The sequence below is a fragment of the Pelophylax lessonae genome (genome assembly GCF_965119305.1).
Source record: "Pelophylax lessonae genome assembly, chromosome: 3".
In the NCBI taxonomy this organism is placed as follows: Eukaryota; Metazoa; Chordata; class Amphibia; order Anura; family Ranidae; genus Pelophylax; species Pelophylax lessonae.
Genome location: NC_138770.1, coordinates 567,497,507 through 567,785,864, shown reverse-complemented (window position 1 = coordinate 567,785,864; position 288,358 = coordinate 567,497,507). Strand labels below are relative to the sequence as shown.

The window sequence follows — 288,358 nt, the reverse complement described above, 5'->3', positions numbered from 1 at the left end:
GTCTGCCTTCATTTTGTTAAGCACTGCGCAAACTGTTGGTGCTATATAAATTCTGAATAATAATAATGATAATAATAATAATAATGCCTTCCCCTAGTAAAAGCACCTCCCACACTGTTAGCAAACACTGGCTAGGCACACAGTTAACCCTTTGATAACTCCTGATGTTTAACCCCTTCCCAGTCAGTGTCATTAGTACAGCACAGTGTATATTACACTGTATTAGTGTCACCGGTCCCCAAAAAGTGTCAAAAGTGTCAGTTAGTGTCCTGACTGTCCACCGCAATATTGCAGTCTGGCTATAAGTCGCTGATCACCGCCATTACTAGTTAAAAAATATAAAAAATAAATAAATAAATAAAAATATCCTATAGTTTCCTATAAATAAATAAAAATATCCTTTATAGTTTTTAGACGCTATAACGTTTGCGCAAACCAATCAATCTAGATTTATTGGGATCTTTTTTTTACTAAAAATATGTAGCCGAATATATTTTTGCCTAAACTGATAAATAAATGTAACTTTTTTTTTTTTTTATTAGATATGTTTTATAGCAGAATGTAAAAAATAATGTTTGTTTGTTTTTTTAAATTATTGGTCTCTTTTTGTTTATAGCGCAAAAAAATAAAAAACTGCAGTGGTGGTCAAATACCACCAAAAGAAAGCTCTGTTTGTGGGAAAAAAGGACATCAATTTTGTTTGTATACAGCGCCGCACGACCGCGCAATTGTCAGGTAAAGTAAAACAGGCAGCAGTCTATTCAGACCATTTCACCCAATTCTCTTTTTTTAGACTCCAAAGGGGGACTTTAGAATATTAGTTAATAGTTATCTAAAATCCTTTAAAGTAGATCAAAAGTCAAGTTGAATGATTTTTTAAATTTGCTAAAGCCTTGTGCATCACAGACATTTGACATTGCTTTTTAAATATGGTTTCAGTCTTCTTCTTTTTTTTCACCTTAGTGGTATTGATCTCCTCCAGCCTTGTTCTTTTTACATGCATTCGATATGTTGCTATGTACCAACTTCCTGATTGCTGTAGTCTCAACCAGGGGTGCATTTGATAGGGTGGCAATGAAGAACCACAACTGGGAGACCGTTGTCAAGCTATAACAGGAAGTTAATGAATAAGAACCTTCGTGTCAGGATCACCAGGTATTCTTTTATCACAACCTTCAGATTTTAAAAGATTAAACGCAACCCGTGGATTTATTCTAAAAAAGTAAAGTTTATATGAGATTTTTAGTGATTGGCTTTATGTTTACTTTAATTGACTTCCCTTCCCTTTGTGGTCGTAATGTCTTATACAAATGGACAATATGATTGGATGTCAAAAAAACTTTGATGAAACCTATGTTCTGCACACCCCTCTGATTAAAATGTTTTTTTAAAAGTTTTTTTAAGTGAAATGGGCCAAGAAATAACATTTCTGAAAAGACGACACTATTGGGAAGTAAAGAGTTTGATAATTAAAGAGTAATACTTTAAGACAGGCATGTCACTGCCATATGCGATACGCAGGGGGTGTCAATTAAATGTTAAAGACACCCCCAGTTTGATCGCAAATCGCAGTGCGATCTGACAGTTCGCACAGAATCGGATCGCACAAGTGTGAACCACTGTGCGATCCGATCCTGATGCAGCTGAAAAAATGCCTCATGTGCGTGTTTGGTGCGGATACAGTGCGAATTCAGCCATACAAAGTGCACTACAAACCGCACTAGTGTGAACCAGCACTTAAACTGTGGGATTATTAGAGGGATGTTTGTGTTGTAAAAATTTTGCAGATATGACTCTTACCAGTCAAGATTATGTTAGGCACATGGCTGAGCACTTTTTGTTTTATTGGAAAATAACAGAAACTGGGAGACAGGAAATCACATAGTAACTATGCAGGTATACTAGGAAGAAGATTACATTATACAAAAACACTACCAGGTAGTGGCCGAAATGGTAACCACCATATAAATGTATGAAAATAGGTGTTGGACCCATGTCAGTATAAATAGCATGCTAGTAGATTGTCAGTTTGCATATCACCACTTTCTTACAAAACACTAAATATAAACAGGTTGGCTTATGTAAACGATCCACAGAACTAATTAGAGCTTAACCACTTCTGGGCCGGAAGATTTTCCCCCTTAATGACCAGGCCATTTTTTGCGAGTCGGCACTACGTTACTTTAAGTGACAATTGCGCAGTCGTTTGACCCTGTACCCAAATAGAATTGATGTCCTTTTTTTCCCATAAATAGAGATTTCTTTTGGGGGTATTTGATCACCTGTGCGATTTTTATTTTTTGCGCTATAAACAAAAAAAGTGCAACAATTCTGAAAAAAACAATATTTCTCACTTTCTGCTATATAACATTCCCAATAACAAAAATGTAAAAATCACGATTTTTCATCATTTTAGGCCAAAATAGTTATTCTGATACATATTTTTGATAAAAAAATATGCGTATTTTGATTGGTTTGCGCAAAAGTTATCACGCCTACAAACTAGGGGAAAGATTTGTGTAATTTTTATTATTATTTTTTTTACTAGTAATGGCAGCGAACAGCAATTTTTAGTGGGACATTGAGGCGGACAGATCGGACCCCTAACTGACATTTTTGACACTTTTGGGGGGTCCAGTAATCAGTGGTAAAATAAAGCACTGTTACTGTAATCATGACACTGGCAGGGAAGAGGTTAGCCTAGAAGCGATCAAAGTTTTAAATGTGAGCCTGCGGGTGTTTTCTAACTGTGAGGGGGATGGGCTTGTGGAATCAATATAGAGATCTGTGGTTCTAAATAGAAGGAACACAGGAGCTCTGTATTGATTCCTGAGAGAGCAACGGTCTGCTGTGTTTACAACAGCATAGCGATCGCGGGTGCCCAGCGGCAACTGCGGCCACTTCTCCGCTGGCCCCAGGAGCGCTCAGACGAACCGCCGTACAGGTACGGCGATTCGCAGGAACCTGCCGATCTGCCGCCGTATATCGACGGCAGCTTGTAGGCAAGTGGTTAAATTGTACAAATGAAAGTGGTTTTGTGTTGCTAATAAGATATAGACACATTTTTGTCCAGTAATCCCAATGAAGAAATCTGGCAACTGTCAATGTGCCTCTTTTAGATTTATTTACTTTCATTATTTAGCTGAATTTTTTTTTTGCATACATACTTTTTTGGCCAGGCATCTGCCGTTGGGGTGTCCTTATTCCTGTACAGAAGTGCGCTCATTGAAGCTGTAAGCCCAGGTCAGTGCGGTGTTGCACCCCCAAGTGAATCCATGATGGCCTGAACTCACAAGTGGGTTGTATTTCAATAAACGTCATTTAGCGTAAAAGAGCAGTTGCGACAGTAAGTGGGAGTAGAACCTCTGTATTAAACATTTCTGGAGAGGAAGCAGGTTTTGCAGCAAAAATACTAAACAATTTATTTATTTATTTATTTTAACTGGAATTTGACCCTAAGAGCCGGTTCACACTGAGGCGACACGACTCCTTACTACTTCGGGGGCGACTTGTGCAGTCCCATGCACCACCACTTCAGAGCGACTTGCAGGGACTTCACATAATTGAAGTCTATGCAAGTCGCTCCGAGGTCGCCCCAAAGTAGTACAGGACCCTTTTTCTAAGTCGGAGCGACTTGTGTCGCTCCTATTAGAACGGTTCCTGTAGCGGTCAATGGACAAGTCGCGCTAGTGTGAACCGACTCTAAAATGTCAGCTAACCTAGACCAATTAGCTACACAGCATTGCAGGGTGACAACACAGTAACATTGTTAGCAGACCGGGACAGAGTGTTGTCTCCCTTATAACTGGAACTACCTGAAGAAGAACCTTCATAGCAGGATCACCAGGTACTATTTAAATGACAGCATCAAGTTTAAAATACTAAAGATTGCAGTTAAATAATTTTTATATGAAGTAATAATCGTTGCACATCTTTGAAAGATGAAAGTTTTGATAGGGAGATTATCATTAGATTAAACGCTGAGCACCACTCAGTGAATTGACCCGAATGTGAAATTTCAGTGGCTAAGTCTTCTTGTAGCACATTTCTTCTGAAACCATTAAGATTGTGTGTTTATTTCTGGCTCAAAAGCAAAACTGTTCAAATCTGCAGTATATCTTAAATATTTTTACTTCAAACGGCAAATTTTTTTCTTATCTCTGTATCTCCTCCCAAGCACGATTAAACATGGAATGTGATGGGAACATTTGAAGAAGGCTAAATGGGCAGTTTAGGGCATGGATGTGAATATCTTTATACAATTTATTCAATCTGAAAAATGAAAATGTATAGCATATACAGAAATGTGTATTTTGCTAATGATATCCAACAACTGCTAAAATGCCAGATGTGGCATTTATATTAATCTGGCATGTACATATCTGCTTGTAAGGAATTATGCCAAAAATGTGGTATCTCCCTACATTCCTAGGATTTAATATGTTTTCTGAGCCAAGGAATCATCAAGCCTATTACATGGTGTTCATTTAAACCTGGATTATAGTTATAGCTGAGTGATAGTGAAATGTTTACCTGTAAAAACGCACAGTTGTTTGCTCTCTTTGTGTTTTAGGTTTCACAGTTTTGACTATTATTTCTATCATTCTAAAGTGATATTCTATTGTAATGTAGCCTGTAATACTTCACATTTGGAGATCTAGCACAATCACCAATTGACTCTTCACAGGTAGGGATCATTGAAACTGAACCTGTTCATCTCTCATAAATTTCAGAGAAAATCTGGGGTTTATGTATTATTTCACCATTTTGGGGAAAGTCATTTGAGTGATAATTCTGTCTTTACATGGAGAGAATGCATCCTCTCTATTGTCAGCAAGACAAAAAGTAATTGGAAAGTTTTTGCAATCCTAATATTTTAATGTCTTCACTAGAATGTGAGTTAAGGGGAACTCTTGTTTTCCATACACCTGTTCAGGTGGCAACTGTCTAAGTCATAGACCCCCCCCCCCCCACTTTAAAGAGATTTTATATAATCGTATGTTGCGTTTCTGGACAGGAAGTAAAGGGAGTTCTTCATCAGGACACAGAAAGCAAAAAATAAAACCACTCTTTCTTTATTAAAAAGTAGAAAAAAAATGTTTTGGCTATACATACGCCTTAAAGTAGTTTTTGGTGGTTTTTAATGTTGCTTTCAATAACTCTACATAGTTACATACATAGTTACATAGTAGGTGAGGTTGAATAAAGACAATAGTCCATCCAGTTCAACCTGTGTAGGTGTGTGTGGCTGTAATCATCTCACATTCCCCTGAATGTTCTGATCCTTGAGATGTACGTCTAATAGTCTTTTGAAAGCCACCATACTACCCGCAGAAACCACCTCTTGTGGTAGAGAATTCCACAATCTTGTAGCCCTAACAGTAAAGAACCCCCCACGTTGCCTGAGGTTAAAACGCTTCTCCTCTAATCGCATTGTATGCCCCTGAGTCCTCATGCAATCCCTTCTACTGAACAGCTTTTTTTCTAAGCTGAGATCCCCATTGAGATATTTAAAAATTGCTATCATGTCCCTCCTCAGGCGTCTCTTCTCCAGGGAGAATAAATCAAGCGATTGCAGACGCTCTTCATAATTAAGGTCCTCCAATCCCCTAATTAGTTTAGTTGCCCTTCTCTGGACTCTCTCCAGCTCCAACACATCCCTCCTGAGGACTGGCGACCAGAACTGGACAGAATACTCCAGATGCTGTCGGACCAGAGTTTTATAAAGTGGAAGGATTATAGCCTTATCTCTGGAATACATCCCTTTCTTTACGCATGCTAATATTCTGCTAGCCTTGGCAGCTGCCGCTTGACATTGCATGCTGTTGCCTAGTCTATCATCAACCAAGACTCCCAGATCTTTCTCCATTTTTGATTCCCCCAAGGGTTCCCCTCCTAATGTGTATTGTGCTTTTATGTTTCTAGTCCCCAAGTGCAAAACCTTACACTTATCCACGTTAAACCTCATTTGCCAAGTCATTGCCCACTCCGTTATTTTGTCCAGGTCATCCTGTAGGATATCTGCTTCATGCTGTGCAGTTATTGCCCTGCCCAATTTTGTGTCATCTGCAAAAACTGATATCGAACTACTGATCCCGCCCTCAATGCTGTTTATGAATAAATTGAACAAGGTTGGTCCTAGGACTGAGCCTTGGGGGACCCCGCTTACTACCTCAGACCAGTCTGAGTATGCGCTGTTTATTACCACCCTTTGGACACGCCCTTTTAGCCAGTTCCGTATCCAAGAGCAAACCCTGCTGTCAATACCTGCAGACCTTATTTTATAAATTAAGCGCTTATGGGGAACTGTATCAAACGCCTTAGCAAAATCTAAGTACACCACATCCACTGGTCTGCCCCTATCTAGCTCACAGCTCACCTCCACGTAGAATGTTAAGAGATTGGTTTGACAAGAACGCCCATTTGTAAACATGTGCTGGTTACTGCTGATGATGCTGTTGTCTTTAGCAAACTCTACAATATAGTCCTCTTGGTGATTAGAAAAGCCTTTTTGACTATCTTGGACCTATTCTTATACGAAAAATCCCTCATAACACTTGGTATTTAAACATTTTTCACAGAAAGAAAAAAGCCAACAGAGAAAGAAATTTAACTGTAAAATGGTATTTATCGCTAATTTTCCATTCCTGGCGATAAAGCATTGTAGCATACACATGGGTATGACTGTCCCTATCGAACCTGATATAGATTAAATAAAACCCTTCAACAGAGTTAGTATTCTCATAACTATACTCATTGCAAAATCCCTGGGAGAAAATGCATGCTTCCATGTTTTAGAATCAGGAAAAGAACATTACTGACAGGTAATTATACACATTGGACACAACATGCCTACAAGCTTGAGTAATGCTTAAATATTTACTACATTGTTAAAATCATTCAGTTAAAAAAAAAGTACTAACTCCACAGTGGTCAGTGATGTTGGTTCAACTTTATAATGGTTTAGAAATGTGCCATATGTAGATCAGGTTGCCACCCTGCAGATCAATTCAGGAAGCAGGAAGCATTCCTCTGAATTCTGGTCAAAAGGAGGAGATCCCTCTAGTTAAGAACCATTTTTGGATCCATCTTTTTCATCATATAGGTTATTCAAATTGTTTTGACCAGCCATCTTACAATCATCCTTGTGGACACAGAAAGCCACTTTCTGATACAACCAGGAACAATTATCTGTCTTCCTGACTGAAGTAGTCACCTCAGTTGTTTTGCATTCAATGGCCTGTGTCTGTGTGAATCAGCAGAATAAGGAAAAACAGAACATCTGTGTATCACCTTTAACGGTGAAAACAGAAATGATGTCAGTAGCGCAGGGATGGGGTTCCGCTCCTTTCACACCTATATGTGTGTATGTGTATATATATATATATATATATATATATATATATATATATATATATATATATATATATATATGTGTGTGTGTGTGCATATATACACCTATACAGAAGTTCAGATGTCATGCCTGCCTCCAAAGATGTCCACAAAAAAGCCCAATAAACGCTTGCAACAAAAACGCCCAGGTGTGAAAGGAGCGGAGCGCCATCCCTGCGCTACTCCAATTCTATGACAAATGATCTTTTTTTTTCTGGTGGTCACCCTGACATGGAAGAGTTCGGTTACCCTAGCATAGCAGTCAGAGTCAGTTCACCCTAAACCACACTACCATCACGCTGACACTTAACACTTTCCCTACAGAAACTAGATTATTGAATCTAACTATAGTGGTATATAGTACCCTAACTACACTGCATATCCCTTTCCTCACACTAATAATTGCTAAATGACACTGGAACAACAGAAATGCTTCCACTCTCTTCCACAGCCTCTCTATTACAGTGCTAGAGATTTGGCGGGGCTATGTTATATACTGGGGGGTGTATTCACTACTGATTGGCCTCTGGACCCCCTAGTCACTCCAATCACATTCCTAGCAGACTCCTGCCCCCTCAATTGGTTTTTACTGACATTTCTGGTTCAATCACGGCTTTTAAAGCCCAGTTCCTGTCCCATTGCATTTTGGGCGGTTCTGGTTGCCGAATTCCAAACTTTTACCTCAAAAAGTTCGGAATTCGTGCCGAATTTCGAACAGCCAATGTTTGGGTCGAACCGATGGTCGACCCGAATCGTTCGATCATCCCTAGTAGTTGCCCCCTGGTCCAGTCCTTTATGGTCTGCATGATAAGCTCTAATACTTTAGATTTGTCCTTGGCTGCCTATGATAGGCACATTTGCATACTAGTTTACCAGGTAACGCTGGCTGACCAAACACCTAGAACTGTTAAAGGTTGGGAGATCCTTCTGACATAAAAGCTCTTCTTCTAGACCAGCTCTGGTAAAATGCCTTGCAAGTTCTTTAGGACTTGGTGTGGCAGTGAGAGTGAGCAATTTATCTGCCTCTTGAAGAGCAATATTATCAATGGAGGCTTGGAAGATATTACATTAGGCCCATGCATGTGCACTTTTTAGTCTGCCTGATGACCCCTTTTCATTTCCAAAAAAAACATGCACTAGCAGCACCACAGGGTGGCAAATGATTATGAAACTAACTGACAGTCACCTGCGAACATCTGGGAGGGGGCAATGGCACAATACGCTGGCTGTGGGACACCTTTTAAATGGCCGTTGGAGGCAGAGCAGGGTGTTGCCAGGCAAAACTACATCACTGCATGATCGTATACATTTTCCATCCTCACCTATCATCAGGGCACTACATGCATACCCCCCATAACACAGGCAAAGCACATGACCATGCTTACAAACTGGAAGCAGTTTTGGCATCCTAAACAAGATGCCTTTATAGAAGAGGCAGTTCGAGTGAGGTCCTTATGAGACCAATGCATCAGGCTGGAAGATAGACGAGATGAGAATGAAAAGAAAACTCCTTTAGCAACAGTAAGGACAAAAGGAGAATATTAGATTTGTTAAATGGGGTATAATTTATAGTACTTCAAGTCCAATGGGGAGAGTAGGGGACAGAACCTTACTCATATGTATGCTGCAAGGGTCCTGTCAAGAAAAAAATATAAAGCACCAGTACATGAAATTAGGAGGCTCTGCTTCTGTGTAATTTTACCAACTACAAAATTGTCAGTTTCCTCTTACAGGGAATCTGTATATGAACCCCACTTTTCCATACAAGTCTATATGAATACAAAAACAACTCAGATCAGCTATATGATAAATGCAAATATAATGTGATCAGTTTGTTGAAATTAAGGATCTGGCGCCAGAGTCTCTTTAACCACTTCTGGACCGGAAGGATTTACCCCCTTATTGACCAGGCCATTTTTTGCGATATGGCACTGCATTACTTTAACTGACAATTGCAACGCTGTACCCAAATAAAATTGATGTCCTTTTTTTCCCAAAAATAGAGCTTTCTTTTGATGGTATTTGATCAACTCTGCGATTTTATATTTCTTTGTGCTATAAACAAAAGAAGAGCGACAACTCTGAAAAAATATATATAATATTTTATTTTACTTTCTGCTATATAACATTCCCCAAAAAAAATGTTTACTTCAAATTTTTTCATAATTTTAAGCCAATTTGTATTCTGACACATATTTTTGGTAAAAAGAAAAATCCCAAGTATATTGCATATATTAATTGCTTTGTTCAAAAGTTATCGTGTCTACAAACTAAGGAAAAGATTGATTTAATTTTTATTTATTTATTTTCTAACTAGTAATGGCAGCGATCGGCGATTTTTAATGGGACTGCAACATTGCGGCAAACAGGTCGGACCCCTAACTGACATTTTTTACACTTTTGGGGGGACCAGTGACATTACTACAGTAATGCTAAAAATATGGAATATTACTGTACCAATGACACTGGCAGGGAAGAGGTTAACACCAGGGGCAATCAAAAGGTTAAATGTGTCCCTAGGGGGTGCTTTCCAAATGTGGGGGGTGGGCTTTCTTCATGAACACAGAGACCTGTGTTCCTAAATAAGAGGAATAAGCCCTGTGCCCTGTGTTCATAACTGACAGAACAGCAGTCTGCCGTGTTTACGCTGTTCTGTCTCCACGAGGAGCGATCGCGGGTGCCCGGTGGCAATCTCTGCCGCCGGACCTGCTGATCAGCTTCCTCTGTGGCAAATAGGTGCGCGTGCGCCCCCGCTAGCGGTCCCGCAAAGTGAGGTACAGATACGTCGTTTTGCGGGACAGAGCCGACCTGCCGCAGTATAACTGCGGCAGGCAGTCGTTAAGTGGTATATTTAAAATATATTTAAATAAATATTAGTTTAAATAAATATTTGTTTACATAAATATTTAAATATTATAATAATATTATTATTATTATAATATAATAACAAATATTTGTTTAATAAATATTTGTTTAAAATATTTTAAACAAATATATATTTGTTTAATAAATATTTGTTTAAAATATTTTAAACAAATTGTTTCTTATAGATTCAGCTTAAATCACATGATTTCCTCACATGACTAAATGTGACAGAAAATATCAACCACTCCATACAAAAAGTAAGATCAATTATCGCAGCATAAATTGCAAAGCCTGCTTTATAACCATTACTGATAAATTTTAATTTTTTTGTTAAACTTGGTAATAAAAAAAAAAAAAATTATTTGGGGTGCCATTCACAAAGAATGCCACTGCAACATACTGTACATAGAGCAGGTGCATTGCCATGCAATGTAATGTGTGTCAATATGCGCATTTCAGTAAACCTTGCAACAGCATATAAATGTGAATAGGCTCGTATAGCATGTCTGTGTATGATTTTTCCATCTGTTTATCAGGTTTGTTAATCTGCTATGTACCATATATTTTTTTATTTAATTCTACAGTTAATGTATTCATATATTTTATATTCATTTATTATAAAATCCGAAGGCTTTACATTTTGAGTTTTGGAATTTAATACATGCTCGGTTCATAAACCGTTTATCTTAAACATGTTATGGCAAGCATTTATACATTCATCACAGATTTGTAAAGAATTTAAACTATGACCTTTAACAATTGTATGCTTAAAACAAGATCCAAAATATAATGCACAAAAAAAAAATGATTTGGCTATTTAACAAACAATTTGAATAAATCATTGGCTTTTATTGCACCCCATCATCTCAAACACATGATGATAAAATATGCACGTTTACTTCAAACTTTCCTCTTACAAAAAGAAGTTAATGAAAGGATGAAATATTGTGTTAAGGTTGTGGAGCTTTCTTTAAAAAAAAAAAAAGAAGGCATGTTAAAATGAATGGCTTTGGACTTTTAAGTTACTGTAAGTTATTCTGCTTTTCATGTACAAACTAAGGCTACAAAATTACATTATTCTATAAAATATTTTTCATAAAAAGTTGAAATTCTTTTTATGGAAGTGACTTGTGTCTTTGGAGGAAATACATTTTCATTAAGTGTTGTCTTCTTTTGGAATACATACATGTATTTACAGTACATATAATTATTTAATTAGCAAACGCTCTTCATATACACAGCTCAAAAAAATGAAAGGGAAACTTTTATAGTAAAGCATCAAGTCAATTAAGCTCCTGGGATATTGATCTGGTCAGTTAAGTAACAGAGGGGTTTGTTAATCATTTTCAGCTGCTTTGGTGTTAATGAAATTAACAATAAGTGCACTAGATGGGCAGCAATGAGACAAGCTCCAAAACAGGAATGGTTTTACAGGTAGAGGCCACAGACATTTTTTTCCCCACTCATCTTTTCTGACTGTTTTTACTAGTTCTGCATTTGGCTAGGGTCAGTGTCACTACTGGTAGCATGAGGAGATATCTGGACCCTATAGAGGTTGCACAGGCAGTCCAACTCCTCCAGGATGGCACATCAATATGTGCGATTGCTAGAAGGTTTGCTATGTCTCAGAGCCCAGTTTCAAGAGCATGGAGGAGATTCCAGGAGACAGACAGTTACTTCAAGAGAGCTGGACAGGGTCGTAGAAGGTAGAAGGACTGGTATCTGTTCCTTTGTGCAAGAAGGAACAGGATGAGTACTGCCAGAGCCCTACCAAATGACCTCCAGCAGGCCACTGGTGTGAATGTCTCTGACCAAACAATCAGAAACAGACTTCATGAGGGTGGCCTGAGGGCCTGACATCCTCTAGTGGGCCCTGTGCTCACTGCCCGCCACCGTGGAGCTTGATTGGCATTTGCCATTAAACACCACAAATTGCAGGTCCACCACCCTGAGCACAAGTGACAGACGTAAAAGGGTCTGGAGAAGCAATGGAGAACATTATGCTGCCTGTAACATCGTTCAGCCTGACCAGTTTGGTGGTGGGTGAGTGATGGTCTGGGGATCCATATCCATGTTTTGATGTATCTTATGCAGCTTAAAAATATGAGTTTGTATGTGTGTATCTGAAAGATTTAGCAGGATCTACGGAAATGTTCTTATACACAAATGGTATCAAACTGGTCTGCAGATGGAATATTTGAAGACTGTAATACATTAGGCTAAATCCCCTAGCAGAAATGATCATTGTTTGCTATAATGATAGTTATTTCGACAATAAGAAGAAGATAGCAATCACATGGATAAAAACAATGATTATTTTAGCAAACCTAGTAAATTGAGCAAAGTGTCAATAAACTGTTGTTTCCCACTAGCTATTATTCTAAATTTTGATCTTTAGTATTGCTAAAATAACACTAGCTTTTTTTCTCCATCCTATTAAAGTATTTATATCATTAACCACTTGCCTACTCTGCATTTTACCCCCTTCCTTCCCAGGACAATTTTCAGCTTTCAGTGCTGTCACACTTTGAATGACAATTGCGCAGTTATGCAACATTTTACCCAAACAAAATTGTAATCATTTTTTTTACACAAATATAGCTTTCTTTTGGTGATATTTAATCACCACTGGGTTTTCTATTTTTTCTAAAATAAACAAAAAAAGACCAAACATTTTCAGAGAGAAAAAAACCTTTTCATAGTTTGTTATAAAATTTTGCGAACAGGTAATTTTTCTCTTCACTGATGTGCGCCGATGAGGCTGCACTGATGAGCTCTGATAGGTTGCACTGATGGGCGCTGATAAGGCAGCACTGATGGGCATTGATGGGCACTGATAGGCTGCGCTGATGGGCACTGATGAGGAGGCACTGATGAGGCTGCACTGATAGGCAGCACAAATGAGTGGCACTGATGGGCACTGATTTTTTAATCCAGTCGGACCAGATTGATTGGGAGTTAATGGGCACTGACTGGCATCACTGATGGGCACTGATTGCCAGTACTGGTGTGCACTGATTGGTACTAATTGACAGCACTGGTGGGCACTGATTGCAAGCACTGGTGGGCACTGTTGGGACTGTATTGATAATCAGGACAGTGATAATCAGTACCCTGATTATCAGTGTACATGTCCCTTTTACAGAAGATGGTTATCAGCTCTCTTCTCCTCTCCTCATGCTGTCAGCCTGAGCAAAGAAGTTCCGATAACTAACTTTTGTTTACATCGTGATCAGCTGTTATTGGACACAGCTGATCATGTGATAAAGAACCGCTGATTGGCTCTTTACCTCAATCTGTGATCAGCAGTGTCTGGGAGGATGTCATATGATAGCCTCCCAGAACTGGTCAGCCGCGCTGTAGCCGCCATTCGGCTATGGCACGGTCGGTAAGTGGTTAGGTAAAAAATGTCACAGTAGTTTTACTGCACCCCCACCTTCCTATATACTTACCTGAGTCCTATCTCAGTTCAGCGCTGTGCCCATCTGCAGCTGAGCTAGTCTCTATTCCTCTCCTCACAGGACACAAAGGCAGCAGCAGGAGCCATTGGTTTCTGCTCTTGTCAATCAAATCCTGTGAGGTAGGAGCAGGGGGTGGGCCATGCTATGCCATGTTTATTATGTTAACAAAAAATGACACCTTTACAACCACTTTAAAATATGTCAATCCCCTGTTAAGTGCAGTATTGGTTAAATTTCATTCAATACCTTTTTTTATGTTTAGATTTTAGAATTTCTTTTTTCAAAAAAAGTCTATCCAATATTTCAAACATTTAAACATGGCAGGGCTAAAATAAGCGTTCTTCATTTTCTTTTTAATTTGCGGAATAATGAGGAGGTGGGTTTCCATTGCAGTGGTTGCCAGATCATGAGTTAATAGGTGTGAGAATATTTATATTAAAGAGCCAAAAAGTAATCAGGGCCTGAGGCTTTACAATTTTTAAAGCATTTTATTTGGAGCTGAATTTCCTCAGTTAGGGTAGCTGCAACTGACAGTGGAGACTAGGTATGCAGAACCTCCAAAAGTTGACCGTACTCTTTTAATTAACAGGAGTTTTTAGCTTTACAAAGTAACTGGTAAAGGGTGTATTATATTTTCTTTTTGTTCATTTTGGGTCCTAATTCTGTAAATATTATTAACTCTTTTGCACATTCTTAATTTAGTAGCTATCCATTGTTGGGTGGATAAGGGACTACATACAAGACTTTAGTAATGAAAACGGTATCCATTGTTGGGTGGATAAGGGACTACATACAAGACTTTAGTAATGAAAACGGTATTATAAGTAGTAATCAGCATGGATTAATGAAAAATTGTTCTTGCCAAACCAATCTATTAACCTTCGACAATGAAGTGAGCTGCCACCTAGATAAGGGAAAGCCTGTGGATGTGGTGTATCTGGACTTTGCAAAGGCCTTTGACACCGTTCCCCACAAACGCTTACTGTACAAACTAAGGAAGGTAGGTATGGACCATAAGGTGAGTACCTGGATAGAGAACTGGCTCCAGGGGAGAGTCCAGAGGGTGGTGATTAATGGGGAGTACTCGGATTGGGTGGGTGTGGAAAGTAGGGTCCCCCAGGGTTCTGTCCTGGGACCAATCCTGTTTAATTTATTCATAAATGATCTAGAGGAGGGGATATCTAGTACAATCTCAGTATTTGCAGATGATACTAAACTAGGCTTGCCAATATCTTCTATGCAGGATGTGGAAACCTTACAAGCGGACCTGAACAAAATAACAGGGTGGGCAACTACATGGCAGATGAGGTTTAATGTTGAAAAATGTAAAGTAATGCACCTGGGGGCCAGAAACCAGAAAGCAAACTACTCACTAGGGGGGGAACCTCTGGGTGAGTCTAGGATGGAAAAGGACTTGGGGGTACTGGTAGACAACAGGCTTGGCAGTGGCATGCAATGCCAAGCCGCCGCAAGCAAAGCCAACAGAATACTGGGATGTATAAAAAAGGAGATTCACTCCAGAAATAGAGAGATTATTCTCCCACTCTACAAGACTCTGGTCCGGCCACATCTGGAGTATGCTGTCCAGTTCTGGGCACCGGTCCTCAGGAAGGATGTGCTGGAACTGGAGAAAGTCCAGAGAAGGGCAACAAAAATGATTAGGGGAATGGAGGACATCAGCTATGAGGAAAGGCTACAAGCACTGAACCTATTCTCTCTGGAGAAGAGACGATTGAGGGGGGATATGATATCAATGTACAAATACTGTACTGGTGACCCTAGCATAAGGAACAAACTATTCAGAGAAAGGAGATACAATAAGACACGTGGCCACTCACTAAAACTAGAGGAAAGGCGGTTTAACCTTAAAGTGCGTAAGGGGTTCTTCACTGTAAGAGCGGTAAGGATGTGGAATTCTCTTCCACAAGCAGTCGTATCAGCAGGGAGCATTGATAGTTTCAAAAAACTATTAGATGAGCACCTTAGAGACCACAACATACAGGGGTATACGATGTACGGTTAAAAGCAAACACACACACACATCATAGGTTGAACTGAATGGACTGATGTCTTTTTTCAACCTCACTATGTAACTATGCTATATTAAATATAGTAGTTTGCTCCATTTAGTCAATTGAAAGGCTTTTTCTGTTCCGTCAGACAACAGGATGTTAAGCGGGAACCTAGTGTATTTTTTTGGCACTGCAGGAGATTGTTGGTTACCCAGCATACAGTAAAGATTTGGGAGTTTATCAGATATGTAATGCAGGAGGAGTTAGTATGGATGACATCAATCCTTGAATAAATTCCGTGGCATGGTGAAAAAGATATGAAAGGTTTCTTATAGTCATTCATATTCCCCTATGTATCTGTAAGGTTAAGTTATAGAGGGAGAAGTAAATGTAAATTGGCACCTTGGGCTGGGTAAACGCATTTGTCCCCTAGTTTTAGCATGCCATTTATTTTATTGTAGAATTCAAAGGTAATCTGCACCGTGCTGTCTGCTGCCTTCAGCAACAAAGGATAAGTGTTCTTAGATTTCATAATGGAACAAGATAACCTGCAGCAGCTTCGGGCGCTATCTAAGGTAAGTACAGTGCTATGGGAGTTCATTCAATGTTTGACACTATGTTATTCTTAGGTCAGGAGTTAGGATGAGCATACGTTATAGGGTCAAGCTGAATGTTAATCATCTTTAGATTTACCAAAATCTGTTCAATATGTGTATAAACCTATTCAATCTATTCATTTTCTAGCCAATCAGGTAGGGTGCGATGCTACATAGTTGTTGTTAGATCTGAAGGCTTAGATTGCATAATGTAGTCTCACCATTGTTAAATTAGGAGTTAAAGATGAAGACCAGGAATGATCTTTTATTGCTTGCTCACATTGGTCCAGATTGGCACAATCTAAGTATGCATATCTCACAATTTCTCTAGTAATTGGAGCCACTACAGTGATAGCAGCGATCTCCTGGGTCCTGTGTGAGCAGCTTCCCCTCTGCACTTTGCCCATAGAGGGTCACTTATTCGGCACTGCCACCATTCATAGAATGCCTTGTATTTTTTCAGTGCATACAATGTGTTCTGATTGGATGAGGTGGAAAGAAGGAGCAGTGGTATCAAGATCTCAACCTCATGGGAGTATTTCTTGTATTTACTGAAAAAAAAAATCAAGGGGTTATAAAAAGGACGCAGTGCTTTTTTTGTTGGGCAATAGATTGGAAGTTGGTGGCAATTGGGCGGCATGAAGTAGTTAGCACTTCAGCCTGGCAGCACTAGTGCCATCAGTTAAAATCCCAACCATGGCTCTAACTGCCTGGAGTTTGCATGTTCTCCCTGTGTCTGCATGGGTTTCCTCCCATACCCAAAATGCATGCTAGTAAGTTAATTGGCTCCTGTCAAAATGGGCCCCAGTATGTGAGTTAGGGACCTTAGATTGTAAGGGCTGGAACTGATGTGAATGTACAAAGTATATAATGTATAACAATATATATAAAGCACTGGATAAATTGTTGGTGGTATATAGCACATGTAATAAAGAAATTAGGGGACATTTTGTATTTTTACTTTATTTTATTGCCTAAAGCTCTGTGAGGAGATCTGCTCTAAGCTGGACACTAAAAAGAACCATACAAGGTCCCTTTTACATGGCATATAGAAAGTGCAAATACATTTTAATATTGCAATGCCACAGAGCTCCACATATTGATTAACTGTTGTTGAAAAGTTTCTGTAGCATTTCATTTGACAGATATCAATGTCACAAAAAAGTATAAAAAAAATGTATATCCTTCAAAATCTTTCCAATGACAATAGCTTGGGGTTTTAAAATATCTGTGGGTCATTTCTGCTTTCTCTAAGTGCATTATAGTCAAAAATGTTCACCTTAGCCATCTGTTTACACATCCATAATGCAATAATAGATAGGTTCTGCTTCTGCATTTTTTGCAGATCATTCTCTTCTCATTTTACTATGCTTGAATAAATATTTCATATGATTGTGTTTTCATAAATTAAACTCATAAATACTAAGACCTTACAGTCACCAGGTGTTTTTCATGTGTGGAATGGAGCCATCCGCAGTTAAAGAGGAATTTAGAAGAGGAACGCATCTGACAAGATCTCACTTGCAGGGATAACCTCAGTGGCTGTGAATTGGCTTAATCTCAGCTGGCAACTGTGAGCAGTTAATAAATTATCTCACAGTGGTCTCTGGGATTATGTTAAACACTGCAATTCCATCACTTTATGGATCAATAGGTCTGCATAAACATCTCAATCAAAATTTTATGGAGCTGTAAAAGGCTAAACAAGATGGAAATGAACAGCCTCTAATAGCTGGTCAAGCTTATTTATTTACAAGAGTAATGGAATGTCCGCAACCTTTCAGCTGTTGAGGAACTACAAACAGTATATGGCACAAGACTACAAGATGTATGCAGACTGTCAAGACTAAGCAAGTGGACACAATGGTGCAGAGATCACGTTAAGAACTATCAACCTTTACCTTTGCTTAAAGGGGCACTTTTACCTGCCCAGGGTATATAGCGCCTGTGCATTTGCAAAGGTGATCCCTTGGCTCACCAATATACACCTTGCCAGTGCTCTCCTTCTACTGTTGCAGCTAGCAAAAATACCCACTGCCACTCGGTAGAAGGTAAAATATGACCTCCTCCAGTTGCTATGTCTGAGAACTCTAAAATGACAGAGGGATTGATGTCACAGTTACCCTTAATGTCCGGCACCAGCTGACATTGGAGGTTATAGTGTCATGTGTAAGGGAGGAAGAAACTAGAGGTTGAGCACTGGTAAGATGAGTAACATTGGGACACGGAATCCCTTTACAAAGATACTGACATTTATCCTGGAATGGGCAATGTTATAGTGTTCCTTTAAAACAGTTGAAGTTAACCTTGATGTTGACTGTAGGCTGGTCTGTATATACCATAATGGCACTCAGGGGCCAATGAAGGTGGACAATCCAAGCCTCACAATTTACATATTCGAATATCATGTCTAGTGTTCGACTGATATCGTTTTTTTATTGCCAATACTGATATTTTGGTCATCGCATATTGGTATCGGCCGATATTGGCCGATATTTTCATACATTACAAATTTTTTTTTTTTTTTGACAGGTACTCTTGTGGAGGGATCTGGGGGTCTAAAAGACCCCAAACCCCTCCTCTGCACTTAAAAGGATTCAAAATGCCAAGTTTGGCTGTTTTGAATGCTGTCATTTTTTTGAATTTGGCGCCGTGTAACTGGAAGTGATGTCATGACATCACTTCCGGATTTTTACATGGAGACCTGATCAGAGCCGAATGCGGCTTTGATCGGGTCCTCTCTTCGGCGGTCGTGCAGGCTGGTTGTCCGAGTCTCCCGGTGGGACGGGAGACCCAGGTGAGCCACGGAAGGTGGCGGGAGGGGGGGGAACGTCCCCTCCCTCTCCTTGTAATGACAGCCAAGTGGCTTCTCAGCTGCATCGGTTGTCATTACAAGACAGCCGACCATCAGCTATGGACGCCGGTACCAGGGTGGTGCCTCTAGCTACAGGCATTACTCCGATACAAGCACTTTCCCGAAATATCGGCAATATTGGTAACCTCAGGGGCCGATTCCGATATATCGGGGAAATTGCAGATCGGCCCTCGATACATCGGTTTTGCCGATAATCGGTCGATCCCTAATCTTGTCCTTATGTTGAGTCTTTTGTCCACCTCTAGAGATCTGTGGCTAAATGTAATAGGAAAATCAGTTAGAAGGTTCTTTGTATCATGAGAACATAAAAACATCTTACCTTTTTCTCATTCGGTACTCTGTTCAGCAGAAAAGTATTTTGCTAATATTTATTGCAGTAATTGTTTTTTTTTTTAATCATCACATGACGTGGGGGGAGGGGCTTGTGTAAAAGGGTATCATCAGTCAGACGTGCCAAGGATAACATTATGTCTAAAAAGGTTTAGTTGTGTTGATTCTGTAGGTACTCTATTAGAATCAGTTTAGGCAAAAGTAAACCCTCCTATCCTTTACAGCAGGGGTCTTCAAACTATGGCTCTCCAGTTGTTCAGGAACTATAATTCCCATCTTGCTTAGTCATGTCTGTTAATGTCAAAGTTTTACAATGCCTCATGGGAAGTGTAGTTCCATACAGCTGGAGGGCCGTAGTTTGAGGATCCCTGGAAGCTGCCATCTTAGCCTGTGATGGATCTACAGTTGCCATGGTGCTGCGCATGTGATCAGCTTTGGCAACAAACCATGTGATGGCTTGGCAGTTGAGTTGAAAGCTAACATAATCAAAACAGCAACTGTAACATTTAGGGGTTGATTTACTAAAGGCAAATAGACGATTCACTTTGCAAAGTTCAGTTGCTCCAGAGCTTAGTAAATGAGGTAAAGCTTCAGTTTGCAAATAATACCCAATCACGCGCAAGGAAAATAATAATAAAACAGAATTTTTGCTTGCCCATGATTGGATGAAGGTCAGTCAGCAGAGCTTCCCCTTCTTTACTAACTCTGCAGCAACTTCTCTTTCGAAGTGCACAGTCCATTTACCTTTAGTAAATCAACCCATTAGCATTTAAAGCACACCTTAAATGCATCTGTTTTGAGAAATTACGCATTACGCCCAAAAGAAAATGTATTATATTTATTTAAGCTTACCATTTCTTAGATGCGATGGCTGAATTTATTTTCTTTTTAGGCTTTCTTCCATTTTCACCTGGTGATCCAGCCAGTGAATCTGTTGTTTTTCAAAAGAAAAAGCTCTCCAGCGGAATGTATCACTTACAGAAATGAAACAAACCATTTAACACTGGCAAGAGTGCTTACAATGATCAGCTTTTATTTATTTATGTCAAATCTTTATACCAAAAGGAAAAAAAAACTGCTAGGTGTAACTGCTTATAAAGTATTAGCTGGAGTTCATCTTCAATCTGTTAGTGTATTTAAATCTGCTGGTACGTCTAACATTGCCCCCCCCCCCCCAGACTAATAATGCAGCTGTGAAAAGGTGCCCCCTGTGCTACTTCATCCAGAGTAGGGCCACTCTAATACAGGTGGAGTGTTACTAGCCAGATCAGCAGGTGGGAACAGAGGGAAAAAGCCTAAGAAAAAACAGATGCAGCCAGCACATCTAATATTTGGTGAGCTGCAATATATCACATTTTTGGTTTTGGGTTTAATTCTGTGTTAAATTGGTGGGTTAAGTTTTGCTTTTATAAGTGTATTCATTGGGTGTGTTCTACCTCCCCTCTATTGTAGAGCTGCAGCCTGTGTAACCTTTTTGGCGTTTGACATTAATAGAAATATCTGAAGCATGTGTCCCTGTCTGCCTGCTGTGGGTCCTTCCTCCAACCTCTTTATCACTACAGGACACAGCAGTGACAAAGGAGGCGATGGATGGAGCAAGCAGCAGGGAACACAGGCATCAGACATTCCCATAGGTGTTGAATGCAGTAGAGCAGTTGTTCCCAACCTCAGTCCTCAAGAACCCTCAGCAGGTCGTGTTTTCAGGATTTTCTTCACTTTTCAGAGGTGATTTATATCAATATCAATAGCTTAGTATTTAGGATAGCTATTTTAACTAAGGAAATTCCCAAAATATGACCTGCTGGGGGTACTTTAGGACTGAGGTTGGGAGCTACAGCCATAAAAGCTTACAGAGGCTCTTCTATTACAAAGATGTCTTTTTCTGGATTGTTTTTTATCCTTTCAAGGTCGGTTTAAAGATTCTCAGAGGTACTTATGAGGGGTTAAATGCAGAAGGCCCATCGGCTACTATGAAATTTTAGTGTAATGTGGAACTCCTTTAATCACACATCACCAGTCATTCATTAAGAATTGGGGGTTAATATATAATTGTGTGCTTGCACAGTTAGTTGATAGTAACTCCAGTCAAGCCACTGCCACACAGAATGTTTCTCAAAGACTAAGGCCCCTTTCACACTATCCGTCCGTCGGACGGAGTCCGTTTTTCTCAGTGGGGGAGATCGATCCGCCGATCCCCCGCTGAGCAGGAGGATGACAGCTGTGTCTCCGTGCTGTGTGTGGAGACACAGCTGTCAGTTCCCCATACATCTCTATCGGGGAAATCGGATGGGAACGGACCGTCGGTCTGTTCTCTTTCGATCCCATCGATCCGATCCGCTGGACGGATGGAAAATAAGATTTGACGGATCGGATTGGATTTCAGCGGACATGTCTCCGCTGACATCCGATGCCCCATAGGGATGCATGGGGAGACCGTTCAGATCTGTCAAAAAAACGGGCAGGTGGACCTGAACGGTCTGCCTGTGTGAAAGAGCCCTAAGTCTTTATTATTTTGGCAGTATTTTACACCTGCAAAGGAATTAGAGTAGATCTCACACATAATCCATTGGATACAAAAATAAATATATCACATAGGATTAAAAGAATAATGCTCACTTTATAGCACAACCCCCCCCCCCTACAATCCCACTTGGACCCATAAATTGTAGACGGGGCAGTTTATGGTTCTTTTAATGCTGGACTAGCACAGGCTTCTTTGTCTCTGGGGCATTCAAAATATGTGATGAGGCTTCCCCATCTTTACCACAGCCCATGTGCCCGAAGAAGGCCATTTTCCTGAAAGGATAATGCCCATTTGAAAGCACATGAGGAGTTCTGGAAGGATATGCACTGACCTTTGGCAGTTAGGGCAGTGCAAACTGAACTTTCCACATATTTCTGAATGAAATTAAAGCAGTATTAAACTCAAAGGCAAACATTTATTATATCGTAGTCTACCAATTCTTATTTATTCATACAAAACCTTTATTCCAAAAGGAAAATTATGTTTGCCCTAACTTATTAAAAAAGTGTATGCTGGGGTTTGGCTTCATTTTGTTAGTGGTTCCAATTCTGCTAATACATTTAACTCTACCCCTCCCACTCCACAGTGAAAATGCAGCTCTCTGTTGTGCCTCCCGTGCTCATTCCTATAGAGTTGTGTCTCACTAATATAGAAGGTGTGTTACTCTCTGTTGTGCCTCCTGTCCTCATTCTTCCAGAGTTGTGTCTCACTAATATAGGAGATGTGTTACTGACCAGATCACTAGGTCAAAAGGTGAAAACAGATGTGAAAAGGACAAGGAAAAGAAAAATAATGGAGCTACTATAGCTAATGTTTGGTAAACTGCAATATAATACATTTGGGGTTTTGGGTTTATTACCGCTTCAATACACTTGAAATGTCTAAGGTGGCATGGTCCCCTATTTCACCCTGGCATTTATTTTCTGCTCTTGATTGCCCATATTAGTATCCTTATCTTTGAACAGCCCTGAATGTGAGCCAGTGAAACTGCCTTTCTGTATGTTCACTGGAGTTAGTTCTGGCCTCCCTCTAAGGCCCCTTTCACATGTGTGGACTCTGTTTGGATCAGCACGGAATCTGTCCACTGATCCCCTGCTGATCAAAGCAGAGTGGGCAGGTAACAGGTCTGTGTCCGCTCAATTTATGCAGAGCAGACATGGACAGAGCCTGCTATGCTCTATGGGAAGCCGGAGGTAAATAGACTCCACCGTCCTTGTATACCCATCTAGTTGGAGGAGGACGGATCCTCTTCCATTTGTTTTGAGCAGCCCAGATTAGAGGTAGGCGGATGTAAACAGACACAAGTCGGTTTACACCTGCCAGTCCATAGGAATGAATAGACTGAAAAACTGACAGGTGGGCCAGATGGGAACGGTCGTGTGAAAGGGGCCTTTGCCCACTAGCAATGCAACTTAAATGGCTAATTTATACATAATTTGGGTTATAGTTAAAATGGTATTAAACCCAAAACAAAAATTTAACATATTGCAGCTTACCAATTCTTAGATGTAATAAGCGCATTGGTTTTCTTTTTTTTAAACTCTTTTCCTTTATTTTCACCTACTGATCTGGCACTTAAAGCATGGAGACAAATCATTACACACTGACAAGGGTGCTTACATTGCTCAGCTAATATTATTGTGAATCCTGTATCCCAAAAAGAAGAAAAAACTGTTGCTGTAACTGCCTAATAAATGTTAGCTGGAGTTCGGCTTTAGTTTGTTAGTCAAGTCCATCTAAATCTGCTAGTCCATCTAACTCTACAGTCTCTCCAGACTGGCAATGCTGCTGTCCAAATTGCTACTCCACCCTAAGACAGATAAATGCACATATTCTCCAGTACTCTAAGAATACTCAAATATCATCCAAAGGCTTTTTTGCATAAAGATCACATCACAAGAACAACGTTCCACGTAGGAGCCCTTTGTCAGGACGTGTATTACACAGTGGATCACCAGGTAAAAATAAAGGGAGAAAAGCCTAAAAAAAGCAAAGTAATTAACTTGTGAGGATAGAGATATAGGATCTACCTTTGTTGACTTGCCTTTAAATGATGCATACATACTGTAGGGCTATCGTTCTGACCGTACTGACCCTGGCTTTGCTAACTGGTGATCCATTGACCTACAACAAGCAGACAAGACCAGAATTTCCTACATCAGGGACTGCCTACGCAGTAAAGCAAGGATAAATTTGTGAAATTCACAGATTTAATTTGCACAATCAAAAACTGATCATTTAGCTAATGTTAACAATTAAGGCAGCAAGTGAATGCAGGTCTTGAATCATTTCCTATACAGTCACAAATTTCGATTTTGATGTCGCAGATACTGCATCAGGAACTGATTGGATGATTAATAATTACCATCAGTTCCTAATGCATTGCCTCCAGCATCTAATCAAGCAACATGCCATTTGGTGAACAAACTGCTTTCATTGTGCTTTGGACAATGGTTTAAAAGTAAAAGCTTATTTTCTCTAAGGTAATAAATATCAAGTAAAAATAAAAGTATGATTGTGTCATTTTGCCCATTCAGCAAAAAAAAGGAAAAGAAGAAAGCTTAAGATATGCAATTGATAAATGTGATGAAATATACATATTTCGGTTTATATATACAGTAGCATGCATTCATTATACTGATTTTCTGAATATTCTAACTTGACTTCTCTTTCTTGTTAATTGTGAAAATTCTAGTAAACATTAATGAACTAGAAGGAGCACTGAGCTTGAGTGGTTTGAAGATGTAATCTTTAAAAAAAAAAAAAAAAACACTTTTCTCCTAAAGCTGGCTGTATATATTTGAAAAGAGTCCACAATGCAGGCGTGTGGTAGCTGCCTTACAATTTCCAATACAGATTTTCATAATGGAAATTATTATGACTTTGAAGTGAGGTTGGGAAGCACAGCCTGAAAATTCCAACTTGAGCTTATCTAGAGAACTGACTAGTATTCACCAAAGAAAGATTCAGAACTGCTTTTTCCTACCATATCAGTCAGCTAATGGTATCTTGTGCTAGTTTATAGACATCTTATGGTTATAAAATAGCAGCTTACATTTTTCTTATTATTAAATGTATTACATACACTCCTCACTTAACAACCTGCCTGTAATGACCTTTCAGACTTTTGACCAGCTCTCCGACCAGTCAGTATTGCATGCTGTATGAGAACCTTGGTTGTAGAAACAGCAGTACACTACTGTATGAACCTTCATAAATATACAAAAAATGGTTATAAATGGTGCAAAGGAGACATTAAAATAATATCTAAAGATTGTTGAAAGAAACCCTCTACCAGTCCAGTATGCTTGAAATGTTGGTAAGGGACTGCTCCTCACTTAGTGTCCAATTCACTGAATGACCTGATCATAGGAACAGAACTTGGTCAATGAGTGAGGAGTGCCTATAGTTCATTGATTGACATCAATCAACATGTTTGCAGTGAAGTGCCTTTCATTACATATTACATATAAGGGTTGATTTACTAAAACTGGAGAGTGCACAATCGAATGCAGCTTTGCATAGTAGCCAATCATCTTCTAATAAATTATATATTAATATATAATAGCCGTGCTCTCCAATAAATAAATTGTCATAATTAAATCAATAAACCCTAAATCTTATTAAACCTATGACAGTGAAGTGGATTTGGTGAATAATTAAATTCCCAGTGCATAAATATTCACTTATCTCTAAGTATCACCTTAAATTGTGTGCAAAATAAATTATCGATATTGGGCCTCAATCAATGGCTTCTAACAAATCAATTGAATAAATCATATAAATGATACATAAATAATTAAATAAATTATGCAATGATACACCAATAGTATATATATAGTGCAAATAGCAAACAAATGTGCAAATTGATTGTGCAGAAAAGTCCCAACAGCAATGTTGAATGGGCCAAACCAGTCCAATAAACACCATCCAAAGAATGGAATATCAGAGGGATCTTGATTTGTTGCGATAAAAACACCTCCACCATACACACAGACCACCGGGTGAGTCAAACCTCTTACCAGAGATGGTAGACCCTCAAGTTATAGGGGGTCAGGGAGAGCCTTTTTGAGACAGGCTATGGATGGAAAACCACTGAATTCCTCCAACCAGTGATGAACCGTCCTCCTCTAATGCTTTAAATCAGGATGCTGGACTCAGATGCATCAACAAACAAAAAGGACTCCATGGTGAAGTACATCAAATAAAAGCGGTTTATTTAAAAGAGTAACACTTACAGTGTAGATGAATCTAATAGACGATAGTGACAATCAACCGTGGTCTCGGGGAACGCCGCTTCCACGTTCCAGCACTTGCCTTCCACCTGGAACCCAGAAATGATGTAATCCGTAGCGTAATGTGATCAGACGTCCCTTGGTCAATAAGTGAGGAGTGTCTGTAGTTCATTAATTGACATCAATCAACATGTTTGCAGTGAAGTGCCTTTCATTACATATAAGGGTTGATTTACTAAAACTGGAGAGTGCAAAATCGAAATGCAGCTTTGCATAGTAGCCAATCATCTTCTAACTACAGCTCATTCAGTTAAGCTTTGACAAAAATACTGGAAGCTGATTGGTTTTTATGCAGAGCTGCACCAGATTCTACACTCTCCAGTTATGGCAAACCAACCCCATTGTCTGTAAATTGGGGTTGTATACAATATAAATGCAGAAAAGGCTTTGTTCACTGATCTAAACTTATTGAAATGTATTTTTAATCTATGGAATAACCAAATATACCTGAATTGTTCTACAGGAAAAAGTAAAATTCTTTCCACAGAGAGAGGCAATTATTTATAACATATCCTTCAGTTCAGTACCTTTAACAGAAGAGCTGAAAGTCTCTGCCCTTACCTGAGATCAGCTTTGGTGACATACGCTGATTATTTGGACAGGATCTGCTGTAGATGTTCTTAGAGCTGAAAAGGTTTCTATCTCTGCACTTTCCTTGACAACTAGTATGTCTCATCTAGCATTGTGGATAATGGAGACTGCAAATAAACATTCACCTCTCCCATGGAAGGATGCCAAAACACCAAACAATTTCCCTCAGTGATTAAGTGGAAATAGTAAAATTCTTTCCTGGATAAACTCTAAGGGTCATCCCAAGGCAAGATAATTTGCAGTGAAAGAAAAGTGTTTCATATGTTTTATATGCAGGGCTTTTTTTCAGCGGTAACGCAGGGGAACGCAGTTCCGGCACCTCCAGCACTGAATGTATGCCATGGCAAGGGGTGCTGGAGGGTCTACTGATGCAGGCTGCTGGGGGATCTATTGCTGCTGGAGGTGATCTATTTTTGCATTGCAATCTAATGTAGCTGGTGGAGGATCTTTTGATACTGGGGGTTAATTGTTGCTGGAAGGAATCTACTGTTTAGGGAGGGGTTTACAGTTGCTGGCTGCTAGAGAGTCTACTGATGCTGGCTACTGGGAGATCTTTTGCTGCTGCTGCTGGAGGTCTATTACTGCTGGGGGGATCTATTGCTGCTGGCTGTGGGGGTTCTATTTTATTGCTTTTTGTATTATCATAACCAAATTCCATACATTCCACTACATATAATTATACTTGGCTCTATATTTTCTAAAAGGGGCTGTACTGGAAGCTGGGTAGGGGGGTGGAAACAAGGTCGGTGCTCGGAGGTGGGTAGGGGTGGAACCAAGGGTTAGTGCTCGGAGGTGGGTAGGGGGCGGAGACACTAAGTAACTTAGAAGGGGGAGTTCCTGCACCTATTCTCTGAGAAAAAAAGCCCTGTTTATATGTCATTACAGGGTAACATGGGAAGATATATTTGCATACTGTCTTTTGTAAAAAAAAAGGCCAGAAGTGCATATATAGGCAAACCTGTACTTTGCACCCTGTAGGCAATGTACCGGGTTTGCTGGACAGCAGACACCCCCTAGTGCTTGTTATACTTACCTTGCATGTTAGTACTTACATCTTCTTTGACTTGATCCCTCAAAAAATGTTGCGTAAATTCTGGATTTGCTCAGGGTCAAATCAGTGTTAATGACTCTCCCTACAGCCATATAACAGAGCTCCAGCCTGGTGATAGGCTACTAAAAAAAAAAGCAGTGTTAAATTGTCAGAGGCAGGGGAGAGTTCTACATGGTCTTCCATATCTGGAGTTATTTTCAGGGTATGGTTGAGATTCAGACAATTTAGGGGCATGTGAAATATAAGTTACAATAGCTTACAAAGCCATCCACAACTTTGCTCCCAGCTACATCACTAACCTTGTCTCAAAATACCAATCAAATTGTTCTCTTTATTCCTCCCAAGACCTCCTGCTCTCTAGTTTCATTTTCACCTCCTCCCATGCTCGCCTCCAGGGCTTCTCCCGAGCCTCTCCTATCCTTTGGAATTCCCTACCACAATCTGATCAACTATTTCCTACTCTATCTTCATATCCCTGAAAACTTTTCTCATCAGAAAAGTCTATCCTGCCTCCATCTAATAACTCATCCCCCACAGTTATTTCCTTTTGTATCACTTGACCCTCCCTTATAGATTGTGAGCTTTAACAAGCAGGGCCCTCTGATTCCTCCTGTATTGAGTTGTATTGTAATTGTACTGTCTGCCCTCATGTTGAAAAAGGGCTGCGCAAACTGTTGGCACTATATAGATCCTGTATAATAATAATAAGTGCAAGCTCTGGAGGATTTCTGCTATGGAGCCAACCTCAGTGGAAAAAGTACTGTACAGTTTACTTTAAACTCACATTCAGTGGTATTCAGTTGATACATTTCTATCTATAACAGAAGACAAAGTTAATAAAAAGTTTCCATTTCGCATGTATTATGCATTCTGTGCATTCTCTGGAGGGAAGAATCCTGAGGTTTGCATCAGCAATAGATATCCCCATTTACTATTTATTGTTTTAGGTACAAAATTGCAAGGCTTGCTTGTTATGTAGTTATGTTCGGTGTTTTTTAAAGCATATTGGTATATGACTCAGCTAGTTGCCTCAGGGATTTAGAGAAACAAGAAAATGGACTACCCTTTCCTTCAATTTTAATAAAATTTAACAAACTCGTGCAAAAACGTGTACTTCTAGATTTTGTCCCGTTCAGACCTGTGGTGGCATATCATATGCCAACAGAGCTTAACCTCACTAAATGTCTACTTGACTTGAGGTAAATAAGCCTTTGCTAGCACACATTTTGCACACAATGATGGCTTCTTGAAATGTGGGGAAAAAAAAAATCTTTACGCTGGAAAATCCCGAACTGCTAGAACTTCTAAGGCCGCAGCTTATTTGAAGACCAGCTTCAAAATGAGAATAAACAGCATCATAACCTGTATTTATTATGGTAGCTCATCTTCAACATTAACTTCCTCCCCTGATGTCTCCTTCTCTACCCTGAAATGGCTAGCCCTATTCCCCTCAACAACATCGTAACCATTATAAATTTGAGTCTTTTTGGACAGTTTATTTTCCCTTACTTTAGGTTTCAAAGGTTCATGAATATCCTCGCAGAGCAAATTGGAGAGATCTAAATTTTATACTATTCTGCCCATCTGAGTTTGTTGTACTTGAGTGAAGTAGTATCGACCGATTATCGACAAGGCCAATATTGACTTTTGCCAATATATCTGTATCGACCCTGGAACTGGCCAAAATTGCCGATATTACAAATATTGTTCATGTAAGGGTAAAATGATGTCACATAGCATAATTCCGTTTACAAATGTTATTGAATATGCCACTCACATATGTACAAATTAAAGATATAAGCAATTCCACATTAGCAGATCTTCTGGCAGATCGGTATCTCTCACCCACTTGCCGTAAGTGATATCCGGGTGATACTGCTCCATTCCGCATCCACTCAATACTGCTCTGTCTCTCACCCGCGCTCCATCTCATTCTCCCACCCGATACTGATCCGTCTCTCACCCATTTGCCGTAAGTGACACCCGGGTGATACCGCTCTGGCCGGCATACGATCTCAGAGGTCACGTGCGTGGTCACGCCTGGCGTGACCTCCGAGATCGTCATCGTATTCTGGACAAAGCGTTATCACCCGAGTGTCACTTACGGCAAGTGGGTGAGAAACGGATTGGTATCGGGTGGGTGGGAGATGGAGAGGGTGAGAGACAGAGCAGTATTGAGTGGATGACGAACGGAGCAGTATCATCCGGTATCACTTACGGCAAGTGGGTGAGAAATACCGATCTGCCAGCAGATCTGCTAATGTGGAATTGCTTATATCTTGAATTTGTATATATGTGAGTGGCATATTCAATAACATTTGTAAATGGAATTATGCTATGTGACATCATTTTACCCTTACATGAGCATCACCACCTAATGGTTGGAGGAGGAGAATACTAGTCTCGGACCCTGACATAGGATGTACAAAATATCGGCCCATATCGGCCGATAGCGATATGCGATGGCCAAAATATAGGTATTGGTATCGGCAATGAAAAAACGATATTGGTCGATCACTAGAGTGAAGATTTGCTAAGTTATAGGGAACATCCAGAAATGGTAAATATGACCAAGCAGTGCCCTAAAAAAAATGTACCTTCTGTCTTAAATTTCCTCCTGAAACATAGTGGGGAACTGCCTGTGTCTTGAGCTTTATTGCTAGAGCACTGCTGTCAATACCTGCTAGCCTCACAAGTCTTGGAATTAGATTAGGGGATGTCACTTCTGTGCTGCTCAGTGTTCTACATGTTGTGTCTGGAGAATTACAGTACAAGGAACTCCCTGTTTCTGCTTCATTTATTCTGTAGATTTGTGATTTCTGCAACTCTCCTGTTGCTTCTTTTATTACTCCCCCACCAGTCATCCAGTCAGCAGGGGTGCAGCTTTGGCATGAGGAAGTAAAGCCCTGCCTCCCCCAGGATGGCCACCTCTGCATAGAGACACTAGGCAGATCAGTTGCATGGAGCTTTCCTGCAATATTAGTGACTAGTCCTATGCCCACTGTTTCCTTTTTTGGGGCACAGCTCTTAAACTATCTAACTTTTACTAAGTTAGAATGATAATACTGCCACCTATAGGGTGGCATGATAATAGTAAAAATGGTTAGGCATCTGCATCTAATCCAGGCTCATGCCAATCATGAGCACTTGATACCTTTGCTTTAGGGTCCTTTCACACGGGCGGTCCGTATGTCCGTTTTTCATCCCATCCATTTGCGGATGAAAAACTGACATAATGCATGTCAAAGGGATTGCGGATGACCATCCGCTGACATCCGATGTGCGTCCTTTCCGTTCAGTTCAGTTTTTTGAGACAGAAGATAACCCTATTTTTCTTCCGTTTAAAAAAACGGAACGCACGCAAAAACGGATGTCAGCAGTGTCACCCGCTGACATCCGCAATCCCATAGACATACATTATGTCCATTTATCATCCGCAAACGGATGGGATGATAAACGGACATATGGAACGGACACTCCATAGTTTCATCAGTGTCCGTTTAAAAAAAGAAAAGTGCCTGAGCGGATGAAAGAAAGGACCGTGCCGTGTGAAAGGACCCTTACTCTTTTTTATTTAAAGTCAAGCTCCAGACAGAAATAAAATTATTGCAGTACAATAAAGTATGTGAATAATACATACTTTATTGTACTCAGTGCAAGTACTTGAATCTGACTTGATATCAGCCTGTTACAGTCTCTGTGCAGTAGAATATAGAAAGGAAGGTGCAGCACAAAGAACTAGTCAGGTGTGTTGTAGTGCAAAGAACAATGTTGATAGGAGAAGAAGGCCACATAGGTGAGCTCATCAGTCTGATGCTTAAAAAAACTGTAAGTGAAAGTGAAACTGCAGAAGAGAATGTTTAGATCCCCTTCCAGGCAGAACTGTTCTGTGTGTCAGTTCTATGCAAATTTCAGAACTAGATCGACAAAAGTGCAAATCTTTTTGGCAGGTAAAACAGTTCTTATATACTGTATGTATGGTATCTGTGTATTCAGCTGAAGTTCCCCTTTTGAATGCTCCTGCAATGAAATATGTAACCAACCTAATACCAAAAAATCTAAATTTACATTGGTCAGGAAGTTATCATAACTTGTGTTACAAGACCAATACCCTTTGCTTGGGGGCATACTGAGCCTCTACCAGGCTGACTTGACCAGGCTTAGCAACTGGATTTGTCACACCTTTTTTATTAAAAGTTGCAAAATTAGTAGTAGAAGTGGTAGTAGTAGTAGTGCCCCCAAATATGCTCCCAAAACACTTTAACTTAATTTCAAACTCAGCTTAAATATATTACCCTTAAAAAAAAAAAAAAAAAAAAAGAATGTAAAGGTAAACCCATTTACTGTACAGTACTGTAATGCTATGTCTCCCACAGTGCCAGAATGTAAAATACAAATGTTACCCCTACAGTTGTGCTCATAAGTTTACATACCCTGGCAGAATTTATGATTTCTTGGCCATTTTTTAGAGAATATGAATGATAACACAAAAACTTTTCTTTCACTCATGGTTAGTGTTTGGCTGAAGCCATTTGTTATCAATCAACTGTGTTTACTCTTTTTAAATCATAATGACAACAGAAACTACCCAAATGGCCCTGATCAAAAGTTTACATACCCTGGTGATTTTGGCCTGATAACATGTATACAAGTTGACACAAAGGGGTTTGAATGGCTATTAACCGCCTTAGCGGTAAACCCGAGCGTGACTCGGGGTAGGAATTTTCTGGTATTAGCGGTATCCCCGAGTCACGCTCGGGGTGAATGGGCAGAGCGTGCAGACAGCGCAGCGGAGCTTCTCTTACCTTATCCTGGCGATCCAGCGATGAGCTCTCATTGCTGTGACCGCCAGCGAGATCTCCGCCGCTCGTCTGTCGGTAGGAGGACTTCCTAGTTCCGTTCCCTGCAGCAGCAATGCTGCATGGGAGCGGAACTAGGGAGGGAAATTCAAAAAAAAAAAAAAAAAAAAAAAAAACGTTGCACAAAACACATAACACATTTTATATTATATATATGCATATATATATATATGCATATATATATGCATATATATATATATATATATATATATATATATATATATATATATATATATATATATATATATGCAAATATATATATGCAAATATATATATATATATATATATATATATATATATATATATATATATACCTATATACACACACACACATATGCAAATATATATATGCAAATATATATATATATATATATATATATATATATATATATATATAAAATTATATTATTGATTCGATTATAATTCATGCGTTATATATATATATATATATATATATATATATATATATATATATATATCTATATACACACATATATATATAATATATAGCGCATGAATTATAATCTAATCAATAATATAATTTTATTATATATATTATATATTAAATAATAAAATAATATTATTGATTCGATTATAATTCATGCGTTTGTGTTTCAAATTTATCACATCTGGGATGTCTACTAGAGACTTGTTTTGGTCAGGCTTAAGTCAGTAATTACTAAGAATTGTAGGCCTATAATACATAACGCCAAATTTCCATGAAAAGAATTGTACCGCTTTTGGAACAGAATTCCTGACAGAATCATACCGCCAGGGAGGTTAAAGGTACCCATCCTCACCAGTGATCAGTTTGCTTGTAATGCGTGCTCCTTCATCAGGCTCCGAATGCGCGCTTCTCCTGCTTTCTCAGCTGTCAGATGTGACGTCACCCACGCCTCTGCACAGACCTGGGCGTCGTGAAAACATCAACGCTGACCAAAAGACGCTGTCAGCCATCAGCAAATTTGTAACAGCAGCATCCATCCGCATCCATCCGTCACCAGAGACTTTGCAGATGATCTACTCTCATAGGCGTGCGCACAGGGTGTGCCGGGTGTGCCTGGGCACACCCTAATCACCTAGGGCTCATTAGCATTATCGCTCTGTTTGCCAGTGAGGAGATGGGAAAGATCTCCCTCGGACCTGCTCTGCCATAAGAGAAGTGCCACACACTTCTATTTCACTTTGCCAGCAGGGAGAGTAATGTACCGGGGCCATATACATGTAGGCAAACACATGCATGTGTATTTAAACTTTGGGGTGCACACCCTAATGCAATAGGCTGTGCACACCTATGTCTACTCTACTCACCATGCTGGCATATCGTTCAATTTTGTGAGTGCATTTTTTCTTTTTACCCCTATTAAACTTTGTACACTACACTCAGTAGGCGCTGCTTTCCGGATATAAAAAGGAATTGAGAATTCCAATCAGCAGTGTTCAAACTCTAATCAACAAGTGGAAAATGAGGGGTTCTGTTGAAACCAAACCACAGTCAGGTAGACCAACTAAAATTTCAGCCACAACTGCCAGGAAAATTGTTTGAGATGCAAAGAAAACCCCACAAATAACTTCAGGTGAAATACAGGACTCTCTGAAAACACGAGGTGGGGCTGTTTTAAGATGCACAATAAGGAGGCACTTGAAGAAAGATGGGCTGCATGGTAGAGTTGCCAGAAGAAAGCCATTACTACACAAATGCCACAAAGTATCCCGCTTACAATACACCAAACAGCACAGAAACAAGCCTCAAACCTTCTGGCACAAAGTCATTTGGAGTGATGAGACCAAAATTGAGCTTTTTGGCCACAACCATAAATGCTACATTTGTTGAGGAGTCAACAAGGCCTATGATGAAAGGTATACCGTTCCTACTGTGAAACACGGAGGTGGATCGCTGATGTTTTGGGGATGTGTGAGCTACAAAGGCACAGGAAATTTTGTCAGAATTTATGGCAAGATGAATGCAGTATGTTATCAAAAAATACTGGAGGAAAATTTACATTCATCAGCCCGGAAGCTGCGCATGGGTAGTACTTGGACATTCCAACATGACAATGATCCTAAACACAAGGACAAGTCGACCTGTCATTAGCTACAGCAGAATAAAGTGAAGGTTCTGGAGTGGCCATCTCAGTCTTGTGACCTCAATATCATTGAGCCACTCTGGGGAGATCTCAAACGTGCAGTTCATGCAACACAGTCCAAGAATTTACAGGAACTGGAGGCTTTTTGCCAGGAAGAATGGGCAGCTTTACCATCTGAGAAGATAAAGAGCCTCATCCACAAATACCACAAAAGACTTCAAGCTGTCATTGATGTTAAAGGGGACAATACACGGTATTAAGAACTGGGGTACGTAAACTTTTGACCAGGGTCATTTGGGTAGTTTCTGTTGTCATTAGGATTTAAAAAGAGTAAACACAGTTGATTGATAATAAATGGCTTCAGCCAAACACTAACCATGAGTGAAAGAAAAGTTTTTGTGTTATCATTCATATTCTCTGAAAAATGGCCAAGAAATCAAAAATTCTGCCAAGGTATGTAAACTTAAGAGCACAACTGTATATGTACTATTATTCATGCAAGCGCATTTTCTTTGGTATGTGCTGTCATTTTCTTTGGAATAAGTAGGGTAAAAAAAATCCGCAAATGACTGAGGCCACGAACTTTGAACAGTGACTTTGCGTCGGTCGACTGTACTTTCATGTACGTGAAATAAGTTTGTGGACCACAGTATTATACTACAGTTTGTACATATGCACAAAGGTTACTAATTCTCTTAAACTAATTGGCCACTGCAGATTTTTACCATCACTGGGTACCCTTAAATCAATGTAATAATTACTGCAGCTACTGAACAAAACAGCCATTGACATTTTTTTTTTCTTTTTTTAATTCAAGTTACATATGATAAAACTTATGTAAACCTAAAGCTACAAATCTCAAACACATGTCAAATTGTTTAAATGACCTAAAGCATAATATTACTTAATTCACGTTGCTTACTTACTCATGCTGATGTGCATCCAAAAAAACTAATCATTTTGTTTTCAGAGAATTATTTGAGCATAATGCACTTGGTCTCCATGGGACAAACGTGAATCATTACTTGCTATGTGGGGAATTACCACACTGCCGCATATTCTTGTTTGTTAAGATTTCAGGCTTGATAAAATCTCAGCAGCCTTTTTTAACACAAACAGCTAAATGGCAAAAAAAATGAATCAAAATCTGTGTTTGACTGGAAGATAGAGATAGCATATATATTTATATTTATACTTATATTTTTATCATGTGCGTGCTTTGGTCAGCTTATGAATGAAATGGGAGTGAATAGTACATGCCAGTTAGTGAAATAGTACAAGTATGAATTAATATAGCACCACCAACACACATGGGTACTTCTGAAAATATTTCCCATCGGTTCCTGTTGCAGAGGAAGACTGCTGAAATGTTCTATGAGATTGTTAGAGATCAATACCTTGCTGCAAAGGTTTTCAAGAGGTCACCAATATGGTTTAAGAAAGAAGACCACTCATAAGCTTCAAGAGATTACTGAAGACCACCTATATGCCACAAGAGACTGCTGGCAGCCACAGACACGATGCAAGAAACTAATAGAAGCCACCAGCATACTGCAAGAGACATTTAGTGGCCTCTTACAAGAGCTGTATATGCAAGTGAAAATGTAGAAATGCAAAAATAAATACATACATAAATAAATACATTGACAGTGCAATAAAAAGTGTCAAAACACCCCTTAAAATAAATATGAATAAAAATAATTTAACTAAATCTAATAAATATAAAATTTGCATGACCATCAATGATGAAAACAATAGTCCGAAAGTTAATAAAGCAGTGCCACATCCCTTAAGTATAATAACAAGAAATGTAATATTGGTTGGGATTTTGTAGGTACTTTTCAGAACATAAGATGACGATTGTTAAAAATTACAACATTTATTTGCTATATTTAAAAACTTAGGAAATATAGATGCAAAAAAACCCACTGATAAACCATTGATACAATATACATAAAGTGCAACCACCATGTTCAACATTCAGTAGGCGAGTGTATCTGCCTCTAATAAAGAAAATAAGCCCACACCAACCTATAGGTCATATATATTGCATAGGTCAGTGGGGACTTAATTTCTACTATACAGACAAATACCCTTGCCTACTGACTGTTGAGCATGGTGGTTGTGTTTTATGTATATTGTATCAATTAGTAGATTTTTTTGCAACATTTCTTATTAATTTTTTAATTATGATAAATACATTTCTTTATTTTTTTAACAGTTGTCTATAAATGGTATAAAAAGTGCTTAAAAATCCCAATCAATATTAGATTTGGTGTACCATCAATGATGATTATAACTGGATATAACTGAAGAAGACCTAACCCCATTTATTAAAGCCTCATAACAGCTTTAGCATGTTAATGAAAATCCAAAAGATGTTTTTAATTATCATAAATGTTTGGCTTTTAATAAAATAATACCTGGCAATCCTGCAACCTCCTGTAATTGGGTGACAACTGTCTCCAAATTGTGCACTATAGTTGTTACCCTGTTATATACACCCATCATAATTACCACATGCTAAAACACATTGCACAGGTATGGTCAAATGTTGTCACAATCAAGAAGCTGGGCAACAGCAATGATGTTAAGCCCATGCTGGAACAAGTATATGTACTGTGACCTGCGGTAGCTCAGGAATGATGGCCAGATGCTTTGGTAAAAGCAAAAAGTTCATTTTTTTTTGCGAAACAGATAAACAAAAAACAGCTTTCTTCAGCCAAAACAAGTTAATAGTCCAAAGTCCTGGTTCAACAACCTCTACAGCAGGCTCACCGCCAATCTGTTGGTCCCACGCTGAGGTCAGGGATTCTCCATGGCAGGGGTGTCAGACAGGCCACAAGGAGATCAGCAACCAGCGCCCCAGCCTGTTTAGAGCTCACGCTTACTCACACCTTGTGAGTCTATCTCGACACTCTTGTTCCTTGATGCAGGTGCTGGACCCTTCCCACTGCCCTTCAAGAATTCCCAAGTTGAGGTTTAACCCCTTCGGGACCAGCTATATCACCAAAATTGCCCCCCTTATAGGGACCACAATTCTAATATTGATGGGATGTATCTGGCATGTAGGACACATTCTTGGTCTCCTGTACAGTAGGCAGACAGTGGCTGATAAAGGGTGGAGAATTTCAGAAGTAGTAAGATGTAAAAATAGATGAAAAAAGGTTAAAACTGATACACAGTACTTTAGCAAACTAATGGTTATCTACTGTAGTTTGGGTTTAGATATACTTTAATTCAAGCACGTTAATATTATAATTACAGTACAATTCTCCAGCCACCACTGTAAATCTAATAACAATAAGTTATTATATACCTTAACCAGCAATATTTTATGCTCTATGATCAGCAGTTAATTATTATACTGTCTCAGAAATAAATGACACCTCTGGCTGGCAATATATTATTACTCAGAAGCAATGAATTATACCCCCAAGCCAACAATAAATACAAGTAAATGACTATACTACTATTCCCACCAAGAAATTATGATAACCACCGGCCAACAATAAATTTCTATGCCTCCAGCAATAATAAATTGTTATGCAGTCAGCCAGCATCACACCTTCTAAGCCAAAAATAAATGATGATGTCCCCTCAGCCAACATTTCATTATAAATACTTTTCCACAGACATAGAATAAGCAGCATCTATATGTCTGTTAATTACTGTCATAATCATGTGGACTACAATTGGTGTGAGTTCTATTCTTGTTTCTTTTGTTTTAAATGAAGTGGCATAAGCAGAGCATGTTGAGGGGTGCTTCTCTCAGTGGAGTCCACCTGGCTGCACTACACATGACACATTCAGAAGGCCTAAATGTGCCTTGAAAATTTCAGCACTTGATCAACTTGGCCAGATGACTAAGAATAGATGGATGTGGTGACAAGCACTGGCAAAGAAGCCTACCACAATTTATTATACCCCCCCCCCCCCATTCTGCAAGGGACAAACAAGTCTCAGTAATTGATGCACTTTCTAGGTGATTTCATGATCAGAAAAACTGAGATTTCCACTACTTGTGATGAGCAGGTGTCAATAATACATCTCCAAGTAACTGTAGTTAGATTTATAATCTGGGCTGCAATATGGGACCTACTTAAAGCCCCGCTCTGGGGGAAGGGAAAAATGCTTCTTTGCAATAGGGCTGACCCCACACACTGCAAGAGTAAATGCTCTTTTAGGTCTAGGGGACTGAGAACAACAGTTTAATTTACGAAATCCTCTGCTCCCTGGAAGGTGGTGCTTTCTTCTACTTCCATTTGGTTCAGAAGTGGAATGTCCCTCAGCGCCCTCAAGTTCAATGTAAGGCTAAGGTCTCTGCATCTGGCGTGATGATATTAGAGGACCTGCAACCGCTAGAGCATAGGAAAGAGGATTAGTTAAGTAAAGGATTAGTAAAGGATTAGTTACCGGTAAGTAAAACTGTAAAACTTTTTTGCAGCCCCCTAGACTTAACACATTTAGCCCTTTTTGGGGGGAGCGTGTACTTGGTTTTGACAGGTACTTGTTCCCACTTCTGGTTAAGATCGTCGATTGGTGAAATACGAAATTTACGGCCTCTTATCCTTCCCCCCCCCCCCCCGCTGCTGTCTGACGACGGGACTATTCAGAAAGTGCAGCAGTAAAGTGCCGGTTTGCCTTACTTACAATGCCGGCACCTGCACCTGAAGCCAGTTGATGAATCGGCTCGGTGGGGCCGATATCGCGGGACCCCTGGACAGTTAAGTGTCCTTATATTAAAAATCAGCAGCTACAGTATTTGTAGATGCTGACTTAAATTTTTTTTTTCAGACTGGAGCTCCTCTTTAAGCAGCAAGACTAAGGAGACCACATATATATATACAAATGAAAGGAAAATACAATCTAATTTGTTAGGGTACATGATCAAAAAGCATTCTTTACCCTACTTACCCTAATTACTGTAGTCCCTGGTGATGTACATTGGCTCTCCAAAAATCTAGCTATCAATGAAACCTGTTTAAAACTTTGGAGAATTGTAGTAGATGTTATTAAGAGAAATGGTACTAGATGATTGAGATGTGAAATACTATTGCTCTTGAGGCATTACTGGTTTGATAAAAGTAATGCTCAAAAATGCTGGTTCTTCTAGTTTGTTCGGACACAGGAAAATTAAAAATTTTTGGAAGAAACGACTACAGGAAGTCGTAATTGTAAAAATTGCTCTGTGTAGTTTCTAGCACACTGGACTCCATTCAAAATGTTCATTTTTTGTTGAAGTGTTCCTGTAAGATTCAGCTATGGACATTCTGAATATCTTTAAGCCATTTAGCTTGTAATGTGTTTTTTCATTCAATATGTCCATCCTTTTTATTTAGCAGTAGAGGAGGGGAGGGCCAGTGGTTTGTCTTTCAAATTAATGGCACAGCCACAGAAAGGGCACTATGTGCAGTTGCAACTAAACACAGGGCTGGACTGGGTATGAAAACCAGCCCTGGAAAAAATTACATACCAGCCCCATAGCATTGCATCGTCATACCAGCACAACATTGATTTCTTGTTCATAAAAGGTAAAATCATGCAGTGTGTGCCCCCTGTCAATGCAGACTGACCACAGCGTGCCCCCTTTCAATGCAGACTGACCACAGCGTGCCCCCTTTCAATGCAGACTGACCACAGCGTGACCCCTTTCAATGCAGAGAGACCACAGCGTGCCCCCTTTCAATGCAGACTGACCACAGCGTGCCCCCTTTCAACGCAGACTGACCACAGCGTGCCCCCTTTCAATGCAGACTGACCACAGCGTGCCCCCTTTCAATGCAGACTGACCACAGCGTGCCCCCTTTCAATTCAGAGAGACCACAGCGTGCCCCCTTTCAATGCAGACTGACCACAGCATGCCCTCTTTCAATGCAGACTGACCACAGCGTGCCCCCTTTCAATGCAGACTGACCACAGCGTGCCCCCTTTCAATGCAGACTGACCACAACGTGCCCCCTTACAATGCAGACTGACTACAGCGTGCCCCCTTTCAATGCAGACTGACCACAGCGTGCCCCCTTTCAATGCAGACTGACCACAGCGTGCCCCCTTTCAATGCAGACTGACCACAGCATGCCCCCTTTCAATGCAGACTGACCACAGCGTGCCCCATTTCAATGCAGAGTGACCACAGCGTGCCCCCTTTCAATGCAGAGAGACCACAGCGTGCCCCCTTTTAATGCAGAGAAACCACAGCGTGCCCCCTTTTAATGCAGAAAGCCAGTGCACTTATCTGCAGCGGTTCTCCTCGAGTCCTCCCGCCTCTTCCTCGACCAATGGCATGAGTTCGCCTTTCGGCCAATCAGGGAGCGGGTCTCGGACCCGCTTCCTGATTGGCCAGGAGGAGGATACGTGTGATTGTCACACAAATGGGTGGTCCACCCTTTTCTGAAGCTTTTCTGTGGCCACACTGTCAGGACGGAGCCATCGGCTCCTGACAGCTACACAGGCTCAGCGGCACAGGGGGGGGGGAACACAACGATTGTGTGGGCCACATGCGGCCCGTGGGCCGCAGGTTCCCCACCCCTGTATTAGGGGGAGAGTGCCGGGGGGGGCACAGGTTCCCCACCCCTGTATTAGGGGGAGAGCGCCGGGAACTGCATTGTATTAGGGGGAGGGGATCAGCATTGTATTAGGGGCCCTAATACAATGCTGATCCCCCCTCCCCCTAATACAATGCAGTCCCCCCCCCGGCCCTCTCCCCCTAATACAATGCTGACCCCCCCCCCCGGCACTCTCCCCCTAATACAATGCTGTTCTCCCCGGCCCCTTCCCCCTAATGCACTTCTGATCCCCCTCCCACCCCCTAATATACCTGACCCCCCCTAATACAATGCCGATCCCCCCCTCCCCACTGTCCCTTATACAATGCTGACTCCCCCCTCCTCCTAACACACTGCTGACCCCCCCTGGCCCCCTCCCCCTAATACAATGCTGATCCCCCCCAGCCCCCTTCTCCTAATACAATGCTAACCCCCCTCCCCCTAATACAATGCTTTTTCCCCCCTCCCCCCCCCTAAATTTAGGGGTTGGGGTCAGCATTGTATTAGGTGGAGGGGGCCCCAGGGGGGGGTGGCAGATAAGCATTGTATGAGGGGGCAGGTTAGCATTGTAGTAGGGGCCCTAATATGCTGCTTCTACCCCCCAAATGCAAGAGGACGAGGTCCCCCCCAGCCCATTTACTCTTGCCTTGCCTGGCTCACTTCTCAGCCTCTGCTCCGCTCCTTCAGTCTCAGCCTCAGTGACCTGCGATTATGCATGCTGCTGCTGGCGTGGCATCTGTGTGGGACGGTCAGTCTTGCAGTCAGATGATCCACCGCCGCGCAGCCGCTCCCGCCGTATGTGACGTCATGCCGCTCATAGCGGCTGACGTAGGAGAATGTATCCGGGACCGTCACTGGAGCGCAGCGGGGGCCGGGGCTGCAGCGGCCGCCGGCCATCACAGCGACTCGCAAACGGTCCCAATGTTTAAATCGGCCGCATCTTAAAGCTGCTCCATCTGAAAGCGGCCCCAGGGCCGGCGGCCCTCCGGGAAATTTCCCAGTATCCCGGTTGGCCAGTCCGGCCCTGACTAAACACCAAGGTTTTTTTTTTTTCACAACCAATCTGAAGTTAAATTCTAATCAGGTTCTTTGATATCTATTTGCTAAACAGAAATCCTATCACTTCCAGGTCCATATCACTGATCTCTCTGCTTACCATCTGCACAGGTTGTATGCAGTGGTTACTTGGTTGACACTTTGAAAACTGTTTCCCCTTAAAATTGCTTCCAAGAATGGGAAAAATGTCATATCCTTCCTGGTAAGATCTAATATTAGCTTGGGGTGGAGCTTATCTAGAGAGAGTTTGGCCTGGCTAATTGGAAGAACAGAGTCAAAAGAGATAGTTGGACTAAGAAAGTAAATTCTTCCTTTGCTACACCTGGGAAGGGATTCCCTTCTACCGGGCACCGGAGTTATACTTCCACCGAAAGATAAACTGTTTACTGCTAAAGGAAGAGAAATAATTTATTTGGACTGTATTGAGAACCAACACAATAAAAATGAGTTGAACCACTCTTGTGGCTGCTTCAAGTGTGTGGAGTAGTTCCTGGATACCTGTGATGCTGTTATGTGGGATAGCAGCCCATTAAGCAAAGCTAGACTGTGCATCTCATGAAGAACAAACTTTGGGAGATGGGATGCTGGTGAACGAACCCCATGTCTCAGACACATAATGAGCGCATGTGTAAAGAAGAGGAAACATTTTACAAGGGCTGTGGTCTGTAAGTATTGATGATCAATAGGCCTGAACAAGCCCAGTTCTAAGCAGTCCCTAGTGGAAAGCATGTGGGTAATTTAGTCATGTTTGGGACCTGCCCACAGGGCACTCCCATGACTGCCAATAGATTAAGGCCACAAAGAGAGATACTGCTCTAAACTGGATTTAATTTTATCTTCTTATGATGCATAAGATACTCAGCCAACATCAGTTTCTATCATCCTCTGTGCAACAAAGGGAGCATTTCCTTCCACTTCTCCAAAGGTCACTCAATCAGCTACTTCATTGGGATAAAGGTACATGATGTGTAATTTCTGAGGCAACTAAATTCCATGGTGAAGGTATTTTAGAGGGAGCCCACCATTACTACTACTACTAGACCAATATGCACCCCTACCACTTGTCTTCTCTGGAAAAAATTAGACCACACATGATTAAAGTTAAATGACCATAGCATCCCTTTATTATAATTTTTCAATATTACAAAAATAACAATAATTAACAATAAATAATAAATAAGATGGGTTAATGGTGTTTCAAGGCACCAGAAAGAAATATCCAATCAAAGCATTGTGTCTGTGGCACAAAATATGTTACTTGCTAGGCCTTCAGCCACACTACATTACCTTGACGATGATAACAGAAACCTCCTGCAAAAAATACCCATCCATACACCGTTTCTGGTTCACAACAACTGGATCACACTAAAGTGAGTAACAACTTCCAAGGCTCTCAAAACTGCAACCAACTGCCACAACAGTTAAAAAAATATTGTAAATATTATTAACAACAGTGCAGGGTGCTAAACAACCTTAGAATGCTCTTACTCAGCTCCTCCCCACAGATCGATTCCTCCTCCCTGAGACTTCATTCACCAATCAGGTAGGACAACTTTTCCTTCTTTCTATTCTCTGAACCCTCTAGTTGCCTGGCACGTCCTCATCCCTGTCATGTGACCCCTATACCCTTGTCCTTTGTCTTTTTGTTCTAGGCCCTTCTGGAAAGTAATGCCAATTAACTGTTTCCCAAGCAGGTACAAGTACAAGTGTTATTCAACTCACTTTATGGTCCTCAACCCAGCTACCTGACTCTGCTTGGCTGATAGAAAGCTGCTGCATAGATAATGCTTCTCACATTTTTTTAACTATTAAGAGGTATAGCCAGAAATGTTCCGGAGAATCTCTATATTATCCCTTATATTCCTTTTTGCTTTATTTCCGTATATCCGTATTATTTCTGTATATATTTCCCTCCCCCTCTGGGTTCTGCTACTCAGTATATAATTAGTCCTTTTGAAATCCCCCTAGAGTACACAACCTGGCATCGCTAGATATATTCTCTACTCCTTACTAAAGTGGACTCCATATGTGAGTTGGATAAGTATGTTCCTAGGAGAGCTAAAATTCTAACACATGAGGTGGGTAAAAAAAAGCTTTTTGGATATATAAAATAAAATAAGAAACACTCTCCGTCCCATCAACATGTAATTGATAAATATACTAATGTCTTACAGCCTGGTTATTTTGTCTCTCCTGGCTATACAAACCAGAAAGAGGAAATAAATCTTTGATTATATAAAAAGAAAGACAAGATGGAATGAGTGTCACCAAGATATTGGGGTTCTACATTATCCTTTTAAGAGAACCACATAAATAAATTGGACACCACTAATTATACAACCTGTAGAGATTGTGACTCTCCTCACCTATCATCTAATTGCCAATTTCAGCAAGGTCAGTAATCTGGGAACATCCACAGGGGCTCTTTTTACAATATGTACTCCACAGTATATAAATAACAATGATAATACTAATATACTGCAATGATGTATTACTAATGTCTCTTTTCTCTTGTAAAATTGTACACTGCAGAAATATCGGTATTGCTCGGTCTCTTTGGCCCTGACAAAGCCTGATGCGAAACTCGTTGGCTCATTGGGGCCCACAAACCGTATACCATCAAAGACTTCTTGTACCAACATCAGCTTGAAGCATGTATTGCTCCCATAATAGGGAGATATTTCTGTGCTGTGGTTTTTAATTGAATATATGTCTTACATATGAGGGATGTGTTATATGTGTCATTATACATCCCCATGTATGGTATAAATATTTTTAATACATTTAATAAATGATTTAATTTTAATGTATTGAGTTTTCTGGTCTTCCTTCTTCCAAATCAGCCTGAAACCCCTACTTTATCTTTAACATTTGTGGTCAGAATCACAAAACAGTATTTCTATTGTACAGAGATAAACAAAACTATTTAAGGTACATACATAAATGCATGATGCTAAGTGTTTTCCATGGACTATTCAGTCCTGTAGAAAAACATGACATGTTTCCTACAGTTTTTCCAAAGGAAAGAATAGTCCATGTATAAAGCATCATCCACACACTGTAATTTCACACCTTTAGCTCTACAGCTTATGCAGAAAGCAAAAGAAACTACTAGCTGGTTAGCGGCCATATCAAACTTCTGCCTCCTGTCTACGTTAGTTTCTCCTCTCTTATCACACGCTACAAATATTTTGCTTGTCCTTTGCAACTGACTATTCAGATTTTCCACACCCCATTACTTTCCCATCTTTCTTGATGTTCATTAGCCTCCCTGGTATGCCATGACCTTATTACATCATCTCTTCGGTGTCATTTACAGGCTGTTGGTGATTCATTGCCATTCAGTGAGCGATAGTTAGGATTGGTTTGCATACTCTCATACCTTCATAAAATTTTCCATTTTCTGTTTATCAACACTGGGGTTCACAATGAAGAATCTGTCAGTGAAACAGGAATAACTCAGTTACTACTAAATAGGAGACACATATGCAAAACGTAATATTCATCTGGTTATGCCTATGATGCGATTCACACTTTTGCATTTTTGGTGCGGTTAAAGTATGTAAATAAAAAAGCAAACATTTAATTGCGGGTTACCCATCCTTAAATGAGGTGGCTGCATTTGTTTTCATTTTCTGGCTTATTTCCTTTATTTCCACCTAGTCAATGACACATTTGTTTCTAGATTTGTTACACTCACCATTAGACTATATCTATGGAGGTAGTCATGGTTGTCCCCAGACTGAACTTCAAACATGTCTTCCTCTTCTTATTCCTTATGCATGTGGGGTGGGGAAATGAATGGTTGACAGATGAAAGATGACATTGTTTCTGTTTTCCCGTCAACTCATAAGGGCACTGCATTTCTCGCAAGATCAGCGGTTATTTTCTATACTTACTGAAAATGTTCTCAGTCTGAACAATTTAAACGAATGCAGCTGTAGGGTATTGCACTGAAGTAGCCCACTAGATCCCCCTGTATCTTGAGAGTGAGAGTCTGCTTAGGAGCCTCCTTGGGGAAGAAGCTCAAAGCAGTGAAAGGACTACCTACATCCCCCTTTAATTGGTTACTAGACTCTGGGCTAACCCTCCTGTGAGTAGCAGACCTCTCATCTCTTCTTTCATGCCATTTCTCTCTGAAATTTGCTGGACTGTTTGTAACTTAAGCTGGTGGGAATGGCTGAAGTTTGTAAATTCCCCTGTATCCTTTGATTCAGTAAACTGTTAAAAGACATTCTTTATATGCTCATGCTACACTGTTGAGGCAAGGTCACTACCCTTGTGTCTGAGCAGTAAAAGGTTAAAAAGTAGCCATGCTCCCCCCACTACACAACACAGCCACTGCATTTAAACCCAGGTAAGCTTCACCATATAAAAAATGTGTTCTTGGGTTTAGATATATTTTAAATGCACATACAACGCATGAAGAGATCTGTGCAATTATAGTCAAGGGTGAGGCTCACATCTCAGCACTGACCTCCAGTGTGGGTTTAAAAGTCTCGTGAGCAGCATTTTTTGCTGTATTTCGAAAATGTGCTCCTTTGAACAAAACTTTAATAAAACACATACCTGTGTAAAATGTTTTACGCATGTGAATATAGATACTATTTGCACTCACCTTGGAAAATATATAATAAAACATGTCTGACGATTTTTCAGCCTAAAGCAACATCTAATGGAAATCCTCTGTCCATGTATCAGACATATGATTTAGACTGATACTACAGGAATCTCAGTGCCATCCAGCAGGTGAGCACCAGGTTGCAAGGGAAGGTGGCCTCCAAAGTTCACACATTGCTGTTCCTGCTGTGTTTTTGAAAGCCTCCAGTGTGTGAGTAAAATAAGCAATGGTTCCTGATGCATATACACTATATTGTCAAAAGTATTGGAACACCTGCCTTTACGCGCACTTGAAATTTATTGGCACCCCAGTCTTATCCTGTAGGGTTCAAATTGAGTTGGCCCACCGTTTGCAGCTATAACAGCTTCAAATCTTCTGGGAAGGTTCTCCACAAGATTTAGGAGTGTTACTATGGGAATGTTTAACCATTCTTCCAGAAGTGCATTTGTGGGGTCAGGCACTGATGTTGGATGACATCGCAGTCTTCGCTCTAATTCATCCCTAAGGTGTTCTATAGGGTTGAGATCAGGACTCTGTGCAGGCCAGTCAAGTTCCTTCACCCAAACTTGCTCATCAATGTCTTTATGGACGTTAGTGGAGGGGGGATTATGGTGTGGGATTGTTTTTCAGGGGTTGGGCTTGGCTCCCTAGTTCCAGTGAAGAGAACTCTTAAGGCGTCAGCATACCAAAACATTTTGTTTATGGCCCCTTCCTGTTCCAACATGATTGCGCCCCAGTGCACAAAGCAAGGTCCATAAAGACATGGATGAGGAGGTTTGGGGTGGAGGAAATTGACTGGCCTGCATAGAGTCCTGACCTTAACCCGATAGAACACCTTTGGGATGAATAAGAGCAGAGACTGCATGCCAGGCCTTCTTGCCCAACATCAGTGCCTTCCCTCACAAATGTGCTTCTGGAAGAATGGTCTAACATTCCCATAGACACACTCCTAAACCTTGTGGACAGCCTTCCCCGAAGAGTTGAAGCTGTTATAGCTGTAAAGGGTGGGCCAACTTAATATTGATCACTAAGACTGGGATGCCATTAAAGTTTGTGTGCTTGTAAAGGCAGGTGTCCCCATACTTTTGAAAATATAGTGTTTGCATGACTGCTTAGTTGATTTAAGATGAACTTAGCCTTTACGGTTTTAACTCAATGAACTCTTGGGTATTATTGAGTAACTCAACACTCACAGTTAATGTGAAACCAGTGCTGATGGAGAAGGGCAGGGGAGGTGCAGGTGCCCAACGTCCTCCTTATCAACCAATGACTTTATTGGTTGCTGGAGGCCAGAAGCTAGAAGGTTGTAATAGTGCACAATGAAAACTTTGTGGCTTTGTGTAACTAAAAGGCAGGCTTGTTCCACCCATTGCCTTGCATACAATTTTTGGGCAACTTTTAGGCATTTTGCCAAGGCACTCCTGAAGAAACCTGAAGGCACCATGGTTGAAAAAATCTGCTCTAAACAGCAATGATTTTTCAATGCATAGGCAAAAAAAGCTTTCCAAACAAATAGGCAACCATATGCAGTACACAGGCAACATACCGACAACTGTTTCAATATGCAGTCATTAGAATACACAATCAGATCTAACAATATGTGGGTAACAAATGCACAAACCTAACAAAACACAGACAACAAATGGCAACTGTTACTATAAGTTGACAACAAACACGCAATTGTGACTATATGCAGACAACCAGCCAGCAATTGTAAGTGAAGCATAAACAATTGTGACAATGTGCAGAAGAAAATAGGTATTCATAACAATATATGGGCGACAAGAAAGGGCAACTGTGACCCCCACCACCATCACCATCTACCAGTAGAAATTCCCAAACCACCAAAAGAAAATCCCTCTTACAGCAACAAGGGAAGTCCCCTCAGCAATTTCCTGTGGCACATGAAAGCCAAGGAAGAGGTTAGGAGAGCTTTCCTTGGCTTTGTCCACTTGTATCTGAGGTTTGACAGGCTGCCAGGGCTGTAGAGCCATGAGCAATGTAAAAATATAAGTATGGTTGAAATGTGGCCCCAATATGGCTGTACCCAGGGTTGATCACACTCCTTAGCTATGCAATTGTCTGTGAATAAAGTGAAGTTGTGTTTCCTACAAACATGAAAATAAAAAAAAAAAAAAAAAGCAAAAATCCTTAATTTATCTTGCACAGGACCGGTTATTCTTTACAAAGTATATTTTCACCAGGTTTCACCTCTTTCATTAATATGAGCAAAAATTTACTTTGAAAGTAAAAATTCAGTAATTATTTAGATAATTAGGGTCAACATTTACATTTATCCTTTAGTCACCAAGTGTTAGGCAGGTCTATACATTTGATGTGGATGGGGGAATCACTCCTGCTGAGTTATTTTATTCTGGCAGCGAGGAGATTTCCCAGTCGTTAGCCGGCGGCACTGATTGTTCTGGGAAAAACCCAACAGGCTGGTGGTAAAGTAATCGATCGGTAGACCAGCCTGCCCATTCATGGATCACGATTTACGCTTTTTATGCCTGCTAACACAAAAGTTGAAGCTGTATCTCACAATCCCTAGTATCAAAGATGTTTCTTTACTAACATTTTTGGAGAAAAATTGGTACATTTGTTGGATTTTGGTGCAAACTGATAATTTTCTTGGTTCAAATTGTAATTATTCGAAATGGCAAATATTATAAAACATAAGCTGAGATGAGTTATACTGTATATAATATTAAGGTGTGAAATATCCAAAATGTTGTCAATTTATAATGGCATATTATAAATTTAATTTTTAATAGCCATGTTTTTAAGGCAACCTGTAGTTCAGTTAACATTTAGAGAATGCTTGATACTCTGATAGAACAAACTATGTAGAATAGTGCATGGGGTAATCATTTTTTCAAGTTTTAAAACTGTTTTCATTAACACCATGCTAAAAAAGATTAGGTTAACATAACCTAGTTGGAAGCAACAAACAAAACTATATATGGAGATATTGCTGTATCAAAAGCCTTCAAAAACACTGTCATACCCCCTAAAGGTAAGAGTCACATCTGAATAATAATAACTATTACACAAAATGGACATATAGTTATAGTCCAATAATGAAATGAATGACAAATCTGCACTAAATCCAATCTCCAATGCAAGCCAAAAATAACTATTTTTTGGGATATGAAAAATATGCTGCTGAAAGATCTGAAGTTTATGTTAAGCTTTGTAATGCCAACAAAACAACATTCCTCCTTATGGAGAAGTGTGTAGGTGGGATAAAACATGTCACTGTTTCCTGTGCAATAAATCGGCAGGAAGAGTACAGCAGTGAATTATTGCTGTTGCCTGCAGTTGTCACTGAAAGGTTTGCATGCAAGTTTACAGTTACATCAATATTACAAGAACTGAAAAACAGATTTCAAAATGGAAATGAATGCAACATTCTGCATGCATGGACTGGGGGCTTGTGTTCTTATAAAGGACATGCCCAGTGGTTCAGGGGTTTTAGATTAAAAAATAAAATTTTACATACTATGAGGGTTTTTATTTCCTATAGATCCAACACTTTGCCTTCTACAACCCCCTATAGATCTGTCTAAATGTGTTAATGCACTGTACAATGAAATAGGAATGGAGAGTAGCAGCTCCGTTCCTTTTCTCAAACTCTAGAAAACATGATATTACACTAGCCCTAAAGACAAATTGCAAAGGCATTGACTTTTACATTAACTTTAACATATGGATATACTGGCAAAAGCCTACAACTTATTTCATGTTTTGGCTGGAATATTTATTCAAGTATCCAGAACATCTCATTGCTGTCAGCTTCCTGGGTGTTGTGGTGGAGGTTGATCGCTAAGCTCAAATAAATTGTTGGGTGCCATATTATGAAAGTAAGGCTAAGGCATCTCCAATTTTCCTTGCTTTCTCCTGGATGGAGCAGAAAGTTGAACCTCTCCTGTGTTCTTTCTCATTGAATAATGTCTTCTTCTTCTTGATAATCTAACATACACTATATTGTCAAAAGTATTGGGACTCCTGCCTTTACACGCACATGAACTTTGGGCATTCCAGTCTCAGTCTCTAGGGTTAAATATTGAGTTTGCTCACCCTTTGCAGCTATAATAGCTTCAACTCTTTTAGGAAGCCTGTCCACAAGGTTTAGGAGTGTGTCTATTTAAATGTTTGACCATTCTTCCAGAAGTATATTTGTGAGGTCAGGCACTGATGTTAGACGACATTGCAGTCTCTGCTCTAATTAATCCCAAAAGTGTTCTATCGGGTTGAGGTCAGAACTCTGTGCAGGCAAGTCAAGTTCCTCCACACCAAACTCAGTCATCTATGTGTTTATAGACCTTGCTTTGTGCACTGGTCCACTGGGTGGGGGGGGGGGGATTATGGTGTGTGGTTGTTTTTCAGGGGTTGGGTTTGGCCCCTTAATTCCAGTGAAGGGAGCATACAAGACATTTTGTTCAATTAAATGCTCCCAACTTTGTGGGAACTTGACTGGGGATGGCCCCTTCCTGTTCCAACATGACAGTACAGAAAAAAAGGTCCATAAAGACAAGGATGAGTGAGTATGGGGTGGAAGAACTTGACTGGTTGACCTCAACCCAATAGAACACCTCTGGGATGAATTGGAGCAGAGACTGTGAGCCAGGCCTTCTTGTCTAACATCAGTGCCCGAATAGTCAAACATTCTCATAGGCTCACTCCTAATCCTTGTGGACAGCCTTCCCAGAAGAGTTGAACCTGTTATAGCTGCAAAGGGTGGGCCGACTCAATATTGAACCCTACGGACTAAGACTGGGATGGCATTAAAGTTCATGTGCATGTAAAGGCAGGCCTCCCAACACTTTTGACAATATAGTGTACATGGAAAATATTTAAGAAGGCATGAGAAAAAGATTACGTTTCCCACAAGATGACCTAGGCGATCAATCAACTTGGTACATTCAGCCTGCCCATACACAGTTTGAATCTCTTCCGGTTCCTGCTGAACCTGCCGAGATTCAAACCATCTATGACTGGCTTTAAACAACAATCTACATTAGAACTACTTTGACAATCAGATAAATGTTCAAATAAGTGTAAAAGGAACATCTAATTATTTATTCAGTGATTTATAGGTATAATCATGCATGTAGGATTTAAATGCTTATATCCCAAGATGCCAACAAAAGTGCTAAAAAAACGCACACACAAGAAACATACAGGGCACTACATGGAGGACTACAGCAGACTGCAATCCCATCATGACTTATAGTATATTCTAAATGGGATTTGCAGCAAATTTGTGTACATGGTTTTAATTAAAACAATTAAATAAAAAATTAAAAAACAAGATTATTATTATTGTATGTAATTCTAAAAACACAGATTTCATTAAAACTGTTAAACGTTTTCACAATAATGAATATTTCCAGGAACAAAGAGATTCTGAGAACACATTTCCCAAACTTGGAACAGTTCCTAGAAACAAGGGACTTTTGGCAAATATGTAAGGTACCCACTGTAGGTTGATTGTTGGCCAATCAAAGCAAAATGTTGTATCAGGGAATGATCAAGTGTCTAGAGGTCCACAAGCATACACCCTGTGGTCCACTGACCTAAGGAGAATAATCAAAAATTTGTGATGGATTTTCCCTGGCTGAACGTGTTTGTTTACCTGATGTTTTTTTTTTTTTTTTCACAGCAAAAATATGCAGTTTGAGCCACAGTGAGACTTTTGACTGCCCGCTACAACCTTTATATCCTCCATGCTGATCAGTTTAAATGTTAATGATAGCACAAAAAACAAAGGGAAATCTTCCATACTATTTAAATGTTATCATAATAACAGGACCTCTTTGACAACCCTGATGAGCATTCTTTATAAGTTAAATAACCTCTGTCATTGCCATGATTGTGTTTGGTGGGGTCCCATAGCAAAACCATTAAAAGACCCCTGTCTTTTAATTCTTTGACTCAAAGGCAATGTACAGTGCTTTACTTTTTCCACATTTTAATTTGCTACAGCCTTATTCCAAAATGAATTAAATTCATTATTTTCCTCAAAATTCTACAAATAATACCCCATAATGACAACGTGAAAGAAGTTTGTTTGAAATCTTTGCAACTTGATTTAAAATAAAAAACAAAAAAAATCACATGTGCATGAGTATTCACATCCTTTGCAATGACACTCCATAATTGAGCTCAGGTGCATTCTGTTTCCACTGATCATCCTTGAGATGTTTCTACAATTTGATTGGAGTCCACCTGTGGTAAATTCAGTTGATTAGACATGAATTGGAAAGGCACAAACCTGTCTATGTAAGGTCCCACAGGTAACAGTGCTTGTCAGAGCACAAACCAAGCCATGAAGTCCAAGGATTTGTCTGTAGACCTCTGAGACAGGATTGTCCTGAGGGAGAGATCTGGGGAAGGGTACAGAAAAATGTCTACAGCATTGAAAGTCCCAATGAGTACAGTAGCGTCTGTCATCCATAAATGAAAGAAGTTTGGAACCACTAGGGCTTTTTCTAGAGCAGGCCGCCCGGCCAAACTGAGCAGTCGGGGGAGAAGGGCCTTAGTTAGGGAGTTAACTTAGAACCCAATGGTCACTTTGACAGAGCTCCAGTGTTTCTCTGTGGGGAGAGGAGAACCTTCCAGAAAACAACCTTCTCTGCAGCACTCCACCAATTAGGCCTGTATGGTACAGTGGCCAGAATGAAGCCACTCCTCAGTATAAGGCACATTACAGCCAGCCTGGAATTCGCCAAAAGGCACCTAAAGGACTCTCAGACCATGAGGAACAAAATTCTCTAGTCTGATGAAACAATGATTGTACTGTTTGGCCTGAATAGCAAGTCCCATGTCTGGAAGAAACCAGGCATCGCACCACCTGGCCAATACCATCTCTACAGTGAAGCATGGTGGTGGCAGCACCATGTTGCGGGGATGTTTTTCAGCAGAAGGAACTTGGAGACTAGTCAGGATCGAGGGAAAGATGAATGCAGCAATGTACAGAGACATCCTTGATGAAAACCGGCTCCAGAGCTCTCTGGACCTCAGACTGGGGCGAAGGTTCATCTTCGAACAGGACAACGGCCCTGTAACAAAGGAGTGGCTAAAGGACACATCTGTGAATGTCCTTGAGTGGCCCAGCCAGAGCCCAGATTTGAACCTGATTGAACATCTCTGGAGAGGTCTGAAAATGGCTGTGCATCGAGGCTCCCTATCCAACCTGATGGAGCTTGAGAGGTCCTGCAAAGAACAATGGGAGAAACTGCCCAAAAATAGGTGTGCCAAGCTTGTAGCATCACACTAAAAAAGACTTGAAGCTGTAATTGGTGCCAAAGGTGCTTCAACAAAGTATTGAGCAAAGTCTGTGAATACTTGTGTAAAGTGATTTTTTTCCTTTTTTATTTTTAATACATTTGCAAAGATTTCAAACAAACTTTCACATTATCATTATGGGGTATTGTTTGTAGAATTTTGAGTAAAATATTGAATTTAATTAATTTTGGAATATGACTGTAACATAACAATATGTGGAAAAAGTGAAGCGCTGTGAATGCTTTCCGGATGCACTGTATTTAGTGAAAAAAATACTAACTTTTTCCAAAACAACCACAAAAAGGGTTCTCAAACTTCATATACATTCATTTTAGCCAAATTTGTTTGTCAATTGCTATTGCTACCTGCACATATCACTTTATATTCAGACAGCTCTAAGACCCCCCCCCCCCTACTTTTGGGCCTCATAACAGTTGCATGGATATAAAGGTAGATACTGACTTCCAATGGTGATGTTCCCCTAACCCACTTTTTGCCAGTCTCCCCTGATGTCTTCTCATACATTGCAAGATCAGCATGTCATCAAGACATGGATCACAGAACCACCTGCCCACATTCTAAAGCTTAAGAGAAGAGGACCAGACCGCTGGCTGTCGAGGGACATGGTTTAAAGTGTCATTAAACCCACATCATTAAAACTCATCCCCACTGCCATTGGAGATTCAGCAGAGCAGTGTTGGCAGCTCTGCACATGCTCAGTTTTTAGTGAGTTTCTATGCTGAGCATTTCCTCCCTTTTACATTTAAGCAGCCCATGTGACAATAGTCACACATGTGGGAGAATACATAGTGTTAAATGACATGACCACTAAACAGCTTAACACAAAGGGAGTGGGATATTACATCTTGATTGATGGAGGCTTCACCTCCCTTTTATTCTAAGATACAGGCTGAAGGGGTGTAACACAGCCTGTGACTGGCAGAAATTCGCCTACACCATGTTATTTCCAAAATATATAAATAAACAAATAAAGATTTGAGTTCAAATATATGTTTGTATGACACTTTAAAACCATTTAGTGATATGAATTATTTCTTTTTACTCTGTATTCCAAATAATGTTTATTTGAACATGTGACCAGCAGAATAGAAGCTCCTCCTGCCACTGTTTCCCTGCAGATAAGCTGGGAAAGAGTTAAGTCATGGGACAGCTGTATATTGATTAGATACTTAGAAGTTTTTTTTTTCATTAACCTCTTGCCCAGTTGGCACTTCCTAACCAGACCAATTTTCAGCTTTTAGTGCTCTCACATTTCGAATGACAATTACTCAGTCATGCCACACTGTGCCCACATTAAATTGTTGTCCTTTTTTTCACACAAGTAGAGCTTTCTTTTGGTGGAATTTAATCATCACTTGGTTTTTTAATTTTTGCACTATAAATGAAAAAAATGAACATTTTGTAAAAAATGCTTTTTTCTTTGTTTCGGGTTAAAAAATTTAGCAAATTTTGTAATTTTTTTTCATAAATTTTGGCCAAAAGTTATATTGCTACATATCTTGTAGCAAAAATAATCCAAATAAGTATATATTATTTGGTCTTTGTGAAGGTTATAGAGTCTACACGCTTTAGTGCCAATCATTGAAAATTGATCAGACCTGATGTACTGACGGCCTATCTCACTTCTTGAGACCCTAACAAGCCAGAAAAGTACAAATTACCCCCAAATTACCCCTTTTTGGAAAGCAGACTTTCCGAGGTATTTAGTAAGAGGCATGGTGAGTTTTTTTGAAGTTGTAATTTTTTCCCACAATTATTTGCAAATGAAGATTTTTTATTTATTTTTTATTTTTTTCACAAAATTGTCATATTACCAAGTTATTTCTCACACATTGTATAGGCATATTTGCAACTACACCCCAAAATACATTCTGCTATTCCTCCTGAATATGGCGATACCACATATGTGAGACTTTTACACAGCCTAGCCACATACAGAGGCCCGACATGCAGGGAGCACCATCAGGTGCTCTAGGGACATAAAATTACTAATCTAATTTCCTGACAACCGTTATACTTTTGTAAGGCACTGTAGGGCACTGATAAGCATTGTAGTGGCACTGATTTGCCACAGATGAGCACTGACGTGGCATGGATGTGGCATGGATGTGGCATGGATGAGCACTGATGTGGCATGGATGTGGCACAGATGAGCACTGATGTGGCATGGATGTGGCACAGATGAGCACTGATGTGGCAGTGATGTGGCACAGATGAGCACTGACGTTGCATGGATGTGGCACAGATGAGCACTGATTTGGCACGGATGTGGCATGGGTGTGGCACAGATGAGCACTGATGTGGTATTGATGAGCACGGATGAGCACTAATGTGGCATGGATGAGGCATGGATGAGCACTGATGCGGCATAGATGAGCACGTATGTGGCAGCGATGAGCACGTATGTGGCATGGATGAGGCACAGATGAGTACTGATGTGGCATGGCTGTGGCATGGATGAGTCCAGATGAGCACTGAAGAGGCACAGATGAGCACTGATATGGCGGGGATGTGGCACGGATGAGCACAGATGTGGCATGGATGTGGCACGGATGAGCAAAGATGTGGCGGGGATGTGGTGGGGATGTGGCACGGATGAGCACTGATGTGGCATGGAGGAGGCACAGATGAGCACTGATGTGGCATGGATGAGACACAGATGAGCACTGATGTGGCATGGATGAGGCACGGATGAGCATCGATGTTGCATGGATGTGGCACGGATGAGCACTGATGTGGCATGGGTGGGCACAGATGAGGCATGGATTGGCATGACTGGTTTAGGCATGAATGAGGCGTATATGGGCATGATTGAGGCACAGATGGGCATGATTGAGGCACTAATGAGGCACATATGGGCATTAATGAGGTATGATTGAGGCACGATTGAGGCACGGCTGAGGCACCATTGAGGCATGGCTGAGGCACGACTGAGGCATGGATGGGCATGATTGAGGCATGATTGAGGCATGGATCAGGCAAGGGCGAGCGGTGCTGCAGTCTCTCTCCTCTCCTCACACACTGTATCGATCGCTGTGTACAGTGTACAAGAGGAGGAGAGAACTGAACCGGACATGCGCCGGTTTGTTGACAACTGAACGCTCTGTTATTGGACTGAGCAATCACGTGGTAAAGGACCGCTGTCTTTTACCACAATCCGGGATGTGCCCCAGGGGAAGCACGATCTTGGGAGGACATCTCTGTACGCCCTCCCAGAACTAGCCAACCGTGCTGTAGCCATCACTCGGCCATGGCCATGGCCCATGTCGGCAAGTGGTTAAAATAGTTACAGTGCCATCATCCACATACAGAAAGAGAAGGGATAATGTAAATTCAACTGGTTGTAAACCTCAGCCATGAACATTGAACTAAGCCCATACACCAATCAGCCATAACAATATGACCACCCCCCTAATACTGAATATTGCCCCCTTCTACTAAAACGGCCCTGACCCATTGAGGCATGGACACCAAAGTAACATCCACATGAATGGCAGGACCCAAGGATTCCAAGCAGAACATTGCCCAAAGGATCACACTGCCTCTGCCGACTTGCTTTCTTATACCGCATCCTGGTTCTATCTTTTCCCCAGGTAAGTGACGCATGAGAAACCTTCCATCCACATGACATAAAAGAAAACCTGATTCATCAGACCAGGCCACCTTCTTCCATTGCTTCGTAGTCCAGCTTTGATGTTCATGTGACCATTGTAGAAGCTTTTGGCTGCGGGCACGGGTCACCATGGGCTTCACAGCCCCATACACAACAAACTGCAATGCTCATTTTGTGATGTCCGCTGATATCCTCCTCCCCAGAGGTTAATGAGTGGCCAAATTGGGTCCGCCTGAAAAATGGACAGGTGGACCTGAGCGGTCTGATCTTGTGAAAGGGGCCTAGGGCAAGTTATCTCATTCCCTTGAAAAAAAATGAACAATAGATCCTTTATCGGTTAGAAGCAACTCTAATGTATTTATTACTTACGTGACAGCCGTGCAACTAGTCGGCAAGGTCAGCAAGGATAGCACATCCTCTCCAGTGCAAGTTTTCTAGTATATTTAGAAGTCTGGCAATAGTAGCCTCCATACTCCTCTCAGCACACGTTTCTCTAACACTGCTTGTTAATCCCAATACACCCTATACCACAAACAGTATGATCTGCCATGTGTACATAACCTCACAGTTCAGAAAACTTATTAGTCATAATCACAACTAACAGAGCCTAACTTCTGTATGTTTGGCAGCCAAATTCGAGCAAACAGCTTTGGAAATAAAGGCCAATAAAACGCTCGATATGTGGCTTATGACTAAGGGCAATAAAAAAGGGGGCTACATTCTGCGGCACATTTAACGCCAAATAATAAAAATATACACATTTTCACATAAACGTGGGTCATACTGTTTTCATTGGAAGATGTGGTTCGCATGTGAGCTGGCAAGGTCAGTTAACACATCACATATGCTTCAATAATGGGAGGATATGTATGAGAGAGAGAGAGAGAGAGAGAGAGAGAGAGAGAGAGAAAGAGGAGTGTCCCAGCAGTGCAGCTGAAATGAATACCTCCTTTCAACACAGTATCCACATGCCTGAAGCAGCCGAGCGTTGATCTGCTCCCTCAGCTCCCACATTGCCTCAGTCTTTGCTCCTAGTCCCTGAGCACTGCATGTCTTGATTGTACGCCTGCCTGCATTGTCTCACCTGCACCGGAAGCCCCATTTATGATTTCCAACTGGAACGTTAGCTGACCTGTTTGAAAGTAAGAGAATGAGCCGTTTATTATTGTTCTCCGCCAGCTTCATTTTTTACAATATGACAATTTGTGACTTTGGGAACTGACGCAGTTGGCCAAATGAGCAAAGTTACCTTTTATTGTTTGTTAGTTGTGTAATATAGTTTGAAGTTTTTTTTTTTTTTTTACTGTACGGTGCAAGCTCAGCTGTTCGCTATTGCATTGCATGTTGTCTATGTTTTTTATTCATGCTGTCAGAATGCAACTGTAGCCATCGAAATGTTATAAAACAGCATACAGGGATTCTTCATTTTTGTGCCAGGACAGAAAAACCTGAGCATCTCCAGGTTGTGTTACTGACTCACGAAGGTCATGAAGGGGTGAGCCAAGAAGCTGACAATCTAATATGTGAAACTGATTTGATGTATCGGGTATATTCTGAATTAGATGTTCATTATGTTTAAATCTTCTGAATTAGATGTTCATTATGTTTAAATCTTATATGCATATGAATTGGCATACTAGGGACGATACATATAGGTACTTAATAAGATTGCCTGTTGCATATTAATATAGAATTTGAATGAGAATGAATGAATATCGTATTAATGTAGTGAAGTATAATAAAAGCTGTAAAAAAATGATAACCACTTTTAAAATTTTAAATACTAGGCAGCAGAGGTTGCTATCATTCTGGTCATACATATGACATTTTTTTAACCACGTTTTATAGCAATATCTAACCCAGCCTTTCTCAACCTTTCCAACACTGAGGAACCCTTAATAAATAACTTTCAGGTTTCAGGGAACCCCTAATAAAAAATCACTATACAGTAAACCCCCCTCCATTGCGGGGGTTACGTTCTGGACCCAGCCGCGAAAAGTGAAAATCCGCGAAATAGAAAAACCCTATTAAAATGCATTGTAGGCATGTTTTTTTTTACTGTCACTGTACGTGTAAAAGCATTTTAAGGTCTTTAGACACACTTTTAAAACAATAGAAACTCATTTAAACACATAAAAGATACTGAGAGACATAGCAAGAGCTATGGAAAACACAAAAATATTTCATTTTTAATGATTTATATAGTAAAATAACATTACAAAAAAAAACGCAATATACCGGGACCGCAAAAACTGAACCGCGATGGAGCGGGGGTTTATTGTATCTATAACTCATGATACATTAGTGATGGTCAGTGGGAAGAATGCTACTTACACTGGTGGTCATTGTGAAGAAGTATCTTCTTCCAGATAGCTTAAAAGGTCAATGGTGTCAGTGGGAACTTATCCGAGGGGCAGAAATTACTCATTGCCCAAGGAACCCCTCACAACCTTTGGAGGAACCCTAGGGTTCCCTGGTTGAGAAACCTTGATCTAACCTATAAAAATTGATTAATTGTGTAGGTTGCTTTTGTTCCCTCTTTTTTTTTTTCACGTTTTCATTGAAAGTGCTTAACAATTGCCTTGTGTATGGGCATAAAGGCTCATTTCAATAGTGTGATATTTTGTTTTGTGAAGCAGGACGACTGCATGATTGTCTGAGATGACTGTAAATATGTCCATTTTTGATCACCTTTTTTAAAGTACATCAGTCAAAAGTCAGGTTTGTAGTTAGTTAGTTAATTTTTGTTATATTTTTCCCGATTTGGGAAATTTTCCATCAGGTCCTGTTCTAAAGACACAACAGAAAAGAAAAATCTCTCCAATGTGACAAAAAAATAATCTCCTAAATTGCTTTTGCTGGAACAGGTGTCTTCACTGAGATATTTTACTTCTATTATTGTTCTGGGGATGGCTGTAAAATTTTGGATTTCACAATACTTTCTGTCCAGGGACATTGATCGCCAAGACATCTAGAGAATTGTCACTTTAAATCTTACCCAAACAGCTGATCTAGCAGAAGCACATGATTATGTAGAGTACTGCAGAACTAACCAATCAGATTCAATGTTTTTTTTTTCCTGCATTTATCTATAGTACACTGGCAATGGGTGGTATGGGTTACTGCACTTTACAAGTTCTACACCGTGCCCCATTTTAAATCTTGTGATCTCATATCTTGTAATATAATATTTTCCTACAGAAAAATGTGAATGATCAAAGGAATACAAATGATGACAATTTACTAGAGGAAGTGTTTGGTTAAACAAGTATATACAGGAGCCTAAAGCTGGATACACACGATACAATTTTCTTTAGACTTTTTCCTTTAGATTTACCAAAATCATATAATATGAGGTCAAACCTAAACACTTTCAATTTGTTTGCAATCAGGCAGGCCCTTAGAGCCCATTCAGACTAGCGCGACTTGTCAGCCTGACAAGTCGCGGTCGGTCGCGGTCCATTGAGTAGTACAGGACCCGTCCTAATAGGAGCGACACAAGTCGTTCCGATTTAGAAAAAGGGTCCTGTACTACTTTGGGGCGACCTGGGAGCGACTTGCATAGACTTCCATTATGTGAAGTCCCTGCAAGTCGCACCGAAGTCGCAGTGCACAGCGGTGCACGCAACTTCACAGGTCGCCCCCCGAAGTCGGATCGCCTCAGTATGAACCGGCTCATACACTACATAGTTGAAGGTAAATCTAAAGGAAATCTAACAACAAAAGTTTGATAGTGTGTATCCAGCTTTAGAACTGGTACAAGGTTAAAAGGACTCCCAACATACATAATAATGCAGCATAGAGCAAGAATATCATAACAAATGAAGCACAATATAGTAATATAGTATGTAAGGTGGAAAGAAAAGTCGATTTTGCTCATTTTTCATTAATTATACCCACAGAGAATGAACTTTGACAGTGATCTTCACCTGTACTGATTGCTCCAAACTGATGAAAATCCTTTTGGTTGTAATAAAATATTTCACATCATTGCACTTTGTATTTCACTAATAAATGGGTCTGTTTGCTAGGTTGTAACTGCACAAGGTGCAACTGCAATAGGACCCATTAGCCCCCGTTCACACTAAGGCGACCTGTGAGGCGACCTGGTCGCCTCACAGGTCGCCTCCCATAGGGAAGCTGTGGACCCGTTCTAATAGGAGCGACACAAGTCGCTCCGACTTAGAAAAAGGGTCCGGAGCTTCTTTGGGGCGACCAGGAGGCGACCGCCATAGACTTCAATGTTATGAAGTCCGTGGCGGCCGCTCCGAGGTCGCGGCGCGCTGCTCGCACCGCGACCTCGGAGGTCGCGGTGCGAAGTAGCGTCGCCCCTATGTGAACGGGGGCTTAAGGTCAGGGGGTCCCACCATGATTTTTCCTTTATTTATATGTTACATTTTATACATAATAAATATTTTAAATAATATACACATATAGATGTACTGAATGTATACACTAAATACAGTACATAAAAATCTATTTCCTTCAGATTTCTTGTTTTGGTATAACATGTGAAAAAAATTAGATCTAAAGCTGAATTTTAATATATTGCCTAATATTGGCAAGGATTATAAATCCACTCTTGTGCACATAGCCTGTGCATATAGAAGACCTATGGGAGGGGCCTAGAAACCTTCACCCACTACAGGCTGTCTACAAAAAAAAAATGACAGCAGGGGGCGTTGACAAGACCAGTCACTCTGCACATGCAGAGAAAGCAGCAGTGACTAGTCTTGTTTACATAAATCTTCTGAAAAATGTTTTTGCTCGATTACTACACAGGTCTGTAAGAAATGCACAAAGCTCATTCAAGAGATACCACCATGCCTGCTTAGATATTTGCTTATTCTGGGATTCAATTTTAATAACATGTAAGGGTTAAAGGCATCTTTCAAATTTGTGTCTTTTTCCTACACCTCCAGAAGAGGTAGCTTATGTGTTTTGAAATATATTATAGAAGAAACCGAAATAGAGAAAAAATAACAGTATTTTTAACCCCTGCTCACCCATCCACTGAGACCCTTTAAGTGCGTATTTATGCCCAGGGGGTGGGATGGACTTCCTGACCATGTGATCACTGTGATTGGCTGTCACAATGGTGAGGATCATGATCGGAAGCCTTGACTGTCCATGGGAGCATACATTCCGTGTGTAGACATAAACACTCACCCTCTTTGCCACCACACATATACAGTATGCGTATGTATGTGAGTATGTGAGCAGCAACAGATTTAGGTTCACTTTAAAAATGAAAATCCTAAGATGTGCACGGGGGGACACAGCCTACTTGCTCTGTACTTTCATCCAGGTATTGCTTTACCTCACCAGTTCAGCAAAACCCCTTTTTTGGTAATCTGAATATCCTGGATCTCGCCTGCTTGTGATGCTGGAACAGACTCCTTGTTACCTTTCACAAAGAGAGTGTTTGGTATAAAAATGGACCACCTCCAAAGCCACCAATCAAATTTAAATCTGCAAAGTTAGGCACATAGCACAGGCTCCAGGATGTACACTCTCACTGTCCCTTAATGTAGCACCATGAGGGCTACATGAGCAATTACTTGCAGCCTTCTAATCTCTAATGTATACACAGAACATGAGCTCCCGGAATGGGAAGCAGGGAGAGTGGATCTTTAGGTAGAATGATTTGAATGACTTTAGTGCTTCTGTTGTGAAATTTTAATGATGAATTGTTCCACGGTGCTTGCAGCCACAGATGTCAGTGAGGACTTGTTTTGGAGCTTATTTATTACCTGTTCAGAATATGTACTGAAAATACATGAATGCCCAAAGCCCAGCCAGGTTTACTTTTAAGGGGATGTAAACCCTCACATATACCCAGTGAAGTAAAAAGCATCAGATGATACACAGAGATGAAAAAAAAATCTCCCTACATAAGTTTTATATTTATATCTGCTGTCTTCAGCTTTCTACAGTGTTTAGAAAGCGAACCTCGTGTTAGAATTTTTTTATTCCTGTTCCAGCACTGGGTGTGGAGTCTTGGCACTGTGTGACAGCTGATTGAAGGAAAGGCACACCCCCCCCCCCTCCACATAGGCAGAGCTGTGCTGGGAATAGACCAGCTATCTGCTAATCTATCTCCATGCACCCACCCCGATACAAATTTCCAGCTGCTTTTATATCCTGTGTCAGAGAACTTGTCAAAGGTTTTCAGGCTGATAACAAAGGAATGGAGCAGCAGAAAGACACGGGACTTATGGTTTTGGAAAGAGATGAGTAAACACTACAGATATATGTGCCCAGGTCAAATTTCATGAATGGGATTTACATCCACTTTAAATAATGCCCCTACCCTTTGGGCTTTTAAAAGTTACTTTACTTCTTGGTAAAAAGGTGTAAATATCTGATTGTCCATGGCGGGGCCATATTTTCACATTAAAGGTCTGCCATGAAAATTTGGTTATTACCCAAATATTTTTCTCTTTATAGAGAGCTTTAATTGTTTCCTATGGAACATTGCCCGTCATTTTCATTCTTGAATTTAATGCCCAAATTAATGCTTTGTGTATGTTTAGTAACTATGACTCTATCTGTGTGCTAGTGTGTGTGTTATTTTGCACTGAATTATGTTTAGAATGGGAATCACTGCAATATACACCTTGCAATACAGCCCTCTCATATCAGGAATACTAACCATGTGGCTTTGATTACAAGTCTCTCCTGCATTCTTTTTTTGTAACAGACTCCTGAGCTATGCAATTGATATTGCCAACAAACCGAAACATCACATAGCAGGGGAAATTAAATCAACCTGCTGTCAGGATGACCGATCTTTGATGTTTAAATGTCAAAAATATGATTATCACTTGGGACTCCTCTTTCTTCGATTTACTGACAGATTTTACACCTTGACAACACTATATCAGTGGAAATATGTATTCTAAATATTATAGGAGATTTTTTTTGTTATAAAATAGTTGTAACATGAATCTCATGGCCTGAGCAAGGTGACTTAGATCATCGTCAGCAGGCAAACAATTATAATTTCTCAGCTAAAAGGTTTTTTTATGCCTTAAGGTAAAGAAAACTTCTGTGTGCACCAGCCCCCCATGCCCCCCTAATACTAATCTGAGCCTTATCTCGATCCATTGATCTGCAGGATAGCTTTGGCTCTCTGCGGACTCTCCCTTCTCATTGGCTGAGACAGCAGTGGACACAAGTGGAGACAAGCTGCTTGCTCTGGGGGCCTTCAGCAGAAGGGAGGGGCCAGGAGCACCGGCAGGGGACCAGGGAAGAGGAGGATTGGGGCTGCTCTGTGCAAAACCACTGCACAGAGTGGGCAAGTATAACACGTTTGTTTAAAAAAAAAAAAACATTGCCTTTAATATCACTTTAAAGAAGTAAGATGTAACCCATTTTATGCTTGGGAAGTAAAGAGTGTTTGATCTTCGTAGAAGAAATATAGTGTCCAGGTCTGCCAATATTTCTCCTCCAGTTCTTTCATTGCCATAGTGAGATTTTCAATTTGCTTAATCTCTTCAATTCTGGTATGCCTGTGCGATTTGATAATTTGGTAATTTTTATATTTTTTTGGTAGATAAGGGGGTAGCATGCAATAAATAAGCCAAAAGATTTTATTCAAGAGACACACCTGACAGAGTTTTCATAGTTTAACCATGTACCAGAAGTTCGTAAATTTTGGGCAATCCTATAAAATCTGCAACAAACTGCCCCCCTGACTCCAAGCAATGCCAGCTTTTATTAAAAGTCTGTGAGTACATGAGATAGAGGGTCACTGGGATTCTATACTCCCTAATTAGGAGCTTATAGCCTCCTAAAGATTTAATGCTATGGAAGCTTTATTGATTGAAATTTGTAATTCTGTGCTATGGATCTTATCAATGTATGGCTGCTGCCCCCACTAGAACTAACCACCTGGGTGGCGTCTAAAATAGGTAAATGCAAAAAGAAAGTGGGTGTTGGCGCTGCTCTGTGTTACCTCCAGATGTTAACTTCTATATCAAGTCTGCTTAGATGTTTCATACGGTAATAGGAAATTAATACCAATCTGACTGCCAACTAAGTAATGCAAATTACCAGAAATAGATGGATATACTCTATAAATAAATATATATACATATACAGTATCTCACAAAAGTGAGTACACCCCTCACATTTTTGTAAATATTTTATTATACCTTTCCATGTGACAACACTGAAGAAATTACACTTAGCTACAATGTAAAGTAGTGAGCGTACAGCTTGTATAACAGTGTAAATTTGCTGCCCCCTCAAAATAACTCAACACACAGCCATTAATGTCTAAACCTCTGACAACATAAGTGAGAACACCCCTAAATCAGAATGTCCAAATTGGGCCCAATTAGCCACCCCCCCCCCCCCGGTGTCATGTGACTCCTTAGTGTTACAAGGTCTCAGGTGTGAATGGGGAGCAGGTGTGTTCAATTTGGTGTTATCGCTCTCACTATCTCATACTGGTCACTGGAAGTTCAACATGGCACCTCATGGCAAAGAACTCTCTGAGGATCTGAAAAAATGAATTGTTGCTCTACATAAAGATGGCCTAGGCTATAAAAAGATTGCCAAGACCCTGAAACTGAGCTGTAGCACGGTGGCCAAGACCATACAGCGGTTTAACAGGACAAGTTCCACTCAGAACAGGCCTCACCATGGTTGACCAAAGAAGTTTAGTGCATGTGCTCAGCGTCATATACAGAGGTTGTCTTTGGGAAATAGACATATGAGTGCTGCCAGCATTGCTGCAGAGGTTGAAGGCTCGGGGGGGTCAGCCTGTCAGTGCTCAGACCATACGCCACACACTGCATCATATTGGTCTGCATGGCTGTCGTTCCAGAAGGAAGCCTCTTCTAAAGATGATGCACAAGTAAGCCAGCAAACAGTTTCTAGACATGGATTACTGAAACCAAGTGTGTCTTGCCTACAGTCAAGCATGATGGTGGGAGTGACATGGTCTGGGGCTGCATGCGTGCTCCTGGCACTGGGGAGCTACAGTTTATCGAGGGAACCATGAATGCCAACATGTACTGTGACATACTGAAGCAGAGCTTGATCCCCTCCCTTTAGAGACTGCGCCACAGGGCAGTATTCCAAAATAATAACGACCCCAAACACACCTTCAAGACGACCACTGCCTTTCTAAAGAAGCTGAGCGTAAAGGTGATGGACTGGCCAAGCATGTATCCAGACCTAAACCCTATTGAGCATCTGTGGGGCATCCTCAAAACGGAAGGTGGAGGAGCGAAAGGTCTCTACCATCCATCAGCTCCGTGATGTCATCATGGAGGAGTGGAAGAGGACTCCAGTGGCAACCTGTGAACTCTATGCCCAATAGGGTTAAGGCAGTGCTGGAAAATAATGATGGCCACACAAAATATTGACACTTTGGGCCCAATTAGGACATTTTGACTTAGGGGTGTACTCACTTTTGTTGCCAGCGGTTTAGACCTTAATGGCTGTGTGTTGAGTTATTTTGAGGAGACAGCAAATTTACGCTGTTATACAAGCTGTACACTCACTACTTTACATTGCAGCAAGTGTTCATGTTGTCACATGAAAAGATATAATAAAATATTTACAAAAATGTGAGGGGTGTACTCACTTTTGTGAGATACTGTATATTGCCACATTCTATGTATAAAATAAATATATATAGTACAATTTCTAGATCCAAAAATGTGCAAAAACTGCTCCTATTGTGCAAAAAGCATGTTAAACAATAATTTGCAAGTTCTAACAATTCAATTATCATATAAGTACACAATCTGTGCAAAACATTATTGGTGTAAATCTGCCAAAATCTACAAGTGCTAAATTGCATGTATATAAAATTCAGCATCCAGTGATAGATAAAAGTGAAATCTTATAAGTTCAGAAAAAGGTGTGTAGTGTCCTTTGATTTCACTCTACCCATGGTCTTGCTGCTAGTTGTAGTGCCACCAGTGAAATGACAAATAACGGTGCTGTTACACTCAGAACAAAAAACACGGCTTGCATTTAACCTCAGTGTCTTCACTCGTGTCCCCCACCTGGTATCACATTCACCAGATATCTTTCCCCTTTCAAAAGGGGTATCCCACTTTGTGCATATGTCTGGTTTGTATATCCCCTTGACGATCTCCTTATGTTCCCCACATTTTCAAAGATATATTGGTATGCTCCCGCATGTGGTCAATGGAACATAAAAGAGACAGCTCCCATAGTGTAAAATCGTAATGTGCAAGTTTCATTAAAAATTAGTAGTGCACTTACATTTAAAACGTTCAATCACTTGCATGTAATGCAATCCGGGAAGTCCAGGACGCCATGTGCTCCACGGACACAAACCGAAAGTAGTAAAATGATGCTTAGCACCGCCCTCTGTGTTTCGTGTTTGATGTCACCGGGAGTGGTGCCATATTGCTGCTCCCTCCGACTCATATTGTGTGCGGTATCCTGGCAATCTGGTGCACGTGACCCGCAGCCATGTTGGATGTATCAGTGGTAATCTAGGTGTACTCTATGTGGTTCTCCAAGCTTATTAATAAAAATTTTGAAACTGGACCACTTTTTGGAAATTTCAAGGGGACAGTGCCCAGGTTGTCACACTACCTCAGCTCTATTTATTTCCAGACCGGAAAAGCAAAACAGTAATGCATGAGTTACCAAGTATACCATGATTAATAATTGTTCACAATCATATATTCCAAAAGCAGGGCATATGCCGATCGTATATACCATCAACACAAACTGGCTACTAGAAGTACTAATGTTAGCACAAGGATCATGTGCCCAAATGTAGGTGTAGTTGTAAACGAATAAACAATTAAACAATTAATATAATTTATAAAATTAAAATTAAATAAACATAAAATAGCAGGATTTTAGAAAAGGAGGAAGAAAATGAAAAATGAAAATAATTAGTAGGACCCCAATACACCTAGAACCCCTAGAGCACAGGGAAGACTCCCTTCTAACTATACCAGACCTGGTCCAGAACCTGTTATTACTTCCAATAGGTTCTCACCATTGAGATATGCAGAACAATATGATGAAACTATCTATAGGGAACCCCATTATAGGAGGGATTTTACCCATGGGATACAGAGGGAGACTGCCAAGGAACAAGGGGGAGTTATGGACCAGCCAGACCCTATCAAGGATGGGCCTCCCCCCCCCCCCCCCAGAAAACCAAGGATGGCAAAACACACGAAAAAATCCATGGCAACCCCAGAGAACACAGGACACCTATCACAGGGAAGTAACCTGGGAACAACAGAGGGATGGATGAAGGAATGCACAAGGGTAATCTTGAAGACAACAGGAAAGGAACACAGAAAACAGACTAGGGGTAAAGGAGGAGGGATCAAGAAAAAGAAGAAGGGAATATTAGGAGCTGACATTTTCAACCTCAGCAATGTGATCTTTAGCCAAGATGAGCTTGAGATCTTAGAGTTAGACCTCAAATATGCCCCAGACAGAGATCTAGACAAGTTTTTTTAGACCTCCAACAGTTTATTAGGAACTGAAACAGGCAATTAGGTAATCGAAACCCAAATTGATTTCTTGGACTCCAGCTCTATAGGAAACAAGCTTTTATTCATTCGCTAGCGAAAGTTGGCTTAGCCCGGCTAATGCCTGCTTGCTAAGTTCCCAAAATAGGAGTGTACATTACTTATATATGCACAGTTACGTCACAAGTGCATATACAAAAGATTAAAACATTAAACAAAAAAACATACAAAAAGACATACTTCTCTTTCTGCATCTCTTTTCCTGTAAATTGCTATATCAGACCTGCGGTTTTGTCTCACATGTCTGTATTCATTACTAAAAGAGGAAGTTTGAGGGGAGGAGAGTGAGGGGGCCAAAAGTGCACAGCACCACTGACTGGCTGGCTTCTGTAGTTCTCCAAAGGATGTCAGAACAACCATCCGCCATGTTAGAAGGCTTTTCAACTTATGCCACATTCCCCCCTCTGATACTGTCGCAGCGAAAGTTTAAGCGGAGACTAAGTATCACATAGCCTCATTGCGAAGCACTAAATTCAGAGGGTAAAACCCTGGGGTGCGGGAAGGAGTTATGGTAGTTCTAGTTCATCCCGGGGAGCTAATGGTTGATACTTCCACATGGCCATTACATGGGTCGCTGTCTTCTTCTCTACAGTGGCCTCAATGAAACTTAAGATTGCCCTGGTCACAAGGGAAATTAGACAAGGAAGGAATATGTAAATGGCCGCTTTTGCCATTGCTAGTCCCAAGATGGCTTTTAGCCCACTTGCATCTGGGAGCCAATCCCCAAAACAACCACCAGCATTACACCCATCCCAGGTCTGTAAGGTTACATGAGCTAGCCTCCTCATTCTATCAGTAATCTCCTCAATCCCCTTTCCCTAATCATCGATTCTTAGACAGCAATTACTCAGGTTAAATTTTCCACACACCCCTCCCTCTGCAGCTAGCAAATAGTCTAAGGCAAGCCTATTCTGGTAAATACCGGTACGCAATTCAGTTCATTGTTTAGCTAGTAAGTTAAAAGCATTTGCAGACTCATTAGTAATGATCTCTAATACAGCTTGCAGTCTAATAATTCGGTTAAGCATATAGATAGGGGTACGGTAACCATAGGATCCATCCTCCGCCCAGGTGGCAGGGCCATAATACTGGACAATACGTTCAGGGGGCCATTCATTGTCTTTCCAACTCCCTATCTGGAGGCCAGGTGCCCTCTTTTTCCTATTTAGCTTCTCATATACAGGGATTCCCAGTTGTTCCCTGCTCCTAATAGGAAGAAGGAAGAATGAGAGTTTCAAGGTACCCAAGACACATGCTCCTGACCAGTCTTTGGGGAGCTCTGAATAAGCTTTGTTCCCACAAATCCAATACAGCATCTCTGGGGAATTCCAGTCTGACTCTTTTGTGAGATCTCCCCACACCCCCTTTAAATTGGTGAAATGTACATAGTTGCAACTCCCTACTGAACAGGAGACCAGGCAGGGACTGCAAGATAGTGTCCAGGGTCTTCTTTCCCTATGTTCCCCAACCAACACTTGCTCCCAACCGCCCTGAAGAGATGTATCTGTTGTTTGCCAGGTACAACTTTATGGTGAGATTCATCCTTTCCACTTTTCCTGAGGTCTATATGCGGTGTGCAGTTTCCAAGAGATCTTGAGTACTGTTACTAATTCCTGGAGGCACTTGTGAACAAAGGCTGGGCCGTTGTCTGAACCTATGGATGAGGGGATTCCATATCTGGGAATTATTTAATGGAGCAGGCATTTGACTACTTCTTTTGTAGTCTCAGTTCGTGTGGGCCAGGCCTCTACCCAGCCAGAATAGGCATCACAGTGAAGTCAACTAGCAATTCTTCCAACGGTGGGGCTCCTACAGCTTGTCTGGGGTTGTTTCGGGCACATTCTATGCATCTGCTGGCTGCTGTCTGGGTCAGTGTAGATAGCCGGGGAATATAAAAATGTCTTTCTAGGGCCATTTCCATGGCGGTCCTTCCTATGTGTGTTCCCCTGCTGGACAAGCATTGACTATCTGGACCTACAAATTTATAAAGAAGATGGTAAATTAGGAACAGGAACTTTCTTTAAGCAGACAGACAGAAATGGGTATATACCAACAAAAAGTTGCCACCACCCAAAATGGACGGGGAATATGTCTAAGGGACAATTAATGAGAATTCGAAGAAACTGTAGTAATGAAAAGGACTATGAGAAACAAACGGAAATCCTGATACTTAGATTTGTAGAAAAACAATATAAAAAGAAGGAACCCGAGACCCTGAAAAGTTAAAAATATGGACAGAATAACACTTTTGAAGGGTAGAGAGAAGAAAAACACAAATAAATTGGAATGGGTTTTCCTCAGGGGTTTTAATAGACAGTACAAACTGGTGGAAAATATATTGAAAAGATATTGGTCCATCTTAAAATCAGATAAATTTTAAAAAAGGCAATTCCACAAAACCCACAATTTATCTACAAGAACCCCCCCCCCCCTCAGAAACAGATTGGTGCATAATGTACTGCCCCTCCCCAAGATCTGTCAATATGTTTCCCGAATCCCCAATCTAAAAGGCTTCTTCAGATGTCAAAATTTTTTTATTTTGTAGGGTAAGCTGAAAACAAGCAAGGAAAAAAGAGTTATTTACAGCCACAGTTACTGGCAAACACTACAGGATCAATGAGATGGTAACCTGTACAAGCACACATCACGTATATAATTGAATGCCAATGCCAATTACAATACATAGGTCATACCACTAGACCCAGTGGTGTATTTAGGTTTTGTGCTGCCCTAGGCCTGACTAAACTTGGGCACCCCCTAATTTAAATATGACCCACGCCTTCCTGTAAAGGCCACACCCCTTTCTGTTTATGACCCGCCCTCTCATCTGTAAACCACAGACCACAACACAGTCTATCAGTGCCCATAAGTTCAGCCTCATCAGCGCCCATCAGTGCAGCCTCATTACTGCCCATCAGTGCAGCCTCATTACTGCCCATCATTGCAGCTTTATCAGTGCAGCCTCATCATAGTCAATCAGTACAGTCCCATCAGTGGACACCAGTGCATCCTATCAGTGCCCATCAGTGCTGCCTTATCAGTGCAGCTTATCAGTGCCATCTCATCAGATGCCATCAGCACACCCTCATCAGTGGCCATCAGTGTACCCATCAGTGAAACATATAAGTGCCAATCAGGGCAGCATATCAGTAAAGCCCCATCAGTGAAACTTATCAGTGCCACCCCGTGCCCATCAGTGCAGCCTCATCAGTGCCCATCAGTGCAGTTTATCAGTACACACCACTGCTGCCTCATCAGTGGCCATCAGAGCAGCATATTAGTGTCCATCAGTGCAGCCTAGTAGCGCACATCTGTGCAGCATATCAGTGCTGCCTTATCAGTGCAGCCCTATCAGTGCAGCTTATTAGTGCCACCTTATCAGTGGCCATCAGTGCACTCTTATCAGTGCCCATTAGTACAGCTTCATGTCACGGGATTAGTAAGATTACTCCTTTCTTTTAAGAAATTTGGATTTGTGTTTGCTGCCACTGATTGTAATCATAGGATTATTTCACTTATTTGTATAATGAATAGGAAGTCCATAGCCATTATATAAATAAGTGAAATAATCAGTGGCAGCAAACACAAGTCCAAATATCCTAAAAGAGAGTAATCTTACTAACCCAGTGACATATTGCGATAGATAGCACATATGAGGTGAGCAGGTCCAAAATATTATTGCCATCATATAAAATTAAAAGTCTTAATTGTATATGATGCAGTTCAATATGCTCGCTCAAGGACAAGGATGTTTAAAGAAATTAAATTATATTATTGACATGATGCCTGCCATACCTGGGGGCGGAGGAGGGTAGGTGGAGCATTAGGCTGCAGTGCCACACTTATTAGCATTGGCGGCCGTCGGGCCAGTTGTATTAAGTGTGGTCGGTGGCCTGTGGTCTGTCTGAATGTCCTCACCGACCGGTATAATCATACCAGCAGGTAGCAGTCTGACAGCTTTATGGGGTGCCAGTCTGACTTTCCTCTTGGACCCTGCCCTCCGGCCCAATTCACCCCATAAGCACTATACTAAAAGTGTAGCACAAGCCAGCGGGGACCCTTTTTATGCGGGAGCCGGGTGAAGGCTGTTTTTTTTTTCGTGCGGGTTGCAGCTTTTTTTGCTGCCCCCTACAAAGTGCCATCCTAGGCCTGGGCCTTGTCGGCCTAGGCCAAGATACAGCACTGACTAGACCCCTCCATGTGAGAATTAGGGAGCACATTAACAATATATAAAAGGGATTCATGAAACATAGCCTATCAAGGCATTTTAGGGAGGTACACAGAAAAGACCCATCTGTCATGACTTTTTATGGTATTGATTTAATCAAAGGACACTGGAGGGAGATAGTAAAAGAATTAAGATATCGCAGAATGAAACAAAATGGATCTTCTTGCTTAATTCCCTCCAACCTGAAGGCCCTTATATTGACATAGATCTCAACTGCTTTATTTCTAATGATTAGTTTGGGGTACATGTCACAAAGACGTCCTTTAGAAAGGTTTATAATATTTTTTGGGTCTGAGGGTCCCCACTTTAGGCCTAAAATATGTTGGGCACTACTAGTTCTTTTCATTTTTCATTTTCTTCCTTCTTTTCTAACATCCTGCTATTTTATGTTTATTTAATTTTAATTTTATAAAATTATTTTAATTGTTTAATTGTTTATTCGTTTACAATTACCCTCACATTTGGGCACATGATCGGCATATGCCCTGCTTTTGGGATATATGATTGTGAACAATTATTATTCATGGTATACTTGGTAACTCATGCATTACTGTTTTGCTGTTCCGGTCTGGAAATAAATAGAGCTGAGGTAGTGTGACAACCTGGGCACTGTCCCCTCAAAACAACTTTTCCAAAAAGTGGTCCAGTTTCAAAATTTTTATTAATAAGCTGGGAGAACCACATAGAGTACACATAGATTACCACAGATACATCCAACATGGCTGCGGGTCACGTGCACCAGATTGCCAGGATACCACACACAATATAAATTGGAGGGAGCAGCAATATGGCGCCACTCCCGATGACATCAAAGTGACGAAACACGTAGGGTGGAGCTAAGCATCATTGCGCAACTTCCGGTTTGTGTCCGTGGAGCACATAGCGTCCCGACTTCATGGTTTGCATTACATGCGAGAGATTTAACGTTTTAAATGTAAGTACACTACTAATTTTTAATAAAACTTGCACATTACGATTTTACACTATGGGAGCTGTCTTTTTAATGTTCCATTGACCACATGCGGGAGCATACCAATATACCTTTAAAAACGTGGGGGAACATAAGGAGATCATGAAGATGATAAACAAGCCAGACATATGCACAAAGTGGGATACCCCTGTTGAAAGGGTAAAGATATCTGGTGAATGTGATACCAGGTGGGAGAAACGAGTGAAGACACTGGGGTTTACTGCATGCCGTGGTATTAATCTGAGTTTGTCATTTTACTGCACCGTTGTTTGTCATTTTACTGATGGCACTACAAGGAGCATCAAGACCACGGGTAGAGTGAAATTAAAGGACACTACACACCTTTTTTTGAATTTATAAGTTTTCACTTTTATCTATCACTGGATGCTGAATTTTATATACATGCAATTTATCACTTGCACTTTTTGGCAGATTTACACCATTAATGTTTTGCACAGATTGTGTACTTATATGTTAATTGAACCATTAGAATTTGCACATTAATGTTTAACATGCGTTTTGCACAATAGGAACAATGTTTGCACATAGATTTTTTGCACATATAACACATGTCCCATTTTTGGATATAGACATTGGACTATATATATTAATTATTTTATATAGAATGTGGCGATATATATATTTATTTATAGAGAATATTCATATATTTCTAGTAACTGGCATTACTTAGGTGGCAGTCAGATTGGTATTAATTTCCTATTACTGTATGAAACATCTAAGCAGACTGCATATAGAAGTTAACATCTGGAGGTAACACAGAGCAGCGCCAACACCCACTTTCTTTATGTGCAAAAATAATTATTTTCTCTTTTTGAGGTTGCAAGAAGGTAGTTTTCAAGTCTGCCCCCAGCTCTGTATCAAAGGGAGTTCCTGCACAAGCCCCATCTCTATCAACGAGGCATATAGAAATGATACAGTATGCCTTACTGGTGTTTTACTTTTTAAACTCCAACTCCAGACAAAACATACAACACTTAGGCTAAGAAAATAACCTCTGCCACATCCTTACTGCTGTGGGTCCCCACTGTGGGGGTGACTTTTCCCTTACTTTCTGTCCCTGTGACAAGGGATGGACATCAGATGTAGAGATATGCAGTACTGAGAAATCTCTCCAGTAGGGATCAGACAAAGACAGTAACATAAACTCCTTTTTAGTACTGTGGGGAAAGGGTTAGAATGTCTGCTAAGCTTAGTTTGTGGGAAAAAAAGGCTTATATATTTCTAAGTCTTTCAAACGTTTTTCCAAAAAGGAAGGAAACATTCACTTATGTAAAGCTAACAAACTCTAAATCATTTTTCAAGGTACTGAAGCATTCAGTGACCAACAGAGGAAACTATTTTTGTGTCACAATTTATCTACTAGAACAATAAATATTATTCACAGTACAAATAATTTTCACAGTGAAATATTAGAAAGATAGATAGATAGATAGATAGATAGATAGATAGATAGATAGATAGATAGATAGATAGATAGATAGATAGATAGATAGATAGATAGATAGATAGATAGATAGATAGATAGATAGATAGATAGATAGATAGATAGATAGATAGATAGATAGATAGATAGATAGATAGATAGATAAATAGATAGATAGAACCAACCCTGGAGCTTTACTCAGAACTCATTCAGGCACCCTCTACCTTCTTAATGTGCTCTTCCCCCTCTTCTTCTTCAGTGGTGGATGGACCATGAATGCTATAGAGAGTGGCACCACATAATGACATGATGCCACTCTCTACAGTATTCTCCTGTGGGTGTACAGTGGGGGAAGGGTCTGAGACCATAATATGAAGCCATTTGTGACCACCCTAAAGTGGGGTACACACTAGTAGAAAATCTGCTGAAAATTGCCGTCCGAGGTAAAATCGTACGATTTTCGGCTAGTGTGTACACAACTTTCAGCAGCCGATGCCGATATTTTCAACAAAAAAAAAACAGAGGGACAAACACCAACATTTTTATCGTCTGTCCCCAGACGACCAATTTTCATTTAATGTGTATGCAGTACGTCCTTGAAAAATCAGATACAAAAGATTGCGCATGATCTGAAGTTGCTGACAACCCGAAAGTCTAGGAACAAATGTCCCAAAAAAAAAAAAAATCGGACGAGAAATTTCTTGAACATTTATGCTCTGTCAACTAAAAACGGTTATGAACGCTGAGCAAGAGAGAGAAAAATCGGAGGATATTTCGCCCAATTTCCGTCAAGTGTGTACGGGCCTTAAGGCCCATTGTAACACTTGTGATCCTTCAACTGGAGAAAAATCACATACAAAGGAAATGCTAATCTTTTCTTCTCCAATGGCACTACTACCTCAGTTCTAAATAAAAATTGCCAGAGAAAGAATTGCCAGTGTGATATCTGCTCACAACACAATTCCAAATATTGCCTAGCTCCATTAAAGCTATTGGGCAAAAAAAAAAGCCGATGCAGTCTATGCCATACAGTTTTTATTTTAATACATATTCCAAATTACCTGAAAATGAGCACATCAGAAAACTAGCGAAGAATGGTAGAGCTGGAGCTATTTAGATGGAATCCATAAAAATCTTTCCAAAGTTTTCCTGCTATTCTTACATTAATAAAGAGTGAGAGTCACCTGTCTTTAATTTTTCTAGATTTAGGTAATGTTTATCTTTTAAGCAAGCAGTTTATATAAAAAGGCACAGTATCAGGCTTTAAAATGTGTTATATGACAATGGTATTTCTTAACTTTCAAAATCATTCAAATAGCACCTTACACTGCATGGTTTCTTCTTGAGGACATTTTAAAATGTATAGTTACCATATGATTATATAAGTGCTTTTCACGGGATCTAAGCAGTGGCACAGAGCTGGCTTGTATCATTCAAAACATTTTCAGTATATACAATAAATTATCTTATGTTTGGTTTACTATTTGAACTTCGCTCCATGGTACACTGGCTCAATAAAGCAAACTCTTGGGCCTTACTAATTTAATCACTGAAGGAAATCTGTAATGAAAAACACACAAATGGAGATTAATGCCCCGTACAGACGTGCAGATTATCTGAAGACTTTTGTCTTCAGATTTACCTTTTCTATGTAGTGCAAGGGCCTGCCGGATTGCATACAAATTGAAAGTGTTTAGGTTTGACCTCATATTATATGGTTTTGGTAAGTCTGCAGACAAAAGTCTTCAGATAATCTGCACGTGTGTACGGGGCATTACTAAAACTGGACTTTGAAAAAACTGGTGCAGCTGTGCATAGAAACCAATCCGTTTCCAGGTTTTATTGTCAAATCTTAATTGAACAAGCTGAAGTTAGAAGCTGATTGGCTACCATGCATGGCTGCACTAGATTCTGAGTGCTCCAGTTTTAGTAAATCTCCACCACAGAGCTGTTATTGCTGACCTCATTTAAAAAATGCTTAAACTGAGCAACATTTGGGAGATTTTGGCAAAATTTCACCAATTTGGTGACATGTACAGTAAAACCTTGGTTTAAGAGTAACTTGGTTTGAGAGCGCTTTGCAAGACAAGCAAATTTTTTTAAAAAATTTTGACTTGATATACAAGCGATGTCTTGATATACAAGTAGCGTCATGTCACAACTGGATATGAAAGAGAAGAGAGGCGCCTCTAAGTGTAGCAATATTGTTACATTCAATGAAGGTTCAATATTTAGCAGCTCACATGGTTGATGATTAAAACAGGCACATCTAAGTTTGCAGGCATCCGGGGTAAAGCTTTCCACATAGACCATCCTCCGCACTGTAATCTTCATCACACCCTTCCACGCTGCACTCCAAAGTCTCGCTTTCAGATCACTCTACTGCAGGGTAGTCTTCCCAATCACAATTGCAGACTGATATCGGTGAGAGCCAGTGTTTCAGAAGATGGTCTATGTGGACAGCTTTATCCCGGATGCCTGCATACTTAGATGTGCCTCTTTAATCATCAACCATGTGATTTGCTAAATGTTGTACCTTCATTAAATGTTCCCATACTGCTACACTTCGAGGCACCACTCTTCTCTTTTATACTCTGTAGCTCCTGCTGGATTTTGCTTCTAATCCCCCTGTGGAGGCTGCCATTTGTGAATGGACATTTTATGATGACACAACCTATCACAATGCTATAATCTTTGTATATAGACTATAAACTGAAAGACTTATGAATAAATAGTTGTGGAATGGATCATCTGAGTTTCCATTATTTCTTATGGGAAAATTCGCTTTGATATAAGAGTGCTTTGGATTACAAGCATGTTTCCGGAACGAATTATGCTCGCAATCCAAGGTTTTACTGTATTGGGATCAATTGGAAAGAAGGGGGTTTTAAGAGGTGATTCATGCTTAAATAATTTCCTAACTGGTTATAAAAGCTCTTTCAGCTATCCCAATATTACCCAATATTTTGCCAAAAATCAGCCTCTTATCAGCCTCATTATTTTAGGGGTTTTTTTACTACAGGAAAAAAAAAGGTAAAAATAAAAATTTTAAGTGATAAACACAAAAAGAAAAACAAATGCAAAGAACGCTAAGACTCGGTTCACACTAGCGCGACTTGTCAGGCGACTTGGTCGCCTGACAAGTCGCGGTGGGTCGCCTGCCATAGATTAGCACAGGACCCGTTCTAATAGGAGCGACACAAGTCGCTCCGACTTAGAAAAAGGGTCCTGTACTACTTTGGGGTGACCTGGAGGCGACCTGCATTGACTTCAATGATATGAAGTCCGGGTATGTCGCGCCGAGGTCACGGTGCACAGTGTGCACCGCGACTTCACAGGTCGCCCCAGCAAGTAGCGTCGCCCCTATGTGAACGGGGTCTTAATCAAATGATCTAAACTACCCTCAAAATAAATAAAAATATGAGGAGATTTTCTTTTCAAGAAAAATGTAGTCAGTCGTCAAAATGTCTCACCCAATCATCTCAATCTCAGAGTTTCTGCTTCGGTGTTAAATCATTTTACTCTGGTCATCCATAATCGGAATACTTGTTTTAGAACAGTGACTCAAAGTGTTGAGGATCCAAAGCATTGTATTAACATAATCTCAAATCCATTGATCGACTTGGCTTACAACCGGCATGCCCAGATTTTTAAATGCGATTATTGCCAGGGGCTATAGCCGCTAGCAATAATCACTGTGCACGGGTCCCCATGCCCCCCTTCCCCCTCTGCCAGGAGAACACAATAGCTACACAGGAGGGATTCCCCCCGACAACACTCACTGTGTTGATGGGAGAATTAAACAATTCCCTTACCTGCAGTCTGTGGTTGTCGGAAAGAAAATCGCTCCATCTATGGCCTGGCTAAGTAACTAGCAACTTCAAATGGAGAGCTTAGCAATGGTCCTCTACATCTTTCTCCAGTACAAGTTTCTTATCATTTTTTGATTCATTATTTAAAAATATTTAATACTGTATGTTAACTTTATAGAAGACGTCAGTAGAGCAATGTGAGGCAAGAGACATGTTCAGCTCTTCATTATACCAGTTATACTGATTACCAAAGTAATTATACCCATCTATGGATCTCACACAGTATATGAAATTCTAAGTAATGAGAGCTGTCATTGCTTTCCCACAGCCATTATAAATATGCAACCTTTCTGGAAATTGACATAACTACTTTATCAGTTCTAGCAGTGCCCAAAATATTTTAGTAAATTGTTCAAAAATCCTATTGTTTTCATGTATAAATTGGATCTAATATAACTAAAGTGAGAGTGGTCATTTTCATCTTTATTTATATCTCTTTATTTTATTATGCAGAATTTAAATAAATGAGATAAGAAAAGCTGGAAAACTGACAGACCTTTTGAAAGGGGCTGGTAGCATGTGTGTAAGCATAAGGGTTTTTTTTCCCAGTTTCAATCCTTAACCACTTCAGCTCCGGAAGGTTTTACCCCCTTAATGCCCAGGCCGTTTTTTGCGATTCGGCACTGCGTTACTTTAACAAAAAATTGTGATGCTTTATGCAAACACAATTGATATCCTTTTTTTCCCCACAAATAGAGCTTTCTTTTGGTGGTATTTGATCCCCTGTGCAGTTTTTAGATTTTGCACTATAAATAAAAAAAAAAGCGACAATTATGAAAAAAACGCCATATTTTTTACTTTCTGCTATAAAATATTCCTAATAAAAAAATTTAAAAAATCAAATTTTTTGATCAGTTTAGGCCAATTTGTATTCTGCTACATATTTTTGGTAAAAAAAATCCACCTATATATTGAAATGGAAATAAGATCACCCTCTTTTTATCTCTGATAACTATTCCAAATTCATGTTAATTAATGGCTTTCCCATGGTGTAGTTGATCGCCTCTTCTCCTATTGATATTTATCTGCACAAATATACATACACCGTACAATGTGATTGAACTGATCTAGATTAAATTTAATGATTTTTTATATATATTAAGAATATTTTGAAACAACTGGAGCCTGAGGAAGCACTCATAGTGAAACGCGTAGTTCCAGCAATTATTTGCACTTTCATACAGTCCCATTGTGGGATTGTCAAAGTCTAAGTATTCTATTGTCTGCACAATGCATGTATATAAAATTGTAATAAATATGTATGTTCATCTGTTTTTAATACATATGAAATAAAAACCTTTTTATATTTTTAAATATGGACTGAATCTAAAAAAAGTTATTGTATTAGTGGCACATTTAAATCCCCTCTGGTTCCATGTCTGTTCATATGTGACAGATCTGGAAACCCCCTCTCCTTTTCTATACAAATACTGAAACCAATAGTCCATAGGTCCAATAGGAATTTGAATAAGTAAATAATGACGTGACTATAGTGCCAATAATGTGAAAGGTGATTGAGTGACACAAATAAATTATTAAGAAACAAGTGAAATGCTAAATAATCATATGCAGGGGGCAATCAACAAGTCCATAATTAGTACATAAATAATACTAGATGAATCACACTATAAAAGTTTATAAAAGGTGGGTGAATGGGAAATCTTGTAAGTGGCGATCCCACTGGGGGTACAGATGGGCTTATCCAGGGGGTGGCTTTAACTCCAGTGGTGATTAGTGATAAAAAAAGATGCAATTCCTCCGGGTGTACTACACCCTTACCTTACTGCTGTAAGGTTACAGCATGAATGGGGGGAGGTCTCCTGACACTCCAATGGTCATCCAACGGGGGTATTGGGGTACTGTAGGATACCGCCTGTATCATGGATTCCTGGCGATCCTATGGCCTTCCAGGGGGGTAGGGGCCGTCATAACATCCTATGAGCACTCCGAATGGGATACAGGGCAGAAAAGAGAGGCTCTTCTTGGGCAGTATTTCAATGTATTTTATTTAAAATAAATAGTAATGTACATTTAAGTAGACTTAGATCGGTATAAGGAGTATAGTGAAAACCGAGGCTCTGGAACAGAGCCACCTGTGATGCCACACTTCCGGGGTTGCCTACGTAGGTCCATTTGAAACCCCTTTCAAAATATTTTTTTTTGCATACCACTGGGGAAATTTCCTTTCACGTATTAAGATACAACATAAAAGTTAGAAGTGAGGGAAATTCTCTCCTTGAAATAGGTGCCCCCATCAAAAGATTTCCCCCCACCTTTTGTTCTGGGCAACTCTAAAATGTAGGATTTAATCTTATTTTGTTTCCAGGAGCCAATAGTCATCAGTACAACTAGAGGCATGAATCTCCTCAATGGTGCCACAGAGAGAATCAAACACTTTGTAGAGGGTCTAAAGCTATACCAACTCTTTCCAAAACTTAAAAGAAAAGTTTTGCCTAGTTTCCCACTTTGGTAGGTCTTGTTTCTGCATTTATCAAAAGTCTTAAGATTATTTGCTCCTAATTATCAATTGCCATCTAATTATCAATTGCCATTTAAAGGTTTGTCCATCTATAGATTTATTCTCCCACCCAAACCCACCTATAAGAAGGTGGGCTTTCTCATTATTTTTCCTTAGTTAAGGCCTCAAAATTTTGGTTGAGTTTCTTCTGCCAGCAATATATGAAGGATTTTGGTAATTCAGAGACTTGGCTTCTCCTCTAGAGGGCTTTTAAAGCAGCATGTATAATATCCCTCCTCACAACAGCACATACATTTCCTTCAATTCCCCACCTCTCCATTTAGCCAAAGAGAGGAAAGAAAGAAAGTCCTGTTGAGCTTAATATTGTTCTAGTATTAGCTATCACAGGGCTAATTACACTTGTCCTATCCTTCTGCTTCTATTTGACCATGCGGCCAATCACCAGCATGATAGGAAGGGGAGTGAGTCACATGCCCTTCCATAACCATTTTTTTAATTTCATTTGAACAGAGTGATTGAGGAGTGAAGAAAAGGTGAGTATTGCATTTTGCTGGTAAGGAAAGCATGAAAGCTAACTTGTTTCTTTTCCCTACATGGACATATTACATGCCTACTTTAAGTTGGTCTCATACACTGGAGAGCAGACAGACCTATAGCTGCTTTGGGCATCTATGCTGGCCAGTGCTTCTCTAACTATAGACAGTCGCATTGGATAAACATTCATGTTTATGCTTATGAAGCAGGGTAGGAGAGGTCTTCTGCAGACACCTTTTGGCTTTTCAATGGAAAATGAATAGCACTCAGATGAGGTTATCTATCATGTCTAATTGCTGTTCCCTAGTATAGCCTCAGCAGATGGTATCTGCAGATGCACCGTACAATCAAGCCAATGTCTATGGGATTTACAGTATTGATTAGCTGGTCTGTGAAACTCTTACATATTAGTAATTTATCAATTGTAGCAGGACATTTCATGATGCAAGACAGGAGACATGGGGTATATTGTTACTGTGCAGCAGGGGATAGACCTTAGGAAGGAAGTAACAAATACAAATTAGGCTTTGGTTGTTTTTTTTATTTCTAATTTATTTATAACCTATCTTAGGTATTACGTATTACGGTTTGTGTTGTTTGAAAACAACATGGCATAAGCCCAATTCACCTTTACTGTAATTGCTATTTGTCATGACATTTCATACACAGGCAACATTCTGTTATTTAGTTGTATCATGAAAGGTAGTGTGACACAACCTAAATATTCCAATTCATTTCATCACTTAAGCTTTGATGATTCTGTTTTTTTTTTTTTTTTCAAAGCTGAACTCCAGACATAGGGATGCATATATGGGACCTGTTTTACCTGCCACAGAGATTAGTATTTTTTTCCATCTAGCCTTGAGATTTATCCAGCCCTGCCAGACAGCACAGTTGGCCTGGTGACCCAACTTCTTTTTTTTGCTGCAGTTAAGCAATACTGGTAGGTCAACTCTATTCCAACAACTTCTTATTAGCTATTCAAGGAGCACAGGACAGTGATGGGTCATTCCTCTGCATTCTCCTCCTACCAGCATGCTTATAACGATAATGTCTCCCAGGGAATTACATGCAAATTCAGTTACTTACACTAATTATATTTACAAATTAAAAAATGTTTTTTGCTTGCATGCATTCTTGTACAGTTTTCCCCTTCAGGCTTCCCCTAATACTTATCTGAGCCCAATCTCGATCCAGTGATGTACGCGAGAGCAACAGCTCTATCCCTCCTCTTTCCTCTTTGGCTCCCGGAGGGGGTGGGCTGAGCCACGTTCTTTGTGTCTTATGAACACACACAGCTGGGTTTGGGAAGGAGCACGCAAAAGTGTCCCTATAGCAGGTGAAAGGAGACAGGAGCTCCAGCAGGGGGACCCAAGAAGAGGATGCTCTGTGTAAAACCATTGCACAGAGCAGGTAAGTATGACATACTTTACCTTTAGCATCACTTTAATTTATCATTTTTAACGTAATACATAACTGCATTAACTAGAATTTTTTTATCTACCTGGGGTTCATCTTTAAAATGTATTGACATTTCTTACTTGAATTATGAAAGTGATGTAAGGTAGAGATGAACACATTTAGTAGCTGTTTATAGATGCGTTTAGCTGAAATTTGCTGCCTAACCCTGAGATGTAATTATTTGTAAAGAGAAAAAAATAATGTGTTCCTCTTTTAATTTCAGCATGCTGGGCATTCTGTTTTTTGCTACCTTGATCCAATCAATATCAACACAGGACACAGATGAGACTATCACCTATACGGTGAGAAATTGATTGAATTTACTGATGTGTTGTTTTTTTTAACCTGTCTTGATCTAAACTAAGCTGACCTGTAAATTTTAATGTTTGAAAAATAAATTATGGTCTGGAATTAAGATAGATATTTTGGAGCAACAAGAAATTTTGTGTATCAAAACTCTTGTACATCAGAATATTTTGTTCATTAGAACTTTACTAAATTGTATGCAGACCTTTGTAATGCAGTTCTGTGGAGTAAGAATGGAACGATTATAAGTGTCCTACTGATGATCTTAAGGCCAAGTAAAGAAAATGACTGTAAAAGGCAATCAATGTACTAATTTGGGTTGACTCTCACGTCTATGTCATAAATAATTATTATGACAAGGTAAAGGTATGACAAGGTAAAGAGACAGGGCTTACCGGATAGGGCACTGGCCAGCGGTTTTCTGGCCCCAAATACAAACCCTTTTATTCTCAACCCATCAAACTAGCTGTATAATGTGCAGGCAGCTGAATAGACTACAACTCCCAAGGGGAATGCCCAAGGACCAAGAGAGTAATTCTGTCATTTAGACACCACCTATAAAATAGAGTATTACTTTTGCAAGATCCTACCCCATTTATGTAAGGCATTATTAATATTTATTACAGGTAATTATATAGCACTCACATATAAGCATACACATACTAGAGGAAATTTAGACAGGAGCCAGTTAACCTACTAGCATGTCTTTTGGAGTGTGGCAGGAAACAGGAGTACCTGGAGGAAACCCACACAGGCACAGGGAGAACATGCAAACTTCAGGCAAGTAGTGACATGGTTAGGATTCAAACCAATGACCATAGTGGTGCTAGGCATAAGTGCTAAGCACTTAGCCACTGTGCTGCACTTATCAGTTATACTTATGAAGTTTAAATTGTTATTTAGCCTACAGTTTATCATTGCCTACATCTATTTGCTTGCCACTTATCATCCATGCATTATTCATGCACTGTCTCTCATCTATCATCTTGGAAAATCGCCCCTCAAAGTTTGTTACTTCTCCTGTTCATTGTCTTGTACAGTATTCATCCTTTGTCAGTTATCACTTATTGCTTCAACTTATTCATCAATTTTCACTCTCTTTACTCTGATGAATAATGATTTTTTAGGATGATAGGTTCCCGAAATTGAAATTGCACATGACATTATCATAGTTATAAGGCTTAGATGTATTGTGACACATAATGAGAAAGTATTATCCATTACTTAGTGACCAACAGACTGTAGGTGATTGAAGACCTCCAGGAAAAAAAGACATTGTGTCATTAAGGTTGACATTCACCATATTCACCAGTCAATGCATCTCTCACTGAAATCATTAGTGACTAGTACAGATAATACTTTGATATATAATATACATGAAAGATTTACAGGAGAGCTATTAAAAGAGTTATTCAATAATTTTAACAGCAGGAAAATGAAAATATCTTTTTATCTAACAGTGCCATTATATAGCAATATATGGTATATTATAAAGGGGCATCAATTTATTAAAAAGCTATTAGATGAATGGAAAGAATTTTAAAATAAAACATTTTTACCATTATGCTTTAACATCTACAGAGGATAGTTAGCAGCCTTAAATGCAAGGAAAGAAGTGGCATACAGTATATTTAGGCTTCACATATGTAGATACTATATGTGCCATTTATTATTTCTCCACCTCCATAAAAAAAAGGCTAGTTAAACCTGTTAGTTTAGCGGTTTCAATTTTTTTAAATTGGTTCAAGGTACTTATGAATATATGAATATGAATAACGACTGTCTTGTGTGCTGTTGGCTGCTATATTCCTTAAAATCTTCATTCCGCTGAGTACCCCCCCCCCCCCAAGATACCCCAACAGCAGTTATCTAGTTATCTTCCAGTGCCAGTGCTGTGATGGTTAATACAAGTGGCTCCTGTCATAGACACAAGACAATGTGCAGACTATGCTTACACTTCTGATCCATTCATAGAAGCCAAACTATCAGTTTCCACAAATAAAAAGTGCTCTGTGAGTGAAGAAGTTAGACCTTTCATTCATCCACCAATCCTCCATTCATAGAGCGCTTTTCATTGCAGCAACTGAGAATGGAGCAGAAGGGCATAAAGGGTGGGCAAAGTTGGTACTTTTGTTGTATGTCTATGACAGGCGGAGCTGTTTATGTTAACCCCCACAGAACTGAAGGATCACAACTGCAGGGATATCGGGATGGGGGGAAGAAGAAGGAAGATTTTAAGGAACAGCAACCATCAGCATACACTCTTGTCGTTCATGTATGTACTGTTCCTAGTGCTGATTTTTAAAAAAAGTTAAATCACTAAACTTCAGTTTTAAATCCCAAAAAACAAAAAAAGAAATCCACACAAGGAGAGTACTTACTGGAGACCATGCTGCCTAAGCTCTTGCCTAGGCAAAGGCAACATCACTCACCACAGGCTCATTGGAATACAAAGTATTTCAAATCTTGCCAGGGGAAACCCTGCACAGTATTTACCATGATCGCATGAAAAAAAACCTTGCCTACGTAAAGTGGTGTAAGTATCTCTTGTTTTTTCTGCCAATTGTTTTTATTTTTAGGATTTAGTTTTAGATGAATAATGAGGGAGGATTTAGGGCCAATAGATAGGATTCTGGTCATATTGTAAGTTGATTATGTTATATTTAAAGTCTATTTCAATACGTTTTATTGAGTGTTTTTGACAAAAAAGGATACAAACACCAAAATGGGTATATAATAATTTATAAAGGGAAAAAGTGAAAGTCCACAATGCAGGCAGAGTATGTTGCCAACAAATAGGTAGATGCAGAAATAGTAATACGTAATTGCAAGTTTACATGTGTCAGAACATAGTGAAAGAATATCAACAGAAATGCATATAGGAGAGGGAACTGGTAAATAAATCGTGGGTTCTCCAACAATTGGGGATGAATCCCAAACATAAGGTACCAATTACCTTCTAAGGCACAAAGAGCATAACCAACAAAAAAGAAAAAACTCCTGTATAGTGAATAATTGGCATCAAAATAAAAGTATATGGAGATATCAACAGGAAGAAGGAGAAATGCATGAGAAAGGAAAGAATGAAAAGAAAAAAGTAGGGAGAAAAAAGAGGTGGGGAGAAAAAGCCATGACCCATCCAGCCACCACCTTCCAGTCAACACCACAGGAGCCATCACTAAGGAGACTGAAGATATCGTATTCAAGAATTCCAGGCTCTCTTGAACCTTGGAGAGGTATCTTTGAGTATGCTGACCAGCTTTTCATATGTTGTAATCCAAGTGAGTTTGCGCTTCATCATCGCCAGATCAACCAGTGGCTTTTTCAAAGTGGTCAAAATGGCTATTTTGCACGCTTGGAACGTAAAGTAAGTTAGACTCTGGTTGTGTTTATGCACCACCTAAACAGGTTAATTGAGTAAAGTTATTCTAGGGTTCTTCTTAATAATATTTACAATGGTTATGGTGTATATCAGGGCATAAACTAGTATCCAGAAACGCTTGACTTTACAACAAGGCCACCATGTATGGAACATCAAACCCGCTTGTTCGCAGCCCTGAAAACAGAGGGCTGAGGAATGCAGATACATTCTTAAAAGGCATTCGGGCACAAGTACCAGTGGGATACAACTTTAAAACTCACCTCTACCAGTGGATATTTAAAGTCTATTCAATATCTTATACTAGTGGGTTCACTCAAATGCTTCTTTTATCTCCAGGCAACTATGGTGACAGAACTTTGTCCTCCTGTTGTATATCTGGCTAGCATAAATGATAGTGATTGGAAAAGAAGAAATAAAACTCCATGGTAGAGCCATGAATTCTGGCAAGGAAACCATGGCAATAAAATTCAATGAACCTTAACCCATACTTAAAAATATATTTATATGAATGACCTTTCAATATGTTTTACTGGGAAATCTGTGCAATAATATAGAATACATTTGATATTTAAATATGCATTGACAAAAAGTTTTTGGAAATGGGGTGGGGTGGAATTTTGTCATTAAGTTATTCATTTTTCTGTTGCATATTGTAGTGTGCATCTTATAAATCTTTGTTAAATTGGTCTCTCATCAGACCTCACCCTTGTATCCCTAAAGAGAGATGAGTAATGAAAAGCAGGAAGAACTCTCGAGTAATGACAAACAGGCTGACTCAGCTAGTTTACAGAGTTGTCAACATTCCATGAAATTATAACAGGAAAATTAGTTAGACTTAAACATTCATTATGTATGGTAAAGGATGTTACTTAATTCATTCCCTGAAAGCTAATGCTCAATAAATTAAACATTTAGATTTTCTCAATTATGGTGTGCTGGCCACATGCATTCCATGATTGCTAAAAGATTGTACCATCTGTCCAATTACAATGACCCCATAAAATCTCTAAAATCAGTTATCATAGGTAGTGCAAATAGGACAGATGATTTCAGATTATTAGAGATACATATTACTTTTATCAAAGTTATTCATCAAAAGTAGCAAATACAAATTAATAATATTATTATTATTATGATGATGATAAAATATCATCATTAGGTTGATCCAGGTATTTACAATACTTTGTGTGCTCTTTATTCAACCCTATAGGAATTTATATGCTGTTAGAGCACGGAGTAACTCTCCATAGCAGAAAAAGCTTACATAATGCACATGTGTCCCATATACAGAAGTTTGGGTTTTTTAACAAACTTGTAAAAGAGGATCAGTGTAATGAAAAGCAGTATTCTGATTTGTGTGATGTCACAGTGGGTTTACCAAAGTTAACTGAAAAAGAGGAGAATAGATACATGCACAAATAAATTATAAATGTATTGAGGAGGACTTCAGTGTATAAATAATGGTTAGAGAACTTACATCATATATCTCTAATCTTCATTCTGAGTACACGCAGGTTAATAGCAGTTCTTACTGCATATTGGTTACTATATGTATTGTGCACTTTATTAGTCCTCCTTTTAATTTAACAATCTGCATTGAAAGAACTCTACCCAGCACTGATTCTTAGACTTCAGGTATTAGGGGAAACTGCATGTGGATCATGGTAAAGAAAAATAAAACCGAATGTAGAGCAATAAAACTGCTGATCTAGTGAACTTTATTTTACTCCCTTAAGTGCAATGAACCTTAAAACGGAGTGGTGAGGAACATCTGTGTGTCAGATACCTCGGATAATATTTTACAAGAAACAACACAAATTTGCAATGGATTCCAAGAGGGTGTATTATGACTTTAAGTTGGAAGCTAAGAAAATAATCCAAAACTTTAAAGAGTAAAGAGTACAAGAGAGAATTGTTGACACTGCACCTGGATAGTGCTCCATAATAAATGATTAATTTCATTCACAAGGCTTATATCTTAAGATATTGCTTTGACAGTTACATTTTTTTAGATCCAGGTGAACAGCTAAATGCACACTTAAAATTTATGTAAATTATTTATTAAAGGAAAAATAATTTGTCATTCTGTTCAGCTACTCTTGTACACATATGTCATATCCAGGCAGGTGATGATTATTTTTCTTCTTTGTCTCCAACATGCACTGTGGCCAATGAATTAGCAATATTTAGCTGATGACCAATTGCTTTTTGAGCAGAGGGATGACATAGGAAGCTGTTAAGCTAAACAAAGAAAGAGAAGAGTCGACTTCCTTGCTATGAAGTGTAGCCCAGCCCAGCTCTGTGAATCCAAAAACCAGATAAACAAAACTAAAATTAATTTGGGAGGTGCTTTAGTTCATATATTTTAGCTACTGTAGGCAATCAGCTATTTACCTGGAACTCTACACCAACTGATTTGTCAGAAATTGAAATCCATAAAAAAGGCAATAAATATATCAATTATGTTTCCTTCTAGCAATGCACCGATGGGTATGAGTGGGACCCGCTACGACAGCAATGTAAAGGTAAATTTTTTTCTGCTACAGTATGAGTTTGTGATATTTCCCAGTAGATTATTGTTTTAAAAAGCGTGTTTGATATGTACCATTGGGGGTACAGGTCCATTTTCTTCATGATACATGGCCAACATTTTCTGCATGGCACATCTGATAGGAGGAATAAATATAGTTCATAGAAAGGGAAACATCTGGTCTACACTCCTAAATCCCTGTTGTATCTCATAACACTTTCCAATATTTCAAATTAATTTCCATGAAGATGAATACTAAGCTGGTAAATCTCACCAACTCCTGCCTACTGCATTGCTAAATATATTACACGGGTTGAACTGTTCTTATAATACATTTTCTTCTTCTATAAATATTAACATCAAAATTACAAAATTAAATTAATAGGTAAAAAAATAAGCATTTAATTGGGCAAATTTTAAAACTTGACATTTCTACCAACAAAACATCAGAGTTTTAAAACCAGGAACTGTGCCTAAAAATCCAAACCTCATGGACCTCAATGAGTGGTATATAGATAGAATATGGTTCTTTAAACTCTGGACTGGAAGTGCTCAATACTGTACTGTAGTTTCTGGTTGGCTTGAGTAGTGTGTTTATTACAGATTGGACTCTTTGGAGGGAGGGGGAAAAAGAAATGAGATTCTACACAAGAACCCATTTTTTTAATACATGTAATTAACTACATAGCTGCCACAGTTTAAGTAAATGTGGTACAAATATCCTGCAAAAGAGCAGCATCAATTTTGAACCAGAGGTTTAAACTGTCAGTTGCACATTCCATAATTCATAACTGTAGTATACCAAATTTGAGAAAACCTCCACCAAAGGATTTGATCACTCAGGTTGACCTTCCTTCTTTGGATATTCAAAAATTTGGCCATATAGAGAGATGAAACTTCTGCCTACATTTACCTAAAGCAAAGGTTGTGATTGGGTCTTCCCTAGTATCCCCTGCCTCTTTCATGTATTGTCCAGTATTGGTTGCTAGCCCCAGGTACCTGTTCAGCTTTGAGGAATATTTTTCTCTATAGCAGTAAACAACAAACTATTAAACTGATTTAGCATAATTTATTTAGGGTAATGCTTTATGGTAAAGACTGCATGGAAAAAGTAATTATAGGTTATTATAGGGGTGGCAAGACAATGTAATAGAGCAGCATGAAATGCCAGCAGAATGCTTGGATGTATAGGGAGAGGTATAAGCAGTAGAAAGAGAAAAGTGCTTATGCCGCTGTACAGAACACTGGTGAGACCTCACTTGGAGTATTGTGCGCAGTACTGGAGGCCATATCTCCAGAAGGATATAGATACTCTAGAGAGAGTTCAGAGAAAAGCTACTAAACTAGTACATGGATTGCAGGAAAAAACTTACCAGGAAAGGTTAAAGGACCTTAACATGTATAGCTTGGAAGAAAGAAGAGACAGAGGGGATATGATAGAAACTTTTAAATACATAAAGGGAATCAACTCGGAGAGCATATTTAAAAGAAGAAAAACTACCACAAGAGGACACAGTTTTAAATTTGAGGGGCAAAGGTTTAAAAGTAATATGAGGAAGTATTACTTTACTGAGAGAGTAGTGGATGCATGGAATAACCTTCCTGCAGAAGTGGTAGCTGCAAATACAGTGAAGGAGTTTAAGCATGCATGGGATAGGCATAAGGCTATCCTTCATATAAGATAGGGCCAGGGACTATTCATAGGATTCAGATATATTGGGCAGACTAGATGGGCCAAATGGTTCTTATCTGCCGACACATTCTATGTTTCTATGTTTCTATGTTTCTATGTTTCTATGGCTGCAGCACAAGTCTTGCAATAATATAGAAACAGTGGCATCCAGGTTGCTAATGTAACTTTGCAACGGCTGTTCTTACATTACTGACCATACATACTAAGACTAAAACCTTGACATCAGGAGTCAAAAAAAGTTAAAAGTTGTATAATAAGAATATACTGCGAATAAGGTATATTATTGGCAGGGGAAAATCTTCCTTTAGGGCAAACCGTTTTACACTAAGTACGAATCAGCTGTCACATTCATATTAAACGTTATTACAGAAAGCTAGCAGAGTGAATGTGATTCCTTTCTACGAACAATATCAGTATTATACATACATGTTGTCTTTTATAAATTAGTCCATATTTCATCTTTGTTTTACTGCTCATATTTTACTAATTTCTAGTAGAATTTATGATGCTAAGCTATTATAAAACTAAGTCTAAAGCTATACCCCGCCTTTCTATTTAATGTTGAATAGAGCAGGAAAGAGTACAAATCTCAGATTTTTATTGCCTTTTTATTGACGTCCAGACATAATGTGATAGAAAATCTCTCCTTGGCATCACAGGCAATGTTTTTTTTTTTTTTTGCCTGCCTGTGCAAGCTACACCTGCACAACCAACTTTTTTGTATGGGGGTTGACATGGACAAGAAGTGAGGGAAAATCTCCCCATTGAGATCTTTCCCATATAAAAACAACCCGCCAGAGATTTTAAATCTTTTCACTCTGTTCCAAACAAAAAAAAAGTTTTTTTGGCCAAGGTTAGGCTTTAACTAATGCATTACAAGATCTACTATGACACTTACCATATTTTCCGGCATATAAGACAAATTTTTAACCTCAAACCAATCCCCCAAAAATGGGGGGGTCGTCTTATATGCGGAGTATAAAAATCTCCAAGGTAAGTAAGTAGGTGTAATCTCTCAAAGCACTGTCTGGATGTGCCCTATTAATCTCCAAGGTACCGTAAGTACCATAAATGTAATCTCTTATATATCTCCAAGGTACTGTAAGTAAGTATTAGATGTAATCAATAATAGAATACATCGCTCACCGTGATTGGCTCAACACGGTATACTGTATGTATGAAGCTACAGTATACCGGTACAGGATTCCCGCACAGACAGCCAGCATCTTGAGAGATTACATCTACCTGTAATACTTACTTACGGTACCTTGGAGATATATGAGAGATTACATTTACGGTAATTATGGTACCCTGGGGATTAATAGGGCACAGACATCCAGCGCTTTGAGAGATTACATCTAATACTTACTTACAGTACCTTGAAGATATATGAGAGATTACATTAACGGTACTTACGGTACCTTGGAGAGTAATAGGGTGTTCAATGGTGTTGCCTTGCCTCAGAAGGGGGGTAGTCTAATACGGTGAGTGTAGCCCAAAACCTATGTTTTAACTTGAAAATTAGGGGGGTCATCTTATACGCCCAGTTGTCTCATACGCCAGGAAAATACGGTACTTTTTATTGAATATGCAGTAGCTTGTTCTTATATGAATATGATTAATTCCTCCAAGAATAACAGGAGGTAAATGACCATTACGTTTATATAATGTTAGGATTGCTTTTTTCTTTTGCTTATTGAAGATAACTGTAAAAGTACCACATTGATAGCTATTATATACTGTATAAAATAAACTCTTTGCAGCGGATGGAATGTTTCTAATTGTTGATTGGTGATGGCTTACTATAAGATTATATTGTCTGTACTAAATATTTTGTTTTCTGAAACCACAGAGGCAAGAAGCAGCCCAAGGCAAGCCTATTTTCCTGCCACCAGTCCATACATTATAGGATATTATTTTTTTTCTTCTGAACTGTACATCTATAAAAAAAAAAAAAAATTCAGATTCAGTGATAAAGATTTTAACTTTCCTAATAAACAATTGATTTTCTTGCCCAAACTTAAAAGAAAGGGTACCTCTAGTTCCCCAAAACCCAGACACTCTGTTATCTGCTACATCTTTCATGTGACCTGGAACCTTGTCTTCCTATTGGACACTAAGCCACCCAATGAATTGTTTGGGAGCAGAGGAGTGTCTGGATTTTGAGCATCTCTGAATGCTCTGAAGAAGAATTAAGCATATAGAGATGCCTGCCCTTTTGACATTGGGATGTAAAAGCTAAGGCTTAGCTGTACAGGCTAAGGTGAGCCTACAATTTAAAGCTAACTTTAATAGCATTATGCCTTCCAGAATGTGATCTTGTTGTCCCCCATTTCCACTGAATTGCAGATATTGATGAATGTGGAATAATGCAAGAACCTTGTAAGGGAGGAATGAAATGTGTCAACCATTATGGAGGATACCTTTGTCTACCAAGAACAGCCCAAATATTGGTAAATAATGGTCAAGAAGATTCTGGATCCTCCCAGCCATCAGGACCACAGCAAAGTGGCAGTCAGAACACATATGTGGAAAGACCCAATAGTCCTCCAGAAGTAGCACGGCCAGTGCCCAACACACCCCAGATGATGCAATGTCCCTCTGGCTATGAGCCAAATGCGCAAAATTTGTGCCAAGGTAAGAGAAATGATTTCAGTTTATAAGAATTAGGTATTTACAAGAATGGACCTTGAACACACAGAAACCTGTAGAATAATTATAGCAGTGAGGGAGTAAATAGAGTATAACACTTTGGATGTGCAGCTGGGGAAGTCATTGAATTCGTTGGTAAACCTCTGAACACATGGACAATCCATGGAGGCGACTCAGTAGGTGTCATGGCTTCTTCCCTTGCAGATGGCATCTCCTGTTGTTTTAGTATTCTAAATTTTGATATATATTAGATACTTCAATTTAGTTCTAGAATTTGAAACATTTTTTGTGTAATAGCCTGTGGTTTTCCCTGCAGTTTTGTGTATATCTTAAATTGTTTCATTTTTTGTGCAACATCTGTAGACTTTAGTAGGCATCAGTTACCTTTTGCTATTTTGCCAGCTAGGTGAAAATTCTAATAGTGGTGCATGGTGAGATAAAAGGACTGGCAAGGACAGTAAAATACAAATAGTGACAGATTAACCATACAGGAAAGCAATCTGGCAACAGTAAAGAGAAACATAGTGACATATAAAGAGACAGCGAGAGAAATGGATGGGTTTTAAGAAGACAGAGAGAGAGTTTGCACATAATAGAATAAGGATGTCAAATAAAGACAGAGGACTGTAGCACAAAGGCTAGACAACTAAAGGTTTACGAAAGACATATGAGTGGTGATATCCTGTAAGGAAGGATTGATTCAGCTGTTTGTCAAGCAGTTCATTAAGATAATGTGTCCACCTAAACCATGTATAAGAACTGCTTTTAAAACCACTCAAAGCTTTGGATGCATAGATGTGAACCTAGCCTAAAGAAGAACTTTATTCCTCTCAATGAAGCATCCTATAACAAACTTCTAAAAGCCTGCTGTGTATTAAACATGGCACCTTTTTTTGTAGAGTTTGTCCTGTATTTATTCACAAGCACTTACACTGCACATGTGTTATTTTTTGTGTTTTTTGCACTGAGATGGAGGGTGTAGGTCATTGGAGGGCTTGCCTTGATGTCAGGGGGAAGTTATGTGGCCTTTGGTTTTCTTGCCCCTACCCATCCAAAGGGGTCTCTCTGTGGGAGAACTCCAAGTACTTGGTGAACTGGCCTCCATAAGAAGTGGGGTCCACCTGTCTTGAGCCTAGGTAGACCATTATGTACCCTGCCTCTGTCAGGAGCCTTGTGCCCCAGGAGGTTCAAGGTTAGAGACCCTTTCTCTTCAGAGGATTGGCCATACAGTACCCTCTACACTTTTTTGTGTGCTGTGATTACACGGTTCACGTTTTTTTGTTCACAGAGGTATTGACAAAGCACAGCACAGAGTAAAAAAAAAATAAATAAATCATATAACAAAAGTCTTATCTAAATGGTTAATGGTAGCTTCTTACATGTCTTTGGGACTGTGACTACGTCATTGTTTTCTATCAGCTGCAGCTATTATATATATATTATTTTCTTCCCACAAACTCCTGCTGGCCTGTAAGGCAGCCCATCATAATGATGGAAAATAGGAATGAATGGGGGAACTAAATGGTAGGTGCCTGCAATAAATACCTTCCACAGTTTTTCAGGTAAGGTTCTGAGAAAGAAAGGTGGGGGTTAAGAGCTAATTTTAAAATAAGAGTTCTCAAGATAAAGGTAGGAGAATTACTCAATGTTGAGAGGTTATTCAGAGTTTAAAGAGACTCACTGGGTAAAAGTGACAGATTCTTTTAAAAGAACAACCTACCCCCCCCCCACCTTGAAACTTACCTTTCCTTTGTTCTCCTGTGGCTTTCTTCCTCCAGCAGGAGTTTAAACCCTGTGTAATCTCATGTTGAATTGTGTTGGAGCTTACAGCAGGTTAATGACTTCTTAGCTTCATTCTCATGTTTGGAGGTAATTGATCTCTTAGACCAAAGCAATTCACCCTGGGGGGAAGGGGGGAGGTCACTTGCTCCCCTGTACTCTAACCTAATTCAAAAGGGCTGCAATAAAGCAACGTGGGAGTGCAGTGAAGGTATCAGCAGGTAGGGGGTTGTTATTTTAGGACAGCATATCTTTTTGCCCTGAAAGTTATTTTTTCTTTAACCCCTTAAGGTCCACCCTATAGCAGTTTTAGGCTTCGTTCACATCTGGGCATTCTGGATCGCGGGCGGAATCTTCCCGATTCTGCCCGCGATTCCCAAATCACTACAAACTGCAGGACATGCTTACGATCCCCATGACTTCCAATTGCTCCCCAATCAGAGTAAAATCATGCAAACAGAATCGCGGGACAACTGTTGCTCAAAAGAAGTTCTTTTAAAGCAACAGGCATCCCTCAATTCTGTCTGCGTGATTTTACCGCAATTAGCCAGGTGACAATCGTGGAAAAATTGTGCCGCAATTGGGGTGCAAATGGAAGTGACAGGGATCGCAAGCGTGCCCCGCGTTTTGCGCAGCGATTCCGCACGCAATCCAGAATGCCTAGATGTAAACAGAGCCTTACTGTTTTACTGCTATGTAAAGCAGGGAATAAGTTCCTTCTCTTCCCCTAGTAAAAGCACCTCCGACAGTATTACAAAACACTGGCTAGGCACACAGTTAACCCTTATATCACCCTTGATGTTAACCCCTTCCTAGCCAGTGTCATTAGTATAGTGACAGTGCATATTTTATAAAATATGCACTGATCACTGTATTAGTGTCACTGGTCTCCAAAAAAGGTCAAAAGTGTCAGTTAGTGTAAGAATGTCCACCACAATATCACAATCCCTCTACAAGTAGCTGATCGCTTACTAGTAAAAAATAAATAAATAAATAATAAATAAAAATATCGCATAGTTTGTAGATGCTAAAACATGTTCGCAAACCAATCATATGCTTAATGGGATTTTTTTTAACCAAAAATATATAGCAGAATACATATTGCCTTTTTTACATGTTTTTTTTACTGGATTTGTTTTATAGCAGAAAGTAAAAAGTATTGTTCAAATTTTTCAGTCTTTTTTTTTTGTTTATAACACAAAAAAAATAGGAAAATACCACCAAAAGAAATCTCTATTTGTGCAAAAAAAGTACATACATCTTATTTGGGTACAGCATTGCATGAACGCGCAATTGTCGGTTAAAGTAATGCAGTGCCGTATCGCAGAAAAAATGGCCTGGTCATGAGGGGGGGGGGTAAATCCTCCGGAGGTCAAGTGGTCAAGGACACCTTTTTAGTAAGGAACACTCAGTTTAGTAATTGATGCCTCAAATTGTATCTAATTCTCACTAAATCGGACCAAATTGGAGCCATGGGTCCCTCTGTCAACACCAGCTGGTATAGTAAAAGTCGGTTTAAAAATCATCTGAACTGGGTGGGAAATAATCAGCTGATCCATTGGCTATATTATCTGGCTTTGGATATTCCTCCTTTCATGCTGTTTAGTGTTGATATAGGAATCCATTAATTTAGGCCCCTTTCACACATGCGGACCGTGCGTTTGATCAATTCAGTCTCTTTTTTTCCAAAGAAAAAATAGATGAAGTTTACATAAGTTTTTCATCCATTTTTTTTACATCTGCCAGCTAGAGTCCCTAAAGTATCTCTTCAGTCATGTTTTCATCTTCCCATCCCAATAAATCCTCTGCCTTGTTGTTTTAACTTCCCTTGCCTGCCCTTGGATAGTAAAACATTTTTTTCTGCCAGTAAATACCTTATACAGGCCACTTCCTCTCTGGTAATTAGCCTAGGCTAATGACATCCTGCACAGCTTTTTCACTTTTGTGAGAGTTTGCTAGCAAGGAAGGGAGGGATGAGTCATAGGAGGGCCAACGAGAGCTGCAGAGCTGGAGGAGGCTGGGTGAGGGTGGAGATAACAGGAGACTGCAGAGATCCATGAGTATTCATCAAGAGAGGAGAAATGTGCAGGCAGGCAGTGGTGAGAGTGTATGTGTGTGTGTGTGTGTGCCTCTGTGTGTGTGTGTGTGTCTGTATAAATCCAGAAAGTGAACAGTCAGCAGCTTCAGCTACCCACAGTTAAAATGGCTGAAGCCAGACTTAGTGGCGGGAGATTTCTGCAGCATATTTGGCAAGTACAGAATCACAGTATATATAAAATAATTATCAAAGTGGTTGGAGGGAAGCTTCAGAATGACAAAGATGTTTTATTACAAACTATGTGAGCAGACTACAGTTCCCTTTTAACCACTTGAGTCCGGGAGCCATTTTTTAATGCACAAATGGACCGTCCGACTTGTTTTTTTTTACAGATGAAAAATAGTGCTTTCATCCATTCAAAAAAACGGATGTTGACAGGCGCGGTAATAAACGGATGTAAATGGTGATGTCATGACATCACTTCCGGTTACTCGGTGCCACATTAAAAAAAAACTGACAGCATTCAAAACAGTCAAACTTGGCATTTTGAATGCTTTTTAGACCCCCAGATCCCTCCACAAGGAGCACCTGGGAAAAAAAAAAAAAGTTTTTTTACATGTCTGAAAATATCAGCCGATATCGGCCGATACCGATATCCGATGACCAAAATATCGGTATCGGCATTAAAAGAAATTATATCAGTCGATCACTAATATATATATATATATATATATATATATCTGTAAATATCAAAATATATCATAGTAAAAGAAAAATCCATATCATAGTTAACATTGTGGCATATACACTGCTGTATACTCACATAGGTACAATTAGGTCAAGAAACAACGGCAATTGTTCTTCAAGATAGATGTCTCACTGTAAAGCATACAGATAGTATGACCCTATAGATGAGGGCCAGATGTATAGAGATCAGTGCTGGAAAATAAGGGGAGCAGAAATATGCTCAGGGGTTTCGCTGTATTGTATACTCACAAGGTTTAAAAGGATAAAAACGGACGGAACGGTCCATATGTGTGAAAGCGGCCTTGCTCTCATTCAGCCTAAGAGAAATGTAGTTGTGTATGGCTAGTATTAGAAAGCTCTGATGTTTGCCAAAAACTGAAATGTGAGAACTAAGAGTAATGGCACTCTCAGTGCAGAAAATAAGCATAAGGATATTAATAGTTCTAAGCAGTGTTCAACCATCTGCACATCTGTATATGAGTATAAGTAAGAAAAATGGTAAACCAAACAAAACAGTCAAAATATGTAAATATATATACTTTTAATTGCACTATAACACCTTAACATTATTACTGGCTAAAAGCATTCAACCATTTCCCTTTAAGTAGAAATCACAGCCCAGCAACGAAGTGTGAGTTTTATATTTCATTAGTGTGTTTGATCAAGGTGTTATACATAAGGGAAAGCAAACAGCATGCCTGCATGCGGCAAGAGTCACACTTTAAGTTGATTTTATTATGGAGTTAATGAAAACACGATGTGCACCCTGTTGTAATTACCCGCAGATGTATGACATTTTTCTTCCACTCCAGCGGCACTAAATTATGTTTTACGAGCAATGTGATGTTGTGGGACTTATTTTAAAAATAATAGTTGACTCAAGGGGGCTATAATGCTCTTGCTGACATCATGCTAAACACTGAAGGACCTTCTGTTTAGATACAGTTGTCCACTCCCTTCTGAGCATTGCAGGGTTTAAATCTGATAATGTGAAAGCAATACAGCTTTCCCCTGATTTCTGGCTCACAATAAATGGACACTCGCGCATGAATCATACATCAGCGGACGTTCAACTTTCTTATTTAAACTTTGTATTTAGTACTTTAAAAATGTTCTTTTTACATAATTATGAAATTCAGATGTTTATGTTGTGATATGGTGGCTATATAGAAAGTTTGAAGTAAGTGCCCATCGTGTGTGTTTAGTGGGTCATTTTTCTGCAGCGTTAGGAGGCACATTGTCATGCGTCAACATGTGTTTCCTTAATGCATTGACATTCATTTTTCCAAGCATTCCAGGGTAATTAATTGTTTTAGAATTTGGAGTGGATAAGATTAACAGCCATTGACCAAGGATTTGTCAATACCTGTTGCCAAAGAATTGAAGTGCATCAAAACTCATGTTATATGCATTATTATCAGTGGCAGCTGGTGAATAAAAATTTGGGGGGGTGGCAAAACCAACACCCCCCCTAGCGGGACGGCTGGCCGACAATCATATCTACCACCCCCTCCCTCCTCCCCCCTCCTGGGACGGACGGCTGGCTGACTGCCCAGCCGGACAGCCAGCATCCTTACCTGCTCCTTCCCCAAGCGGCTGTGAGTCTCCTCCGGTCGTACGACTCTTCCCTCTTCCTGGCCAATGGCCAGTAAAATTGCTTCTCTTTTCAACCAATCAGGAAAGGGGTCTCACGACTTGCTTCCTGATTGGCTGGGAGGAAATTTAATGTGATAATAGCGAATATTAATTTGCTATTGTCATACATCTGGGTGGGCTCGGGGCGCAGTGCTCTGAGCCCCGAGCCCACCCTTTTTTGAAGCCTATTAGAGCCTCTGGCTCTAATCACATGCTTCAAAAAAAAAAACCCTATTGGAATCCATGCGTCCGGTGCCCTGCATGTAGATTAGGGGGCCGGATGCACGGATAGGGGGGCCGCGCCCCTGCACCCCCAATGGACAGGCCGCCACTAATTATTATGCTCTTCCACTAACTCCTATGGGCTTCCCAATGCACTAAAATGCAGAAAAAAATGAACATGTTTTTTTTTTTTTTTTCAATACACTGCACATACAGCAGTGTATTGGATATGAGATTGAAATGGACACTATTTTTATTATGAGGAATTTAGACACATGTTTTACCAGGATGCAACATGTGTGTTAAAAAGTAATAGCATAAATGGGCCGTTTATAGAAGTTTTAAAAAGCTTTAGGACCTATTCTCAAAACTCCTGCAATTTGCTGCATGAAAATCCACGTCAAGGAGAAATCCCCTTCTATTCTATGTAGCTTAGTCACATCTATGTTCTGTAGTTTATTGTGAAAGACAAGGTGAAACCCTGGGGACTCATTCACACCTACACACGCTTTACTGTGCGTGCTGAATGCCTCAAAATATATCTTTACAAAAGAATTTAAGAAAAAAATGAGAAGATTTATTTTACTGAGAAGTTTTGGGTTCTGAAAAAAAAAAACCAAACAGCTACACTCACCTCCACGCTGCAGCATCAATCTGATGCTGCAGCTGTCCCCCGCCAGCTCTAATACCAAGAACTGAGCGATCACATGAGAGTCAATGTATATAATGAAGGGGTACAGCGCTAAGGTGAATAGGTGCAAATAAGGTGCTAAAATGATTGAAAAGTGACAATGTGCTTCTTGCAATATCCGTGATACATAACATTACCCAAAACTCCAATAATAATCAATAAAAATATCAAAATATATATATCACAATATCACTGGTGCAAAAATAGCAAAAAGTGCAATAAACGGATAAGGTGTATAGAAAGTGCTAAAAAGTCCATAAGTCCATAAGTGTCTAATACGTGTCCATAAGTGTTCAGTATTTAAAGTGCTTGATAGATGCCTCCATCAAATATGTGCTCGTGACACCACCACCAATAGCTACAAGATGGCCTCTCACCTTATGTATGAATAAAGCAAGTCAGGTGGCCCCATAGAAAGCTGCTTGCTGTGGGGGCACTTGGCAGGAGGGAGGAGCCAGAAGCGGCGGCAAGGGACCCGAGAAGAGGAGGATCTGGGCTGCTCTGTGCAAAACAACTGCACAGAGCAGGTAAGTATAACATGTTTGTTATTTTTAAACAAAAAATAATGAGACTTTAATATCAACTCCCTGTGTATTCTCTTTGTTCAACTGAAGTCTCAAGCAGTGTTATTAGCCCTGCTCAATTCTCTTCTGTGGACTACAGAACACCTCCCCCTGTATTATAAAGGAAAGAAGAAGCGACAATTGTGCTTCTCCATATATAGAGTACAAAGAGCCCCCAGCACGTCATTAATACTAGTTTGCATACTGTTAAGTAACTCCTCTCCTGTACATATTGCCTGCTGTCCTACCCTCTACCCTCCCTGTCTACATGTAGCGCTACCCCCAAAGGGGCCGCTGTAGCAGAGCAGGCTCTTTCCCAGAGTCAGTGCAGAGGCAGCCAGGCACACAGTGACAGTTCACTCACTCTGGCTCATTGACCAGTCTAGGGGTTGTCTTTTAAAGTTTATTTGCTTATTGGGGTGATGTTGGATATGATGTGGGATACTCCAAAATGTTTAAGTATTGTTAGCAGAGGACACTTCTCTCTCAGTAATTGTAGCACAATATAGGTAGACTGGAGCAGTTCACGCCTGGCACTCAGGCAGGCTTGCTCCCGAGCCATGCTCCTGTGAATGGACATTGGGGTTGTGCTCTGCAAAAGCAGTTGCCCCAGAGCTTAGTAAATAAGCAAAAGCTCTGCTGACTTGCATCATCCAATCATGCGCATTCAAAAATGCAGTTTTTTTAATCTGCTTGCATGTAATTGGGTATTTTTTGCAAAGTGAAACTTTACCTAATTTACTAAGCTCTGGAGCAACTGCTCTTTTTGCCTTTAGAAAACAACCCCATTGTCCTTTCACACACAGTGCATGGCTTGGCCCCACCCCCTGTCTCTCCTCATTGACTCACTGGCTATGATTAACAGCAGCACGAAAGACAGCCAATGGCTCCCACTGCTGAGCCAATAAGGAGAGAGAGACCTGGGAGAGCTGCTGCTCTTATGCACATTGCTGGATCGAGATGGGGCTCAGGAGAGTATAGGGGGGGGGGGCTGGGAAGGGGATCTGCACTCAGAAGGTTTTTTTACCTTAAGACATAGAATGCATTAGGGTAAAAAAACTTCTGCCTTTAGAACCGCTTTAAAGAAATGCACCAACACAGAAGGAGGTGTGAAGCACCCATTTACCTGGAAACATGATGAAAATAAGCATGGACATGCAATAAGAAAACAGGATCAGCAGGATAAAGCTGAAAGAATGTTGTCTTCTGGAAGTAGCTCAAGAATCTGCTTATTTACATAGAATGTTTGAGACATTTCAGAGTGTTGTTACAGCTAGTGGACATGGGATTTGATAAGAAAAATAGACAGACAGATAGATAGATATACAGATAGATGATTACTGTAATTACTGTATTTAAGTGAATAACTTAATATAATAATTAAATAGTTATTAAATAATTATATAAGTGGATGAGTGAACTTTTTAAAAACATTCTGGGGAATTAACTAAGCTTCCTTTGCCGTTATAATGAGCATGCGCCACATTAACTCCGCAGATAGATCTGTTTCAGGTCTATCTGCACCATTTGTGTCAGTTTCTATTTTAGAGTGAAATAGAAACTAGAGAAGATCTGTCCCTAATTAACAGAGGGAATACAGCGGTTTGCCATATAGAAAACTGCTGCAGATCTCCGCCATTTGTGAACTATTCACACAGGATGTGAGCTGTTAGCTGACAGCTTGCATTCCCCTGTCTGCTCGTGCAGTGATTACACTACACAAGCAGAGCCTGCAGAGTTAACAACCCTCCTCCTCCCTCCTGCTTTGAGCTGAGTGGAGGGCAGAGCCGCTGGAGAGATTGAAGGATACAGGTCCAGCAATCCTGCTCTATGTGCTGCCTAGCTGTCACAGACACAGCAGAACAGAGAACCGATTGCTCTTAAATAACAAAGGGTCTTTGGCCCCCTTTATTAATTAGCAGCAGCATCTGCTCCATTTGTTATGTTTAGAAGAGTGTTTGCACCGCTCTTTGTTAATCCCCCCCATTGGCTTTACTAATACATTCAATCAGTATAAAGCAGGTGTGCCGCTTTTCCATGTTCCCTTTTTTATTATTTCATATGTGAGTTGTCACCAAGCGTCCCAACAATTCAAACCATCTTTTGTTTACTTTAAAATGTCTTTCAAGCATAAAATCAAAAATGGCTTAACGGGGTTGATTTACAAAAGGCATATAGGCTGTCCACTTTGCAAGATCATTTTCCCCAGAGCTTGCTGAATGTGGTGAAATTTCAATTTGCAAAGAATGCTCAATCATGTGCAAGGAAAGTAAAAAAAAAACTGCATTTTTGCTTGCACATGATTGGATGATGGAAGTTAAAGTGGGAGTAAATACATGACTCTTACCTATAGGTAAACCTATAATAAGGAAGGCTTATATAAAAAATAGATTTGCTCTAGCAATGGCAGTTAGACATGCTGAATACTTAAAATAAATACATATACATATACATTCCAAAAGACTATCATATAAATAAAAGATCCCAATGGGTGTGTGTGACAGAAAGTTAAAATTGAGCTCAAAGACACTTCACCACATATGGTTCCCAATAGGAATATCATGCAGCCTACATCTACCACCGTGTGCAACTGACCACCAGAGACAACGCCACCTTAGACGTAAAAAATGCCTGTTTACCAGCAGTACTGGACCTCTTTTTTACAGGAGGCCGGTAAGGCTCCTGTCACACGAGTGATCCAATCCGATCTGCCTGTCAGTTTTTCAGGCAGAACCTGATCGGATGTTCCATGCATCCGTATGGGGCAACGGGTGTCAGTGGAGACATCTCCGCTGACTCCCGCTGCTATCCGATCCGATCCGGTCTGTGAAATCCGGACGCATGGAAACTCTATTTTCCATCTGTCTGGAGGATCGGATCGGATAGGAATTGGATGAGAACGGACAGGTGGGCCATTCTCATCCGATCTCCCATAGAGGACAGCGGGGATCTGACAGCTCCGTCTCAGTATACAGAGCGGAGACGGAGCTGTCATCTGCCTGCTCAGCCGGGATCGGCGGATCGATCCCCCACTGAGCAGAATGGACTCAGTCGGGCGGTGCGCCCGTGTGAAAGGGGCCTAATGCTTTTTGGCTGTTTACCCTGTCAGGGCATGGAAACAGACACCCGCACAAACACCTGCACTTCCGGGACTCGTGGTAAGCGTTGACGTCAATGCTTACCCCGGATTCCAGAAGTGCAGGTGTCTGTTTAAATGCCGGCTAGAGAGATTTATAATGTGCTTTTATTCTACTGATATGAAAGTGTAAATTAATTATTTTAAAATAAAATGTTATTGGATTTTACACCATGTGGAGCATCATTTTGTTTTTGAGCCTGATAGCATGGACATTTTAGCTTAGGGGTCTTCAAACGATGGCCCTCCAGTTGTTCAGGAACTACAATTCCCATCATGCCTAGCCATATCTGTGAATGTCAGCGTCTTACAATGCCTCATGGGATGTGTAGTTCCGCAACAGCTGGAGAGCAGTAGTCAGGGCCGGTGCTAGACTATTTTACGCCCTAGGCAAGACCAGCTACTTGCGCCCCCCCCCCCCCCAAAAAAAATAAAAAGGGAAAGGGTTAAAAACTCCTCTATGTCATACCCAGTGACCCCCATAATCCTTCATGTCCTTATGTCCCTCTATGTCACACCCAGGGACCCTGATGTTTTTCCATGTCACATCCTGGGACCCCAATATTCCTCAATGTCATGCTGTCATACCCAGTGACCCCAATGTTCCTCTATGTCACACCAGGGGCCCCTGATGTTCCTCCATGTCATACTCGGAGAGACCCTGATGTTTTTACATGTCATATGTCACACCTGGGGACATCAATCCCCCATGGCACACAAAGGGACCCCAATTTCTCAGGGAACACATGGTGACCCCGAACCCCTGTTACACCCAGTGACCCCTATCCCCCATGTCGCACCTGGTGACTCCGATTCACCATGGCAAACCTGGTGACCCCGATTCCCTTTCACACCAGGGATCCTCCATGTCACACCCCGGGACCCCCGATCCCCTGTTCTGGGGACACCCACTGGGCAGTATGAAGAGAGTGGTCCGCACTCTGCCCTCCTTCACCGTGATTCCTTTTCCCAGGACGCTCCTCTCCTGGACCACAGTGCTCACCACGGCTCCAACCGGCTCGTGGTGGATAGAGAAGCAGCAGTCAGTGCCGGGCTCCAGCTCAGGTTCAGCTCTCCTCTGCTCCCTGCTTAATATCGACCCAGGGACGTGAACGGCTGCCCACCAGCTCAGTGCAGACTATCACTTCCTGCTCGGGGTATAGGCCACTCAGCTCCAGCCGAAGAGGATCATCATGCAGGCAGCACTCCGGTGGGCTCCCTTCCTGCCTATTGGGGCCCCCCCAAACAGCGGTGGAAAGCCAAGGCCTGGTAGCTCTGCCACTGCCCCAGACACCTATCATCTTCCTCTGTCCCTTCTTCCTCGCCCACTGCCGCCTCTCCCCTCAGCTCACAAGGATCATTAATGATGGAGAGAGAGTGCCGACTCATGGCTGCGCCCCTAGGTGGCAATGCGCCCTAGGCGGCTGCCTAGTTTGCCTAGTTGAAGCACCGGCCCTGGCAGTAGTTTGTAATCTAACTGAATGCTTTCCCTTATGGTCCAGTCAAAAGTCTGCAGGAATACTATCCAAAGGCCCTGGCAGGGTAATCAGCCAAAAAGAGGTCCAGTACTGCTGGTAAGCAGGCATTTTTTACATCTAAGGTGGCGTTGTCTCTGGTGGTCAGTTGCACACGTTGGTAGATGTAGGCTGTATGATATTCCTATTGGGAACCATATGTGGTGAAGTGTCTTTGAGCTCAATTTTAACTTCTGTCACACACACCTATTGGGAACTATTATTTATATGATAGTCTTTTGGAATGTATATGTATATTCTGTTTGCCTTTATTTTAAGTATTCTGCATGTCTAACCGCCATTGCTAGCGTGACTCTGTTTTTTTTATTTGTCTACTATTTCTGCTGATGTCACACAGTAGAGCTGCCGCTCTGTATAATATTTGTTTAATGTTTTTTTTTTGGACCTATCATTTTTTAAGTGCAGTTTTTCCCCTGAAAAACCTATAGGTACTGTAAATATCTCCTAAACGTGCACTGTTTAGGGGATATTTACTGTACATGCATCCAGTGACATCACCGCCACATTTGCTGTGAAGGAACGTCCACCCGGGCCACTCACATCGCCAGAGTCTGCGAACTTGGAAGGAAGATGGGTAAAGATGGAAGCCCTGTCTGTGGTGACAGCTTACTGCTGGAAGTGCTTCGTTCTAAGGTAAGTTTCACATAATGTGCTAGTTTGCCATGCATACTAGCACATTATAACTTTGCCTTGCAGGTAAAAAAAAAAATGCTGGTCGTTTACTACTGCTTTAACAGAGATTCACCTCTTTCACTAAGTCAAGGGAAAGGTTATCTTGCAAAGTGTGACTTCCATTGCAAAGAGAACAGTCTATTTGCCTTTAATAAACCAACCCCTATGAACTACATGTAAAAAAACAAAAAAAAAACATGTAAGCATCCCTTGTGAAATGCATAATTTTGTTTTACTGCTGGTATTGTGCTTATTGCCTTTGATTTGAAAAGTGTGAAACTAGGTTATATTCAGTACATTTTAAACAATAAATCATGCAAAAAAAGAAACTGAGTTTCGTTTTTCAATGAAAGTGTTGTTTTTGCACTGCACTTCACTTTTTTCATACTTTAGTAAATTGGGACCATTGAATAAACTAGGTAACAGTAATTAAATGTTTAAGAGAGAGAGAGAGAGAGGTTGGCATAAGTTAGAGTAGCCCTTATAGTGAACCTGTAGCTTGTATGTTGCCCATAGTGGGTATGTAGGACCCTCCTGACCCCTGGAAGCATGGTACCACCAGGGATAGGGTGGGCTGACATTTAACTTAGGAATAGATCACTTAGGTATTGTGGAACATGCAGAAAGATGGGCCAGTCACTTTTAGGTGAAACATAAAAAGGGATTTTATTACTCACAGTCAATGGGAGGGTTGCAGATGCTCTGGACTTCAACAGAACTTTATCACTTCACTTGTCGCAACACAGGAAAATAGCCTTTAAAGAGGAGGTGTGACCAAAGCTTTTTGGTCATACTTCTTCTGTGGATCATAGGAGTTCAGTTACATAAGCCAGTCAAGGCTCGAGAAAGATCCCAACCATATGGTCTGTATCCACCCAGAAGCCTCTCAGCGATCTTCTAAAAGCCTGAGCCAGCCCCTCCGGCTGCCTCCAAGTGCTGGAGTGGAGAACAGAGAGCCGCTGACTGACAGTCACAGCTCCCTGCTCAGAGCGGAGGGGGGAGAAGTGAGCGATCAGAGGTGTTTGAATGCTCAGTTCTCACTGCAGAGGCGGCGGGGGACAGATGCAGCATCGGATCAATGCTGCATCCACCTAGATAAGTATAAATGTTAGATTTTTTTAAATCCTGAACTTCTCTTTAAAGTTGAAACTGACACCCCTGTTCTAGAACTATTTAGCAATCATCATCAGTAGCAACAGCATCCTTTTTATCCTGTCGAGACACCCAGCTCCAACACATGGGGTTCCAGCATGAAAGCCTTGCAGACACCTCCAATGGGATCCTCCTTTGGGTCTCCATCCGTTCCCAATCTTCTGCAGGAGTGATAAACAACTTCCATGGGACTCCATCCCACCTCCAGTGAAGATCAGCAGCATCAGGCTTCTACTCCAGGCCTCATCAGGCATAGCATGCCTAAAGAATCGGCAGCTCCATCACATGCAATCTCCCCAGGCCAGAGTCTTGTGGGGTAAAGAGCTGTCATCAGCCAGCCCCAAATTTCTATATCCTTTTCTTTTCTGCACCACTGGCACAGGAAACTTCTATTGGTGGACTGGGAAAAAATATATATACTAAGCAAAATTATAAACGCAACACTTGTTTTTGCCCCATTTTTCATGAGTTGAACTCAAAGATTTAAGAAAACCGGAATTCATCCGATAAGGGAACACCTCTCCAAAGTGCCAGACGCCATAGAATGTGAGCATTTGCCCACTCAAGTTGGTTACGACGACGAACTGCAGTAAGGTCGAGACCCCGATGAGGACAACAAGCATGCAGATGAGCTTCCCTGAGACCGTTTCTGACAGTTTGTGCAGAAATTCTTTTGTTATGCAAACCAATTGTTGCAGCAGTTGTCCGGTGGCTGATCTCAGACAATTTCGGAGGTGAAGATGCTGGATGTGGAGGTCCTGGGCTGGTGTGGTTACACATGGATGTACTGACAAATTCTCTAAAACGCCTTTGGAGATGGCTTTAGGTAGAGAAATTAACAATCAATTTACAGGCGACGCCTCTGGTGTACATTCCTGCAGTCAGCATGCCAATTGCACGCTCCCTCAAAACTGGCGACATCTGGGGCATTGTGCTATGTGATAAAACTGCACATTATATAGCGGCCTTTTATTGTGGTAAGCCTAAGGCACACCTGTGCAATAATCATGCTGTCTAATCAGCATCTTGATATGCCACACCTGTGAGGTGGATGGATTATCTGGACAAAGGAGAAGTGCTCACTAACACAGATTTAGCCAGATGTGTGAACAATTATTGAGAGAAATAGGCCTTTTGTGTATATAGAAAAAGTCTTAGATCTTTGAGTTAAGCTCATGAAAAATGGGGGCAAAAACAAAAGTGTTGCGTTTATAATTTTGTTCAGTGTATTTTAGTAATCCAGACATACTGTGTGATCTCCCACTAATACCAGAGGTGACAATGCCACCTACTAACAGAAGGGAGAACTGATAGCCAGGCTGGACAGCAAGGCTGAACAAACCACAGACTACAAATTGGTATTGGCTGAATGCAGCATGCAGAACTAAATTTAGACACTACTGCTTAAGGTAGGGTGGCTACAGGTAAAATAACAGGTTCATCTTACTTTAGCGATCCTGGAAATCCCAGTGGAATAAACATGTACATCCAGGCATGGGCAAAAATGTGGTTACAGCCTAATCATGTTTTAACAATCTGTGCCTGAGTGGCCAATCATTATGCCCAATCAATATGAACAAGTATTTTATGTATAATCTCACTGCCAGTGAAATTTGACATTGTTTACTAGTACAAGGTGGCTTTGTAAAAGCCCATTTGTCAGAGATAGGGAGGTAGACATTAGTGTAAAATAAACAGAAAAAAATTGGAGACCTTGCTTGTAACGAATCATCTGTCAACCCAACCGGGTACCTCCGTTGACGGATGCTCCTAGTGCTTCCCAAGGGCTCCAAGCACTCCACCAGACACCATAACCGCCTCAGACCCCACGAACCACCGCAGCTTGGTTAGGGTCTCGTTGTCTCCTACCCACCCTGGACCTACGACAAGCCTCCAGGTTCCCGTGGGTAAACCTCTCTTTCCCCAGAGAGGGCAGCAGGAACAAGCTCTACACAAGCTCTTACAAGAGCTTAGTGATTATCCAAGGGAGTATGGAAGACCATAGCAATCCATTGTAGCATATTCCCCCAATAAGAGACAGGACTCTAGATTGAGGGTGAACTAGAACTCTTTATTGAACAAGAAACATACTTTTATACAGTTTTCCCCCACAAGGTTACCGCCCAGGTGGACCTTGTGGAGAACTGGACGTGACATTCACACTCCAATAGAAACAGGGCTTTACACTCAGTCATTCCCATACAGTGTACACAATCCCTCCCCCCTAACCTAAACAAATTATCTAGCCATCTGGACAGAACAATGTGAGGTCATTAACATTAGACAACGGAACAGCACAATCCCCATTCCCCACAATACACAAACAATAGGACAAGGCTGCCAGTGACAGTCTGTGTGTCTCTCTCACATTGAAGATGGAATACACATTATCCCAATCCACAAGCAATAGGGAAAACCTGTCTGACATTGAGGGATATGTAATACACACATTATTTAGGAATTACAGGTTTCACGGCAATGGGAATGAATCTTCATATTTCTATATGAAGATATTTCTGACAAATATGACTGTCCCATCTGAAGCAATTCAAACCAGTAATTATCTGTTTTTCACTTCCAGTGACAGTGAATACCGTCACATTGCTGTTGTTTAATATAATTTCACAGAACAGTTCAAAACTGGAGAATTTTGATTATAAACTGAAAAGAGTGTTTTTGGATAGTAATGATGATAATCATCATTCTTACTACCAGGGAACGGTAGGTAATGTTTATATTCCTTTCTAAAAAGGCTTTCTTTAACCACTTAAGCCCCGGAGGATTTTCCTGCTAAAAGACCAGGGGGTATTTTGCGATTCGGCACTGCGTGACTTTAACGGACAATTGCGCGGTCGTGCAAAGCTGTACCTAAACGAATTTGACGTCCTTTTTTTCCCACAAACAGAGCTTTCTTTTGGTGGCATTTGATCACCTGTGCGATTTTTTGATCACGCGCTATAAACAAAAAAAGAGCGACAATTTTGCAAAAATAGCAATATTTTTCACATTTTTTTTATATGAAATTCCCCAAAGAAAAAATGTAAAAATCAAAATTTTTTAAAATTTTTGGCCAATTTGTTTTATCCTACCTATGTTTGGTAAAAAAAAAATCGCAAAAAGCGTATTTTGATTGGTTTGCGCAAAAGTTATCGCGTTTACTAACAAAGGGAAAGATTTTTGTCATTTTTGTTGTTTTTTTTTAACGCGTAATGGCGGCGATCTGCGATTTTTTTTGCGGTACTGCGACATTGCGGCGGACAGATCGGACCCTTGACTGACATTTTTGACACTTTTGGGGTTACCAGTGACATTTCTACAGTAATCAGTGCTATACATATGCACTGTTACTGTAAAAATACACTGGCTTATGGCATGCTGAATTAAGGTAGCCAATTAATTTTGAATGGGCTGGCAGTGCACCTTATTTTTATTTTGGATAGAGAAAGGGGGGGGCTATAAGCCCTGTCAGTTAGGGATGATCAACGGTTCGGGTCGACCATCGGTTTGACCCGAACATAGACTGTTCGAAATTCAGCCGAATTCCGAACGTTTTGCGGTAAAAGTTGAGAATTCGGCAACCAGAACCAACCAAAATGCAATGGGGCAGGAACTGGGCTTTAAAAGCCCGTGATTGGACCAGAAACATTAGTAAAAGCCAATTGAGGGGGCAGGAGGATGCTAGGAATGTGATTGGAGTGACTAGGGGGTCCAGAGGCCAATCAGTAGTGAATACGGCCCCCAGTATATAACATAGCCCCGCCAAATCTCTAGCACTGTAATACAGGGACTGTGGAAGGGAGTGGAAGCAGTTCTGTTACTCCTGCTTCAAAAGTGTCATTTTGAAATTATTAGTGTGAGGAAAGGGATATCTAGTGTAGTTAGGGTACTATTTTCCACTATAGTTAGATTCAATAATCTAGTTTCTGTAGGGAAAGTGTTAAGTGTCAGGGTGACCGTAGTGTAGTGTAGGGTGAACTGACTCTGATTGCTATGGCAGGGTGACTGACCAAACTCTTCCATGTCAGGGGGATCGCCATAGAGAAAAGATTGTTTGTTTTAGAATTGCAGTAGAGCAGGGATAGGGCTCTGCTACTTTCACACATATATGTGCGTATGTGTATATATACATATATGTGTGTGTGTATATATACCCCTATACAGAAGTTCAGATGTTATGCCTGCCTCCAAAGACGCCCAAAAATGCCCAAAAAAACACCTGCAACAAAGACGCCCAGGTGTGTTGTTGCAGGCGTTTTTTTTACAGGCATTTTTTGGGCGTCTTTGGAGGCAGGCATAACATCTGAACTTCTGTATAGGGGTATATATACACACACACATATATGTATATATACACATACACACATATAGGTGTGATAGGAGCGGAGCCACATGCCTGCAAATAATTTCATTAGCGCAGGCATAGGGTTCTGCTATTTTCACACCTATATGGGTGTATGTGTATATATACATATATGTGTGTGTGTATATATACCCCTACACAGAAGTTCAGATGTCATGCCTGCCTCCAAAGATATCCACAAAAAAGCCCAATAAACGCCTGCAACAAAAATGGCCAGGTGTGAAAGTAGCGGAGTCCTATCCCTGCTCTACTGCAATTCTAAGACAAACAGTCTTTTTTTTTTGGTTCTGGACATGCTACAGAGCTGAAACATCACAGGTACACTTTTTAGACCCCCCCAGACACTAAATCCTAAGAAATCTCATTTTTTTTTTCAATAATTTTTTCAATAATTGGCTCTCTATCAAAAATGACAATTTTTAAGAACTTTTTTTGTGTGATTAATAGTCCCTGGGGCATGACCCAGAACCCTAGGCATTTTTAGGGGCATTTATTGGGTTTTAGGGCTTCAAAATGGATCAAAATTTTGATTACCGAAGTTCGGGTCCCATTGATTTCAATGGGGTTTTGGAATCCGGACCCGAAGGATCGGGAAGTTCGGGTGTTCTGGTCGAACCGAAAAGTTCGATCATCCCTACTGTCAGTTTCTTTTTTGCCATCTGTATCCTATTGGGGAGATTTCCCTTCACTTCCTGCCCCATAGTCAATACATGAAGTGAGAGGAAATCCCTGCAAATTAAGTGACTCCCTTAGGGGCCCCAGGTCACCAAAACTAGTGTCCCCATTGGACAATTCCCCCTTTATTACTATTCTGGGGGCAACCAAAAATGTGGCATTTTCTTTCAGATAAGCAGGTATACCAAAGTCTAGGCAAGCCTGGCTCAGGACTGGAGATAAGCAAGCGTGGTCAGAAAAGCCAGGTCAATACAGGAATCAGTACAGGCACAGGAACAGAATTCAGATAAAGCTGCAGATCAAACTTCACTGCATTAGTGCAGCTGCTGCCCTTATATATGCCATTTTGGTGCCAGTGTATAAAAGGCTAATGCACACGCATGAACATAGGTGTTCACATTCCTGCGCGCATTCCTGTGCGTGAATGCACATCTGCCTATTACTGGAATGTCCCTGACATTGCCCCCTCTCGACAGGCAGTCTCCGGATGCCTAGCTGGTACTCTTTTTCTGGATGGGCACGGAAAAAAGCACGAACTAGCCCTCTGGCATGAACATTACATTCTGGTTCATTCCTGCGTGTGTGCATGCGCATCTGCCTATTACTGGAATGTCCCTGACAGGAATTCAAAAATTTTAGAGTAGTCCCCAGAATAAGAGGTGAGGGCAAATCTTCCAATGATGACACCTTTTCTGAGGACAGCTGTCTAAGAGGGGAATTCCCCTAACTTTTGGGGATTTCCTCTAACTTTCTGTTGCGTCTCTGGGACAGGAAGAAAGGGATATTTCCACAGTGGTACACAGATTGAAGCAAAAAAAGAAACTGGCAATAGTTTTCACTCTTTCCTACTCATTACAAAACTAAATATGGTGATACATACATTTTAACTCTCAGAGAATTAGGCAGTAATTAAGGGTTAAGTTCACCTTGTCAGGCAGAATGTCACTTTTCATAATAAATAGAAGCATTTTTTGTAATATCCTTTCTGCCCAAGCCATCCCAATGTGCCTATCGCTCATTTACCTCATCCATGGAAGCTTTGAATTTTCACCTCTCTGTTCAAAAATTTAAAAAATGCTTTCTGAGAGCTGACTTCCTGTAGCATCATATGACCTTTCAGGAAACGTCATATCCCATCACGCACATCCTTATGCATCACAAAATATGCTGTGTCTGGACCACATAGGAGGAAGACATTCAGCTGTGATGTTCATGTAATCCAGGTTTGGCTCAGGGAGCGAGGGGGGGGGGGGGTGTAAATACAAATTTCACTTTCAGGCCCTATTCACACAGTTTAGCGAGAGCGCATGTTTTTGGTGCATTTTTCCCATGAGACGCATAGGGCAGCCCATTGATTTCCAGGGGACAAACTTCTCCTGTTTCCAATACTACAGCTCTTCTCCTGCACACTTTGCCTAATGACCCATCTATGCATGAAGAAGGTACAAAACAATTGATGGCTGTGTATTGATGGAGACCTGTGCTCACTGACAATGTCTGCATTGGAAAAGCATGAAAATGCAGAGGTGGGCTGGAGCAATCTCCTTGAGTGGGAGGACAGGTGCAGGATGTGTGTTATTGAGGTCTGCTGCTGAACTACTTCCTACTTCCAACAGTTTTTCTGTTCCAAATACCAAATACCAGGACGGAGCAGGAAGTAATGGAGGAGTTTTCTATGGGAGACTGGAGGCTGAAGTAAAGCCTGTCCTTGAACATAAAGAAATCTTTTCCATTAAAGAGGTGCATTAATTGTATATTGATACATAAGGAAGCTGGAATTTCGGAAAAAAAAAAAAAGGTGACGTTGCCCTTAAAGTATTCTAGGGCTCATTATTGAAAACTGAGGCTCTCACTTTTAGCAGCAAATCATTTCCTATTTCATTTGCCAGTACAAGATGTGAGGTGATAACTTCAGCACACATAATGACTCCCTTAGCACTTTTTAGTGACTAGAGGCCAAAATCTCACCTAGCAGTGACTCAGAAGATGAAAATCATTGACTAAGCATTCTCGGTATTCTGAGCACCTAAAAGAAGCCAGAAATGTTCACTCTTGACAGAAGTTCTACTCTCCCAGGCTTGTTTTGCAAAATTGCGTAACACCTATTTACATTCCAGGGTTACAAGACTGTGCATGCGATTATATTATTCTATTCTGAAACAAAGAATGTTGTTACTTTGAATGGGCCATCTGCTGATAAGCTTTGTATTGTGGATTTATTTTACTTATAACAAAAATCTGAATTGGGACTATATACTGTTAATCCTAGAATTAGATTAAGATAAGCCCTTTTGTCTTTTGTTAATATGTCTTGTTGGATATGTGCCATGTTTTCAGGGCGGGATAGCTACACTCCTCAGTGAAGGCTGATATTGGTCTGCTTATATGTCCTAAGGACGACAATGGCATGAGTGATCATCTTTTACACTTTCCCTATTTGATGTTCATTTTCCTTTCTGAGGTTTCCCTCTTTATGGTGTTATTTGGAACAGTACGGGAGATGTGGGGGGGGGGGGGGGGGAGTGAAGAACCACGGTGTGGATGACAGATCAGAGCATAACTATGACTGGTATGTGGGAATGAGGAATTCCTTCCATATTGCTCTACACAATACACTCTATCCTGTGGAAAGCTAGCAGGAAGTTGTACAACAATTCCTAAGTTTGCAATCTGCTCTGTATGCTATAAAATAACTGTCAAACCAAGGTTGTTCACATGCATAGGGGCTTCTGTGACATCAGTGGGGGACTTTCAGATGGCTTGTGAAGCTGGGCGACTGCAGCATGTTTTCCGGTCTTAAGGAGATCACTTTGAAATGCTTCTTCACAGGTGTTTTCTATGTCATTTTTTAGCTGCTTTTAGGTTGCTTCATTGCCGTTCACTCACACCCCTTATGTTGGGTGGTGTTGGTCTGCATTACTTAGTGCAGCCCCAGTGCAAGGACTACAGAAATAGCCTTGCTCTCCTTTGTCTCAGTTCCCACAAATGTCCTGAATTGGTATGTGATGATTGAAAAGGGTATACTGTATGTTATATACACTATATTGTCAAATGTATTGGTATTGGGACACCAGCCTTTACATACACATGAACTTTAATGGCATCCCAGTCTGAGTCCGTAGGGTTCAATATTGAGTTGGCGCAACCTTTGCAGCTAAAACAGCTTCAACTCTTCTTTGAAGGCTGTCCACAAGATTTAGGAGTGTGTCTATGGGAATGTTTGACCATTCTTCCAGAAGTGCATTTGTGAGGTCAGGCACTGATGTTGGATGAGAATGCCTGGCTCGCAGTCTCCACTGTAATTATACATAATATAAAAAATACTTACAGTTTTGAAAAAAAAAAACACATTTTTCTTAGTTTCTGTTATAAAACTTTGCAAACAAATATTCTTTCTTCATAAATTTAGGCCAACATGTAGTCTGTTCTTTTTTTGGGGTAAAAATGACCCAAATCAGTGTATATTATTTAGTCTGTGTGAAAGTTATAGAGTCTACAAACTATGGTACTTATATACTATATACTGTATAACTATATCTTTGAAAATTGATAAGCCCTGATGTACCAATGGCCTATCTCATTTCTTGAGGCCCTAAAATGACAGTACAAATACCCCCCAAATTACCCCTTTTTGTAAAGTAGACAGTCAAAGGTATTTAGCAAGAGGCATGGCAAGTTTGGAGTTGTAATTTTTTGGCACAATTGTTTTGGAAAATTAAATTAAATCTTTTTTTTCACAATTTATTTATTTATTTTAATGCTGTCATTAGAGTAGTTAAGTGTCACCATAGTTACACTGTATTACTCTAGAGATGTGATCAGGATGTTTTTTTTTTTACAGTGAGGATCTCTGTAACAGCAACTGTTAACCTGTCATGAATGGCTTTCATTCATGACTCATTGTTTACTATTGTGATGCTGTGATTGTCCACATCTATCACAAGGTACCGGGTGCTGTGATTGGCCCAGGTAACATGATTCTTGGTGAAGATTGGGGGGTGATATGTGCACTGTCACTTCGGTACTCAAAAAGGAGGAATTCCTAAAATGTGTTGCAACTGGTGATGAGATTAGGATAAAATCCTATCCCACCTGCAGCCAGCCCTGGTAAATTCACTAAATACCAATCAATATAAAATCGCAAAAGTGAGTCGGCGCTGGTGGGAAACAATCTCAAACGGGGCTCAAAAATGAGTTCCCTATTCGCATACGTGTAGAACAATCTTCTTCTGATAAAATATGGTGGGAATTATCATGTACACAATTCTATAAAAATTGTAAGAAAATATAAAACTACTAAAATGACAAAGTGAATCCGACTATAAGAAAGTCTAGTATATTCCGAATCACAAAAGCTTAATATCCGGATCCTAAAACAAATAGTGTATATATCTTCAATATAAGTAAACAGATAAAATTCTGATTCCTGGTGACCAATTACAGATCACATACAGTAGTAAATTGTTGTTTACAGGGTGTCATGTGATTGCACAGCGATCACATGGTACTTAGACCAATCACAGCAGCCCGATAATGAGCCCGGACACAGGGCCCACACAGTGGTCACAGATTGAGATGCGCGCAGTGCGCACGAGTGAGGCAACATATGGGTACGTCGTGGTGCCTGCCCAAGCCACTGGCTAGCAGTAAAATTACTGTTGGCCAGTCTGCAGGTGGTTAAAAATGAATTGCAATATTTAGCATTAGTGTAGCAATGACTCCAGGGGGGAACCACTGGAAATAACTGAGTCCCCCTACTGTCCAGAGGCTGCCAGTCCTGTTTCCAGTCCCAGTATCTCACCAACAAACTCAGGCTCCAACCTTTTGACATTTTTTTTTACTGTTTATTGCAGCTCCTTTAAAATGTAAATCTTATTCCTAGCTATACATTCTGAGCAAGCCTCTCGGGGATTGGCTTAATATTCATAACTCCATATCCTCCCACATTTCTGCCACCTACAGGCAAAAGTATTTAGCTATCAGGTTTAGGAAGAACCTGCAGAATCCTAACAAACAGATTGCATCTCAGATGGCTTCAGCTTACTAAATTTAGCCAGCCCAGGGCAGGGGAGCTACATTAGTAAAAGCTATAACTGCAGTAATCACGGAGCACAATACCAACCCAAAACTCAATATTTTGGGGTATACCAAATTATTTCTTTGTGTTATATTTTAATGAAATCTTTTTTTATATACATTTTCATAATGTATGTTGCATATCAGCAGCACTGTTGATTTCCTGCAGCCTCTTTGCAGCCCATGTCTGCCTACATGTACACTATCCACTGCTCCATTGTGTTAGGGAAAGTTTCCTAGAACATAAAGTGTATGGAACACTTAACAATATACTTATTTTATTTTGTGTAATTAAAAGTGTTTGTGTTATATCTTTGTGATTAGTGCAAAAAATGTTAGTTGACCATGTCAGAGCTGTACTGTGTCTAGTGTTATCTCTGGGAGTCTGATTAGCCCTCCTAGTTTTCATTTTGGGACTACAGAGTGGTTATGTATATATATGTATGTATGTTATAGAGAAGGTAAAGTGGATTGATTTACATAGTAAAAGCGGTTGTAAACTGCTGGACGTTTTTTTTTTTTGTTTTCTTGATCATTACCTCAAATGTAAAGGCATAATATGCTAGTATGCATTGCATACTAGCACGTTATGTAAAACATACCTGAAAAATGACATTGCATCGCTGTAGGCCACTTCTGTCTTCACCCATCTTGCTTCCAGGTTCGCGGACTCTGGCTCTGTGACTGACGCATGCGGGAGCCGCCAGCCACAACACAGGGCTTTGAAGGAACGGCACGGGGGGTTTTTCCTTCAGAGTGCATGTGCCAGTGATGTCACTGGCTTCATGTGCAGTAAGGCCTCATGCACACTGGACGTTTTTGGAGCTGCTGTTAACAGCGTCAGACGTTTTCTTTTGCAGCTGCAGAACGCCCATACATGTTATTCTATGGCCTCATGCACACATAGAGCTTTTAGGAGCTCCAAGTGGCATAGGCGTTTTACAGCTCCAAAAAAAACCCAGGAACTGTGCGTTCTGGAGCTGCAGCGTCAAGCTGTAAAAACGTCTGACGCTGCTAAAGGCTGAATAACGTTGCTTAACGTGCGTTAAGCCACGTTATACGTTTTTTTTTCTTCCATTCAAAATCAATGGTTCCCTATGGGAGCCTATTGATTTGAATGGAAGTCGCACCGCAAGTCGGATCAAGATGAATCTTGAGGGGGAACTCCACGCCAAAATGGGGAAAAAAACGGCGTGGGGTTCCCCCCCAGGTTCCAAACCAGGCCCTTTGGGTCTGGTATGGAATTTGAGGGTAGCCCCACGCCGAAAAAACGGCGTGGGGTTCCCCCCAAAATCCATACCAGACCCTTATCCAAGCATGCAGCCGGAATACCAGGAAAGGGGAGGGGATGAAGATTTTTAATAAACTTTCCAAAACGTCTCCTGTCATTATTTACACACACTGCCTTTTATGTGGTGAATGGGTAGGGGTACAGTGCACCCCATACCCATTCACATAGGGAGGGGGTCCGGGATCTGGGGTGCCCCCTTGTTAAAGGGGGCTTCCAGGTTCCGATGAGCCCCCTGCCCGAAGACCCCCACAACCACCGGCCAGGGTTGTGGGGATGAGGCCCTTGTCCTCATCAACATGGGGGCAAAGTTGCTTTGAGGTGGGGGGTGCAGAGCCCCCCCTGCCCCAAAGCACCACACCCCCCCATGTTGAGGGCGTGTGGCCTGGTATGATCCAGGGGGGGTGGGCCGCTCGCTCGTCCCCTCCCCTTTCCTGGTATCCCAGGCTGCATGCTTGGATAAGGGTCTGGTATGGATTTTGGGGGGGACCCCACGCCGTTTTTTCCCCATTTTGGCGTGGAGTTCCCCCTCAAGATTCTCACAGCGCAAGTCGCGCCGCAAGTCGCGCCGCAAGTCGGATCACCCTGATCCGACCTGCGGTGCGACTTCCATTCAAATCAATAGGCTTCCATAGGGAACCATTGATTTTGAATGGAGGCAGAAAAAACGCTGCTAACAGCTACTGTGGCCAAACGTGCAATAACGCTAATGGAAAAAGCTACTGAAAGCACGTTTTTACAGCTGCTGTTTCCCGGCGTCAAGTAAACAAAACAGCTTTGGAGCATGTTTTTATGACGCCCTGTGTGCATGGAGCCTAAATATCTCCTAAACGGTGCATGTTTAGGAGATATTTACACTACCTATATTTAAGCCATAATATAGGCTTACCTATAGGTACAATTTAGTGATGGAAGTTTACTTCCTCTTTAAGCAAAAGACAATTGGTGGGACTGACGCCACTTAGTCCACAAAAAAGCTGGGTGTTGTCAGCCCACAACAGGACATATGAGCTGAGTGCATTTCTGGCTAATCACCAGGTATTGTTATTCTGTATTTAAATGGTCTTTACTCAACTTACAAAAATTCTCGTACAACAGAATATAACTTTGTAAGTGATGTAATGTCTTGAATTGTACTGTAATTTATTCTTTCGTTTGGGAGCATGTGTAGTCTTGCTCTTCCATTTTTTTTTCGGAAGAAAACTGTACCAATTCAATGAAAATCGGATATTGTGTTCACTTACGATAAAAATTTTCTAGCCTGCACCTTCAGTTTTTGCCTTCTGAACAGTCGGAATCGGCTGTCAAAAGCACCATACTAATGATCAGATAGTTGGCCGATAGTTCATTGTACAAATACGGGTAGGTACACCATCAAGGTCACCGTTCTTTGAAATTTTATTGATGAGCTCACAGGACTAGCAGAACAGCTTGTTGCGGTTAAAGACTTAGATATTCCCAGTTTTGGTTCAAAGTAAACAAAAGGAAAAAAATGATGTCAAAAGCACTGCTAAAGTTTTAATGGCAGCAGAGAAAGACAGAAAGTAGGTAGATGGCAAACTTTTACAATGAGGGGCAACACCTGCCTAGTCCTGCCAGAGCTCCTGATAGTGAAAATTGAGTTTTGCAGCATGCATTCTCACTTGCGACACAAAAGAGACAGTAGAGCTTGATGTTTTAATACCTATAGAAAGCTTGCACTCTCGATATTGGGTTTGGTGTGGTGAAAGGAAGAAGAGTAGGTATGTCATTGGGGTCATCAGGTGGGCATCCTCCTTTATTGACGTTTGGCTAATAAGTGCATTACATCTCCAGAAGTCTCAAAAGTGATACCTGGCATCCCAAGTACACCCCCTCAGTTCCGTACCCTCTTGTCCTGTATATTAACTTCTTATGCCTCGTTTCCACTGAGTGGTACGGTACGGTTCGGTTCAGTACGGTATGGTTTGGAACGGTACACCTTGCATTTCCACCGCCAACAGTACCCTTTCATCATAGGCGTGGTGTAGCCGGAAAGCAGTGATCAACGATTCTCTGTCAACCATAAAAGTTCTGCAGAGTGTAGCTCCACCCTGTTGGTACGGTACTAATGTGCTTGGTACCCCAACGAAAGGGTCCCAAAAAAGTGGTATGGTACGGTTCGGAATTAGGGTACCATTCACAATGGAAACGGCAAAAATTGCGTACCTTACCGAACCGAACCGCACCGTATCGCTCAGTGGAAACGAGCCATTAGTAATTCTTAGATATGCACAAGGAAAAAGCTGTCTAACCTACAAAACAGAGATTGCTAGTTTGAAAGTCAAATTTCTACCCCAATAATTTGACATTTTGATATTGCAAACTTAAAAAGTCATACATTGTCAGTTGAAATTGTACTTTCCCAGCATTAAAATTTCAAAAGTCTGACTTTTTTTTAAGCATATGGTCTCATGTCTCCTTCATACTTTTCTTTAACAACTTAATAAATAATTATGAGTTTCCCTAATGATTTGCCTAATGTTGTCATAGTGCTGTCAACTGCATTATAAGATTATTGTTGGGTAAAAACAATATAAAATCTACAATGCTGCTTAAACAGGACAGTAAAAATTTTCTTTGTTTTTTTTTTTTTTGGTGTCAGACATAGACGAGTGTCTCACCGGAACACACAATTGCCGACCAGATCAAGTGTGCACTAATGTGAGGGGAACATTCACTTGTCTCTGTCCAAGAGGATACCAGAAGCGAGGGGAACAATGCATTGGTGGGTATTTTTGCAATTACTGACTAGGTTTCCTCCTAGAAAGCCAATATATTCTTTAGTAATATTAGCAAGCATGGAAGGGGCACTGACTGCATGTAAAAAAGGTTGAATTTATGCTAAATGTGAGGTTTTAAACAAGATTCATAACCATCCATATTTTTTTCCAATAGGTTAAAATATATGTAAAGCCAAAGTGCAGAGAAGGGTTAAAACCCCGTCAGGTTAATTTTTGCTATTTATGTCCAACTTGGAAGCTTTCCCATCCCTTCCTGTCCTGAACACACAACAGGAATTCCATCATTTCTTGCTCTGGTGAAAACTGACAAACTTTTGAGCTTTCTTCTCAGAAAGGATAAAGGAACACACACAGAAAAAAAAAAAAGAAAGAAAAGTTGGCAGGAAGTCCCCCACCCTATCCAAAACTAAAAAACATTTCCTTCAAAGACACTTTAAGTTTAATTTTACTCATCCTTTTTCCTTTTGCGTGTTGCCAATTTCTTGGCTTATTTCACCACTTCAGTACTAGCCGGTAATACCCCTCTTATTCCAGTCCAGTTTACCATTTGATGTTGCCCGGCATTCGACCCGTGTGTACTTGGCTTGATGGTGTGATGGGCAGTGGATCACTAGGGAAGGACAGTGCAGCAAGTTGCAGGCGATAGGAGATCCAGTGATCCAGTAACTCATGCCACCTTAGGCCCCTTTCACGTGTGCACCTCCGCTTAGCGGAATCCGCTTGCTCAGCGGGGATTTCTCCCCTAATACCCGCTGAGCAGGCGGATGACAGGTCTTGTCCGCTCCGCTATGCACAGTGAACATGGACACAGTCCTGCTCTCCTCTATGGGGCAGTCTGATGAAAATGGACTGCCTGTCCATTTCAATCCGATGCCATCTAATTTGATCTGTCGGACGGATGGAAAGTAGGACCACCATCCATCTGTTTTTGGCTGACAGGATCGGATGCCGGCAGTTGTCAGCGGAGGAAACTGGAGGGTCCGATCAGGTCTGCCTAAAAAACTGACAGGCGGACCTCATCAGACAACCTATGTGAAAGGGGCCTTGACTGAGAGAATAAAAAAAATAGAAAATGTATTTTAATGGAAAAAAAATAATAAAAAAACAGTTTCCATCTTTGTGGGGTTGTAAATGGAACTGAGGCTGTTTCGACCAGCTGCCCCACACTCCCTGTCCACTCACTGGTAAGGACAGGGTGGCAGATTAAGCCCTCAACATCTTCAACCTCTTCTCCGAGCAGTGAGGACAGGCAGGGGAAACCCTCAGCGCCGCCAGTGACTGCTTGTTGCAGCCCTGGCCACCACAAGAGGGTGCCAGTTCCCTGATGTAAGTCTCTCCCTACAGCAGGCCTCAATTACCGGCCGGCATGGCACCTTAGTCTGTGCACCCATGGGTAAGGGCCGCATGGGGGTAAGACACCCACCGCAGTGTAGCCCAGGTGCCAGGCCGCTAATTCTAGTTGCCAATGCAACCTGGCCCCTGGGGTTTGTCAAGCCCTGGCTGACAGAAGTAAACACTAAACTGTTTACAGCAAGTGATCACTGTGATTGGTCATCACAGTTATTCTGTGGTACAGAGCTGATTAAATCAACCCTGTACACAGTCTCTGTAAATAGAGCTGTCAGTTCAGTTTACAGACATTAAAGTATCATCAAAAGAAAACTTTTTTTTTTTTTTTTTTTAGTTTTAGATAGAATGGAGAGGGATCAGAACACCTGTCAGGTTTTTATTGCTGTCTGTGTCCCTGTTAGGGAGAGCCCCTCTGTTTGTCCTGTTTACTTTTATCATGGAAAGTGAAAGTAAAAGAAAAAAAAAACGTTTTGGGTTGTCTCCAGAACAATAATAGAGGGGACATTTTCCAATGGGGACACTAGTTTTTGGTGATAGCCAGGGATTCCCCAACTATGGAGGAATTTCGCTTCACTTCTTGTTTTGGCTATGGGGCAGGAAGTGAAAAGCAAATGTCCCCAATGGCATAAAAGCCTGACAGAGATTATAACCCTCCCTTACTTTATGCAAAAAAAAAAAAAAGTTTAGTTCTACTTTAACCACTTTGCCGCTGCTCACTAGAGCTCTACTGCGGCAAAGTGGCTCTTGTAGGTCTGACGACGTAGACCTACGTCGCCAGACACTCCCCCTTCTCGGCAGCGCTTCTCGGAGGCTCGCTCCCGCTGTATTCAGTCAAAGCGGGAGTCGGGCCAGGGGGGGAGCAGTGGCGATCGCCGCTGCTCTTCCCCGATCGTCAGGGAATCAAGTGTGGAGATCCGCCCGCCTGTGTAAACAAAGCGGGCGGATCTCCTAAGTGACAGGCAGAGTCAGATTGCAGGGTTCAGCATAGCTGAACCTGCGATCTGTCCCTGTGTCACTCAGTCACCTCCCCCCACACATGTCAGTAAGCACCAGGCATACATTAACCCCTCCCTCTCCAATAAAATTAACCCCTTCCCTGCCAGTGTCATTTTTACAGTAACAATGCATATTTATAGCACTGATTATTGTAGTAATGTCACTGGTAACCCCAAAAGTGTCAAAAATGTCAGTCAAGGGTCCGATCTGTCCGCCGCAATGTCGCAGTCCCGCAAAAAAAATCGCAGATTGCCGCCATTACTTGTTTTAAAAAAAACACCAAAAACGACAGAAATCTTTCCCTTAGTTAGTAAACGCAATAACTTTTGCGCAAACCAATCAAAATACGCTTATTGCGATTTTTTTCACCAAAAATATGTAGCAGAAAACAAATTGGCCTAAAATTATAAAAAATTTTGGGGGGAATTTCAATATAAAAAAATGTGAAAAATATTGTTATTTTTTCAAAATGTTTGCTCTTTTTTTGTTTATAGCGCAAAAGGTAAAAATCGCACAGGTAATCAAATACCACCAAAAGAAAGCTCTGTTTCTGGGGAAAAAAAATCGTTTGGGTACGGCGTTGCATGACTGCGCAATTGTCAGTTAAATTTGCACAGTGCCGATTTGCAAAAAGTCGCCCAGACGTAAGACAGCAAAATCCTCTGGTGGTAAAGTGGTTAAAGGAGTGGGGGGGCGTAATAAAACAAACCTTCATACTCACCTTTACGGCTGCAGCATTGATTTGATGATTCATCGGTCCCCCGCCAGCTCTAAGACCAAGAACTGAGCAATCACATGACCACTGATTACTTAGTTTGCAGTCTTCACTGAAGAGAGAATGGTCACCAGCTCTCTGCTCTGCCTCTCTATAGAGGCAAAGCCAACTGGCAGTCAGGTATCTGGATGGATCCCAACATTATTGTAGGGATACATTCAGAGACTGGAGTGGCTCTTTGCTGACAGCAGGCTTTAGCCCAGTGTTTCTCAACCTTTTTTCAGTCAAGGCACCCTTGAAAATTATAGGCAATCTCAAGGCACCCTTTAATATGGGCACCCCGTTCTAAAATGTAAAAAAGGATTCTAATAGTTTTACATATTGCAGTAATATGTGCACATGTAGGACACCCAACGTTAGTGGTGATTTTTTTTCTTCCAAAGCAAATACACTTTTGGACACTGGTACTGACTAGTATTCCAAGGTTTCTCTCCTCCCACAATTTCTCTCCATCAGTCAGCTAATGTGACCTCAGTGCTGAGGGAGAGAGGCAGAGGAGGGTAAAACAAGGATGCTATGGAGGCGACAGACATCCTCCTTTTTAACTGATAATGTCATTGGTTGTTAGGATGCCAGTGTATAGAAAGTCGTAATGGTGTACAATGAAAACCTGTGGCTTTGTGTAACCAAAAGGCAGGCTTGATCCACCTGCTGGCTTGTATACAATTTTTGATCAAGCTTTAGGTATTTTGCCAAGGAACCCCTGAAGAAGCCTCAAGGCACCCAAGGGTGCCTGGGCACCCTGATTGAAAAAGGCTGCTTTAGCCTGTTGCCAGCTGAATTTGGGTCACAGGTGTACAGAAATAAATGCACTCCTGTGACCCAAAATAGAAGTATGGCCAAAAAAGCTTTGGCCACACCTGTCTTTTAATGGGTACACTTGCAGTCCAAGGGCTATATCTGGAGTGAAGTAAAGATGGTGCTCCAGAAAAAGATGGCCACCACTCTGTCCATGTTTTACAATATGAGGGTATCTAAAGCATTTTTATTTTAAATAGAGGATGTTTGCTATCTTTGTCTAATTGGGGAGATTTCCTCTCACTTCCTGTCCTGTAGAATCAGCAGGATGTGAGAACATATCTTCCCTCTTAGGCTATACTCACAATAGGACAACTTAAACCTCCCCAATCCCCCAACGGTCTGCACTCACACTGGGCTATAAGAAAGTGTTCCTGGATACACTTATACTAACCAGCCCAATGTGATCCCTGCTTCAGTACATCTGTGGAGAGTTCTGTGCTCTGCCACGGTTGGCACTCACACTGAAGCAAACCCTACCAGACCATAAGTGAACTGCACCTCTTCCAAGTGGTCCCAGGCACGGTACACTTAAACGATCTCGGGCCCAGTTCAGAGCACTAATACTACACAAACAAACTGGCCCAAAAGGGTGAATGACACAATAACCCCCTCAATACTAAATCTTAACAAAGAGGTTTTGCCTTTAGTCAGACTTCAATGTCTTACCTTCCAAGTCTGGCCTGTCTTCTACCATAATTTTCAACTTCATTCTATTTTCATCTCTAGAATACCATAATTTTGTCTTAGTTTAAAAACAATCTGATGTTCCTGCCAGTCCTTCTGCTTTCCTATTAAAAACTGACCACACTAGGCAGGAGAGCACACCATGGTGAGTTCGCTATCTATGCTGGCAACTCAGTGTGCTCTCCTCCAGTGTGCTGCTGTTTCTCATCCCCCAGCTCTTTTGCAGCTAAGAACAGAGGGAATATGATCACTTATAAAAAAATGGGAAAAAAAAGTTTTTTTTTAATAATTTTTTTTAAAATGCAGACACAAATATTTTGTGTTTCATCTATATTTTAAACTGAATGGGTTGTTTTACAAGGTGATCATTTACAATCACTTTAACACCTACAATAATGTAAAAACCAAACACAATAATTGCCTAAAGGGCACTTCAGTTACTTTGTTTATATATATATATATGCTAAAAGATCAGCTTGATAAAAATTATGTTAGTGTTTTTGAGGGCTGACACACCAGAACACGGTGTGCAGGTAAGGTGCTCTTTCCTGCACCACAATTGAAAGAGCTGCCCCAGCGATCCTATATGTAAAAAGGACGATAGATAGATAGATAGATAGATAGATAGATAGATAGATAGATAGATAGATAGATAGATAGATAGATAGATAGATAGATAGATAGATAGATAGATAGATAGATAGATAGATAGATAGATAGATAGATAGATAGATAGATAGATAGATAGATAGATAGATAGATAGATAGATAGATAGATAGATAGATAGATAGATAGATAGATAGATAGATAGATAGATAGATAGATAGATAGATAGATAGATAGATAGATAGATAGATAGATAGATAGATAGATAGATAGATAGATAGATAGATAGATAGATAGATAGATAGATAGATAGATAGATAGATAGATAGATAGATAGATAGATAGAATGTGATATGCTTGGCTGTATTGGTGGATTCATTTAACATGTTCAAACAATTAATTGTTTATGTATTTTCCTTTTCTCCACAACGTAGACATTGATGAATGTTCATTATCTTCGTTTTGCCATCATCAGTGTGTCAATACACTGGGATCTTACTACTGTCAATGTAACCCTGGCTTTCAGCTTGCAGCCAATAACTACAGCTGTGTGGGTAAGTTATGATTGTAGTTAGGTGTGTGATCAAATATTTTATAAAAGTAAAAAAAAAAAAAAAAAAAAAAATATATATATATATATATATATATATATATATATATATATATATATATATATATATATATATATATATATATATATATATATATATATATATATATATATATATATATATATATATATGGTATTGTGTATTTGCAGGGGTATTAAAATTACACATGGAGTAGCACAGAGTATAAGGTGTAACAGCTTGTGCCAAAAAAGAGAGGCACAATCTCCAAAAGGTAAATAGGTTAAAGAACAAATGGCGCTTTTCCACTGCATGGAACTGAACGGTTCGGCTCGCTTTTGTGCTTTTCCACTGCATGGTACCGCATGGTACGGTGTTGGAACGGTTCAGTACGGCAGCGCTTTTCCACTACATGGAACCGAACGGTACGGCTCGCTTAAACAGTACCACCTCGGTTGTGGTTCCAAGAGGGCCTTACCGGTACCATATCCCACAATCCTTTGCATGCAGCCTTGACTGTTTGTCACTACTAGCCACTGATTGGTCAGAGAATTGTTGTTATCCCACCCACTTACTATTAGTGGAAAAGCAAACCGTACCAAACCGCACAGAACCGTTCCAACACCGTACCATGCGGTACCATGCAGTGGAAAACCAAACCGACCCAAGCAGGGCCGAGTGGAGCCGAGCCGGTACTTGCAGTGGAAAAGTGCCAAAAGTATCCCTGGATCTCCTGGGTGGAGAGATAAGGGGAAATGGGGGAGTGCCTAGCAATATAATCCCAAAAAACAATAGAAATAAAACAATGACATTTATTTTACATGATTAAAATCTTTGGTTACCATCTAAAATTGTGTAATAAACGCTACCAGGCATGTCATACATACAACAGAGCACCAGGAAGAATAGTAGGATTGCCCGAGGCTGCTTGCTGTGGGGGCACTCGATAGGAGGGAGGGGCCAGGAGCAGCGGAAAGGAACCCGAGAAGAGGAGGATCCGGGCTGCTCTGTGCAAAATCAACTGCACAGAGGAGGTAAGTATAACATGTTTGGTATTTAAAAAAAATAATTAAGTAAATAATCCACTGAAAAGTTAGGAAGGTTCCAGCTTATTTAGGTAAAATTATAAAAAAGTTGAAGTTTAGCTAAAACAAATATTCCTACAGCTTTAGTCACAACCCTTACCTGGAAGAAAGGGTGTCCCATGTTGTGCAGGCAGCTGGATCATGGAGAAATCTTCACTGCAGGGATGTCTGTTCTCTTCTTGTCAATGAACCTCACTGCAGGGATGTCTGTCCTCTTCCTGTCAATGAGCTTCACTGCAGGGATGTCTGTCCTCTTCCTGTCAATGAGCTTCACTGCAGGGATGTCTGTCCTCTTCCTGTCAATGAACTTCACTGCAAGCATGTCTGTCCTCTTCCTGTCAATGAACTTCACTGCAGGGATGTCTGTCCTCTTCCTGTCAATGAACTTCACTGCAGGGTTGTCTGTCCTCTTCCTGTCAATGAACTTCACTGCAGGGATGTCTGTCCTCTTCCTGTCAATGAACTTCACTGCAGGGTTGTCTGTCCTCTTCCTGTCAATGAACTTCACTGCAGGGATGTCTGTCCTCTTCCTGTCAATGAACTTCACTGAAGGGATGTCTGTCCTCTTCCTGTCAATGAGCTTCACTGCAGGGATGTCTGTTCTCTTCTTGTCAATGAACTTCACTGCAGGGATGTCTGTCCTCTTCCTGTCAATGAACTTCACTGCAGGAATGTCTGTCCCCTTCCTGTCAATGAGCTTCACTGCAGGGATGTCTTTCATCTTCCTGTCAATGAACTTTACTGCAGGGATGTCTATCCTCTTCTTGTCAATGAGCTTCACTGCAAGCATGTCTGTCCTCTTCCTGTCAATGAACTTCACTGCAGGGATGTCTGTCCTCTTCTTGTCAATGAGCTTCACTGCAAGCATGTCTGTCCTCTTCCTGTCAATGAACTTCACTGCAGGGATGTCTTTTATCTTCCTGTCAATGAACTTCACTGCAGGGTTGTCTGTCCTCTTCCTGTCAATGAACTTTACTGCAGGGATGTCTGTCCTCTTCTTGTCAATGAGCTTCACTGCAAGCATGTCTGTCCTCTTCCTGTCAATGAACTTCACTGCAGGGATGTCTGTCCTCTTCCTGTCAATGAACTTCACTGCAGGGATGTCTGTCCTCTTCCTGTCAACGAACTTCACTGCAGGGATGTCTGTCCTCTTCCTGTCAATGAACTTCACTGCAGGGATGTCTGTCCTCTTCCTGTCAATGAACTTCACTGCAGGGATGTCTTTCCTCTTCCTGTCAATGAACTTTACTGCAGGGATGTCTGTCCTCTTCCTGTCAATGAACTTTACTGCAGGGATGTCTGTCCTCTTCTTGTCAATGAACTTCACTGCAGGGATGTCTGTCCTCTTCCTGTCAATGAACTTCACTGCAGGGTTGTCTGTCCTCTTCCTGTCAATGAACTTCACTGCAGGGATGTCTGTCCTCTTCCTGTCAACGAACTTCACTGCAGGGATGTCTGTCCTCTTCCTGTCAATGAACTTCACTGCAGGGATGTCTGTCCTCTTCTTGTCAATGAGCTTCACTGCAAGCATGTCTGTCCTCTTCCTGTCAATGAACTTCACTGCAGGGATGTCTTTTATCTTCCTGTCAATGAACTTCACTGCAGGGTTGTCTGTCCTCTTCCTGTCAATGAACTTTACTGCAGGGATGTCTGTCCTCTTCTTGTCAATGAGCTTCACTGCAAGCATGTCTGCCCTCTTCCTGTCAATGAACTTCACTGCAGGGATGTCTGTCCTCTTCCTGTCAATGAACTTCACTGCAGGGATGTCTGTCCTCTTCCTGTCAACGAACTTCACTGCAGGGATGTCTGTCCTCTTCCTGTCAATGAACTTCACTGCAGGGATGTCTGTCCTCTTCCTGTCAATGAACTTCACTGCAGGGATGTCTGTTCTCTTCCTGTCAACGAACTTCACTGCAGGGATGTCTGTCCTCTTCTTGTCAATGAACTTCACTGCAGGGATGTCTGTCCTCTTCCTGTCAACGAACTTCACTGCAGGGATGTCTGTCCTCTTCTTGTCAATGAACTTCACTGCAGGGATGTCTGTCCTCTTCCTGTCAATGAACTTCACTGCAGGGTTGTCTGTCCTCTTCCTGTCAATGAACTTCACTGCAGGGATGTCTGTCTTCTTCCTGTAATGAACTTCACTGCAGGGATGTCTGTCCTCTTCCTGCAATGAACTTCACTGCAGGGTTGTCTGTCCTCTTCCTGTCAATGAAGTTCTGCTGCAATGGTTACCAGCTTTGCATCTTCAGGCAACACAGCAGATTTATCTGTGAAAGGGGAAGATAATCCCGGGACTGGTCAGACTCTCCCTCATTCACAGATTGTGGTATAGGCATTGTAATCAGTGAAATAATTTTCCTCAATGAAGGAAGAGGGGACAAGTCCTTGCTAGACTATTTGTGCTGCTGTTCTGTCTGAAGATGCAAAGCTGTTAAGCCTCACAGTACATGAAGAGGAAATGCATCACTCCAGTGAAGATTTCCACAGAATCCAGCAGTCTGCACAATGTGGAACATATGTTATACTTTATAAAAATTATAGACAGTTTGGGACTTTAAATGAGGCACAAGCAGTTAATGCTTTGTGTCTCCATCCCTGCATATGAAATATGCTCATTAAAAAGGAGTGTTAATTTGGGCTTTAAAACGTAACTGCAGCATGAACCTTTTTTTTTTTTCTTAGTTTTGGATAGAGTGGGCAAATATTATAATATACAGTATATCAAGTTTTTTTTTTTTTTTTTGCTTGTGTAATAGTATAGTAAGAAGCGCTGTGGAAAGGGTTTGGTGAGGAAGGGTCTAAGTGTTTATTTGTGGGTTTAGCTAGCAGATCCTCATCCATACAGTAGTCTTACAAGTTTCCCTTCAGAGATAAGAAATGACAAAGGTGCCAGCCCACTAATAAATGCCCAGAATGGTCTTTATTAAAGGATAAGTTTACCTTTGGGAACATGTTACAAGTTTCACCTGTTTTTAGGGTGGAACATGTAACATGTTCCCACTCCTGCAAAGCCTCCCCTGTTGCATCTAGCGACAGCAACCTGGGTCTTTCTTCCCCCCAGGTCGCTGTCACTATTTTTTTTAAAACGCTCCTGCCCGCAGTGTTATATATTTACAAAGTTCTGTGAATGGGAAACTACAAGTACCTGTTGAGCGCTCTAGGTAGGTCATTGTTTCTTCTTGTCAAGAAGGTACGAGCAGATAGATACACTGACAGGTCTGCAGGAGTCCTGCATTGCACCCACAATCTGCTGATCGCAGGTATAATGCTTTCCTGGCTCCTAGTAAGAATAAATAAATAAATGCACGTTTTTTTTACCTGCAAAAAGAAGATGTGCATGTATTTTTTTTTTTTTTTATTTGAACTTATCCTTTAAATGTAGCAGTCATAAAAGAATTGCAAACACATTTCGGATACTAAAAAAGTCCCCCCGTCTTCTGCTATTTCTTATATTTAAGGTTTGCTTTGCTATCTTTGTTCTCATAGGGGGGGGGCAGGGGGATTCCCCCTTGCATCCTGTAATAATGTCGCCCTGACACATAGAATGTTGCTTTGGCTGGAAGTGAGGGGACTTCTCTCCCATGGCAACACAGGCAACAAAACAACCCAAGACATGTTCTGACCCCTGTCTGTTCTACAAAAATACATTGCTTTTACTGTGGTCTGTGTCTCCACCATAGGAGAGATTTCCTTTCACTTCCTGTGCTGATGGCAGAGGGAAAGGAAGAAAGTTTGAACGCTATCCAGCTAAAATAATAAGAACAGCTTTGTGTGCTGTTGGGGTAATTTTCATGTAGTTTTCTGTATGTTTTTGTTGATGAATATATACATTATATACATTTTTAAAACTGAGACTTGTAAAGAATGGTGCTTGTCTTTTTACAGATGTTGATGAATGTAGTACCAGTCCTTGTGCACAAGAATGCTACAACATGATTGGTTCATACGTCTGCCAGTGTAATCCGGGTTATGAGCTCAGCAGGGACAGAGTTAATTGCGAAGGTAATAAAATCTGTATATGCTATTTTACACCAATTTTGTTTTTGGCACCTTTTTACTAATAGTATTGACATCAACAATGTAGTTAAAATATATCTATACCCAAGATTATTTGTTCCATTTTGAATTGAATGGGGAAAGGTAGGACCTCTGTCAGATTGTACTGCTATCTGGGGCTCCAATAGAGAGATTTCCCCTCATCTTCTGTTCTGGGGAAAACATTTTATCAGACAGACAGTGAGGAAAAATCTACAACAGCGAAACTAACCGCAATGAAAAGCTGACAAAAGATTTGACATTCCCCTCATTCAAAAAAAAAAAAATTTAAACACTTAACACTGTAATATTTTTTTTTCCTGGTGCCAATCCATGGCAGCATAGATGTGGGAGTATCCCCACCTACTTCCACTCACAGGATCAGTTCAAAGATATAGAGCAGTGATGGCAAGCCTTGGCACCCCAGATGTTTTGAAACTATATTTCCCATGATGCTCATGCACTCTGCAGTGTAGTTGAGCATCATGGGAAATGTAGTTCCAAAACATTTGGCACCCCAAGGTTCGCTATCACTGCTACAGAGTGTTGACACCCACACGACAGCCCATTCCCTGTACAACACTAGGAACAAACTGATTGGGTTTAGTATGCTGCCATGGTTTTTCACCAGCAATGGAAAATCACAGTAAGTATTTGATGCAATTTTCCATCTTCCTGGCACCAACATGGCAACACACATGTGGTAAATCAATACCTAGCTACCAGCTTATGCAAATCCTGCCTTATAGGAAAATGAGGAAATGACTGTCTTCCAGCCAAAATAAGCTGTAGTGAGAACTACTGAGCCCAGTTATAATACAGAAGGAACCCACCAAACGAGGAGCTGTTTGGCTGTCCTGCCTATCAATTGACACCACTGCATAAGGTGCCCATGATGTTCAGATTCTGCTGGTTGAAGCCAAAGCAATTACTCACGGTGGCTCAAGGCCAGTTGTATAGTGGGCCCTTTAAATTATCATTAGTAACCACAAGGCGAATGTGTACTGATGCCTTCTACCCTTGCTGGGTTCTAAAGAGCTACACTAGGTATAGCGGTTCTGGCTACCTAAATTACTTTTGTTAGAAAGTGTGTTTTCTTAGATCTAGATGCATTGAGGTAGTATTCAAACTAAAGATGGTCAAAAGCAATCCCACTATGAGATAAGCTGGGTACACACGGGCCAAATGTTGGAAGACATCGGCCGGTTAAAAAAAAACAGCCCACATTCGGCCCGTTCGGCGGTCTTCTTTTGGACGTGCATGCCGCAAAATCAGCAGCTGACCGACTCCCGTTCAGCAATCTCAGCCAATGGCAGAGAGCACCGATTGGAGAACACTGCAGCTCAGTGGAGGAGATCGCTGCTCTAATGTCGATTCATTAGTACAGCGTCTAGGACCAGAACTATAGTGTGTATCCGGCTTTAGACGGCAGCAAACACCCACAGGATCGGATCAGATGTCAGCGGGTGTCACATGTCTATTGACATCTGCAGCTTTATAGAGAGCAATTCATGTAGTTAGTCTAGTTGAAAAAAGACACAAGTCCATCCAGTTCAACCAATAAAAGGAAAAATGGATGGTTCGATCGGGTCCACCTGAAAAATTGAGAGGAAAACCCGATTGGTCTGTCAGTGTGAAAGAGGCCTTAAAGTGGTACTGAACCCAGGACCCTGCATTCATTTTATCTGGTCTCCTACAGTACACAAGACAAGGAAATGCAATTACTTTAGTAAATATAAACTGCTAAATACCTTTTCTCATTAGCAGTATATATCAGTCTTGTGACTTCTATCAGTGTCCGGCCAAGCACTGGTTAAAGCTTGTAGGAGGAGTTTTCATTCTCCTCTGACTGATCTATGAGGATGCATGACCCCTGACTTTTTGTCTGTACAGTGCTGATTGGCCCTGTGCTGATCACATGCACCCTCCCCCAAAAAAAACTCAATACACACCAAACTGAGCATGTGCACAGTGCCTCCAAGGGCTGTGTTCTATCAGCAGTTAGGTTGGGGACATTTAAAGAATGGGAGGATCAGGGAAGACAGGATCACACAGCCCTTTTTACACACTGCAGAGGATTAACCCCTTAGGTTCCACACTGAAAATAACAAGCATGTGTAGCACTACTCCCAAGGGAGCTGCTAAAGATGGTTCCCCTGGGTTACCATTAGCAACAGTAGAACATTCAGACATCTTTCCAAGTGGTTTTACCTCAGACAAGGACCAATCCAGTTTCTTTGGTTTTTATGTTTTATTAGGAACTTGGATAGGAGAAGGGATGAGTGGGATACTCCAACTGAACTAAATTATGCACAATAGCAGGGACGATCTGATAAATGCTGTTTAGCGCTGGTTAAATGCTGCTTAACGCTGGTTAAATGCTGAGTTATGCTGAGTTGAGCTAGTCACGGCTAGGCCGCTTAATTTATTTTTCCTTTTGACTGTAAAAGAGTCCTTTAGCTTCCTAAGGCACTACTTTCCTGAGGTAGCTGTCCTCTAGAGTAGACTGTACAGCTGAGCAACTTCAGGGCCCTTCCTGGCGCCCCCTTTACCCCCTAATCATCAGGGCTTTACAACTTGGCACCCCCTTTTACAGTAACACTCTGGGTTGTGGTGGGTAGGAAAGTGCGCTGATTCAATATAGGGTGTGCTGCTACCTTAGAGTGTATGTTGTAGAATAGGTAAAGAAATCAGGTGCGCTGCCCTAGTGCATATGTGCAACATACAAAATGATGTAAACAAATAAACCAAAAATGCAATAATAATGCAAAAAAATGAAAACGTATGCAAATCGTGTAAAACAAAAAATGTCCAGAAGGTGACTACTGATACACCAATGTGCAATAAACGTCCATATTATAAGTCCATAAATAAAGTGCAAAAAATGGTGACAAAAACTTCCAGCTTGGGGAAAGGTGAACTGTGATTGGAAGGTGCTAAGTCCCACCACCAGCTTGGCCTCTTACCAGAAGTTAAACGTTAAGGGCATATATGAATATGACCGCTCCAAAGGTCATGCAGCCAGGTAGAAAAGTTCCCAGAAATACAGAAGGCACTCTGACACACTCGTGCTCCCTAGACTCTTACCGGACAAAAGCCAAACAAGAAGCCTGGTTCTATGGTGATGAGTGGTCCTGCCGGGGGTTACTGGACTCTAGGATGGCTGATGTAGTTGCTTGTGTCCAAGAGGAACAGACCCAGTCAGAAAGCCTGACGAAAGAAGATCCTGCCAAAGGTGGCTAGACTCTGATTGGCTGCTGTAACTCCTTAGTCTGGTCGACCTCAATAATAGGGGACACAACAGAGGGGACCGCAATGGTGCATTACCAACAGTAGATTTTAATTAAAACAAATGGTTGCACTTACAGTTGTGAAGACAATAATAGCGAGTTCCCTCACGGAGGAGCTGTATGGCGGGGTCCGCCTGCAGTGCGGACCGCTGCCTGGTCTAGATGTGATGACGCGGCGCCTCCTCTCTGACGCGTTTCTCCCGATAGGGCATCCACTTAGATAGGAGGTAGAGCCAGCGCCATCACTACCGCCATTATATATGCCCTGTAGCAAGTACTTCCGGGGTTCGGGACCCTCCCCTTCTTACCTGTAGACTGGCCACTTATCATACTCTTTAATAGCAAAGTCCAAATCAACCAAAAGGGGATAAGGGGACTCTTGGGCATCACCAAATATTGTTATGATGTGTGGTTACAGTCTGGAAGGTCGGGATGTCCACCGGTACTTGCTTTGTTTACTTCCTGTCGTCTCATATCTATGATGCTGCTTCCTGTGCTGATGACAAGGGCATTTCCTGTGTAAGCAGGAAATGATGCTGCTTCCTGTGCTGATGACAAGGGCATTTCCTGTGTAAGCAGAGTATGTATTCCTCTCCCCCACAGGCATAACAGCCAATAGGAAGAGGAAGCGGACGATCTCCACCTACTACTTAATATACAGAATATTGTTATGCCGCATATCTTCTACAAACTTTCATATCATTGCAGCGAAATAGATAGGAGCCTTGAGGAACATTGAAAAAACATTAAAACATACAAACTTTTAATTCCATTGAATTGACCGGGCTACTTAACCCTTTCTAGTGTATGATGGTGTATAATGCTTTTATAAAAAATCATAAAAAAGCTGTGGGGTAACTTTTATGAAAAGAGCAATTTCCAGAAGGGAAACCTTCTGGATCTATGAGCTCAGAAGTTACAAGCCCCTAGGACACAACATTGAATGGGACATAAATGCGTTTATTAATAACAGCTGACATTTATGTCCCATGCTCCCTTTACTGGAAATTTGACCCATTTCCTTCATGTTTCCTCTATTAGTTAGAAGTGTGTGGGTCTCTGCATGGAGCTACAACATTTGTGACTAGGATCTTCTTCCACATTCTAATAGCTAGTTTTGAAGAAATTCAAATCAAAAAACTTTTTCCTCCTTTTTAATTTTAATTTTATTTTATTTTTTGATTATACTATTTTAATTCCAATTCCACTTTTGGTAGGAATTTTTATTCATTTTTCTTTCAGAATTTCGTGTTTTAATACACCCAAGCTGGCGGGAAGCTTAATAGTTACCCCACAGCTTTTTTATGATTTTTTATAAAAGCATTATACACCATCATACACTAGAAAGGGTTAAGTAGCCCGGTCAATTCAATGGAATTAAAAGTTTGTATGTTTTAATGTTTTTTCAATGTTCCTCAAGGCTCCTATCTATTTCGCTGCAATGATATGAAAGTTTGTAGAAGATATGCGGCATAACAATATTCTGTATATTAAGTAGTAGGTGGAGATCGTCCGCTTCCTCTTCCTATTGGCTGTTATGCCTGTGGGGGAGAGGAATACATACTCTGCTTACACAGGAAATGCCCTTGTCATCAGCACAGGAAGCAGCATCATTTCCTGCTTACACAGGAAATGCCCTTGTCATCAGCACAGGAAGCAGCATCATAGATATGAGACGACAGGAAGTAAACAAAGCAAGTACCGGTGGACATCCCGACCTTCCAGACTGTAACCACACATCATAACAATATTTGGTGATGCCCAAGAGTCCCCTTATCCCCTTTTGGTTGATTTGGACTTTGCTATTAAAGAGTATGATAAGTGGCCAGTCTACAGGTAAGAAGGGGAGGGTCCCGAACCCCGGAAGTACTTGCTACAGGGCATATATAATGGCGGTAGTGATGGCGCTGGCTCTACCTCCTATCTAAGTGGATGCCCTATCGGGAGAAACGCGTCAGAGAGGAGGCGCCGCGTCATCACATCTAGACCAGGCAGCGGTCCGCACTGCAGGCGGACCCCGCCATACAGCTCCTCCGTGAGGGAACTCGCTATTATTGTCTTCACAACTGTAAGTGCAACCATTTGTTTTAATTAAAATCTACTGTTGGTAATGCACCATTGCGGTCCCCTCTGTTGTGTCCCCTATTATTGAGGTCGACCAGACTAAGGAGTTACAGCAGCCAATCAGAGTCTAGCCACCTTTGGCAGGATCTTCTTTCGTCAGGCTTTCTGACTGGGTCTGTTCCTCTTGGACACAAGCAACTACATCAGCCATCCTAGAGTCCAGTAACCCCCGGCAGGACCACTCATCACCATAGAACCAGGCTTCTTGTTTGGCTTTTGTCCGGTAAGAGTCTAGGGAGCACGAGTGTGTCAGAGTGCCTTCTGTATTTCTGGGAACTTTTCTACCTGGCTGCATGACCTTTGGAGCGGTCATATTCATATATGCCCTTAACGTTTAACTTCTGGTAAGAGGCCAAGCTGGTGGTGGGACTTAGCACCTTTCCAATCACAGTTCACCTTTCCCCAAGCTGGAAGTTTTTGTCACCATTTTTTGCACTTTATTTATGGACTTATAATATGGGCGTTTATTGCACATTGGTGTATCACTAGTCACCTTCTGGACATTTTTTGTTTTACACGATTTGCATACGTTTTCATTTTTTTGCATTATTATTGCATTTTTGGTTTATTTGTTTACATCATTTTGTATGTTGCACATATGCACTAGGGCAGCGCACCTGATTTCTTTACCTATTCTACAACACTCTGGGTTAGCTGGCTCTTGGATCCCCTTGACCTTTCTGGATCGGTCCTCTTTCTTAGGCAGACCCCTGGGCAGATGCCTAAGTACTCATGATACTGTTTTTCCAGAGGAATCCTGCTCAGCCGCTCCACTTGGTCAGCACACACTGGATCCTCCGCAGCACAGCTCAACCCCTGGTCCCTAGGCCGACTGCCTGAACCACCTTCCTTAGCAACAGGAGGAGAGACAGCCATCACCCTCCTCCTGGGACCTGGCTTCCCGCCCAAAGACACCCTGTCACATGCTCCCTTCCTATTTATGTGCAATCCCAGGATGCATTGCAGGAATGCCCTCCGACTTGAACTGACATAAAACAGAGTGAGCCACTGGCTAGGTTTCCTCCACTGTCCAATAAGGCCCCCCATTGACTGCAGTGGGGACACTCCCTCAGACCCAGTGAATCACACTTAGAAACATGTGACAGGCTAACTGACAGATCAGACCCTCCTGATAAGCAAAACAGGGTCACATATGTGTTTTACCTAGAACCTACCTAGAAGGGTGCTACACATGCTTTACTGCATATAAACAGATTTTTACTGTTGTGGGTTAAGTAACACTTTTAGGGGGAAAAAAAAAACGTGATCAGCTTCCAATAGGGTTGCCACCTCATCCCTTTAAACCCAAACACATATTAATTACACAAGTTCTGAAGGCAATTTAATGCAGATAAGGCACTGAGTGAGTTTAATTACCACCTTAATCAGCCAAAGAACGTGTGTAATTAATAGGTGTGGGGGTTTAAAGGGATGAGGTGGCAACCCTAGCTCCCACCCAAGCCCACCTTATAATTACCTGATCCCGATATCGATCCAGCACTGTGCCCGATATCAATCCAGCACTGTGCCCGATATCGATCCAGCACTGTGCCCGATATCGATCCAGCACTGTGCCCGATATCGATCCAGCACTGTGTCCAACAGCAGTGACTCTCTGCTCTCTCTCCCTTCACTGAATATGGAGGCAGCAGCGGGAGCATTTAGAATCACTTTAACCATTATTAGTTGGGCTGGTCATTAAAGTGGAGTTCCAGCCACAAAATCATGCCTGTAGATTTTACGACATCCGCTTCCTTATCCTTACCTGAGCAAGAATTGGATATTCCCGGCTTTTTTTTTTTTTTGCTTACTTACCTTATTAGAGAGGATAATATACTCACCCTACCATCCACTTCCTCCTTCCTCGGCCGCGGCCCGCGCCATCACTTCTGCTTTGCAATGATTCCTGGGAGCTAAACGTCAGCGCTCCCAGGAATCAATGCGCCTGCACCGGCCCCGACGTCAGTTCCTGTGTAGGCGCGTCATACCTTGCTAAACAGCTTCTGGGCATGCCCAGAAGCTGTGCAGGGATGACGCTGCAGACCCGGAAGTGACGGCCGGGCCAGCGCAGTGCATTGTGGGACCGAAGAGGACGGAAGAGGACGCAGAAGAGGATTGCGCTGGCTTCAAGCTGCCCACACCTGAGATGGCAGCACTGGAGAAGAAATTTTAAAAGTAAGTATTTCTTCTAAAAGGTAAGTGCGAACCGGGACAGATCAGAGGCTATCCATTGTGGAATGTACTAGCCCTGACTGTCCCGGGGGTATGTTCATTGAAATTTTTTTTCTGTGGCTGGAACTCCGCTTTAAGGAAGGTGCAACCCTACATATCCTTAGAACTAAAAAAAGGCATTTTTGAACCTTCTCCACCAATCAATCATGACAAAGTCAGGAGTTCCAGCATTGAGATCCCCCTACTGGATCCTCCTCAGTTCAGTTTTCTGAATTTTGGACCAGCAGCACATACAGTAATGTTATGTATTACATCTATGACCTTGTTAGGTTATGAAGAACTGCCAACATTACCAGAAAAAAAAACTTGAAAATTATTTTCTTGATGTAAAAATATTTCCACATTTTAAACAATGTTCGCTAATTCAAACTTGTCAAATGCTGAGGCAATTCATGTAACGTTGCATCTGTTTGGAGAATAAACAAAAGTGATTTGGAGACAAACAAACTGGTGTTTCCAATTTATATTGTATCAACAAGTAACACATGTGACATTTAAAAAGCATGTGTAATGAGAGCAGGATGGATGAACGATAATTATTTCCATTATGTAGCTGGTGTTCAATTTGGGGAAAAGCATGTTAAGTGACAAGAGAAATAGAAGTAGGATATTAAGAGGGCATACGTAATAACACGATACAAAGACTAATGATGTGCGGAAACCTCTACCAATCAATTTGATTTTAGCTTTCTGTGGCTTAACAGGAAAGTAATGTGTTTTTTCTATTTTTTTTTTTTTTATGTATTATGTTCAGGATTAAAAACATACAATGTTGTAAATTTTGAAAATGTCGTTTTATTCAGGTAAAGACAACAAAAAACAAAAAATATTGTAGCCAGCAGGCGCAAGTCTAGTTTTTCCAGGGTTTCATGTAGCTGGTTTATTTGTTAGTTGTGCAGACCTGAACAACAGAATCTTCACACTTTGAAGGCCCTTTGACACTAACACGCTTTTGCTGCAATTTTATGCAATCTCAGCTCTGGGAGGTTTTATCCCCTTCCTGACCAGGCCATTTTTTTGCAATATGGAACTGCGTTGCTTTAAATACTTGCCGACCAGCCGCCACAGTTATACGGCAGCAGGTCTTCAGGTTTCCGCTAATCGCTGTGCCTGTATGGCAGTCGCAGGAGCCCTCCTGGAGGCGGGCGCGCGCCCACTCGCCAGCAGGGAAGCCAATTCACGGGGCTGGCCCCCTCGATCGCTCCCCGTAAAGAGAGAAAGGAGGTCTGCTGTGTTCCCTCTGGAACCAATACAGAGCTCCTGTGTTCCTCTTATTTAGGAACACAGGTCTCTGTGTTGATTTCACAAGCCCACCCCCCAGTTAGAAAACACCCCCTAGGTTCACATTTAACCATTTGATCGCCCCTGGGTTAACCCCCTTCCCTGCCAGTGGCATAATTACAGTAACAGTGCATATTTTTAGCACTGGTTACAGTAGTAATGTCACTGGTCCCCCCCAAAAGTGTCAAAAAAGTTAGTTAGGGGTACGATCTATCCGCCGTAATGTCGCATTCCTGCTCAAAATCGCTGATTGCTGCCATTACTAGTATTTAAAAATAAATAAATAAATGAAAATGACATAAATCTTTCCCCTAGTTTGTAGGCACGGGCAAACCAATCAAAATACGCTTATTGGGATTTTGTTTACCAAAAATATGTAGCAGAATACAAATTGGCCTAAAATGATGAAAAAGTTTAATTTTTAAGTTTTTTTTTTATTGGGAATGTTATATAGCAAGAAGTGAAAAATATATATATATATTTTTTTTTTTTTCAGAATTGTTGTTCTTTTTTGTTCTTAGTGCAAAAAAATAAAAATCGCAGAGCTCTATTTGTTGAAAAGAAAGGACATCAATTTTATTTGGGTACAGCATCGCACGACCATGCAATTGACCGTTAAAGTAACGCAGTGCCAGATCGCAAAAAATGGCCTGGTCATTAAGGGGGGAAATCTTCTGGTCCAGAAGTGGTTAACTGACAATTGCGTGGCCGTGCAATGCTATACCCAAATAAAATTGATGTCCTTTTTTCCCCACAAATAGAGCTTTCTTTTGGTGGTATTTGATCACCTCTGTGCTATAAAAAAAAACAGAAAAAAAAAACAATACAATAAATTTTTAAAAAATCACATTCCTTAATCAATTTAGGCCAATATGTATTCTGCTACATGTTTTGGTAAACAAAAAAAAAAAAAAATCCCAATAAGTGTATATTGATTGGTTTGTGCCAAAGTTTTTGCGTCTACAAACTAAGGGATAGATTTGTGAACTTTTTTTTTTATTATTAATCGCAGCAATTAGCGATTTTTTGCGGGACTGTGCCATTTCGGCAGACAAATCTGACACTTTTTGAGGACCAGTGAAACCAATACAGTAATCAGTGCCAAAAAAATGCACTGTCACTGTATAAATGACACTGGCAGGGAAGGGGTTAACATCAGGGGGGATCAAAGGGTTGGGTGCGCTGCTATGGAGTGCTTTATAACTGTAGGGGGAATGGGTGCACTAGAGGAAAACAAAGATCCATGTTTCTACTTAGCGGATACACAAGATCTCCATGTTCCTATGTGACAGAATGACGGTCTGCCTTGTTTACATAGGCAAACTATTGTCCTGCCTCTCGGCGAGTGACGGCGGCTATCGCAGTCGCCGGACCTGCTGATTGGCCCCCGCTATGTCTAATCACAGTTGAAGCAGGGCTCTGGCAGCGCACATGCGCGCGCTCCAGATCTCGTGCACAAAATCCCATACATGTACGTGATTTTGCACAGCCGGGCTGCCCTGCCGCAGTATATATGCAGAAGGCAGGCCAGAAGTGGTTAAAGTGCACTAAAACACGGTAAAAATATTTCCCTTTAACCACTTCTGGACTGGAAGATTTTCCCCTTTAATGACTAGGCAATTTTTTGCAATTCAGCACTGCGTTAATTTAACTGACAAGTGCGCAGTACTTGTCAGTTAAATTAACTGACGCTGTACCCAAAAAAAATTGATGTCCTTTTTTTTGCCACAAATGGAACTTTCCTTTGGCGGTATTTGATCACCTCTGCGATTTTTATTTCTTGCGCTATAAACAAAAAAAGAGCAACAATTCTGAAAAAAATATATATATTTCACTTTCTGCTATATAACATTCCCAATAACAAAAAATTAAAAAATAAAGTTTTTTTCATCATTTTAGGCCTATTTGTATTCTGCTACATATTTTTGGTAAAAAAGAAATCCCAATAAGCATATTTTGATTAGTTTGCGCAAAAGTTATCGTGTCTACAAACTAGGGGAAAGATTTATGTCATTTTTATTTATTTTATTTTTTTTTACTAGTAATGGTGGTGATCTGCAATTTTTAGCATGACTGCGACATTGCAGCTTAACAGATCGGACCCCTAAATTACATGTTTGAAACTTTTGGGGGGTCCAGTGACATTACTACATTAATCAGTGCTAAAATTATGCACTGTTACTGTAATAATGACACTGGCAGGGGTAGGGTTAACCCAGGGGCGATCAAAGGGTTAAATGTGAGCCTAGGGGGTGTTTTCTAACTGAGGGGGGGTGGGCTTATGGAATCAACATAGAGACCTGTATTCCTAAATAGGAGGAACACAGGAGCTCTGTGTTGATTCCTGAGAGAACGGCCTGCTGTGTTTACAACTGCAGACCACCGTTTTCTCTCCACGGGGAGCGATCCCGGGTGCCTGGCGGCAATCGCGGCTGCTGGCCCCATCAATAAGCTTCTGGCAAATGGGGGTGTGCGCACCCCTAGGATCGCTCCCGCAAACCGCCGTACAGGTATATATACGGCGGCTGGTCGGCAAGTGGTTAAATCCTATGGAACTCTGCACTGCGAGTGAAGTCTTTTTTGAAAAGCCCTGCTTGCATTTCTTTTTTGCCCTGTTTCAAATACACACCAGAAATGCACATTCCATTGAAACCAAAGAGAAACACATAAAAAACACACCAAAAACGCACCACAGTTGTGTTTTTGGTGCACTTTTTTGAGTCACATGTCCATGTTTTACAGGTGCATTCTGGGAGTAAGGCAACCAGAAAACACACAAAAAATGCATGAAAAACATGTTAAAATGCATACCACGTTTTTAAGCGCACCAGCATGAAAGGGCCCCTACTTGAATGACTTGGAATAAGAACATCCCCTCATCTCCAAGTAAAAGGTGTCATCTACATCTTCAGTGTGCAGTCACAAAGTGTAGAGGTAAAGCTGGGCTCTCTTCTTAGACATAAAAAATAAACTTTATTTTATATAGCACCTTTAAAGGTGGCTTCTCAAAGCACTTTACAAGGAAACACAAGGAATGCACAGGATAACATAAAAGAAAAGGGACAATTAAATGAAAGCTTGTCTAAAGAAAAACGCTTTTAGATTTGATTTGAATGAGTTTAGAAAAGATGACTCTCTTTGTAAGTGAATTCCAGAATTCTGGAGAATAGCAGGAGAAGGCTCTGTCTACCATCCATTGTAGGTGAGTAGGGGACACACACAAAAAAACAGAATGTTACGAGGGGGGATTAAGTTCAGAGAAATAGTGTGGGGCCAAGCCATGAAGAACCCTATAGGTATGCAAGAGGATCTTAAAGTCCATGTGAGACCTGACAGGTAGTCAGTGTAAGGACTCCAGGATAGGGGTAATATGATTACTTGTACAAGACCTAGTCAGGATTCTGGCTGCAGAACTTTGAACATATTGAAGTAAATTAATAGTGGATTTAGATACACCACTAAGTAGAGCATTGCAGTAATCAAGTCGGGAGAACACAAATGTATGCATCAGCTTTCCAGCTACAGTATATAGCATAGGACGCAGCCGAGAACTGTTTCTCAAGTAGAAAAAAGATGTTCTGACAACATTTGTCGATCAAAGGTTAAATTAGCATCAAATATCACCCCTATATTTTACATTTTAGACTGCAGCTAAAGTACAGGGCCATCTATATATAAGCTATTAGGACTGGCCCTACGAAATTTATGGGGGGTGCCAATAAGCATGACTTTAGTCTTGTCACTGTTTAATTGAAGGAAATTATGGGGCTATCCAAGTTTTTATATTACAAATACAGTTAAATAGGAGAGAGGCAGCCAAAGTAGAATCCGGTTAAGTGTGGATGTATATCTTAATGTCTTCAGCATAGAAGTGATAATTGAGCCTGTGTGATCTAAGCAGTTGGCCAAGTGGAAACATGTAGATGCTAAAATATAAGGGACCCAAGATGAAGCCCTGAGGAAAGAGTGTAATAAGAAATGTAAAGACGAAATCAGGGCGGCTAAAATAGAACACGAGAGACATATAGCGGAAGAGAGTAAAAAGAACCCCAAAAAATTCTGGGGCGATCCCCGGGAAGTCGGATCGCCCCAGTGTGAACAGGGCCTTAAAAAACATTTTAAATAATATTGTCCAAAAACCAATAATGAAACAATAAATCAGCACAAGGCAAGCATCGCATGAGACCCAGCAGAATAAAACATGCCCAGTCATTTGCTATTCCCATCCATTGGCACAGATGGGCCTGAAATTCCTGACTTTAATGCTGAGATCCACCAACTTAACATCAATTGGGGGGGTCTGTGCGGGAAAACCTCAGAACAAACAGGAATAAAAATAATCACCATTCACTATCAACTTCCGCAAAACTAAGAGGGGTATATGCAAATGCCAGGAGCCTAGCTAATAAAATGGATGAGTTGGAAATGTTAGTACATGAGAAGGACATAGACCTTGTGGGAATAACGGAAACTTGGTTCGACCCCTCACATGACTGGCTGGCCAATATTCAAGGGTATTCGGTGTACCGGAAGGACAGGGTAGGAAAAAGAGGGGGAGGGGTATGTCTCTATGTCAAGAATAATGAAAGAGTGATATTATGGAAGGGATGAGTATGGAGTTAGAATCCGTGTGGGTAGAACTCCATAGGGAAGAAGTAAAGGGAAAAGTAATTGTGGGGGTTTGCTATAGGCCACCCAACCCAAGGGAGGAGGTAGAACTGGAATTTATATCACTGTTGGGTAAAGTGGCAAAACTAGGATCAGTCATCATATTAGGGGACTTCATTTATCCCGACATTGACTGGGAATAGGGGACTACACACTCACAGAAGGCCCGTCTCTTCATGGAAACCTTATAGGACAACTACATGTCTCAGTTGGTGGATTCTTCAACTAGAGAAAATGCAGTGCTGGATCTATTGATCACTAATGACCCAGACCTAATCTCAGAGGTAGGAGTCGAGGACAACCTGGGCTCTAGCGATCACAGGATGATCACATTTAGCATAAATAACAATATAACAAGGCAAGAGGGGAACATAAGAACCCTAAACTTCAGAAGGGCAAATTTTCCCAAATTGTGCTCAATGATGGAAAGGGTAAACTGGGAGCAAACCCTAGGAACACTGACCATGGAGGAAAAATGGGAATGCTTTAGGAACATATTAAACAAATGCATCTCGCAGTGCATTCCTATGGGAAATACATTTAGAAGAGACAAAGCCAAACCTGGCTGGCTAAACCGTAATGTTAAAAAACTTATTAGGGGTAAAAAAAATGGCCTTTAAGAAATATAAATCAGAGGGCACAGTATCCGCTTTCGAGCAATACAAGGAGGCAAATAAGAAAAGTAAATACAAAATCAAAATAGCTAAAATCAACTTTGAGAGACAAATAGTGGAGGATAGTAAAAAGAACCCAAAGAAATTCTTTAAATATATCAACAGAAAAAAGCTAGGGCAGAGCATATTGCACACATAATTAACGATGATGGGAGGATGGTTACAGAGGACACTGAAAAAGCAACCGTGCTGAACGCTTTTTTCTCCTCAGTCTTTACACAGGAAAAGGAGGGGTACACTGACCATGAATGTATGGTTAGTAGTAATACACAGGACTTGCCGCTATGGCTAACAGAGGGTGAAATCAGGGAAAGGCTGGATAAAATTAACACAAATAAATCAACAGGCCCGGATGGCGTACATCCGAGAGTACTCAAAGAACTTAGTAAAACTATATCTAGACCACTGTTCCTGATCTTTGCTGACAGTATTATGACAGGAAATGTACCGGGGGATTGGAGGAAAGCTAACGTGATATGGATATTCAAAAACGGGCAGAGGCATGTCCCGGGAAATTATAGGCCTGTCAGTCTGACATTGATAGTATGTAAACTTCTGGAGGGGATGATAAGGGACTATATCGTAGAGTTTGCTAAGGACAACAACATCATCAGCAGTAATCAGCACGGGTTTACAAATGGGCGTTCTTGTCAAACCAATCTCTTAACATTCTACAAGGAGGTGAGCTGTGAGCTAGATAGGGGGAGACCAGTGGATGTGGTGTACCTGGATTTCGCTAAGGGGTTTAAAACAGTTCCCCACAAGCGCTTAATTTATAAAATAAGGTCTGCAGGCATCGACCGCAAGGTTTGCTCTTGGATACGGAACTGGCTAAAAGGGCGTGTCCAAAGGGTGGTAATAAATAGCGCATACTCAGACTGGTCTGGGGTGGTAAGTGGGGTCCCCCAAGGCTCAGTCCTGGGGCCAACCTTGTTCAATTTATTCATAAACAGCATTGAGGACAGGATCAGTAGTTCTATATCAGTTTTTGCAGATGACACAAAATTGGGCAGGGCAATAACTGCACAGCATGAAGCAGATATCCTACAGAAAGACCTGAACAAAATAACAGAGTGGGCAACGACATGGCAAATGAGATTTAAAGTGGAGAAGTGTAAGATTTTGCACTTGGGGACTAAAAACATAAAAGAATAATGCACTTTAAGGGGGGAACCTTTGGGGGAATCAAAAATGGAGAAAGATCTGGGAGTCTTGGTAGAGGATAGACTAAGCAATAGCATGCAATGTCAAGCGGCAGCTGCCAAAGCTGGCAGAATATTAGCATGCATATAGAAGAGATAAAACTATAATCCTACCACTTTATAAAACTCTGGTCCGACCGCATCTGGAGTATTATGTCCAGTTCTGGTGGCCAGTCCTCAGGAGGGATGTGTTGGAGCTGGAGAGAGTCCAGAGAAGGGCAACTAAACTAACTAGGGGATTGGAGGACCTTAATTATGAAGAGCGTCTGCAATCGCTTGATTTGTTCTTCCTGGAGAAGAGACGCCTGAGAGGGGACATGATAGCAATTTATAAATACCTCAAAGGTGATCTCAGCATAGAAAAAAAGCTATTCAGTCGAAAGGATTGCATGAGGACTCGAGGGCATACAATGCGATTAGAGAAGAAGCATTTTAACCTCAGGCAACGCAGGGGGTTCTTTACTGTTAGGGTTACAAGATTGTGGAATTCTCTACCACAAGAGGTAGTTACTGTGGGAGGTATGACTACTTTCAAAAGACTCTTGGACGTACATCTCAAGGATCAGAACATTCAGGGGTATGAGAGATGATGGACTATTGTCTTTATTCAACCTCAACTACTATGTAACTATGTAACTGCCACTCAGCCAAAACCTGTCCTGCAGACAACAGTTTCAAATGGTTTCCCTAGACAGGAAGTGAAAATCTGCAACATGGACACAGAAACAAAAATGCAACAAGGGTTCTCGTCTTCCCCTACTCAACTCAAACCCATTTTTGTATTTCAGTTTGTATTGCTGTTGCAGAAATATCCAAACTTCCTCTCATTTAAAATATGGGCAGGACAGGAAGTGATGGTAAATTGCTCTAATGGAGCCCTTGATAGCTGTAAAACCCGTAAAAACCTTTCATTGGGACCGGAAGTGAAGGGGAAAAGTTTTGGCTGTACTTTTACTTTAATTATGAGGCCTTTTTCATATATTTTTTTAAGGTCCTTATTTAATGTTCTGCTAAGAATCTTTGTAGAATCCTATTTATAACTATACCTGCCATTAGTTTTAGTATGCAAATTGAATAATTGTTTAAAAGACAATATCATTTACAACGTGACATAGAATAGATGGTACTGATTAAACTTAAAAAATAGGTCACCATTACCTTAATTAATGAATCACTATAATTTCAAATGTTAAGAATGGAAAATTAAATAAAGCATGCTACTAATGATGTTAAAAACACACAATGGATTTTGTAAATATGCTTAATTATTTTTCCATCAACTTCATTATTTTCTCTTATTTGATAATTGCCTATGGATATGCTATGATTAGCTTGTCGTCTGTGTTTTCACTGTTTTCATATTGTCTAACAGATATTGATGAATGCAGAACAAACAGTTATCTGTGCCAGTACCAATGTGTTAACGAGCCAGGAAGGTTCTCCTGTGTATGCCCAGAGGGATATCAGCTTGTTGGGACTCGATCCTGTCAAGGTTTGTATGATCATTAAATGTTTAATGCCTGTAATTTCTTTATACAGCAGAGATTATTCTTCATGTGATAAAACATTACTACAATTTTTTTTTTCTATAGCATGATGATGTTTATAATTTAACTAAGGCTTAATACCCAAATTAACTTTCAAAAAGTCTTACAGTTCAAATTCTTTATCAAACAGACACAACCTGAACAAAAAAAAAGCCTGTGCCCCGCAGCCAGAATGATGTAGGGAGGGACCCTTGCTCCTTGTGTGGAAACAGTGGTCTCTCTGCAGAGGAGGGACGAACACGCTGCTAACTTACACATATGGCTCTGCAATCGGCAAAGGTCATACTCCCTTCTGATTGGAGAGCTTTAGCTCTGCCCCAGCTGGGGGCATGCCAGACTTCTACAGAGAGACCACAGTTTTACAAAGAAAGCAAGAATCCTTCTCTGCAACATGCTGGCAGGGGAAGGAGATTTCTACTCAATTTGTGTCTTTTTTTCTAAAAAAAAAAAATGACCATTAGGCTTGGTTCCCACTAGCCCACACAGTAGAGAGCTGTCAGTGTGAGCTCCAGCAGACACTGAACTGTTTACTTGTAAATGTAATTTGAATTGTAAAATTGTCAAACCTTGAGAGATAATTTAAACTCTCTGCTCATTGATAAGGCTAAGGTGAAACTGGTTTGGGGCAGGAGAGCATTCTCTGAATTTGGAAACAAACCCAATAGAATGTTGGCAAATGCCTTAAGAGCGACTAGAGTGAGAAATGATATTACACAGGTGAAGACTCTGGAGACTACTTCGGTATCCTCATCCCCAGCAATTGCCAGGGCTTTCAGGGATTATTACACATCCTTGTACAATCAAGGAGGACCCGCTTCTACTCCTGCTGGGAACGATAAATGGGAGGCAGCCAGGCAATATATACAGGCCTCCAGGATGCCTACAATATCCTCTAAAGCAGTGTCCATCTTAGAAGCCCCATTACACACTGACAAGTTTCTTGTGGCCCTTTCAGCCCTGCAGCCCAGTAAGGCCCCAGGGCCCGATGGGTTTACTCTTCGGTATTATAAAACTTTCTCAGACAAAATAGCCCACAGATTTACTGTGGCCTTTTACTCTCTTAGAGATGGTCAGGCCTTTCTGGAGGTAACCTTTCAAGCCCACATCATGGTCCTTCCCAAGGACGGGAAGGATCTACCCTCTGTCCTAGCTACTGTTCTATTTAACTGCATAATGTGGATTTAAAAATCTTTACAAAGATATTGGCCTCCAGACTGCTGAACTACCTTATAATTTTGATACATTCTGATCAATCAGGATTTACTCCAAATAGGGAATGCCGTGACAATACACAACAGGATTTTGAACACTATACATTACTTCCAAACACATCACGTGCCTATGGTGCTTCTCTCGGCAGATGGAAGGCATTTGAAAGAGTGACGTGGCCTTTTATCCACACCACTATATATCATATTAGCTTGGGCGTGAAAGCGTTGGATTTCTGCACTTTACTCCAACCCTTCAGCTGGTGTTAAGGCAAATGAGGTGCTGTTAGACCCATTTCCCCTAAGTAACGGGAACTGTGACACTATGAATATCTGTCCAACTTTAAAAACAAATTATTCTAAATCAGAGGACATGGGTGTTTAAGTCTCCCATTCATTGAAGCTTCAGATTGCATCCCATTTTCATTTAAATGGACTTCCTCCCAGGTACGGTACCTGGGTACGAATGTCCCTCTGAACTTATGTAGGACATTTGGGCTCAACTTTGCACCCCTGGCTCATACAATTAAATTGGATCTCCAGAGATGGGATAGGGACAACTTCTCCTGTTTTGGCCGCAAAAATATTCTGAAAATTGTTATTATGCAACGACTTATTTACGTACTCCAAACCCTATCGATAAAGCTCCCAGGGAGGTTCATGCAGGGCCTGCAGTCAAGTTTCTTACAATTTGTCTGGTCGGGTAAGCCTGCGCGGCTCCAGAGATTCATTCTTTCTCTACCCAAAGCACAAGGAGGCTTGGGATTTTTCTCAACCCAGTAAAATACCATGAAGCCACCCCCTTGGCGTGGGTGGTTGATTGGTGCACAACCCAAAGCAAGAAGCTATAGGTGCATTTGGAACAGGCAACCATCAACCTTCCCTGGCGCCCGGAAAAGGCACTCGCTCTAGCCATTAAACAACACACACTCTTGGGAGCCAGACAGATGTTTAAAAGCACTTATTTATCTTCCCATCCAAGTCCATTGTCTTCTATTCTGGGTTCATATGACTTCCAGCCGGACATTAGCGACCAGAGTTTTTTGGCATTAGATCAGCTGAGGCCTTTATTTTTTTCACCAATCAATGCCCCATGACAGCCTAAGGCCTGGGTCTGGGCCTTAGTGTAAAGATACTGTAAATATGACTTGTTTTATAAAAGATTTTTAATTTAATAAACATGTTGAACATACAAAATTAATTAGATACAGCTGTGCATTTACAACATGGAGAATAGGTCAGTTCCCAGAATTAAAATATTGCTGCATTTGCTGTTTAAGAGTTTACTTGTAAGCAAATTAACTTTTTATAATTTTTTTTTCACACAAAAAGAGATTTCTTTTGGTAGTATTTGATTACTTCTCAGTTTTTTTTTTATTTTTTGCAATATAAACTAAAAAAATACTGCTGCTTTTACTAAGGGATCTTGGTGATTTTTTCCCTGCTTTGAAGGGAATAAAAAAAACCAGCAAGATCATCTGCCAGTGTTCAGAGCTCTATGTTTACAATACAAAGCTCCCTTCCCTGAATGACAGAGCCGATCGGTTTGAGTTGTAACAAATCATAGCAAAGCCAGGGCGGTGTATGCTCCCTACCAGGAAGTGCCGATCAAGTACCAGATACCTGATCCAACGCCGAGCCGCTGCCCTGCAGCAGTATACCTGCGTGGGGTGGTCTGTAAGTGGTTAAAGATTTCTATCATATTGATAGACGTCATACATTTCATTTTAAATTCCCATAAATGTTACTGAAGGAGAATACTATATAATGAGAGAATGTTTAAAATATTTCCAGACATAAATGAATGTGAAAGCAACACTCATGATTGTGGTGAAGAAGGCATGTGTTGGAACTACTTTGGTGGATTCCGGTGTTACCCAGCAAACCCTTGCCAAGACCCTTATGTACGCATGTCAGATAAGTAAGTAGAAGTGCATATTAATTGTACCTGTTATGTGACTTAGAAGTACATGTTAACCCAACCAATGAACCTTTCCACATTACTTACTTTTGCACTGTTAAATATACAATTGAAAGTATTTTGTTATATCTGTTCAACAGTGGCGGCTGGTGCTCAATTTTTTTTTTTGGGGGGGGGGCTGGGGGTGGCAAACCAACGACACTATTAATGACAATATAAATTCCTCTATTGTCACACAACTGGGTGAGCTCAGGGCCTGAGCTCACCTTTTTTTTTAAGCCAATTAGGGCCTCAGGCTCTAATTGTGCATCAAAGAAAAAAAAAAAAAGCATTGCAATCCTTGCGTGCGATGCCCTGCATGTAGATTAGAGGCCTGGCGCACGGATCAGGGGGGGCGGTACCCCTATGCCCCATATGGACAGGCCTCCACTGCTATTCAATAAGCTCCAAAAAATGTTCTTGTGCTCTTTGTTTCTACTGACAGTTATCAGTGACTGCTGTTCCCAGTTCTATCTGTGGATTCCAGAACACCCAATATTATGAAGAAGATGGAAGTGTTTTTTGAAATTTTTGAAATTTTCACTAGCGGCTGCTATAGCTGATAGCAATAATCACTGTCTTCTCCCGGTGTGGACATCTTCCTCTGCCCTCCCGCCGGGAGAATACGATTTTTTAGCAGGAGGGATTGCTTTGTCAGCACTGTCTTGGCTTGCCCTACTGGAAGTGACAACATCACATATCCTGTCTTTATTCACATGTTCACAGCCTTTTTTTCCTGGGGAGATCAACGGATTTGTTCATAAGGGCCACACTTCAATTATTCCAGCCTTTAGCCTTCTCTGCAGTCATTGGACCACATTTTGAAGCCACTGCAGGTTAAACCTTTAATACCCTAATATGCTCCTCCAAATCATCAGCCTTTCTAGCAGTGCCACCCAGTCTAAAGCTACTGCTAGCTGGTTTTTAAATAACCCCCTTTCCATCTCATCCTTCCTTCTCATTTCAGATAAAGTATGGAGAGCATGAAGAAAATACCATCCAAGTATAGATACTACCTTCATCTCTCCTTTATGCAACCCAAAGTATTGAGGCTAATGTCTGCAAATTGATCCAAGACCCCATCAGTGATCACTCCAAGTTCTATTCACAGGACAAGCTTACTTAGCAAACTCCCTTGCATTAGACTGTCATTGGCTATCTCTAGCCCAAGCAGGCAGGTTGCACACCTCCTGCTCCTCACTGACTTTCTGTGCACACTTACTCCCCTTCAACAATTTGCACAGCATGTTCTATCAGTAAAGATATCAAAAACACTACAGAAAGAAAATCAATGCCAATATTGGTTGAAAATCAGTGTAATTTTGTTTTACAGTTTCCCAATTTTAGTAACATTTCTGACTCCAATGATCCCTTCCCTCATGTGCATGTGTGTGTATATATATATATATATATATATATATACAGTATATATATATATATATATATATATATATATATATATATATATATATATATATATATATATATATATATATATATATATAGTATATATGTATATATATATATATATATAAAAATACTTACCTTTATTCAGATGTTTTCAGGCCAGTGGAACAGACTCCTCTTCCCCTTGTGCTAGGTAATCCTCAATGATGCAGAGATCATCACAATGTAATGACATCAGCCTGTTTCTCTGCATCGCTGTACTGTAAGTGCACGAGGCAAAGGTGTGACCCCGCAGGGTGTGGATCAATGACGCTTTGCCATTATGGCAGAAAGAATGTAAGTACAAGCGTCATTCAGCTACAGCCTAGCGCACACCACTCGTTTTTTTTTTCTTTTTTTCGTTCAACCCAGCAAAAACCTGACAGCTCTGGTCGGAGCCACTGTACTAATAATCCAATGTTAGTACAGCGCTCTCCCCTGCTGTTCTATTGTGTTCTGACAGGGGGAAACCTGAGACCTTAGCTGAGAGCACTGATTGGGAGATGATCAGCTTCTGGTTTTCCAGCATGCTCATCCGACAGAAGCTGACCGGCTGCCATACACACGGGACCGGATGTCGGAAAGTTTTTATTGAACTGGCTGTGTAATAGGCTTCAGAAGTGTTGAACCTTTAAATTGTGTTGACAGTTCTAATCTAGAGGAGGTACAGTAAGCATTGCAGCCAGAGCTCTTTTTTTTTTTTTTAATATTGAAACTTAAAACTAGAATTGTGCTTTAAAGAGAAAAATACGAAAAACAAATATATACACAGGGAAAATAGTTATCTTTTTGCACATACACATGCATTCAAATTGAGCTATCTACACCCTGCTTAAAGTATCTAGTAAAGTAATAATTCTGCATTGTCTCTGGAAAACAAATATCTAAGTCCCTAGCGGTGTAGTCAAATAGTGGGATGCTACTGAACTCTACAGCCAATTGCACATATGCGGCAATCGTCAAGTTATCTTTACTTTCTGGCATGTGGAATTCAGAAAATGGAAAAAGAAAGCTGGCTCACTGTCTGAATATTGCCATGCATGTGCAATTGACTACAAAGTCCAGCAGCACCATAATAGGATGGTTACAAATGGGAGTGTAATTTATTTTTTTGGGTGTGGTCAGATATTTGCATGATCAGTATAATACCCCAAGATTTCATTTTTAAAATCTGTTAACCGAAATTTAAACACCCAATGAATAAGTAGGTAAATGATGAAGGCAATGAAGGAGTTCAAATTAACTAATTTTTGTAAGGGTTTAAACTTTTTTTGGCAATTGCAGGGAGTGGTAGTTTGCTTGAACTAGCACGTAATGTTTTTAGCTTAACACTTTGAGCACAGTGAAATAAACATTCCACAGTAAACTATTTGTTAGAATTCTTACTACAACATTTTACAGTTTACACTAGTTACATAGTTACATAGTTACATAGTTAGTGAGGTTGAAAAAAAGACATCAGTCCATCCAGTTCAACCTATGATGTGTGTGTGTGTTTGCTTTTAACCGTACATCGTATACCCCTGTATGTTGTGGTCTTTAAGGTGCCCATCTACTAGTTTTTTGAAACTATCAATGCTCCCTGCTGATACGACTGCTTGTGGAAGAGAATTCCACATCCTTACCACTCTTACAGTGAAGAACCCCTTACGCACTTTAAGGTTAAACCGCCTTTCCTCAAGTTTTAGTGAGTGGCCACGTGTCTTATTGTATCTCCTTTCTCTGAATAGTTTAGATATATCCCTGGCGCAATACAATAATGTAAAAAAACTCTTTTATTCTCAGCTGCAGCTCAACAGTGCAAACCCACTCTGCATAAACTATATATTGATAAAAGAAGCCACGCTACTATTATGCTAAATCAACATAACATAAAATCATACATATATACTCAAATCCCTTAAGTTTCCATCAGAGTTGGATAAAGTACTCGAAACCCATACTTGAGTAAAAGTACAAGTGCTCGATCAAAAAGTGACTTGAGTAGAAGTGGAAGTGCTCGATCAAAAAGTGACTTGAGTAGAAGTACTAAAGTATTCAACATTTTTTGTACTTAAGTATTGCAAGTAGTTTTTTTTTTAAATTTTGCTACTCAAGTACTGAAAGTAAAAGTACCAGTAGTTTTGAAAAAAAATTGCTACTCAAGTACTGAAAGTAAAAGTACAAGTACTGTATTATGTAGTACGAGTTAAAGAAAGAAGTCAAAAGTTTGAACATCATATTGTCTTTTATTATTTCAAATGCAGCTTTTATTTATGCATACAGTAGCATTTATTTTCGTATGCGCTGATAATACACATGTTTTGAGCTTCATGAAACCTGCCATCTACTGTTCTGGCAGTGGTAATTTTTATAATAGTAAGGAGTAACTATGCAGCACAAAAAAAAAATATCGGAGTAGAAGTATTGAAATCATCGAAAAAATGTAGTGAAGTAAAAGTGGAAGTAGGAGAAAAAAAATCTACTCTAGGAAAGTACAGATACCGCCTTTCGGTACTTACGTACAGTAGTGAAGGAGTTCTACTTAGTTACTATACATCTCTGGTATCCATGCAACAACAATGTATCCTGCAAAGTGACCGGTAAATATAAATCAGTTCAAAAGCCTTGAATGGTAAAAGTGACCAAAAATCTTTATGATATTCTTCAGAAGTGCTCTTTGTGCCACAAATCCACAAACTCAATGTGCTCTTCCCTCCACCACTTAGATAATACACTCACCAGAACATAATTATATTATACAGTAGCGGTCTCTTCTACCGGCTCTGAATGCAACAAGAAAGTTTTCCTCCACTGTCAATTTGCTCCCTGGTGTAAAATCAGGAAATCACAGAAAACCATCATTGTGTAACATATTTATTGTATTAAAAATTTTAATGGTAAAATATAAAAATGCAAACCCACATGGTAAAGTGCCCTATGCAGCAGGGCATTTACTCTGCACTACAGTGTTTACCAGTTTCCGCAGGGATCCCACTGGTATGCAATATGCAAACTTACTTTGATCCCAGCTGGACTAATGTGACTTTGCAATAAAATCCATAATCTTGGAATTCAGTCTAAACACTCAATTAAAGAGTAGCTACATGATGAAAGCAAAGGAGTTCATACAGTAGAAATCAAAAATACCTTATGCTCTGCCACTAATTTAAATAAATTATATACCTTATGCGCCGCCACCAATTTAAATAAATTCTAAACCTAATCATCAAGAGCTGCTGCATACACCCTAATATTTTCCCACATCATATCAAATTTTTAAAAAAAGTAAGTGTTGCGTTACTCTTAATCACCACATAAACCAACAGTGATCGAGTAATATTCTCCCTACTAGCAGAATATATTTATGAAATTAGTAGTAAAAATAAACATTCATCACTATAAAAAGTGCATCAATATAACATAATGTGTATGCAAAGGAAACATTTTTTTTATAATATTCCACCAATACAGTGTACCACAAATAAATAATATTAAATTAAAAATGTGAGTAGTAAGCACACATAGAAAAGTGATGAGTCTCATTAGGAAACAGAGTCCAATAGTGCTTAATAATAAATTCAACGTTGTATCTTACCAGTGTTCAAACACACTTCAATGAAACAGTACTCCACCATCATCCAAAATATACGCTCATTTCCCATATAGACCCATAAAGTATGTAGGTCAAATGCGCTTAAAACCATTAGTGTGAAGTGTGATCTCTCCTCCATAGAAGTATACTCCAGGTCCCAGAAATGGCATGTGCTGGTCCAAGAGGTTACAGTAGTCCACAGCAGCTAGAAAGAACAATTCTCAGAAGATGAAAAGATTTCGTAGATAGTGTAATCGTTTTTATTAAAAATAATTAAGAGATACAAAAAATAACACTTACTTTATATACATGAGTCATAGGCTTTCAAGAGGCAAAAAAACAAGCATTTTACCACTAACTTACAGTTTGATCCCGGACCGGAAGTGACGTCACCTGGTTCTACCCGACGCATTGCATCACTCGATGTGTGTAACCCGCTGAACCCCGTTCGTGATAGGGATCGGAGATTGCAATTATTTCCCATGAACGAGGAATTCCCAGGGACCCCATGTTGATGAGGACAAGGACCCTGGCTGGTGGTTGTGGGGGTTTGAGTTGGGGTACTTATTGTAATCTGAAAGTCCTCTTTAAAAATAGGGGGGCCCCAGAGATACCAGCCTCCCCACTACATAAATGAGTAAGTGGTACTTAGCACCCCTACTCATTTAGAAAGAAAAGAAACATCACATGGAAATAAAGACACCAAATGTTTGACAAGTCCTTTAAAAAATGAATTCAATTAAAATTAAAAAAATAAATAAAATAATTAAACTCCCCACAAAGAGTTACTGTTATAAATCCATTGTCAACCATGATGCCTATCGAAAAAAAAAAAAAAAAACTTGACAAAGCAGAACACACAATCAACCCTACAGTATCACTAACTAAAAGACAGCTCCCCAAGCTGTCATCAACCATAAGGGAAGGGGTGGGGGTAGTGGTGACATCATTGCACATATATGTCCAAGTGGCTATATTTAGGTAATGATGTAACCTGCCCATTTGCTTATTGGCTGTGGATTCCCAGCCATGTAAGTGAAGGGGCAAGATGGGGTTGGCAAGGACATAGCAGGTGCAAGCACCTGCTGCTTCCTTAGCAACCATTGACAGCTGGAAGCTGTCATGTTTGTCCACGCCAAATGCCCTAAATCAGACCAAACACTGAGCTCACCGCTAATTAAGAGACTATAGGCAGGAACTGCTATAGGAAAAGGAAGTTTTTCTGTAAGGTAGGTGTAGATAAAATGTTAGCTCTCTATATTCTGTGTCCAAAAAAGCATATGTAATAGAAGAGTTTTCATTTAAAAAATGATTGGGCTGAGGTTTATGTGTCTGTAAGACTTTTGTTTGTGACAAAGTAATTAAAGGAGAAGTACAGCCAAAGCTTTTAGCTGTACAACTCCTGTGGACCCCTTTTTAAGCAGACAGCGGGCTTGTTGGCTGATGTCACAGAGCCCAACCAGGCTTGGGCAAGACCACAACGATGAAGTTGGAATCCGCCCAAATGCCTGGACTGGCATCCGGCTCAGCCACTTAGCGAGCCAATCAGAGCCTGAGCCGGCCGCTCCAACCCCCTGCACAGCTCAGCGCTCCAGTGAGCACTGGGGGGGGGGGGGTAGCAAAGACAGCGGTGACTGACAGTCGTGAGCTCTCCGCTCAGGGAGCCCTGAGATCTAAGCAATCAATGGTGTTTGATTGCTCGGTTTTCAGTCTTAGAGCAGGGGACAGATGCAGCCCCGGACCGATGCTGCATCCACGTTGGTAAGTATGATTCTTTTAAACCAACCTTTTCACCAGATCTTTTTTTGTAGTTGTATTTTTTGAAACAAGCATAAAAGATGTGTGCGCTTTTCAATTGGTTACTTTCTATTATTTATAAGCTATGCAAAGTGAATAGGAAACAAGGAGACACCTCCAGGAATATTGGCTTCTAATATATTACAGCTCCAACCACAGCTGTAATGGATCATGCTGTTAGTGCTTGAGGCATTTTCTGAGAGTGTAAATGAATAAAAGGTTTTGGGAGGACTAATATACACTATCACCTTGCAGCACAGGTGTGCACAGCCTATTGCATTAGGGTGTGCACCCCAAAGCTCAAACACACATGCCTTTCTCTGCTGCCTCAGCTGCACAGAACAATGAATGAATGGGAAGTGCTCTGTGCTGAACCACACATAGTGATTAGGGTGTGCCCAGGCACACCTGGCATTCACCCTGCGTACACCTATGTCTTGCTACATTACATTACGTATCATGATCAATGCATTCAGAATGGCACCTCAACACCTTAGGAGTAATTACACACAACATTCAGAAAAAAACAAGCAAACTCACTTTCAGTAAATACCCTCCCCAGAATGGCAACACTCCCTACTTTATGAAAACCCCAACAGAAAAAACCTTCCCCTCCCCAATTTCACTACTCACTTCTGCTCCCACTGTACAACTTGTCCATCTCTGCTCCCCTTACACCGCTCACCTCCACATTCCCTTGTCCACCATTTGCCTTTGCACTCTCTTATCTATCGCTCCCCTCTACACCACCTTGTCCAATTCTCACCTTTACACCCTTTCTTTCCCCATTTGCCTCTGCACCCCTCATCCACCATTTTCCTTTTTACCCCTCTCATCCAATATCTGTCTCTGCATTCCTTTGTCCACTGCTCCCCGCTATATCCTTTCATCTATAGCTCGCCTCCCCACCACTCTCGTCCACAGATCACCTCCACCCACCCCTCATTCAGGGCTCACCAAAACACCAACCCTTTCCCACTGCACATCTCTCCACCCCCCTCACCACAGGGATTGCACCTGCCTGTTCCAACATGACTGGGCACCATTGCACAAATCATGGTCCATAAAGACATGGATGAGTGAGTTTGGGGTGGAGGAACTTGACTGGCCTGCACAAAGTCCTGACCTCAACCCTATGGAACACCTTAGGAATAAATTAGAGTGGAGACTGCGAGCCAGGCCTTCGCGTCCAATATCAGTTCCTGACCTCACCAATGCGCTTCTGGAAGAATGGTCAAACATTCCAATAGACACACTCCTAAACCTTGTGGACAACCTTCCCAGAAGAGTTGAAGCTGTTATAGCATGCAAACGGTTGGTTAACTCAATATTGAACCCTACAGACTAAGGCTGGCATGCCAGTAAAGTTCATGTGCATGTAAAGGCAGGCGTTCCAATACTTTTTACAATATAGTGTATATTAAATTCAGTATATCAAGTTCAGGTCTGCCTAATTTTTACTACTTGTTTGAAAATAATACCGTCATTTTGGAATCTTGCCAATACATCTTGTGTGTGTGCTGTTACTTGAAAATAAATTTGCTCATGTGTTAACGATTATCTGCGATCTCTAGTTCATCAACAAAACACAGATGCTTAATGTATCATCAGTAAGCATTTTTTTTTTCTCACAGTAAAAGGCAGTTGTAATTGTATTTACACAAACGGAAGTAAAAATTACACGTTTTGCTGTTTTACAGTCGCTGTGTGTGCCATGTAACGAATCCTCTTTGTCGAGACCAACCATACAGCATCGTCTACAAATACATGAGCATCCGTTCCAACAGACCTGTGCCATCTGATATCTTTCAAATTCAAGCAACATTGATCTACGCTAATACAATTAATACGTTCAGGATTAAATCTGGAAATGAAAATGGTGATTTTTACTTACGGGTGAGTTACATGTATTTTAGTGCCTTTTGTGTTATCAATTAGTATCTGGATACTGCTTGCACCTTGCACATAGGAACTTAGCTAAGTTTATTCAAAGCCTGTCTCTCCAGGAACTGAGCCCCACCTTTCCATAAAATTGCTAGCACAAACTAGGGCAGAAATGAAAGCCCTGTGTACAGAAATCAATTTTCTGCAGTTCACTTTAAATAATTTTTTCAGACATAATACAGTACAATTACAGTGTCATTAAAATGGCTGTAAAACTAAAAAAAAAAAAACGGTCCTGATCCTTTAAAGCAGCACACACAGCATAAGCATAGTGCTTGTGCTATGTCATTTGTTCCTCTCTATGTTCTAAAAAACCTGGTTGATCCTGCCTGTTCCTGTGTCCCTCTTAGTGTGCTGACCATGGTAATCATGGCTGCTGATCGTTATCCCACAGCTTCTCTCTCTCTCTCTCTCTCTCTCTCTCTCTCTCTACCCTTCCCTCCCTGCTTGTCAGATCAGGAGTCTGTGTGTTATCCATCCTCACTCCGCTCCTCCGGCCGCTATATAAAATTACTACTGAGAAATCCTGTAATCTCTTCTCTTACAGGAAGATGTAATGTGCAGTGTCTGTGTTTTTTTTTATAAAATCATCCCTCAAAATACCTTATGTACAGTGCTGCTGGGTGCTCATCTGACCTTCCAGCGCTCCTCTCCTCCCAGCTGACATCAGCGGGGAATCTCAGCCCCTCCTGCTGTAGTGCTCGGATTGAGGATGGAGAGTGCCAGCAGGTCATGTGAGTGCCCATCGCTGTAAAATAAGGTATTTTGTGGAATAATTTTTAAAAAACACAGATACTGCACATTATATCTTCCTGTAAAAGAGGGGATTACGTGATTTCTCAGTAGTGACTTTACAACCACTTTAATTGCCATTTTTTGATGGAGAGTTTAATTGTAACTTTAGCTTTATACTCTAAAATGAGAAAACAGTTAGATGTCCCTGTATAAAATGACATCATTAGTCTAATGGCACCTCAAATGTTAAGTCGCTAGTTAGTTAAACAAAATGTGTTGTACAGGTTGTAAAAGCGATGACATACGTATAAATCAAATATGTCATCCTTTCTTCCTTCTTTTCTGCCATGATCTACAGTACATTTATGCAATGTGTTCTTTCCTCCCATAAGGCACATAAAATGGCACTTCCATTTGACACATAAAATGGCCCTTCTTACATTCCTTCCATTATGTACTTTTTTTCGTCTTTTCCCTCTTTTAGTAAAGTGGTTCTAAAGGCAGAAGGTATTTTACCTTTTTTCCATTCTTTGCATTAAGGTAACCTTCTGGGTGCAGACCTCCTCCTCCTCCCACCCCCCCTTATACTTACCTAAGCCCCATCTCGTTTCAGCAATGTGCATAAGAGCTATGGCTCTCCTGGGTCTCTCTCTCCTCATTGGTTCACACAGCAGCAGGAGCCAATGGCTGCTGTCAGATACAGTCATTGAGCCAATTAAAATAATTCCGGGGGGCGTGGCCAAGCCATGCTCTGTGTGTCCATTCACAGGAGCATGGCTTGGAAGTTAGCCTGCTCGAGTGCCCCCCCATAGCAAGAGGCTTGTTGTTGGGGAAACTCGGCATGGAGGGCAAGTCAGGACAACCGGCGGGGGGCCCAAAAAAGAAGACGACCAGGGCTGCTCTGTGGAAAACCACATTCCAGAGCAGGTAAGTATAACTTGTTTGGGATTTTTTTTTTTAAATTACAACATTTTGAATTACTTTAAGGTACATAAAAATTGGTCTGTCTTTTCTTCCTTCAATGAAGCACAGAAACATTTTCCTTCCTCCCTTACCTACACAAGAATCAAATCCACATTCCACAAGGGAATGCAAAGGCCTAGTTGAAACACATTTTCACAATTCCTTTTTATTTTTTGTTTTCCAGCAAACAAGTGGAGTAAGCGCAATGCTTGTCATGATAAAGCAATTAACTGGGCCAAGAGAATACATCGTTGACCTGGAAATGGTGACAGTTAACAGCCTAATGAATTATCGTTCAAGTTCCATTTTACGGTTAACAATAATAGTCGGACCCTACTCATTTTAGTGCATTGGTCAAACTTTTTCACACTGGAAGCAATAAAATGATATAATATACAGTACATCACTCATTATTTATAGGTGTTTTGTCTGAATTGCATTTTATATGTAGCCTTTGCACACCTTAGGACCATTGTAACTACATTTCCAACACACTCTATAACTTTATTATTTCTTTCCTAATGCTTGCTGAATTTCTACCCTTAGTGGAGGCAGCAAAATGTATTCAACCAATTTTTCCAGGAATACAGCTTAACAGTTGACTAAGATCTAGTGACGTTACTTCACATCTATAATGTCTAAGGGGACAGTTTATACTCACAAATATTGCTCAATACTACTGCCTGCTAAGACAGGCAGCAGTATTGAGCCTGCAGTAGTTCACAGAGTTGTACAAAGAGATATTTTATGTGACTTTTACAGGTCTTACAGGTCACCTGACCAAGCTTTCCAAATTACTTTTTTTTCTTTACAGCCCCCATTCATTTAATGGGTATCCGAAGCCAGCAGAGTGCAATACACATTTGTAATACACACCGCTGTGCTTTAGAAATGAGCTGGACTTTTTGAACAGACTGCTGCGTTATGTCACTAGTTTCTAGTAAGGTGATAGGCTAACAGAAAATGGCGGTCTCCTATGTGGAGATGATTGGTAGTGTGTAATTTTTATTTTTTTTTCTTGCAATATGATTCAAAATTTTGCAATTATTCTTGTGTTCATATCATGTAAATACATTGTCAGTAGATAAATGTAAATGTAATGTGTGTGATATTGTTACTATTTTTATGTGCCCCACTAAGACGTATTCGTATATCAACACAGAATATAATGAGCTGTGCTACTTGCATTTAGAAGCCTAGTTTTCTTTAGAATATGCAATTATCCATGAACTATGTTTTGTCTTGAAAAAAGGCACTGTAATAAACTTACTGACTTTCTTGTGCAAACCTTAATAACATTAAAGGATCAGACTACCCCAATATGTTAGCTCAGTTTTAGACAGATGCCTCAGTTTTAGACAGGCTAAAGCCTGGCACACACCACTAGTTGAACGAAAAAAAAACCTGACAGCTCCGGTCAGAGCCGCTGTACTAATTATCTAACGTTAGTACAGCGATCTCCCCTGCTGTTCTTTCGTATTCTGACAGGAGGGCGGCCCCCCCTGCCAGAACACTCCGGTCAATGCTGTCAGCCATTGGCTGATCGGAAGTCGGTCGGCTACTGGTTTTCCAGCATGCTCATCCAACAGAAGCTGGCCAAACGGCTGGCTTCTGTCGGAACAGCTGCCTTACACACAGACTGAATGTCAGCCGGTTTTTGTTGAACCGGTCGATGACGCCTGGCATTTGGCCCGTGCGTACAGGGCTTAAAATACCACTATCTTCAAATATTTCTCAAGAGGAGATGTCTTAACCTGTGGTCCCAGGTACACTGGACTTTAAATGTTTAATTCAGGATATTTCAGCACAGGGAGACTCCCTTTGCTGCATCAGAATATAATATACAGTATATGAACCTTGTGTGCAATTAAAGCAAATTTGTCGCCACCAAAAAACATTTTTCAAAAGAAATGACACTTATTATTCATTTCCCATAGGACAATTAATTATCACAAATTTTCTTATGCAGAGTGATTTAAAAAAAATAGTAGAAACAGGGACACTTAGCAGCCTTTCGTGCCGGTTCATACATATGCTTAGTGGGAACCCTGCGAATCCACTGCAGGTTCCCGCATCACACTTGACTCGCAGACAGTTCACACTGCCATATGCAAATCGCTCTGTCAATACAGAGTTAACAACACCCCCAGATCAGTTTGCATACTGTCAATAGGGACATGAATCGGATCGCATAGGTGTGAACACCCATGCAATTCGATTCTGGTGCAGACCAAAAAAAGGATCCTGTGTGACTTTGGTCCAAATGCAATGCGAATTCAGCCATACAATCTGTATGGCTGAATTCGCAACACACAGACATCACATGTGATTTGCAGAGCAGTGCGCTGCCAATCACATGCAATGTCTGACATCGCAATTATGTGAACTTAAGGCATTGTTTTAACTAGGTATTAATGTAGTTATATTTCCTGTGTTGTTTATTTGCCTTACCTTCTTGTAATGATAGGCTCACATTTTGTGGCTGTAGTTGATAGTGTCATGACTGATGGATTCCCTAAGGCCCCCAATGTCCATGTATTCATTCACCTGCTTGTCCCTATTCACCAGACGGACAACTTCTTGTTCTGTGGTGGCATAGCATCCTGTGCATGCCTTGCCATTTCTTCTATGCTATATCACACATGTGTGAGTGCTAATATGATAAAGCAAACACACCTCTTTCATCTATGTTGATTGCTCTCACCTGCAAAGTACTAGACTGAGAACCCAGGACTTGTGGGATACATAATTTCTTCACAGAAAGTGTCATACTACAGACATTGGTCATGCATTAACCTTTGCAGTGCCATTCTGACACCGGAATATGAAGGTTTACTCTACTATAGGCCAATGATGGCGAACCTTGGCACCCCAGATGTTTTGGAACTACATTTCCCATGATGCTCAATTATACTGCAGAGTGCATGAGCATCATTGGAAATTTAGTTCCAAAACATCTGGGGTGCCAAGGTTTGCCATCACTGCTATAGGCTATGCACGTAGGGCAACAAATGACACCATGAAACTACATGATCAATGTGCATCTTATGCAGTTGAAAAACAAAGGAAGGGGTGATTAACTTAAGCTGAAGAGTGCAAAATCTGGATAGAAACCAATCAGCTTCCACGTTTGTCAAAAGATAATTGTACAAGCTGAAGTTAGAAGGTGAATGGCTAACATGCACAGCTGCACCAGATTTTGCACTTTCCAATTTTTGTAAATCCACCCAAGGTGTAGGTAGAAAGGTTTGTAATGCCTCTAACAAAAATTTCAATATTGGGTGAACTGACAATTAGGAATCCTAGTACTAAGAACTTAAACAATATTTTGGAGTAAAGCTAGAAATCATAAATCAATAACAAACGTAATAAAAAAAAAAACCCCAGATATGTATTGCAGCCATTTTATTAAAAAACGTTTTCATCATTTAGTGCAAAAAATGAAAACGGGGTCTTTCACAAAGTAATTGTATCCTTAACATGGTATACGTTAAAATTTCTTCTACTTCCAAGAAGCCAGAGGCATTATTTAAAGAATAGCAATTGCTTTAAATATGGATAACTGGTCCCTAGACTGGACTGCAGGCAATTCATATCCTGAGCTTTTATTTGCTGAATGCCTCTGGGAACTCTTAACCCAGGGAAAATTATTAAGCCAGTGACAAAAGTTTTGATGAAGCTCCCATCAGTGGAAGGTACACTATGATGAACTGCTACTTACACCCTCTTTACACAAATGGTCGGAGGTGGGAAGCATATAATGCACCCTTATAAGGGGCGCATAGTTAAAAATACCCCAAAGCTCAACATTATATAACCTGACTCTTCTTAGCACAAAGATTTTTACCAATATTAACAGAGTAACAAAGCATTGCACTACACAAACAAACTGAATAAGCTTGTCTGGAACAATTAAAGCTAAACTCTGGGCAGATAACAAGAAAGCACTATGTAAGGCTTCGATGCATTTGTTAAAATAGCTGTATTGCTTACCTGAAGCAGAAAAGTGCCAGATCTCCAACCTGACTGTGGTGTCTGACAGGGCTGTGTAGATCTCAGGATTGCTTGGACACAATTAAGAGTCATTTCACAGGTAAAACTACATCACATAAAGTACTTTCATTGTGTATCTAGCTGTTTGCCTGGAGATCAGCTTTAGGCTTCATGTACACACAGACTGGGTTGACCGACAGCTGTGGGAAAACGCAAAATCGCCAGCAAAATAATGCCGTGATTTTCAGCCTATGATCAAAGCATTCTTATCCTGAACGCGATTCTTTCGTATTCAGGAGAGAGAAGTTAGGGGAGGTTGAACCTCCCCTAACCGCAGCAGCTTCTAAACTCTCGTAAAAGCCTATGTGTGCATGGACACATAGGTCTTTATGGAATTGAGTTTAGAAACGTTGGCAAAAAAACGCCCAAAAACTCCTAAACTCCCGTTTAGAAGCTGTAGTGTACATGAGCCCTTAAGGTACATATTTTATTTCATCTCAAATATTCTAATATCTAAGTGCCTGTTCAGTATGTTTTCAAAGATCTATATTTTTATTAAATTTTGTAAGATTTTACAATGCATTATTTTGTATTCATGTATTTTAGGATCTTTGATATATCTGCTACTGTTTTTACTTTAATGTATAAAGTTTTTATTGAAATAAATGATAAACTAACAAAATGATTGCTGAGTTAATTTGTGACTTACATTTAGCACAGTATTTATTTTTATTTATTTCAGGTACTTAGATAGACTGACACTAGACTAGATAGATTAGATAGACTAGACGCTGACAATTTATGGAGCACTTTACATATATATTGTACAGTACATTCACATCAGTCCCTGCCCACAAGGCACTTACAATCTAAGGTCCCTAACTTACATTCATCCATATACTTACTAGGGTCCAATTAATCTACCAGCATGTCTTTGGAGTACCCGGAGCCAAGGAAACCCAAGTATCTAGAGGAAACGCATTCAGGCACAAGGAAAACATACAAACTCCAGGCAGAAAATGTAATATCTGAAAATAATTTGGACAAATGGGCTCTTATACAGTATCTCACAAAATTGAGTACACCCCTCACAGTTTTGTAAATATTTTATTCTATCTTTTCATGTGACAACACTGAAGAAATTACACTTTGCTACAATGTAAAGTAGTGAGTGTACAGCTTGTATAACAGTGTAAATGTGTTGTCCCCTCAAAATAACTCAACACACAGCCATTAATGTCTAAACCGCTGGCAACAAAAGTCAGTACACCCCTAACTGAAAATGTCCAAATTGGGCCCAATTAGCTATTTTCTGTCCCTGGTGTCATGGGACTCGTTAGTGTTACAAGGTCTCAGGTGTGAATGGGGAGCAGGTGTGTTAAATTTGGTGTTATTGCTCTCACTCTTTCATACTGGTCACTGGAAGTTCAACATGGCACCTCATGGCAAAGAACTTTCTGAGGATCTGAAAAAAATAATTGTTGCTCTACATAAAAATGGCCTAGGCTATAAGAAGATTGCCAAGACCCTGATACTGAGCTGCAGCACGATGGCCAAGACCATACAGCGGTTTAACAGGACAGGTTCCACACAGAACAGGCCTCGCTTTGGTCGACCAAAGGAGTTGAGTGCACGTGCTCAGCGTCATATCCAGAGGTTGTCAGAAATAGATGTATGAGTGCTGCCAGCATTGCTGCAGTGGTTGAAGGGGTGGGCGGTCAGCCTGTCAGTGCTCAGATCATATTCCGCACACTGCATTAAATTGGTCTGCATGGCTGTTGTCCCAGAAAGAAGCCTCTTCTAAAGATTATGCACAAGAAAGCCAACAAATAGTTTGCTGAAGACAAGCAGATTAAGGACATGGATTACAGGAACCATGTTCTGTGGTATGATGAGACCAAGATAAACGTATTTGGTTCAGATAGTGTCAAGCGTGTGTGGCGGGAACCAGGTGAGAAGTACAAAGACAAGTGTGTCTTGCCTTGTCTTAGTCCTTGGAGAGCGTCTGTGAACAGCAATTTTCAAGTCTTGCTACAGATACTCAATTGGATTTAGGTCTGGACTTTGACTGGGCCATTCTAACACATGAATATGCTTTGATCAAAACCATTCCATTGTAGCTCTGGCTCTTTGTTTAGGGTTGTTGTCCTGTTGGAAGGTGAACCTCAGCCCTGTCACAAGTCTTTTGCAGACTCTAACAGGTTTTTTTCTAAGATTGCCCTGTATTTGGCTCCATCCAGCTTCCCATCAACTTTGATTAACTCCCCTGTCTCTGCTGAAGACAAGCATCTCCACAACATGATGCTGCCACCACCATGTTTTTATGGTGAGGATGGTGTGTTCAGGGTGGTGTAAAGCGTTCGTTTTCCGCCACACATGGTGTTTTGTTTTTATGCCAAAAAAGTTAAATTTTGGTCTCATCTGACAAGAGCACCATTTTTCACATGTTTGCTGTGTCCCCCACATGGCTTCTTGCAAACTGAAATGGGACTTATGGCTTTCTTTCAAAAATGGCTTTCTTCTTGCCACTCTTCCATAAAGACCAGATTTGTGGAGTTCACGACTAATATTTGTCCTGTGGACAGATTCTCCCACCTGAGCTGTGGATCTTTGCAGCTCTTTCAGAGTTACCATGGGCCTCTTAGCTGCTTCTCTGATTAATGCTCTCCTTGCCCGGCCTGTCAGTTTAGGTGGACAGCCATGTCTTGGTAGGTTTGCAATTGTGCCATTCTCTTTCCATTTTCAGATGATGGATTGAACAGTGCTCCGTGAGATATTCAAAGTTTGGGATATTTTTTTATAAACTAAGCCTACTTTAAACTTCTCCACAACTTTATCCCTGATCTGTCTTGTGTGTTCTTTGGCCTTCATGAAGCTGTTTGTTCACTAAGGTTCTCTAAAAAACCTCTGAGAGCCTCACAGAGCAGTTGTATTTACGCTGAGTTTAAATTACACAAAGGTGGATTCTATTTACTAAGTAGGTGACTTCTGAAGGCAATTAATTCCACTAGATTTTAGTTAGGGGTATCAGAGTAAAGGGGGCTGAATACAAATGCACGCCACACTTTTCACATATTGATTTGTAAAAAAATTTGAAAACCATTTATCATTTTCCTTCTACTTCACAATTATGTGCCACTTTGTGTTGGTCTATCACATAAAATCCCAATAAAATACATTTATGTTTTTTGTTGTAACATAACAAAATGTGGAAAATTTAATTCAAGGGGTATGAATACTTTTTGAAGGCACTACATATAAAAAAAAAAAAATAATATATATATATATATATATATATATTGCAGTTGCTTTATAACAGCAATAACATGCACCATGTTAGTGTCATTCACATCTGGGGCAATGAAGTATTGAGGTTGGTTTACATGGCATGACAAAATAAAGCTATAAGCATTTATACAGTAGCCCAAGTGTTATGTTTGTATGATTTCTTCTGAGTCACTATAATAGAAATCTAAATCTATATGTGCTTTCAGCAGAACCCCTGCAGTGTTACTTCTGATTCTGCTCTCAATCCATCAAATGCTGTATTCCCCTTTGGTGTGCTGAAGCGCAGTATTAACTGAACAACGTATAAAACCGCTCAAGGGCATTCTGATTTGTAAATTAATAGTAATATCCAAGAAACTGGAGCTAGCCTCGGGATAGCAAATACATTTACACAAACTGCAGCTCCTTACAGAGTTCTTGCATGTGTGATGCTGTTCTCTAGAGCCTATGGAAATTTTCCTGGACAATGGAACAATGTCATCATTTGTGGTAAGGGAGTTAGGCTATGATGGATTATTCAATAGCAGTGATGGCGAATCTTGGCACCCCAGATATTTTGGAACTACATTTCCCATGATGCTCATGCACTCTGCAGTGTAGTTGAGTATCATGTAGTTCCAAATGTAAAAATGTAAATGTAGTTCCAAAACATCTGGTTCTATAGTATCAGAATTACATATGTACCTGAATATTTGATTGTAATATAATATAGATTATAGAGATTCTCTTATCTTTTACTGCTTATTGTGATTTGCAAAGGCAAATGGTTCATAAAAAACTCGTCTTTTACTGTAATACAAAGGTTCAGTAATCTTTTTCTAACATAATATTGTGACATATTACTAATAAACTGTAAGGAAGCAGTTTGTTAGAGTATGGGCATTGAAAAACATTAATCATTTTAGGTGGTCGTCTCTTCAAACCAATAGTGGTCAGCAAAGTAGAATTTTTGCCCTAGAACAATTAGGTCCTTACTTTCATTCTCACATATTTATTTTTTATATCTGTCAACCAAGATTTTATTTATTTTATTTCAGGTACTTATATAGTGCTGTCAATTTACGCAGCGCTTTACATATACATTGTACATTCACATCAGTCCCTGTCCTCAAGGAGCTTACAATCTAAGGTCCCTAACTCACATACATACAAAGTAGGGCCAATTTTTTATATATGATCCAAATAACCTACCAGCATGTCTTTGGAGTGTGGGAGGAAACCGGAGTACCCGGAGGAAACCCACGCAAGCACAGGGAGAACATGCAAACTCCAGGCAGGTAGTGTCGTGGTTGGGATTCAAACAAGCGACCCTCTTGCTGCTAGGTGAAAGTGCTAACCACTACACCACTGTGCCTCCCTAAGATAAAGTCCCTCATACATTACATAGTGCCTGTGTCAACTGCCTAATTATAAAAAAAAAAATGCATCTTCATTCTCTTTAGTACACACATACCCTTGGACATCTACTTTTCAAAGACTCAGCAAATTTTGATAGTAGTAATAATATATAAAAGTAATGTTAAAAAACATAACTACAGAGATTCACAACAAAACTGACTATATCCTTTTCTATCATGGGATAAAGCAGCCTTTATACTACCTTCTTAACCCAGAGAAACTCTAGAAATAGTTTTCTGATCCTACAGAACCCCTGCTAAGATTAGCTCATTAGATGTCATTAGGAAACGCCCCTTACACCGGTGGTCAATAGGTAGACTTCCCCCCTTTGCTGGTGGTTAGAATACCATCCTTAACCACTTAAGCCCCGGAAGATTTTACCCCCTTCCTGACCAGGGGGTATTTTGCGATTCGGCACTGCGTGACTTTAACGGACAATTGCGCGGTCGTGCGACGCTGTACCTAAACGAATTTGACGTCCTTTTTTTCCCACAAACAGATCTTTCTTTTGGCGGTATTTGATCACCTGTGCGATTTTTTGATCACGCGCTATAAACAAAAAAAGAGCGTCAATTTTGCAAAAATAACAATATTTTTCACATTTTTTTATATGAAATTCCCCCAAAAAAAAAAAGTAAAAATCAAAATTTTTTAAAATTTTCGGCCAATTTGTTTTATGCTACATATGTTTGGTAAAAAAAATCGCAAAAAGCGTATTTTGATTGGTTTGCGCAAAAGTTATCGCGTTTACTAACAAAGGGAAAGATTTTTGTCATTTTTGTTATTTTTTTTTTTAACGCGTAATGGCAGCGATCTGCGATTTTTTTTGCGGTACTGCGACATTGGGGCGGACAGATCGGACCCTTGACTGACATTTGTGACACTTTTGGGGTTACCAGTGACATTTCTACAGTAATCAGTGCTATACATATGCACTGTTACTGTAAAAATACACTGGTTGTGAAGGGGTTAACTTTATTTGGAAGGGAGGGGCTGTGTGTATCCCTAGGGGCGTGCTTTCTGCTGTGATTGGCTGTGGGTTGAGCTGTAAGGACACTGATCAACGGATCTACATACTAGATCCGTTTTATCAGTGTCTTTACAGCGAGGAGAATGACAGGCAGCTTGTTTACACAAGCTGCCTGACATTCTCCCTCTCCCCCGCCGATCGCCGAGTGACCGACGGACATCGGGTCCGCTGGTCACACGCGCGGGGGGGTCCGTGACCACGCGGGAGCGGGAGCGTGCCTCCGGGGGCGCGCGCTCGCTCCCTAGACCCTCACAAGCTAGTGACGTAGCCCTACGTCACTTTGCCTGTGAGGGGCTGACTGCCGACGTAGATCGGCGTTAGGCCGTCGGCAAGTGGTTAAAGAGGAGTTCCGCTTGCTATAGGTCACCTGAAACAGAAATGGATAATTACGATTTTTTTTTTTTTACTTACCTTGTAATTGCAGAAAAATATACTCACCTTTCTTCCACTTCCTCCCTCGGCGGCCGCGGCCCGCGCCGTCACTTCCGCTTTGCAATGATTCCTGGGAGCTGAACGTCATCGCTCCCAGGAATCAATGTGTCTGCACCGGCCCCGACGTCAGTTCCGGTTCAGGCGCGTCATACCTTGCTAAACAGCTGCTGGGCATGCCCAGAAGCTGTGCAGGGATGACGCTGCGGCCCCAGAAGTGACGGCGGAGCCGGCGCAGTGCATCGTGGGACGGAAGAGGACGCAGAAGAGGATCGCGTTGGCTTTCAAGCTGCCCACACCTGAGATGGCAGCGCTGGAGAAGAAATTTTAAAAGTGAGTATTTCTTCTTGCAGTTAAGTGCGAACCGGGACAGATCAGAGGCTATCCATTGTGGAATGTACTAGTCCTGACTGTCCCGGGGGTATTTTCATTGAAATTTTGTTTTTGGTGGCCGGAACTCCGCTTTAACCACTTTAGCCCCGGAAGATTTTGCTGCTCAATGACAAGGCCACTTTTTTCAACTTGGCACTGTGTGATTTTAACTGACAATTGTGCTGTCATGCAATGCTGTACCCAAACAAAATTTACTTCCTTTTTTTCCCAAAAATAGAGCTTTCTTTTGGTGGTATTTGATCACCTCTGCGCTTTTTATTTTTTGCGATGTTAATAAAAAAAAGAGTGAACATTTTGTGAAAAATTTACATTTTCTATTTTGACTGTTAAAAAATATACAATGTATTCAATTTTTGTCATATATTTAGCCCAAAATGTATTTAGCTACATGTCTTTGACAAAAAAATTCTCAATGAGCGTATTTTTATCCACTTTAGGACTGCAGGATTTTACCCCCTTCCTGACCAGGCCATATTTTGCGATTCGGCACTGCGTTATTTTAACGGACAATTGCGCAGTCGTGCAACGCTGTACCCAAATTCAATTTACGTCCTTTTTTTCCCATAAATAGAGCTTTCTTTTGGTGGCATTTGATCACCTGTGCGATTTTTAATTTTTGAAAAAAAGAGTGAAAATTTTGAAAAAAAAAACAATATTTTTCACATTCTGATATATAACATTCCCAAAAAAAATTAAAAATCAAACTGTTTTAACATTTTAGGCCAATTTGTTTTCTGCTACATATTTTTGGTAAAAAAAAAATCGCAATAAGCGTATTTTGATTGGTTTGCGCAAAAGTTATCATGTTTACAATCTTCGGGAAAGATTTATGTAATTTTTATTGTTTTTTTCTTTTTAGTAGTAATGGCGGCGATCTACGATTTTTTTCGGGACTGTGACATTGCGGCAGACAGATCGGACCCCTAACCCACGTTTTTGACACTTTTGGGGGGACCAGTGACATTACTACAGTAATCAGTGCTATAAATATGCACTGTTACTGTAATAATGACACTGGCAGGGAAGGGGTTAACACTGTTGGTGATTAAGGGGTTAAATGTGTGCCTCATGCTTACTGACGTGTGTGGGGGGAGGGGGTTCTGTGACACAGACACAGATCGCAGGTTCAGCTATGCTGAATTCTGTGATCTCCCCCTGTCTTTCACAGAGAAGATCCGCCTACTTTGTTTAGACAAGCGGGCGGATCTTCTCACACTTTCCCCGACAATCGGGGAAGAGAGGAGGCAATCGCCGCCTTTTCTCCTCCAGCCCGACTCCTGTTGAGTCTAAACACAGCGGGAGCTAGCCTCCGGCGTCGTGCGTGCACCGCCGAGACCACTAGGAGTCCAGCGACGTAGGACCCAGGGGAGCCGCTGTGCTGCAGTAGCAAACCGGCAAGCTGGCCATACATTATACAATTTTATTATTACATTTTCTTTAGATTTACCCTCAACTATGTTGTGCAAGGGCCTGCCCGATTAAATACAAATTGAAAGTGTTTAGGTTTGACCCCATATTATATGGTTTTGGTAAATCTAAAGGAAAATTGTACAAGAGAATTGTATAAAGTATGGCCAGCCTCACAGTTAGCTTAAAATACCATTGGTGTTATGTTTTTGGCTTTGCCAAGTGGCGATGGACCTGGACCTACAGTATGTAGCACCATCATATGGATGGTAAGTTGGCCACAAGTCAAGGAATGGCAACCTCTGGAGGAACCTATAGTTTCCAGAGAACCCTGGTTGAGGAAGGCTGGTATAAAGAGTGATGTAGGAGTTTGTGGAAACTTCTTGCACACATGCAGTATACATTCTTAAGAAACATGTTCTACCAGCCAAACCCTACCCCTTTCCTTAGATCTTTTGCCCATCCTGTCTGTGTGCAGTTCCACAGACGATTCACGCTCTGTTTGCAGCTCCTGATAACTCTTCTCCATGGGCAGCATCTTGGACCACTCATCCCCTTTATCTCTGATCAGCTCCACAGATCATTCATCTTCTGTGTTCTGCTCCTGATCTGCCCATTCAGCTGCAACCTCTTCTTGTCAGCAAACAGCAACTTGGACCTCTGCCCTTCTCTCTTTTAAGAGCATTTCCTCAGACCTCTCACTGATCACCTCAATATGCAGCTGCTGCGGCTACTCACCTCTCTCTTTTATGTTTAGCCCCTGGAAACTCTTACCCCTATGTGCAACTCCTCAGACCCTATACTGCTTTAATTTCGTTGCACAGCATCGGGGACCTGTCCTTTCTGCACTAGTAAACTTATCCATGTGGAGCTTCTGAGACCTCTCACCACTTTCATCTATTTACAGCTACTGATACCTCTCACCTCTTTGCTCTGTGTGTAAAGCATGCAGGGATGGATGGTTTTTGGGTGGATGGATTTGTTTTGAATAATAAAAAAATACATTGAATAGCGTTTTTGGTTTGTGGTGCTCAGATGCAGTGTCGTTTTGCTTTAAAAGAGAAGTATAAGTTTTTTTATTTATAATTCATTTGGGTTTTTTCTATGATTCCTTTGTGCAGCAGCTTTTTTAAAAACATTTTCTCACATTAATTTCTTTTAAATTAGCGCAGAAAAATCCACTACTTTACACCAAAAGAGAAGTATAGCCAAAGTTTTTTTTGGACATATTTCTCTTCTGTGTCGCAGACATGCACTTACTTTTGCTCTCCTGTGATCTAGAATTATATTGTTGGGATCTACCCAGATGCCTGATCAGCAGCTGGCCCAGCCTCTCAGCATGCATCTGAGAGCCCGAGCCAGCTGCTACAGTGAGCATTGGAGGGGAAGAGCAAAGAGCGGTAAATGACAGTCACTGCTTTCTACCCAGAGCGGACGAAGAACTGAGTGATCAACGTTCATGTGATTGCTCAGTTCTCTGGCTTAGAGCCAGCAAGAGACAGCTACAGTATCAAACCAATCCTGAAGCATGGAGTTAAGTATGAATATTTATTTTTCTATCTACCCCAAACTTTTCCTTTAATGGTGGACATAACACCTTAATAAAAGCAAGCACTGCTCTCCACATGTTGTTAGCCTATTTTTGGTGTAGTAGAGGGTGATAAAAAGCATTTCAGGCAAACAAAAAAACTGAGCATTAGCAAAAGAGAAGGAATTTGTGATTTTTAATTTTTAATACAATCTTGTCACTAACTGGCGGGATTCTTTCCTATGCAATGGAGCAGAAGTAGGGCTCCAAGTACCATGTATGCATCATTGTAAACTTCAAACAACAATAACAAAGGGTTCCAGCACTAAAGCAGTCAGTTTGTACACAAACCAATATACAGTATTCCTTTCCATTGTTGTCAGGGGGATATCTACCTATTTACAGCCATTTTATCAGTTTCTTCACTGTTCCACCCTAAATTTATACTTACCTCCATCTTCTCGCTCCGGGTCACCTGAAAAAGAATTGGATATTCGCAATTTTTTTTTTTTTTTACTTACCTCGTATAGAAGAAAATATACTTACCTTACATCCTTCTTCCTCCCCTCGGCGGCCACGGCGATTCGTCACTTCCTGGGTTTGCAATGATTCCTGGGAGCTGAACGTCATCGCTCCCAGGAATCATTGCGCCTGCACCGGCCCCGACGTCAGTTCGGGTGTGCGCGCGTCATTCCCTTCTAAACAGCTTCTGGGCATGCCCAGAAGCTGTGGAGGGATGACGCGCGTGCACCGGAAGTGATGGCGGGGCCGATGCAGTGCATCGTGGGACCGAAGAAAATGCAGAAGAGGATCGCGCTGGCTTCAAGCTGCCCACACCTGAGATGGCAGCGCTGGACAATACTTTTTCAAGGTAAGTATTTCTCCTAAAAGGTAAGTGCAACCCGGGACAGATCAGAGGTTAGCCATTGTGGAATGTACTAGCCCTGACTGTCCCGGGGGTATTTTTATTAAAAAAGTATTCCCAGGGTGGAACTCCGCTTTGTGGAACACAACTCCCAAAAGAGAGTACGTTCTGCTTTAACACCTTCCAGAAGCAGAATTGTGGCATTTTTTTTCTTCTTTCCATTAACACTATTTTGGCCTAGGCTAGAATGAATTGTGCCTGGTACACCCGGAAGAGGCAGCCAACTAAGGAGGACCAAGATGGCGGCATGGGAACTGCTGTGTGTGTCACCTGAAAAGTGGATCGCAGTGGGACAATGTTGGATTCACTGTCTGGGTGAGACCGTGCTTTGAAGAGCATTACAGTTAAAGTGGTTGTAAAGCCAGAAGGTTTTTTATTTTAACGCATTCTTTGCATTAGAATAAAAAGCCGTCTGTGTGCAGCAGCCCCCCTCACTCCCCCCCCCCAATACTTACCTGAGCCCATCTAGATCCAGTGATGTTGCAGGCATGTCTCAGGTGCCTGGGACTTCTCTCCTCATTGGCTGAGACAGCAGTGCTGTGCCATTGGCTCCTGCTGCTGTCAATCAAAGTCGGTCAGCCAATTAGGAGAGATAGGGGGCCAAGCTGGGCCATGGCTCCATGTCTGAATGGACACAGGGAGCTGTGACTTGGCTTGGGTGCCCCCATAGCAAGCTGCTTGCTGTGGGGGGAATCAACAGGAGAGAGGGGCCAGGAGCACCATGGAGGGACCCGAGAAGAGGAGGATCGAGGCTGCTCTGTGCAAAACTACTTCACAGGGCAGGTAAGAGACTTTACAATCACTTTAGGTGGGAAAACAAACATGGGGGAGGGAGGAGTTGAATACCATTTTAACTGGTTGTCACAATGACCATAAACATAAACTGGCAGTGACACTATAATAAGCTTTAGGTACATGCCTGGAAGTATCCCTCCCCTACATAAGGTACATGAATGTCCTGTCAAAGGAACAGGTGTTTCATTCAAGAACTGTTGCGGACATGAAAAGGTTAAAGAGTCACACACTATGGATGTTCAACTCACAAAACAAACAATGAAACAATCCTTTGAATGCCAAGACCTCCCAGGAAATATTTTTATAATAGGCATCAACCTGGAGAGAATAAACCAAGAGACTAATGTAAGCAAATGTCCAATTATTACGATAATCCTTATATAGCATGTTATCATCCAGGCTGATTATGACTTATTGCATTAATGTTCATATCAGAAATGAGAAGACCAATGTTCTGCTTTATGTTCTAATGTTTCTAAATCATACAGATAGTCACTATGTTGAACAGTGCCAAGAACGACCAAGAGATTGCTCTCAGATGCACAGGCTTTTCAAATCTACTACCTTGGACAGATGCCAAAAAACTGTCCATGTATCTTCTGGCTATTTTCATTTTGAACCAAACTTTCATTTTTATTCCTCAGTTTTCTGTCCAGCTTTGGAAGAGAATTGACTCAGCATTTGAGGAGATCAGAAGGATTCAGTTTCTATTAATATCTTGTTTTTTTGTTTTTTTTTAAGTAAAGAGTCAACCAAATGCAAACAAAATTGTGAGAACAGTTGACTGTTCCTAGCCACTAATCTGTGTTTCTCATTACCAACATCAGAGAACTGTGGAAAACCTATTCACTTTTCAGCCAGCCAAAAAGTCTTGGTAGGTTACATAAAAGTGAACTCTGGAATCAGCAGTCTCTAAATAAAAGAAGCATTAGTATTCGCACTTGAATCTTAGCCTGCTTTGTGTGTTTCTTCTAGATCTGTGGAGTAAACCCGTGTGAAACTTTGTAACTCCTCTCATTAGGATCTAGTGGTGTCACACTGATGTTTAATCTATATATATTTTTTTTTTTGCATTTTTGTATTTATATGTATAGGATGAGTTTTGTTTTGACCGAATATATAGAACCCCTTTTTTCATTGAGCAATGTATTACTCTCATTGTGGCCATTGGGGGCCGCTCTATCAATTACCCATTCTAAGATTCAATTCTGGTATGATACCCCTTTTTTGCTAATAACTTTTTTAAATTGAAATGAATAGATGACGGGTCTTTCTATTTTTATTTTTATAAGGTATGTAAGAATCCATGGTAGCTGCGGACTGTTTAGATGTAAACCTTGGACTTGTTTTGACAAGTAGGGCAATATTCCCTCCTCAAATATGATGGATAGTTAGGCTGACCACCTGAGGCTCAGACTGAGGTGTGGTTCCAAGTGTATTTGAAATATAAGGTGGTGAGTCAGCATGCCACCCGTGCCTCAGGACGACATCAGATTGTGATGAAACACATCGGGAGGAGCGACGTGCTGATGTCACCGTGCTGTTTATGATCCCAAAAGGACAGGGGGTTTCACATAGCCTGAAAGGAAGGAAGAAAATGGCCTCTGCCCCACCTATAACTGGCCTTCATAACAAAGAACACATGGAAAGGCAACGCATATGAGACCAAAAAAGATAAAGATTCCCAGTTCAATTTGATAACCAGTTTGCTTACCAACCAAATTGACCTGTCTAACAGTTTGCGTCAAAATCCCCTATCAGCTATCTGATAGGGGGTGACTCACTGTTCTAACAGTAGCTTCTATTGTGATTCGTTCAAAGAAGTCGTGGCTGAATGTTGTAGATTGCTTCCACCCGTGGTGGGGCCTCCACGATAAAGTGACAGGGCACCACATAAAGGTCTGCAATGGTGGTATAATTAGGCAGTGGGATCTGGGAGGTCCACAGACTGATGAGCTGCACTAGCACCTTCTCTTTGTTGACCCTGGATAAGGTGCAGGCAACCAGCCACTCACCTGTTGTCACTAGGTCCTTGCAAGGTTCCACCATTACTGTGGCCCCTTGTAATTTCTTGTGAGCCCCAATAAGCAGAAGCCAGATTACCTCTTGAAGGGGTGCCAAGAGTAGCTTTTGCCTGGGATGAGTACAGATAACCCCCACTTGTTCAGGCTGTTTTCTCACTGCCCTCTTGTAGGCCTCGTATGTGCAGATCACATTAAGCCAGACAGCTCACAGACCACAGCCTCACCTGCGTTGGCCTGAATGTTTAAGCCTGGCCAGTAAGTGGGGTAAGTCTAAGTCCTTCAAAATGTCCAGAGCAATAGGTACCACTGAACTTACTGGGCTGCGGGTCACCATGACCCCTACCTGCTCTTCTATCGAATCTTCACCCAGGTAACCCCTTTGAGCAGGATGGGTAGGATATTGGCTGCCTTGAGGGACAGCCAAGAGGGTTTCAGCTTGTCCCCTGTCCCGAACCACTGAGCATAGAAGTCATATTCCATGACAGTGACTTCAGATCACATGTCGATAAAGAAAGTTCATGACCATGGCCTCTGATTTGCTAGGAACTTGTGCTAACAGTCCCAGGGGTTGTTTCTTTGTCCAGAGGGGGGATGGGGGGGACTAGTTTAACAGTGGCCTGTGGGTACTTTTGGATTCGGGATGACTACAGTTCCTGGCTAAATTTTCAAAGTGGCCACACTGCCAGCACTGTGATGGTGGATTGCGCTTTAATTGGCTACTGTAGGGCTCTTTTAACTGGCCCAGCCTTCAATCCTACCACAAACTGATCCCTCAATAAATGGTTTGAGGCAGATATATTGGCACAGCCCTTTTCTCCAAGCATTTCCATAGATTTTGGAGTGCCACTGCAAAGTTGGTAAGGCTTTCGTCCTCCTGCTGCCTCCGGACGAAGGCCCCCCCCTCCTTAACTCAGGTACTGTCACATTCACTCTGAACAGGCCCTCCAGGCCTGCTACAATCTGTTCCAGGCTGGGCCAGTTCTCTACTGGTATCGCCATCACTGCTTAACGGCGACATCCTCCTGGGAGTTGCTAGCTAGATCTGCGATCAGACATGCAGTAACCTGATACAGGCGCACAGCACTCTCTAGTCTCTCTTCCAACTCAGCCAGGGGGATATTGGACCAATCAAACTTAGGCACCAGAGCAAAGGCTGATCCTAATGGTGCCATGATTGTCCCTACTCCTCCTTCCGCTCCCGCTGCTAGAAGGGACGTATCCTGCTGACTGCTGCCAAGTGTGCATAGCTGCAGCTTGGTGCGGCAGCAGAAAACACTCAGAGTCCAGGTGCAGAGTAGCAGGATTATATTTTAACTAAAGTTTGGCAATACACAACAAGCCTAACGAGAAGGCAACCGGACCGCTATGTAACAGCTTTGTTTCAGTAGCAGAAGAACACAGTTGTGCCAACAGCATCTGTCTCAAAGAGTGGAATGCGGCCTGGCCAGTCTGTACCCATGGGGGATGGCTTCCAGGTAGAATGGCATGTCCCTACAATTTCCCTACTCCTTTAGAACCTTTCCCTGATGCCAAGACCTGTTTCTGACAGACAGGAGACATGTCCTTACTCTGGCCACACAGAAAAATGTGTGCCAAGCCCGGGAGCCAGCATTTAAGTGCACTTTGCCTGTCACCAAAGTCACACAGGGCACCAGCATCCATTTGCATAACTGCCCCCTGGAATCCAGGAAATCATAGAGGAAAAAGGTTCTTCTTGACTTCCTCTCCTTCTGCAATGCCGCTGCGGTCAAACACCACCTGCATTGGAGAATATAGACTGCACCTGCCTATATTTAGTTATGGCAAAAATTATTATTTCCATTTTGGAAAGAGTAGAAAAGGTTTTCCTGCTTATTTACCATCTGGGAAGATTAATGGTTTCTATTTATCTTGGTGACCTCTGCAATTGGGACAGAAAGTAATCAGAAACCCAAAATTTTTCAATTGTCACAGAACAGGATGGGATAGGAAATCTTTTGATGAAAACACCTGTTCCTCTGAAAGCTTTCTAAGAAAGGATTATAGTTGGCTTTGGAAAGATTTAATTTCCTGTTGTGATTCCAAAACAGGAAATTAAGTAAAATCTCTCTAACAAGACAAAGATTGCAAGGATAAATAAAAGAAAAACTCTGACAAGGACTTTATTAAGGTCCTTCTTTCAAAAAAGAATAAACATTATTGGCTATAGGTACATTTTAAAGCAAACTTTAATACCTAATGGGACAGCCAGCAAATAGTTGGCACCATGAGCACTCCCCTATCTGCTGAATCACTTTAGGGTGTGGAGATTAGACATGCCCCCTTCCCACCATCCAGTACCAAGCCAAAGCACTGACAAGGTTTTTAAAAGAGAAGTGTGGGTTTACAAAAAAACAAACATACATACTCACCTTGATGGCAACAGCATCGATCCCATGCTGCAACTGTCCCACGCCAGCTCAACACTAAGAACTAAGCAATCAAAGACAGCTGATTGCTCAGTTCTTGGTCTTTAGTGAGCAGAGAACGGTGACTGTCAGTCACTCTCTGCTCTGCCCCCCCAGCACTCACTGGAGCACCAGACTGTGGATGGGCCGGGAGCAGCTGGCTCAGGGTCTTAGCAGCACACTAAGAGGCTGAGCCAGCTGCCTGTGAGGCATCTGGATGGATCTTGACATTATTGTCTGGATCCCTGCAGAGCCTGGACTAGCTCTGTGACCACAGCTGACAGCGGGCAAACAGGAGTGCAGAACTAAGTGCATCCCTGGGGGATGTAGAAGTACTCACACTGTCCCTGGAAATCCTGCTGCCCAGAAGAGACCACTGTTCAGGCCTCCTACTGCACAGGTCCTTTTCCATAAGCCAGAGTGTCTCCCAACCAAGACCATGGGAGATCCATCAGTACTTCTTCCTTTCTCTGCTCCCATCCTGGAGGAAGAGCCTCCTCTACCCAAGGTTCCCTCCCAGGCCACACGACACAGCTTCCTCACTTCAACTTCCACCTGATTCCCCTTGCTAAGCAGGGTTCATGATATTAGGTATGCCGATCAGGACCTCCTAGTCTCTGCCCACCAGCTTCCAGAAGCTTCTCCAGACTTTTTAAACCGGAGAGGGGGGGACCAGAGACCTGCCCTGTAGTGCCCTCCAGCCTGACCTAGAGTAACCTGACCCAATTAAAGACTCACACAACTAACATGAGTCACAAAATAACTTAACCTACACTAGTTGCACACTAGAGGGTGCTAAAGGGGATTCAGGGATATAAAGTGTTACTAAACCCACAACAGTAAACTCAGTCTGTATATACAGTAAAGCTTGCTAGTTATACGCAATGTGGAACCTAAGGTGTTCATCCTCCGAATTGTGTAAAAAGGATGTTTGATCCTGTCTTTTCTGATCCTACCCTTCCTCCAAAGTCCCTAATCCATGTCTAGATAGAATGGAGCTCTGGGGCACTCTGCAAATGCTCAGTTTGGTGTGTATTACTAGTGAGGTTTTTTTTTTTTTCCTGGGAGGGCGCATGCGATTGGCACAGGGCCAATTAGCACTGTCCAGAAAGAGGGTCAGGGGCCCTGCAGTCTCATGGGACAATCAGGAGAGAATGAAAACCCCTCCTACAAGCTTTAAGCAGTGCTTGACTGGGCACTGATAGAAGTCACAAGACTGCAATATACTGCTGAGAAAAGGTATTTAACAGTTTATATTTACTAAAAATATTGCATGTCCATGTTTTGTGTGCTTTGGGAGACCAGATATAGTGAATACAGGGTCCTGGGTTTTTAATAACACTTTAAATTTCCTTCCTCCAGCACCTACTGGCTTTGCTGTCACATTCTGATAAGAATGCTACTGCTTCTGGTTATGCCTTCACCTGACAGCAAAGCAATCCTGTGGGCCACACATTGAATATTATTACCACCTAATTCAAAACACATCATCAGCAGTTCCAAGGAGAGGACCAGGCGTTCCCATTCCCTGCACCTCAATGAGAGCTATCAACCATCATCCGGTAAAAATTAGTATGATGAGTATTCCTGTTTGTCTGTATTAACTGTACTCCAGCCCTTGCTTACGGACCTTATTTTTAGTAAACATGTCCTTTAAGTAAGCCCTCCAACCCCTGAGTTCAGTTCACTCAATAACATTTTTACTTTTCTTCCCACCCATATGATCATTACTCTGGTGCATAGCCTTTGAAATGAGAACATTATGGCTGTGTCCTTTCATTACTGTACATGCATGTTGCAGTTCCATCCATTCCTAATGTTGATTGAGCCATACTCTGCTGGATGTCTGAAAGACAGACTCAGTTTATGGTATTTGTATAGGCATTGGGAGCTCCCAAGACATTTACAAAGCTAGCATTGAGTGGATATTCTAAATTTCTAGAATCCAAAGCTTTGGTAACCTTACAATAAGAACCAGGGGTAGCTTCTGCAGGCCCACCAGCCCAGGCAACAAACTGCACATGCTGGTTTTCTAAGGAGCATACAGGGTAAGTACCATGTTCCCCTAAGGATTTATTGAGCTTAGAAAATGTCTTACGAAAAATGATTATAATATAGGGACTGCACCAGCCAGGATCAAGCAACATTATTCCATTAAGTAAGATGACTAAAGCAGGTTCTTCCTTTTTCTATTCTTATCTTTTTCTTCTGCTCTAAGCCTTCACTTCCATTTAATCTACTTTTAATATGTTAATAATGAAAACAACTTTTTGTATAAAAGGAAAAACATATAAGAATATGATTATTAAGCTACACCACAACTTATATTACTGGTTAATTAAAAAACAATAGAAAACAAAAATGGCAATGTGACATGTAAAACAGAATAGAAACAGTGAGTGCCGGGTCACACTTGTGCGATGCGGGAAGGCTGCAAATTCGCAGCCTGTTCCCGCATCGCAAACGCACATCTGGCAGTTCACACTGCCATATGCGATACGCAGGGGGTGTCAATGAAATGTTAACGACACCCCCAGTTTGATCGCATATCGCAGTGCGATCTGACAGTTCGCACAGGATTGGATCACACAAGTGTGAACCACTGTGCGATCCGATCCTGATTCAGCTGAAAAAAAGGGTCATGTGCGAATTTTGTACCGGTGCAATGCGAATTTAGCCATACAAAGTGTATGGCTGAATTCGCACTGCACATCCGATCGCATGTAATGAAGGAGCAGTGCACTCCGATATTACATGCGATCGCCGCACACGCTATAGTGTGAACCTGCACTGATGCTGATCATATTCTTTCTTATTTACTGTTTATATGTGCATTCTGTATTTTAACGAGCTGTACCTTACAAATGAACAAACAAAACAAACCTTACGTAACAATAATGTTTATTTTGTTTTGTTCATAACATGTTTACATTTTCTAAAATGAGTTTAACAAAACAAGCATAAATTCCCTTGAACACAGAATTTTCACGCTTTGTCTATTTAAGTTCAATAATGTTTTCACACTATTGTTTTGGAGGGTCCAGTTCCTAGGTGTTCACAGCCTATTGCATTAGGGTGTGCACCCCAAAACTCAGACACACATGTGTAGTAGTACAGTGGACGGTGTCAGTAGAGCAGTGGATGGTGTCTGTCAGTAGGGCAGAGGTTGATGTCAGTAGAGCAGGGGACAGTGTCAGAAGGGCAGGGGATGGTTGTCAGTAGAGCAGTGGACGTGTCAGTAGGGCAGAGGTTGGTGTCAGTAGGACAGCGGATGGTGTCAGTAGAGCAGTGGACAGTGTCAGTATTGCAGTGGATGGTTTCAGTCACTAGAGCAGTGGACGTGTTAGTAGGGCAGAGGTTGGTGTCAGTAGGGCAGAGGTTGGTGTCAGTAGGGCAGAGGACGGTGTCAGTAGAGCAGTGGATGGTGTCAGTAGGGCAGAGGTTGGTGTCAGTAGAGCAGTGGACTTGTCAGTGGGGCAGAGGTTGGTGTCAGTAGAGCAGTGGATGGTGTCAGTAAGTAGAGCAGTGGATGTGTCAGTAGGGCAGAGCTTGGTGTCAGTAGAACAGTGGATGGTGTCAATAGAGCAGTGGTGTCAAAAGGACAGTGGATGCTGTCAGTAGGGCAGTGGACTTTGTCAGTAGGGCAGAGATTGGGGTCAGAAGGGCAGAGAACGGTGTCAGTAGAGCAGTGGATGGTGTCAGTAGGGCAGAGATGTCAGTAGATTTCTATTTTTATTTTATTTTGTTATGATTTTTTACAATTATATTTTTTATTATTTTTTTACAATTTGTTAGGAGCTCCATTGGGGGCTTTGGTAAAATAGTAGAGAAAGGGACTGAGGACAGAGATTCCCCAGTGCCTTTCTCTATAGCCCCAGCTGCCACGGTGGGAGGCTTTCAGCAGGAGAAATCTGCATCGCACAGGGTGATTAGGATGTGCCCAGCACACCTTGCATACCCCATACTCACACCTATGGTCCAGTTAGAGTTTATAAAGTGCTATTCCAGGCCTAACCCTGGAATATTCTGGGGATTACTCATAAAACAGTCCCCTTCCCCCTACTAACACATATGCCTACTAACCAGTGTAAGTAAAATCGATATACTTATCTATTTTCAGCAAGCTCCAGTTACATGCTCTCTGACAAGCCTGGAGTAGTGATGTCACCCATAGGCTTCAAAGGCCCATCCGCTGTTGGTGCTCCCAGGAGAGCAGGATCCTGTGACAGGACCAGAGCGGACTGAAAATACGTATTTAGATCTTTCTTACATAGGTTAGTAAGAATAGGTGTTAGGAGGGGGTAGACGACAGTTTTAAGAGTAGTTAAAGCCAAAATTACACTATAACCATTTCTAGTAAACTCCTGGTATAAAGCATCACTTGTAAACATAATAGAAGCAATTCAATTATTTATTCCATCATATCTATACCATTTAGAAGTATTAGATAAAGCAGAAAGTAGCTGCTGAAGAATTTACTTTTATTACTTTTATTGGTTCATTAATAGATTGAAAACATAAGCCTTCAAACCACTTTAGGTTTCATTGCCAGGCACATGCATAGGAATAACCTATTGGATTTTTACTAACTATTAAAGGCTAACTATGATTACTTTTTAGTCACATATTACATGACCTTTAAAAGTTATTGTTTTTTTTTTTTAATTGCTGTTTGTATGTATTTTTTGTTACTATTTATGAAAAAATCTTGTATTATAAACAAGCATTTAATATAAGGTGCATCCATGGTTCACAGAGCATTATGGGACAGCACAGCAGACAAACATAATAGCAAGCAGGCAGGGAGGGGAGGAAGAGAAATTAGTCACCTCTGACTCATTGATTTCTGTAGGGGAATTGGAGTTTGAGCTATTGATCACTGTAAACCACAGCAAAGCCCGTGAAAAGAAAACTAGAACTCCACCTGTTCACTGAAAATGAAAACATAACATATAAGCAATATTTTATCTTTACCTGATTAAACAAAAAAAAATGTAAACCTCTATACATTCCTCAAAAGAGCAAAGGCAATGGTGATATTGGGAATTTGATAGCAGTATTTAAGTTTAAAGCATTCCCTTGAAAATTTCGGACAAATCTTTGGCAGGATCAACATTATAACAGTATTTTTTTTTTAACAGTATCTAATATTACTTTTGACTCAATAGTATGATGGGGCTGAGAACTGTTGGGATGTGTGGGGAGTCTAAGTGCAAAATGTATAAAAGTTCCTGTGAATTGTTTTGTTAAAGGGTAACTCCACTTTCGTGGGGGACAAAATCAGCAAATAAAGAAAAAACAATATAACGTATACGATTGCAACACAAATCATATTGTAATTGAATGTTATTAAAAATGACCTTTCCTTTTCAATCTGCAGCTGTTGTAATGTTCTGAAAATGCAATGCAATATGGCGAACTGGAGCTGTTCTGTACACAGAATGTGTACTGACCACACCCCAGAAACATTATTTCCTGCTTGTGTGATTGGCTCACCAATTTTCCCAGAAGTCTCCCAAAGATACAAGTGAGATTTCTGGCATCCCCTGCAACAAAAATGTCCCAATAGGGACACGTCTAAAGAGATATAGGCCCGGCAGCTTTCCTTATTAGAGTCCTGCAGCTGCCACAGTTGATAGATAATCATGAAACCACTCCCATCTGAACCACTCAGCACAGAGGCACAGAGGAACAATGATTTCTTCAGAATAACAAAAGGTAGGAATCTGCAACAAAGTTTGTTAAAATCCATGCAATGTACATAGATCACCCAGAGGGGAATGCTTTTTTCTAAAAAAAAAAAAAAAAAAGTGGAGTTACGCTTTAAAAAGAGTTTAGACCAGGGTTTCTCAACCAGGGTTCTGTGGAACCCTAGGGTTCCTCCAGAGGTTGCTAGGGGTTCCTTGAGCAATGAGTAACTTCTGCCTCTCAGATAAGTTTGAACTGACACCATTGATCTTTTTAGCTATCTGGAAGGAGGTAATTCTGTACAATGACCACCAGTGTAAGTAGCATTCTTCCCACTGACCATCAAACTAATGTATCATAAGTCGTAGATAAAGTGATTTTTATCAGGGGTTCCCTAAAACCTGAAATTTATTTTCAGGGTTCCTCAGTGTTGGAAAGGTTGAGAAATTCTGGTTTAGACTAAGCAGCTCACGGGATCTGCAATCTCCCCACACATTTTCTTAGCTACGCAAACCCTTTTGGTAAATATCAAAAATATGAGATCACCAGGTTTGGCCTGAACTTGCCACTACACCAGATATGCGGTGGCAGGATTCTGAACTGACTTTAAGTCCCCGTGTTTGAAACATTGGAACAGTCATTTCAGACATCAGTTTTTATTTACTAAGAATATGTAACCTTTAACTCTAACTGACCTGCTATTTCCCTGGAAAGTTATGTTCGCTGGAAGCTGTAGTTGATAGATGGAAAGACAGATGATCATCGTTTTTCATAAAACAAAACTTCAAAGAACAACATTTTTTTTTTTTGTTTGATTTCCTGCTACATTGCCAGGAAAGATCTAAAGTGCAGGAATGCCTGGATGCCTCAGGCAATGAAGTTAGATTCCAGCATAGTGATGTATAGGAAGGATTTTTAGACAGCACTGCATAGGAATATGATAATTAATATCTCTTCTGTTATTCTAACTTCTGCAAAGAAGTACTTTTCTTGTACTATCTGGGAAAAAGTGAATGTGTTTTATTACTTACGTAGTAACTGAACTCACTACATTTCTCCCTCTGGGTAACAGGCAAGATGTATCCACTTATTCAGATAGCTTTGAAATGAATTCAAAATCTGCACATCAAAAAAGCCTTCCACATATTTGTTGATCAGTGTCCTATGGTTCTGCTTTTACTTTCTTATTATGGCTTGACTTTCCTGTCTTTTGGACAAACTTTGTTGTAGTGCTAGGATCTGCATCACACTGCCCAATAATAATTCTTCAGTAACCAAAAAGAGTCATTTTTTGGATACAAAATGATAGGTTGGTGGTATTTAGCTATAAGGTGGGCTTAGCCCAAAATAAGGAAAACTGAATTTTTTGTACCAAAGTAGAACCAGCGTCAACAGTTTTTATTTTCACTTGAGAGCTTCTTTTCTTTGAAAACAAATCTAAAGGAAAGCAAAAGCAGCTTAAAACAAGTCAAATGCAGGTCAGCAAGGCAACTGCAAGTGAAATGCACCTGTAATGAATCATTTCAGAAGCATTTCAAACACTGTACAGTGGCTGAACAATATGTAAGTAGCTAGGCTGCAATATAAGAGGGGAGAGAAGAGATGGGGTAGGGTTTGTCTTTAAAGTGAAATTTTGCCTTAAATTTTGCCTTAAAAGGGAAGTTCTGTTTTATCTACTCCTCCCCCCTCTCTCATTACATAATTTTTGCAGAGAGAGATCAGTGTGCCCCCTTCAATGCAGAGAGAGATCAGTGTGCCCCTTCAATGCAGAGAGAGATCAGTGTGCCCCCTTTAATGCAGAAAGAGATCAGTGTGCCCCCTTCAATGCAGAGAGAGATCAGTGTGCCCCCTTCAATGCAGAGAGAGATCAGTGTGCCCCCTTTAATGCAGAGAGAGATCAGTGTGCCCCTTTAATGCAGAAAGAGATCAGTGTGCCCCCTTCAATACAGAGAGAGATCAGTGTGCCCCCTTCAATGCAGAAAGAGATCAGTGTGCCCCCTTTAATGCAGAGAGAGATCAGTGTGCCCCCTTTAATGCAGAGAGAGATCATCGTGCCCCCTTTTAATGCAGAGATCATCGTGACCCCCCCTCCGAGACCAGTGCACTTACCTGCAGCGGCGGCAGCTTCACCTCAGTCCCCCTACGTCTACTCGAGTCCTCCTGCCTCCTCCTTGGCCAATGGCATGGGGTTTGCCTTTCGGCCAATCAGGAAGGGGGTCTAGGACCCGCTTCCTGATTGGCCAGGAGGAGGATCCATGTGATAATAGCGAATTTTCATTCGCTATTGTCACACAATGGGTGGGCTCGGGGCGCACTGCTCTGCGCCCCGGGTCCACCCTTTGCTGAAGCCTATAAGAGCCTCTGGCTCTAATCAGGAGATTAAAAAAAAAACATTGAGCTCCATGCGTCTGGGGCCCCGCATGCAGATTAGGGGGCCGGACGCATGGATGGGGGGGCGGCGCCCCTGCGCCCCCAACGCACCGGCCACCACTGGGTTGGTCCATGGCAGACCCAAGTAAGAATAAATGCAAACATCAATAGTTAGGATACAAGTAACTTGTGTGATGTATTAACAAACTATTTGTGCTCTTACTCCCAGGTTTGACTCCCAAAACCATTTGTTTCTTGAAAACTACTCGTTGGTGTGCTGGAATGGATTTCAAACTAAAGTCTCACACCTTCTTTTTCTTTTATAGTCCACCTTCTTTTCCTTTTATAGTCCTGTACTTTCATATGTAATGATTGTTAACTATGTTGCATTTCCAAATTCCTTTAAATACCTCTTTCTCTTAGTGTAAATACACTTTAGAATCGTCAACTTCAGTGCTAAATGCTGAAATAGATGTTCAATGGCAACATGTCTCCACCCAAGCATCCTCACACAGAATTGTGGTGTGGCCAAAGAGGTAGAGTAGTTATAAAATATACTGGGCATTGCAGTCACATTCAGGTGCCTACTGGACTGCATAGTTATATTTGGACTCGCTGTTCAACTGGTATAACAGAAAATTAAAGATAAACTGTAGGAAAACCAATTTAAGTTGGTATATATGCTGTGTCACTGAATATGCAATATTGTCACTAGAATTGACCTCAAGGTGTATCTAAATGCAATAAACAAAAATTCAATATATACTGTATAATATCTGTTGGATCACTTAGTTTGTTAAAAAAAATTGAAATATAACAGACATACTGGCAGGATTAACAGCCTAAAAACAGGAGGAAAAGGAAAAACAAAGACTGCTTTATTAATAGTACTGACAGACTGCCGTGTCATTTTTGATTTTGCCGATAGTTACACTTTTACCATGGCTTCTAGATTATCAGATCAGTTTATTAAGAAAAACACAGAGTGCTACGTGAAGCAGTCCATACCATCCAAACACAATTTATTTTTAGTGTAGTAGGGAGGAGAAATTCAACAACAGATTTTTATTGCTGACTGTGTCCTTGTTGTAGATTTTCCCTCATGTCCTGTGTGGTAAAACAGTTGTCATCAGGACAGGAAGTGAGAGGAAGTCTCTCTAACAGTGCCCAGGATTGCAGCAGAAACCAGACAGGGGTTCAGATTTTGTCCCACTCTATCACCTGACTGTGAGCAAGTTGCAGTGTGGTGTGGTGGGCAGAGAACACACAGAGTCCAAGTTAGGCAATAAAGTTATATTGAAGTAAGGTTTAGCACAATTTATTCAGGCGCGGTGGGTAGGCAAACCTGTCCAGAACCACTTAAGAACTGTGACAGCGGTCTAAAGACTTGAAGATACTGACAGCATCTGCAACATCAGCAGAATGTGGGCGGCCTTTCCAGATGGAGAACCTTTCCCTAAGCTAGTCACTTCCATAAAGTGCACCAAACCCAAGAGATGGAGTCCTAAATAGACTCTGCCTGACCCAAGATGGCTGCTGGGGTCACATGGGGTGCTAGTGTCCATTCAGAAATTTGTCTCCCTGTGACCACAGGAGGTCTTAGAGGAGCCAAATTTCTCACAATTTTCTTCCCCTTGTGCATTGCTTATTCAGTCGAGCACCACCTGCAGTGGGGAGTATAGAATGCATCTGCCTACATGGCAGAGACATGGCGGAGTAGATGAGGGGCTCCTCTTGCTCCTTCTTGCCCAACACTCCTGAAGGTGGTGCCAAAGAGTGTGAGGACACAGAGTCATACGAGTGTCAGAGTTGTGGGCCATACTGGATCTGTGATGTAGCTAAATTTGTAGGACAGGGCGTTAGGAATCACAAATCAGGAACCAGGCATGGGAACAATATAGTACCAGATCAGGAGACAGAGGCAGGGTTGGGGCACAAACTGAGGTCAGGAACAGCTAGGCAGCCTGATAATGAATGAGGAAATAAAGACAGAGTCCAGAAAACCTGCTGAGGTCAGTAAGAGCTGGACAAAGAAGGTACAAGGCAGATGGCAGTAAGTAGAGTTTAGAAGGCAGGCTGAGGTCACAGCAAAGAGGTAAAAGTCCAGAGGCAGATTGGGAAGCAAGTCAGGTCATACCTGGAGAGGCAGAATCAGTAGATCAGGTCTTAGGTAAACAAGGAAAAGCTCAAGATCACTCAAGAACTTTGCAGTAATTCAGTTTAAAGTATATTGCCAAAAGTACTGGGATGCCTGCCTTCACATCCACATGAACTTTAATTGCATCCCAGTCTTAGTCCGTACGGTTCAATATTGAGTTGGCCCACCATTTGCAGTTATAACAGCTTTAACTCTTCTTGGAAGGATGTCCACAAGGTTTAGAACTGTGTCCATGGGAATGTTTGACCATTCTTCCAGAAGCACATTTGTGAGGTTAGGCACTGCTGTTGGATCAGAAGGTCTGGTTTGCCATCTCTGCTCTAATTTATCCCAAAGGTGTTCTATCGGGTTGAGGTCAGTCAAGTGTCTCCATCTCAAACTCGCTCATTTATGTCTTTATGAACCTTGCTTTATGCACTGGTCCAAATCATTTGTTGGAGAGGGGATTATTGTGTGGGGTTGTTTTTCAGGGATTGGGCTTGGCCCCTTAGTTCCAGTGAAGGGAACTCTTAAGGCGTCAGGATACCAAGACATTTTGGACAATTTCATGTTCCCAACTTTGTGGGAACAGTTTTGGGTTGGCCCTTCCTGTTTCAACATGACTGCTCACCAGTACACAAAGCAAGGTCCATGGATGAGCGAGTTTAGGGTGGAGGAACTTGACTGGCCTGAACAGATAATAGGAGCCAATACCAGTGCGGAGTGTGCATGCTAAGTTTTTGTGCATGCATACGTGCCTGCTCACTAATGCATGTTTAACAATTACCCTTTAGGCCTGCACTGGTTTCCTTCTACTCATGTGAATCTGACCTTCCTTACACACTCTGTCCAAAATAAAATAAAATGTTTTTATTGCTTGACATACGCATTTAGAGGTCTATTTATAAATTATATTTGAGATGATATACAGGATTCACACAACTTTCTCCCAGGGTCGGATCCCCTCAAATGGATCAAATCTTGGGTAAATAGATAAATAGACCACTAGGTCATAAGGTTCATCAGAGAGACAGGTTTAGAGTTAAGATGACAGGTTTTAAGCGATACTTGAGGGAGCCATGGCCATGGGTAATAAATGAGTGTGCTCAGAGTATAAATGTCCAAATCTTTGTTGTCAAGTTTTAGGCGCTTAAAAATAACTTATTGATGTATTACTGAAAAATTTACAAAAATATTATGACTGTAATAATCATGCATACATTATTTAATCAGTCTCTAGCTAGCTTTGATAATGTACACACAGTATGCCAGGCGCTTTTGCCACAATTTATATTGAATAAATACTATTCAAATGGACAGCAAATGTAGAGCCACAAATTGGCTTTCCGCTGTTCTACAGAAAACATGAAAAAGGTTTAGAAAGTATATGCATTCTAAATATCTATGCATTTGTAATGTCAGTTTCTCAGTGACATATTTTTGATGATTTAACCGAGTTTATTCTGATCTTTTGGGAGAATCCTCCTACAGAACACAACCAGATGAAACCATTTAGTGATGTTATAAATTACATTTTTAATGACAGAAAAATTATGCGATTCTGCCGTCAAGATCATTTTCACTGGAGACTGACTGTCTCTTAAGACTTTTTATCCACTCTGTTTACTCTGGAAAACCATTTACAAGAAGTAAACAAAATAGCTGTTTGGAACCTTGTCCACATTTGATAAGCTACAAAGCTATTGTGTGCCACAGAGGAATAATTTAACAAGCGAGGCTTTGAAAAAAAAGAGGATGTTATTGAATTCTGTTCTTTATGACAGCAAATAACATGCACTTTTGCGCTATTGGTGAATGTTTATTGCTCTAAAGCAATCATTAAAACTATAGACCAGCTGTTGGAGGACTTAGCGAGCCAGCTCAGTCCATGTGGGACCAAATCCTTTGTTAGTACTAAGAGTTATTTTTACGCCTGCACACTTCTCACTCTCATCTTCACCCCCATCGAATTAGTAATCTAAAAATATTTGCTGACTGTACATCTGATATAGGAAAAAAACACCAAGGCTGAAAAACATCTGTCACAATGAAAAATTGAGATCTGAGATGTTATGGATAGGAGCAACCTGAGTGCAAAGCTATGCTAAAAAGGACCTGAACTGTGGAAGTTGTTACCAAAAAGGTGTAGGGCTAAGGACTAGTCTCTATTCTCTGCAGCTAATCTTTTTCAAATTACTAAATTAAACCTGGTACTGTAAGATTCTGGTACCTCCGGTACCCTTAATCACCACTTTCTCTGTAATGCGTCCCACCTTTCTCTTCAGGTGGTACGCATATACCTTTAAGAACGATGATGTCACTGCTGAGCGCCGCAGTGCGGCTATTTCAACCGCCGGCGGTCTCACTCACATTGTTCGTTCAACCGCATGGTTGGTTCGATCAAGCCATGTCTGAAGCAGCCATACCTGATGTTACTCGCTCATGTATCTCGCTACCTGGACTTGTTTCACTCACTGATCTTGTATCTCGCTACCCGATCACTCTTGGAATACTGCTTCTACTTATGGCTATCTCACCCTGCTTTCCTGCCTTGTTATCCACATGCTTTCAAGCCTGTCTCTCGATCGGAACCTCCAGCTATTCCCTTTACCTGGAGCAGACCGAAACCTCGCTACTGATCCCTGTATCTCGCTACCGGATCATTCCTTATCTACTGGACCTCTCTAAACTACTAACATTACAAGTGATAATTACCCCGCAGGGGAACCCTCCATAACCTTATTGCACTATCTACCTATGCACATTAAGGACTGGTACTACCTATCCATACTATCCTATCATCTGCACTGTTACATAGATTGCTAGCTCTTGAGCCTACTACCATCTATCATCTGCACTGCTGCATAGATTGCTAGCTCTCCTGTCTACTACTATCTATCCTTGCACTGGGTTAGTCTATCCTGTATTTGTCATCTGCTGTCCTCACCACCTGTTAGCATACTCGATACTAACCTATCTGCATTCCTAAATACCATTTTGAACTCTCCTATACAAATCAAGTGATTACCATCCTTGTCACTGTTCACACCTGTCCCTTCAGCACATCACCTTCATACTATCATATACATCCTATCACTCCAGGAACATCTCATTGAGTGTGTATATATCTGTATGTTGAAGCTGACAGGCCCACGGTGATGAGTCCTGGAGAGTTGGATCTGGTATTCAACACATCTCTACATGACTACTGAGTGGAGATTTTGCAGCTGCAAATCCAGCCTATACTAAAAACGCAGGAGCGTTACAGATTGAACGAACCATAAAAATGGATTCAGCAGAATTACCCACTCAAGTGACACAATTAACACAACAAGTAAAAGCGTTAATACTTGCTCTGACTGACGTACAAGAAAAGAATCAGACTCTGACACAGCAGGTAACCCAGCTCTCACGGCTTACTGCTGTTCAGCCTCCTGAACCTAAAATAAACCCTCCTCTAGTGTTTACAGGTGATCGGAAACAAATTAGTGAATTCAAAAACGCATGTCAATTGCTTTTTTTGTTAAAACCTCGTACATACCCCACTGATCAAATAAAAGTCTGTACCGTTATTTCATACTTGACGGGTGATCCACGGGCCTGGGCAGACTCTCTCTTTGAGAATAATGATCAGATTCTCAACACCTATTCCTTATTCCTAGCGGAACTCGCTAGTTTATACGATGACCCCAATAGGCAGAGTACTGCTGATATTCAGTTGAGGGCCTTAAAACAAGGAAGGAGACCTGTAGAAGACTTTGTATCTGAGTTCAAAAGATGGACCCTTGATTCAGGGTGGAATGACACATCTTTGTGAACTCAATTCAGACTCGGGTTATCAGAAGCTGTTAAAGACGAGCTCGCCCGAGCGGATTTACCTGGCACCTTGGAGGCCTTGATACAACTTAGTATCAACATCGACAGACGACTGCGAGAAAGAAGGGCTGAAAAGATGGGAATGCCATTGTCTAGTCCTTCTCAGATTTCGGCCGTTGACCCTACTCCCATGGATGTAGGAACCATACGCCCACCTTTAACGACTACTGAACGAGCTAGAAGAACATCCAGAAATCTCTGCATGTACTGCGCATCCTCGGATCATTTGATAAGCACCTGTCCCCTTGTCCGCAAAAAAGAGGGTGAGTGTTCACATGTCTTGCTGGGAGGATTAACGACTTCCTTTTCTAACCCCTATCTTTTTGTTCATTTAATATTACAGTGGGACCAAACTAGGATCACCACCAAGGCTATGGTCGACACTGGATCTTGTGGAAACTATATTGATACACGCTTTGTTACCTTAAATAAAATACCTATTATTTCAAAATCTAAGCCTGTTTCTGTTAGTTTCATTAATGGTATTCCACTGTCTTCTGGTCCAATCACCAACCAGACACAGGCACTCCTTGCCACTACCAACGAATCACATGTGGAGACCATCACCTTTGACATACTATCCTCACCCCATTTTCCTATTATTTTGGGACTTCCCTGGTTACACACACACCAACCAATCATAGATTGGAAAAAACTGACTTTGGTTTTCCCTTCTCACTATTGTGAGAATACGTGTAACCTCCCATCTTATGGGATGATTCTGTCTGTGGTGTCAGATGAAATTGCACCACTATGCTATCAGGATCTGTCTGAAGTGTTCCTTGAGAAAAATGCTCAAGTGTTGCCTCCCCATAGGGATTACGATTGCACTATCGATCTACTCCCTAACAGCAAATTGCCTTTCGGTCATGTTTATCCCCTTTCACAGGATGAACTTTCTCATCTCAAGGAATACTTGGATGAGAATTTGACAAAAGGGTTCATTAGACCCTCTACTTCTTCCACTGCTGCAGGACTTTTCTTTGTCCGCAATAAGGATTCCAGTCTCAGGCCTATTATCGATTATAGGCAATTAAACACGATTACGATAAAGGATCGCTATCCTTTGCCGCTCATCCCTGAACTTATTGAACAGGTGCGTGGGGCTACTTATTTCACCAAATTAGACCTGAAAGGGGCATACAACCTAATCCGAATCCGTAACGGGGATGAGTGGAAAACAGCATTCAGAACCAGATACGGACTATTCGAATAACTTGTGATGCCATTCGGGCTATGTAATGCTCCCACAGCTTTCCAAAGATTCATAAACGACATCTTTAGAGACTTACTTGATGTCTGTGTTGTAGTATACCTAGACGATATACTTATTTATTCTCGATCTATGCCTGAACACATAAAACATGTAAGACTTGTGTTGTCCAGACTGCTCCTCTCACACAGACTATATGTGAAATTAAAAAAATGTCTATTTCATAAAGAAGAAATATTATTTCTAGGATACTTCATATCCAAAACTGGAATTAAGATGGATATGAGTAAGATATCCTGTATTCTAGACTGGCCTATACCAACAATTCGTAAGGCCCTACAGCGATTCCTTGGATTCTCGAACTTCTATAGGAAGTTCATCAAGAACTTTTCCGCTATTGTGAGACCTCTCACAGAACTGACAAGTATAAAAAAAAACATTCAAATGGTCAGAAGAAGCAAATCAAGCTTTCTGCTTGTTAAAATCAAGCTTTACTTCTGCTCCCATACTACGCCATCCAGACCCATCCCTCCAATATATTCTAGAGGTAGATGCGTCAAATATGGCAGTAGGAGCAGTTCTCTCCCAACGACCAACAAACACTTCATCACTCCACCCAGTTGCTTTCTTTTCAAAATCACTAAGCAGCCCAGAGGTGAATTACCCAGTGGGTGAAAAGGAGTTGCTTGCCATAAAACTGGCACTGGAGAATTGGCGACATCTGCTCGAAGGTACCCAGTTACCAATACTCATATATACAGATCATAAAAACCTTCAATACCTCCAGACTAACAAGACTCTCTCCCACTGGCAGGTACGATGGTCATTATTCTTTTTAAGATTTAATTTCCTAGTGACCTACACGCCTGCAGACAAAAATAAAAAAGCGGATGCGCTACCACGATTAACCGAAGATAACTGCGCCAAAATCCCTTCCATTCCCATAATACCCTATGAACGCATTATTGGTGTTGTCCGTTCCTTGAAGGAAGAGATTTTGCACAGTATAAGAATGGATTCACCTCCACCACAACTAAGTACTGATGCAGAAGGCTTCCTCTATTACAATGACAAACTCTACATACCCCCTACTATGCGCACCAAGATCTTGGAGTTATCGCATGATGTGCCCATGGCAGGACATATGGGTATAACGAAAACCTTTAATTTGCTCACCAGGCAGTTTTGGTGGCCTGATATGAAGACGTCTGTACAAAAATTTGTTTCTTCATGTGACATCTGTGCAAGGTCCAAAATTGACACTACAAAACCATCTGGACTACTTTGTAGTCTACCAATACCCCAGGTTCCATGGGAAGTTGTGTCCTTGGATTTCATAGTAGAACTACCACCCTCTAAAGGATTTAATACCATCCTAGTGTCAGTGGACCACTTGACAAAGATGGCACATTTCATTGCTATCCGTAGACTACCTTCATCTAAACAAACAGCGGAACTACTGATGAAACATGTGTTTAAGTTGCATGGAATTCAAAAAACTCTTTTGTCCAACCGTGGTACACAATTCATCTCTAAAATTTGGCAAGCACTTTGTCAAATTTTACGCATTGAGCGAAAGCTCACTTCTCCCTACCATCCTCAGACCAACGGACAGACTGAAAGAGTCAACCAGTGCATTGAGCAATATCTACGTTGCTACACATCATACTTGCAGCATGATTGGGTGGATCTCCTTCCTCTAGCAGAATTTGCTTACAACAACGCAACCCACAGTACTACGAAGCAAAGTCCCTTCTACTTGAACTATGGGTTTCATCCCACTCTTCTTCCACCACGCATCCTGCCATCGAGTAACCCAGTAGCCTCGGATTACCTTACCCAAATAAAAGACTCTTTGGGTTTACTCAATACCACTATATCACACGCTCACAGTCAACAAAAAAAGTACTACGACCTTCGTAGAAGACCTTCTCCTCAGTATGCTATTGGGGACCTTGTTTGGCTATCGACAAAGAACTTAAGATTAAAAATTCCTAGCAAGAAGCTTGGACCTTTATTTTTGGGACCCTTCCCAATTAAAAAAACTTATCGGAAAAGCTGCAGTACAGCTCACCCTACCAGCAGATCTCAAGATCCATCCCATCTTCCATGTGTCGCTACTGAAGCCCCATGTTCCTAACCAAGGAATAAGGCCTACCATCTTGCCTCCACCTCCAATACAAGTTGAAGGCGGAGAAGAGTATGAGATCAAGGAAATTTTGGATTCTCGCATCCATAGAGGAAGACTCCAGTATCTCATAAGATGGAAGAACTATGGACCCCAAGACGACACCTGGCTAGATACCTCTGATATTCATGCACCTAGACTTATACGGAACTTTCACTCGAAACACCCAGAGAAACCTGTCCTATAGGCCTTCCGGAGCCGGCCTTAAGGGGGGGGGTACTGTAAGATTCTGGTACCTCCGGTACCCTTAATCACCACTTTCTCTGTAATGCGTCCCACCTTTCTCTTCAGGTGGTATGCATATACCTTTAAGAACGATGATGTCACTGCTGAGCGCCGCAGAGTGGCTATTTCAACTGCCGGCGGTCTCACTCACATTGTTCGTTCAACCGCATGGTTGGTTCGATCAATCCATGTCTGAAGCAGCCATACCTGATGTTACTCGCTCATGTATCTCGCTACCTGGACTTGTTTCACTCACTGATCTTGTATCTCGCTACCCGATCACTCTTGGAATACTGCTTCTACTTATGGCTATCTCACCCTGCTTTCCTGCCTTGTTATCCACATGCTTTCAAGCCTGTCTCTCGATCGGAAACCTCCAGCTATTCCCTTTACCTGGAGCAGACCGGAACCTCGCTACTGATCCCTGTATCTCGCTACCGGATCATTCCTTATCTACTGGACCTCTCTAAACTACTAACATTACAAGTGATAAGTACCCCGCAGGGGAACCCTCCATAACCTTATTGCACTACCTATGCACATTAAGGACTGTTACTACCTATCCATACTATCCTATCATCTGCACTGTTACATAGATTGCTAGCTCTTGAGCCTACTACCATCTATCATCTGCACTGCTGCATAGATTGCTAGCTCTCCTGCCTACTACTATTTATCCTTGCACTGGGTTAGTCTATCCTGTATTTGTCATCTGCTGTCCTCACCACCTGTTAGCATACTCGATACTAACCTATCTGAATTCCTAAATACCATCTTAAACTCTCCTATACAAACCTATCAAGTGATTACCATCCTTGTCACTGTTCACACCTGTCCCTTCAGCACATCACCTTCATACTATCATATACATTCTATCACTCCAGGAAAATCTAATTGAGTGTGTATATATCTGTATGTTGAAGCTGACAGGCCCACGGTGATGAGTCCTGGAGAGTTGGATCTGGTATTCAACACATCTCTACATGACTACTGAGTGGAGATTTTGCAGCTGCAAATCCAGCCTATACTAAAAACGCAGGAGCGTTACAGGTACACACTATGAGTTTTTTTTCGCTGGGTTGAAGGATTAAAAATTGTTAGCTTCTGTTGGAACTGCTGTATCCGACATCAGTACAGTAATGGGAAGAAAGCTGCGCACAAAGAAATTGATGCGCTAAAAAAGGCTGCTCGTACAAAGTATATCCGACCATGAATAAATGAAAGGAAGGTACAGCGCCACTGAATTAAATAACTAACTAACTAAACTTGCAGAGGTAAAACAGAGTCCATAAAGTCCATATAGGAGAAATGGTTCAGATGCGGAAAATATAGCCGTAAATCCAACATCAATCTTGCAAAGGAAGTTTCTGGCAATGATCACACAAAGCAATAAAGGATGAACCCTTACCGGAAGGTTGGACCCCCTGTTACGGAAGGTCAAACAGGCGTGCGATATCAATCACCAGGAACAAACGATGCACCCAATTCTCCTCCAGTCGTCCACGGAACATCCGGGCAGGACCATGGATTCAGTAAGCCTCAATAGACCCCAGGTGTGCATAAGGGATGACCTCCAATAATACAAATGGGGGCGCACATGGTGAAGTATGTACAGAATTTTATTCACAAATAAAGGTAAAAAACTCACATGTTACTGCTTGATACAGGCATGTCATGAATCAATTGAATGGCCGCGGCTCGAACAGCGTGTCTGCAAATTAAAAGCAGCACATGGGAGTGCCCTGTAGGCCTGGAAGATGGCAGACAGGAAGCCATGGTCTTGCAGGAGGTAGGCCATGAGCAGGCAGAGGGAATAAACTTTGTTTGGTTTGGATTTCAGAAATTTTCTCTGCTACAATGAGCTGTAATTGTCTATAACTGCCATTCCTAAAGCATAGCTCCACTTTTGTTGATAAATAAACTTCCCCCTTGGTGATTTATGTACATTACAAGGATTTTAACGAACTTTGTTGGAGATCCCTACCTTTTGTTATTCTGAAGAAATCCCTGTGTGTTTCTCTGTATCCAAGTAAGAAAGTGAGTCTAATGGGAGTGGTTTCATAATTATCAATCAGCTGTGCACCTGCAGGGCTCTAATGAGGAAAGCTGCTGGGTCTGCATCCCTTTAGACGTGTTCCTATTGAGAGTTTCTCACCAAAAATTAAATTTTTGTTGCAGGGGATGCCTGAAATCTGACTTGTATCTTAATGCAGACTTCTGGGAAAATTGGTGAGCCAATCACACAAGAAAATGATGTTTCTGGGGTGTGTTCTGTACACATTCTGTATACAGAACAACTCCAGGTAGCCATATTGCGTTGCATTTTCAGAAAATTAAAGAGCTGCAGATTGAAAAGGAAAAGTAATTTTTAAAAACATTCAATTATAATATGACTTGTGTCGCAATTGTATATGCTATATTATTTTTCTTTATTTGCTATTTTTTCCCCCAAAAAGCTTTAAAGCGGAGTTCCACTCAAAAGGGGAACTCCGCTGATCTGCTTCCTCCCCCCCTCCGGTGCCCCATTTGGCACCTTTCAGGGGGGGACGGGTACCTGTTTTTGACAGGTACCCTTCCCCACTTTCTGGGAGACAGCGCCGCTGTCTCTCGGAAGTTTGGCCCCCTTCCTTCCCCCACCGCCGCGGGGTCAATTACAAAGCTCTGCAGTAGGGAACCCTTATCCTGGATGGCGGCAGCAGCACCCAAGAGCCGATACGAAAATCGGCTTTGGGTGCCTACATCGCGGGCTCCCTGGACAGGTAAGTTCTACTATTTAAAAGTCAGCAGCTACAGTAGTTGTAGCTGCTGACTTTTAATTTTTTTAAGGGGGGCGGAACTCCGCTTTAAGCTAATATTTCTAATAAGAAGCGGAGCGACAGCATACAGTCAAGGCAATTGCATAGACAACTGTGCACACCTAGTATTACACCTGGCTGGTGAAGGAAGGCAGAAGATAGGTGAACAGGGGTATAAATGGGGCAGAGGGAAAAAAGTGGTCTAAGCCGTGCAGGGGGGTAAATGGAGGTGGAGGAGGAGTACAAGGGTGATCAATAATGGACAAGGTATGCAGGGAGTGCAGAGGCCAGCAGTGGATAAGGTGTAAAGAAAGAAAAAACAAATCTGCTTGAGAGAAGGGTGCAACCAAAAGAAAGCCTGCGATCTTCAACTGATCTGATTCTCGCACTGGCCTGTGCTGCCACTCATAATAGGCCAGGGACACCCAGAAGAAACTGAAAAAGATAATGAACAGAGGCCGCACCAGCCTAGCGCATTAACTTTGCTACAATTTACAGGTCCCAAAAGTGAGATGAATGTCCAAGTTAATGAAAGACATCAGTTAACTTGGACATTCATCTCCCTTTTGGGACCTGCCCAGCACACCAGGGGGGTCGGAGCACTGTTTGAACTTTGCTATGCCTTATTAATGTTTTTGTTTGTGAGTATATTTATTATCCTTTTTTATACAATAAATGGTCGCAAAGGTAATGCGCTAGGATGGAGCGCCTTCTGTTCTTTATCTTTTTCAGTGGATAAGGTGTGCAGGGGGTGCAGAAGATAGTAATGGACGAGGTATCTGGGGTTGCAGAGGTAAGCAGCGGACGTGGTGTGAAGGGGGTGCAGAAGTGAGTGATGGACGAGGTATCTGGGGTTTTCAGAGGTAAGCAGTGGATGAGGTGTGCAGGTGGTGCAGAAGTGAGTGATGGATGAGGTATCCGAGGTTGCAGAGGTAAGCAGTGGACGTGGTGTGAATGGGGTGCAGTAGTGAGTGATGGACGAGGTATCTGGGGTTGCAGAGGTAAGCAGTGGACGTGGTGTGAAGGGGGTGCAGAAGTTAGTGATGGACGAGGTATCTGGGATTGCAGAGGTAAGCAGTGGATGTGGTGTGAAGGGGGTGCAGAAGTGAGTGATGGACGAGGTATCTGGGGTTGCAGAGGTAAGCAGTGGACGTGGTGTGAAGGGGGTGCAGAAGTTAGTGATGGACGAGGTATCTGGGGTTGCAGAGGTAAGCAGTGGACGTGGTGTGAAGGGGGTGCAGAAGTCAGTGATGGACGAGGTATCTGGGGTTGCAGAGGTAAGCAGTGGATGAGGTGTGTAGGGGGTGCAGAAGTGAGTGATGGATGAGGTATCTGGGGTTGCAGAGGTAAGCAGTGGATGAGGTGTGCAGGTGGTGCAGAAGTGAGTGATGGACAAGGTATCTGGGTTTGCAGAGGTAAGCAGTGAACGTGGTGTGAAGGGGGTGCAGAAGTGAGTGATGGACGAGGTATCTGGGGTTTTCAGAGGTAAGCAGTGGACGTGGTGTGAAGGGGGTGCAGAAGTGAGTGATGGACGAGGTATCCGAGGTTGCAGAGGTAAGCAGTGGACGTGGTGTGAAGGGGGTGCAGTAGTGAGTGATGGATGAGGTATCTGGGGTTGCAGAGGTAAGCAGTGGATGAGGTGTGCAGGGGGTGCAGAAGTGAGTGATGGACGAGGTATCTGGGGTTTTCAGAGGTAAGCAGTGGACGTGGTGTGAAGGGGGTGCAGAAGTGAGTGATGGACGAGGTATCCGAGGTTGCAGAGGTAAGCAGTGGACGTGGTGTGAAGGGGGTGCAGAAGTTAGTGATGGACGAGGTATCTGGGGTTGCAGAGGTAAACAGTGGACGTGGTGTGAAGGGGGTGCAGAAGTCAGTGATGGACGAGGTATCTGGGGTTGCAGAGGTAAGCAGTGGATGAGGTGTGCAGGGGGTGCAGAAGTGAGTGATGGACGAGGTATCCGAGGTTGCAGAGGTAAGCAGTGGACGTGGTATACAGAGTGTGCAAAGGTGAAAAATATAGTTACTTTACCCCTGCTTTTATACTGCAGGGGTTGATGTCACAGTCCTTCAGGTGAGATCTCGGGGAAAGCCTTTTATCCTAAATCTTGTGAGAAGACACTCCAACTTTCTGGGCTTAATTTATTAAGAAGACCTTGCTACTTAGTACTAGGTCTGCTTTTCACATGAGTAAAGTAGCAAAATAAATGTAGCAGGCTTTAGTATTTGTGTATAAGAAATAAGTGTGCTGTCAAAAAAATTAAGATAAGGTCTTCACCTGTGTGAACAAAAACAAAGTGGCTACATAAACCAAAACATTCAAAAACAAATATCACAAGATAATGTGCCAATATATTCTCTTCAAATAGATAGATATAAAGAAACAAACTCTTCAAGCAATGAGTGAAAGTTAAAAAAACTGAATAACACCTATTAAAAAACCAATGTACCTAGTTATGTTCTCTAATGTTGTAGAGACCTACTGGAATTCACCCAAGTGTGGAAACGTTGGAGCTGGAAGTGTGCTGTGAGACATCGAGACTTGGTTTTTTTAGCTGATTGTTCTTGCGTGGAATCGCCATGGTATTGTCTCTTAGATCGTTGTGGACCCTTGTGTTTTGAAGATGTCTGTGAAGAAATAGAAGATGAGCTAGAAGAAGACAGTGACATAGCTGAATAAAGTTCATTACGTTTAGCAAATCTATTTATAAAATATTGGTTCTGATTCCATTTATAGGCTTTATTCTCATGGAATTCATTTTTGTCCCTCATAAACTTTTTTTCTTTTTTAATGAGAACGTCCTTGTTAATATGTTCCAATTGGTCCTTTAATTTTTTCTCTCTCTCTCAAGAAATGACTTGGGTTTTATACAAATAGAAATTTTGTATTCATGTTGTTTATCTCTTTGTCCAGGACTTCGGAGCATTTTTTATATTTAGTTATTAATAAATCCATCATGCTACGTGAGCATATGCGAAGGATTTTTTTCTTTTTTTTTTCCATTCCATTTTGAAGTTGGAGTCCAGGCCCTTCAGGGTAGGGAAGATCTGGACTCTTAATCGCTGTATCAGTGAAGGGCATGCCAGCAACATATATATACCAGCACTGAAGGGAATGATCGTTTCTGCTGATACTCCCAATTGATGACACCTCACTCTCTGTACCATTTGGTAAGAACTTACTATATATACCTTAGACACTACTACTATGTTAGTTGAGTCATTACATTAATACAAACATACACGCAAATGTCTGTAGATGTTGGCTCAAGGTCCAAACTATCAAGAGGGATCAACAATGATATATACTTAACAGTCTCTCTTTTTGATATGGGCACATGCCTGTGGAATTCTAGGTTAAGCCAGGCATTCCATGTTATAGGTTTCTCATATACCTATATTCCCAGTCAAAAGAGCATAATCTAAATTGTGATATAACTGACAAAAAATACTTATACCTTCTTTCTTAGAATGGAGTCTCCTAGGTCTCAGTGATACCTGTCTTTTGGACTTGGGGTGTTGCACCCTAAGTAGCTGAATAAATCCAAAAATTCCTTCTCATCTGATCTTCAAAAAATAAAGCTACATAGAGTATTTGAAAAGCTGGGTAGTAAAGCAGAATTTCCAAGTTTTGTTTTTAAAAGAATACATGGAATGTCCACTTGCAATATCACGTGATTGATTGTAAGTTCTTATTCAGGCAACAATGCCATTAAGATACTTGTCTATTATATACACATATGTTCTGATTTATATGTTTATTTCCTAGTTGAGTGACACTTCTCATTCTCCTGATGAAGGAGAGATTCACTCTCTGAAACGAGTCGGGTGGAGAGTCGGGTGGAGAATATTAAAACTTTACCATCATCATCTTTCACAGTCGGTTTTACCCATAGTTGATCATACCATGTATACATTGTGTCTTGTAACATTATTTTGTATACTTTGTATTTTTTATCATGTATAAAAAAAAAATATTATTTTTATATACTTTTTTGTATGTTCCATAAACAAAGTGCCTTCAAAGTCCCAACAACTAGGGGAACTGTTTTTTTTTTTTTTCTTGTAGTCATTTGAGGGATGTGGCACAGAGCAGAGCTTAACCACTAGTATTTTAACATATAAGCCATACGTCATCACTGCATCTCCAAGGCGCAACCAGGGTGGAGGCAGTATGTGCCTCCTTGCAGACAGCCATGCCTTCTTCGGACGAGACCCAGTACAAGTCCCTTTTAGAGCAGCTGGACATTACCTTTAAAGACTTTTCTTTACCTCAACAGAGATTGCTCCATCAGTCTCTGGAAAAGCACTGGTGTTCGCCACCAGCCCTGAGGATTACAGATTCACTGAAGCTATTGACCACCCTATTCATACAGGGGGGACTCCGCCTATTTTGGAGCAGTATCATCACATTTCTCTAGTGTCGTGTCAAAAATTCAAGGAGTTTCTTCCCAATATGTTACAAAGTGAGGTGATTCACGAAAGCTGCAGTCCATGGGCCGCTCCCGTTGTACTGGTACACAAGAAAGACGGTATTCTATGGTTCTGTGTGAACTATCACAAATTTAACGCATGCACCTACAGGGACCAAAGACAGCTGTACTACTGCTGAAAGAAAGCACCATAAGAGGACCTGATTGGCTGTGCTGCCTATCGTGTTGGTTAACATCTCTGCATAAGGTGTCCATGATGTTCGGATGCCACTGGTCAAATGTGCAGCAATTGCTTCCAGTGGCTGTTGCTCAGGCATATAATGGGCTCTTAGAATTAAATTTAGTTACCACAAGGCAATTATGCGCTGGAGCCTTCTACCATTGTTGGTTTCTAAGGAACTAGATACAGTATAGCTGCTTTGGTTAGCTAAATGATTGTTTACAAGTGTGCTATCTTTGATCTGGATGTATTGAAGGAGTATTTCACCTAACCTAAAGTTGGTCAAAGCAAGGCCCCCATGATCTGATGTAACAACACAGCAAATCTGTCAACTGCTTGTAGGCAGGTGCAGTTTATTTCCTCCACTGCAGGTGGTGCTCAACCATAGTTGCTTTGCAGCTGGAGAGGAAGTCATGAGGAACATGGTTCCTCTATGGTTTCCTGGGTCACTGGCGAAGTAATACTGTTAGGATGTTGTGGATGCTGTTGCCCCATATGACTCTGGCAGCCATCTTGGGTCAGACACAGCCTATTAATGCCCTGGCTCCCAGGCTTGGAATGCATTTGCGAGTTGGTAGAGTAGGGACAGGTACCCTGCCTGGTAGGGGCAGTACCAGCATTAGGGAAAGGTTCCTGATGAACAGGGAAAATGTAGGGTTACATCTCTTTTGGACACCTTCCTGATTGTGCATTAGACAGCCAGGCTACATTCTGCCCCTCTCGACAGGTGCTGTCAGTTCAGCTGGAATCTGCTCCCTTCACGTTATTGGAAACCGTGAGTGCACCCAGCTGGGCAGCCTTCCCACCAGGATTGTTGTGAACTGTTGCTACGTTACATCAATATAAGTTTTGCATTGCCCCTGCACCCCACCTACATGCTTGAAGCTCAAAGAGCCTGCCCAAGGGTTCTTATACTAGAAGCTGGCTTCAGATAAGACCAAATTTCCACCTGGTAAAAAACAATTGATTACCATCCGAAATACCCTCCCCATCCGCATCAACATCTAAATCCCCAGGAGCACACACCCCTCTTCGAGGCCTGTTCCAAAAACCCAGTCACCAGCGCAGACGAAAAAAGCACCACAAGCACAGCACCTGACTGCTCCTGTTGCAAGTGCACCAGTGCACCAACATAGAGAAAGTGAGGATAGAAGTCATCTGCAGTCAAAAGCTCAGGAAGCACTCAGATTTAGCAGAGTGTGTCCTGTCAGGAAGCGATGGAACCTGAACCCTAGACCATGAGGTTGGATATTGATCTGCGGAGTCAAATTGATATGATGGAGCTAGAAATCAGAGCTTAGGTATAAGATCCATCTCGAAAAACCAGAGGAAAATAAAGGCTGAGTGATAGGCTCCCCAACCTGACCATATCCAACCAAGAGATGAAAACTTTTTTTGAAATAACTGGACAAAAGAAGTGGAATAAGGAGGTCCTGTTTTGGGAGACAGATATAAACTACCCCAAGCAAGATGCAGAATTGGGTCCCAACAAACTTGATGTGCTCTACCTTCATGACATTGTCTGCTTGAATCTGTATTGTGTAACCTCCCACTAAGTAGGTCTAATGCTTCAGGGACAGTCAAACTGCCCAGATCTTCTGGATGTTACTTTGGGAAAGAGATGCCAAAGACAACTAAGTCCATTGTAATCAAAAGCTGTCCAGGTCTGCTCCCCAGACTGACTAATATCGGCCATGTGGATTTCTTAAACAACAGGAAGGGAGGACTCCCTCTCTCCAGAGCCAAACCCCTAAGCAAATTACCTGTCCAAAGCCCAAATCAGCCTTTCTCTTGAAGAATAAAGTCTTATAAAGCCTGGGTTGAAACTAGGCCAAAGGAATTGGCTCACATAAGGCCACATCCAGTTCTAAAACTTTCAAATAAAAGTAGAGAGCCAGATAGCTCCAAGTCTAGAGAGCTTGAAACTGATACCAAAATGTGTAAAGATATCAGTGAGGAAAAGCACTCTGTGTGGAGCTGTATGTGGGACCTGTATGTGGGACCTTTCAGATATTCTTAAGGGGAGTCAAATCCAGTGACGATCTCTGAAGGTTCTGGACCCATCCAAACTACTGAAATATCTGAAGAATCATGCCCGGTTGCTTGATAAAGCCCATGCCAATTGTTCCCTAAACAGGAGGTCATCTAAAGATCCCACCAGGAGAATGTTTCAGGAAGGCAATAAGGCTAGTACTGGGTCCAGCAACCTAGTACAAGGTGCTGATGAGAGGACAAGGGGCAGGACCTCAGATTAGTAGTGCATGGGCCCTATAGCAAGACACAGAAATTGCAAAAGAGATGGGAACATTAGTTATCTTTGATGCCCACAAAAGCCAGAAAGTCTCCCAGGCGAAGGGAGGCAATCTAATTTTTATATATTTCTATAGAAAACATGCATCTGAACCAATCCCCTTAGAGCTTCAAGATGCAGGATGGGACATGCCTATCCTGGGCTTTGGAACAGTGAACTGTTTTATCACCAGAACTGGGGCAAAATACCTTGATCCAGAAACCTCCAGAGGATATGCGGAGGACACAAGTGGAGAAAAGGCACTTCCTAACAATTAGAGAGAGAAAAAGACTCTGCAAACTGTACTCTAGGCTCCTTTTGCTGGGAATGACAGGTGTTCAAACTTTCCTGGGCTGTCTCAAAAAGACACTTACCATGGAAAACCATGCAGGTTACTCTCTCCAACTAAAGAAATGCTGTAGCAAGTTTCATACCTTGAGTCCTCTGGCTCCTTTGGTCCTTCTCCACTCATGGTAAACTTACCTGCCTTAGAAAAAAAATGGCATAGCAGGAGTAAAGTCCCAGGTTAAATATGAAGTACCAACTTATCCTTTATGCTCTCCCTGGCCAGCAAAAGCATGTCTACTTCTTGCTGTGGGAGGCTCTATGCAGTTGTAGCAACAGTATTGTAATGCAGCTTGAGTTATTTGCAATATCTTGGCTATAGTAACTTCACACAGGGCTTACAGTAATCTTTTGTGACTAGTGGGCATGTGAGCTTCTGTCTACACCTTTAAGGGAGCCTTGACGCTCTTTATCTCATAAAGGCAGCTTTACCCAGGGCTCTCAGCAATTTCTTGCTGCTCTGCATAGTGGGCAGGAGAGCTTCTGCCTACCCCTTTAAGGCATACTCTTTAGCTTGGTGGATTCACTCAGGGTTCATATCAGTTCTTTGCAACTAAGCATATTCGTCAGGAAAGCTTCTGCCTACTTCTCTAAGGCAGTCCTGACACGCTGCCCAGGCCATAGTGCTGTGATTTGCAGTCAGGAAGAGGATTTACTATACCTTAGAACAAAAAAAGAGAATGGACTTGTGTGTGGGCATTAACTCTTTATAGCTTTGAACTGGTCCTATGGGAGGACATAGGCAGAGCTACTACCACATGAATCGTTCCATGTTCATGCTAGGAAAAAGCATTTTTTAAAACTAGGATGGAAATAATTCTTGGGTGGTCACATGGACAGGAAGTGATGAGAGATCTTACTAGAAAGGATATAGATAGCAATAGGAACCTGGTAGATCTTGAAGGTTCTCGCCCTGCTCCATTTTGTTCATAGTTAAAAAAAAAAAAAAAGTTTTGCCTTGAGTTCTTCTTTTAATACAACTCTCCAGGGCTTAGCAATGTTACAGTGCTGTAATTTGATTTACAGCTGCCTAAAAATGCATCCTGTTTTATATCAAACATGAAAGCAGTTATAGAAAAAAAGCAACTCCCAATACTGAGTGGTAAAAATAGAATTTTGCAGATGTTGAACTGGACCATTTGTGTGATTTCAAAACAAAGTACAAGAGACACTTTATGAACTGCTGTGTTTGCCGTAGGAGAGCAGGACCGCTATTGGACATGACATTTAAGAAAAGAAAGAGTTGCGCAATTAATCAGGTCGCAAAACAAAAGCTGAGCATCTGATTAATAATTTCCACAATTCTTGCCAATTAATCATTTTCTGGAAGAGATATTTTTACTGCTGGGAATTAGCTGGCTTTATGAAAACACCAAGAAAGAAAAAATGTTTATACTAATATTATTGTGAGATGCATAAAGAATGGAGTTTCTAGTTTCTTTTGCCTGTATTGAAAAAAAAAAAAAAAAAACACTTGAATTGTGCCTAAACTGGAGTCCATTATCCATTCTTATAATTGATAATACCGTATTTTACTGTAAAAAGTCATACTACTTATGCTTAGTCATGGTACATCCAAGACACCTGTGGAAGTTAGACATGTGCACAGCGGGAACATTTTTTTCCTTTCATTTTGTTTAATTTCCATGGATTTGTCATGATTCTTAATTTCATAAAACGTGTGTTTTTCTATTCGGAATCATTCATATTTTCGTAATGGTCATTTTTTGTTGAATCAGAATGATTCCTAATTCCTTAATGCTAATTTTCCAGATTTTGTACTTCCGTGAGATTGCTTTTTTTGTTGATTCTGAAAACATTTCCTAATTTTTGTAATTCATACTTCCGTGAGATTGCCTTTTTCGTTGATTCGTACTTTCAGCAAGAAAACTAAAAACATTAGACATGTGCGATTCGTTTCATAACTAATTGATTTTCGTATAAAATTTTAAGTACTCAGACATTCGGATCAATCTGTACATCTGAATAGGTAAAAGAATGAAAATACGACAATTACGAAATTCTGAACAGGCAAAATAACGAAAAAATGAAAACTCGAAATTCCGAACAAACGAAAGAACGAAAATACGAACTTCTGAATAAATGAAAGAAAGAAAATGGAAATGTCTCTATAGCGAATGATTTGCACACGTTCATTCTCACTCCCTACCAAAACACACGCAATCTCTCTCACTGCAGACATTGTAATTTTACCAAAAGCACCCAAAACCACACAAAAAAACCAACAAAACAATACCACTCTCTGCTCTTCTCTCACCACACCACAGTACTCTCTCTCAAAATGGCATCAGAAGGGGGGCGGCTAACCGTGTCAGAAAACTAAACTAAAATTTTGAAATTGTGAATCAGTCTGAATATTTGAAATGTGTTTATGAAAGTATAAATAAATCCGAAGCACCGAAATACATTACATTTCGTGATTTTGTATTTTGGCTATTCAGAATGATTTGGAATTTGGTATTTTAGTTTTGTTTTCTGATACGTTAGGCACCGCCATTTTGAGTGGTGTGGTGAGAGAGGAGCAGAGAGTGCTATTGTTTTGGTGGTTTTTGTGTGGTTTTGCGTGCTGTTATTAAAAATACAATGTCTGCAGTGGGAAAGATTGCGTGTGTTGTGGTAGGGAGTGAGAATGAACGTGTGCAAATCATTCGCTATAGAGACATTTTCATTTTCTGTCTTTCATCTATTCGGAAGTTTGTATTTTCGTTTTTTCATATGTTCAGAATTTTGTGTTTTGTTTTTTTAGTTATTTTGCCTGTTCGGAATTTCATAATTGTCGTATTTTTGTTCTTTTACCTATTTGGATATATAGATTGATCCAAATGTCTAGAGGGAAGACAGCGCAGCGCCTTCTAAGTGCAGCAAGACATTTATTGAAGTATGTGCAGCAGTATTACACTCACATTTAGTCGGTGAATAAGATGCAGTTTGTCAAGTAATGTTGATCATCAGGAGCATCACTGGAGCAGGTCCTGGTGGTGGAGGCAGTGGATCCGGTGAGAGCGGCAGGGGGTTCCTCCGTGTGTACAGGGATGGCCTCGGTGGTGTCCGTGGGCTCCTCGTCAACTGGTGGAACGCTGGCACTCGTGGGTCCTGGGATCCTGGAGTCACTCCTGGCGGTGATGCGGGATGCTACGGCGACGCGTTATCGGAGCATGCGCTCCTTCCTCAGGCCGTCTGGACGGAGCGCATGCTCCGATAACGCGTCGCCGTAGCATCCCGCATCACCGCCAGGAGTGACTCCAGGATCCCAGGACCCACGAGTGCCAGCGTTCCACCAGTTGAAGAGGAGCCCACGGACACCACCGAGGCCATCCCTGTACACACGGAGGAACCCCCTGCCGCTCTCACCGGGATCCACTGCCTCCACCACCAGGACCTGCTCCAGTGATGCTCCTGATGATCAACATTACTTGACAAACTGCATCTTATTCACCGACTAAATGTGAGTGTAATACTGCTGCACATACTTCAATAAATGTCTTGCTGCACTTAGAAGGCGCTGCGCTGTCTTCCCTCTTGTCTCCCCCAGAGATCTCTTCTGTCTCTTCCGCCGGCAGCCGCTACAGTGGACAGCTACCCCCTGAACTGTTTGGGGGTCCCCCCACCCCTGGTGTTTCCCTTCTCCCCCTCCCCCGGGTCCCCAGGACCAGACTTTTTTTTTTTTTTTTCTTTTTTTTTGAGACCTCTTCTTGCGCCAATTCACCACCAAACCATTGATCCAAATGTCTGAATACTTAAAATTTTATACGAAAATCAATTCGTTACGAAAGGAATCGCACATGTCTAGTGGAAGTCAGGCAGCTATGAAAATGGATTTAACAGTCTGGAAAAAATGTAACAAACTTTTATGAGAGTGATAAAGTCCTGCAATACTAATAAACAATAACACTTTTGAACTGTAATTGTGAAATGAGTTATATATGCGTTATGCTACATTTGCATGGGCAACTAGCCCCAGTGCAAATATCAAAACGCAGGAAACAACTGTTTCCTGAAACTTTTTTTGCTACCTCTGAGTGGCTATCTACATCCATTGAGGCTTGCACACTTCAGTGATAGGTCAGGAGCAGCCACAGCTGTCTGTGATTGTCCGCACAACTAGTGATTACCAGTGACTGCTGCTGCATGCACTTTGTGTGTCCTTTCCATTTTCAGTTTGTTCCACTTCTTTCTCTGACCCCCACTTCTCCTTGCTTAATCCTCCCCCTTCCCCCTTTTGCGCTCAATCACCCCAGTCTCCTCTCCCTCTCTTTACTTTCCATATGAAAAAATAAACTTCCCTCCTTTCAGTTAATATTAACCCCCATGGATCGTGGGTAGGCAAGGCATGTGAGCAGGTGTGTCTCACAAAGCTCCTCCATTTGATCCTTTTATTGATCCTTCCACAGGCCTTATTCTCTTTTGCACCTACCTGTACACAGCCATCGCGTTTCATGGGCACCCACAGAGCATCTCTACAGCCTTCAGTCCCAAATTATGACCTGCAAGAACAAAGAGGTAGGCACGGCACTGGTGTCCCATTATGGCCCTCAGCCTGCTCCTCCACAGCATGCACCTTTCAGCTCAGGGAAAACCAAGGACACAGTGGGGGTTAATTTGTTTAAAGTCAACAGACTGTGCACTTAAAAATTGCAGTTGCCCTCTGGAAGCATCTGCCGATGCCTGAACATCCACCTTGTAAAATTTCGAGAAAGTATGAACAGACGAGCAAGTCGCCGCCTTACACACCTGGGCCACAGAAGCCTGATGACGATAGGCCCAAGACGTACTCAGAGACCTGGTAGAGTGCGCCTTCACAGGAAAAGGAGGAACCTTCCCCTTCAAAGCATAGGCTTGCACAATGGTCTGTCTGATCCATTTGGCGATGGTAGCAGCCGACGCCGCCATGCCCTTCCGAGGTCCCTCAGGAAGGACAAAGAGAGAATCCGACTTGCGAAAGGATTTAGTCGATGACAGGTAAACCCTGATCGCCCTAACAACATCCAAGGAATGCAAAGCCACCTCCTTCGGCTTAGGCTTCGCGCAAAGCGAAGGCAGAACAATATCCTCATTGAGGTGAAATTCCGAGATCCTCTTCGGAAGAAAAGACGGGTTAGGTCGCAAGACCACCTTATCCAAGTGAATCACCAAATACGGAGATTTGCAGGACAAGGCCGCCAGCTCCGACACCCAGCGAGCCGAAGTGATCACCACTAAGAAGGCCACCTTCTTGGACAACAAAGACAACGAAATCTCCCTGATATTTTCAAAAGGAGCATGTTGCAACACGGACAGAACAAGGTTCAAATCCCATGGAGGCAAAGGCTCCCTCCTAGGAGGGACCAAATGTCGCACCCCTTGAACAAAGGTGCTAACCAAAGAGTTAGACGCCACAGGGCGTTGAAAGAGAACGGCCAGCGCAGAAATCTGACCCTTAATCGTGGCCAACGCCAAACGCTGGTCCACGCCCGTTTGAAGGAAAGCCAACACTCTCGACACCGAGTACGAGCGAGGGGAATACCCCCTGGACTCACACCAGGCAAAGTAAGCCTTCCAAGTACGGTAGTAAATCTTCCCCGAAGAGGCTTTTCTAGCCTTGATCAAAGTGGGAATGACCTCAGGGGAAAGACCCCTATCCTTCAGGACCTGGCTTTCAACAGCCAGGCCGTTAAAGCCAGCGACTGTAAAGCAGGATGGAAGATCGGTCCTTGAGACAGGAGATCTTCTCGAAGTGGCAGACGCCACGGAGCATCGACCGCCAGATTCACGAGGTCTGCGTACCAAGACCGGCGAGGCCAGTCCGGTGCTACCAGAATCACCGTGTGCGGTTCCGAGGCCAACCTGCGAAGGAGCCTGGACAGCAGCTGAATCGGAGGAAAGGCATACATCAGGCGATACTGATGCCAGGGCGCCACTAACGCGTCTGAGGCGTCTGCCCGAGGATCGCACGTCCTTGCCACGAACCTTTCCACCTTGTTGTTTAGACGAGACGCAAACAGGTCCACATCTGGGGACCCTCACTTCGCACACAACATCTGGAAGACATCCGGGTGAAGGGACCATTCTCCCTGGTCCAGGGTCTGGCGGCTCAGATAATCCGCCTGCCAGTTCTCCACCCCCGGAATGTGAACTGCAGATATCGCCGGGACGTGCGTCTCGGCACCAAGACAGAATGTAGGCTACTTCCCGAGCCGCCCGGGCACTCCTGGTGCCCCCTTGGTGGTTGATGTAGGCCACCGCTGTGGCATTTTCCGCCTGTACCCGAACTGGACGGCCCTGAAGCCCGTCCGTCCAACGCAGAAGACAGAGATTTATCACTCGCAATTCCAGAATGTTGATCGGAAGGGAGGATTCCTCCTCCGACCAAGTTCCCTGGGCGGACAGAACGCCCAGAACACCACCCCAGCCCGACAGGCTGGCATCCGTGGTGATCACCGTCCACGACAAAGGACGAAAGGACTTGCCCCCCGACACCGCCGGGGACTGGAGCCACCACAAAAGACCCCTTCAGGTGAGATGGCTCAACGACAGTCGCAGATCCAGAGACTGCGTACGCCCGTCCCACTTGGCCAGAACCTCCGTCTGAAGCTCCCGTGTGTGAAACTGGGCGAAGGGAATCGCCTCGAAGGCCGAAACCATCAATCCCAGACACCTCATACACGTCCGGAGGGACGAGCACTGATTGTCCCTGAGGGACCTGACTTCGCACTGAAGCGTCCGAAGCTTGTCTTCCGGCAGGAAGACCTTCGCTTGAACAGAGTCCAGAATCATCCTCAGGTAGGGAAGACGAACCGACGGACACAACGTGGACTTTGGAAAATTTACCGTCCAGCCGAATTCCTGCAGAGTCTGCATCGTGATGGACAGGTCGTTCACCAGGCCCTGACTGGCCGCGGACCGAATCAGAATATAGTCCAGATACCCCAGGACAGAAATGCCCTGGGCCCTCAACAAGGCCAGAACCCGCGCAAGCACCTTGGTGAAAACCCGCGGAGCCGAAGCGAGACCAAAGGGTAACGCCACGAATTGGTAATGATCCTCCGCAATGGCAAATCGAAGGTACCTCTGGTGACCCTCGAAGATGGGGATGTGAAGGTATGCATCCTTCAAGTCGATGGAGGCCATGAATTCCCCCGGAACCAGGGCAGCCACCACCGATCGCAGGGATTCCATGCGGAACTTGCGAACCCGCACAAAGCGGTTCAGAGCTTTCAAGTCCAGAATCGGACGTACCTTGCCCTCCTTTCTGGGCACAGTGAACAGATTGGAATAGAACCACCGAAATCTGTCCCGATGAGGCACCGGGACCACCACTCCCTGGGCCTGCAGGTCCCGCACCGCCAGGTGCAGATCCTGCAAGCGCTCCGGAGTCAGCTGAAGGTTTGAGGGGAAAAATCTGCCCGCCGGCCGAGAGAGAAACTCGATCTTGTATCCAGATCGAACGATTTCCTGAACCCACCTGTCCCGAACGCGGTCCAGCCAGGGTTGAAGAAAACCGAGCAAAAGTCCCCCCACCCCAGAAACGGGTGAGGGCGCCCCTTCAGGCCGCATTGTTATGGGCAGCGGAACCGGACTGGCCGGACTTCTGCTTACCCGACCACGGCTTCTTCTGGGAGCCTTGGCCTTTGAAGGGCTTGCCCTTATAGTGCGACCGAAAGGACCCCTGAGAGGGCCTAAACGAGGCATTCTTCTTACCACGAACAAACTTATTCTTGTGAGATTGGGGCAAAAGAGTGCTTTTACCCCCAGAAATACCCTTTATCAGAGTATCCAAAGATTCGCCAAAAAGGCGAGATCCCGCGTAGGGCAAATTAGCTAAAGTCTTGCGGGAAGATTGGTCAACAGACCAACATTTCAGCCATATCAGGCGACGGTTCAAGACCGCCACACTAGAAAGACGCGCAGCCAAAGGGACCAAATCCAGGTCCACATCACACAAATACATGACACCCTGATGAATCTGATCCACCATAGCCAAAGTTTTCGGCGGGGCAGAGTCAGCCACCAGAGCGCGCCTGAGCACCTGCGTCCAATCTGAAATAGCCTGGGCTGCCATAATGGAAGCAAAAATAGGCTTCAGCATAGAGCCAGCAACCGTATAAGCATGACGGGCCAGAGATTCCAACCTCCTGTCCGTCGGGTCCCGGAACACCGGGGTATCCTCAGCAGGGATCGCAGTTGATTTATTCAAAATCGCCACCGCGTGATCCACCTGAGGCGGCACACACCAACGCTCATCAGTAGCTGGTGTAAAGGGATACCGCAGCTTGAACCTACTCGGCACAGCAAAAGGCTTCTTTAAATTGCGCCATTGCTCATCAACCGCGCGCTGAAATTCCGTAGAGCAAGGAAAAACCTGCGATGTTTTGCGTTTCCTTTGCGTCCCATAAGAGGACATCAAAGCAGGAGGACATGGTTCATCCTGCAAATGCAGCGTTTGTTTGATAGAAGCAACCAACTCATCCATGATTGCAAGCTCTTCAGACGAGCCAGGGGGAGAATTATCAACCCCTTCCACCTCAGCCTCCCCGTCAGACCCCACAAGGACTAGGGATGAGTGAGACCCTGAGAAGGGCACTCCAGCCATAGCAGCCCCATCGCCCTCTGAATCAGAGGAAATAGACACCCTGGGCCATTTTGTGGATCAATCAGCCACCAGCATCTGCACTTGAGCAGCTAAGTTTGCCACAATAGTGGCCAGATCAGCCCCCTCGGGGGAAGCAGCAGCCCCTTGGCCCCCCACCAAGGTGGGAGGAAACTTGCAATCCTGAGAATCCATGCCCCAGCAAAATAAGTAATAAAGGGTACTGCCCCTTTAAGATCGCGGCGAGCGTAGCCCACTGCACCCACTGAATACACCGACCCCCACAGGGACAAGAAACTGGGCAAGGAATACAGGAAAAAAGGAAATATAAAAACCTGGAGAGAACACACAGGCTGCTGCACCGATCGCTGTCCCAGAGCAAAAGGAAGTGATGCAAGACTGACCGCCCCTATGAAGCCTATGCAAGGCTACACAAACATGGCCGCTCGGCTGAGGAAATCCCAGGGCAAACAGAACATGGCACCGACATGTGGCCTGATCGATCGCCGCTCAAAATGGCGGCGTTTGGCGCCAAAAACGCCGGGGAGTACCTCACAGGACCTGCCACCATGATTTTGCCCCAAAAAAATGGCGGATCGCCGCAGCGATCGCCTCACAGCATGCTGAAAATCTGACTGCTTCACAAAGACACCCAGCAGAGCGGGAGAGCCCCCCCCCCTTCACAGCCCACACACACAGGCAGCAAGTTCACACAGGAACTGACAGGGAGCACAGCAGCCACACAGACATGCAGGGTCACACAGTCCCAGACTGACACCCAAATAGACAGGTCCCCACATAGAGTTACACTTACCAGTCCGGATGGCGTGGGGAGCCTGCTCCAGCGACCAAACCGCTGCACTGAGGACAGGGAGTGTCGCAAGCATGACGCAATGGAACCGCGGTGCGAAACCGCAATGGCGTCCAGTGAGGTAGCCACCTCACCGATAGCTTCCCTGCAGCGAACAGGGATGGGTCGTTCAATGTGCCAGGGCAAAACCTAAGCTGAACGCTCGATGGCAGGCTGGGAAGCCCCTGGCCCTGAGCCCTGGGAACGAGGGTGGCCAGACTGAGACCCAGCACCGCTCGATCATCTTCATCAGAAGAAACTAACTAACGCTGAAAATAAACAGCTAAGTAAAAGAAAGAGAAAAAACTTCAAATAAAAATCAAAAAGAGAAAAGAAGCTGAGACTGAGAGCCCCAGCACAGGAACAGCCTGCATACTCCTGAGCTAGGCATAAGAAACTGAGTTGGAAATGCAGGAAGCAGGGAGGTATGGACTGAGGGGACCACCCCCTGGGGGTGGGATATGCTAAAAGCTTTGATATTAATATATTCTGTTGCCTAGCTACTCCTATGGAGCAAAGGTCAATAACCCCATTAGTGACGAATATGAAGAGGCGGCGACTGTCGGAGGACGTAAGAGAAAACAGCATTTTAAGCTCTGGAACAACTGCACTTACAATATGCACAGTCTGTTTTTCCTTGAGTAAATCATCCCCAGTGAGTAAGGCAAGCAAGGCCTCCCACGCAGAGGGGAAGGAAACAATGCTACTCTATGTCCAAAAGCTCCCGGGCTCCAAGGGGCAGGGCTCACAGGAAGACTCTGAGATGGTTCAGGATCTGTTACTGGGTGCTCCATTGGCCCACTGCTCCTTATCTAATTCAGAGGTGGCCACAATGATAGATGGTGAGCAGCAGGGAGAGGATGTTGATATGCTTGATGATACTCTGCAGCCTACATTTACCAAAATCTTGAGCACAGTTAAAAAATGCACTGCCTCAGTTCACTCTGTTAGAGACAGTTAGGGGACTAAAGAAGGAAGTGTGTAACGCTCCTGCGTTTTATGTATGATGTGGATTTACAGCTGCAGAAATATTCCACTTCAGTAGTCATGTAGAGAAACGCTGAGACACCAATCCCAACTCCCAAAGACTCATCATGTGTGGATGATCTCAATTCAGCAAGTAAATACACACACTCAATAAGAAGTTCCTGGAGTGATCTATGTATATAGTAGTATAGAGGTGATAGGCTGAAGAGACAGGTTGAGTTGAGATGATAGGTGACAGACACTTGAGAGGAATGTTCTTGAGAATGAGATAGTAACAGGTGGGATGCAGATGGGTTAGCAATTATGTATGGTAGTAGATGATAGGATAGCAGATGACATACAGGAGAGACTAACCCAGTGCAAGAGCAGATGATAGTAGGCTCAAGAGCTAGCAATCTAGATAGTGCAGATGTAGTAACAGTCCTTAGTATGCAGAGCTAGACAGTGTAAGCTTTAGTATGAAGGTTATTGAGGTTCCCCTGTGGGGTACTTATCACTAGTAGCAATGTAGCAGAGGAGAGGTTCGACAAGAGCGGATGATCCGGTAGCGGGATACAGGGATCAGCGCAGCGTGGTTCCGACAGCGAGGTATGCTTGCAAGCATGAGAGCTTCAAGACAGGTTAGCATCAAGGCACATCTAGGCACACAGCAGGTTGAACGAACACATATCAGTGAGAGCTGGTGATTTAAATAGCTGTTCAGTCCGGCGCTCAGTGATGACAGCATCAGTCTTAAAGGTAAACACACCTATATGTGCTTCATCTATCTAGGTAGATGGAAAGCACCCGGAAATGATGTGATAGGAGGCACTGAGAGTGCCAGAACCTTACAGTACCCCCCCCCCCCCCCGTAAGGCCGGCTCCGGAAGGCCTCTAAGGCTGGTTGTCGATATAAGAATCGGAAAAAGCTGGTTGCCGATGTGAGAATCGGAAAAGACTGGTTGCCGATACGAGAATCGGATAACACTGGTTGCCGATACGAGAATTGGATAATACTGGTTGCCGATACGAGAATCGGATAAGACTGGTTGCCGATACGAGAATCGGATAAGACTGGTTGCCGATACGAGAATCGGATAAGACTGGTTGCCGATACGAGAATCGGATAAGGCTGGTTGCCGATACGAGAATCGGATCAGGTTGGTAACCGATCTGAGAATCGGATCACTTGTTGCCGATATGAGAATCGGATCAGGTTGGTAACCGATGTGAGAATCGGATCACTTGTTGCCGATACGAGAATCGGATCAGGTTGGTAACCGATGTGAGAATCGGATCACTTGTTGCCGATATGAGAATCGGATCAGGTTGGTAACCGATATGAGAATCGGATCACTTGTTGCCGATATGAGAATCGGATCAGGTTGGTAACCGATGTGAGAATCGGATCACTTGTTGCCGATATGAGAATCAGATCAGGTTGGTAACCGATCTGAGAATCGGATCACTTTTTGCCGATATGAAAATCGGATCACTTGTTGTTAGGGTGTCTGCTACATGAACCCCTCACTAGAATCGGACGCATAACCATCCGAAGTAGTCCTTGCAACCAATGCTTCTTCAAACATCCTCAGATCCTTCCTACATACCACCGTGCCATTAGAAGCGCGTACGCAGTCAGGTGCAAGAATCTCAATGTTTTCATTGGAAGCTAGAAATGTACTTGCAAAAATAGGAGTATCTATACCAACATCTGCCAATTTCTGGGTGTCCTTTTCTGATATAGAACGGGGACAGGGCTGGCAACAGCCTTGGTAATTTCCAGGCTGTTTTTCAGGGAAGACAGTTCGGATTCGCCTGGCCTCCATTGGGAGAGCCTTAGGCCTATGGGGTCTGGTTGGGCAGGATGTAATGAAATGTCCCCCTTCTCCACAATAAAAACAAAGGCCACAGATTCTCCTGTGATCTTTTTTTTTTTGTAAGGACAACTTAGTATGTACGGCACCAATCTCCATAGGCTCCTCATACATCTCTGTAGGATCAGGGTTCAAATGAGATGTGTCAGAGTGACAAGGCTGACTGTTTAAGGCAGGCTTGGACCATGACCAGGCAGGATCACCATATTCATTTGGTTTCCTTTTTTCCCTAGGTAGCCGGGGTCTGCGGTTACCTGGAGCAGGTTTTTGGGAGGGGAGACACTGGGAGTGCATCGCAATTGCAAATGATTCCCAATTGTCTAGGATCAGACTTTTTTCTTGCAGTTTCTGGTATGCCCACGTTTTCATTTTGCCAGAAAGCAAATTAATGGCAGCATGCACTTTAATAAAGTCATTATGATAGGTCCTAGGCTTAAGGATAAATAGGAGCTCACAATCCATACGAAAAAAAAGAAAAGAGGAACGGGAACCATCAAACCTGTCTGGTAGAAGGACAAGAGGTTCTGGGGGTTGAGCAGCAGTAGGCTGTGTCAGTCTGGCCACCTGCTGCGTCAGAGCCTGATTGTCTTCTTTTAATTCAGTAACTGCGTGTATTAACGCAGTTACTTGTTGTGTTAACTGTGTCACCTGAGTGGTCATTTCTGCTGAATCCATTTTATCTGGTTCGTTCAATCTGTAACGCTCCTGCGTTTTATGTATGATGTGGATTTACAGCTGCAGAAATATTCCACTTCAGTAGTCATGTAGAGAAACGCTGAGACACCAATCCCAACTCCCAAAGACTCATCATGTGTGGATGATCTCAATTCAGCAAGTAAATACACACACTCAATAAGAAGTTCCTGGAGTGATCTATGTATATAGTAGTATAGAGGTGATAGGCTGAAGAGACAGGTTGAGTTGAGACGATAGGTGACAGACACTTGAGAGGAATGTTCTTGAGAATGAGATAGTAACAGGTGGGATGCAGATAGGTTAGCAATTATGTATGGTAGTAGATGATAGGATAGCAGATGACATACAGGAGAGACTAACCCAGTGCAAGAGCAGATTGATAGTAGGCTTTAAGAGCTAGCAATCTAGATAGTGCAGATGAAGTAACAGTCCTTAGTATGCAGAGCTAGACAGTGTAAGCTTTAGTATGAATGTTATTGAGGTTTCCCCTGTGGGGTACTTATCACTAGTAGCAATGTAGCAGAGGAGAGGTTCGACAAGAGCGGATGATCCGGTAGCGGGATACAGGGATCAGCGCAGCGTGGTTCCGACAGCGAGGTATGCTTGCAAGCATGAGAGCTTCAAGACAGGTTAGCATCAAGGCACATCTAGGCACACAGCAGGTTGAACGAACACATGTGAGTGAGAGCTGGTGATTTAAATAGCTGTTCAGTCCGGCGCTCAGTGATGACAGCATCAGTCTTAAAGGTAAACACACCTATATGTGCTTCATCTATCTAGGTAGATGGAAAGCACCCGGAAATGATGTGATAGGAGGCACTGAGAGTGCCAGAACCTTACAAAGTGTCCCTGCTGAGGCAAAATTTGCAAAAAATCAGGGAATGCACAACTGCTGTGGAGAGCCGGAACAGTGATTTGGAGGACAACTTACCTCCATTGCTCACCATGATCCACTCCACGTCACAATTTGCCAAAGCTAATAGTTTAAAGTATGAGGATGTTGAAAACAGGCTATGCCATAATATTGTCCAGATAGTGGGCATCCCAGAGTGCTCAGAAGGCAAGAATCCTATTGACTTTGTGAAGAAGTGGCTATTGGAGCTTTTTGGAAAATAGGTATTTACACCATTATTGCCAGTGGAGCGGGCACACAGAACATTGACTAGACCATTGCCACACGATTACCGTCCCAGACCTCTGCTGACAAAGCTCCTAAATTGCAGAGGTAGAGAAACTTGAGGGCCTAGATATTCAATTCAATGGAGTGATAATCTCCTTCTATCCGGACTACTCAGCAAAGGTGAAGCCTAAACAAGTCAAATTTGCTGAAGTCAAAAAATGCCTCCAGAGGCTTCACCTGCAATATACTATGCTCTACCAAGCTATCAGAATGGGACCAGGCCCATTTTTTCAAAACGGCCCTTGATGCCTTCTCCTGGTTGGATGCCAATTAAGCCTCCTTGCCTAATCAACAGCCTGGAGCTGCGGAGATCTAATGTCTGTTCGTACGTATCTGTGCACTACCTTACATCTCCAAACCATTGAGCTGTGTATGTTTCTCGGCCTAATGTGTCTTTGCAAAAAAGCTCTATTCCCTCTATTTCAACTTTTCTTCATCAAATGCATCTACGAGATTGTACTATTACTTGCACTGGGCAAGAAAAATGCCCAGTGCACTGCGAGCTCTGCTTACAGCTTTGGGTGTGGACCAGTTACAATATCTGAGTTTAGTACACTGAAGTGTTTGCAACTACTACATTTACTTTCCTTATTGGGACTCAAGTACTGTTGCACCGCTGTGCCTTATGTGTTTGCTGTTCCAGAGTAAAGTAATCGCACCATTTTCACATGTGGTGTGTGGCTACCTGAGTCTACTACCTCATTAGATTCTGTCTTCTCTCTATTTTTGGATCCCCCAGAGGCCTTTGGTGAGTCTGATGATTGTCCACACCTACCAAGGTGCCTTGCTAACTTTCTCTGGTGATATACTGTATTTACTTTCTAAGTCAATATGGCTCAGACTCCTGTGATTTCCTGGAATATAAGGGGGTTACATAGCCCTCTTAAAGAGGAACTGCAGTCTTCTCACATAATTTGTAATAAAAACATATTTGCCATTCTGAAGCTTCTCTCCAACTACTTTGCATATTATGTCTGGCAGCAGTCATTTTAACTGTGGGCAGCTGAAGCTGCTGCCTGTTCACTTCCTGGATTTACACAGACACACAGACACACAGACACACACACACACATACACATATATACACACACATATATACAGACAGACACACACTCACACCACTTCTCTTCTCTTGAAGGATCCTCATGGATCTCTGCAGTCTCCTGTTATCTCCACCCTCATACAGCCCCCTCCAGCTTTGCAGTTCTCATTCTCTACCCTATGACTCACCCCTCCTCCCTTGCTGGCAAACTCTCATGAGAGTGAGAGCTGTGCATGATGTCATTAGCCTAGGTTTTTTGCCAGACAAGAAAGAGGAAGTGAGCTGTATAAGGTATTTACTAGCAGAAAAAAATGTTTTACTATCCAACGTTAAAACAAGGGCAGAGGATTTAATAGATGGAAAGATGAAAGAATGACTGAAGATCTGCTTTAAGAGAACTAAGGTCAATTCAGATTTACACAAGTACCAGCCTGTGATTTGTGGCCTACAAGAAACCCATCTCACAAAAGACACTTTGAGTTGTCTATGATATTACTGCCTGGGACGTGCGTATCATTTCACTCCCACCTCTTACTTATGAAACATGAGCGTCCTGATACACAGGTCTATTGATGTTCACAAATTTGCCTCTGTTGTGTATACTGAGGAAAGGTATGTTTTTCTTCACTGTAGAATTTATGGGTTTATCTGTATATTAGCTACGAATTATATTCCCCGAACTTTTTATATGACGGCACTATGACAGCTTCTCCTCTTTCTGCAAGATAACCCTGATGTATCATTGCTATTGTTTGGTGACCTTAAATATCATATCTGTCTTCAGCTAGATAAACATCCCTCAGTTCTTGTAGGCCCCCAAAATAAAGAGACTGCCCTGCCCCGAACAGATTTTTGAATGAGGTTGACTGGATTATTATTTAGAAAAGTAGACATCCTAGTGAATGTCAGTTCATGTTTTGTCAAGATCTTTATGACTTCCAGAATAGACTTATACTTGGGCACCCAAAGCCTTCTCTATCTGCTTAAAGGCATTTAGGATCACTCTTCCCTGGTTGCATGGATAACTGCCAGGCCACATATTAGCTTAACTAGAGCTCTGTGGAAATTGAATGCATTTTGGCTAAATGTATTTCCTGATCATGCCTCCATTGAGGTGTGTATCATAGAATATTTTGCTATCCACGCACAATACCAAGACCCCTTAAGATGCTGGGAGGTCTTTACAGGATTTTTAAGGGGTATTTTTATTTCATAAATCATGACAGTCAATAGACTGAATTCCAAATTGACTCTTTAGGTACAGAGGCTTGAGCAGAAATATATATCTTATTTATCAGACCGCACTGAGGCTTGGCTTTCTAATCCCCTTGCTGCTGTATCTGAGATATGGCAGGTAGCTGCTGCTCAGGGACAAAAGCTGGTTGCTGCTTTAGCTGGCCAGGCAGCTGAATAAGAAAAAAAATAGTGGGCAATCACGCTGCTGTGAAAAATACAGAGCACATGCCTTGGGTGTCTAGCGCTACCAAAACCCATGAGTAGTATGAACAGGAAACAACTGATCAAAGACATTAGGACATGGGGGAGATTTGCTAATATAGGAGCACTCAGAATCTGGTTCAGCTGTGCACGGTAGCCAATAAGATTCTAAGGGCTCTTTCACACGGGCTTTCCGTGTGAGAGCTCCGCTGCGGTCCTTTTTTTTTTTTTTTCACGGAGCGGATGACATTTCTGTCATCCGCTCCGTAGGTCCGCATATCATCCCATCCATTTGCGGATGATATGCGGACCTAATGTAAGTCTATGGGGATTGCGGATGTCAGCGGATGGCACCGCTGACATCCGATTTTCCTTCCTTTCCGTTTTTAGAACGGAGGAAAAATAGGGTTCTGTCCCGTTCGAAAAAACGGAACAGAACTGAAAGGAAGGAAATCGGATGTCAGCGGATGGTATTCCGCTGACACCTGCAATGCCATAGACTTACATTATGTCCGCAATTCATCCGCAAAAAAATAGGATGATTTGCGGACATACGGAAAGCCCGTGTGAAAGAGCCCTTACTTAAGTTTGTTCAATTAAGCTTTGACAATAAAACCTGGAAGCTGATTGGTTTCTATTCACAGCTGCTCCAGATTTTGCACACTCCGGTTTTAGTAAATCCCCCCTATAAGACTTCAGACTGAAGACAACCCATACTGTACATCAGACCTACAAGCTGACAATCAAACACCAGAAACAATAACTGATTCTACAGACGCAGATGCAGCGACTAGAGAAAACACTAACGTACTGATTGCAGGATCAATACCTTGGTTTTTAAGCATACATCATATCACGGTTATTAATAATATTATATTATTTTCTGAATATTATCTCAGTTGCATGCAATTTTCTTTTGAATGATATGTTACATGCTGGAGTGAATATTAGATGGCACCATAATATTTTATGTGTTCAATCAAAAAGCAGACCTAAAGTCTAGAAGTAAGCAGCACAGTCCCATATGTGGCCCAACCAGAAAGCCAACAGTCTTACATGATGAGTTTTATGAGATTTTTTTCAGCCTTCCGCCAGCTTATCTGTCGAACCCTTACATTGGGACCTCCCTGACAATCCATGACAGGAAATAAGGGTAAATTTCCCAAAGGGGAATGCTAATAACAATAAACAATAAAATAAAGTGTAACCCTTTCCATTCTTTAAAAGTTTTAACATTTGCCTGGAGTTCTACTTTAAAGATAAAAAACAACATAACCTATTTTCAAGCCCAACTGATGTTTATCTTTCTATCTCTGCCAAGTTGAGATTTGTGTATGCATTAAACTGTCATTTGGGTCCGCTGGCTCTTTAACACATCAGTGCCTCCAGCTGGCCTCTAACTGAGGATTATCTTTTAATAAGGCTACATCTGCAATGGACTTCTATCACTGACCATGTGCAGGATTGCGAAAATCCCACCAAAAGCTCAAGAGTCAAGATATTTTAATCACAGATTTTAAATCCATTTGGTGCCAAATGAGAAAATTATAACAAAGTGAAGGAAACTTTTTATAAATGCTGTGGACAGCAAGGATTGCCCTTGTGTGACCCTGAATGTTGGTGACTCACAAGTCATAGTGTGAGAATGAACATTGCTGCCAGGACAAAGGAATTGTTGTACACTCACAACAAAATATTTATTTCTTGCTTTTAAGGGATAGATAATTGTATTATAATCGTTTCAGTAATACCCCTTTCTTATCAGGTTATTGAGGTATATGCATTTAAAATGTATTAGGAGATATTTCAACTAGAATGGCATGTTAGCTTTTGGAGTTGGGAGCTGGTTCAGTACCATCGGATGTGGACATTCCAGTGAACTCATCAAAAACACTGAGAATCTGAAGATATGTTTGGTTTTCATCCTTCTGATTTTAAACCGGATGGTCTAGTATTTACAACTATGGTAGTTTTCTTTTGTGCTTAACATTCTGTTGAGCTTCATGTGGATGAGGGGTTGCGAGTCTAATCCTGTGAAGGTTATTCCAAATCGCTCCACCGGATGTCCAGGGCTAATCAGTGGATTTTCTTTGGATATTTGCTTATGTGACAGCTCTATAATCCGAGGGCCCATTTTATCTGGAAAGGAGGAAAAAATAGAGAAGTAGGTAGGGCTTTAAATGTAGCCACTATGAATTCCATGCAGAAAAAACAGTACTCAAACTTATTTTAAAAGTAGAAAATTAATTATAACATAATAAAAATGTTTAAAAACAATACATGGAAGGTGTGTAGGTGCTGTGTAACACCCGCTTATAGCACAAGAATCTGAAACATCCCCTATGTGTGCCAAGATCTGGTGAGTAAATAACACAGATCGGTGAAAAGTCACGTGTCTGGGCTGAACAGAATTCTAGTGCACCAAATGCCAAACATGTTTCACTTTGCAGCTTCCTCAGGAGATCCTTTTGGTGCTGGGAGATAAGTATAATTACCATATGATTTACAGTGCATGCATTTATTTGCATAACATTGGTACACAGTTTTGCGTTTACAATTAGACAATCTATGTATATACTATACATTCAAACAAATTTAATAGAGTACTAATGGGTACCTACCCAAATCCACAGGGGAGAACATAGAGCACCCAAAACAACAGAGTGGATTAGATGGAGGTTACCCGTGAAAGCAGCTGCGAGAGGGACATACACCAGGCACTAAACAGCCATATCATAGAAGTCCTATCCAAGGGCCACACAGTACTAACAATAAAAATATATGTACAGTGTGGAAGTGAGTGACCATGATCATATTTTCTCCTAAACAGGAGGTGTACCACCCGCTGTGAGCACGGTGGTTTTGTGTCCCTCTCCTTTGCGCAGAAGCTGGTGTGGGGATCTTCAATCTGCTCTTTCCATCTTGCAAACATGGACATTTTTGAAATATGACATTTTATGCATATTTTTAGGGTTATTGTACATATGTGAATCGCGCTGCATATCTAACCTTTTGTATTTAGTATTTACAACTGCTGTCTGGGTATTTAAAGTGTTACTAAACCCAGGACCCTCCATTTACTATATCTGGTCTCTAGTAATGGACGAACATAGGACGGGGCGGTTCACGAACGCGATCCGCAAACTTTCTGACATGTTCGCGAACCGCAAGTTCGCGGCGGACCCTATTCACTTTAATGGCAGGCGAAGATTAAAAACCTCCAGGTCATATTTGCAGCCACAAAATACTTACTAGCTGTGCACACATAGTCCCACAACATGGACACTGACATACCAGAAGTATTGCTATTGGAAAAGTTGCCATAAAATTTAAATTTTTTTTTTTCAATCAAAAATTTTTTTTTATTTTTTTTCGAAATCAGCCAGAACTGACAGCAGCCGGCAAATACATGTCAAATACATATAGGGTCCATTCACACGTCTGTAAAATGGGTCCGCATCCGTTCCACAATTTAGCGGAATGTTTACAGACCCATTGATTTTCAATGCCAGTCTGAAAAATTAGGCATTCACAGGATAAAGAAGTAAGTGTCGGCCAGTACATGCCCCGAAAATGAGCCAACAGGCGTTCACCTGACAGCCAAGAACTTTGTATTCTGTGACTGGAGGTACATTAGGCATTCACAGGATACAGAAGTAAGTGTCGGCCAGTATAGGCCCCAAAAATTAGCCCACAGGAGTTCCCCTGACAGCAAAGAACTTTGTATTCTGTGGCTGGAGGTACATTAGGCATTCACAGGATACAGAAGTAAGTGTCGGCCAGTATAGGCCCCAAAAATTAGCCCACAGGAGTTCCCCTGACAGCAAAGAACTTTGTATTCTGTGGCTGGAGGTACATTAGGCATTCACAGGATACAGAAGTAAGTGTCGGCCAGTACAGGCCCCAAAAATTAGCCCACAGGTGTCACCTGACAGTAAAGACCTTTGTATTCTGTGGCTGGAGGTACATTAGGCATTCACAGGATACAGAAGTACATGTCGGCCAGTACAGGCCCCAACAATTAGCCCACAGAAGTTCCCCTGACAGCAAAGAACTTTGTATTCTGTGGCTGGAGGTATATTAGGCATTCACAGGTTTCAGAAGTAAGTGTCGGCCAGTACAGGCCCCAAAAATTGGCCCACAGGCGTTGTATTCTGTGGCTGGAGGTTGCTCTGTGGAGCAGGGACAGACTGTATAGTGACACAAGTCGCTAGCTAATAGGTCCACAAAAGTATTTTGTCAGTGTAGGAAGAGGTTGCTGTGTGGAGCTGGGACAGACTGCAATTAGGCATTCAACGGACATAAAAGGCTTTTTATGACCCTGTATTTACCTAAGACAGGGACCATGAATTGTTATGGGTGGTGGTGGATATTTGTGGCCTGTCATGAGGAATTTGAATCAAACATGGTCTACTGGTCACATGTGTTGAATTCCTCCGAGATCCATGCCTCATTCATTTTTAGAAATGTGAGGTAGTCAACACTGTCGTGAGCTAGGCGAGTGAGCTTATCGGTCACGATCCCCCCTGCTGCACTGAACGTCCTTTAGGAAAGGACACTGGACAAGGAGCAAGCCAACAGTTCCATTGCAAATTGTGCAAGCTCTGGCCAGAGGTCAAGCCTGCCCACCCAGTAGTCCAGGGGTTCATCACTTCTCAGAGCGTCCACATCGGCCGTTAACCCGATGTAGTCGGACACCTGTTGGTCTATGCATTCCCTGATGCTGGAGCCTTTGCAGTCAACGCATAAGTCGCGGTAAGCCCAACACTCACCTAGGGACGATTCACTGGACGGAAGGAAAATAGGGTTTCCATCCGTCCAGATTTTACGGATCGGATATCAGCGGACATGTCTCCGCTGACATCCAATGCCCCGTAGGCATGCATGGGGGGGACCGTTCAGATCCGCCAAAAAAAACAGACAGGCAGATCTGAACGGTCCGCCTGTGTGAAAGGGGCCTAAGAAGGCACCTGGACTCCCATCACCGAGCCCAGTGGGAGCAAAGCCATCAGAACCCACAAAGCCACACTCCAGGCTCTCACCATCCAGCCTCTTCTCCTTCTCTCTCCTCACAATTGTCCTCCACTCCACCTTCCATCATGCCTTCCTCACGTTTTTCTTGAAAAAGGCAGGCTTCCATGGCCCAAATGTTGGAGCGTAAAAAAATGATGACACCGGATAACCCTCTTGCCCAACTGTTGACCACTGGCTTGTCAGAACTGATAGCTTGCCAACTACTGCCATATAAACTATTGGACTCGGAGGCCTTTCGAAAATTTGTGGCCATTGGAACACCACTATGGAAGGTCCCAGAAAGGAAATATTTCTTGCAGAAAAACATCCCAGAGCTATATGGCCATGTTCAGCGGCAAGTGAATGTATCTCTGGCACACAGTGTCAGTGCCAAGATACATCTGACCACAGACACGTGGTCTAGCAAACACGGTCAGGGAAGGTATATAACTTTTACTGCCCACTGGGTGCATCTTCTGACGGCTGTCAAGCATGTAACCCGTGCACCTGTGTAGATTTGGTTTTACCACTACGGATTGCATGCAAGCCTGCCTCTTCTCCTCCTCCTCCTCCATCCTCCCTCTCCTCAGCTGACTGCTCCTTTTCCGCTGCTACCGTCTCTTCCGCTGCACCGCCCAAGATCCCCAGAACCTATTCAGCATGCCAGGTGAGACGTTGCAATGCTGTGCTGCGTCTGTTGTGCCTGGAAGCCAAGAGCCACACTGGTCCTGCACTCCTTTCAGCTTTGCGTTCACAGGCAAATCAGTGGCTAACACCGCTCAATTTGACAGTTGGTATGGTAAAGTGGTGTGCAACAATGGTGCCAATCTGCTGAGCGTGCTGAAACAGGGCAAAATTACACATGTGCCATATGTCTTTGGGGATGCACACAGCAGAGAGTGAAGAGGGTGCAGATAGGGAGGATGAGGAGAATGCAGAAGAGGAAGGCTGAGTGAGCCACTCAACCAAGTCTGTTGCGTCCTTTGACGTAATCGAACGCACCTTCTGCAACTTCCCACTTTGGCTACGGCCTGGTGCTCCTGCCCTACCCCTACCACCCCTGCTGAAGGGCCTACCTCTTCCTCTGCCTGTCATTTTTTAAATGACCCTGTGACAAAAGTCTCTAGAGAAGTGCAGTATACTGTATGTGGAAGAAGGTATATAACACCCTGCTTCAATCTGTCGTTTTGGGGGGGCCACTGATATATCACACCAGTTATAAAAAAAAATTCCCAGTAACTTTTGTCACTGTGTGTAGCAGAGTTAACGCAGCGAAAGAGGCAAAATTTCTGCAGTACCCAAGTACACTATTATGAAAGTATATTGTTATATAACACCCCGCTTCAATCTGTCGTTTTGGGGGGCCACTGGTTTATCACACCAGTTATGAAAAATATTTTCTAGTAACTTTTGTCACTGTGTGTAGCAGAATTAACGCAGTGAAAGAGGCAAAATTTCTGCAGTACCCAAATACACTATCATGAAAGTATATTGTTATATAACACCCCGCTTCAGTCTGTCATTTTGGGGGGCCACTGGTTTATCACACCAGTTTTAAAAAATATTTTCTAGCAACTTTTGCTACTGTGTGTAGCAGAGTTAATGCAGAGAAAGAGGCAACATTTCTGCAGGATCCAAATACACTATTATGAAAGTATATTGTTATATAACACCCCACTTCAATCTGTCGTTTTGGGGGGCCACTGGTTTATCACACCAGTTATGAAAAATATTTTCTAGTAACTTTTGTCACTGTGTGTAGCAGAGTTAACGCAGCGAAAGAGGCAAAATTTCTGCAGTACCCAAATACACTATAATATGCTTTCTTTATTAGAAAGTATATTATAAGTGTATTACACCCCTATATACTGCACACCAAACAATAGTACAAATATACCAGTTCTTTAAAGGGTTTTTGTGGACCTATTACCGAGCGATTTGTGTCACTCAGTGCCGGTTCACACTGATGCGATTCGGGAACACTGCGAATATATCTGCGTGTTCCCGCATCGCATCCGCAGCACAGGCAGTTCACACTGCCATATGCGATGCGCTGGGGGTGTCAATTCACAGTTAACGACACCCCCAGCTCAGATCGCATATCGCAGTGCGATCTGACAGTTCTCACAGAATCGGATCGCACTGGTGTGAACTACCATGCGGTCCGATTCTGCTGCGGACCAAAAAAAGGGTCCTGTGCGTGTTCAATGTGATTGCGGTGCAAATTCAGCCATACAAACTGTATGGCTGAATATGCACCGCACAGACATCGCATGTAATTTTAGGAGCAGTGCGCTCCGAATTACATGCGATCTATGTGATCGCATCAGTGTGAACCGTCACCATGCTGAATATGCACGGCACAGACATCGCATGTAATTTTAGGAGCAGTGTGCTCCGAATTACATGCGATCTCTGTGATTGCATCAGTGTGAACCAGCACTAAGTGTTACTGACAGTTTGTCCCTGCTCCCCACAGAAACCTCTCCATATACTGACAAAAGACAGAATATAGACACTTAGACAGTACACCTATACCAGTCCTTAAAAGGACTTTTGTGGACCTATTACCGAGCGATTTGTGTCACTGACAATCTGTCCCTGCTCCACACAGCAAACCTCTCCCTACACTGACAAAAGGCAGAATGTAAAATGGCAGCCAGATCAGGTCTATTTATAAGGTAGGGGGTATGTCCATGTGCTGAAATGTCTCAGTTGGCTGTCCCGTTCCACCTGATGGATGTGTCATGGGTCAAAGTTCTTCACAAAGTAAAAGAATATGGTGGCCGCAAACATCGCCATATGTTCGCATGATGGGTGGACAGCGAATGAGCAAAGTTCCCCGCGAACCCCAAGGCCATCTATACTGGTCTCCCACAGTACACAAAACATGGAAATGCAATAGTTTTAGTAAATATAAACTGCAGCAGTTAGAGTAGTCTTGTGACTTCTATAAGTGTCTGGTTAAAGCTTGTAGGAGGAGTTTTTATTATCCTCTGACTGTCCTATGGAGCTGCAAGACCCCTGACCCTCTGCCTGGACAGTGCTGATTGGCCCTGTGCTGATCACATGCACTATTCCAAGAAAAAAAAATAACTCTCCAGCAATACACACCAAACAGCCTTTTTACACAATGCCGAGGATTAAAGTCAGCAGCTACAAATACTGTGCAGGGGAAGGAGGAGGGGAGCCAAACTTTCAGCTGAGTTCCCCGCAGTGAAGTCAGCTGGAAGTAGGAGCGGGTACCTGTCAAAACCAGGTACCTACTTCCCCCACCAAAGGTGCCAAATGTGGCAGCGGATGAGGGGAGGAGGCAAAGAAGCGGAGCTTCCCCTTTTGGGTGGAGCTCTGTTTAAGTTTCTGCATATTGTTTGGATTTTGAAGAGCCACAGATGCATCCTTGTGGGACTTAAGACCGAAAGGCCATTGGCATTTTTGGAAGTGCCACCTCTTCGGCTTTATAAGAAAACAGCATACATCTTTATTGGGTGTTGTGCTAATAAGGACGCGCAGTCACAAAATGTTTTGAATCACAGACATGCTTCAAAACTATTTTCATTTTACATTCCAACCTTCTGGCTTTAAGAAACACTTTAAAAATAAAAAAGAAAGAAAACTGTAATCAATTGCAACTGTTTTTGCAGATATAGCAGAGGAAAACAATATGGAATTACTCAATTCTGATGAAAATATTATGGAATCATGAAAAAAACACTACAGTACACCATTATTACTTTGTTGCACCACCTCTGGCTTTTATAACAGCTTGAATTATCTGAGGCATGGATTTAACTATCGACAAATAGAGATGTATAGAACTGTTCGCCGGCGAACAGTTCCCGGCGAACTTAGCATGTTCGCGTTCGCCGCTGCCGGCGAACATATGCGATGTTCGGTCCGCCCCCCATAAGACATCATTGAGGCAAACTTTGACCCTGAACTTTACAGTCAGCAGACACATTTCCAGCCAATCAGCGTACCTCCCTCCCACACCCTCCCACCTCCTATAAATAAGCAAGGGCAGCATCCATCTTAGATCATTCTGAAGCAGTGTGTGTAGTGAGAGTAGGGAGAGCTGCTGCTGCTGCTGCTGCTGCTGTTAAGCTAGGGACAGTTAGTCAGTGTTCCTGGTCTTGCAGTGTTCTTGGTCCACTACTGCTGTAATATCAGCACCCCAAAAAGCCCTTCTAAGGGCTGGTATTTGTGTTTTTTTTTTTTTTTTATATATATATATATATATATATACCTAGCGTCCCCAAAAGCCCTTTTAAGGGCTGGTAATTGAGTTGTTTCTTCATATATATATATCTATATCTATCTAGTGTCCCCAAAAGCCCTTTTAAGGGCTGGTAATTGAGGATTTTTTTAATTTATATATATATATATATATATATATATATATATATATATATATATATATAGTGTCCCCAAAAGCCCTTTTAAGGGCTGGTAAGGTAATAGATTTTTTTCTTTATATATATATCTATATATATCTATTGTACACTGCAGTTGCCTGCCCGCTGTGTGTGAGAGGCCACAGACCTACCACAGACTGTACTGTGTGCACACCACACTCATTTCGGGTGGCACAGGCACAGTACCTGGCATTTTAAAAAATATTTTTTTTTTCCTCTGTCATAATTGCAGTGAGTGCTGTGTCAGGTCCACAGAGTGCACTGTACCCACTGCAGTGCACTGCCCACCACTGATATATATACGGTGGCACAGCATCTTGTTGCAATAAATTGAAAAAAAAAAATATTTTTTATTATTGAAGTTGCCTGGGCTGCCAGTTACTGTCAGGTCCACAGAGTGTACTGTGCCCACTGCAGTGCCACTGTGTGCCCACCCACCACTGATATATAAGGTGGCACAGCAGCTTGCAAAGTAAAAAAAAATATATATATTTTTTAATTGCAGTTGCCTGGGTGCCAGTGACTGCTGTCAGGTCCACAGAGAGTGTACTGTGCCACTGCCCACCCACCACTGATATATAAGGTGGCACAGCAGCTTGCAAAGTAAAATAAAATATATTTTTTTAAAATTGCAGTTGCCTGGGTGCCAGTGACTGCTGTCAGGTCCACAGAGAGTGTACTGTGCCACTGCCCACCCACCACTGATATATAAGGTGGCACAGCAGCTTGCAAAGTAAAATAAAATATATATTTTTTAAAATTGCAGTTGCCTGGGTGCCAGTGACTGCTGTCAGTTCCACAGAGAGTGTACTGTGCCACTGCCCACCCACCACTGATATATAAGGTGGCACAGCAGCTTGCCAAGTAAAAAAAATATATATATTTTTTAATTGCAGTTGCCTGAGTGCCAGTGACTGTCAGGTCCACAGAGTGTACTGTACCCACTGCCCAACACTCCTATAGGGTGGCACAGCACCTTGCACTCATAGTACACAACACATTAAAAAAGAAAATGACAGGCAGAGGCAGGCCACCCCGCAAGGGCCGTCGTGGTCGTGGTGCTGTGATTTCCTTAGGCCCTAGAATAATGCCCAGTGTTCAGAGGCCACCACAGACCCTGAACTCAAAAAATTCTGAGGCCATAGTTGACTGGCTTACACAAGACACCCAATCGTCTACAGCTTCCGCTCGGAACCCTAATGCACCATCCTCCTCCAGCTCAGCTTCGGGCACCTCTCAATTTACCACTCGCCAGCCCGCCGGCACCACCACCAACACTAGCACCACAGCCGCTTCACTTGATCCGTCAGAGGAGTTATTTTCACATCAGTTTGAAGAAATAAGTGATGCGCAACTATTAGTGCCAGAGGATGTAGATAACGGGGATATGTCTCAGTCAGGCAGCATTATACACATGGACGTACATTGTGATGATGATGATGTTGTACCTGCTGCTGCTGCCTTTGCTGAGTTGTCAAGTGAAGCGGCTGATGATGACGATGTGTCTGTGGATGTCACCTGGGTGCCTGCTCGAAGAGCAGAAGAAGAGGGGGAAAGTTCAGATGGGGAGACAGAGAGGAGGAGGAGACGAGTTGGAAGCAGGGGGAGGAGGTCATCGCAAGGAGCTAGTGGCGCAGTCAGACAGCATGTAGATTCGGCACCCGGGGTCAGCCAGACAGCACGCCAATCAACGCAAGCTGTTGCCACCACCAGAATGCCGTCCTTGCAAAGCTCAGCAGTGTGGCATTTTTTTTGTGTGTCTGCCTCTGATATCAGCGATGCCATTTGTAACCTGTGCCAAAAGAAACTGAGTCGTGGGAAGTCCAACACCCACCTAGGTACAACTGCTTTGCGAAGGCACATGATCTCACATCACAAACGCCTATGGGATCAACACATGAGTAAAAGCAGCACACAAACTGAAAGCCACCATCCTCCTCCTGGTCCAGCATCTTCAGCCACGTCAACCACTGCTGTCCTCCATGCCCCCTATCAACAACCCGCCCCTCCGCCTCTCACCTTCAGCAGTTCCTGCTCGTCACCTGCCCACAGTCAGGTGTCTGTGAAGGAAATGTTTGAGCGTAAAAAGCCAATCTCGCAGAGTCACCCCCTTGCCCGGCGTCTGACAGCTGGCTTGTCGGAACTCTTAGCCCGCCAGCTTTTACCATACAAGCTGGTGGAGTCTGAGGCCTTCAAAAAATTTGTCGCTATTGGGACACCGCAGTGGAAGGTACCCGGCCGAAATTATTTTTCACAAAAGGCAATCCCCAACCTGTACTCTATTGTGGAAAAGGAAATCATGTCACGTCTGGCACACAGTGTTGGGGCAAGGGTCCATCTGACCACTGATAGCTGGTCTGCAAAGCACGGTCAGGGCAGGTATATAACGTACACTGCGCATTGGGTAAACCTGCTGGCGGCTGCCAAGCATGGAATGCGTGGCTCTGCTGCAGAGGAGTTGGTGACACCGCCACGACTTGCAGGCAGGCCTGCTGCCACCTCCTCTACTCCTCCTACTCCATCCTCTTTGCTAACCTCCTCGGCTGAGTCCTCTTCTGCTGTTGCGTCTTGCTCCACACCAACTGCACCCCCCCAGCTCCCCAGGGGCTATTCCACATGCCGGATACGACAGTGTCACGCTGTCTTGGGGTTGACTTGCCTGAAAGCAGAGAGTCACACCGGACCAGCACTACTGTCCGCCCTGAATGCACAGGTGGATCAGTGGCTGACCCCGCACCAACTGGAGATCGGCAAAGTGGTGTGTGACAACGGGAGCAATTTGTTGGCGGCATTGAATTTGGGCAAGTTGACACATGTGCCGTGCATGGCACATGTGTTGAATCTGATTGTGCAACGTTTTGTGCAGAAGTACCCAGGCTTACAGGACGTCCTCAAGCAGGCCAGGAAGGTGTGTGGCCATTTCAGGCGTTCCTACACGGCCATGGCGCACTTTGCAGATATTCAGCGGCGAAACAACATCCCAGTGAGGCGCTTGATTTGCGACAGCCCGACACGTTGGAATTCAACACTGCTAATGTTCGACCGCCTGCTCCAACAAGAAAAAGCGGTCAACGAGTATTTGTATGACCGGGGTGCTAGGACAGCCTCTGTGGAGCTGGGTATTTTTTTGCCACGCTACTGGACGCTCATGCGCAATGCCTGTAGGCTCATGCGTCCTTTTGAGGAGGTGACAAACCTAGTGAGTCGCACTGAAGGCACCATCAGCGACATCATCCCATATGTTTTTTTCCTGGAGCGTGCCCTGCGAAGAGTGCTGGATCAGGCCGTAGATGAGCGTGAAGAGGAAGAGGAAGAGTTGTGGTCACCATCACCACCACCAGAAACAGCCTTACCATCGATTGCTGGACCTGCGGCAACACTGGAAGAGGAGTGTGAGGAAGAGGAGTCAGAGGAGGAATGTGGCTTTGAGGAGGAGGAACACCAACCACAGCAGGCATCCCAGGGTGCTCGTTGTCACCTATCTGGTACCCGTGGTGTTGTACGTGGCTGGGGGGAAGAACACACCTTCAATGACATCAGTGAGGACGAGGAATTGGACATGAGTAGCTCGGCATCCAACCTTGTGCAAATGGGGTCTTTCATGCTGTCATGCCTGTTGAGAGACCCTCGTATAAAAAGGCTGAAGGAGAACGACCTGTACTGGGTGGCCATGCTACTAGACCCCCGGTATAAGCAGAAAGTCTGTGATATGTTACCCAATTACCGGCAGTCGCAAAGGATGCAGCAGCTACAAAATAAGTTAAAAACTATGCTTTACACAGCGTATAAGGGTGATGTCACAGCACAACGGAATCCAACAGGGGAAGAGGTGAAAGTAATCCTCCTCCTACCACCACAACCACGCCGGCAAGGACAGGACGCTTTACAGACGTCTTGTTGATGGAGGACATGCGGAGCTTTTTTAGTCCTATGCATCGCCACAGCCCTTCGGGGTCCACCCTCAGAGAACGACTCGACCGACAGGTAGCAGACTACCTTGCCTTAACTGCAGATATCGACACTCTGAGGAGCGATGAACCCCTTGACTACTGGGTGTGCAGGATTGACCTGTGGCCTGAGCTATCCCAGTTTGCCATTGAACTTCTGGCCTGCCCCGCTTCAAGTGTGCTGTCAGAAAGGACCTTCAGCGCAGCAGGAGGTATTGTCACTGAGAAGAGAAGTCGCCTAGGTCAAAAAAGTCTTGATTACCTCACGTTTATTAAGATGAATGAGGCATGGATCCCGAAGGGACTGACAGTGGGGGATGCATTTGACTAAAAAAGGCCTGGTGATGACTGAGATGCCTTGGCCTAAAAATGGTCCACACGCTGCTGTATATAATCATTCTCTGCATGCCGGATGACTTACGTGACGTCTCCGCCACCAACTACGGTTCAAGCCGCAATGTTTTAGTGCACTTTCTGCCTTAAAACCTCAATTTTTCAGGCCGCTGCTACAGCAGCGGCTGCAACAATACCTACTTTTTCATGCATGTGTACATGCCTAATTTTTCTGGCCTCTGGTGCTACACTGTGGCTGCAAAAAAACAAAAAACAAAAAAAAAGGCACATACATGTGTCAATTCCCCTTCGTGATCGTTACCTTGTCGTGGTGAAGGGGCTTGCGTATCACAATGAAGCGATCATCTCTAGGATTGTGTTGGCACACCCCAGATGATAAGGTCGTTGCTTCATTATGTACAGACCAAAAGCGATCCGCAGGATAATTTTTCATAAAAAAAAACATTCATTTTCTTTCATTCTTTCTGCGGAGCTGGGTATTTTTTGGCCGCGTTACTGAATGCTCATGAACAATGGCTGTAGGCTCATGCGTCCTTTTGCGGAGATGACAACCCTGGTGGTCAGTCGAACCCAAGGCAACATCATCGACCTCATCCCATATGCGTTTTTTCTGGAGCGTGCCCTGCGAAGAGTACTGGATCAGGCTGTAGATGAGCATGAAGAGGAAGAGTTGTGGTCCTCATCACCACCAGAAGCAGCCTTGTCGTTGTCAATTGCTGGACCTGTGGCAACGCAGAGAGAGGAGTCTGAAGAAGAGAAGTCAGAGGAGGAAGGTGGCTTTGAGGAGGTGGAATACCAGCCACAGCAGGCGTCCCAGGGGGCTTGTTCTCACCTTTCGGGGACCCTTGGTGTTGTATGTGGCTGGGTGGAGGAAGAGTCCTTTAATGATGTCAGTGAGGACAAGGAACGGGACATGGCTAGCTTGGTATCCAACCTTGTGCAAATTGGGAGTTTGCGGTTGTGCAAATGGACTGACTGACTGTTAAACGGGGAGTTTGGTCTGTCAGAGTTTGGTCTGTCACTGTGAAGCGGGCGACGGGCGTAACCCTTACACTACTTGACCGATAAAACATCATACCTGATCGTATTCACACACTGGATGTTTTAGTGCTGGTTTACACTGCCGCTACCACTAAAGTAGCGTCGCTTCCAGTGCGACTTTGGCGCGACTTAGCGCGACTTTGGCGCGACCTCATCGCGAGGTGACTTTTTATTTGGCCAATCACAATATCATGTTTTGTGACCGTCACCTAATTTCCTTTTCCTGTTTTTTGTTTTACATATTTCCCCATGTGTGCAGTGTTGTCTGTGTCATAGCTCAACTGATAGGCATGTTTGCCTTGGCATATCATATTTCAGCTTGCCAGAAAGAAAAAAAGACAGCTGGAAAGACACTGCATTAGTTTTCTACTAAAAATCATAAGAAAAATGCTGTTTTTTTTGGGTTGTGGACATACTACAGAGCTGAAACTTGACAGGTACACTTTTTAGACCCCCCAGACACTAAATACAAAAAATGACATGCCTGCCTAAAAAAATGCCCGATAAATGCCTGCAAGAGAAAAAGCCAGCCGCAGAGAAGCCGTATTACTGAAAATATAAGAAAAATGCTGTTTTTTAGGGGTTCTGGACATGCTACAGAGCTGAAACTTGACAGGTACACTTTTTAGACCCCCCAGACACTAAATACAAAAAATGACATGCCTGCCTAAAAAAATGCCCGATAAATGCCTGCAAGAGAAAAAGCCAGCCGCAGAGAAGCCGTATTACTGAAAATATAATAAAAATGCTGTTTTTTAGGGGTTCTGGACATGCTACAGAGCTGAAACTTGACAGGTACACTTTTTAGACCCCCCAGACACTAAATACAAAAAATGACATGCCTGCCTAAAAAAATGCCCGATAAATGCCTGCAAGAGAAAAAGCCAGCCGCAGAGAAGCCGTATTACTGAAAATATAAGAAAAATGCTGTTTTTTAGGGGTTCTGGACATGCTACAGAGCTGAAATTTGACAGGTACACTTTTTAGACCCCCCAGACACTAAATACAAAAAATGACATGCCTGCCTAAAAAAATGCCCGATAAATGCCTGCAAGAGAAAAAGCCAGCCGCAGAGAAGCCGTATTACTGAAAATATAATAAAAATGCTGTTTTTTAGGGGTTCTGGACATGCTACAGAGCTGAAACTTGACAGGTACACTTTTTAGACCCCCAGACACTAAATACAAAAAATGACATGCCTGCCTAAAAAAATGCCCGCTAAATGCCTGCAAGAGAAAAAGCCAGCCGCAGAGAAGCCATATTCCTGAAAATATAAGAAAAATGCTGTTTTTTAGGGGTTCTGGACATGCTACAGAGCTGAAAATTGACAGGTACACTTTTTAGACCCCCAGACACTAAATACAAAAAATGACATGCCTGCCTAAAAAAATGCCCGCTAAATGCCTGCAAGAGAAAAAGCCAGCCGCAGAGAAGCCATATTCCTGAAAATATAAGAAAAATGCTGTTTTTTAGGGGTTCTGGACATGCTACAGAGCTGAAAATTGACAGGTACACTTTTTAGATCCCCCAGACACTAAATACAAAAAATGACATGCCTGCCTAAAAAAATGCCCGATAAATGCCTGCAAGAGAAAAAGCCAGCCGCAGAGAAGCCATATTCCTGAAAATATAAGACAATTGCTGTTTTTTAGGAGTTCTGGACATGCTACAGAGCTGAAACTTCACAGGTACACTTTTTAGACCCACCAGATGCTAAATCCAAAGAAATTTTTTATTTTTATTTTTTTTTAATTTTTCCAATAATTGGCTCTCTATCAAAAAATTATAATTTTTAAGAACTTTTTTTTGCGTGATCCCTCTCCGGCATGCCACAGTCCAGGTGTTAGTCCCCTTGAAACAACTTTTCCATCACTATTGTGGCCAGAAAGAGTCCCTGTGTGTTTTAAAATTCGCCTGCCTATTGAAGTCTATGGCGGTTCGCCCGGTTCGCCGGTTCGCGAACATTTGCCGATGTTCGCGTTCGCCGTTCGCGAACGGCGAATTTTAGGTTCGCGACATCACTACCTACCATTCCACCAGACGTCCTAATGCACTTATAACAGGTACAAAACGTCCTTTTATCGTTCATTACCATGATTTGTAAACTGAAAAGGTATTGTATGTAGCTATGATGGCTCAGCCCTATTTTGGACACTTTTTGTTCACAAGTTAAAACCATTTTTTTTACCTAGAAAACTACTTAGAACTCCCAAACATTATATATATTTTTTTTAGCAAAGACTCTGGAGAATAAAATGTCAGTCATTGCAATGTTTTTTGTCACACGGTATTTGCGCAGCGTTCTTTAAAACGCCATTTTTTTGGAAAAATTTGGAAAAATCAAATTTCACTGCATTTAAAAAATACTAAACAGTAAACTTTGCCCATTTTTTTTGTATATTGTGAAAGATGATGTCACGCCGAGTAAATAGATACCCAACATGTTACGGTTTAAAATTGCGCCCCCCCGTGGGATGGCGACAAACTACGGTCAATAGAGATCTCAATAGGTGACGCTTTCAATTTTTTTAACGGTTACCAGTTTAGAGTTAGAGTGTAGCTCTATTTTTTAAATTATTGCCCACGCTCTGGCAATCGCGGCGATGCCTCACATGTGTGGTTTGAACAGGGATTTCATTCGCGGCTCGACTTCCGTATACGTTTTTTTGTGCGCGAGCTAACGGTGACGGGGGGCGGCTACATTTTTTTTTTCCCATTTATTTTTTATTTTTTTAACTTTATTTCAGTTTAAAAAAAAGAATCTGATCACTTATATGTAAACATCCCTTGTGACACCAATATGTAGTGACAGTGACAGGTACTCTTTATGGAGGGATCGAGGGTCTAAAAGATCCTAGACCCCTCCACTACACTTCCCTGTATGCAAAACGCCGAAAACTGCGTTTTTGCATACAGCCGTTTTTTAAATTTGCCGCCTTTTGCAGCACACTAACCCGGAAGTGACGTCATGGACGCCGCCTCCGGGTTACGTCATCAGAGACCCGATCGAAGCCGGTAGTGAAGCGGGCGTAACCCTTACACTACCTGATTGATACAACATCATACCTGATCGTATACACACACTGGATGTTTTAAAGCACGTTATTCCAAACAATTTAGGAATGTTAGGTGATTTATGCCCTTTATGGATTAAAACCCTACTCTGCGTCAACTACGTAATTTTCCATGGGAGTTTTGCCATGGATCCCCATCCGGCATGCCACAGTCCAGGTGTTAGTCCCCTTGAAACAACTTTTCCATCACTATTGTGGCCAGAAAGAGTCCCTGTGGATTTTAAAATTCGCCTGCCTATTGAAGTCTATGGCGGTTCGCCCGGTTCGCAAACATTTGCGGAGGCTCGCGTTCGCCGTTCGCGAACGGCAAATTTTAGGTTCGCGACATCACTAAACAGGGCCGGCGCTCCAGCTAGGCGAACTAGGCAGCGGCCTAGGGCGCACTGCCTCCTAGGGGTGCACTGCCGCTGACTCAGATTGTGTCACTTACTCTTCAGTGACCCATTGCACCATCTGGAATGAATGGATCATCATCATCCGGACCGGACCACATCTGATCTGTATTTGTATTGTAAATGTATTGTCTCCCTCTAATATAGTAAAGCACTACGTAAACCGCTGGCACTATAGAAATCCTGAATAATAATAATAATAATAATAGTTTAAAAAAAAAAAACAATAAAAATGACATAAATCTTTCTAGTAGTTAGTAAATGCAATAACTTTTGTGCAAACCCTATCAAAATATGCTTATTGCGATATTTTTCACCAAAAATATGTAGCGGAAAACAAATTGGCCTAAAATGTAAAAAAAATTAGATTTTTACATTTTGGGGGGGGGGGGTAATTTCATATTAAAAAAATGTGAAAAATATTGTTATTTTTTCAAAATTGTCGCTTTTTTTTTTGTTTATAGCGCAAAAAGTAAAAATCGCACAGGTGATCAAATACCACCAAAAGAAAGCTCTGTTTGTGGGAAAAAAAGGACGTCAATTTCAGTTGGGTACAGTGTCGCACGACCGCGCAATTGTCCGTTAAAGTCCCCACCCCATTAGATTGTAAGCTCTTCTGAGCAGGACCCTCTTAATCCTTCTTGTATTTTACTGTATTGTAAATGTATTGTCTCCCTCTAATATTGTAAAGCGCTACATAATCCGCTGGCACTATAGAAATCCTGAATAATAATAATAGTTAAAAAAAAATAACAATAAAAATGACATAAATCTTTCTAGTAGTTAGTAAATGCAATAATTTTTGTGCAAACCCTATCAAAATATGCTTATTGCGATATTTTTCACCAAAAATATGTAGCGGAAAACAAATTGGCCTAAAATGTAAAAAAAATGAGATTTTTTACATTTGGGGGGGGGGGGGGGTAATTTCATATAAGAAAAATTTGAAAAATATTGTTATTTTTTCAAAATTGTCGCTCTTTTTTTGTTTATAGCGCAAAAAGTAAAAATCGCACAGGTGATCAAATACCACCAAAAGAAAGCTTGGTTTGTGGGAAAAAAAAAATGTCAATTTCAGTTGGGTACAGTGTCGCACGACTGCGCCATTGTCCGTTTAAGTCCCCACCCCATTAGATTGTAAGCTCTTCTGAGCAGGACCCTCTTAATCCTTCTTGTATTTTACTGTATTGTAAATGTATTGTCTCCCTCTAATATTTTAAAGCGCTACGTAAACCGTTGGCACTATAGAAATCCTGAATAATAATAATAGTTTAAAAAAAAAAAAAAAAAAAACAATAAAAATGACATAAATCTTTCCCGTAGTTAGTAAACGCAATAACTTTTGCACAAACCCTATCAAAATATGCTTATTGCGATATTTTTCACCAAAAATATGTAGCGGAAAACAAATTAGCCTAAAATGTTAAAAAAATTAGATTTTTAAATTTTTTCAAAATTGTCGCTCTTTTTTTGTTTATAGCGCAAAAAGTAAAAATCGCACGACCGCGCAATTGTCCGTTAAAGTCACGCAAAAAAAAGTCCTTTAAAAAAAAAAAAAAATGAAAATTGTTGATGTGCATTAGCAGGGAATCAAACCCAGGACTCCCCTAATGGGAAGCGGACGCCCTACCATTCCACCAGGCGTCCTAATGCACTTATAACAGGTACAAAACGTCCTTTTATCGTTCATTACCATGCTTTGTAAACTGAAAAGGTATTGTACGTAGCTATGATGGCTCAGCCCTATTTTGGACACTTTTTGTTCACAAGTTAAAACCATTTTTTTTACCTAGAAAACTACTTAGAACTCCCAAACATTATATATATTTTTTTTAGCAAAGACTCTGGAGAATAAAATGTCAGTCATTGCAATGTTTTTTGTCACACGGTATTTGCGCAGCGTTCTTTAAAACGCCATTTTTTTGGAAAAATTTGGAAAAATCAAATTTCACTGCATTTAAAAAATACTAAACAGTAAACTTTGCCCATTTTTTTTTGTATATTGTGAAAGATGATGTCACGCCGAGTAAATAGATACCCAACATGTTACGGTTTAAAATTGCGCCCCCCCGTGGGATGGCGACAAACTACGGTCAATAGAGATCTCAATAGGTGACGCTTTCAATTTTTTTAACGGTTACCAGTTTAGAGTTAGAGTGTAGCTCTATTTTTTAAATTATTGCCCACGCTCTGGCAATCGCGGCGATGCCTCACATGTGTGGTTTGAACAGGGATTTCATTCGCGGCTCGACTTCCGTATACGTTTTTTTGTGCGCGAGCTAACGGTGACGGGGGGCGGCTACATTTTTTTTTTCCCATTTATTTTTTATTTTTTTAACTTTATTTCAGTTTAAAAAAAAGAATCTGATCACTTATATGTAAACATCCCTTGTGACACCAATATGTAGTGACAGTGACAGGTACTCTTTATGGAGGGATCGAGGGTCTAAAAGATCCTAGACCCCTCCACTACACTTCCCTGTATGAAAAACGCCGAAAACGGCGTTTTTGCATACAGCCGTTTTTTAAATTTGCCGCCTTTTGCAGCACACTAACCCGGAAGTGACGTCATGGACGCCGCCTCCGGGTTACGTCATCAGAGACCCGATCGAAGCCGGTAGTGAAGCGGGCGTAACCCTTACACTACCTGATTGATACAACATCATACCTGATCGTATACACACACTGGATGTTTTAAAGCACGTTATTCCAAACAATTTAGGAATGTTAGGTGATTTATGCCCTTTATGGATTAAAACCCTACTCTGCGTCAACTACGTAATTTTCCATGGGAGTTTTGCCATGGATCCCCATCCGGCATGCCACAGTCCAGGTGTTAGTCCCCTTGAAACAACTTTTCCATCACTATTGTGGCCAGAAAGAGTCCCTGTGGATTTTAAAATTCGCCTGCCTATTGAAGTCTATGGCGGTTCGCCCGGTTCGCCGGTTCGCAAACATTTGCGGAGGCTCGCGTTCGCCGTTCGCGAACGGCAAATTTTAGGTTCGCGACATCACTAAACAGGGCCGGCGCTCCAGCTAGGCGAACTAGGCAGCGGCCTAGGGCGCACTGCCTCCTAGGGGTGCACTGCCGCTGACTCAGATTGTGTCACTTACTCTTCAGTGACCCATTGCACCATCTGGAATGAATGGATCATCATCATCCGGACCGGACCACATCTGATCTGTATTTGTATTGTAAATGTATTGTCTCCCTCTAATATAGTAAAGCACTACGTAAACCGCTGGCACTATAGAAATCCTGAATAATAATAATAATAATAATAGTTTAAAAAAAAAAAACAATAAAAATGACATAAATCTTTCTAGTAGTTAGTAAATGCAATAACTTTTGTGCAAACCCTATCAAAATATGCTTATTGCGATATTTTTCACCAAAAATATGTAGCGGAAAACAAATTGGCCTAAAATGTAAAAAAAATTAGATTTTTACATTTTGGGGGGGGGGGGTAATTTCATATTAAAAAAATGTGAAAAATATTGTTATTTTTTCAAAATTGTCGCTTTTTTTTTGTTTATAGCGCAAAAAGTAAAAATCGCACAGGTGATCAAATACCACCAAAAGAAAGCTCTGTTTGTGGGAAAAAAAGGACGTCAATTTCAGTTGGGTACAGTGTCGCACGACCGCGCAATTGTCCGTTAAAGTCCCCACCCCATTAGATTGTAAGCTCTTCTGAGCAGGACCCTCTTAATCCTTCTTGTATTTTACTGTATTGTAAATGTATTGTCTCCCTCTAATATTGTAAAGCGCTACGTAATCCGCTGGCACTATAGAAATCCTGAATAATAATAATAGTTTAAAAAAAATAACAATAAAAATGACATAAATCTTTCTAGTAGTTAGTAAATGCAATAATTTTTGTGCAAACCCTATCAAAATATGCTTATTGCGATATTTTTCACCAAAAATATGTAGCGGAAAACAAATTGGCCTAAAATGTAAAAAAAATGAGATTTTTTACATTTGGGGGGGGGGGGGGGTAATTTCATATAAGAAAAATTTGAAAAATATTGTTATTTTTTCAAAATTGTCGCTCTTTTTTTGTTTATAGCGCAAAAAGTAAAAATCGCACAGGTGATCAAATACCACCAAAAGAAAGCTCGGTTTGTGGGAAAAAAAAAACGTCAATTTCAGTTGGGTACAGTGTCGCACGACTGCGCCATTGTCCGTTTAAGTCCCCACCCCATTAGATTGTAAGCTCTTCTGAGCAGGACCCTCTTAATCCTTCTTGTATTTTACTGTATTGTAAATGTATTGTCTCCCTCTAATATTTTAAAGCGCTACGTAAACCGTTGGCACTATAGAAATCCTGAATAATAATAATAGTTTAAAAAAAAAAAAAACAATAAAAATGACATAAATCTTTCCCGTAGTTAGTAAACGCAATAACTTTTGCACAAACCCTATCAAAATATGCTTATTGCGATATTTTTCACCAAAAATATGTAGCGGAAAACAAATTAGCCTAAAATGTTAAAAAAATTAGATTTTTAAATTTTTTCAAAATTGTCGCTCTTTTTTTGTTTATAGCGCAAAAAGTAAAAATCGCACAACCGCGCAATTGTCCGTTAAAGTCACGCCAAAAAAAGTCCTTTAAAAAAAAAAAAAAATGAAAATTGTTGATGTGCATTAGCAGGGAATCGAACCCAGGACTCCCCTTAATGGGAAGCGGACGCCCTACCATTCCACCAGACGTCCTAATGCACTTATAACAGGTACAAAACGTCCTTTTATCGTTCATTACCATGATTTGTAAACTGAAAAGGTATTGTATGTAGCTATGATGGCTCAGCCCTATTTTGGACACTTTTTGTTCACAAGTTAAAACCATTTTTTTTACCTAGAAAACTACTTAGAACTCCCAAACATTATATATATTTTTTTTAGCAAAGACTCTGGAGAATAAAATGTCAGTCATTGCAATGTTTTTTGTCACACGGTATTTGCGCAGCGTTCTTTAAAACGCCATTTTTTGGGAAAATTTTGGAAAAATCAAATTTCACTGCATTTAAAAAATACTAAACAGTAAACTTTGCCCATTTTTTTTTGTATATTGTGAAAGATGATGTCACGCCGAGTAAATAGATACCCAACATGTTACGGTTTAAAATTGCGCCCCCCCCGTGGGATGGCGACAAACTACGGTCAATAGAGATCTCAATAGGTGACGCTTTCAATTTTTTTAACGGTTACCAGTTTAGAGTTAGAGTGTAGCTCTATTTTTTAAATTATTGCCCACGCTCTGGCAATCGCGGCGATGCCTCACATGTGTGGTTTGAACAGGGATTTCATTCGCGGCTCGACTTCCGTATACGTTTTTTTGTGCGCGAGCTAACGGTGACGGGGGGCGGCTACATTTTTTTTTTCCCATTTATTTTTTATTTTTTTAACTTTATTTCAGTTTAAAAAAAAGAATCTGATCACTTATATGTAAACATCCCTTGTGACACCAATATGTAGTGACAGTGACAGGTACTCTTTATGGAGGGATCGAGGGTCTAAAAGATCCTAGACCCCTCCACTACACTTCCCTGTATGCAAAACGCCGAAAACGGCGTTTTTGCATACAGCCGTTTTTTAAATTTGCCGCCTTTTGCAGCACACTAACCCGGAAGTGACGTCATGGACGCCGCCTCCGGGTTACGTCATCAGAGACCCGATCGAAGCCGGTAGTGAAGCGGGCGTAACCCTTACACTACCTGATTGATACAACATCATACCTGATCGTATACACACACTGGATGTTTTAAAGCACGTTATTCCAAACAATTTAGGAATGTTAGGTGATTTATGCCCTTTATGGATTAAAACCCTACTCTGCTTCAACTACGTAATTTTCCATGGGAGTTTTGCCATGGATCCCCATCCGGCATGCCACAGTCCAGGTGTTAGTCCCCTTGAAACAACTTTTCCATCACTATTGTGGCCAGAAAGAGTCCCTGTGGATTTTAAAATTCGCCTGCCTATTGAAGTCTATGGCGGTTCGCCCGGTTCGCCGGTTCGCAAACATTTGCGGAAGCTCGCGTTCGCCGTTCGCGAACGGCAAATTTTAGGTTCGCGACATCACTAAACAGGGCCGGCGCTCCAGCTAGGCGAACTAGGCAGCGGCCTAGGGCGCACTGCCTCCTAGGGGTGCACTGCCGCTGACTCAGATTGTGTCACTTACTCTTCAGTGACCCATTGCACCATCTGGAATGAATGGATCATCATCATCCGGACCGGACCACATCTGATCTGTATTTGTATTGTAAATGTATTGTCTCCCTCTAATATAGTAAAGCACTACGTAAACCGCTGGCACTATAGAAATCCTGAATAATAATAATAATAATAATAGTTTAAAAAAAAAAACAATAAAAATGACATAAATCTTTCTAGTAGTTAGTAAATGCAATAACTTTTGTGCAAACCCTATCAAAATATGCTTATTGCGATATTTTTCACCAAAAATATGTAGCGGAAAACAAATTGGCCTAAAATGTAAAAAAAATTAGATTTTTACATTTTGGGGGGGGGGGGGGTAATTTCATATTAAAAAAATGTGAAAAATATTGTTATTTTTTCAAAATTGTCGCTTTTTTTTTGTTTATAGCGCAAAAAGTAAAAATCGCACAGGTGATCAAATACCACCAAAAGAAAGCTCTGTTTGTGGGAAAAAAAGGACGTCAATTTCAGTTGGGTACAGTGTCGCACGACCGCGCAATTGTCCGTTAAAGTCCCCACCCCATTAGATTGTAAGCTCTTCTGAGCAGGACCCTCTTAATCCTTCTTGTATTTTACTGTATTGTAAATGTATTGTCTCCCTCTAATATTGTAAAGCGCTACGTAATCCGCTGGCACTATAGAAATCCTGAATAATAATAATAGTTAAAAAAAAATAACAATAAAAATGACATAAATCTTTCTAGTAGTTAGTAAATGCAATAATTTTTGTGCAAACCCTATCAAAATATGCTTATTGCGATATTTTTCACCAAAAATATGTAGCGGAAAACAAATTGGCCTAAAATGTAAAAAAAATGAGATTTTTTACATTTGGGGGGGGGGGGGTAATTTCATATAAGAAAAATTTGAAAAATATTGTTATTTTTTCAAAATTGTCGCTCTTTTTTTGTTTATAGCGCAAAAAGTAAAAATCGCACAGGTGATCAAATACCACCAAAAGAAAGCTCGGTTTGTGGGAAAAAAAAAACGTCAATTTCAGTTGGGTACAGTGTCGCACGACTGCGCCATTGTCCGTTTAAGTCCCCACCCCATTAGATTGTAAGCTCTTCTGAGCAGGACCCTCTTAATCCTTCTTGTATTTTACTGTATTGTAAATGTATTGTCTCCCTCTAATATTTTAAAGCGCTACGTAAACCGTTGGCACTATAGAAATCCTGAATAATAATAATAGTTTAAAAAAAAAAAAACAATAAAAATGACATAAATCTTTCCCGTAGTTAGTAAACGCAATAACTTTTGCACAAACCCTATCAAAATATGCTTATTGCGATATTTTTCACCAAAAATATGTAGCGGAAAACAAATTAGCCTAAAATGTTAAAAAAATTAGATTTTTAAATTTTTTCAAAATTGTCGCTCTTTTTTTGTTTATAGCGCAAAAAGTAAAAATCGCACAACCGCGCAATTGTCCGTTAAAGTCACGCCAAAAAAAGTCCTTTAAAAAAAAAAAAAAATGAAAATTGTTGATGTGCATTAGCAGGGAATCGAACCCAGGACTCCCCTTAACCACTTGCCGACCGCCGCACGACTATCTACGTGGGCGGTCAGCCCCTCACAGGCAAAGTGACGTAGGTCTACGTCGCTCGCCTGTGAGGGTTTAGGGAGCGAGCGCGCGCCGCCGGAGGCGCGCTCCCGCTCCCGCGTGGTCACGGACCCCCCCGCGCGCGTGACCGGCGGACCCGATCGCCGCCGGCCACTCTGCGATCGGCGGGGGAGAGGGAGATAGTCAGGCAGCTTGTGTAAACAAGCTGCCTGTCATTCTCCTCTCTGTATGAGAGCTGATCACATGGATCTACTATGTAGATCCATTGATCACTCCTCATACAGTTGAAGCCACAGCCAATCACAGTTAGAATCACGCCCCTAGGGACACACACAGCCCCTCCCTCTCAAATAAAGTTAACCCCTTCACTACCAGTGCATTTTTACAGTAACAGTGCATATGTATAGCACTGATTACTGTAGAAATGTCACTGGTAACCCCAAAAGTGTCAAAAATGTCAGTCAAGGGTCCGATCTGTCCGCCGCAATGTCGCAGTACCGCAAAAAAAATCGCAGATCGCCGCCATTACGCGTTAAAAAAAAAAACAACAAAAATGACAAAAATCTTTCCCTTTGTTAGTAAACGCAATAACTTTTGCGCAAACCAATCAAAATACGCTTTTTGCGATTTTTTTTACCAAACATAGGTAGCATAAAACAAATTGGCCGAAAATATTAAAAAATTTTGATTTTTACATTTTTTTTTGGGGGAATTTCATATAAAAAAAAGGGAAAAATATTGCTATTTTTGCAAAATTTACGCTCTTTTTTTGTTTATAGCGCGTGATCAAAAAATCGCACAGGTGATCAAATACCACCAAAAGAAAGCTCTGTTTGTGGGAAAAAAAGGACGCCAAATTCGTTTCGGTACAGCGTCGCACGACCGCGCAATTGTCCGTTAAAGTCACGCAGTGCCGAATCGCAAAATGCCCTCTGGTCGTTTAGCAGCCAAATCCTCCGGGGCTTAAGTGGTTAATGGGAAGCGGACGCCCTACCATTCCACCAGACGTCCTAATGCACTTATAACAGGTACAAAACGTCCTTTTATCGTTCATTACCATGATTTGTAAACTGAAAAGGTATTGTATGTAGCTATTATGGCTCAGCCCTATTTTGGACACTTTTTGTTCACAAGTTAAAACCATTTTTTTTACCTAGAAAACTACTTAGAACTCCCAAACATTATATATATTTTTTTTAGCAAAGACTCTGGAGAATAAAATGTCAGTCATTGCAATGTTTTTTGTCACACGGTATTTGCGCAGCGTTCTTTAAAACGCCATTTTTTTGGAAAAATTTGGAAAAATCAAATTTCACTGCATTTAAAAAATACTAAACAGTAAACTTTGCCCATTTTTTTTTGTATATTGTGAAAGATGATGTCACGCCGAGTAAATAGATACCCAACATGTTACGGTTTAAAATTGCGCCCCCCCCGTGGGATGGCGACAAACTACGGTCAATAGAGATCTCAATAGGTGACGCTTTCAATTTTTTTAACGGTTACCAGTTTAGAGTTAGAGTGTAGCTCTATTTTTTAAATTATTGCCCACGCTCTGGCAATCGCGGCGATGCCTCACATGTGTGGTTTGAACAGGGATTTCATTCGCGGCTCGACTTCCGTATACGTTTTTTTGTGCGCGAGCTAACGGTGACGGGGGGCGGCTACATTTTTTTTTTCCCATTTATTTTTTATTTTTTTAACTTTATTTCAGTTTAAAAAAAAGAATCTGATCACTTATATGTAAACATCCCTTGTGACACCAATATGTAGTGACAGTGACAGGTACTCTTTATGGAGGGATCGAGGGTCTAAAAGATCCTAGACCCCTCCACTACACTTCCCTGTATGCAAAACGCCGAAAACGGCGTTTTTGCATACAGCCGTTTTTTAAATTTGCCGCCTTTTGCAGCACACTAACCCGGAAGTGACGTCATGGACGCCGCCTCCGGGTTACGTCATCAGAGACCCGATCGAAGCCGGTAGTGAAGCGGGCGTAACCCTTACACTACCTGATTGATACAACATCATACCTGATCGTATACACACACTGGATGTTTTAAAGCACGTTATTCCAAACAATTTAGGAATGTTAGGTGATTTATGCCCTTTATGGATTAAAACCCTACTCTGCGTCAACTACGTAATTTTCCATGGGAGTTTTGCCATGGATCCCCATCCGGCATGCCACAGTCCAGGTGTTAGTCCCCTTGAAACAACTTTTCCATCACTATTGTGGCCAGAAAGAGTCCCTGTGGATTTTAAAATTCGCCTGCCTATTGAAGTCTATGGCGGTTCGCCCGGTTCGCCGGTTCGCAAACATTTGTGGAGGCTCGCGTTCGCCGTTCGCGAACGGCAAATTTTAGGTTCGCGACATCACTAAACAGGGCCGGCGCTCCAGCTAGGCGAACTAGGCAGCGGCCTAGGGCGCACTGCCTCCTAGGGGTGCACTGCCGCTGACTCAGATTGTGTCACTTACTCTTCAGTGACCCATTGCACCATCTGGAATGAATGGATCATCATCATCCGGACCGGACCACATCTGATCTGTATTTGTATTGTAAATGTATTGTCTCCCTCTAATATAGTAAAGCACTACGTAAACCGCTGGCACTATAGAAATCCTGAATAATAATAATAATAATAATAGTTTAAAAAAAAACAATAAAAATGACATAAATCTTTCTAGTAGTTAGTAAATGCAATAACTTTTGTGCAAACCCTATCAAAATATGCTTATTGCGATATTTTTCACCAAAAATATGTAGCGGAAAACAAATTGGCCTAAAATGTAAAAAAAATTAGATTTTTACATTTTGGGGGGGGGGGGGTAATTTCATATTAAAAAAATGTGAAAAATATTGTTATTTTTTCAAAATTGTCGCTTTTTTTTTTGTTTATAGCGCAAAAAGTAAAAATCGCACAGGTGATCAAATACCACCAAAAGAAAGCTCTGTTTGTGGGAAAAAAAGGACGTCAATTTCAGTTGGGTACAGTGTCGCACGACCGCGCAATTGTCCGTTAAAGTCCCCACCCCATTAGATTGTAAGCTCTTCTGAGCAGGACCCTCTTAATCCTTCTTGTATTTTACTGTATTGTAAATGTATTGTCTCCCTCTAATATTGTAAAGCGCTACGTAATCCGCTGGCACTATAGAAATCCTGAATAATAATAATAGTTAAAAAAAAATAACAATAAAAATGACATAAATCTTTCTAGTAGTTAGTAAATGCAATAATTTTTGTGCAAACCCTATCAAAATATGCTTATTGCGATATTTTTCACCAAAAATATGTAGCAGAAAACAAATTGGCCTAAAATGTAAAAAAAATGAGATTTTTTACATTTGGGGGGGGGGGGGTAATTTCATATAAGAAAAATTTGAAAAATATTGTTATTTTTTCAAAATTGTCGCTCTTTTTTTGTTTATAGCGCAAAAAGTAAAAATCGCACAGGTGATCAAATACCACCAAAAGAAAGCTCGGTTTGTGGGAAAAAAAAGACGTCAATTTCAGTTGGGTACAGTGTCGCACGACTGCGCCATTGTCCGTTTAAGTCCCCACCCCATTAGATTGTAAGCTCTTTTGAGCAGGACCCTCTTAATCCTTCTTGTATTTTACTGTATTGTAAATGTATTGTCTCCCTCTAATATTTTAAAGCGCTACGTAAACCGTTGGCACTATAGAAATCCTGAATAATAATAATAGTTTAAAAAAAAAAAAAAAAAACAATAAAAATGACATAAATCTTTCCCGTAGTTAGTAAACGCAATAACTTTTGCACAAACCCTATCAAAATATGCTTATTGCGATATTTTTCACCAAAAATATGTAGCGGAAAACAAATTAGCCTAAAATGTTAAAAAAATTAGATTTTTAAATTTTTTCAAAATTGTCGCTCTTTTTTTGTTTATAGCGCAAAAAGTAAAAATCGCACGACCGCGCAATTGTCCGTTAAAGTCACGCAAAAAAAAGTCCTTTAAAAAAAAAAAAAAATGAAAATTGTTAATGTGCATTAGCAGGGAATCGAACCCAGGACTCCCCTAATGGGGGCGGACGCCCTACCATTCCACCAGACGTCCTAATGCACTTAAAACAGGTACAAAACGTCCTTTTATCGTTCATTACCATGATTTGTAAACTGAAAAGGTATTGTATGTAGCTATGATGGCTCAGCCCTATTTCGGACAATTTTTGTTCACAAGTTAAAACCATTTTTTTTACCTAGAAAACTACTTAGAACTCCCAAACATTATATATATATTTTTTTTAGCAAAGACTCTGGAGAATAAAATGTCAGTCATTGCAATGTTTTTTGTCACACGGTATTTGCGCAGCGTTCTTTAAAACGCCATTTTTTTGGAAAAATTTGGAAAAATCAAATTTCACTGCATTTAAAAAATACTAAACAGTAAACTTTGCCCATTTTTTTTGTATATTGTGAAAGATGATGTCACGCCGAGTAAATAGATACCCAACATGTTACGGTTTAAAATTGCGCCCCCCCGTGGGATGGCGACAAACTACGGTCAATAGAGATCTCAATAGGTGACGCTTTCAATTTTTTTAACGGTTACCAGTTTAGAGTTAGAGTGTAGCTCTATTTTTTAAATTATTGCCCACGCTCTGGCAATCGCGGCGATGCCTCACATGTGTGGTTTGAACAGGGATTTCATTCGCGGCTCGACTTCCGTATACGTTTTTTTGTGCGCGAGCTAACGGTGACGGGGGGCGGCTACATTTTTTTTTTCCCATTTATTTTTTATTTTTTTAACTTTATTTCAGTTTAAAAAAAAGAATCTGATCACTTATATGTAAACATCCCTTGTGACACCAATATGTAGTGACAGTGACAGGTACTCTTTATGGAGGGATCGAGGGTCTAAAAGATCCTAGACCCCTCCACTACACTTCCCTGTATGCAAAACGCCGAAAACGGCGTTTTTGCATACAGCCGTTTTTTAAATTTGCCGCCTTTTGCAGCACACTAACCCGGAAGTGACGTCATGGACGCCGCTTCCGGGTTACGTCATCAGAGACCCGATCGAAGCCGGTAGTGAAGCGGGCGTAACCCTTACACTACCTGATTGATACAACATCATACCTGATCGTATACACACACTGGATGTTTTAAAGCACGTTATTCCAAACAATTTAGGAATGTTAGGTGATTTATGCCCTTTATGGATTAAAACCCTACTCTGCGTCAACTACGTAATTTTCCATGGGAGTTTTGCCATGGATCCCCATCCGGCATGCCACAGTCCAGGTGTTAGTCCCCTTGAAACAACTTTTCCATCACTATTGTGGCCAGAAAGAGTCCCTGTGGATTTTAAAATTCGCCTGCCTATTGAAGTCTATGGCGGTTCGCCCGGTTCGCCGGTTCGCAAACATTTGTGGAGGCTCGCGTTCGCCGTTCGCGAACGGCAAATTTTAGGTTCGCGACATCACTAAACAGGGCCGGCGCTCCAGCTAGGCGAACTAGGCAGCGGCCTAGGGCGCACTGCCTCCTAGGGGTGCACTGCCGCTGACTCAGATTGTGTCACTTACTCTTCAGTGACCCATTGCACCATCTGGAATGAATGGATCATCATCATCCGGACCGGACCACATCTGATCTGTATTTGTATTGTAAATGTATTGTCTCCCTCTAATATAGTAAAGCACTACGTAAACCGCTGGCACTATAGAAATCCTGAATAATAATAATAATAATAATAATAATAGTTTAAAAAAAAACAATAAAAATGACATAAATCTTTCTAGTAGTTAGTAAATGCAATAACTTTTGTGCAAACCCTATCAAAATATGCTTATTGCGATATTTTTCACCAAAAATATGTAGCGGAAAACAAATTGGCCTAAAATGTAAAAAAAATTAGATTTTTACATTTTGGGGGGGGGGGGGGGTAATTTCATATTAAAAAAATGTGAAAAATATTGTTATTTTTTCAAAATTGTCGCTTTTTTTTTTGTTTATAGCGCAAAAAGTAAAAATCGCACAGGTGATCAAATACCACCAAAAGAAAGCTCTGTTTGTGGGAAAAAAAGGACGTCAATTTCAGTTGGGTACAGTGTCGCACGACCGCGCAATTGTCCGTTAAAGTCCCCACCCCATTAGATTGTAAGCTCTTCTGAGCAGGACCCTCTTAATCCTTCTTGTATTTTACTGTATTGTAAATGTATTGTCTCCCTCTAATATTGTAAAGCGCTACGTAATCCGCTGGCACTATAGAAATCCTGAATAATAATAATAGTTAAAAAAAAATAACAATAAAAATGACATAAATCTTTCTAGTAGTTAGTAAATGCAATAATTTTTGTGCAAACCCTATCAAAATATGCTTATTGCGATATTTTTCACCAAAAATATGTAGCAGAAAACAAATTGGCCTAAAATGTAAAAAAAATGAGATTTTTTACATTTGGGGGGGGGGGGGTAATTTCATATAAGAAAAATTTGAAAAATATTGTTATTTTTTCAAAATTGTCGCTCTTTTTTTGTTTATAGCGCAAAAAGTAAAAATCGCACAGGTGATCAAATACCACCAAAAGAAAGCTCGGTTTGTGGGAAAAAAAAGACGTCAATTTCAGTTGGGTACAGTGTCGCACGACTGCGCCATTGTCCGTTTAAGTCCCCACCCCATTAGATTGTAAGCTCTTTTGAGCAGGACCCTCTTAATCCTTCTTGTATTTTACTGTATTGTAAATGTATTGTCTCCCTCTAATATTTTAAAGCGCTACGTAAACCGTTGGCACTATAGAAATCCTGAATAATAATAATAGTTTAAAAAAAAAAAAAAAAAACAATAAAAATGACATAAATCTTTCCCGTAGTTAGTAAACGCAATAACTTTTGCACAAACCCTATCAAAATATGCTTATTGCGATATTTTTCACCAAAAATATGTAGCGGAAAACAAATTAGCCTAAAATGTTAAAAAAATTAGATTTTTAAATTTTTTCAAAATTGTCGCTCTTTTTTTGTTTATAGCGCAAAAAGTAAAAATCGCACGACCGCGCAATTGTCCGTTAAAGTCACGCAAAAAAAAGTCCTTTAAAAAAAAAAAAAATGAAAATTGTTAATGTGCATTAGCAGGGAATCGAACCCAGGACTCCCCTAATGGGGGCGGACGCCCTACCATTCCACCAGACGTCCTAATGCACTTAAAACAGGTACATAACGTCCTTTTATCGTTCATTACCATGATTTGTAAACTGAAAAGGTATTGTACGTAGCTATGATGGCTCAGCCCTATTTCGGACAATTTTTGTTCACAAGTTAAAACCATTTTTTTTACCTAGAAAACTACTTAGAACTCCCAAACATTATATATATATTTTTTTTAGCAAAGACTCTGGAGAATAAAATGTCAGTCATTGCAATGTTTTTTGTCACACGGTATTTGCGCAGCGTTCTTTAAAACGCCATTTTTTTGGAAAAATTTGGAAAAATCAAATTTCACTGCATTTAAAAAATACTAAACAGTAAACTTTGCCCATTTTTTTTGTATATTGTGAAAGATGATGTCACGCCGAGTAAATAGATACCCAACATGTTACGGTTTAAAATTGCGCCCCCCCGTGGGATGGCGACAAACTACGGTCAATAGAGATCTCAATAGGTGACGCTTTCAATTTTTTTAACGGTTACCAGTTTAGAGTTAGAGTGTAGCTCTATTTTTTAAATTATTGCCCACGCTCTGGCAATCGCGGCGATGCCTCACATGTGTGGTTTGAACAGGGATTTCATTCGCGGCTCGACTTCCGTATACGTTTTTTTGTGCGCGAGCTAACGGTGACGGGGGGCGGCTACATTTTTTTTTTCCCATTTATTTTTTATTTTTTTAACTTTATTTCAGTTTAAAAAAAAGAATCTGATCACTTATATGTAAACATCCCTTGTGACACCAATATGTAGTGACAGTGACAGGTACTCTTTATGGAGGGATCGAGGGTCTAAAAGATCCTAGACCCCTCCACTACACTTCCCTGTATGCAAAACGCCGAAAACGGCGTTTTTGCATACAGCCGTTTTTTAAATTTGCCGCCTTTTGCAGCACACTAACCCGGAAGTGACGTCATGGACGCCGCCTCCAGGTTACGTCATGAGAGACCCGATCGAAGCCGGTAGTGAAGCGAGCGTAACCCTTACACTACCTGATTGATACAACATCATACCTGATCGTATACACACACTGGATGTTTTAAAGCACGTTATTCCAAACAATTTAGGAATGTTAGGTGATTTATGCCCTTTATGGATTAAAACCCTACTCTGCGTCAACTACGTAATTTTCCATGGGAGTTTTGCCATGGATCCCCATCCGGCATGCCACAGTCCAGGTGTTAGTCCCCTTGAAACAACTTTTACATCACTATTGTGGCCAGAAAGAGTCCCTGTGGATTTTAAAATTCGCCTGCCTATTGAAGTCTATGGCGGTTCGCCCGGTTCGCCGGTTCGCGAACATTTGCGGAGGCTCGCGTTCGCCGTTCGCAAACGGCAAATTTTAGGTTCGCGACATCACTATCGACAAACAGTATTCTTTATCAATCAGGCTCCAACTTTCTCTTATTGCAGTTGCCAGATCAGCTTTGCAGGTTGGAGGTTGGAGCCTTGTCATGGACCATTTTCTTTCATTTCCACCATAGATTTTCAATTGGATTGAGGTCCGGACTATTTGCAGGCCATGCCAATGACATTATATGTCTTTCTTGAAGGAAAGTTTTCATGGCTTTTGCTCTATGGCAAGATTTATTATCATTCTGAAAAATGATGTCATCATCACCAAATATCCTTTAAATCAGGCATGTCCAAACCGCAGCCCAGGAACCCCAGGCAATGCGGTCCACCGCCGGCGGCTCACGAATACCCGCAAGTGCCGTGCGATCTCCCGGCTGCCGCGGGAGACTTAGGATGTCTGCAGTCAGTGACAGAGCCCCTGCTTCCTGTATAGTTCTGGCTCTGTCACAGGCGGAGTTATATGAAATTCACTCCGCCTGTGAAAGGAGTCATACAGGAAGCAGCGGCTCTGCTCTCTATTGCAGTTGCTGCTTCCTCCAGCAGTACCCGACGTCATGACCAGCAGTTGATCAGGATTACCCGCCAACAGTGCCAGCATTACCTACCAGCATTACCCACCAGCATTACCCACCAGCAGTAACCACCAGCATTACCCCCCAGCATTACCCTCCAGCAGTAACCACCAGCATTACCCACCAGCAATAACCGCCAGAAGTACCCACCAGCAGTAACCACCAGCATTACCCACCAACACTACCCGCCAGCAGTACCCACCAGCATTACCCACCAGCATTACCCGCCAGCAGTAACCACCATCATTACCCACCAGCATTATGAATAAAATATGAGGACCAGTGCGCTACCCAAAGGGTCTGTTTCTAAATAAAATTAATAAGTGAAAATGTGAAACAGAAAAAGCTGCCAATCTTAATTAGTGTCCCCACCGTGAAATGTAATGTGTATAGTGAGCAAAATCGTCGCTAATTCAAATAAAAATTGCTGAAGTAAGGCCCATCCCTTGAGAAAGTCACGTGCGTAGTGACGCAACGCATCGGGAGGAGCCAGGTGACGTCACTTCCGTGTTCACGGCTGTAACCGGAAGTCAAGTATTGTACTGCTCTTGCAGCATTTGCACGTTTTTTATCTTCTACATGTAAGTGCATTACTATTTTTTTATTTTAATAAACTGGAAGTTATTGTACCATGAGCGTTTTTTTTATCATCCTTATGAGGCTCGATTGGTGCACTTGATGCACGTCCATACAGCGAAGGATCTACATGTGGCCAGTTAACAGAGGAGATCAGTGACCGCTGGCTTCAGGGATCCCACCATCCATCCAGTCTGCAACAGTGTCAAAGATCTTGTGGATTACACACACGCGTTTTTTGGTGTGTTTTGAGGTAAGCGGCCATTACACACCCATCTGTAATTGGATGAGAAGAAGATTTATTCTTGCAGTTATTCTAATTTGACCATCAAGGTTTATATCATATTGGAAGACTTCTTGCTACACATAGGATTGTTGGTTCCGCACGATCCATTTTGGATATTCATTTGAACTTTTTTGTACTTTTTGCACATTGTCATTTATGATTGTATTTTCACTTGCACCATACATGTGCAGATTGGGACATCGTTAGGATTGATTCACAGGATTGTTTGAGATTTTTTTACCATTTTTAGATTGCATTGGTTTGCATTAGCACGATTTATTTTGGATCATTATTCGAACCTTTTGTACACTGTCATTTATGATTGTATTTGTTTATGCACCATGATTGTATTTGTTTATGCCCCATATATGCAAAGATTTGGACATTGCTAGGATCTTTGCAGTATCATTGGTTCACATTGGTTTATATTCAGCATGATTTATTTGAGATTACTTCAGCAATTTTTATTTGAATTAGCGCCGATCTTGCTCACTATACACCCACCAGCATTACCCGCCAACAGTAACCGCCAGCAATACCCACCAACACTACCCACCAGCATTACCCGCCAGCAGTAGCCACCAGCATTACCCACCAGCATTACCCGCCAGCAGTAACCACCAGCATTACCCACCAGCAATAACCACCATAAGTACCCGCCAGCAGTAACCACCAGCAGTAACCACCAGCATTACCCACCAACACTACCTGCCAGCAGTACCCACCAACACTACCCACCAGCATTACTCACCAACATTACCCACCAGCAGTAATGGCCAGCAGTAATCGCCAGCATTACCCACCAGCATTACCTGCCAGCAGTAACCACCAGCATTACCCGCCAGCAGTAACCACCAGCATTACCCACCAGCATTACCCGCCAGCAGTAACCACCAGCATTATTCACCAGCAGTAACCACCAGAAGTACCCACCAGCAGTAACTGCCAGCATTACCCACCAACACTACCCGCCAGCAGTACCCACCAGCATTACCCACCAGCAGTAACCACCAGCATTACCTACCAGCATTACCCGCCAGCATTACCCACCAACACTACCCGCCAGCAGTACTTACCAGCAGTACCCACCAACCTTACCCGCCAGCACTTCCCACCAGCATTACCGGCCAGCAGTATCTGCCAGCAGTAATCGCCAGCATTACCCACCAGCAGTACCCGCCAGCACTACCTGCCAGAAGTAACCGCCAGCAGTAACCACCAGCATTACCCACCAGCAGTAACTGCAAGCAGAACCCGCCAGCAATAACCACCAGCAGTAACTGCACCAGCAGTACCCGCCAGCAGTCTGCAAAATAAGTAGAAAAGGTATGTGCATTAGCGTGTGTAAATTGCTGCAATATGTTTTTTAATAACTAGTTGTGTTTTGTCATAATACTGTATATCATGTCCTTGTTCATACATGTATGAATAAGGACATGACCTTTTCTGGCTGCCTAAGTCATATGTGCTAGGGGTGCAACTAGCCCCCAGCACATAACTGTAAATATCCCGGCATGTGCAGTGTTTCTAACTCCTACCACCATGACCACTTCAAATCACTGAAGTGGTCATTGTGGTTTGAGTGTTCCTTTAGTTTCTCTCAGAAGAAGTAAACCTCTGTATACTGATTCCATTTAATTTGATCATCCTCTAGTTGTGTTAAATTAGTGCGGGGGGAGGGGCCGCGTTGGCGCGGGAAGGGCACGGCGGCGTTTTGTTACCTATATATGTTAACTATAGTATATATTTTATATGCGGCCCGAGAAAGTTTCTCTGAACTCAATGTGGCCCAGAGAAGCCAAAAGGTTGGACACCCATGCTTTAAATTGATGGAATAAGAAAAGTGTCCAAAACCTCAATATGAACTTGTACATTTATTGAAGATGTAATGATTTCCCCCTGTACCTTTACCTGACATGCAACCTCATAACATCAATGATTGTGGAAATTTGCATGTTTTCTTCAGGCAGTCGTCTTCATACATTTCATTGAAACGGCACCAAACAAAAGTTCCAGCATCATCACCCTGCCCAATGCAGAGTTGTGATTCATCACTGAATAACACTTTCATCCAGTCATCCGCAGTCCAGGATTTCTTTTCTTTAGCCCACTGTAACCTTGTTTTTTTCTGTTTAGGTGTTAACGAGGGTTTTCGTTTGCCTTTTCTGTATGTAAATCACAGTCATTGACTCTAGTTTTTGTTTTCAAGGCATATTGCCTTAAGTTTTCTATCTTGATGCTTTGATGTCTTCCTTGGTCTACCAGTACGCTTCCCTTTAAAAACCCACCCATTTTATCTGTACTTGGTCAAGATTTTAGACACAGCTGACTGGAAACAACCATCATCTTTTGCAACATTCCATGACGATTTACCTTATTTAAGAAGCTTTTTAATACTCTCCTTTGTTTCAACTGACTTCTCTCATGTTGGAACCATGATTCATGTCAATCAGGTTGGTGCAACAGCTTACCAAGGTATACAAGCACTCTTTTTTAATGCAGACTAATTAGCAGATCTAAACTGATGCAGATGTTTGTTTTAGAACTGCAAAGTACATGGTGATTCCATACCATACAGCAGTGTTCCCCAACCCCCGGGCCGCGGACCGGTGCCGGTCTGTGGATCAATCGGCACCAGGCCGCCCGAGGAACTCGCCCGGGGAACTTCAAATCATTTCACTGTGGCGGGCGGCCGAGGCGCAGAGCATTGCGCCCTTCCGAGCCCACCCATTGTGTGACAATAGCGAATGAAAATTCGCTATTGTTACACTGATGCTCCTCCTGGCCAATCAGGGAGCGGGTCCTCCCACTTCCTGATTGGCCGAAAGGCAAACCTCACGCCATTGGCCGAGGAGGAGGCGCCGCGGGAGGACTGAGGACTCGAGGTCGGAGACGCGGGGACTGAAGAGAAGCTGCCGTGTGGTAAGTGCATGGAGGGGGGGGGGACTCAGCACTATCAAACGGAAAGAGGAGCAGCAGTGGTTTTATTAAAATGCCCTCTCATTCACCCAGGCCTATTGCACTTATTTAGGTCAACAACTCCTGGGTCGAATGTGTTTGTGCGGGTTCAGGCATAAGTGCACGGAGGGGGGGGGGGGGGCGGGGGTTCTCTGCTATTGAGGAGACTCAGCACTATGGCGCGATGATCTCTGTATTGAAAGGGGGAATGCTGGGGCATCTCTGTATTGAAAGGGGGAATGCTGGGGCATCTCTGTATTGAAAGGGGGAATGTTGGGGCATCTCTGTATTGAAAGAGGGAATGCTGGGGCATCTCTGTATTGAAAGGGGGAATGCTGGGGCATCTCTGTATTAAAAGGGGAACGCTGGCATCTATGTATTGAAAAGGGGAATGCTGGCATCTCTGTATTGAAAGGGGAATGCTGGCATCTCTGTATTGAAAGGGGCACGCTGGCATTTCTGTATTGAAAGGGGCAACGCTGGCATCTCTGTATTGAAAGGGGAACGCTGGCATCTCTGTATTGAAAGGGGCACGCTGGCATCTCTGCATTGAAAGGGGCACGATGATCTCTGTATTGAAAGGGGGAATACTGGCATCTCTGTATTGAAAGGGGCATGCTGGCATCTCTGTATTGAAAGGGGCATGCTGGCATCTCTGCATTGAAAGGGGCGCGATGATCTCTGTATTGAAAGGGGGAATGCTGGCATCTCTGCATTGAAAGGGGGAACGCTGGCATCTCTGCATTGAAAGGGGGAACGCTGGCATCTCTGTTTTGAAAGGGGAACGCTGGCATCTCTGTATTGAAAGGGGAACGCTGTCATCTCTGCATTGAAAGGGGAACGCTGGCATCTCTGTATTGAAAGGGGAATGCTGGCATCTCTGTATTGAAATGAAAATATTCATTTTTTGGTGTAGCTGTATTTTATTTTGAAGGCACGTTTAAATACAATTAAATTAAAATTATTAAATCAAAACAAGCGGGCCATGGAAAAATTATAAAACATTTACCGGTCCGCGGCGATAAAAAGGTTGGGGAGCACAGCCATACAGTATTCCTCAGAATTGAATAATTCCATATTTTTTTCTTCTGCTTGATCTGCAAAAACAGTGGCAATTGACTTCTTTCTTTCTTTTTTTTTAAAGTGTTTTTTAAAGTCAGAAGGTTGGAATAAAATATGAAAATAGTTTTGAGATATGTCTGTGATTAGTTTTTTTTCTACACAATTAAACAATTGAATGAACATTTTCCACGATTCCATACTTTTTGCTAGGGGTTGTAGATATCGCAGGATCCTGTGCAGGTACAATGTAGAAAGAAAGATGTTGCTGCTGCTGTTGTGGTAAATAAAGTATGTAATATATGAATTTCTGTTTTGTATCAACCGATCAGATTTAAGTTGTCATGTACCAACTTTAGTTTTCCAATGAACAGATTGGTTCTGATTGGGTTAAGTATGAACAATTCATATAAAGACTCCTTTATAAGGCCATAAATTGTATCCTGTAACTAATTACTGAAAAACAAATGTGTGGAAGGAAGGGAAATATTCCTCATAAGGTAAACCAGCTCAAATACTGAGAGGTCATCCACCTTAACAGACACAATGCATAGGGAAATAAAAATTGGGTGTTTTTGAATGACTCCCCAGTATAATACTCAAGACCAAGCTAAGTATACATAAAAGCATAATTTTGATTACAAACAATTTTTTCAAAAACATCAAATGTCAGTAAAATAACAATATATATTTTTATCTGGCATTCTGTCACATTAAGAAAGATGTCCTGAAGAAGGGGTGGAAAACGCAAAACGAGTTGACATTCTAATATATGGCATGTGCCACTATAACTTTTTATTCCTATTTAAAGAGATTGTAAACTCAACAACAAAAAAAAATGAGAAAAAAAAAAAACTCTGAAAGACAAAGGCATAATGAGCTAGTATGCATCGCATACTAGCTCATTATGAAATACTTACCTAAGAACGAAGCCCCGCTCACCACCGACATGTTCGGTCCTCCTACTTCCTGGTTCGCGCCCTCCGGCCTTCTGAGTGGCCAAAGGCGCGATGACATCTCTACCACGCATGCAAGCAGGAGCTGCCATTCACAGCACAGGGCTCTGAAGGAACGCTTTTATGTATACTTATTTTGGTCTTGAGTATTATACTGGCGGTCATTCATAAACACCCACTTTTTCTTTATATCCATTTTTTTTAGGTTTTCTGCTGTAGCACCCTCTAGTGTTCTAGAAGTGTAGAAAGTTTTTTTCTAGTGTAGGTACATTTGTTCAGACTTGGCTGGCAGCAAAGCCAGTCTGTGTTTTGTTTCCTGGGTTAGGCCGAGATCCAGGGAGAGCTGCATGACTCACAGGCAGCATCACCGAGACCTCCCTCCTACTTCTTGAACTTACTGGTAGACCACCTCAAATACTCTGGGTCAGCCCAGCTGGGGAGGAGTTGCACGGGTGGAAGCTGGAGATGGAGTGTTAGGCTGTCAGTGGCCTTTGAGGGAGCTCCCCAGTCTGGGGGGGGGGGGGGTGACCTTGGGCAGATGGGGCACTTTAAAGACACATGTAGGTGCCCTGGCCAGGAGGCACAGGAGCAAGGAGAGGACAGCGGGAGAACACTGCCGAGCAGAGAGATTGTACTGAGTCTGAAATTTGTGCTAGCTGGTCCTGGGAGTGAAAGTCTGCAAGCAAGTGTGTGCTGGGAGTAGAAGAGGAGAGAATGTATATACTGGGCAGTGTTGGGGGTAACTAGTTACAAAAGTAACGGATTGCAGTAACTACATTACTTTTTTTGTAACGAAGTAACGTAACTAGTTACAATACTAATATTGGTAACTACACTACTTTACTAGGCTATAGGAGGTAACTACACTACTTTACTAGGCTATAGGAAGTAACTACACTACTTTACTAGGCTATAGGAGGTAACTACACTACTTTACTAGGCTATAGGACCGCGCTTTCCTGCGTTACCCAAGCCATGCGATACAATCGTTATTTCGAAGAATAGAGAGGGATGAAGTTTATGACTTTTTGTTGCACTTTAGGTTTTATTCTGTTTTTTCAGGTTTTGTTCTCATGTTTCCCAAAGCCTGTGTTTATACAATAAACTCTATGCAGAAAGAGTGTCATGTATCTTCTTCTACACGATCAATTAAGAAAGAGGAAAGTAAAGTAATAAGTAGTGAAGTTACTTTTCAAATGCAGTAACTAGTAAAGTAATCTCATTACAATTTACAGAAGTAACTAGTAACTAGTTACATTTTTTGAGTAACTACCCCAACACTGATACTGGGGTGTATATAGTTCAAGTCCCTACAGAGTTTCATTGATCAAATGGGTATCCCATATGCACCCTTCCCCATCCAAGTTCAATTCCCCTAAATAAAAAAAACAAGGCTGCAAGGACTGCTTTTTGTCTCTGAGTGACTGGAAATTTGTGTGCCTGGCTGTGCAGAGTGGGAGACAATCTCATTCACCAGCAGCCCCTACGGAGGTACCACTACATTGCAATCTACAGTGTGTTGTAATCTATAGTAATAAGCTTCTACCAGTTTGGAGCAGCCAGTTCAGTGAGAGTGGACTTCCAGTTAGTTGCTATGGGTGCTACGTTGGTGTAACAATAATATCTGGGGATATAGAAACCAGTGAGCTGGACAGGATAATGCAGTTTATAGAGAAGAGAAATGAAATGTAAAAAACTGAATAGGTGAATAGATGATACAATGGAAAAATAAAATTAGTAAGGAAAAAAACATGTTTAGTCATGAAGTAAAACGTAAAATGAGGATCAAAGAAGAGTTCAGCAAACACTGTGGTGTATAATTAAAGAGGACCTGTGCTGTGGCAGCTGTGCCCAAACAAGGCAAGCATAGGGCAAATGACTAGCCACCAGTATTGCCTGTAGACTTTGTGCAGCTTTTCCCCATTGATCATAGTTTGTTCCACCTTGCTTCCTTATATCAGAGCTACTCACCAATTAGTGGTGGGGTAATATTCAAGCAGCAGGAGAGATGCAGAAAGCACAGATCTGCGGAAAATGAATCAGAAGCAAGGGAATCCTTGCACTGCAGACACTCAGATTGCTCTCCAGAAAGAACTGTGAGCAGCACTGTAGTGATCCTCCTAATTATCGCTCCAAATCTTGTGAGACTGGCAGTAGAGGCATTAGTGCTTTAGAGGAGATTACACAGCAGCTATACAGCTATGAGACTTTAGCCACAGGTAAGCTTAGGCACTGGAACATGCAAGGAAATGCGCTACTATTTTTCAGGTGGAGTTCAAAGCTAAAGGTACATTTATCAGGGTACTGCTAATTGACCATTACCATTTCTAGACAGTTCCTATAAAACTATATAGCACCCTCCTAGGTAGGTGCTAGGTAAATGCATCTATTGCTCCTTCTGCTTATCGGGGGAGCCTGATCTGTTAGGTTGCCTGTTGCATGTTCCCAGGTGTGATTCACTGGGTCTGAGGGAGTGTCTCCACTGTATAAAATAAGGGAGCTTGTTGGACAGTGGAGGAAACCCAGCCAGTGACACATTGGCTTTTGTGGGAGTCTCAGTGGGTGGGCACTCTTGCAGTGCATCCTGGGATTGCTCATAAAAGCCGGGGGGACATGTGACAGGGTGTCTTTGGCAGGAAGCAGAGTCCCAGGAGGAGGCTGACGGCTTGTCTCTCCTCCTGAAGCAAGAGGAAGGTGGTTTTAGGCAGCCAGCCTAGTGAACCAGGTGTGGAGCTGAGCTGCAGAGGATCCAGTGAGGCTGACGGTGGAGCTGCTGGCAGAATCTTCTGGGAAAAACAGTGTCCGTGAGTACCAGGGAACTTGCCAAAGGGTCTGCCCAGGAAGGGGGACCACTCCAGTGAAGTCAGAGGATCAAGGGGCCAGCTCACACAGAGTGTCAGATTAAAGGGGGTGCCGTTTAGAACCCTGAAGAGTAGGGACAAAGCGGGTGCCAAGTAGGACCCTGAAGAGTGATACACAGTACAGTACAGTTCATCTAATTCTCCTTCACTGCAGTATCAAGGTGAAGCAGCGGCCTTGCCACACTCAGCGTTATATAGAAGTCCCAGCAATTGTGCATAGTTTATATAGTTGGAGTATCCCACTCATCCCTTCTCCTATCCAATTTCCCAAATAAATCAACAAAAACCAAAACCCCTAGATTGTTTTCTGACTGAGCCAAGCACTTAGAATACGCTACATTGTCAAGTTGTTGCTATGAGAAACCCAGGGGAACCTGTAACCAGCAGCTCCCATGGGAGTAGTGCTACAACTACAAATCTTCATTTTTATAATTAAGATCCGTTTTAAGATGTTTTGTGTGTTTTCTTTATTCTCCATGAAAAAAATGTGGCAAATTCCTTGAAAGGGGGAAAAATCACTGGACAGAGAAGGAATTGAAATTATTTAAAAGTTGCTTTGTTCTTTTGACTGTTGGCCAACTTCATCTATACATGTTATCCAATGATGTTTACGTATCACGTGCTGCTTTCCATTTCTCATCTTTACTGTATTTTGTAAAATGTGAAAAAAAATTCTTAAAAAAAAAAGTTGCTATGGGTTTGCAAGATTATGCAGATATGAAACTATGATTCCTTTGTCAATTAAAAGACATGAAGTCTATAAAAAAATATCAAATGCACTCACCAATTGCTTCAGTGCTATCATGGCTATGGTAATATTACTGGTTACCAGATATTATTTTCAGGTCATTTATGTGATATTGCATGCTTTGTACTCTAAACTTAGTGTGTCAGAAGGGCTGAAGTTCTTACGGAGGTCAAGGCAAAGAACAGAAGACCCGTCTTAATTAGTGGCTCCTACAGGGATAGTGCTGCAACTAAAAGAGGACATAGTGAGAATGTTGAAAGACCTAGATTGCAGAAGTTTCTATGTAAAAGTCTGTGCTTCTGTACAGATGGGGGATTTGCAGGATGGAAGAAGAATGTAAGAGGGTTATAACCATAGACAGGTAAAGGAGAGTTTTAGGAATGTTGTTATTCAGAGCAGAGGTGTGTAAAGATCAGAATGAAGGTGCGACCATTAATGTGAATGAAATCAATGGACCATTGTGCAAGGCTAAAGAAGAAGCTGACCATTGATATTTTGAATTCTGCCTGCTTTCTACTGAGTTACCCTAAATGGGAGACCCTACAAGCACCTTCTGACTCGATAAGTCAATTAGAAAATTATTAGGTGAACAGTGACTATCACTGTTCACATTCCCTGTTTAACAGTGCCATTGTATTCAAGCAGCGGGAGTGTGCCTTGGCCACCTGGATACAATAGTTGGCAGTGGAGATTCCTCCATCCATGCTGTTAGGGGGGAATAGATTAACTTTCAAGCCATGTTCGGCTACCTTTAGCAGAAGAAAAATGGTAGCAGCATGGCTGTTAGTATCCACAGGGATAATTACATCACCCATAATGATAGCAAAGATATCAGCGGAAAGAAGCCATGCAACTGATGAAGCCATGCAAGAAAAAAAAAAACAGATTCCTTACAAATTAGAGCAGTATCATCAGTTCAACTCTCCTATCAAACATCACCAACAACTTTCATTCAACCTCAGACCCACCAGAACTAACCTCTTATTGTCCAGACTAAGGCCAGGTTTTAATCCATTGTCCTATAGAGGTTTCCGGACCAGGATTTTTTTGCTGTCTTACATGCTTAACGTAAATCATCTTATAGGATATTTATGCTAATAAATGCATTATATGCTTTTGTACCACTCTGAGTGTACAGAGTAGTTAAATTTAGTTGGCTTCTCTGTCGGCAGAGCCAGGGTTAATTTGTTGTGTTAGCTGGCAGAGCTCCAAAGGCTGGGCCTCTTGTACCTCCCCTGGCTTCTGGAACTGGCTAGATGGTTCTAGAACTTAGAGGGTGGAAGAAAAGAGACTAGGCCTGAATATTTAAGTAATCTCCATCTCCACTGCCTGGGCAGTTAAGGCCAAATAGGTGGGAGACAGGCCATGAATGTTCTGGAGCCTGGCCATGTGGGAGCAGAGTCCAGAGTCCAGTTTCTAGGATGGGACCCCTGAGTTGGGGGGGCTCTGCCCTTGAGTAGAAGGAAGAGGCCAGAGAAAGAGAGAAAGAGCTGAAGATTCACATCCCTATCCAGCCTCAGCCATGCTTAACTTGGGCACCCTGACAGTCAGGAGTTGGGCCTTTTCAGCAGAAAGCCTGTGCACCAGCCATCTGGACTTCAGGATTAAGTAACCTTAATTTTTAAACACCTCAAACTTGGACAGAGGAGGGACAGCAAGGTGCAATACTTTGCTTGTCTATAACTAAGGGGGACAGCTTAGTGACAATTTGCCACCAAGACCTCTAGCTGGGGATTCAAGTGCAGACAGGGGCGTTAGCATTTCTCTATGAAGTAGCACATGTATTCAGCAGTTTGGAACTTTTGCTATCAGTTTAGCTGTGCCATCAATCCTATGGGAAGACAGGTTTGCAGCATTAATTCCTAACATCCAGAAAGTTAGCAAGTCCTCAAAGTGTGTTCAAGTTCTACAGTTCTTGACATCCCATGTTTCCACTCCCTATACAAGCTCTAACCCCCTAAACAAACAAAAGTAATCATCCCCTGGACTGATGCTTGAGTCTACATGAAAGCTACAAAAATTCCTGTTGCCTGGCTGTGTGCGTGAAGGAGGACCAGAAAAATACAGCGGCCCTTGAGGGGGTAGCGCTACCATTTTTAAAAAGGACTGTTTTTTGGTTTTAAATCAGGATTGGTTTCAAACCAGAAAGACAGCTGTACACATTGACTGAAAGTTGGTTGGTTCCTGATGAACCATCCGATTTTTTGCCAGTGTGTACCCAGTGACACAGGCACTTACAACTGTGGCTTACAACTTTGTATATAGAGCATGTTTTTTCTTTAACCCATACCAACCAATTAAGCTGATCTCGCAGCCTTCATCATTATTTTATTATTTTCACTACTGTAGCTATATTCTTACTGATTTTACACCTACTTTTATTAGATCTCACTTGGTCTTAATGTGACTGTAAACTTAAAGGATACAAATGATACCATAGCATATACAATTGCCACACAAACCATATTATATTTTAATGCTATTAAAGAGGTTGTAAACTTCAGAATTTTGTTTTTTAAAAAAAGAACACCTGAAAGACAAACACATAATGAGCTAGTATGCATCACATACTAGCTTATTATGAAATACTTACCTTAGAACAAAGCCCTGCAGCGCCTACTGCTCACCTGTCTCATGGGTGACATGTTCGGTCGCCCTTCTTCCGGGTTTGTGGCATCCGGCCATCTGATTGGCTGGAGCCGCAATGACGTCACTCCTGCGCATGCACACGGGAGCCGGCGGTCACGATATGGGGCTCTGAAGGAATGGCACGAGCGGCCTTTCCTTCAGAGCGCATGCACCAGTTATGTCACTGGCTGCATGCAAAGTAAATATCTCCTAAATGGTACATGTTTAGGAGATATTTACAGTACCTATATGTACTGTAAGTCTTATCATAGGTTTACCTATAGGTACAACTTGCAGAGGAGGGTTTACTTCCTCTTTAAAAAGCAAGCAAAAAACTTTTCCCTTTCAATCTGCAGCCATTGTAATTTTCAGTAAAATTCAATGCAATATGGATCATGGAGGTGTTTTGTATACTGTAAGTGGACAGAATTCTCCCAGAAATGTAATCTCCTGCTTGTGTGATTGGCTCACTGATTTCCCCAGAAGTCTGCATTAACATACAAATCAAATTATTGGCATCTCCTGCAAATGAACCTCAGTTTTATTTTTTTAGATAGTCCCCAAGGGTTAAATGCTTGAGAAATACAGACATTACTGCATTCCTAAGAATGCATCAGGTGATTATAAGGAACCAGACCCTCCCATTTAGAATCAGTCTGCAAAAGACATAGTGAAGCAAACAACTATTTCTTCAGAGGAAAAACAGGTAGGAATCTGCAACAAAGTTTGTTACAATAAATGCAATGTACATTCATTGTGATTTTTTTCTCAACAAAAGTGCTGTTACACTTTAAGGCAGTTGGAGCAATCTGACCATCCTTAGAATTCTGCCTTCTCATATATATTATGCTCAGCTAGGCATACACATTTGTAAACTTGAGGATCAGGCACTTGCTCTTTCTAGGAGGGGGACAAAAGCAATCAAAATAAATAAATAAATAAATAAAAGCTGTCCTGCAGGCATTTGTTGGCATCTTTTCTGATACTTAGTAATTTTGCAGGAGAGGATTACACTTTTTAAATCAGCAAACTAGCACCATCTGCTGGCAGCAAAATTTTTTTAAATCAAGAATACATTTTATATTTTGTTTCCAATGATATATGGCAAAACATTTTTTTTAATAATCTTTATTTTAATTTCAAAGAAAGACAAAAAAAAAAAAAAAAAAAGGAACACTTAGTGTACAATGAGTAGAGCAAAGCGCCCAAAAATGGCAACACAACATAAATCTTCATCACTTGAGAATGACAACAGAGGCTCATTGGTACATTCATTTGCATATATCATATGATTACTCCATTGTATGCCCCAATTAACACTGGGGTTGCATTTGTGAGATGTCGTACCAGAAATGAGCTGAATGCCTATGTGCAAAGTCATGAAACGAAGGTGATGTGAGGTGGGAATGGAAGTGGGTATGGGAGCTGGGAGGGGGAATGGGAGGGAAGAGGAGCAAGGGGATAAATGACACATAAAGAAAAACAACAATAACAATTAGCAGATAAGACAAAAACGATCAGCACTAATACTGGAATCAGAATTAATGATATTGAAAGTGTTCCATAGATCTTTAGCAAGCCCGCCTCAATCTGTGACAGCGATTTACCAAATCCATTCAATTAAATTCCCTCGGTAATGGAGATATAGTGGGCATAGAGGCTGTAGGCTGGGATGCCTGCAAAGCACAAGAAGTATAATGTATCCAAGTGGCCCAAATACCATAGAATCTCTTATGTCTGTCCTTACATGTTGCAACCCATTTCTCAACCGCCATAATACGATTGACCAGGTGGATCCAATCATCTCGCCCAGGAACATGAGCCATTTTCCAATGGATAGGAATTAGACGCCTAGCTGCATTCAAGAGGTGAGGCAGGACCGACTTACTGTAGTGTCCGAGAGGGATGGATGGCATGTGAAGCAGGGATTCTAAAGGAGAATCACTCATTTCAATATCCAGCGTAACCTTAATCTGTGCTCTAATATCCTGCCAAAAAGGATAGAGCTTCGGCACTCCCGCCAAATATGTAGATAAGAGCCCCGAAGCCCACAACCCCTCCAGCAGGCATCTGGGGTCGCCGGAAAAATCCTGGCCAGAGTGGCAGAGACTCTATGCCACCGGATCAGCAATTTAAAGCTATTCTCCTGCATCTTTGTATCCACAGAACTCTTATGAGTAAGGCTATATAGGCGGTCCAGTTGGGCCTCGGTGAACGTATACTGCAAGTCTCTCTCCCACTCCCGTATGTAGATTGGCTTACTTCTGGACTCAGCTGCCTGCAGCATCTCATAGGGCAGTGGTCCTCAACCCTGGTCCTCAGGGCCCACTAACAGGCCAGTTTTGCAAGATAACTGAAATACATCCCAGGTGATATAATTTGCTGTTCAGTGATTGCAGTATTCTAGTCTGCATCTCCCCAAGGTAATCCTTAAAATCTGGCCTGTTAGTGGGCCCTAAGGACCGGAGTTGAGGACCACTGTCATAGGGGACTGAGATAGAGTGAGGGACAGGAGCAGCCGACATACATAGATTCTCAAACGGAGTCAAAGAGGATGGGGGTCTGGTGGCTTGAGGTAGACTACGAACAAAATGGTGTAGCTGTCTATAATGCCAGTCATCCATTGGGAAGAGCCTTTTGGAGAGAGTTCCATTCACTTTTCATTCAAGCTTCCGGGGATTTATATAAGAACCCTATCCACCGGAGCATATTTTGGCCAAGACCCATCTTGGTCAACACTGCTCGGAGATATGCCCAATCCACTCTTTCAAAGGCCTTCTCAGCATCAGTAGACAGTAGAAGGCAGTGTGGACAGTCAGTCTGCGAGTTTGCCCAGTGGATCAGCTGGATCACCCAGTTGGCATTGTCCCTGGCCTCCCTCCCTGCTATGAACCCTGTTTGGTTGGGATGTATTACAGTCAGTAGGATGGGTTTCAATCGATTTGCCAAGACCCCTGCTAGTATCCTAATATCAGTGTTCAACAGCAAAATTGTTCTATAGCTACTTGATGCAGTAGGGTCCTTTCCTTCTTTTGAGAAAACTGTTATATGGGCCAACAGGGCTTCTTTAGGGACATTCGTTCCGGAAGATAGGGCATTAAAATATGTACACATATGGCTAGAGAGAAGGGGGAGAAACTGGTGAAAGGCATTAGTAAAACCTGTCAGGGCAAGGGCTTTTGCCTTTTGGCAGGTCTTTGATAACTGACTCTATCACTGTCAGGGAAATAGGCTCATCCAGCTTCTTATGATTTGTGTCATATGCCAGGAGCTTGGGACTCATCAAGATACTTTGAGAAAAGCTCTGCTTTCTGGGTAGGCGTGGAGCCGGTGAGTGCATCAGGGAGCTGATAAAGTTGAGCATAATAGTCCCTAAAAGCCTCCGTGATTTTAGAGGATAATACCGTTGGAGGTCCTGTTGTGTTGTGGAGTTTATGAACATGTGCACTGCCACCGAAGAGCCCTGGCCAGAAGGCTCCCACATTTATTCCCAAACTCATAAAACGTATGAAAAATGTGCCGCAGCCTGGCCCATATGCAAGCCTCATGGAGGTTAGAAAGTTCCCCTCTAATAGCCAGGAGTTCTGTGGCCAGGGCCTGGGGTCGTATTACGCTTATGTTTGAGTTCCGCAGCCCAAAGTTTAGTCAATAAAGACTATAAGTCCCTATTGTGTGCTTTCTTTAGCCTGGAGCCTCAAGAGAATAATTACCCTCTAACCAAAGCTTTGTGTCCCTCCCAAACTGAGGCTTTGTCCATCTCCCCTTGTAGATTCTCCGCAAAATATAGGGAAATGGTGTTGGGGACTTGCTTCAGTGCCACAGTGTCGTCCAGCAGGTTCTCATTCAAGCGTCAGGTCCACTGTCTCGTATTTGGACAAAGTGGGGTAAAGGGGCATGATCAGAAATGGTAAGTGATCCGATTGACACGCCAGAGAGCGACTCCAAAAAATGTTGGTCCACCATCAAAATATCAATTTGTGTATAAACATTGTGAGAAGCAGAATAGTAGCTAAAATCTTTAGCAGTAGGATGGGGCACTCTCCAGCAGTCAAACAGATGATAGGCCTGCAGGGATTTACGAAAATGTTTGAGAAATGCGAAGGAGTGCACCCAATGGCCGGTGGATGTGCAGATCAGGGCTTACATTAAAATCACCCCCCCACTACCAAGTGTCCTATTTCTGAACTTGGAAAGGCACTCCAGGACCCTATCCAAGAATGTAATCTGCTGGGTGTTTGGTGAATACACTGCAGCAAGGGTCAGTTTACGTTCAAACATGGTGCCTTTTAAAAACAAAAAAAAAATCTGGGTCTACTTAATGATCTAAGGGGACAAAGGGGCAGTGTTTATGTATGGCGATCGTCACTCCACCTGACTTTGGTCAGGGTGAGTTACTGAGGTACCACTGATTATAGGTGCATGGGAAGACGAGTGACCGAGTCAGTACGAAAATGTGTCTTCTGCAAAAAAAAAAAGAAGGATGTGTGCCCCCAGTCTTTTCACCTAAAGCCACAACTTACTGCCTTTAGATGCACAGCCCAGGCCACGGACATTATACAACACAATCTGCAGGGAAGCTATCTAGGACAGATGGGAGGGAGACTACCGGGGTCTCCAGGGGAAGTGGGGAGAGACTTGCAGTCACCTGATCCAGGAGACATAGACTGCTGAGGAGACAAAGAACACAAGTAAAAACCAAGAAAAAAACAATGAAACAGAACATGGAAAAAACAGAACAACTGGAAGGAGATCCAAAAATACCAGTAACAATGGCGCAGGGGTTGCCACCTGGTCTCCCGACCAAAACGGTGATAAATGCCTCTATACTGCTGTTTTCCCAAACTGGAGAACATAACTCAGAAGGGTTAACCACTATTGGTGTTAGTAAGTACAAAAGTAAACCCCTTTCCCCTATCCTTGGTGTCAGTGAGTATAATAATAATCCCACTTCCCCATCATTGGTGTCAGTAAATATTATAATACCCCTTCACTGGTGTCAATGAGTACAATAACACCGCCCCCCCCTTATGTTTTCAGTGAGTACCTTAAAGTCCTCTTCCACCTCCTACAACCATTCCCCTCTCCAAATCCCCCCAGCACAAATCCTCCTTCCCCCAATCCCCGATCCCAGCACAACAAATCCCCCCTAATTTTTTTCTCCCTGCAAAAATCCCCCCCCCCCCTTCTAGCACAAATCCTCCCCCTCCTAGCGTAAATACTTTCTCTGCTTCTAGCACAAATCCTCTCCCCCAAATCCCCTCTCCTAGCACAAATTTTCTTCCACTCCCCCAACTCCCTCTCGCAGCACAACTCCTCACCCGAGCATAAATCCCCCACAGCACAAATCCTCCTTCCTCCAAATCCCAATTCCTAGCTCAAATCCTATTCTCACTTCTTGCACAAATCTATCCTCCCTCTTAACCCAGCACAAATGCTTCTTCCCTTTCTACAAAACCCCAGCACAAATCTTCCTGCCCCCAATAACTCCTCCCAGGACAAATCCCCCCTCTGCCCTCGTTCACACTAAGGGCGGGTTTGAAATTGTGCAAGTTCAGCTGAACACGCACGATTTCAAACCCGCATGTCAGTGCGAGTTCAGGGGCCATTTGACAGACATCTATGCGGGTTCATGCACAGATGTCTATTGAAATCGCCTCCAAAGTCGCCAAAAGTGCTGCAGAAACGAGTTTTGGAAATCTGTGTCACACCAATTCGGACAGTGCCGTTGCAGGCAATAGGCTCGGATTTGGCATGCGATTTGACAAGTCAAATCGGCCTGGTGTGAATAGGGGCTCAACCCCCAATCCCTTTCTCAGAACAAATCCTCTTCCCACTTCTAGCACAAATGCTCTGCCTCAAATCCCCCCTTCTAGCACACCCCTGCCCATCCCGGAACAAATCCTCTCCCCCCAATCACGGGATGTATGGTGTCAACCTAGAAGACAACCAGGGCTGAAACACAGAGCAGTGTCCACAGGCACAGCACTAGAGAGGAGGTGAGCATTGCAGCCAAAGCTGCCTTTTTATTTTTAGTCATTATGTATGCAGTGTGCTGAGACGTAAAATCTCCGAGGAGCTGCACATGCTGCATACATAGTTCCCAACTGTCCCTGATTTGGAACGCAGTCCCTCTGTCCCTCGTTTCTCCTCATTTGTCCCTCATTTTGGTCTGATTTTTATAGTCATATATATAATGTACTTTTTGTCTTTCAAAAAGAGTTTCCCAGTGTTAAACCTTTCCTCCAATTTCTAAATTGTTGAATTTGTAAATATCAAAAGCCAATATAAAGGAATATTAGTGGTAAAAAAAAAAAAAAGCACTTGTCAGTTTAACCGCTTCCCGACCGCCGCACGACTATTTACTGCGGCGGTCAGCCCCTCACAGGCAAAGCGACGTAGGACTACATCGCTAGCCTGTGACAGTGTTAATTTTGGCAGCAAATTTCAATTTAGTTTTAGTCTTAGGACTAAAATGGAATTTTAGTTTTAGTCCCATTTTAGTCTTCTGCAAGTGTTTTAGTTTTAGTTGTATTTAGTCGACTAAAAGTCCAGTTCATTTTAGTCGACTAAAACGTCCTACATTTTAGTCGAATAAAACTCATTTTACTCATCTATAATCGAATGGGTGTAGTTCAATTGTAATTTGTAATGCATTATTTAAGCATTTCTCTACAATTTCCAAACTCATTATATACTACTGCTGGTCCTGGAGTGAAAAATCTAATATGTTATTATTTATGGTATTAAGCTTTGAGCATGCACCAATTTTGGCAGCAAATTTCAATTTAGTTTTAGTTATAGTCTTTCGACTAAAATGCCATTTTAGTTTTAGTCGTATTTTAGTCATCTGAATTGTTTTAGTTTTAGTCGTATTTTAGTCTACTAAAATTGTGTTAATTTAGTGGACGAAAACGTTTTAGTCGGTTTTAGTCGACGAAATTAACGAAATTAACACTGGCCTGTGAGGCTCTAGGGAGCGAGCGCGGCCCCCCCGAAGGCGTGCTCCCGCACGCTCACGGACCCCCCCCGCGCGTGTGCCCGGCGGACCCGATGTCCACTGGTCATTCGCAATCGTCTGTTACACCGGGAGAAAGGCAGGCGGCTAATGTAAACACAGCCGCCTGTCATTCTTCCCTGTGTAAGAATGGAGATCACACGGTTCTGCTATGTAGGACCATTGATCACTGTTCTTACACATCAAGCCACATCCAATCACAGTTAGAATCACGCCCCTAGGGACACACTTAACCCCTCCCTCTCAAAAAAAGTTAACTCCTTCACTGCCAGTGTCATTTTTACAGTAACAGTGCATATGTATAGCACTGATTACTGTAGTAATGTCACTGGTAACCCCAAAAGTGTCAAAAATGTCAGTCAAGGGTCAGATCTGTCCGCCGCAATGTCGTAGTCCCGCAAAAAAAATCGCAGATCGCCGCCATTACTCTGTAAAAAAAAAAAACAACAAAAATGACAAAAATCTTTCCCTTAGTTAGTAAATGCAATAACTTTTGCGCAAACCAATAAATACGCTTTTTGCGATTTTTTTTACCAAGCATATGTAGCATAAAACAAATTGGCCTAAAATGTTAAAAAATGTTGATTTTTTAATTTTTTAGTGGGGAATTTAATATAATAAAATGTGAAAAATATTGTTATTTTTGCAAAATTGTCGCTCTTTTTTTGTTTATAGTGCAAAAAGTAAAAATCGCACAGGTGATCAAATACCATCAAAAGAAAGCTCTGTTTGTGGGAAAAAAAGGACGTCAAATTCGTTTAGGTACAGCATCACACGACCGCGCAATTGTCTGTTAAAGTCACGCAGTGCCGAATCGCAAAAAAGGCCCTGGTCAGGAAGGGGGCAAAATTCTTCCGGGGGTTAAGTGGTTAACTAATATTTTTGTATAATTCTCCTTTAAGGGGGCATGGCAGGGGGTGTGTCCTATGCCTACATACTTTTGCTAATAGGTCTCCCCCGTTCCCATCTCTAAAAGTTGGGAGGTATGCACATACAACCAGCACTACAAATGAATGGCTGTTTATAGCTGTGCTTGAATAAATGGTGGTGGGGGGTAAACATAAATGGCGTGTACATTGGCATCTACCCATACATGCGCGTCCGGGGCTCCTCTGTAATTGCACCACTTTTGTGCTCATGAGCAAGAGTGGGTAAAGTCTGATGTTTCACCTGAGCATGACTATGTTCAGCCATTTACTTGTATATGCAGCATGTGTGGCTGCTTTGGCACCAGAAAGTGCAGGGGATTTCACACCTCAGTACAGAATCTGCTAAACTTCTGTGTGCATTAGGCTTTAGCAATGCAGGACCATATCTTTTTTTTGGAGTTGGGCTTTAAATTAACCAGTTCAGGACTGCCCTATAGCAGATTTACTGCTACAGGGTGGCCCTCCTGTGCAGGATCACATATGTATCCATAAATCTGCCCTTCCGCCTGCAGGGGGCTCTCATGCTGCCGGCCGGCTGCTGCTGTGATTATTCACAGCAGAAGCCGATCTGTTGGTGCCGAGCACTGAATGTCGGCCGGCACCCACCGATCGTTGTTACAACACACAGAACAGAGATCTGCCTATGTGAACAAGGCAGATCTCCATTCTGACAGGGGGGAAGGGATGGATTCTGTGTCCCTGCAAAGCAAGGAACACAATCCATCTCTTCCCTTAGTAAAAGCAGCATACACATGTCAAAAACACTGGCTAGGCACACAGTTATCCCTTTGATTGCCCCTGAGGTTAACTCCCTCCCAGCCAGTGTCATTAGTACAGTGACAGTGCATATTTTTAGCACTGATCATGGTATTAGTGTCTCTGTTTCCCAAAAAGTGTCAAAAGTGGCAGTTAGTGTCTGATTGTCCACCGCAATATCACAGTCCCGCTATAAGTCGCTGATCGCTGCCATTACTAGCATAAACATAAATAAATAAATATATAAAAATTCCATAAATATATAGTTTCTAGACTCTATAAATTTTGCACAAACCAATCAATATATATATTTAGATTTTTTTTATTTTTTAACAAAATTGTAGAAAAATAACATATTGGCCTAAATTTTTTGAAGAAAATTTATTTTTTAAAAAAAAATTATTGGATATGTTTTATAGCAGAAAGTAAAAAATTATATATTTTTTCAAAATCGTCTGCCTTTTTTTTTATATCGAAAAACGAAAAACCTAAAAATAAATAGCTGATCTCCCGTGCTATTTAATACGATACCAGAATATATGCCATGGCTTTAAAATTAAACCAATAAATCACAAGTGAAAAAACACATAAATAAATTGATAACAAATATGTGCAACACCAGCAGCGCAATGAGCCACTGATATAACAATATAGTGACTCTAAAATTGTGAAAATATGTGAAAGATAAATGTAAATATATATATATATATATATATATATATATATATATATATATATATATATATACACAAAAACAAGGGAGGGCGTGGCTATGCGGCAACCGGACTGACAGTAATCTGAACGAGAGACGATTCCCATATGATATGCAGCCAGCGTGGAGGTGGTGAGATCTCAGGGTGATCGATCCTTTCGGTCAATATATATCTATGAAGCTTGTACTATGTGAGTGGTTTGTAGCAGATTTAAATAAATGTTTGAGTGGTAACATTATCACACACATGGGAGTGGGGTGTGTTGTCACACAGTGGTGGTGGAGTTTTGTGGTGATGTATTGAATCAGCATTCACTGGTTGCACTGTGTATTCAATCAACATTCACTGGACTCACTATTAGTTGGAAACTTTATGTGCTCACTAGAATTATTAGTTTTTTATATGTATATATTTACATAGTTTTTTTTCACATTTTTTCACAATTTAAGGCTCGGTTCACACTGATGCGATGCGGGAAGGCTGCGAACTCGCAGCCTGTTCCCGCATCGCACACGCACCCCCGGCAGTTCACACTGCCATATGCGATCCGCTGGGGGTGTCAATGTAATCTTAACGACATCCCCAGTTTGATTGCATATCGCAGTGCGATCGTGCAGTTCGCACAGGATCGGATCGCACAAGTGTGAACCGCTGTGCGATCCGATCCTGATGCGGCAGCAAAAATGCCTCCTGTGCGTGTTTGCTGCGGGTGCGATGCGAATTTAGCCATACAAACTGTATGGCTAAACTCGCACCGCACAGCTGATCGCATGTAATGTCGGAGCAGTGCGCTCCAACATTACATGCGAACCCCGCACACGCAGTAGTGTGAACCGGGGCTAAGAGTCACTATATTGTTATATCAGTGGCTCATTGCGCTGCTGGTGTTGCACATATTTGTTATCAATTTTATTTATTTGTTTTTTCACTTTTGGTTTATCAAAAAATAAAAATCGCACAGGTGAACAAACACCACCAAAAGAAAGCTCTATTTGTGGGAAAAAATTACATCAATTTTATTTGGGTACAGCGTCGCACGACCGCACAATTGTCACTTGATTTTTTACATTTTTTTATTTGACGTGTTTTATAGCAGAAAGTAAAAAAAATATATATTTTTTATTCAAAATTGTCGGCCTTTTTTTGTTTCTTGCGCAAAAAAAAAAAACACCAAAAGAAAGCTCTATTTGTGTGGAAAGAAATGACATAAATTTTATTTGGGTACATTGTTGCATGACCGTGCAAATGTCAGTTAAAGTAACGCAGTGCTGTATCTCAAAAAATGGCCTGGTCATAAAGGGGGGGGGGTAAAACTTAAGGATGTCAAGTGGTTAACCAACTGTCAACCGCCCGCTGCAGATATTCTGCAGCAGGCTGGCTCAGCTGCGCGAACCGCTGTACCTGTGTGGGTTTGCGGGAGCGCCGCCAGAGGTGTGCGCCCTCCCCCATTAGGTAGCAGGGAAGCTGATCAATGGGATCAATGGCCGCAATTCCCTAAGGGCCACCCACGATCGCTCCCCATGAAGAGAGAAGGACGGTCTGCTGTAGTAAACACAGCAGACCATTGTTCTCTTTGAAATGAACACAGAGCGCCTGTGATCCACCTATTTAGGAGCACAGGTCTCTGTGGTGTTGATTCCACAAGTCCCTCCCTCATACAGATAGAAAACACTCCCCTAGGCTCACACTTAACCCTTTGATCACCCCTGGGTTAACCCCTTCCCTGCCAGTGTCGTTAGAACACTAACAGTGCATATTTATAGCACTGATTTCTGTGGTAATGTCACTGGTTCCCCCAAAAGTGTCAAAAATGTCAGTTAGGGGTCTGATCTGTCCGCCACAATGTCGCAGTCCCCCTAAAAAGTGCTGATCACCTCCATTACTAGTAAAAAAAATAAATAAATAAATAAAAATGACATAAATCTTACCCCTAATTTGCAGATATAACTTTTGCGCAAACCAATCAAAATACGGTTATTGTGATTTTTTTTTTTTTACCAAAAATATGTAGCAGAATACAAATTGGTCTAAAATGATGAAAAAAATTGATTTTTAATTTTTTTTTATTTTGGGGGGAATGTTATATAGCAGAAAGTGAAAAATATTGTTTTTTTTTTTTTTTTCCAGAATTGACGCTCTTTTTTTTTATTATAGCGCAAAAAATAAAAATTGCAGACGGCATCAAATACCACCAAAAGAAAGATCTGTTTGTGGGAAAAAAGGACATCAATGTCATTTAGGTACAGCGTCGCACGACCGCGCAATTGTCCGTTAAATTAACACAGTGCCAAAATGCAAAATATGGCCTGGTCAATAAGGGGGCAAATCCTTCCAGTCCAGAAGTGGTGAAGAAGATCCCTCAAAGTCAGCGATGAAAGCTCCATGCACAGTTTAGCTTTTGTTTCCATCCCATCCATTGACAGTTCACCTCTCCGCCGCCCTCTAGTGGCTGTACATGTTATCCCTGGTAGGCGGGGCAGCTCGTCATGTTACCTCTGGGACCCCTCCCACAAGTCTGAGAATCGAAACAGGAGCTTTCTTTCTGTGGGCGTGCTGACGTATCCGGCGGCTTAGCCAATAGGCATCCGCGCTGCGTGCTGGATGACAGGTGTCATGGCCGCCTCCTGGAGATGCCGGTC

General features: G+C 41.7%; 2 protein-coding genes across 2 annotated transcripts in view; both read left to right on the top strand.

The window, feature by feature from the left end:
• Positions 1-59,026: 59,026 nt before the first annotated feature.
• On the top strand, positions 59,027-165,766 carry EFEMP1 (EGF containing fibulin extracellular matrix protein 1). The gene is made up of 11 exons (XM_082251717.1): positions 59,027-59,229; positions 84,851-84,929; positions 90,792-90,840; positions 94,888-95,175; positions 123,383-123,505; positions 129,169-129,288; positions 134,277-134,393; positions 151,270-151,389; positions 154,447-154,573; positions 163,130-163,325; positions 165,256-165,766. The coding sequence occupies exons 2-11, from the start codon at positions 84,852-84,854 to the stop codon at positions 165,415-165,417; spliced, it is 1,380 nt and encodes a 459-aa protein (XP_082107843.1). The 5' UTR covers positions 59,027-59,229; position 84,851; the 3' UTR covers positions 165,418-165,766.
• Positions 165,767-288,292: 122,526 nt separating this feature from the next.
• The window catches only part of PNPT1 (polyribonucleotide nucleotidyltransferase 1), a 130,898-nt gene continuing 130,832 nt past the window's right edge, over positions 288,293-288,358 (top strand). Inside the window, exon 1 of the mRNA XM_082251797.1 lies at positions 288,293-288,358. This exon is cut by the window's right edge and continues 144 nt beyond it. Coding sequence (XP_082107923.1) covers positions 288,321-288,358 — 38 coding nt within the window. The 5' untranslated portion in view covers positions 288,293-288,320.

Bases quoted from the DNA above. Each gene is read 5' to 3' on its own strand.
- EFEMP1 (XM_082251717.1), top strand. From the start codon at position 84,852: ATGCTGGGCATTCTGTTTTTTGCTACCTTGATCCAATCAATATCAACA. The intron at 95,176-123,382 runs GTAAGAGAAATG...TTTTGGTGTCAG, and splicing joins TGCGCAAAATTTGTGCCAAG to ACATAGACGAGTGTCTCACC. The intron at 123,506-129,168 runs GTGGGTATTTTT...TCCACAACGTAG, and splicing joins GCGAGGGGAACAATGCATTG to ACATTGATGAATGTTCATTA.